The 215,547-nt window shown below is 41.7% G+C and overlaps 1 protein-coding gene across 3 annotated transcripts; it reads right to left on the bottom strand.

Moving 5' to 3' along the window:
• Nucleotides 1-7,095: 7,095 nt before the first annotated feature.
• Nucleotides 7,096-197,080, bottom strand: celsr2 (cadherin, EGF LAG seven-pass G-type receptor 2). Of its 3 annotated transcripts, none has more exons than XM_034166559.1 (34): nt 193,413-197,080; nt 131,052-131,759; nt 91,600-91,822; nt 83,319-83,434; nt 78,056-78,144; nt 67,911-68,068; nt 65,952-66,115; nt 64,081-64,206; nt 54,950-55,119; nt 49,524-49,700; nt 48,975-49,088; nt 44,740-44,896; nt 41,215-41,356; nt 41,015-41,135; nt 38,585-38,768; nt 38,349-38,450; nt 38,127-38,221; nt 37,834-38,043; nt 33,313-33,496; nt 31,461-31,779; nt 29,894-30,061; nt 29,669-29,792; nt 29,387-29,587; nt 26,126-26,300; nt 25,819-25,931; nt 20,516-20,598; nt 17,836-17,962; nt 17,638-17,748; nt 15,229-15,359; nt 15,052-15,137; nt 14,800-14,964; nt 14,488-14,691; nt 10,644-10,866; nt 7,096-8,841 (listed from the first exon to the last, which is right to left on the bottom strand). In XM_034166559.1, exons 1-34 carry the CDS (start codon nt 196,942-196,944, stop codon nt 8,814-8,816), a joined length of 9,030 nt encoding a protein of 3,009 aa, XP_034022450.1. In that variant the 5' UTR covers nt 196,945-197,080; the 3' UTR covers nt 7,096-8,813. The 3 variants fall into 3 exon arrangements, with proteins under 3 accessions (XP_034022450.1, XP_034022452.1, XP_034022451.1); XM_034166561.1 differs by having other exon boundaries at nt 7,096-8,593; XM_034166560.1 differs by having other exon boundaries at nt 15,070-15,137.
• Between the last annotated feature and the right edge of the window lie 18,467 nt (nt 197,081-215,547).

Below are 215,547 nucleotides of genomic sequence, written 5' to 3'. Positions count from 1 at the left end.
CTGCTGCGAGCCGACGCGCCAATCCGTCCACACGTCTTTCATTAAAAAATCTCCTTTAACAGTGGAATGTCCGGATAAACTGCTGATTCCGACTTCTTCTGAAAGTTCTCTGTTCTCTCACGACGTCCTGGGTCAACAGAGGCTTAAATTTGGAGGTTTTCAGCTTGAAACAGGATGACAACGTTGCCTTGGAGCGCTGCGCGACGTCCCACTCCGTGGGAAGTCCTTACAGCGATAGAAACAATCCAAAATCTCTCATCAGCCGTTAAAATTTTCACCGAAAACCAGCTTCATTTCTCGAATGGTATCCACTCGGATGTGCCTCACAGTTTTGAAAAATTTTTGATGAAGCACAGCGCCAGTCTCTCAGCAACTTCTGAAAATGAAAGACAGTGAAAATCCGATGAGGGGGCTAGACCACTCCTCCCACAAGGCGTGCTCACAGGCGAATGACGTCACCGACAGGCGTGGAAAAACTCACGCATGCGCACGAAGGTTCAAGCTTGGCTGACATAAAAACATATGAATCAAATCCATGTAGTTTAAAAAAAAAATAAATAAAACGGTAGGTTTCTTTTCTAAATAACATAAGCATACCAAATGGCAAATGTCAGCTCTACCCAGTTTGTACGTGAACGATACACACACGCGTAAATGTACACAGAGGCCACTTGGCTTTTAATATATAGATGATTTACCGCCCCCTGCTGGAATGGCATGAGTCCAGAAATAAATTATTGATGTCCATTGTTCAGTGTTGGTAGCAGTAGCAGGGGTGGTGCCAAGTGGTTAGTGCACTTGGTTCCAGTGCGGAAGGTTCCCTGTTCAAACCCCACCCCTGCCACATTCCTCCATGTAATGTGGAGTTGCGTCAGCAAGGGCATCTGATGTAAAACGTGTGCCAGTTCAACATGCGGATGCACCTCAGATTTGCTGTGATGACCCCCAAGTGAAAACAAGCGAGCAGCCAAAGGCATAGACATTATACTGTATATGTAGACGCATCATGGAGTGCCGCTGCCTATTGGAGCCGACGTATCAGCCAGTCGCCATCTTGGCTGGATCCCTGTTGCACCCCCACTGCATTTATTTATACTGCAGAAGGTGTATCCCCAACTGCAGTAATCTGTAATGCCCCAAATTTTTACCCGATATTCTCACGGTTTGGTTTGTTAGAAGCAACAGAGATTTAGTTACAATTAGGGATGGGTATTAAGATTTTATCTATCGATGCCATTATCGATTCCGCTCATCGAGCTGATCGATTCCCTTATCGATACCTCTTGTGAATTTTCTGTGTACTAAAAGTAGGCATTACAGGTTTTCTCTGTCATCATATTAAATTGGTCACTGGATCCTTGATGTCTGGACATAAATAAAAATAAATAAAATCTGTAGTTTTTGTCAAAAGCATTTCCTTTCAGACATTTTGGCATGAATATCTCTCCATACCTCTGTGCTGAGCTCAGCCGGCTGCTGCATGTCAGCGCAGGATGTCTCGTTTTGGAAGGAAAAAACGTTTTGATCGATAGCAGTTTGTTTGTATTACAATGTTTGGAAAGAGGTGTCATTTGATTTAAACGGCGTTTCACTTTGAATTTATTAATTCCGACTGGACTCTATCATTCTAACTTGACTCGGCAGAGAGCTGCACAGCATTTGGAGCTGCGTGAACAGAACTTCTTTCTCGCAACAAGACAGGAGTCACAAAAGTGACTTATGATTGACATATTCAGGGATGAAAGTGGTGAAAAACAAACAAAAAATGCTGAATCCCAAAATTACCCTCCCCAACACCATCCGCATGAAAATGTTTGATTTCTAGAAGCTCTGAAATGCAATCTGGGACTATTCCAGACAATAAATTACAGTGAGTGCAGCATCCATTTTGGTGAGGAAAAACCCAACTTTCCTTATTCAAATTCATTCTAGTAGTATTCTGCTGTTACTAGGATGCAGCAGTTTTCTAGCTTGGCTGATCGTTCTGGAGGAAATCACTGAAGAAATTAACAAATTGAAAATATGGTTTGACCAAAACAAATTGTCATTAAACATAAATAAAACGGGAATGAAGTGGAGGTGTAAGAGTCACTAGGTATTCATAGGAAACAGTTATTTATTTATATATGTATTTTATTTTCATTGTTAGTTGGTTTTATATTTTCTGTTTTGTTTTATCAGGTTCTTTTTGTCTTTCTCTAAAATGATATTGTAGCATTATTAGTTGTTATGAGTTATTATTACTGTGATTGTTGTTGCTATTATTATTAATATATGAATAAAAATAAATTAAAAAAATTACAGTTTGACTCTTACTACAATGAACGCTGAGCCATTAATTATACAGAAAACAAATGCGCACAGACGTGCTGAGATGTGAACACTTTAATGCTAATTTTAACCCCATAGACATGCTAATGCATTAGCATCGGCCCCGTTTTTAAGTTATAAAATACATCTATCAACTGTTTCAGAAGACAGTAACAGGTCGGTTTAACGTAAATAAGGTAAATTTTACTCAGACATATGCTCTTTTGGGTTTTAGCGGGGAAAAATTAAGATAAAGCGAAATGAAACAATGATCAGCGAATCACTGCTTCAATTGGTTCAAGGTTCAAAGCAAGGCCGCACTGCAGAAAAGTTGATTACAGACCCACTGCAGGGTCTGTAATCAATGTAGAGAAATTATCATTTTCCTGATAAACACCCCCAAAAACAACGGCCACTCCAAAGGACCGATAAGGGAATCGTTAAGCAAAAAGTTTATTGATGGCGATGGATTGAATAATTTCTTAACGATACCCGAAAGGAACCGGTTCTCAATACCCATCCCTAATTACGATACAGGATGCTGTCACACATTTAAAATATGTACTTTGTCTTAAGCTCTTTTACAAAGACCGACTTGTGTGAAGCGCGTTGAGGTAACTTTGTTGTGATTTGGCGCTATATAAATGAAAATAAGCTTAATTGGGAAAAAAGACATTGTTTTGTTACAAAGATGAACATTTTTTTCAAGGCCAGGAAAAGAAAATTCCAGGCCATTCCAGGGACTTAAACTACCTTGTTAGGCTTGCAACTGGGGCTGGAGAGGTAAAACCCTTGAAAAAGAACTGTTTTGCACAGCTTCTTGTGTGTGCTGAATATTCACTTGAGAGTTGCGATACTAGTTGGATGGAAACACAGCTAATGATTTTTCGTCAATGCAGCAAAAGGAAGAGTGCATTTGCGTGCATTTCTATCAGTGTTAAAACCCTTGAATAAAAACTGTGCAAAACAGTTCTTATTCAAGGGTTTTAACTCTCCAGCTCCAGTTGCAAGCCTAACAAGGTAGTTTAAGTCCCTGGAATGGCCTGGAACTTTCTTTTCCTGGCAGAGGAAATTAAAGTGATGTCCCGCGTGCGTGCGTGCGTGTGTGAGTGTGTGCGAGAGATACATTCAACTGAACAATCCACACTTGTTTCTTTACTAAATTCAAAAAATAATTTATACATTTATCTACAACCCCTGGCAAAAATTATGGAATCACAGGCCTCGGAGGATGTTCATTCAGTTGTTTAATTTTGTAGAAAAAAAGCAGATCACAGACATGACACAAAACTAAAGTCATTTCAAATGGAAACTTTCTGGCTTTAAGAAACACTATAAGAAATCAGGAAATAAAATTGTGGCAGTCAGTAACGGTTACTTTTTTAGACCAAGCAGAGGGAAAGAAATATGGACTCACTCAATTCTGAGGAATAAATTATGGAATCATGAAAAACAAACGAACGCTCCAGCACATCACTAGTATTTTGTTGCACCACCTCTGGCTTTTATAACAGCTTGCAGTCTCTGAGGCATGGACTTAATGAGTGACAAACAGTACTCTTCATCAATCTGGCTCCAACTTTCTCTGATTGCTGTTACCAGATCAGCTTTGCAGGTTGGAGCCTTGTCATGGACCATTTTCTTTAACTTCCACCAAAGATTTTCAATTGGATTAAGATCCGGACTATTTGCAGGCCATGACATTGACCCTATGTGTCTTTTTGCAAGGAATGTTTTCACAGTTTTTGCTCTCTGGCAAGATGCATTATCATCTTGAAAAATGATTTCATCATCCCCAAACATCCTTTAGGCAGTCATCTTTATAAATCTCATTGGAACGGCACCAAACAAAAGTTCCAGCATCATCACCTTGCCCAATGCAGATTCAAGATTCATCACTGAATATGACTTTCATCCAGTCATCCACAGTCCACGATTGCTTTTCCTTAGCCCATTGTAACCTTGTTTTTTTCTGTTTAGGTGTTAATGATGGCTTTCGTTTAGCTTTTCTGTATGTAAATCCCATTTCCTTTAGGTGGTTTCTTACAGTTCGGTCACAGACGTTGACTCCAGTTTCCTCCCATTCGTTCCTCATTTGTTTTGTTGTGCATTTTCGATTTTTGAGACATATTGCTTTAAGTTTTCTGTCTTGACGCTTTGATGTCTTCCTTGGTCTACCAGTATGTTTGCCTTTAACAACCTTCCCATGTTGTTTGTATTTGGTCCAGAGTTTAGACACAGCTGACTGTGAACAACCAACATCTTTTGCAACATTGCGTGATGAATTACCCTCTTTTAAGAGTTTGATAATCCTCTCCTTTGTTTCAATTGACATCTCTCATGTTGGAGCCATGATTCATGTCAGTCCACTTGGTGCAACAGCTCTCCAAGGTGTGATCACTGCTTTTTAGATGCAGACTAACGAGCAGATCTGATTTGATGCAGGTGTTAGTTTTGGGGATGAAAATTTACAGGGTGATTCCATAATTTATTCCTCAGAATTGAGTGAATCCTAATTTTTTTTTTCCCTCTGCTTGGTTTAAAAAAGTAACCGTTACTGACTGCCACAATTTTTTTTTCTTGATTTCTTATAGTGTTTCTTAAAGCCAGAAAGTTGCCATTTGAAATGACTTTAGTTTTGTGTCATGTCTGTGATCTGCTTTTTTCTACAAAATTAAACAACTGAATGAACATCCTCTGAGGCCGGTGATTCCATAATTTTTGCCAGGGGTTGTATATGCCATAGCATGTCATTTTTTTCAATTCAATTTATTTTCATTTATATAGCGCCAAATCACAACAAAGTTGCCTCAAGGCGCTTAACACAAGTCTGTCTTTGTTAAAGAGCATAAGACAAAGTCTTTCAGCAGGAAAGTACATATTTTAAATGTGTGACAGCATCCTGTATCGTAACTGAATCTCTGCTGTTTCTAACAAACCAAACAGCGGGAAAATCGGGTAAAAATTCAGGGAGTTGCGGATTATTGTAGTTGGGGATACACCTTCTGCAGTACAAATGAATGCACTGGGGGCGCAATAGGGACCCAGTTAAGATGGCAGCCGCGCTGATACGTCGGCTCCAGTCCATGAGGCGTCTACGTATATAATGTCTATGGTCGAAAGGATGTACTATTGTTCAGTGTTGTTAGCTAATATCCCTGATTTCTCCAAAAATATTAGTCCTATCAACTTTCTGTTTTTGTGGCGTTCATCCGTGACCCAAAATACATAAGCATTAGTCCGTGGGCCCGATTGACACCCCCCATCCCCAGGACAGTATGACACCGTTTTTTTTTAAATAAAATAATGTTAAATTACTCTGTTTTGCGTCTGTGTGGAGAGGCAATGCCGCGTACGCGTGCTCAGTGACGTTCACATCAATATTTAAGTGTTCCACCTGCCGAACAAAAGGGTTCTGCTGGCAGTGGAAACGCAAACCAAGCCAGACTTAACCTTTCCGACACGTTTCATACTGTGCAGTACCGACCTGAACCACCCGGTGGAAATGAGGCTGTCAGCATACACTGGCTAAATCGTCAACGTGTGTGACAGCTGTATAATTTATTAGACATATTCAGCGATCATTTTCCCGACAAACACCCTCAAAAACAACGGCTGCTCTGAAGGACTGATAAAGGAATCGTTAAGCAAAAAGACTATTGATATCAGTGGATCGAATAATTTCTTAACAATACCCGAAAAGAACTGGTTCTCGATACCCAACCCTAGCCGTCACTGATTTTGAAATTTTTTTTTTTTTTCCTGCTGCAATATTTTAAATATTTTGTGAGTGGAGGATTCTGGAAGTAGAATTATGCTTCTTCTTTGTATTGCTGTCTATTACTTACTTAATTTTGGTGAAACCTTTAAAGTTAATTAACAGAAAATACTAATCACTTTCTAAGACTTTTCTGTTGAAACCAGGCATGAGAATTTTCCATTTATTTGTGGAATTCTGGAGTTATTTAGGAAGATCTGGGCCATTTCTGAGAATGATGCAGATGGGAGGCGAAATGTTTTTTTTTTGTTTTTTTTGTTTTTGTTTTGTTTTTGTTTTGTTATAATGCGGGGGGGGTGTGAAAGTTTAAAGAGTCGCGGTGTAATGGATCACAGTTGATCCATGGTCGTACGGATTGCTCCCCAATTGCAAAGTTTGCACAAATGTAATTTTTTGTCCTGATGACTTATTTTTAAAGTGATGTGTTCATTTTGATGCAGTTGCAGTAAGATGACAATGAAAGGAGGGGCTGCAGCTGTGCGTGCACATCGTTCAGTTATGAGCCCAACCTGTTAGAGAGACGAATAGGTGCACGCTCATGCGTCTGTCAACAATGCCATAACAGTGAACTGTGAATGGAAGGAATACAGCTTCCAGTTAAGACAGCCTGCAATAAAACGGCCTTGTGGTGAGTTCCAGGTGCATGTTACTGGGAAGTGTGATTTGTGCAGTAGGTTAATGTCTGTACAATTTACATATTTTTTTTGTTACTTCATGTAGCGCAATATGCCTTTACATGTTAAAGGGTAAAATGTGAAATTTCAGTTAACCATTTTTGAAATTAATGCATTGAATGGTCCACAGTCCTCTTCCTTCACAATCACTATACTCTGGCACATTATGACAGGTGATAGATAGATGTCATAATTTAAGTAGTGACTAGGGACAGAAGACTTATCGTGGTAATGAATAACACTTGAAAGTCAGTATATGCATTTTCACGTGATTTCCATCTTGTTGGAAGTCTACAGGTTTCATGTGTAAAAAGTGTTTTTTTTTTCTTCCCATGTATTGAGGCCAAAACATGCCCGAATGAGGCTTGAAATTGGTTTAATTTTGCCTAAAACCCAGGAGCTTTTCCCTGGAGGGCCCCAGACACCTGGTGGACTTTCAGGATTTCCTGTTAAATAGCTGAACAGAACAAGGAATCGGAATGTTAAAAACAGTAATATGATTATCAGCTATAACACAACAGACTCATGTCAAACATTTATGTAGAAATGAGTAGAATGTAATTTCTACAACAGCATTGTGTCTGGTCCCTTTTTGATATTTGTTTGTACAGCAGCAGTCTGTGTGTGTCAGCAAACGTCAGTGAGGCATCATACAGAGAACAAACTAACCTTCGTTACTGGCTTGGCACTGATTAAAAATATCGAAATGTGACTGAAATACAGACAAGACTTAATCGCTAACAACAGGTGCAGAAAAACATGTTCAGTTGGATTATTATGACACAGACCTGGAAGAGTTTGTATCTACACAATTAACCTAAAATTGTATCATTTATTTTTAAAAAGTACCAGTGAATATCACATGAACTGGACAGATTTTTTTGTTTCCCTCTGAGATGAATTGGTCCACTTGTTCACTTGACTGTGTGAAAAAATTAAGATGGTTCATGTTGACGTTTTCCTTTACAGTAAAAATGGATTATAGCACAAATGCGCATTATTTCACAAAAAACAAATGTCTAGCTAATCTATAAAATACAGCAGTTTAGTCACTGAAGTCAAATGAATGCAGATAAAAAAAAGAGCTTTTAGCGTCCATGAAAAAAACTTGCTCTCAATGACTTACAAAAACGACATCAAAATTTTGAAATCTTCACTTGTTGGACTCTTCAGACTGAAGGTGAAGCTGCAGTTTACTTATATAAAAAAGAGATTCCTTCATTAATGAGAAGTAGCTTATACAAAGAATTCACCACAGGTGGCCCGACAGTGCAGTGACTGTGGTGTCTCCGTTTAAGTTCACTGTCCGTGACTCTTCGCAGAATGTCGGATGGCAACTGGCTTCAGGATGGAAACGGTGTCTGGATGAACTCTGATGTTTTAATTTGCCTGTGCAGCCTGAGTCTGAGCTCTGACAGAGCCAACCTCACAGCGGCAAAGGATTTTTCCACCAGGAAGCCAAACCAAAAAGTAGTTATCCATGAATTTCCCTGAATGTTCAACAACTTAAATCACCCACCTAAAAGCACAACATGACAAGTGGCCCACCGGCAAGCCGCAGCAGGTGGTCTCATAAAAAACAAAACAAAAAAGTGCATTGATTCAAGTATGTAAACACAGTAATTCTCTTTCCATCCACGCGCTGGAGTGTGAGCCAATGCCGTGGCTCCTGAGGTTTGGCGTGCACACATGCGGACAGCACAACACGCTGACGTCATGGTGAGGAAGGGGATTGCCATGTCTTTCCATGTTTTAAAGGGATGTCTGGTGCTCCCCGAGGCCCGCCGCTCAGTGCGTTTGCAGTCTGTACAGAGGAAGGAGGCTCTACGACCTGCAAAGACACACCCCTCTGTCAGCATGGAGCTGGTGCAGTGGCTGCTGGGAAAACAGGGCAGTGCGTGAAACTGGAGATGGCGAGTGGGTTTGAGATGGAGAAATGCAACGCCAAAACAAAAATGCATGAAGCAAATGTGCTTGTGAGGGATGTTTAAAATGATGCACCAAGCTGAAGACAGTGATTCAGATTTTTCTTTGCAATCAGGATCACTGCTTCATGGGATAAAATTAAAAAATAAAAATCTGTGATTATTGGAAAGAGGAGGAGGAGAGAGGATTCATTAGTAACTGAAATATGTTTTACAGACATTAAGGATTTTTCATGTGCATTGTTCAGACACAAACGTATATGGAAACTTTTGTTTTCTGGTGTATCACAGCTAATTGACTTCACTTTATTGATTTAACTATTTCACTTTTAATTCAGTCATTCTTTATTTATAGTTATATATTTAGACATTTTAATTTATAGTTAAAGCTACAGTGTGTGCGGTTTAGGGTGTTGATCTTGGAATATAGCGTTCATAGCCATCTGTTCATTAGTGCATAATTACAGTTGTGTTCAACATAATAGCAGTGTTTAAAAAGTGAATAAAGCTCAAAGTCCTTATAATAAAGGATTATTAACCAAGCCAGAGGTCTGTACGGGGAAATATCTGCCTGAAGTGTTGACAGTACAGACAGAGCGCAGTGAGGTCCGTGCGAAAAACACATCGGTCTGATATCCCCGTACAGACCGAGCAAGCAAGGTTAATAATTAGTTTAATATATGGCTGTTGACTCTGTTCACCTTTAAAGATTGTGCTGAATGTGAGCAATTAATTTGCTGGTGAAGCTGTAAACCTTAAGTTGGCACAACTTGGAAAGACTTTAAAAAAAAAAAGTTTAGGCTTAAATATAAACAAATATTTATAGATTGTGTTGCATTAAAAATGTCTACACAGCAATTGCAGTAATCAGCATGTTAACATAAGCTAAGTAGCTAAATGTGGACATGAAACAAACTGAGGACAGCAGAATAACTCCCAGAAAGCTGAATGAAAGTTTTACAAAACACTGCTGCTTTGTGAGTGACTTCATGTGATGAATACAGTGGATCCAGAAAGAATTCACAGCACTTCACAATAGCTACCCCATAACGATGATGTGAAGAAAAGTTTTTTTTTCTTTTTCTTTTTTTTTTTAGATTTTTGCAAAAAACAAACAAAAAAAAAATCATGTATTCACAGCCTTTGCCATGAAGCAAAAAAAAAAATTGAACTTGGATGCATCCTGTTTCCACTGATCCTTACTGAGATGTTTCTACAGCTTAACTGGAGTCCACCTGGGGTAAATTCAGTTGACTGGATGTGATTTGGAAAGACACACACCTGTCTATATATAAGGTCCCACAGTTGACAGTGCATGTTAGAGCACAAACCAAACATGAAGTCAAAGGGATTGTCTCAAGGCACAAACATGAAAGTCGCAATGAGCACAGTGGCCTCCATCCATAAATGGAGGCGGTTTGGATCCACCAGGACTCTGGTCGCCCGTCTAAACTGAGCAATTGAGGGAGAAAGGCCTTAGTCAAGGAGGTGACCAAGAACCCGGTGGTCACTCTGTCAGACCTTCAGTATTCCTCTGTGGAGAGAGAACGATCCAGAAGGACAACCATCTCTGCAGTAATCCACCAATCAGGCCTGTATGGTAGAATATCCAGACGGAAGCCACTCCTTAATAAAAGGCACATGGCAGACCACCTGGAGTTTGTCCAAAGACACCTGAAGGACTCTCAAACCATGAGAAACAAAATTCTCTGATGAGACAAAGATTGAACACTTTGGTGTGAATGCCAGGGGTGATGTTTGGCGGAAACCAGGCACCATTTGCAAAAGTAAAAAAAAAAAAAAAAAAATCATGTTCTCATAATGGGGTATTCTGAGTACAATTTTGAGGAAAAAGTTAATTTACTCCATTTTGGAATAAGGCTGTAACATAAATAGTGAGGTGCCATCAATAGTTTCTAGATCCACTTATTTGTGGAGTTGTGTACTGATCCTCACTCTGATCCTGATGAGTCTCCATCCACTGTTCCAGCTTTAATGCTCATGACAACACCGTTCAGTTGATCCGACAGGCAGGATTCAGGTGGACCACCTCGACCGTCACTAGAGGAGGATCTCTGAGGGGACGACATGTCTGGAGCATTTTCACACGATTCAGCGTGGAAACGGTTTGTGCTGTTCCTCTCTGCGATTGGAGAAAGCTGCTTCTTCTTTAAGATCCCTGCATGTGATCAAATAGGAAAAACTGACAGTTATTACATTTCAATCTGGAGGATCATTCATTGTAATATGGGTTTGTTTAAAGACAATAGAGGTAACATTGTTGAGATATGTCAATTTATGGCAGTATGTTGGCTTAGTGATCTGCACTGTTGCTTCACAATAAATAAATGGTAAATGCATTTATATAGCATCTGTATCAGACGCTCAAAGCGCTTTACACACTAATGCCTCACATTCACCCCGATGTGAGGGTGCTGCCATGCAAGGTGCTCACTACACTGGGAGTAACTAGCGGATTAAGGACCTTGCCCAAGGGCTCTTAATGATTTTCCAGTCAGGCTGGGATTTGAACAGAGGATCCTTTGTGTAGCAACTCCGAGCTGACAAAACAGTTCCCGTCATCTCTCTGTATCTTAAAACACAGTGACGACAGCACACCTGCAGTGAGCTTTGAAATTGCGCGCACACGCACACAGAGCTTTGTCTTTTCTACATTCTGCAGGTGCTTTTAATGTGACAGAGACTGTGGTGGAAGACATTAAAAGCACCACACTTTTCACTTATGGTGCTGGGATCATGACACTTAACTCACTCATGGTAACAGCAACATGACACTTAACGAACCTGACTAAACCAATTGAACTACAAAACACAATAACACCAACAACACTTAAACTAACATGAACCACAATAACAACATTTAAAACACAGAATTCCCATGGTGCATTGCAGCACAACTTCCATTGTTTACTGGTTAGCTAAAATTGCTAATTTCTCCAATAATATTTGTCCTATCAACTTTCCGTTTTCGCAGCGTTCATCCTTGACCCAAAATACATAAGCATACCAAATGGCATATGTCAGCACTCGCCAGTTTCTCTGTGATCCAAGCCATACGCACGCAGACAGAAGCCACTTGGCTTTTATAATATTACTGTGAGACTAGTTTAAGTGATGAGCCAATGTATGTTTAGTGTTTATAATGTAGGTAGATCAGGGCTCAGCACCAGCTTATTACATTCTCAGCGCCATCATGCCGATTTTCAAGTTTAAGGTGTTCACTCTCTGTTTTCTCTGATAATTCTGCTTAAATTTATTGAAATTTGTCCATTTGCAGTGACACTGAGTGATTTCTCTTTTCTCCATGTAATCTCTAACATTCAAGACTCGCACATCATTGGCCTGGTTAACTGTCACTCAAAAAAAAGCCCTATTATTGGTGGAATTGGTGGAATATCCGACATTAGGCGACATTACAGAGCACCATTTCTGTGGGGAAATTTGACAAACACCTTCAGCTGACTGAATCTCTGTTCGTGTGAACCTTGAGGAATTGCAAACAAATCATTTGTTGTTTTTTGCACCATCGCTGGTGGTATCCACCGTCTGTGAAACAGACCCGTCGCAACCTCCAGGATGCTGCACTCATCGATTGCAGTGGGGAGGGGAGATGCTAAGCAGACGGAAGAAAAAAGCTCACGGTCAATAAAGACATTTTCGTCAAGAGAACAGCTCAAAATTCATTTTTTAGTCTGTAAAAAAATTAAAAGCATAAAAAGCACTCCTCATACAAATACAACAATAAATCAGCAAGATTGATAATTGCATGGAAATGTATGTATTTATTTATTATTATTATCATTCATTTATTTTTTCATTTTTATTTTGTGGGCAACCAAGAAGAATCGCTGTTTTTTTTAGACAATGTTTTTCCTAGTCTCTTCTGCCTATGAAATTGCAGAAAATGGCTTCTATTGGTATTTAAAAAAGGCCCTCCGTTTGAATTAAAAAAAAAATCCTCTGGTGACGCCCCGTGCACCCAAGGGCCGCTAATTTCTGGGGAGAGACCTGGGTAGATCATTTTGACTAGGTCACTTTAGAAGTAGCTTGCAAGCCCAAAAAGTGTGGGCACTCCTGTATTATATATACTGTATAGAAAATGAAATAAAGTTAAGAAAACTTGAGAATTTAAGCCAACTGGTTACAGCATTTTTACATTTCGGTTTATTTAATTTAAAATTAGATGAATTAACAATTTTATTTCAGTGAAATGTTAAGTTGGACCATTTTAAACCTTTAAAAATTGATGAAATTAATATCTCAGGTTGTGTGTGTGTGAAATAGTTTTATTTCCATTTTAGTTAACTGGGTAACTTTTTTTTTTTGGCTTGTTGAAATAAACCTCAATGAAACAAAATAAACCTCAATGAAACAAACTTAATATTTTAAGTGCACTTAACGTGACCTTTGGAGTTGATCTGATATCAAACTGAGTAAATTTATCCAAACTAATATCATGCTGCTTTGTCTTAAAAATTTTATGCCGACAATAACTGGCACAGTAATCAATAGTGAAATGAAGAGCCCTAAAAACAGACATATTAAGAAAATATATATCGCTATGAGGTCTTAACATTCACACACAAAGGCGAGAAAAAAAACAATTTGTTCCGAAAATAACTGGCACAATAATCAATAATGAAACTGAAGAGCTATATATATTAAAAGCCAAGTGGTCTCTGTATGTGTGTGTGCCTGTGTGTAAGTTCAATCACGGGGAGAAACTGGGGAGAGTGGACATAAACATCTCGAAAATGGAATGTTGTGGAGAAATTAGGGATATTATGTAATAACAGTGAATAATGAATGTTGATATGACCATTAATTAGTCCCTGGTAACCAGACAAGCTCTGACCAAAGGAAATATCTCAGCCTTGCCAGTTGTAAAACATGACAACTAAATGTGGCAAACAATGAATACAGTTATGCACAAAACCTTCTCATTTTAATTTCCTGCACTTTCAGTTAAAATCATCATAGAAACATTGTAGAATTTATTACCACCTTTGAAAAATGTCAGCTACCTATTTTATAAACACTACCAATCTAGAACCCATGGATCCCTATTTTAACAAAGAAAACTTATAAATTGGTATTAAGACGATGTGCACTAAAAACGTTGAGAAAACTTTAAAATTTTGTGCAGCTAGTTGTCTTAAATTTTAAAGTTTTCCTCAACTTAAAAAAAGAGCTGATTAAGGAGAGAAATATACATGGTTTTAACTCCACGCTGGCATACATATGTTGGCTGCATCGTGAAGTCTGTGTGAAATCTGTGTCCGTCGTTGTGCACATTCTCACAAATTTGAGTGTCACATTGATAAAGATGCTCCGGTGAAATCCTCCGCGAACACATGTAGTACCGCTACATTGGCAAGTATGTGCAAAATTATCTTCATGATGCAGCCGGTCACCTTCATGAACACGTGGTTAATGGGCAAGTACTGTATATTACTACTCCAAGACCTCAGGATATTTTACAAGGATATTCGGGCTGTTTTTGGGTGGGGGATGTCTTCCAAACTTTATTTTTGATAGTCAGGCTGCAGAGAGGCAGGAAGAAACCACACAGCTCACACAGGCCCGGGACTCGAACCCAGGTACATCAGGCAGCATGTAGTAAGTGCATTAATGATTTCAGTCACACAGACCTCAGAAGGACAAATTTACTCACATCACAAAGAAAATATATTTCCAGACAGTTTATCATCTTGAGCTGAGAAATTTCCAAATCAGAGTGTGCGTGCACGTGTGTGTGTGTGTGTTCCGGGCATCTCACCTTTGTGTGGATGGATGATTTGGTTTGGCAGGCCGGGCGGCAGCACCATCAGCATGTTTTCTGATTGCTCCCCCAACAAAGATCGAAAGTTGTGTCCGAGGCTCGGTTCGGTGTCGGTTGGCGTTTCAACTTTTGTTCTGTCTGCGAGCTCACTGTCGCTCGCTGCCGCTGTGTACTCCCCTGGCCACAACATCTTACTGTTTTCTGAACCGACACACAAACAGCTGTTTGAGAAATTCTGACTAATGACATAAAACTCACAGATAAAAGCTGAAGTCTTATTATGCACAGGTGACTGTGTTCTTCTTTTACCAGGTGGTTGTGGTCTCTTGCCCACACTGGTCGCCAAGCTTTCCCAGCATTCCTCTGGGGGGAGTGGCCCCTCCTCATCCTCACTGTCAGAGGAGTGCGTGGAGGCATAGGAGCCGCTCTGGTCGTCCTCTGCAGAAAGGTCACTGTCCGAATCGCTGTCACGGTCTGCACAGACGGCATGAATAAAAACTCACACACTCTCACACACGGACACAGCTGAAACGAATCAGAGATACAGAATGAGAAAAGTACCATTGAGGTACTCTTTAGTTTCGTGGAAGAACGACGCCTGGTCGTTCAGAGCAATGTGCGCCTGGCTGCCGCTTAAGCCGTCATCCCTAAAAGTACAGAAGAGGTCGTTCACTCTTCAGCATCTGCAGTCGGTCACTGAGGTTCTGCAGCGTGAATGTCTTTACAGTGAATCTGTACCTGAGGACAAACGGCACGTAGCTGTGCTGGCTCTTCCCGCTCTGCATGGTGCCGTTCAGAGACGCGCTGGAGTCGCCAAAGGGAAGGTGGTACAGTCTGCCGTCCATGTAATTAGGGTTACATTTGTAGGTCTGAAAGCAAAAGAAAGTCTCACATTAAAAAAAGGAGAGGAAAAGTGAGCAGCAAAGCTGAAGGTGGTGATTATTTACACTGCTACAGCTGACAATGTTATATAATAAAACCTAATGACAATGTCAGGTGTTTTTTTTTTCACTGTATGTTGATTTTGTTATGCTTAAATGATAGATAATTTTAAAGTCATTAAAAAAAATTATAAAAATGTTTCTGATATAGTATGACTAATATAACTAAGGCAAAGCCTTGGACTGAACATCAACATAGGTTGATGTAAATATATCGTGTTGATTGTATGTGATACACCATAGTTCAAAATTGCTTGGGTGTATGAAGGTCGTGAGTTGAAAGTACTTTAAATAGACTGACACGAGTTGTTAATGATAAACTATTGTAAGCGTTAATGGTACTCATGAAAATATCATTGATAAGTACAATATCAAGAACAGAAACTTCTGTATTCTCAAGATAGATTTATTGAATGATCAATGTAATTTACAACAGTAAATAATGTTAATGTCGCCAACATTAATGAGCAAAACTCTTCACCATCTTACCATGTCATTTAGGTCCTTCAGACTTTTTTCAGTAAAATGGTTTTGTGGAGCATTAGCATGGCTAAAACCCTTCAGCTTCTGGGGGGTGAAGCCCCCCAGACTCCCCAATCTGGGTCATCTTGACCCCCTGCGATTTTAAGCATTTTTCTTCATTTGCCTCTCACATGCCTGGAAGCTGTTAACCCCCAAAACGTGAATCAGCTGCAAGTCATCTGCAAACCATTAATGAAAATTTGTGCAAACCGTGAATATCCGTATACCGTTAATAATAATTTTGCTACAAAGTGTGATAAAATACCTCACAAAATGTGAACGCAGGTCTTGCAAAACGTAAGTTGCAAAACGTGAATATCATTCATGATATGTATTTTCTTTCCGTTTAAACAGTTTACGGATTTCAGTTTACAGATCAATTACTTAAGGAAATCTTGATCACAAACCCTATCTCTGCAAAAATGTATATACACACACATATATAATATATATATATACACACACACACACTTCTGGGGGGGGGGTCCTTACAGCCGGTGAGGTGGGGATGCGAGCCCCGAGCGGGTTTTTGCTTCTGGTGGACATGCCGTGGTCTGGGGACAGTGGCAGGTGGGGAGTTTGACTGGGGCAGTACACCTGTCAAACAGTAATGCAGGCATCCTAAGATGAGCTCAGGGAGGACAGAAACCTCCTGTGGAGCAGAAGGGCAAAAGTGTCCTTCGTCTTGATTTTCAGTATGAATAAAGACCGTCAAAGTGGGGCCTCATGACCCTTCTGACTTTTTGGGTTTTAAGCATGAGGTGTCAGAAAAGTTACCACAGGGATAATTGGCTTATGGCGGGCAAGCGTTCATAGTGACGTCACTTTTTGATCCTTCACCAAGTGTTGGATTGTTCACCCACCACACGTGCGAGTCGAGGGGTGGCACGAAGCCCCGCAGTGTAATGAAAGTGAGAGGTGCGTAGTCATAATCTTACAGATGGTAACTTCACAACATTGGTTCCTCAGCCAAGCACATACACCAAATCATGAAGAAATTCACTTTTTGCGACTTAGGTTTTGCAAGACCTGCGTTCACATTTTGGGAGATATTTTTTCAGTGGTAACATTTTGCAATTCATGGTTTGTGGATAATTCACGATTTGGAGGGTAACAATGCTCCTCACCATCTTACCATGTCATTTAGGTCCTTCAGACTTTTTTTCAGTAAAATAGTTCTGGGGAGCATTAGCATGGCTAAAGCCCTTCAGCTTCTGGGGGAACCCCCAAACTGGCCCTAGTTATTGATTCATCTCCTGTAATGTGATAGAACCAGATCAGTTGTTTTAATACTTGAGCCCTAAATACAAACATCCCACATTTTTGTAAATTTTTTAGATGGATATTTTTTTATTTTGCCATTGGTGGTGGTGGTGGTGTGTGTGTGTGTGAGTGTGTGTGTGTGTGTGGGGGGGGGGGGTCCACTTCAAATAAAAGCTAACCTACACACACACACACACACTAAACCCTATGGCAGATTGTCTCACTGAAGGAAGGTTGAAGTTATAAATTTATTTGAATTTTATACCAGAATGAGCTAAAACTAATTATACATGAAAGGAGGTTAAGTGTTTATAATATCCTTTTATTCACCCTTTAGGAAAATAGGCATAAAAATTTTTTATTGTCCACTGAGAGGTCATTTGTGGCATTACACTGAGCTGAGTTTCATTTTGGGACTCACTGATGTTTTGGATTTGATCATGTGATCAGGCTGCTTGCGGCTGCAGCAGTATTTCATGGCGTTCCTTGCTTCCTTATTGAAGACTATCCGGAAGAGGAAGACAAATGGACCCTGAGACGGGTGACAGAGAGAGAGAAAAAATCAGGACAAAGACAAATGAACCATTCAAACATGTTTTGGGGGAAGCAGAGTCCTCACCTGCACACAGTTGAAGCCTGCAAACAGGTAGTGGAAGATGATCATGTCAGTGTTGACTGAAAGAAGGGCTAGAAAACATGTGACCAAAACCAAGACAAGAACCCCGCATGCAGTCTTCAGACCCGAGCTGTGGAATGGAAATCACATGGCAGAGGCTTCAGGATGATTTCTGAGAAGTGGCTACAGCACAGAGCTCTCAACAGTCAGCAATACAGTGAAAATGTGAAATGTTACAGTTCAGTCCAAATGTATTTGGCCCCTTGGTATTTCACGCATTTATTCCATTTCAAATACACAAAATACAAAAACTACAAAAAAGAAAAATTTGTAAAATTATCAACTCAAATTCAAAGCAAGTCTCTACAACATGATATAAATTAATTAAAAATCTAAAAGCCAAGATGATGGGTTGCATAAGTAATGGCCCCTTTGATATAATAGCTGTAAATAATCAGTTTAATTTCCAGTTTTCTTCAGACAAGTCAGGGGATGGATACAAGAACATTTCCAAGTCACTGAATATGTCTTGAACTTTATTTACATCAGTTATGAAGAAATACAGAGTTTGTATTTCTTCATAACTTCATAACTAACATAGATTTACCATAGAGTGTGGCACTCTATGGTAAATCTATGTGGAGTAGACAGTTCTCAAAAACTGAGTGACTGCAAGAATGAGAAGAGTGAGGAAAGCCACCGAGACACCCAGAAGAAGTTATAGGCTTAGCTGGCTGTGATTGGAGAAATTGTGCATGTGTTGCATTTTGTATATAACCAAACCATTTTATACAGTGATGCTGGTAACCTAATACGTTAATCCTTCCAAATCTATAATCAGATTAAAGTTATTTCTCCAAATCACTATGTGTCACTATTATTTTTGAATTGTGGGCCGATCACAGCATTAAACTTGGCCCATGGGCAGGGGGCTGGGGTTCGACTGAACTGCCTTCTTTGCCCACTTTCAGTGAACTGCAAGCTTTTCATCCACGGTTTTCTGCAGCAGCTACAAGTTAAAAAAAACAGTCGTCGTCTCTCAAAGCGCGGTGACGACAGCACACCTGCATGGAGCTTTACAAATCCATTTTAATGCCGTTTTCCCCTTTATTTAAAACTCTGTGCTGCTCTGTGTGTCCTCGCTAAAAACAGCTGATCTGTGACACGTGAACAACCAGCTTTTTTTTTTTTCCACCCAAATACACCAAAACTCTCTTTCTGGGGACGACATAACGTAAAAAACGCTGATAAAACTTTCTTACCTGTCAATCTGGTCATGTTTCCTGCATTAAAATATGTTATCCATTCTTCTGCTCAAACAGCAAAGCAAGGGCAAACCCAGACCATAAGGGGGCATGGAGGAGACAGGGACGCGGCCCCCCCACATCACACTAGATTAAAGGTTCAGTTTTGAAGCCTTTTTTTTTACTACTACTACTACTAATACTACTTATAATAATAATAATTTCAACAACTAAAATGTTTAGAGAGAATTTAAATGTTACAATTTAATAATTACATTTATAAGCAATGTTGATTAGAAATTGAAAGTTTTACTGTTACAGTGCTGTCAACAGCTAAATATGAGGTCAAGAAAGACTATTTTATATAAAACAAGTATGTTCATTGAAGACAAGAAAGGGTGACTATAAAGTGTGTATTGGCAAAAGGGTTATCATTTTCATGTTGAGGTGGTAGGGGGGTGTTGTCGGCAGCTGCTGAAAGTAACTAATAAACTAACTATTAATCTAAGTTACTTTTAAAATGGAATAATCACTAAACTAAGTTACTTTTTCAAGGAGTAGCCAGTAATTACTAACTGGATTACTTTTTCAAAGTAAGTGTGGCAACACTGCCAGTTATACAGCTTCATGATGAAGTAGGATTTTCTTAAAAAGAAGACCTGAAATTTCATCTACAATTTGCTAAAAGGCACATATGAGATGCAAACCTAGATTTGATGTTTTGGGGAAAGAAAATCCTCCGTGATACTACTTCATCAGGAAGCTGTATAACTGGGGATGCATATATTTTTAATTAATTTATATCAAGTTGTAGAGATCTGCTTTGAGTTTGAGTTTAAGGTTGATAATTTTAGGATTTTTTTTTTACTTTTTTTGTAGTTTTTGTATTTGAAATGGCATAAACAAATTAAAATGTGTGAAATACCAAGGGGGCAAATACTTCTGGACTGATCTGTATGTAAGACAGTTTATGCAGGTGACAATAATCATGCTGTGGTGACAGACAACACCCACAATTTTTACTTTTCACCAACAGAAAGCAACTTGTCCATTTCCACAAAAATGTCACGGTGAAAAATAAAACCAGTGGCTTGTACCATTTACTTTCCATTAATACTCAAAAACATTCATGCCAGAAATACATGCAGTGAGAAGACCATAACAGACCCACAGTAATCAATCAGGAAATATCTCCCCGTCACACCCGTTACTTTCATATACAGATTCACCATCCCTCTGACTTTGATAAACATCATGTGAGTGTCTTTAAATGGATCACAGTGAATGTTTTTTTTTTTAAATGACTAACACAGCGAACAATCCCTGAAGTGTCAACAAGAAGAAGCTACACTTCTACATCAGGCTCATGAGATTTGGTTTTGTGGTTGTGCACAGCAGCCTGTTGAACTGATTATCATCTTTGATGTTGGCGCACTCACACACGAGGATCTTTCGTCTCCACACTGTGGCGTCTGAGTGAGCACGATGCTCTGGAGGACAGGAAGTACAGGAGCATGTCCATCTGCAAACACATTATTTCAATGAGACAGCTGCTGCTGTCAAAGCAAATACAATCTGCAAATTCAATGCACATATGTTTATAAAGTATTTTTATCTTACATTGAAAGAAAGCGACCTCAACGTAAGTTTTTTAAGCAACAGCTAAGATCACTACTTTGTACCACACACGCACTTCAACCGCTTACTCCAATTAAGGGTCATGGAGGGCTGAAGCCTTTCCCAGCAGTCATAGTTTTCGTTCATCAATCCATTTTATTTCATCTTCTTTTAAAATTTTACCACACAAGGCACATGCATTTTTACAAATGCCATCATTGCAAAGAACTTCAGTCTGCACTGCATCCAGAAAGTATTCATAGCCCTTCACATTTTCCACATTTTTTATGTTACAGCCTTATTCCAAAATGGAGTAAATCCCCCCTCAAAATTCTACTCACGACACACCATAAATGACAACATGAAAAAAAGTTTTTTTGAAATTTGCAAATTTATTAAAAATAAAAAAACTAAGAAGTCACTTGTACATAAGTATCCACACTCTTTACTCAACAATTTGTTGATGTACCTTTGACAGTCTTATTGAATATGATGCCACAAGCTGATCTTCAGATCCCTCAGATTTTCAGATCTCTCTGGAGAAGCGCTTTGAGGCAACTCTGTTGTGATTTGGCGCTATATATATGAAAATAAATTGAAATTGAATTGAGATGTTCAATTGGATTCAGGTCTGGGCTCTGGCTGGGCTACTCAAGGACATTCACAGAGTTGTCCTGGAGCCACTTCTTTGATTTGCTGGCTCCCACTGAAAAACATCCCCACAGCACGATGCTGCCACCACCATGTTTCACTGTAGGGATGGTGCCTGGTTTCTTCCAAACATCACACCTGGCATTCACACCAAAGAGTTCAATCTTTGTCTCATCAGACCAGAGAATTTTGTTTCTCATGGTCTGAGAGTCTTTCAGGTGCCTTTTGGCAAACTCCAGGTGGGCTGCCATGTGTCTTCGAGTGGCTTCCATGTGACCACGCTACCATACAGATTGGTGGATGTGCTGCAGAGTTGTTTGTTCTTCTGGAAGGTTCTCCTCTCTCCACAGAGGAATACTGGAGCTCTGACAAAGTGACCATTGGGTTCTTGGTCACCTCCCTGACTAGGGCCCTCTCCCTGATCATTCAGTTTAAACGGGCGGCCAGCTCTAGGCAGTGGTGGGCACTGTTCAGCTAATTCGATAACCGATAATTATCAAAGCTATTATTTTTAGCAGTTTAGCTTTTCAGATAAGTTTTAAAACCATCATTGGACCAATTATCTCACGATAAATTTAGTTCCGATAACTTTTAGATCACTAATATGTTTATGTTTTTTTACATAACTAGTAACTTGAAAAACATTTATAATCCCTTTTGCTCCTGTCTGTTACGTATTTTGCAGTAATGCGGTGGTTAAGGAGAGATGACCTCCACTCTGCCCCCAGCAGAAAATGTCTGGCTATTCCTTAACCCCATACAGTGCTGCAGGCATGAGGCAGAGGTCTTGAAATGGAAAGCACGTTTGACTTATGGTTTTGATTTATAAATAAAAATTATTCCGGATAGAATAACTACATTAATGTAAACTCTTAAATGTACAAAGTGGATATATAATGCATATCTGTTAATTTTAAAATAATGCACTCATTCTGAAGATTTGAACATTAACACACAGGTGTCCAAAGGGAGTATGGGTAAACTTAGACTCTGCTCATACTGATTGGTTGACTAATTCATTCTATGTAAAAACTAACACAAGTGAATCAATGTAACATGTGTTGGTGTTTACAAATAAATGTGCTTTTGTAAAATACGTCATTTTTTCATTTGTATTAAAAAAAACATTCGCAAAGCCGAAAAGTCTGTTAAATTGTGATTCAGGCCGTGTGATATAACCAGCATCAAAGTGCATAAAACACTGCCATCTACTGGCGACTGATTATATCACAGTGTTGTTGACCACAGGATTTTAAAATTATCTGTAGGTTTCCAAAACCTGAGAGACCACACACGTGCAGATTAAAAATAAAAAAAAATAAAAAATCATAGATCTGACAGGTTTAGTTGTACAGTGTGTGGTGTCAGCCACACGGTAAAAACAACACACATGAACAGATTTCACACACGAACATTCTCAGGTCAAACACCTCACTTTCTGATTGGCTGCATGTCACATTTAGCTCCTCACGTCCTTCTGAGCAGATCAGAGCACTCTTAACACACCACACACGGCAGGAATATCTGATAAGATTATATTTAGCGTCATCACGATTGTCAGGGCGTCCTTAAGATTGCCGGAAGGGGAAGATCGGGTCCGACATCGGCCTAATTATCTTGCCATGTGAACCAGGCTTAACAGATCTGTTGTTATGACGCCTCAGAGAACAACTGATTGATCTGCTGTAACACCGCACTGAGCCGCTAACGGTTAGCAGCTAACTGATCGGATGTTATGACGCCGCACAGAGCCGCTAACCGATCAGATGTTATGACATTGCACGGAGCAACTGACTGATTCGTTGTTATGATGCTGCACGGAGTGACTGATTGATGCGTTATGACACCGCACCGGAAAGTTCAACGACCAAAATACCAACATTCTGGGTGCAATGAACGTTTCCACTATTATTTGATTTCTTTGTGCAATTGAAATCGTTATTCAAGCATTCAAAAGGTGATTCCTATTGCTACACAACTCCAACTGCACACGAGAAAGTTTTTTGACAGTTCTTGTTATTGAAAGAAACCTTGTCTCCCTAACCGGATAGAGTTGTGATGTCATCACGCGTGTGCTTAGGCGCTGTCTAGCGGGATCTTCTTTCTTTTCTTTTTTTAGACAAATGAAAAAATGACATTTTACAAAAGCACATTTATTTGTAAACACCAACACATGTTACATTGATTCACTTGTGCTGGTTTTTACATAGAATGAATGAATCAACCAATCAGTATGAGCGGAGGCTAAGTTTACCCATAATCCCTTTGGGCATCTGTGTGTTAATGTTCAAATCTTCAGAATTGGTGCATTATTTTAAAATTAACAGATATGTGTTATATATCACTTTGTACATTTTAAGAGTTTACATTAATGTAGTTATTCTATCCGAATAATTTTATTTATAAATCAAAATCATAATTCAAACCTGCTATCCATTTCAAGACCTCTGCCTCATCGCTGGACCACTATATCCTGTCAAGGTAAATGATGCTTCCCTACAGCAGAGAGTAGAGTGCACAAATATAGAAACGCTGGCTCATTGGTAGTGTTTGGGTTTGTGATCGCCTTTGATTCTATTAGAAGCTTTGGCAGTGTTTAAACTCAAAATTGGTTTGTTAGTAGCTGAGCATGTATAGGAAGCAAAATTGAAAGTTATGAGTTAGCTGTAGCTTCTGATTTTAGGCAGTTTGTTTTAGCGTTATAAAAGATAACTTTTCAGTTAACTGATTACCAGTTATTGAAGCTAACTTTTTGGTTAGCTGTGCCCACCACTGCCTGAGTCCTGCTGGATCTGAACTTCTTCTATTTACAGATGATGGCGGTCACTGTGTCAGAGCACTTGGTTTGTTTCTGACATGCACTGTCAACTGTGGTACCTTATATGTAGAGATGTGTGTCTTTTCAAATCATGCCCAGTAAACTGAATTTACCCGAGGTGGACTCCAATTAAGCTGTAGTAACATCTCAAAGATAATCAGTGGAAACAGGATGCATCTGAGCTCAATTTTGAGCTTCTTGGCAAAGGCTGTGAATACTTATGTACATGTGAGTTCTTAGTTGTTGTTTTTTTTAATAAATTTGTAAAAATGTAAAAAACTCCAACCTTTTTTATAGTGTCATTATGGGGTATTGTGTGTAGAATATTGAGGAAAAAATGAATTTCATTTTTGAATAAGGCTGTCACATAACAAAATGTGGAAAAGTGAAGAGCTGTGAATACTTTCTGGATGCACTGTACATGAACTGCATTAAAAAGCTATTACAATAAGAGCAATAAGAGATTTCTGACATCCACCAAGGGTTGACAAGGACTCAAAATAACAGATATGTGATTCACATCGTGACCCGGACATTACCTGGATCCAGATTCCACAGCACAATGCAATAATTGCATACTGATCCAGAATGGTCTGACTGATCAAGATTTTGCAATGTGATATTTAATTCACAAGCTGAAAAAAAATAGTGTCTTCCTGATCTTGGTTTTACATCATGATGTCATATCTTTCTGCTGCAGAACCTGCATATTGATCCGGATCACTCCCAACAAATCCTGACCCAGAATCCTGATCCAGATCACCTCCAAAATTTAATGGAGTCTTCCATGCCCTAATATTAGATTAGATTATATAGAACTTTACTGATCCCTTGGGAAGACTCCCTCAGGGAAATTGAGGTTCCAGCAGCACTGTATAGCAGCACACATAAGAAGCACACATATCTATCTGTGGGGAAGATTTCGTAAAAAATATGTGCAGTCATTTTGCGTAATCCTTAAAAGTCTGCAAAGTGAAATCTGGATCTACCAAGGCCTAACACCAATGTGTGGTGAAAATGTGGTGAAAATCCATTAAGTAGTTTTGACGTAATCCTTTAAAGCCTATATAAAGTGAAATCTTGATCCAGAATAACGATTTGGATCACCTCCTGAATTTAATGGAGTCTTTGAAGGCCTAACACCAATGTGTGGTGAAAATCTGTTAAGTAGTTTTAACATAATCCTTCAAAGCCTCTATGAAGTGAAATCTTGATGCAGAATCTGGATCCGGATGACCATCTATGAATATTTTATCAAATAATCTCACAATTAAGCCTTTTGTATGTACAATTTATTAAATAAAAACAGTTAACAACAACAAAAAAATTAAAAAGTGAGAACAAGATTATAATAGTTTTACTCAAACATGCCAGACTTTTAATTGTATTTAGCTTTAAAACAGAAAATCTTCATATTTTAGAAAATGAAAGAAACATTTTTACATGAAAAATATGATTATCAGAAAAGTTAATTCATGAATGCATTTCCATAATTTCCTGTGAATCTGTTCACAGTGCTGAAGCAATGATTTCTTATTTTCAAGTTTTGAAAATCATGTAACAACACTGGCTGCTTTAGGAATGTAACTAGAAAACATGCAGATACTGAAGTTAAAACTTAAACAGAAACTTCCACGTCCTGCTGCAGCGACTCACCGAGACAACCAGGGCGATCGGTCCAGCAAAGCTCCAGATGAGAGTGTCGTACATCGACAGCCAACAAAAGTCTGGGTTCCCATAACCTTCTGGGTCCAAACCAACAGCCAAACCTGGAGACAAACACAGAAATGTGGACAGCGGCAGGAGACGCTCAATCAGAACAGCCCAGTCTCAGTTATAGGACGTGTTTTAAACCATTTTTACCCAGAGGAAGACTCTGGTCTGAAATAAATTCTTGACTACAAACATGATAAAAATCAGAAAGTCAAGCCCCCTGCCTTTAGAGGCTTAATTCAGGTGTCACCTGTGATGAAGGCGGGGACTCCCCATCCAATCAGGTAGTAGAATCTCATGGGTCCACAGTTGATGTCTCGGACTTCACTGATCATGCGGTAGATGTGGAGCCCCTCCAAGAAGATCCAGGAGAAAGTACAGAGATAGAAGAAGTGCAGCAAGATGGCGATGACCGTGCACAAAAACTGCACCGAGGGGGTAGGAGAAACAGGGTGTCAAAATAAAAGTTACAGGTTCTTCAGTCAGACAAATTTAAGTATTTTCTCTTATTGACTTAAGAAAAAGAGACGGATGAAAAATGAAAAATACAAGCTAACAATACTAGAAGGTGTACCAACCTAATTTTACACAAAATGTGATTTTGCCTAAATCCCACACTTTATTTTGAAACTGAGAAATGCACAAAATCCCTTAAAGTTTCAGGAAATTCCTGAAATTTAACTTAAAGTACATTTAACTAAAACATTAAGATGTTGAGCCAACCAAATTTCTAGTCCACCAATCCTGACTCTCTATTAAATAAATAACTGATCCAATACAACTAAGGCAGTATTAACTCCACCAAGGAGGTTATTTTCACCTACATTTGACTGTTTGTTGCCAGGATTACACAAAACTAATGGACCATTTGTAATAAAGTTAGTGGAGTAACAAGGCAGAGGCTAAGGAAAAACCAGGTAAATTCTGCTTCTTCATCTGATTTTGTTAACATTCAAAGTTAGGGCATTTTCAGATCAAACCTTAGAATAGGATCAAAGATATGTGATAAGGATCAGTTGTTAACCTCGAAAACGTGAATCAGCTGCAAATCATGAATTATCCGCAAGCCGTTAACTGCAAAAAGTGAATGCTAAAAAAATCTCACAAAACGTGAATATCATTCATAATATATATATATATATCAGTTTAAGTAGCCTATGGATTTCAGTTTACGGATCAATTACTGCAGGGAATCTTGATCACAAACCCGATCGCCGCAAATTAAATTTTTTTTGGTGGGGTCCACTACAGCCTGAGGAGGTGATCCAAGCAGCTGTCGCATCTGGTGTCAAGCACCTGGTCCTGCTAGGTGTGTCCTGCTCTGGGGACAGTGTCAGGTGAGGAGTTTGACTAACACAGTCCACCTGTCAAACTCACGGAGGACAGAAACCTCCCCCTCCAGTAAACAGCTCAATAATCTTCAGAGAAACATCGTAGAAAAACAAACAACACTAGTTTCTAACCTCAGGAAGGTAAACAACGAGCTACAACATTATTTTTAGCCATATAAACCATCCTCTGAGCTGGAAAAATAACTTTGATCTGAACGAGCAGGCGGCAGAGAAACGGAAGCGCAGGGACCGTCTACAAAGTGCAAAAACAAAACACCAGAAAAATATTCAATAAATTCAGATGTGGTGTCACCAAATTCAGCGAACACGTCAGTGGGATCCTGTTGGTTATACTACAACACTCAGTTTGGAAAAATGTGCAAAAACTGAATTTTAGTGAATTTTATTGCTCATTTTATGACTTATTTTAAAGATACAAAATTACTAGCCTTCAATGTTTGCACATTTTTCCAAACTGAGTGCTGATGTATAAACAGCAGGAGACCACTGATGTGCTGTGGATTTTGTGTGACTACACCTTTTAACAATGACGCTATTGAAAATTTAATCAATCAATAAAAAATTCTCCAAAGTTTTTCACAATGACATTTTTCCAAACTGAGTGCTGCAGTATAACCAGTAGGACCCCACTGATGTGTTCAGTGAATTTGGTGACACCACATCTGAATTTATTGAATATTTTTCTGGTGTTTTGTTTTTGCACTTTGTAGACGGTCCCTGCGCTTCCGTTTCTCTGCCGCCTGCTTGTTCAGATCAAAGTTATTTTTCCAGCTCAGAGGACAGTTCATATGGATAAAACTAAGTTTGTAGCTCGTTGTCTACCTTCCTGAGGTTAGAAACTAGTGTTGTTTGTTTTTCTACAATGTTTCTCTGAAGATTATTGAGCTGTTTACTGGAGGGGGAGGTTTCTGTCCTCTGTGAGTTTGACAGGTGGACAGTGTCAGTCGAACTCCTCACCTGACACTGTCCCTGGAGCGGGACACACCTAGCACGACCAGGCGCTTGACACCAGATGCGACAGCTGCTTGGATCACCTCCTCAGGCTGTAGTGGCCCCTGCCCAAAAAAAAAAAAAAAAAAGAAAAAAAATTTGCGGTGATTGGGTTTGCGATCAAGATTTCCTGCAGTAATTGATCCGTAAACTGAAATCTATAAACTTCTTAAACTGAAAATGATATTCACGTTTTGTGAGACCCGCATTCACGTTTTGAGAGATAATTTTTCAGTATTCACGTTTTGCAATTAACAGTTTGTGGATAATTCACAATTTGCAGCTGATTCACGTTTTGGGGGTTAACAAAGGTCAATAGTGACCCTAAAGTTCAGGTGCAGGTTTGAAGGTCAGCAATCAAAACCTATGTTCAGTAGTCATGAGCAAAGGTCAAGAATCATCAAAGCTGAATAATCAACATTAACAATAATGATCATGACAAAAGATAAACGATCAGGATCAAAGATGGGTGATTAGGAAGAAAGATGAGGATCACAGGTCAACAATCAGAATCCATGTCACATTTCCGATCAATGGTTAGTGTTCAAGATCCCATAATTGGTTATCCAATGGTGTACTCTGGTCTAGAGCCTGACCAATACAGCAGACCCAAGGAGGATCTACATGTTGAATTGTCACAAGTTTTTCACCAGATGCCCTTCCTGACGCAACTCCACATTGGCAGGGGTGGGGTTTGAACCGGGAACCTTGTGCACTGAAACCAAGTGCACTAACCACTTGGCTACCCCCGCTGCATAATGGGACACTAAATATAGCAACTTATTCAAGAAATCCCAAATAATTTTAAACTTTTGATTAATTTTTTTAAAAAAACATTACTTTGGATTCACTTGTATTTCATCACCATTTCCAAAGACTTCATTTTTCAGCTGCGATTGTTAGGAATTTTACTAAAAACGTTTTCAACTGCTGTCCATGAAAGTTGGTGGAATTGCTGATGAGATCAAGAGGAAGCATCTATGAAATTTTCATGTTGATTGGTATCTGTCTGTGGATTCTACATAATGTTTTTTTTTTTTTTTTTTTTTACAAAATCTCACATTAGTAGAACACAAATCTGCAGGACTGTGAACTCTCCAAACGTAAAAGTAACAATTTTAGTTCATATTAAGATGAACCCCTAATGAACATAAAAAAAACATAATTACCGGGTTGTCTGCCTGGTTGATGCCCAGAATAAAGATGAGTTCAGACAGGAAGAGTGCAGCAGCTCCATTGTTGATTATACACGTCTTGTTGCTCTGCATAGCTCTCAGACAGAGGAAGAAGATCGTAGTGAGGAAGAGGAAGCCCAGCGTCACTCCCACTGCGCTCCAGGTCACAACTTTAATAGGCAGGATCTCCCCGTTCTAACACAAAAGTCAAAATTAGGAGGGGATAGTGGTGATATTCTAAAAGCCTGGTGAAGATAAAGGGTTGGGGACATTTACCTCTCTCCTGGAGATGTCCATGAGCACAGCGAAGCTGGTCATGTGATAACACTGGCAGCTGATGTGAGTGGCGTTTCTAAAAACCACCTCGCAGCCCTTTGCTGACCAGCCGCCGTTACCGCCGCTGACATAAAAATCAGACAGATCAGTGGACCACGTCAGACCACAGCTACATTCACTTTGCAAGTCCATCATCTGTGTGTGTCTCTGTGTTAGTGCGCTCACAGGATGCTGTGGTTCCAGAAGACACAGATGGGTTTGGAGCGCTCCTCAGTGGTAACCAGGCGGAACTGCACGGTGATGGGTTTGTCCAGTGTGTGTTGCAGCAGTTCATCATTGTCATGAACTGTGATACTTACCACTGGTGTGTTGATAACCGGACGTTTTGGCACCCTGATACAAAGCAACAATTGCACAGATTCAGTTCCAGTTAGTAAACACATCTGACATCTTACCAATCGTGTATCTCACACACACACACACACACACACACACACACACACACACACACACACACACACACACACACACACACACACACACACACACACACACACACACACACACACACACACACACACACACACACACACACATCTGGGGGGCTGGAGCCTATCTCACAGGACACCAGTCTGTCACAGGGCCACATATACACAAACAAACACATTCACACCCGCACGCACACCTACGGACAATTTAAAGTTTTCAAACCACCTAACCCGCATGTCTTTGGATGTGGGAGGAAGCAGGAGCAACCAGAGAGAACCCACACAAACACGGGGAGAACATGCAAACTCCACACAGAAATACCACAGGTGGGAATTGATCCCATGACCTTCTCCCTGTGAGGCAACAGTGCTAACCACTAAGCCGCCGTGCTGCCCGCCGATCGTGTATCAATTTATAAAATTCAGAAATACACCGAAATTGGCAGCTGCACAGGGCAGTACCATCACCCGTAACACACGTTAGCAGAGCCGAGGTGAATCATAACTATGGATTTTCAGTGCATTTCCTCAGCTCTCTGTCCTGCAAGGTCCCACAAGGATCTATACTTGATCCCATTTTGCTCTTGAGCTACCAGATTTTTTTGCAGAGTAAAAGTCGCACTGGAATATAAGTTGAACCTGTTAAAAATATCTCTTGAAGAGCAAAGCCCGATATATAAGTGACACTCAAGTATAACTCACACTGGAATATAAGCCACACCTTTTTCTGTATTGTCAGCCCTTTCATTTGGGATTTTTATGTATTTTTGAAGTGCACTTTTTATTTTTGGCATTTATTTTTTTTATTATTTAACTTTATTTCATTTAGTGCTTTGATTCCTTGAAAAGTCCGATATAAATAGTCATTATAATTCATTATTAATAATGAACACTTGATTTTTCAGTATATAAGTCGCACCAGAGGATATGTCGCAAGGCCTCCCAAACTAGAAAAAAAGCTGCGACTTACACTACAGAAAATACATACATGATTTTCGTAGACCCAGTGATCTCTATTTTGACAGCAGATGCAAAAACGAGTTGCACAGAGGGATCAACTCCACTTAGGGCATGCCCAACCTCACTTTGCAGTTTAAGCAGCAGGAATTAATGGTGAAAAATGGTTAGATATATCATGTTCAATATTCATGAGCGTACTGTAGGTCGCACGTGATTGACAGAGAGAGAGAATGAGTATGAGAGTTTTTCTTTCCCTAAATTTGACTTTGTCTATATGGGCATCTTGTTTAAATATGTTCTGATCATTCTTTGCACTCCAGCGTTAGTGACCACTGGTGCCTTACCGGAGACTTCTCTTGTCAGGGTCGTAGCTCTCAGGTAAAAGTGAGGCCAGGCTGTAGAAGATGATCACACTCGCGATAGCATCCTTTTGGTTTTCATCAGGGTGGCGCCGCTTGCGATTAACAGAGTGGTTCCTCTGTGAAGACTCTGGGAAGACGTCCAGGTGCCTGTGACCTTTGGTGTTCACAGGAGGATGAAAGACCGAATCTGGGAGAGTGACAGCAGTCTCGAGGTCAGCAGGACGAGGGCCCTTCAGGGACTGGTACCGGGGGAGTTTGGCTCCCGCAAAATTCATCTTTTTCAGGCGGTCCACAGAGATGACTAAGAACAAAACACAAGCAGTGTTAGAAAGCTGCTGGCCATAAAGGGATCATATTCAAGTCATAATCTCCAGCCATCTGAAATGAAGCAAACCCAGAAGTGGAAAATCTCACAGTTCCTTGAATGGCCACTTGACGCTGACACCAAAAGTAAGTTGCTTCCCACAAAAGCATGTGTTAACATGTCCAACTTTAGAATAGAAATAAACATGTTTACAGCCTGGTACAGAAAAAACAAAACCCTGTGTGGAAGGTTCCTGGTCCAAGGCCAACCCTCACCATTCTCTATGTAATGTGCAGTTGTGTCAGGAAGGGCATGTGGCGTAAGAGCTACCTCAAATCAACACGCAGATCCACCTTGGATCTGCTGTGGTGACTGAGTGGAAAAACAAGGGAGAAGCCAAAGGGACTTACCTTTTAGTTTAAGATGTTTTAAGCCAGAAAAGTATGGGGGTGTGGTCGCTTTGAATGACAGCTGCTAAGCCAGTACAGTTTCTCGTAATGTCCATAACTCATTGTTAGTTGTTGTGGAGGGCTGTGGCATTTCATGACAAACACTTAGAATAATAATAATAATACGGTTGTTGTCCCTGCTGCAGTATTCAGGTTGAGTGAAATTCTCGCCTTATTTAATGATGAATGCTATCGGTGTTAGCACATTTAACAGCTATCAGTACTGTTAATGCACAATTATGGAGAAAATAAGCGCTTCACAACTATTAAAGTCCCCCCTAATTTACAGCCCTTTTAACCCCCTGCGACTTTAAGCATTTTTTAAATGTAGATGTAAATTAATATTCAAAGTTTTCAGCTAGTTGACAGTAGGGCTGTACAATATGGACAAATTATCGTATCTCAATATTGTCATATCAATATGATATATGATATGACAATGATTTCACACAAAGTGCAGCAACAGTAAAAATTAAACGTTCTTAAACAAATCAGTAATAATACCACATTCATTTTGCACTCATCATAAGGTTAGGATACAGCGCCCTCCAAAAGCATTGGAACACTTGGTATTTTACACATTATATGTTCAATGCCGCTGACAATAATGAGCGAAGCTCTTCACTATCGGTGTATATATCATCAAACAATAATTTAAAATTGAATAATTGTTGCAGAACCTCAAAGTAATGGTAGGCTACTTCACAACAACGTTGTCCGGTTTGTGGCTTCATCCACCATTGAGCGAACTTCTCGCCGCTCTGCGGCACTTCACTCGTATCACTTTAAAAACAAGTCACCATGGCACAAAATCACACTTATGTAATCTTTGTATTTAATCCTCAGTTTATATGTGTGCCATGGGAACCATGGGAAGCAGACCGTAAGGACCACAGATCAACTGTGATCAGTTACACCACTAAGCAATATACCCACAGATCACGAGAGCACCGCTCTTTGAGAAAAGCTGACTTATACCAATATAATTTGCAATGACTCAGCATAGTTGTTCCCATTCAAAAAAGTTTCTTTAGCAGCTGTCAGCATGTCAAATAAACTGTGAGTCTTGTAAAATGCTCACCTATGTGAGGAGTAACAATGGTGAAGGGGCTGAGGTAGGTCTTCCTCATGTTCTGGGCCAGAGTGTTGGCATATTCCTCATAATGGCGTAACAGCATGGCTGTGCCACCCTCTGTGTGCTGGATCAACTCCCAGTGCTGAAGAGTGCTTGGAGACAAAATGGCACTGCCCACGCGAACCAGATTCTGTCAAAAAATGAGAAATCAGTGCAGCCAGGTGCAAGGGTGGAGAATGAAATAAAATGTTAAGGGCTGACCAAGTGGTTAGTGCAGCTGATCCACAATAAGAAGTTCAAGATCATCCATGTTCAAGATCATCCATGCCCATTCTCTATGTAATGTGTTGTTGCATCAGGAAGGCCATCTAGCATAAAGCATGTGCCACATTAATCTCACATTACCTGAATATAAAGCTAACTGACTCTAATGTTAGACTGATCTAAAGTGAAATAAAGAAGAAGCTTATTTAGTTCATAAACTGAAGAAATGTATTTAATTTATTTATTACAAATGTATTAAACAACAACAACAAAAAACTAAGAAATCATATGTAAATAAGTATTCACAGTCTTTGCTGAGCAATTACAGCCTCAAGTCTTCTTGAATATGATGCCACAAGCTTGGTGCACCTATCTTTGGGCAGTTTTGCCCATTCCTCTTTGTAGCACTTCTCAAGCTCCATCAGGTTGGATGGGGAGCGTCTGTGCACGGCCATTTTCAGATCTCTCCAGAGATGTTCAATCAGATTCAGGTCTGGGCTCTGGCTGGGCCACTCACGGACATTCACAGAGTTGTCCTGAAGACACTCCTTTGATATCTTGGCTGTGTGCTTAGGGTCATTGTCCTGCTGAAAGATGAACTGTCATCCCAGTCTGAGGTCAAGAGGGCTCTGGAGCAGGTTTTCATCCAGGATGACTCTGTACATTTTCTGCATCCATCTTTCCCTCAATTCTGATGAGTCTCCCAGTTCCTGCCCCTGAAAAACATCCTCACAGCATGATGCTGCCACAACCATGCTTCACTGTAGGGATTGTGCCTGGTTTCCTCCAAACATGATGCCTGACATTTACACCAAAGAGGTCAATCTTTGTTTCATCAGACTAACAAATTTTGTTTCTTATGCTCTGAGAGTCCTTCAGGTGCCTTTTGGCAAACACCAGGTGGGCTGCCATGTGCCTTTTACAAAGAAGCGACTTCCGTCTGGCCACTCTGCCATGTAGTCCTGATTGGCGGATTGCTGCAGAGATGGTTGTCCTTCTGGAAGGTTCTACTCTCTCGACAGAGCAATGCTGGAGCTCTGACAGAGTGACCATCGGGTTCTTGGTCACCTCCTTTACAAAGGCCCAGAATGCTCAGTTTAGATGGCGGCCAGCTCTAGGAAGAGTCCTTGTGGATCCAAACTTCTTCCATTTATGGATGATGGAGGCCACTGTGCTCATTGGGATGTTCAAAGCAGCAGAAATGTTTCTGTACCCTTCCACAGATTTGTGTCTCCACAATCCTGTCTCAGAGCTCTACAGACAATTCCTTTGACTTCATGCTTGGTTTGTGCTCTGACATGCACTGTCAACTGTGGGACCTTATATGTAGACAGGTGTGTGTCTTTCCAAATCATGTCCAATAAAATGAATTTACTCCAGGTGGACTCCAACTAAGCTGTAGAAACATCTCTAGGATGGTCAGTGGAAACAGGATTCACCTTAATTCAGTTTTGAGCTTCATGGCAAAGGCTGTGAAAACTTATGTACATGTGATTTTTTGGAATAAGGCTGTAACATAAAAAAATGTGGAAAAAGTGAAGCACTGTGAATACTTTGAACTTTATGAACTGTAAACAGTGGTTTCTGACAGAAATTTAAAATAGATCAAAATACACAAGAGGACCTAAACACATTTCAACATCATATCAATGTCATATTCTGACATTGTTACAACATTGGGAAATTAATAATGAAGCAACATTCATTTCATGTCAATTTACATAAAAACCCAACGCTGTCATCTTGCCGACTGGGATGTATGTTGTTGAAAAATTTTCACATTGTCCATCACATTCCAACAAAAGGGGCATCATTCCATGTAATTATTTTATTGTCCAGAAAATGTAGAATACCTTGATTTTGTACAATAATTTACGCAATGGCCACCATGGGACATTATGTACATTAGTTCATGCAATTGCCACCAGGGGACATTTCAAGGATACGTATATTATGCACATTACCCACAGGCTTCCACTCTACATGTGATTGCATAATCCATCCATTTTTTTATACCCACTTACTCCAATGAAGTGGTCACAGAGGCTGAAACCTATCCCAGCAGTCATGGGGCACGAGGCGGTGTACACCCTGGACAGGACACCAGCCTATCACAGGTGTGGTTGCATAATATGTAGATTTTTTTTTTTTTTGGTTCACTATCAAGTAGCTCCTTATATCATCTGCTATCTGGAAGTACTGGCTATAAGTAACATATATATATATATATATTAACTACTAAAAAATACATTGTAACCTATTCCAAATATACTTTATTACTCTCCATTTACCGGATGTGGAAAACACCAGCTACAGTGAGTAACAGTCTATCCATGTCTTGCTTCTGTCTGTACACTTCAAACAGGTGATTTCTCTGATTAGTTCATCTACCTGCCTAAAGAGTTTAAATAATTAGAATCAACTGGTTTTGTGGATGGATGGAAGAAATATGTAGAAGGACTTTATTCACTGTACATTACCCACCTCTTCTATTTATGTTTTTAGATGTAATGATTTGTTTCAGATTGGACCTCATCATCAAAAAAATCACAAATATCTATGAAATGCTAGTTGAACATGTACCCAATTGCAAACAAGAGTCATCAGGAGATAATATATCCCACCGGTCCCCACAAATCAGTAATACAAAGTGTCAGGGGATCACACAAGTCAACCCTTATGTGAAATATGAATTAAATTGGTCATCTGGTAATTGAGATATTGCACTAACAAGGGTAGCAATGACAATATATTAAACATCTCGCTGTGACCCTGAGACTGACCCCAAGGTCACCGTAATCGGTTGGTGTCGGGGGATCACCCTCAGTACAGCCTTATGCTAAATATGAATAAAATTGGTCAGCTGACTCTTGAGATACCAACCACACTAACAAGGGTGGCAATGACAATATCTTGAATATCTCACTGTGACGTTGAAATTAACTTCAAGGTCACTGTAATCGGCTGATGTCAGGGAATCACCCAAGTATACCTTTCCACTAAATATGAATCAAATTGCTCAACTGGTTCTTGAGATATCACTCTAACAAGCAAAAATGGGTAGATGGATGGATGGACGGACGGGCTGATCGCTATATCCCCCCCACGGTGTATAAAATTAACACAGCAGACCACCTATTAAGCTAACTACATCAAAAACAAAGTGAAAATATAACAAAAGCTGAAACAAACTAAATATGAAGCAAACTTAATTTAAAACTGAAGAAAAAACTAATACAAGTCTAACAATAAGATTTTTAGTAACACACAATTTCCCCCCTGAAAGTTTTTTTTTTTTTACCTTTATTTAACCAGGAAAAGAGTCTCATTGAGATTAAACATCTCTTTTACAACAGCGTCCTGGCCAAGACAGGCAGCAAGGTTAGGTGTCAATTTCAGCATTCCACCACACATACAGAATAAACAAATTACCAGCCAATGGAAAAGTTTCAGTATAAAAGTTCAAAAACAACACATTTTTACAATATAAAAAAAAAAAAAAAATCAGTTAAAACAACTACATGTCAATGTGCCAGCATTGGACCAACCAACACGAGCATAAAGAATACAGTGATGTGTAAGAGCTCTGAGGCCAGTGATGAACCTCAGAGCTCCATGATAGACAGCATCAAGAGCGCTCAGACTCTGAGCTGATGAGTGCATGTACAATGCATTGCTATAGTCCAACATTGGCATAAAAGTGGTGGCAACAAGCCTCCTCCGGGCCTCAAAGGACAGACAAGTCCGAATTCGAAAAAGAAACCCAACCTGATTCTGAGTCAATTTACAAGCAGATTAATATGATTAATATATTAATATTGTATTGTCAATCCAAATTCCAAGATATTTGTATTGTTTAACAAATTCTATTTGAATTCCCTGCAAGGTGGTGATTTGTGGCAGGATTTGAAGGTTGGATTTGGTGTTTGAAAACAACATGACTTTTGTTTTGTCTGAGTTTAAGATAAGTTTTAGATTAAGAAGATTATTTTGAATAATGTCGAAAGCTGATTGTAAATGAGTGATGGCTTGAGCGGGTGAGTGTGCAGAGCTGTAGATGATTGTGTCATCAGTGTAAAAATGTGAATGTGCATTTAGGATTTTGATGATAACAGTGAGTGTTGTCACACTGGTCCAAAATCTCCTGCTGTTACTCAGCTGGAATGTAATCTGCTGTCATGCCCTCTGGGTGGGGGCGCTGTCATCCCAGAATAAACTACTACTTTCAGGTTTGTCACATGTGCTGACATTATGGCTGTTCACCTCCGTGAAGTGGACGTCCTGCGTCGCCGTCAGGTTGAAGCCTTGCTGGTTGCACTCATGCTGCAGCATGCTCCGGATGAGCCGATAAACGATCTTCACATCGCTGCCGTAGTAATGCTTTGTGTGTAGTGTTGCATTGGCCAACATGGCTGCAGTCTCCCGGACAAGTCCAGCATCCAGCAGTGTTGCATTATGGGAAAACCTTTCGGACTGCAAGAACAGATAGAAGAAGTTAAGTGTTTTTGTGCATTCATTTATTTGGCAAATTTTCGCAAGAACTGAGATTTACACACCAGGGTCTTCAGCTTTGTGAAAGTAACAGAGGTACAGTTGAAGAGATTTGGAGGTAGCCAACCCTTGTGTTCATCGCAGTGACGGACAGCTGTGCCTAGGACAGAAATAAGATTTAATACAAGAGATGATGAAGAGTGTGCGGCAGAGGAAGTGCTTGAGGCAAGTTTCACATATTGACATTATTTTATGATAATTGGATGAACTGCTGAAAACCAGCATACCAAGAGATCCCTTGGGACAAGGAACTGCTGCAGGAAGACTAAACTTGGTCCTGGGCCACCAGATCCCAGCCTGGATGGCCTGAGGGCAGCTGTCATAGATAACTGAGTGATATGGAACACGAAGGAGAGAAGACAAGTGCAGCGAGATGACAAAGGAACGAAAATGGAAAATTCTTGAAATTATATTTCAATAATGTTTCTGATTATGTAACATTTTTAATTTGAGCACTGCAGACCTTCACAGCCATTAGGGGAAACCTCAGCGAAGGGGTTGTCACAGCGGTCGCACTGGCGCCCAATGACACCAGGTTTACACTGACACTGGCCACTCTCTCTGTCACATGTTCGAGAGAAAGAGCCAACTGGGTAACAGTCACACAGCAGGCACGTATCACTACCCTCAGGAAGGTAATGGTTGTCCTGGGAATAACAGGAGAGACAAAGTCAATACAAGTAAGAAAGTCCCTTCAGCTTCTCCCTTGTTTTCACTAGGGGTCACCACAGGAGACCTGCATACTGATTTGAAACAGGTTTAACGCCAGATGCCATTCCTGACACAACTCTACATTACCTGGAGAATAGGCAGGGGTGGCATTCAAACAGGAACCTTGCGCACTGGAAACAATCGCACTTAACCGCTTGTCCACCACCCCTGCCTAGGTGTTTTGTATTGCGTAGACGTATACCAAGGGCATGGGAAAAAGAAGCAGAGAAAGACAAAATAAATTAATTAAAATCTAATGATCATAATTCCCGCTGAGTATCATAAAATATAAACAGGTTAATTTGATTCTCTATCCAATGTTATTTTATTCTTATTTTACCCTTGATAAGTTAAAAATAATGATTGTAAGCAGTAATTGTCATTCTTAGTGAGAAAAAGCTTAAAACTGGGTGGCAGGAGAAGAGCTGTGTTACTGAAATCTGAGAATTAAGGAAATCTGCATTGAAGTAAGTATATGAGGGTGATGCAGGATATGTACACGGACAGTGTGACAGTGGAGTGAAGTGGGAATGATAGACCTGTTCAATGTGGAAGTGGATTTACATCAAAGATCAGATCTGAGCCCTTTCTTGTTTGTAATGTGATGGACAATTCCTACTCTCACTTGTTTGTAATGTGATGGACAGTTCCTACTCTCACTTGTTTGTAATGTGATGGACAGTTCCTACTCTCACCTATGGTCATGAGGTTTGGGTCATGACCAAAAGAACTAGATCGTGGGTACAAGCGGCTGAAATGGGCTTCCTCAGGAGGGTGGCTGGTGTCTCCCTTAGAGATAGAGTGAGAAGCTCAGTCATCCATGGGGATCTCGGAGTAGAGCTGCTGCTCCTTCGTGTTGAAAGGAGGCAGCTGAGGTGGTTCGGGCATTTGGTAAGGATGCCCCCTGGGCACCTCCCGAGGGAGGTGTTACAGGCACGTCCATCCGGGAGGAGATCCCGGCGAAGACCCAGGACTAGGTGGAGAGATTATATCTCCACACTGGCCTGGGAATGCTTCGGAATCCACTAGTCAGAGGTGGTCAATGTGGCCCGGGAAGGGGAAGTCTGGGGTCCCCTGTTGCTCCCACGACCTGATCCTGGATAAGCGGTTGAAGATGAGTGAGTGAGTGATGGGCAGTTTGAAGAGACTATGGACCATGACTATGATGTTTGCAGAAAACACTGTGATCTATAGTCAGAATAGAGAGCATGTTAAAGCCCCCGTCACACATAGCAAGAATACAAAAATGATCATAATCTGGATACAGTTGGGAAGAGGTGTGGTCAGCCGTGTCAGAACGCAGCCAGACTGCCTCGTCCACACCTGTCAGATCACATCCAAAGCGTATGTAGATGACATAGACTGTTTCAGATGGTCATAAAAGGTGCTGAAGTCTGCCTGATGTCCAAATGCCAATTTGTCATTCTGACGCCATTCTGCATCATTCTGGAACTAGCATGGACAGCTGGAGATATGCGCTGGAGAAAAGGGGAATGAAAGTCATTAGGAGCAAGACTGAGTACATGTGTGTGTGTGAGAGGGAGCACATGGAACAGTGCGGCTGCAGGGAGCACAGGTGGTGAACATAAACGAGTTTAGTGCTGTAAAGAGGTGATGAAGAGAGTGCAGGCAGGGTGGGCCGAATGGTGTGGAAGGGTGTCAGGTCCCAAAATGAGAGGAGCAACAAAAGGAAATAAGAAGAATGTTTTAATGTTCTGTTAAGATATAATACGTTTCTTTCTCTGCATCTTATCCCATGTCTGTGGCATGCAAATGCAGTTAAAAATACAAAACTCACACATACTTCAGGCTAGTCTGAACTGACAACATGAACCTGATTTGTTCCCAACCCTTCACGCTCTCACTCTACTGTTAGACAGATACCACCTCCTGAGTATCACTGCGATACAGCAGTTTAAGGTATCCTGAAAGAAAGCTGAATGTGTGATGACCATTTGTCCAGAGTAAAGTCACTTATGTACGGCGGTTAGAAAAGGTTTGTTTTCGCCACCATGGCTAAGTGTTGGGCGGGGCACTGGCAGCAATTTTAAGCCCATCAGTAGGGCCTTTCAGCTACCTGCGGCAGTCTTGTGCATATGACGTTTTCGTGGCTGAGTGGGAATTGTGAGTCTCACCATCAGTTTTGAATAAAAGAAGTTGGTCTGCAAGTCAACACGCTCACCTTACAGCGGCATGCGCCGCTCGTTTTGTTACAGTCTGAATCAAGACCTTTTTCTGTTGGACAGTTGCAAGGGCCGCAGGTCTTGTGACCCCACCAACCTCTGGGACACGGCAAGTCAGTCCTGTCGGAAACATTTTAATCACTTGTTTTATCTGCAAAATGAGCCAAACAGGTTATTTAACATGAATGTGCAAAACTACTTTTTTTCACAGTAATCCCCAAAGTAGTTGATGGGACAGTCACAGGTGTAGCCACGAGAGGAGCTCAGCTTCTTGGAGCACGATGACTCGTGCTCACAGGGGTTCAGTGCACATGCATTCGTACAGTTGGTGCCATAATAACCTGTAAAATAGCAGGAACAATTGTTTTTGTGCCTATGTCATTTAACTATGGTCAGCAACAATATTACTCAGTAAAATTACAGTTGAAGGATAATCAGGAATCTTTCCCAATGGTACACAAACCACTATGTTGCAAGCCCCACCCCCAGTAGACATTTAAGCTCATATAGTTTTGATTTTGGTGTCAAATTATGTCAAACATATGAAATCGTTTATGTTCTACATCATATCACCACAAGCTGGAAAATATTCAACTGTGTATATTTACATAATATTAATAAAATATTTTAGCGAGCAGTTTAAGGGTAAATGCTCTCTAGCGTCAGTGCTGACTGATATCCTAGAGGAAGAATTTTGCTGATTTTACCTGTTACCATGGTAACACTTCTATTTTTGATAAAGTGATCTGGTATTAGAGCTTAAGGAAAGCTTAGGGTGTGAGGTGGGGTACACCCTGGACAGGACGCCAGTCTGTCTCAGGGCCACATTTAGACAGATAAACACACACACACACACACACACACACACACACACACACACACACACACACACACACACACACACACACACACACACACACACACACACACACACACACACACACACACACACACACACACACACCCCAACGGTCATTTTAGAGTTAATACTTGTAATTCAACTAACCTGCATGTCTTAAGAAGCTGGTGTCATCGACGAATGCCCCCCCCCAAAAAACAATCAGTCCCCCCATCTTCACTGCACATGCATCATTTCGTAGTGTCAGCAGCAATTCACCGATTATCACATCTTTTTAAAACAGCCTCGTTTATGCTTAAAACTGACTTCAGAATGATTTAAGAAGTTTTACTTTGTCATCTGATGATTAATAATCACATTATTCTCTGTGATCACTTTGGGTGTAGAGAGTCAGACTCAGGCGTGCTGCTGTGGTGCTCTGATTGTTCATCTGTCTTTTATTAGGAAATAATGCTGAATTTATGTGGAAATGATTGTTGTACAAATGTTTTAGATATCTGTCACTGAGACAGATGATGACTGGAGTGCAGTTTGAAGCAGAAACTATAATCGTTGAACCGAAATGATGCATGCACAGTGAAGGCAGGGCGGACCAATTTATAGGGGGCACCGTTTGGACGGCAACATGGGAACACCCACAGGGAACCCATGCAAACACGGCGAGAACATGCAAACTTTACACAGAAAGCCCCCCCACACACATATATATTTTTTGTTTAGCTTCTGAATGTACAACCCCAATTCCAATGAAGTTGGGACGTTGTGTAAAATGTAAATAAAAACTGAATACAATGATTTGCAAATCCTCTTCAACCTATATTCAATTGAATACACCACAAAGACAAGATATTTATTGTTCAAACTGATAAACTTTATTGTTTTTGTGCAAATAATTGTTCATTTTGAAACAGATGCCTGCAACACATTTCAAAAAAGCTGGGACAGATGCTGGCTTTTGAACTTTGCGCTGGTAACAATCTGGATGGTCTTTTTCCTCTTTTGTCCGGAGGACACGACGTCCATGATTTCCAAAAACAATTTGAAATGTGGACTCATCAGACCACAGCACACTTTTCCACTTTGCGTCTGTCCATTTCAAATGAGCTCGGCCCAGAGAAGGCAGTGGCATTTCTGGATGTTGTTGATGTTTGGCTTTCGCTTTGCATCGTAGAGTTTTAACTTGCACTTGTAGATGTAGTGACGAACTATGTTAACTGACAATGGTTTTCTGAAGTGTTCCTGAGCCCACGCGGTAAGATCGTTCACACAATGATGTCAGTTTTTAATGCAGTGCCACCTGAGGGATCGAAGGTCACGGGCATTCAATATTGGTTTTTCGCCTTGCCGCTTACATGTAGAAAGTTCTCCAGATTCTTTGAATCTTCTGATTATATTATGGACTGCAGTGTTGTGTGGGCCACTGAAGAGGAGGTACTGCTGGCCCACCACCAGAGGGCGCCCTGCCTGAAGTGCAGGCTTCAGGCACGAGAGGGCGCAGCCGCCTCACGGGAGCAGCCGGGAATGACAGCTGTCTCTCATCACCACCTGACAGCTGTCACTCATCACCACCTCATCACCATCTCCATAAAAGGCGGGCAGCAACTCCACCTCCCTGCCGAGATATCTTCAAGCCAAGAAGGTAAACTGCTCAGCCGTTTTTTGAGTCTTTCACAGACAGTTTTTGCTTCTGTATTTTTGCAGTCGTTTCTGTGAGTGCTTGCAGCTGGAGGCTGGGTTTGTGGTTCGTGGAGGGCTGTCGTCTTCGCTCCCCACGCCAAACTTCGATAAGTACTCACTAATGCTGCACGTGCCGGGTTTCTGGATTGGAGGTGGAGGTTTTCCCTCCGTTGGAAACTAAAGACTGTTTTTTGCTGACTATTTGCTGGGTGTGTGCTCACACCCACCCTTGATTGTTTCTGCTTCCTGCCAGCAGTACCAGATCCGACAGCCAGAGACAGTGACCACCTGGGGACTCGGGACTTGGCGGCTCCAGTATTCTCCGGGTTCGGTGGCGGTGGAAATCGTGTGGGTTCCGGCTCCTCTCTGGACGGACGTCTTCTATCCTCGAGCCTGCCCACACGTCACCTTTGTAGATTGACTACATACAAAATTCTGTAATCGTCTGTATTTCGTTGTGCACATTCACAACAGTAAAGTGTTCTATTTTCGGCTCATTCATTGTCCATTCATTTATGCCCCCTGTTGTGGGTACACTTTCCCAACATGTAGATGAAGGAATCCCTAAATTCCTTGCAATTGAATATTGAGAAACATTGTTCTTAAACAGTTGTTCACAAAGTGGTGATCCTCACCCCATCTTTGCTTGTGAACAGCTAAACCTTTTGGGGATGCTCCTTTTATACCCAATCATGACACTCATTTGTTTCCAATTAGGTGTTCTTTGAGCATTCATCAACATTCCCAGTCTTTTGTTGCCCCATCCCAACTTTTTTGAAACGTGTTGCAGGCATCCATTTCAAAATGAGCAAATATTTGCACAAAAACAAAAAAGTCTATCAGTTTAAACATTAAATATCTTGTCTTTGTGGTATACTCAGTTGAATATAGGTTGAAGAGGATTTGCAAATCATTGTATTCAGTTTTTATTCACATTTTACACAACGTCCCAACTTCATTGCAATTGGGGTTGTATCTTTCAGTTTTTCAGTTTGGTGAATTAATTGGCAGGTAAGTACACAGGGTGGGCAAATTAAATAACTTGATATAAATTCCTTGTTTCCTTACTCTTACATTTAATCCACTACCATAAGTGTTGATGTTGAAAACTGTCTTAATGATGTGATGCTCCTGCAGGAAGATGTGTCATTTTAGAAATGGTTGCGACTGCAGCTGTTAGTGACTGACCGGTGAGGCAGGTGCAGGAGTAACTGTCCCAGTCGTTACTGCAGAAGCTGTTAGCTGGACAGGGACTGGAGCTGCAGGGGTCGGGCACATTACAGCCCTGCTCCACATTCACCTTCTTGGTCTGGGACAGAGTCAGAGCCCCTCCAATGCGAAGACCCTGTAGGGAGACACAGCACGTGTACAGGATACATGCATGGAAGCAGAACAGGTTCGTGAGAATGGGCTGCAGGCTGCAGTGGTGTGGAGGGACAGTTCACATCAGTCAGCGATGAGCTGAAACCATTTGAAACTAACAATATGTGACGTATGTCAAAGGACAAACAGCTGCAGGTGCACCTAATTGGTATCACCCTCCCCACAGCATCATGCTTCTCTCCTGGGGGCCTCAGGAGACATTTTTTTTTTAGGATAGAGAGTAACATGAATGTCACAAAATGCAATAAAATCAGATGCAGTCTGCAACAAATCTGAAATTTGAATGAAGTGATCCTGAATAAAGGGGTGAATACTTGTGCAATCCATTAGTTTGGAGTTTTATATCTTTATTTCTATAGAGATCATTCATAATGTTGTACAGTATTGTTCAGAATAATAGTAGTGCTATGTGACTAAAAAGTTTAATCCAGGTTTTGAGTATATTTCTTATTGTTACATGGGAAACAAGGTACCAGTAGAGTCAGTAGATTCTCACAAATCCAACAAGACCAAGCATTCATGATATGCACACTCTTAAGGCTATGAAATTGGGCTATCAGTAAAAAAAAAAAAAAAAGTAGAAAAGGGGGTGTTCACAATAATAGTAGCATCTGCTGTTGAGGCAAACTATTATGTTCAAACTGCTTAGCAATCCTGTGAATCACTAAACTAGTATTTAGTTGTATAATCACAGTTTTTCATGATTTCTTCACATCTGCGAGGCATTAATTTTGTTGGTTTGGAACCAAGATTTTGCTTGGTTACTAGTGTGCTTGGGGTCATTGTCTTGTTGAAACACCCATTTCAAGGGCATGTCCTCTTCAGCATAAGGCAACATGACCTCTTCAAGTATTTTCATTTATCCAAACTGATCCATGATACCTGGTATGCGATGTATAGGCCCAACACCATAGTAGGAGAAACATGCCCATATCATGATGCTTGCACCACCATGCTTCACTGTCTTCACTGTGAACTGTGGCTTGAATTCAGAGTTTGGGGGTTGTCTCACAAACTGTCTGCGGCCCTTGGACCCAAAAAGAACAATTTTACTCTCATCAGTCCACAAAATATTCCTCCATTTCTCTTTAGGCCAGTTGATGTGTTCTTTGGCAAATTGTAACCTCTTCTGCACATGTCTTTTCTTTAACAGAGGGACTTTGTGGGGGATTCTTGCAAATAAATTAGCTTCACACAAGTGTCTTCTAACTGTCACAGCACTTACAGGTAACTCCAGACTGTCTTTGATCAACTTGGAGCTGATCAATGGGTGAGCCTTTGCCATTGTGGTTATTCTTCTATTCATATTGATGGCTGTTTTCCATTTTCTTCTACGCGTCTCTGGTTTTTTTTGTCCATTTTAAAGCATTGGAGATCATTGTAGATGAACAGCCTATAATGTTTTGCACCTGCGTATAAGTTTTCCCCTCTCCAATCAATGTTTTAATCAAACTACACTGTTCTTCTGAACAATGTCTTGAATGTCCCATTTTCTTCAGGCTTTCAAAGAGAAAAGCATGTTCAAGAGGTGCGGGCTTCATCCTTAAATAGGGGACACCTAATTCACACCTGTTTGTTCCACAAAATTGACGAACTCACTGACTGAATGCCACACTGCTATTATTGTGAACACCCCCTTTTCTATTTTTTTTTACTAATAGCCAAATTTCATAGCCTTAAGAGTGTGCATATCATGAATGCTTGGTCTTGTTGGATTTGTGAGAATCTACTGAATCTACTGGTACCTTGTTTCCCATGTAACAATAAGAAATATACTCAAAACCTGGATTAATCTTTTTAGTCACATAGCACTACTATTATTCTGAACACTACTGTATATGAGGAACACACAAATACTCTGTTCTTAAAGTGGCGCTCGTTGAAGTGGCTGTGGTGGAATTTAAAACCACACAAACAATTCAACAGATGGCAGTAGAGACCCTGAAAACTTGCTAAAACAATTATTCAAAATAATCAGTGTCTGCCACGTTTAATCTGCTTAGAATTTAATAAACGCAAACCAAATTTCAGACATCTTATATATATTACTCTGGGACAAAGAAGAAAAACAGTGTTGCAAAGGACAATAAGCAGGACGTTAAAGAGAAAACTTCACTTTCAACAACGTCTATAAACCCAGAGAATATATTCACGAGAGTTTTAGGCACAATATACAAGGAGTTTAATGCTGTTGTCCGTGTGCAGCCATTAAAGTGCAGCCTCTCTCTCTTTTCCCTCTCTCTTCCTTTCTCTCCTGTAACCAGCTCTCCTCTGCCTGCAGAAGATAGAGCTGTCTGCTACAAAACATTTAACAGGTAGATACTAAAATCTTTGATTTCAGACTTCACAATAGAGGGTGATATGGGAGTAGATTTTCACTCCTGTCCCGTCCCACTCCCACAGAAAAATTGCTGTCCCATCCCAATCCTGGGCCAGAGTAAAAAAAATTCCTGTCCCGTCCCACTCCTGGTAAAATGACTCCCACTCCCATCCCGCGCCCATTCAGAATGACTCCCACTCATGTACCGCTCCCATTTTTTTCCTTCTTTTAGTTTTTAGGCAATACATTGAATTTTATTTGATCTTCTCCCCATTCTTTTTAGATTACTTTGTGTTCTGCAGTTTTATTTGAGAAAATATTGCAACAGGAACAGTTCATCTATGGTAATACAGGGAGGCACTTATTGCCTACCCCCCCCCCCCCCCCCCCCAAAAAAAAACCCCACTAAAAGACACAAAACATAAATAATACATGGCCTGTGGTCTTATAGTTTTTCAAAATGTGGTGGTGGTGGACACATAATGATCCTGACATTTACTTTGACTTCTATTTCTGTAACTGCAGACTGTATGAAACCAACATATTTCATGTTTTGTGTGGTCAGCTTTATTTTTTATTTATTTTCTGTTAATATATATCCATTCCTACATTTAAGGCCTGCAGCATTTTCCAAGAAAAAAAGGTTGGGACAGGGCAGTTTATTCTAAATGTAAGACTTAATGAATGAATCATTTTTACAGCCAGTTTTCCTGAGAAATGTCATAGGATGAATACATGAACCTTGCCAACTCACTGAATATTTCTTAGACTTCATTTATATCAGTCATTCAGAAATATAAACAGTGTGGTACTTTATGGTAAATCTGTGTTAGGTAGGCAGTTCAGAAAATTTCTTCCTTGTTTACGTGGCCATGGTTCATGTACATAACGGAACAGGAGGAGGATAATTACTGTACTGTCTGCTCTTTATAACACAAATTAAATATTAAACATTGTGTTTTTGTTTACAGTGAGAACAGAATCATTACCAGTAATACGATGGTCTTAGATTTAAACAGTACATTCATTATTCTTATAATGTTCTGTGCTCTCTCATTATTTTGTGCTTACACATTTCTGTTGATTTATATACATACGTCCAGCATGTGTTTGTTGCTGCTGCTGTGTGAGTGTGATGTGGTATCACCTCTCACGTCCTCACCGTTGCCACGGGATTGTTCATGCCTGTCTGACTGTGTGTCCCTCCCAACAGCGGGTGGAATTTTTCTCGGTTCGCCAATTTGGTTTTTATTGCCTTTTTTGGCCAGTTTCTGCTTCTTTCGCTCGACTTCGTGTTATGTGTGAAGGGGCCCTTAATGTGGGAATCTTGCTGCACACCGACATACACATGATCCTTGACAGATTCTTTGCCTTGTCCAGTGGCTGAGAAATCCCATACAATCGGAATATGAGGACCCGCTGCAGCCTTCACCTGCCTTCACAGTCGTTGGGTTGCACCAACCCCCCGATCCACTGTTGAGGACTTCTATTTAATATATATTACTTGTCATAAAACAAAAAAATACTTCAAAATTTTAAAAATTTTCTAGTCAGTGTAAAAATGTTTATCTTTCAATAAAAAAAATTAGATTCTTAACCAGCAACTCACCAAATTAAAATTTACTAGGTGAAATGAAATGTGCACAATATTATCTGCTATTTGGTAACATCATCAATGCTTTTCTACAGTAACTGGGTTATACAAAGAAAATACACAGACCTGCATGCAGCCATGGAAGCCATGTTGGATTTTCCCATCAGGCCTTTCCAAACCACCGATGCTTACAGATTTCAGCTTGGAATCCCGTAGCTTCCCATCCACCTCCATAGTGGCCTGAAAATGTTCAGAATACTTCTTTAGCAACTTCAAAAAGCAGACGAATTTCATTCATAGTGACTTTGGGCAGTCTGACATTGCTGAGTTTTTGCTCTGATTCCTGCCCCAAGTTCAAAATTGAGGAAATCGTGCCTGATTTTTAAAAACAAAGTAGGCAAAAATGGAATTACATGCTATTTTGTAGTCCTTTACATACAAGTACAGTTCCACAATTCATTTTGTGCATGTAAAAATGCTATTTTCATGTTTGACCCGCACATTATTAATAAAATGTTTCTGTTACCATCTCAGAACTTCCACCTTCACCAATTTGGACTTTGGGTATCAGATTTATTTATTTGTTTTTGTTTTTTGTTGTTTTTTGGTGCTCAAAACATAGACAATGTGGTGTCAAAAATGCAGCAGGAAGGCACAGCAGCAGTAAGATCTCACCAGGTAGAGGCCGTGATCTAAAGACAAGACAGCCTTGTGTTGATTTGCCGCTGCCACAGTGGTGATCTCCAGCTGCAAGTGATGCCAGGTTCCATCATTCACGAGCACCTCCTCCACGCGGGACAGGGTGGAGTCCTCACCCCGGTGCAGACCCATCAGCACGCTGCCTCCACGCAGCTACACAGGCAGGAATAAAGTCCACAACACAACAGGAGAAACCCAAGAACAATAAGAGGAGAGACCAGAAGAAGAAAAATGACAACCAGGATTCACCACTTCATCAACAAAACAATAACATCTTTCATTCTGCAGTCAGAATCTAACACTGACATGACAGAAGATCAGTTTGTTTGGATGGACTCAGACATCTGACTTTTGAATCTGGTATTTAGTGATGTGCTGCACCTCAGACAGCCAACAGGCGGCGCCTCATCCCTAATGTTTAGTCTATATATAGCCAGGTTTTGATGCACTTTTAAAAAAAATATGAGAATGTCTTTTCTGTCTAATTAAAGTGTAATGAGAGATTTAGGCAAGGCGTTTCTTTATTACTGTGAATAAGATGAGCAGACTGGAACATGTCCATGATTCAGTCCTCATCACATTTCTTGGTACATCTGAATTTTATGTGATGCGCAGAATGTAAAATACATTCATCATTAAATGCAAGTTAACCATTTTGTATAACCCATATATTTAATAAAATTTCAGCAACAACAAAAAATGTTTTCATATGCTAGACAAAATCTGAATATCTGGTGATGCAACAGACAAAAGCTGCATCATGCATAAGTTATTCAATCACAGCCACAGAAGCCTTGGTCTTAGTCAGACATCTTGGTGGCTTCCATCACTATTCTCCTTCTTGCAGTTTCAAATCTTGAGTTCTGCCTACTCCAGACAGATTTAGCACAGAGTACTATACTATTTGCATTTCTTCATAATTGATCTAAATGAGGCCCAAGACATATTCAGTGACTTCCGTTCAGTTCATATCCCCAGACTTAATGAAAAGAAAACTGGCTGCAAAAGTGATTTACAGAACATTCATCAAAATGTGTCAGTAACTGTCACATGTACTTTTTTTGGTCCGGATTGTTTATTTCACTATATGAAAGCATTTTTGTTGTGGTTGGGCAGTGAGTTTATTAAATACCCTGATTGGGCAGCATGGTGGCCAAGTGGTCAGTGCACTAGCTTTCAAAACAGAAGGTTCCTGGTTCAACACCCACTGTGCTCATTCTCCATGAAATCTGGCGTTGTATTAGGCTGCGCATCTGGTCTAACATTTGTGCCAAATCAACATACAGATCCATATGGGAAGAACTTACTATTAAATATTACACTGGTCAACAACAACGAAAAAATATTTTTTTTTTCTTGCATGGACTTTGAGAACTGATTTAGTGTAATTTTTGGGTGCTGAATCGAAATCTGAGCTCAGACTTCCTCTATGACATTACATTTTTTGCAATCTACATGTTCCGTATTGATGTATTACGTAAAGGTTACTCATTCACTCACAGGTTTAATGCCACTAATCATTCACAAAAGCAGCTTCAAAAGCATAGTTTTTAAACCAGGTTCACAAAATGTGAACAAAGAGTCGTAATAACATTTATGGTGCCAAAGAGGTGTGCAAGACTGCAGCTTTTGCTTCAATGCTTGATACAATAAATATGTTTTCATATCTCAAAAACGTGATGTGTTGGGAAAGTGTAGTGACACGGACCCACAACAGGGGCCGTAAATGAACGGTCAATAGATGAGCCAAAAGGTAACAATTTAATGTTGTGAATGTGCACAACGAAATACAGACAATCACAGAATTTGATATCAGTCAATATACAGAGGTGATGTGTGGGCAGGCTCGAGGATAGAAGACGTCTGTCCAGAGAAGAGTCGGGTCCCACACGATTTCCACTGCCAACGGATCTGAAGTACGCCGGAGTCGCCAAGTCCTGAGTCCCCAGGTGGCCACCGTCTCCAGCTGTCAGATCTGGTACTGCTGGCAGGAGGCAGAAAAACAGTTAAGGGTGAGTGTGTGAAAACACACCCAGTAAACAGTCAGCAATACGAGTCTCTCCTTTGTCAGGTGGGAACAAACACCTCCACCTCTGAACACCAGAAAACAGTTTGTGTCGGGTTAACCTTCTACTCGTTGCAGTTCGGAGTGAGGAGTGAAAATCGTTCACTCCTCGGCCATCCACGAACCCCAGCCTCCAGCTGACAGTAGCAGGTTAAACATCTGCAAACAGTTCACAACAGGAGAAAGCAAGCAACGTGCGTAGGCACAACAACGGCTGAGAATGTACCAATAGGGTAGACGATATCTCGGCAGTGAGGTGGAGTTGCTGCCCAGCTTTTATGGTGATGGTGGTTTGTGGTTGATGAGTGACAGCTGGTGATTAGGTGGTGATGACTGACAGCTGTCACTCCCGGCTGCTCCTGCGAGGTGGCTGCGCCCTCTCGTGCCTGAAGCCCGCACTTCAGGCAGGGCGCCCCCTGGTGGTGGGCCAGCAGTACCTCCTCTTCAGCGGCCCACACAACAATGTGACTGACAAAAACTAACAGCAGATTCGGATTCAGAACCCCAGAATGACCCAAAATCTGTTGGAAAAACTCCATGCAAGAAAAATCGTGTTGACCAGGGTTATGGTTGAACAAAACTGGTTTGTTTGCATTCATTTCTGAACTTAAATTTCAGGGATGTCAATAATAGGGGGATTACACGTGTAAGTGTGCATGCCCAAAGTAGCTCTTGCACAAAGCGTCATGAGCAGGGGTGCCGAAAAGGGGAGAACAAGGAGAAAGACTCTTGGGCCCATGATTGACAGGGGCCCAGAGAGGCCCCTAATACAATTATAATACTGACAAAATAACATTGGGGGCAGCCCAGTCAAATTTTTTTTTCATGGGGCCCAAAATCCCTGCCAGCGCCTCTGGTCATGGAATCATCTGTATGCCAACATTCATGTCCATGCATGTAAACAAAGAGAGATGTGGTACTTTTAAGCCAATTTTGGAACCAGAAGATGTACTCAGAGCTCTTATTAACTCACCATCTGAGGTAGCAACAGTAGCGGAACTAAAAAGATGGTTCAAGTGCAGAATTGCAAGTTTAAAAAGCAAGAAAAAGGATCTAATAGAGAGGTACGTTCCAACCAACTTACTTCTAGGAGTCATTATCTTGTGAGGGATGGGGTAAACTGCACATATTTAGAGGTTGTATATCAAATGTTTAAAAAATGCTTAATATTTGGCCTTTCTCCATAGGGAAAAAAAAAGCTGTATCTTTGAGATCATTCAGCTGCACTGTGTCTGTGCTGAGCCATACACATGCATTTCTCAGTGGATATTACTCTGAATCTCCAACAATAAATAAATAAATAAATAAAGTACTCTAGGTAAGGAGATGATTTTGGAAAGGATTTACTAAGTAATGTGTCAAATGGCGGCTGCAATTTTGCTGTAAGTTGTGGATAAAATTACTTTATTGGTAGTTTTGATTAATTATTTTAGGATTACTGGGAATGCCCTTGCATGGTTAACATCATACCTAACCAGTCGTTCTCACTGTGCTTTGTACAATAACTACTTCTAACCTTAGTGACATGAAATTTGGGGTTCCACAGGGGCCCGTCTTAGGCCCCCTGCTTTTCTCCCTTTATATAGCACCCCTTGGGCACATATTGCGGCATTTTGCATTACCTTTCATTGCTATGCTGATGATACTCAGTTATACATGCCGATAACTGCTGGTAATCTCATGCACATAAAGTCCTTAGAAGATTGCATCAGTGAAAAGATGGATGTCCAGCAATTTCCTAATTTTAAACTCTGACAAGACTGAAATGATGGTTCTTGGTACAGTGAGACATCGGCAACAATTTGACCAGCTAACGCTTAGCCTAGGCTCGTGTGTCATACATCACACTGACAAAGTGAGGAACCTTGAGGTAATTTTTGATCCTACATTGTCCTTTGACCTCCACATTAGAGATATTACGGGGACTGCTTTCTTCCACCTGTGAAATATAGCAAAGATTCGTCCCATCCTGTCTATGGCTGATGCTGAGACCCTGATTCCTGTATTTGTTTCTTCTAGACTGGACTACTGCAATGTTCTATTTTCTGGTTTACCGCAGTCCAGCATTAGGGGTCTCCAATTGGTTCAAAATGCTGCAGCCAGACTTTTGACAGGAAGCAGAAAGTTTGACCACATTCCACCCATTTTGACATCTCTTCACTAGCTTCCTGTCCCTGTGAGGGCCTCTCTACTTAAACCCTACATACCAGCACGGGTTCTGCGTTCTCAGGGTGCAGGACTACAGAGCTTTCTCTTATTGTGCCCATGTTCTGTGGAATGATCTCCCTGCATCAATAAAACAGTCAGATTCTGTAGAGATTTTCAAGTCCAGACTTAAGATGCACTAATTTTCCCTTTCGTATCGCTAGCATACTGGCATAGTATGTTACTATGCTTTGTACCATTTTAAATTCATTTTATTAGTAAACAGAGCGGGTCACAGCATCAACTTTATCTAAAGTCTGGGTCTTTTAGTGAAGTTTAGGGCTAGTGGCAGACGATCACCTTAGTATTTTATTTCTTCTGTTTTTCTTGTTGCTTAATGCTGGCAAATTATACCGTATTTGTTGTCTTTCTGCTGCCTGATTCTGTTTTGTTTTTTCTCTGTTTGATATGCAGCTTCATCCAGAAGTGGGAGTGGGTGCCTTCTTCTTCAGGCTTCCCATCCTGTGCACCAGCACGGACTCCCAAAATTTCCTGTATATTTGTATTGTTAATTGTGTCGGTAGCACGGCCCAAGCAGAGGGTCACCCCTTTGAGTCTGGTCTGCTTGAGGTTTCTTCCTCATATCATCAGAGGGAGGTTTTTCCTTACCACTCTCGCCTGTGTGCTTGCTCTGGGGGTTGGTAAGGCTAGACCTTACTTGGGTGAAATGCCTTGAGGCAACTTTGCTGTGATTTGGTGCTATATAAATGAAATAAATTGAACTGAATTGAATGGAAATGGTTTGAGTGGAAAAAACATCGGTCTGTTTACCATGTAAGTTTTCTGGCTGATGCAGACTCGGTGGTTTGATGTCAGCTTGAACTTACTAAGCTTTCACTTATTTCCAGTCCTTCCAATATTATGAATCTGCTTGTTTCTAAGTGTTGCATTTTTAGGAAAAACATAGAACTTCCCATGTTTATCCCTGATATGGTTATTGAAGCATCCATGGACACAAGAAGTAATCCCTTGCATTCTGAGTATTTTTTATAACTTCTGGAGTGTGTCCATGTGTCCGCACCAGGCACATTATCCCGTGCGTGATCCAATATTGCGGGTAATATGGCAATCCAATATGGCGGGTATGCAATCCCCAATTCTGTCTGCATACAGTGCCGTGTGTTACTGTCACCTGCAATGTGAGGTTGTGCTGTAGGCCAGATGTGATGTGCAGCAGCATGGCACTGGCCTGACGAGTGCGGAACATCAGCTCTGCCTGCCACGGAACAGACACCACCGTTGCCACAGCGTTATTCCACTGCAACAGGCTGTTTCCCAGGAAACGCAGCGGATTGGCCATAACTACAGCAGAGAGGGACAGAAACAAAAATAGATTAGATTTAAAGACACAAGTGACAGAGTCCAGGAGAAAGGCAGACAACCGGTAAGAAAGCTTCACAGCAGGACCTCTGATAGTAATGACTGTCAGACGTCCTGCTGACGTTGCATGGCCACAGAGTTACAGAAGCATAAATCAGGCTTTATGCCGCATTCACACCAGGCGTGACGCGATGCCACAAATTCACTTCCTTCACCTGGCGATGGACACGCCACCATCGCCCGGTGTGATGCTCTGCTTGGGCGGAAACTTTCACTGCGAAAATTCGCCTGTGTCATCAAATAGGAGGAGCTTCCATTCCGCTCGCCGTCAACATGGCGGACCTTGATCACACGGAGTGAGTTGGAGTGCTGTATTTGCTGTGGAAAACCGACAAACATTGCCAGCGGCACCGTTGCTGGGTTCACAATATCCTCATGAGACGGTCCCAATTCGGGGAGACTCATCATTTGCTGCAGGAGCTGTGTCTGGATGAGAGCCGCTTTCAGCGGTACCTCTGCCTCTCCAGGACCCAGTTTAGAATAGAATAGAATGCTTTTTATTGTCATTATACACAAGCTACAATGAAATTAAAAGACAACTCTTGTAGTGCAAAGGTGTAAAAGTAGATATAAAAAGGCAAATAAGAATATATACATGTATTTACAAAGGAGCCAGTAGGTGTATATAAATAGAAGTCTGTACTATTCATTCCATTCACCTTTATAAAAATACATGCAATGAATAGTGCAGACTGAAGGCTAATGTGCATTCAATACTTGTATTGCACTTGGGTAGAACATGTTGGTGAGTCTGGCTGTGCGGGCCTTGATGGACCGGTACCTCTTTCCTGAGGCCAGCAGTGAGAACAGGCTGTGCCCAGGGTGTGAACCATCGAAGCTGATGCTTCTGGCCCTGCGCAGACATCTGGTGTTACAGATGTCTGACAGAGAGGACAGCTGCGCTCCTATGATGTTCTGTGCTGACTTCGTGACTCTCTCCAGAGCCTTCTTGTCAGCCTGAGAGCAGCTCCTGTACCACACCAAGATGTTGTTGGTGAGGACGCTCTCTACAGAACACCTATAGAAGGACAGCAGCAGTTCCTGGGACAGGTTGACCTTCCTCAGTGACCTTAAAAAGTACAGACACTGCTGTGTCTTTTTCACAAGGGCATTGGTGTTGCTGCCCCATGTAAGGTCCTGAGAAATGTATGTTTCCAGGAACTTGAAGTCACTGACCCTCTCTACAGTGTCTCCCTGAATGAGAAGGGGGGGGTCCTCCCTCTTCCGCCTAAAATCTAGCACCAATTCCTTTGTCTTTGCGGAGTTAAGTGCCAGGTTATTTAGGGAGTACCAAGTAGTGAGGTTCAGGACCTCCTCTCTGTATGCCGATTGTTGTGAATCAGCCCAACCACAGTAGTGTCATCCGCAAATTTGACAAAGATGTTGCTGCTGTGGGTTGGTGTACAGTCATGGGTGTACAAAGTGTACAGCATGGGGCTGAGCACACAGCCCTGAGGGGCCCCAGTGCTCACTGTCAGCACTGAGGAGTGGTGGGACCCCATCCTGACTGACTGCAGACGGTTGGTGAGAAAGTCTCTAATCCAGGACCTCCTGTTTCATTCGCGCGTGCACATGTAAACAAAGAAAAAAAAACTGGCTGTCCCTGCAGTTCCTCACTCTCTCTCCCCTCAAACTCTCATCACTGTGTTATAAACCAGTCACCATTTGTTTTATCATACATCTGTGTAGTTAATAAAATGATCTTCACAGACGATTCGTTCGCGCGCGCACGTAAAAAAAAACTAGCAGCTGCTGCTGCGGTGCTGCTTGCTCTCCCCTCAAATGTCCTGCTCACAGGCTGGCTGCCAGACACAGGACATGTCCACATCAAGTATACACTTCAGACATCTTCACGTCACTACATATCCAGTCCCTGATTGGTCATCGCGGTGTGACAAGATGAAAAAGTTCAGATTTTTCAACTTGGGGAGGAGGGTGACGTGACGCGATATTGCGCCACAAACACGCCAATCGCTCAAAATCGCTTCATTCGCGTCCATCCCATCGCGTTGCGTGGCTTGAACTTTTGTGGTGCCACAATGCGTCCTTCCACAGGGATTACATGGCAACCTGTCGCTGCCGTCGCTTGCGTCGCGCCCGGTGTGAATGCAGCATTAGGATTTTAAGGGACCACTCTGCAGCGGACTTAGAAAAAAGAGAGACTCGACGAAATGTAATCTTTTTAATGCACATAATTCCCTGCGCTTATTTAAGGCAGGCATTTATTTTTTTGTGATGAAGTTTTGACCCGGCCATTAAATAAGGCAGATCCCGATTCAAGTCAGGCGTTTAATCAAGGAATTTCGTAAGCCTAATTGGAGCTGGGGATTCCCTGTAGATCGTTCAGTGCCTCCCAACTCTAACTCATCTGTTACAACCCCAATTCCAATGAAGTTGGGACGTTGTGTAAAATGTAAATAAAAACAGAATACAATGATTTGCAAATCCTCTTCAACCTATATTCAATTGAGTACACCACAAAGACAAGATATTTAATGTTCAAACTGATAATCTTTATTGTTTGTGTGCAAATATTTGCTAATTTTGAAATGGATGCCTGCAACAAGTATCAAAAAAGCTGGGACAGTAGTATGTTTACCACTGTGTTACATCACCTTTCCTTCTAACAACACTCAATAAGTGTTTGGGAACTGAGGACACTAATTGTTGAAGCTTTGTAGGTGAAATTCTTTCCCATTCTTGCATGATGTACGACTTCAGTTGTTGAACAGTTGAACAGTCTCTGTTGTCGTATTTTGCGCTTCGTAATGCGCCACACATTTTCAATGGGCGACAGGTCTGGACTGCAGGCAGGCCAGACCAGTACCCTCACTCTTTTACTACGAAGCCACGCTGTTGTAACACGTGGCTTGGCATTGTCTTGCTGAAATAAGCAGTTACGTCCCTGAAAAAGACGTTGCTTGGATGGCAGCAAGTGTTGCTCCAAAACCTGGATGTACCTTTCAGCATTGATGGTGCCATCACAGATGTGTAAGTTGCCCATGCCATGGGCACTAACACACCCCCATACCATCACAGATGCTGGCTTTTGAACTTTGCGCTGGTAACAATCTGGATGGCCGTTTTCCTCTTTTGTCCCGAGGACACAACGTCCATGATTTCCAAAAACAATTTGAAATATGTACTCATCAGACCACTGCACACTTTTCCACTTTGCGTCTGTGCATTTCAAATGAGTTCGGGCCCAGAGAAGGCGGCGGCATTTCTGGATGTTGTTGATGTATGGCTTTCGCTTTGCATGGTAGAGTTTTAACTTGCACTTGTAGATGTAGCGATGAACTGTGTTAACTGACAATGGTTTTCTGAAGTCTTCCTGAGCCCACGCAGTAAGATCCTTTACACAATGATGTTGGTTTTTAATACAGTGCAGCCTGAGGGATCAAAGGTCACGGGCATTCAATGTTGGTTTTCGGCTTTGCTGCTTATGTGTAGAAAGTTCTCCAGATTCTCTGAATCTTCTGATTATATTATGGACTGTAGATGTAGGAATCCCTAAATTTCTTGCAATTGAATGTTGAGAAACTGTTCTTAAACTGTTGGACTATTTTTTCACACAGTTGTTCAAAAAGTGGTGATCCTCGCCCCATCTTTGCTTGTGAACGGCTGAGCCTTTTGGGGATACTCCTTTTATGCTCAATCATGACACTCACCTGTTTCCAATTAGGTGTTCTTTGAGCATTCATCAACTTTCCCAGTCTTTTGTTACCCCATCCCAACTTTTTTGAAACGTGTTGCAGGCATCCATTTCAAAATTAGCAAATATTTGCAAGCAAACAATAAAGATTCTCAGTTTTAACATTAAATATCTTGTCTTTGTGGTGTATTCAGTTGAATATAGGTTGAAGAGGATTTGCAAATCATTGTATTCTGTTTTTATTTACATTTTACACAACGTCCCAACTTCATTGGAATTGAGGTTGTAAATACATATAAAGGATTTTTCCCATTTTATACATAGCAGGAGCACCTGAGCAGAAGGTAGTGGATTTTGTCTATTTTATACATATAGTAGAGTTTGTTCGTTTTATACATATAACAGATTTAGTCATTTTTATACATATAGAGGATTTTGTTTGTTTTATACAAATAATGGATTTTGTCCATTTTATACATACAGTGGATTTTGTCTGTTTTATACTGTCACAGCACTGCCCTGTGTATGATTATGTAAGGGGTTTTAGGGGGGCCTTTTTTGGACGTTCCTGCCGCTCCTGCCTCTACCTTCTGCTCAGGTGCTCCTGCTTTGCCTCCTCCCTCCTGATCTGGTTGTGGCTCAGCCTGGCTATTGATTGTGGCGATCATAAAAGCTGTGCACGGGCACGCACTCAGGGTTCACTCCTCTCTCCACCATCAGCGCCACTGCGCGCATGAGGGCCTGTGCCAGCTGGCCCCGCAGCCACCACCAGACAGTTTGAATTTGTTATGTTTGTTTGATTACTCTACACATCAACTCACCACACACACACACCCCAACACTTGCACGTACACTGATCTACACAAACACGTTATCTTTAATTGATAAATATTGTTAAAACTTTGACCTGGTGCATCATCTCCCCACTTTTTGTTACTACCTCTCGAGCCAGGTTGTAACAACACATATAATGGATTTTGTCTATTTTATACATATGAGGTCTATTAGAAAAGTATCCTACCTTTTTATTTAAAAAAACTATATGGATTTGAGTCATATGTTTTTATGTCAGCCAAGCTTGAACCTTCGTGCGCATGTGTGAGTTTTTCCACGCCTGTCGGTGACGTCATTCGCCTGTGAGCACGCCTTGTGGGAGGAGTGGTCCAGCCCCCTCATCGAATTTTTATTGTCTGAGAAGTTGCTGAGAGACTGGTGCTGTGCTTCATCAAAATTTTTTCCAAAACTGTGAGGCACATCCGAGTGGATACCATTTGACAAATTAAGCTGGTTTTCGGTGAAAATTTTAACAGCTGATGAGAGATTTTGGATTGTTTCTATTGCTGTAAGGACTTCCCATGGAGCAGGACGTCGCGCAGCGCTCCGAGGCAACGTCGTCATCCTGTTTCAAGCTGAAAACCTCCAAATTTAAGCCTCTGTTGACCCAGGACGTCGTGAGAGAACAGAGAACTTTCAGAAGAGGTCGGAATCAGCAGTTTATCCAGACATTCCACTGTTAAAGGAGATTTTTTTAATGAAAGACGTGCGGACGGATTGGTGCGTCAGCTTGCAGCCGGCACGGCGCACCCGCCACAGGAAAAACACCTCCATTGGAAGCCTTAAGGACAAGTTGGAACATGTCCTGCTGTTAAACAATTTCTCAGATACTCACTCAACTGAAAGCCACCAAAAGCCGCCTGGTTTTTACAAATGGTTATCAACACGGAGGTGTTTTTCCTGTGCCGCCGCACCGCGCCGGCTGCGTCCCGACGCGCGGACCCGTCCGCACGTCTTTCATTAAAAAAATCTCCTATCTAATAGACCTCGTATAACGGATTTTGGGCATTTTATACATATACTGGATTTTGTCCATTTTATACAGATACTATTATATGCACGTTTTACTGTATATAACTTCAGCAAACCACTCCATGGACTGGACTATTTTATTTCAGAATGGTTTGTTCCCGGCCTCTGCTGTGTCTGAAGAGCTCAGGCCTGAAAAAGTTTTTGGTACACAGCCCTTAGAATTGAGACACAGCCTGTGTCTCCTTCACTGTTTTCTATGTGTGTGTGTGTGTGTGCACGCATCCACACATGCACTTCCTGCTAGATTTACTGAATCAATTCAGAATAATTGTTTTTCTTCTACATTCAACTTCCCAATACGAGGACAAAGCAGCTCAGACTGCCCTTTTTAATAAGCACTTTCTGACAGTTCTGAACATTTTCACTGCAAATAAAAGCTAAATATGTCCTTTTGACAAAACCTGATTGTTCAGTGTGATGGATTAAATGCCGCTGCAGAATGTGCAAAGTAACAAGATGATTTTAATGGCACAGCCAAGAAAATGTGCTTTTAATATTATCTTTTGAAGATCTTTTTTTTTTTTTTAAGAACATTTTGTCAGTAAGATAGCGTGTGTGTGACACTTCTATAGTTTAGCCTAGAACATCAAAATTTCCACTGTGATCCTTTTAAAAAAATGACGTTTCTCCCTACAGGCTTGGTTTTCTCATTCAGTATCAAATTTCTGTAAAGCAGAACTCAGCCCAGATAGCAGTTGTACAACCCCTGGCAAAAATTATGGAATCACCGGCCTCAGAGGATGTTCATTCAGTTGTTTAATTTTGTAGAAAAAAAGCAGATCACAGACATGACACAAAACTAAAGTCATTTCAAATGGCAACTTTCTGGCTTTAAGAAACACTATAAGAAATCAGGAAAAAAAATTGTGGCAGTCAGTAACGGTTACTTTTTTAGACCAAGCAGAGGGAAAAAAAATATGGACTCACTCAATTCTGAGGAAAAAATTATGGAATCATGAAAAACAAAAGAACTCTCCAACACATCACTAGTATTTTGTTGCACCACCTCTGGCTTTTATAACAGCTTGCAGTCTCTGAGGCATGGACTTAATGTGTGACAAACAGTACTCTTCATCAATCTGGCTCCAACTTTCTCTGATTGCTGTTGCCAGATCAGCTTTGCAGGTTGGAGCCTTGTCATGGACCATTTTCTTCAACTTCCACCAAAGATTTTCAATTGGATTAACATCCGGACTATTTGCAGGCCATGACATTGACCCTATGTGTCTTTTTGCAAGGAATGTTTTCACAGTTTTTTCTCTATGGCAAGATGCATTATCATCTTGAAAAATGATTTCATCATCCCCAAACATCCTTTCAATTGATGGGATAAGAAAAGTGTCCAAAATATCAACGTAAACTTGTGCATTTATTGATGACGTAATGACAGCCATCTCCCCAGTGCCTTTACCTGACATGCAGCCCCATATCATCAATGACTGTGGAAATTTACATGTTCTCTTCAGGCAGTCATCTTTGTAAATCTCATTGGAACAGCACCAAACAAAAGTTCCAGCATCATCACCTTGCCCAATGCAGATTCGAGATTCATCACTGAATATGACTTTCATCCAGTCATCCACAGTCCACGATTGCTTTTCCTTAGCCCATTGTAACCTTGTTTTTTCTGTTTAGGTGTTAATGATGGCTTTCGTTTAGCTTTTCTGTATGTAAATCCCATTTCCTTTAGGCGGTTTCTTACAGTTCGGTCACAGACGTTGACTCCAGTTTCCTCCCATTCGTTACTCATTTGTTTTGTTGTGCATTTTCGATTTTTGAGACATATTGCTTTAAGTTTTCTGTCTTGACGCTTTGATGTTTTCCTTGGTCTACCAGTATGTTTGCCTTTAACAACCTTCCCATGTTGTTTGTATTTGTGTCCAGTTTAGACACAGCTGACTGTGAACAACCAACATCTTTTGCAACATTGCGTGATAATTTACCCTCTTTTAAGAGTTTGATAATCCTCTCCTTTGTTTCAATTGACATCTCTCATGTTGGAGCCATGATTCATGTCAGTCCACTTGGTGCAACAGCTCTCCAAGGTGTGATCACTCCTTTTTAGATGCAGACTAACGAGCAGATCTGATTTGATGCAGGTGTTAGTTTTGGGGATGAAAATTTACAGGGTGATTCGATAATTTATTCCTCAGAATTGCGTGAGTCCATATTTTTTTTCCCTCTGCTTGGTCTAAAAAAGTAACCGTTACTGACTGCCACAATTTTTTTTCCTAATTTCTTATAGTGTTTCTTAAAGCCAGGAAGTTGCCATTTGAAATAACTTTAGTTTTGTGTCATGTCTGTGATCTGCTTTTTTTCTACAAAATTAAACAACTGAATGAACATCCTCCGAGGCCGGTGATTCCATAATTATTGCCAGGGGTTGTAGTATATCACATGGAAGATAACAGAAAGAAACACTAGCTCTGTCGTCTTTAATACTGAAAAGTCAATTAATCCTAAATCATTTCAACAATAGCATAGTCAAGACTCCCTCACAATGCACGAGATACTCCTCATTTGAGTCTCCACTAGTTTAACACACAGTCATCCCAATGGTGCTCAAGGATTTACCACAGAGTGCCATACTGTTTGTATTTCTTCATAATTGATTCGAATAAAGTCCAAGACATATTCAGTAAATTGGAAATGTTCATATATCCATCGCCTGACATGGCTGAAGAAAACTGACAATAAAATTGATTATTTACAGGTATTATACCAAAGCATTTCATTACTGAACCCATCATCTTGGCTTTTATATTTTAAATTAATTTATATCAAGTTGTAGTGATTTCCTTTCAGTTTTAGTTTAAGGAAGATAATTTTAGATTTTTTTTATTTTTGCATTTGAAATGGCATAATCAAATTAAAATGTGTGAAAAACCAAGTGTTTCAATACTTTTGGAGGGCACTGTAAGGCTCACAATGAAACAAAAGACAAATGGCACAAGGATCCTAAAGACTTTGACCTTTGTTGTTACCTGGTGTGTCTTGAACTCTAAGGCCTCATAAACACAATCTTATAAAGAACCAGACCAGTCGCTTGCTGAAGCAGCTATGTTAAGCTATTCAAGGGAAATGACTGGGAAAAGTTACCAAAAAATGACTTCTTTCACCAGACCCTGCTCACAATTCAATCAGTGTCCTGGTTACTGTGTATGAACTTGGCTTTAAAGCCTTCAGCGGGGATCTGGGTACTGTGGACTCAGAACTTTTCATCCAACCATTAAATTCCTCATAAATTCTACTCCTTCAACTTTTTCAGTGCTACCAGTATGCTAATTGTGCACATTATGCACTCAACCTATTTTGACATGGTGGATGCCGGAATGCAAAAAGACAACTTCTCACTCGCTCACCCCTCTCACAGTTTTGTCCTCCAAATCCAAGTGTGCAGTCACAGCTGAAGGATCCCCACAGGTTTACACAGGTCCCTCCATTCAGACATGGATTGTTGTTGCAGAAATGACTTTTTGCAGAACATCCTAGGAGGGAGAGACAATAGGAGGTTGAGCTGCTTCGTTATTCATACAACCCCTGGCAAAAATTATGGAATCACTGGCCTCGGAGGATGTTCATTCAGTTGTTTAATTTTGTAGAAAAAAAGCAGATCACAGACATGACACAAAACTAAAGTCATTTCAAATGGCAACTTTCTGGCTTTAAGAAACACTATAAGAAATCAAGAAAAAAAGATTGTGGCAGTCAGTAACGGTTACTTTTTAGACCAAGCAGAGGAAAAAAATATGGACTCACTCAATTCTGAGGAATAAAGTATGGAATCACCCTGTAAATTTTCATCCCCAAAACTAACACCTGCATCAAATCACATCTGCTTGTTAGTCTGCATCTAAAAAGGAGCGATCACACCTTGGAGAGCTGTTGCACCAAGTGGACTGACATGAATCATGGCTCCAACACGAGAGATGTCAATTGAAACAAAAGAGAGGATTATCAAACTCTTAAAAGAGAGTAAATCATCACGCAATGTTGCAAAAGATGTTGGTTGTTCACTGTCAGCTGTGTCTAAACTCTGGACCAAATACAAACAACATGGGAAGCTTGTTAAAGGCAAACATACTGGTAGACCAAGGAAGACATCAAAGCGTCAAGACAGAAAACTTAAAGCAATATGTCTCAAAAATCGAAAATGCACAACAAAACAAATGAGGAACGAATGGGAGGAAACTGGAGTCAACTTCTGTGACCGAACTGTAAGAAACCGCCTAAAGGAAATGGGATTTACATACAGAAAAGCTAAACGAAAGCCGTCATTAACACCTAAACAGAAAAAACAAGGTTACAATGGGCTAAAGAAAAGCAATCGTGGACTGTGGATGACTGGATGAAAGTCATATTCAGTGATGAATCTTGAATCTGCATTGGGCAAGGTGATGATGCTGGAACTTTTGTTTGGTGCCGTTCCAATGAGATTTATAAAGATGACTGCCTGAAGAGAACATGTAAATTTCCAGAGTCATTGATGATATGGGGCTGCATGTCAGGTAAAGGCACTGGGGAGATGGCTGTCATTACATCATCAATAAATGCACAAGTTTACGTTGATATTTTGGACACTTTTCGGATGTTTGAGGATGATGAAATCATTTTTCAAGAAGATAATGCATCTTGCCATACAGCAAAAACTGTGAAAACATTCCTTGCAAAAAGACACATAGGGTCAATTTCATGACATAGGGTTAATGTCAACGAGCAGATGTGATTTGATGCAGGTGTTAGTTTTGGGGATGGAAATTTACAAGGTGATTCCATAATTTATTCCTCAGAATTGAGTGAGTCCATATTTTTTTCCTCTGCTTGGTCTAAAAAAGTAACCGTTACTGACTGCCACAATCTTTTTTTCTTGATTTCTTATAGTGTTTCTTAAAGCCAGAAAGTTGCCATTTGAAATTACTTTAGTTTTGTGTCATGTCTGTGATCTGCTTTTTTCCTACAAAATTAAACGACAGAATGAACATCCGATGAGGCCGGTGATTCCATAATTTTTGCCAGGGGTTGTATATAGTCATAAATAGTCAGAGGCTAATAAGCCATTCAAAACAGATACAATGATTATTTCCCAGCGCTGCTGCTTCTATGCTGTGCAGATTGTAGTCAGTATTATTTTCTCTCTTCTGTCAGTGTCTGAGCTCACGGTAAACATCATCTGGCTGCAACAGATAATCTGTAGTTATTCTAAAGCCAGAAAATTGATCAAAGCCCTGCATACCTGGCAGAGTTCCGTTGTTGGCAATGAAGCTGGCCATGTCTATGTGCTGGTTGTCAATACGCAAGTTCTTCATGCAGCCCACAAACTGGCGGTTATGAACAGGAAAGTCTTCTGGGAGCTTGGGGACACCTCCAAGGAGAAGTGGGCCAGTCAGGTCCAATGATCTGACAACACACAACCAATACACCTTTAGGGTTTTTTTTTTTTTTTTTTTTGTCTTGCTGCTCTAAAACAGTACATCAAGGATATTGGTGGTGGTGGTGGGGGGTAGCAGTATTAATAAACAAAAAACGCCCTGGAGATGGAAAAAGCATCATCACATCCAAATAAAAGAAAAAACACAAATCTTGTCTAACACCCTGGAGATTTGGAAGTTCATTTAAAAACAAATGATCTCAGTCTCCTAATGAGCTGCACGTAAAGAACACAAACAGTGTATTTACTGAAATCAGTTTGGAGGAAGGAACAGAATGTGAAAGAGACAAAGATATCACAGGAGTTTTTGCTCCTATAAATAAAGTACCTAACACGTGTTTGTCCATCTGTGTGTGTGTATCTGCCGCCCATATATCGGTAAAGAGGTGGCGCATGGGTGAAGACCATATGACCCAGGCAGAACAAAATAAAACCCAAAGTTTGTTAAATCACATTTTTGGGGGCTGAGCAGCAAGTTTGTTTTACCGCGGGCCATTAAAAATTATGACCAACTTATTTGCTCAGGTAATCATAGCTTAACTCGACCTAGTACTGATAGCTGCTACAAATGCTAACGCTGTTAGCATCTTACTAATAAGCTTGGCTAACCTCCGTTCAGGTGTTTATCAAATTATATTTTGGGGGCTCATTATGGTTTTACTTTGGGCATTAAAAAATATGACCATCTTATTTCCTCAGTAATTGTGGATAATCAACCTAACATCACAAAGCTATCAAAAGCTGCTATAAATGCTAACACCATTAGCATCCAAAATTAGATAACTTCACTCTGAGATGATCTTTTTCGAGAATTAACCACACAAAAAGTGATGTGTGTGGGGGGGTGCGTCAACACACAAGCTGTCACTCAAAGTGACCACACCAGAATTCAGTGTTTCGCAGTTGTGAATCTCACGCCGTCTGGCGGTCCGTGACTCACATGAGAGGTCGGTTTCAGCGGAGTTTCGATTCAGGGCACAATGTAAACACACCCTGTGAAGTATGTACAACAAGACAACATCGGGGCAAAGCAGAAGTTTATCTCAGGTGCTACACCTCCTCTACATAACCCTCTCAACTTAAGAGAATGTGTCATGAATCAGCGCCATTCACATCCTTGCTTTGCCTATGTTTACATGAGCTCGGAGACGCCGGAACTCTGCTGGTGCCGCGGTGCATTCTGGGAAGTGCAAGGGGATTATGGGAAATGTTAAAATACTGAATAGTGAATGTGATAATGAACACGATGATGTCTGAAAGACAATAAATACATATTTAAATTATATCACTAGATTTGATCTTATACGTATGTATTTTGATCTAAGTTATTTTAATTTCTTCAACTTGCTTCTGGTTTCCAGTATTTACAGCCAATTCAATTCATTTTATTGATATAGCGCCAAATCACAACAATACTGTCTCAAGGCAATTCACATGGATAAAGTCTAACCTTACCAAGTTTAAGTAAAAACTCGCTCTGGCATCTTTGAGGAAGAAACCTCAAGCAGACCAGACTCAGGGGGGTGACTAACTCCTTGGGCCATTCTAACAGTAACAAGATTTTTTTTTCTTTTTTTTAAACAATCGCTTCAAACAAGCAGTCTTTTTCAAAGAATTCAGTCTGTGACTAATATAATGTGTTTATTTAATTACATTTTTTTTAATCTTTTGCATTATGGATTCTAACCAGCGGATATTTCTACCAGTTATAAACACCTCATTAAATCATCTGAAAGTATGATGATTGTTTTTCTGATTACTTACTTTTTGGATCCTGATTGGCTCCCCTGAGCAGAGCAGCTGTAGTTCCCGATCATTAGGCCAAACCTGAGTGCCACAGAAGTGTCGCAGTCGTCCACTGTCACTACAACCATCTTTTGATCCGAGGGGCCCTGCGGCAGGCCGGCCTGGTTTAGGACTGGCTGCGGAGCCAAAGACAAATTCATGAATATTAATATCAGTTAAGGAGCAGACAAAGCTTGAATGCCACGGATGTGTCAAAGTTCATCTCGAATAAGGCTGGCTGAGTTTTTCTTTCATTTAAATTTTCATACAGAGCGGCAGAATGCAAATACTTTAATCACAGAATTATCCAACAGTGTTTTTTCTCCAGAAAGTTTATTTTTGTATTAGTATGCACCAGGGGCTGGAGTACTGCAGAGTACTCTGCAGAGCAGCACTGAATAAAACAGCACAATTCAGTTGGACAGATAAAAGAAATGTTGTTATTATCCAGCATATTTATATGACAAAGCCAAAAAGGACTGACAGCATACAGAAAAAAAGACTTTACACCTGTGCTCCTATTTTTAAGATACAGAAATATTTTTGGTTTCTCTGGATTTATAAATAGAATCAGAACTGAGATGGTGCATACTGATAAATCAATCTGAAAATAGGGAAAGCTGAAGTGTTGAGCTGCAGACGTGGAGAAAAAACAAAGCAGCTAGATGATCACTTGAATCGGTTCAACGCCCATTCAGCACGACCATTTCAGGTGTTGTGTGCAGTTTTAATAATTCATATCATAACAGCCAGAGGTAAAAGACAGCAGCTGGCAAACACATACATGCACGCGCACATGCACACACGCAGAAGTAGAATAAGACAGCAGCAGAGCCGACAAAAGATCGCTGCTGCCTGAGAAATCAATCGAGGAAACAACAAAAGGAGGTGGGACACGCGGGAGACAGATTGATGGGTCTGTCAATAAAGGTCACGACCTTTTTTCAAACTGGGCTGTTCCTCTGAGGTCACACAGAGCTCATCTGAAACAGAGCAGTGACGGTCGCCAAACTCAGCTGGTCACACAGAGTTTAGCAGGAATGATCCTGTGCCGTCTGCAGAAAGAAAAAGGCATCCAGCTTTCTTCATTTATTTAAAGCTGAACTGATCCCACAGTGTGCACAAACCTCTGGGATTTAAATTCGCAATCACTCTGCAGTTATGATTGCTGGTTATCATCATACAATCCTTCAATTTAAAGCTTTTGGGGGGTGGGGGCAAATATTAAGATATGACAGCATGCAGACTCTGGTTTATCTTATGAAGAAAAACTAAAACAAAAAAATAATTGCTTAAGTAATGCCGTAATGAAAGTTAAAGGGAAAGCCGCTGCACTTTAACTTCCTCTTGAGTGGATTAGCTAAAAAATATGTGATCTATAAATAGGACTCCTGTGAATCTCAGAGGTAGCACTCTGTTGAGTTAATGAGCTCACAGTGCTTGTATCTGAACACAGAATGATGTGACACCTCGTTGACAACAAACTGGGGTGGAGGGCAAAAACTTCCAATGCCACATATTATCACACTGTTGATTGTTATTCTTGTAGTGATCGTTGATATTGTTCCCTCTTGCCTGGATTTTGTTTGCCTGGACTGACTGCCTGAACTATGACTTTACTCACTGCCCGTCTCTGAAACAGCTTTTGCATTGTCCTCTGATTACTGTTGCTATGTTGAATGACAATCTGAACTACGACTACTGGCCTGCACCTTGGAATGCCTCAGATTAAACAATCAGATTCTTCTGCACTGTTGGCTGCTTTCTGTATGTGACCTTAGACTGTTTCAGAACCGTGATTAAATAACGTTATACTCGTCACACTGTCTGCTCTCTGCAATGGGATCTTCTGCACATCCAGCATCATTACACTGTATTCAGTTCTCCAGTATGAGGATTGGCTGTTCTTCTGTTTAATATGACTGCAATCTAAATATTTTTACAGAAACACAGACCTGAACTGGAAGCTGCTGGAACACAAGTGTCATTGTTGACAATCAAGTGAGTTTTACATCAAAATGGACTATCAAAATGTCATCACTGCTTCAAAATCAACAACTTGAAGGTCAGTTAAAGTTCTTCAGCCACGACAAGGAACTAAAGTATTTTCAGACATTGTTTTCCAAAATCAGGATGCTTCATGTAGAAAAGCATTCATCAGGCTGTGATGATGAATCCAACCGAAAAGACATAACAGGTAAGATTAAGACTTTATATTTACTCAGTGTGTGAATGATTTTAATATTTGCAACAGTCTGAACTGTTTGCATGAGGACTGCAGCTTTTAGTTGTTGAGCCAATCAGTGGACAGCATCAAAGGACGTATTTCCACTTATGAGTAACTCATAAATATTGTGTGTCAACAGTTGCATATCTTACCTGCAACTTATGGTTTTCGTATGTGGGACGTATAAGCCATATGCTGGCATGCGTCAAAATATTGTGCATGCACAAAATCTTTCGATGAACTTGACGTACTACGACGTATACAGCATGCATCAACATGCTCTTAACTTATACACCACTTTCCCATAACTTATTAGATGTATACCAGTGTATATGGCATAGTTTTTGTAATTCACGTTTTATTGCTTTATGAACTTTAAAACTGTAAAACCAACACAACCAACACACACACAGTGGGACAAGAACAAACCCACTACAGCTACAGTAAATTGTTAACAATAAGAAAAAGGGGAGAAGAAAAAAAAAGGGGGGGGGGAGTTGGGTGGGTGGCGGGAGAGATATATATACCACGAATCCCAGGTTAATGTTCTCCAACTCTTCCGCTCTCCTCCCACAGTCACCTCTCCCCTCCACTTCACAGCCAAGATCTTTTACAGTCTGCGTATTTCATCCTTCACATGAAAATCAAACTACTACATTTCACGTATCACCCATTTTGTAAGTGGTTCAAATAGGGGCCCCATAATTTCAAAAACACCTCCTCTTGGTCATTCAGTCTAAAAGTCAACCGTTCACAGTTGGCCATTTTGGTCATTTCTTCTAACCATTCATTGACTGGAATAACATTTTTTGATTTCCAGTGTCTAAGGATGATCCTACAACCTGTCACAAGGGCCAATTTACACCATAGGTTCTGCTGACCGGATAACCTCATTTCACTTGTTATCAAACCTAAAATACACAAGGCGAAGCCCTGAGGCATATCTATCTCCAGAACTTTGTTGATAACTAATATTATCTTTTTCCAAAGGTTCTGTGTCATTTCACACTCATACAGCATGTGTACAAGTGTTCCCTCCCACCTCTCACATCTCCAGCAAAACTCCGAGTCACAGAGCTTTAACCTTGCCATCTTACTGAGGGTCCAATACATTCTATGTATAATTTTGTACATAATTAAGTGAGTCTGTGTCTCTCTTGATATCTTATGCCAAGACGTAGTAATTTCTTCCCACTTCTCCCCAACGATCTCACCCCCTAAATCCTTCTCCCATGCTCTCTTAAGAGCCTCAAGTTTGGGTGGATGAGATTTTCTCATGAGACTATAATATTTAGATGCCCCACCTTTAACCCCCCGGTTAATCTGCATTATTTTTTGTAACTCGGATTGAGTAACTAGTGGAAGTTTTTGTTTTTGTTGCAATATACAGCCTCGTAACTGCAAATACTTCCAAAAATCCAGTTTGGGGAGTTTGTATTTGTATTTGGCGTAGTTTTAATATGTCGGCATACAGAAGCAAAATCACCAATGTGTGACAGGGCCTTAAGGGGCATGGAACCAAATATTACACATGCTGTATGTACTGTATAATTTTGACCCTGTGTTGATTTCAGAAAACCAAAAATAAATTGCAACTTGTATGCAAAATTCTTAGTTTTTCTCTCTTAAAGATGTAAGTTATACTGTCATTGTGCCCCAGAAGAAGAAGAATTCAAAGAAAAACAAAAAACAAATCAAAAGTGGAAGCATTGTCATAATAATTTGTATACGAGGGCTGTCCATAAAGTATAGGTCCTTTTTATTTTTTTCAAAAACTATATGGATTTCATTCATATGTTTTAACGTCAGACATGCTTGAACCCTTGTGCGCATGCGTGAGTTTTTCCACGCCTGTCGGTGACGTCATTCGCCTGTGAGCACTCCTTGTGGGAGGAGTCGTCCAGCCCCTCGTCGGAATTCCTTTGTCTGAGAAGTTGCTGAGAGACTGGCGCTTTGTTTGATCAAACTTTTTCTAAACCTGTGAGACACATCAAAGTGGACACGGTTCGAAAAATTAAGCTGGTTTTCAGTGAAAATTTTGACGGCTGATGAGAGATTTTGAGGTGATACTGTCGCTTTAAGGACTTCCCACGGTGCGAGACGTCGCGCAGCGCTCTCAGGCGCCATCATCAGCCTGTTTCAAGCTGAAAACCTCCACATTTCAGGCTCTATTGATCCAGGACATCATGAGAGAACAGAGAAGTTTCAGAAGAAGTCGGTTTCAGCATTTTATCCGGATATTCCACTGTTAAAGGAGATTTTTTTAATGAAAGACGTGCGGACGGGTCCGCACGTCGGGACGTAGCCGGCGCGGTGCGGCGGTACAGGAAAAACACCTCCGTGTTGATAACCATTTGTAAAATCCAGGCGGCTTTTTTATTGGCTTTCAGTGGAGTGAGTATATGAGAAATTGTTTAACAGCTGGACATGTTCCAACTTGTCCTTAAGGCTTCCAACGGAGGTGTTTTTCCTGTGGCGGAGCGTCGCGGCGGCTGCGAGCCGACACTGCAATCCGCCCGCACGTCTTTCATTAAAAAAATCTCCTTTAACAGTGGAATATGCGGATAAAATGCTGAAACCGACTTCTTCTGAAACTTCTCTGTTCTCTCACGACGTCCTGGATCAATAGAGCCTGAAATGTGGAGGTTTTCAGCTTGAAACAGGCTGATGATGGCGCCTGAGAGCGCTGCGCGACGTCTCGCACCGTGGGAAGTCCTTAAAGCGACAGTATCACCTCAAAATCTCTCATCAGCCGTTAAAATTTTCACTGAAAACCAGCTTAATTTTCGAACCGTGTCCACTTCGATGTGCCTCACAGGTTTAGAAAAAATTTTGATCAAACAAAGCGCCAGTCTCTCAGCAACTTCACAGACAAAGGAATTCCGACGAGGGGCTGGACGACTCCTCCCACAAGGAGTGCTCACAGGCGAATGACGTCACTGACAGGCGTGGAAAAACTCACGCATGCGCACGAGGGTTCAAGCATGTCTGACGTTAAAACATATGAATGAAATCCATATAGTTTTTGAAAAAAATTAAAAGGACCTACCCATTCTACTGTAAGAGTAGAATGGGAGGCAGAGCCTTCAGCTTTCAGGCTCCTCTCCTGTGGAACCAGCTCCCAATTCAGATCAGGGAGACAGACACCCTCTCTACTTTTAAGATTAGGCTTAAAACTTTCCTTTTTGCTAAAGCTTATAGTTAGGGCTGGATCAGGTGACCCTGAACCATCCCTTAGTTATGCTGCTATAGACATAGACTGCTGGGGGGTTCCCATGATGCACTGTTTCTTTCTCTTTTTGCTCTGTATGCACCACTCTGCATTTAATCATTAGTGATCGATCTCTGCTCCCCTCCACAGCATGTCTTTTTCTTGGTTCTCTCCCTCAGCCCCAACCAGTCCCAGCAGAAGACTGCCCCTCCCTGAGCCTGGTTCTGCTGGAGGTTTCTTCCTGTTAAAAGGGAGTTTTTCCTTCCCACTGTAGCCAAGTGCTTGCTCACAGGGGGTCGTTTTGACCGTTGGGGTTTTACATAATTATTGTATGGCCTTGCCTTACAATATAAAGCGCCTTGGGGCAACTGTTTGTTGTGATTTGGCGCTATATAAAAAAATTGATTGATTGATTGATTGACTTTATGGACAGACCTCGTATGTAAACCTTTGATCACTACTCACACAAGTAGTGAACACAACAAGGTTAATTCCACAGCCAAGTCCAGTAGCCATTTACAGCAGAAGTCTGATGTCATAAAGTACCTTTAATAATGTGACTCACTCACAGATGTATCGCCGACCACTGAAGCCTCACACTGTTCTACAATGACACATCAAGGGTGGTATCTCACTGGGCCATGACAGCTTGTGACCAGCAAGCTGGATTTTGTGAGATTTTGCATGACATTCACAGGGTGGTGCCATCCCCTCGCATGAGTCGCACCAAGTACTCACAGAGTTGTAGAGGGCATCGGCAAGCCCCATGATTGTAGTATCCACAACTCATAACGTGCATGAATCATGAGAGAACTTAGTGAGGGGTTGACAACAGATCAAACTACATTTTGAGTGATTGGAGACAAAAATGAGGGTCGAACATCATTCATGGGAATTGTGCACGAGCTGTCCTGGGAGCATGGCAAAAGATGATTGGAAAGAGCCAACACTTCTGGAAGCGGCTAAGGGAATCCCGCAGCAGCGGCTCAGCTGCTGACCCGCATGCATGCATGGCCAGTGGGGTGGACACACCTGTCCACGGTAGCTGGGATTTTTTTCCTACTAATTCAGGACTGCAATGGCAAAAGTCTCATCCTGGCGGCCGTGAGATGTGTGCACGCATGGTCAGCCCGTGCTCACAGAGGTGGGCTTCAGCACAGCAGTGGATAAACACAAGCCATTCCAGAGGAGTACATCTGTCCGCAGGACGACACCACGTGCCATCTGTGTGTGACGGCACCAGCTAGAAGCTCTTTGATCGTGTAGACTGCTGGACATTATACATGCCATCATGCGGCTTCTGCTCATGTATCACCCGTGTGATGGTGCCAGGCAGGACCTCTTTGATGGTGTGGACTGCTGGACATTATATATTTCATTCTGCGGGAAATCATTCTACAAGTGGGTGAGTGCCCTGTTCACAGTTTTCTTCCTGTTGTATTTTTTTTATTCTCACTGGAGAAAAAGGCTTTGTCATTATTATCTATTATTTTATTATTATTTACAGAGCTGTTACTAAGTACTGTTCTGGGAATGTCCTCGGTGTCTATTTACATGGATAATAGCAGGATAATATCATAATAATACCAGCTGACCACTTTGTGTGAAACGTGCCATTTTTACCACTTCAGTGAAATACCAAATGCAAATCTGTCACTCATTCGCATGTTTAGTCGCTAATTTGTGTCTTCAACAGTTGTGCCCCAGTGAGATACTGGCTTAAGCAGACAGAAACAGATTTTAAAAACGGGTTTTATTTTTGTTTTGAGACAATTTGTCACAAATTTGTTGAGGATGAAATAAGTAAACAGGCAGTGTTAAATGACTCATTAGATTTGCCAAAGGTGAAATCATCCGACATGCTCTTTTCCACGCTTTTCCCTTTGCTGTGAAAGGTCTGAAGCAGGCAGCGCTCCAGATTCGACACTCCATTCTCTGACCTCTGCTGTGGTTTGCTGTCATCAGTCACGGCTGTTGACTCTCTAATAATGACCGTCTGCTAATGTCTGTCAGGCAGCTTTTCTGCCGCACAAAACCCAGTGCTGTCAGCGCTCAGCGGAACCCACATATTTGCTCAGGACCACATCGAACTCTGCTCTCGCCTGACACAACAGGGGATTATGGGAATATGAGTTTCCTGTCATGCTGTCTGACAGCAGGAGGAGCATGGCATCAGGCAAAAAAAAGGAGGCTCTAAAAAAGGGAGGCTCTAAGATTGACTGGGAAACCATAGTAACAAAAAGCGTCATCCCTGAAGTGCGGCGTCACCGCTCAAAGCCAGAGTCAATACTTCTCTCTGCTTTTCTTTAGCCTCCTTTCGCTCCTCTCCTGCTCTGCCTTTCTGTCCCTGCTGGAGAACAGAGAGGGGCACCGTCCCCGGGGCTGCATCACTCACAGCTCAAGGTCCCAAAGGAAGCCGAGCCAAACACAAAGCCGACGGTCATTGCCATTCTCTACAGTCCCCCACCACCCTGAAAGCCACATTTCAATCTAAAACGTCCCCTCCCCATGTCACCCTGATCCACCCCTGTGAACAGGGATGACTCACAGTGGCCCTCTGTGGAATAAAATGGGAGGAGCCGGCTATCTACCTCAGCGCCTCACGGGACGAGGAACATGAGATCAGGACTGTGAGCATTAGTTCAGTCCAACAGTTGGACCATCACTATCCAGGGTTAGTTTGGAAGTACACAACTCAAACTGACCTGTACATTCAGTGTGTGTGTGTGTGTGTGTGTGTGAATGGGGTGGGGGCTGTTTACACTAACATAGAACAGGTTTTGTTCTGGATTGTAAACTTGAATGTGAAACAATTTTTTTAGGAAGAAGAAGAAGAAGATGATGATGATCTACATGCACTAATAAATTGATGATGCACTGCCAGCAAAATACTTGTGGTGGACCAGTTCATTAAATAGCACATTTGCTCCACAGATATTAAATAAAAACCCATTTGAGGAACACTTCCAGAAGTTTTTTTTGGAGAGGGTGGGGTTAGTATTTGTACTGTAACCATCAGAAAAGGTCCCAGGTTCACTTCTCAGCTGGTCTTTTCTGTGTGAAGTTTGTATGTTCTCACTGTACTTATGTGGGTTCCCTCCAGGTGCTATCTCCCACTTCCAAAGACATGCAGGTTATTAGTTAGTAGTTAGTTATGACTTTAAGTGCATATCACTAGCAAATAAAATGTGAAATGAGCTGACTACTCTAAATAAATAAAGAATTATGGAAATATTGATGTATTACGTTGTATTTTTGGTGCCATATGCCCTGAGGGTCATAAACATGATTTCACCTGCTGCTCATAAAGACTCAGAAACATGAACCTCTCATAAAACTGGACTTTGATGACATCATGTACAGTAACGCCACTGGCTTCACCCCACAGAAGCTGAAGTTTTGTAACTATGCTTATGCTCCCCAGAAGCATTTACTAAAAAAAAGTTTGAAGGACCTAAATTACATGGTGAGGACTCTTTTTCCAAGCATGTGAGATGCAAATAAAGAAAATGCTTAAAATGGCGGGGGTTAAGAGGGCTGTAGATGGCGGTTCTGGTAGTGTTGAGTGCAGTGTGATGTGCCCTTTAAACTGACCGTAGGTGTGAATGTGTCGACCCTGTGATAGACTGGTGGCCTGTCCTGCCGGGACAGGCTCCAGCCACACAGTGACCCTTAAATGGAATAAGAAGTTTACAAAATGGATGAACTAATCAGGACTGTGACAGGATCAGGTGTGCTCAGCGTGGCGTGGCTGCAGTCACAATAAAAATGTTCCACAGCTTAAATTTTAGTATGAGGGTTTGGTTTGAAGTCTTTATTGTCTGCTTGTAAGGATGCATCTGTGGTGACAGTTGGGAAAAGTCTGCCTTTTGTAAACTTTGGAACTGTACTATCCAGTCAAACCTCAGACTAAAATGATCATGTTATAAAACATGAGTTGGTTTGTTACCAGAGTGAGTAATCAGACTATAATGTCTTCTTGGTGAGGAACAAACTAGTTGCAGTATTCTCCCCTTTCATTACTTTCTGATGGCTAAAATCTGACACGATGGCATTATCATGGGCATTGAATAGAATATCCACAGCAGGGGTGTTGCCTGGCAACATCTTTATAATGCAAAGTGACTTCCTCCAAAAGACAATGTGACGTTCTGCCTGTGAGTCCTGAGTGGGAAAAGTGCTGACAGAACCCAGAAAGCAAACATCCCTCACGGATAGAGTTGTTGCAGCACCCTTACAGAAAAGTTTGAGCCAAAACATATTTGGTCTGTCTGTAACAAGGTTCCCTGGCTTTCCGTCACCGTCCTCTTTTCTGTTTTTCTCTCCGTCAGTGTCTAGCTGCTACCTTGGCTGACTTCCAGATCATCAGCCTGTCAGCAGTAACACAACAATGTGCCACAGCTTGGACTTTCTGTCAGAAATGTGCTTTATGAAACATTGCCGCCAGCTCGAGCTGCAGCCCTCGGCGCTCTGTCTGCGGCGGATCACATCTTTGACCTGATTTTGCGCCGTCTGTCTGGTACTCTGCTGCCACACCCGACGGCAAGAGTAAATGAAGACAGATTTAACTACAGCTGTGTAATTATTAAATAAAGCCCTCTGCAGGTAAAATCTGGCACCACATTCTTTCCGGCAGCAACTTTGTCTTCAGAATGTTGAACAAGTGGCTCTTCGGATCTGTCGTACCTTGTTGTAATAGTGGACTTCCACCGTGTGCCACTGGCCATCACTCACACCGCCGAGAATGTACGGAGAGACTGTCGTTTTTGTTTCACCTGGGACACAAGTCAAAGAGACGGTGAACTGCACTGCTCAGAATGGCATAATAACAACAAATAAATAAACAACAGAATAAGTATGGTAATAAAACTTAAGAGGCACTTGAACTGCATAATGTTCTGGAACATTTTAGGCACCCTAGTATTTTGATGAAAATCAATAAACTCTATAATCAGCATGTCCTTATGTGTGTGTCCACATATATATATATATATATATATATATATATATATATATATATATATATATATACAAGGGCTGTCAATAAAGTAACAGTCCTTTTTATTTTTTTCAAAAACTATATGGATTTCATTCATATGTTTTTACGTCAGACATGCTTGAAACCTCGTGCGCATGCGTGAGTTTTTCCACGCCTGTCGGTGACGTCATTCGCCTGTGAGCACTCCTTGTGGGAGGAGTCATCCAGCCCCTCGTCGGAATTCCTTTGTCTGAGAAGTTGCTGAGAGACTGGCGCGTTGTTTGATCAAAATTTTTTCTAAACCTGTGAGACACATCGAAGTGGACACGGTTCGAAAAATTAAGCTGGTTTTCAGTGAAAATTTTAACGGCTGATGAGAGATTTTGAGGTGATTCTGTCGCTTTAAGGACTTTTCATGGTGCGAGACGTCGCGCAGCGCTCTCAGGCGGCGTCATCAGCCTGTTCAAGCTGAAAACCTCTATTGATGCAGGACGTCGTGAGAGAACAGAGAAGTTTCAGAAGAAGTCGGTTTCAGCATTTTATCTGGATATTCCACTGTTAACGGAGATTTTTTTAATGAAAGACGTGCGGACGGATCCGCGCGTCGGGACGCAGCCGACGCGGTGCGGCGGCACAGGAAAAACACCTCCGTGTTGATAACCATTTGTAAAATCCAGGCGGCTTTTGATGGCTTTCAGTGGAGTGAGTATATGAGAAATTGTTTAACAGGCAGGACATGTTCCAACTTGTCCTTAAGGCTTTCAACAGAGCTGTTTTTCCTGTGGCGGAGCGTCGCGGCGGCTGCGTCCCGACGCGCGGACCCGTCCGCACGTCTTTCATTAAAAAAATCTCCTTTAACAGTGGAATATCCAGATAAAATGCTGAAACTGACTTCTTCTGAAACTTCTCTGTTCTCTCACGACGTCCTGGATCCTGAGCGCCTTGGGGCAACTGTTTGTTGTGATTTGGCGCTATATAAGAAAAAAGTTGATTGATTGATTGATCAATAGAGCCTGAAATGTGGAGGTTTTCAGCTTGAACAGGCTGATAACGCCGCCTGAGAGCGCTGCGTGACGTCTCGCACCGTGAAAAGTCCTTAAAGCGACAGTCTCACCTCAAAATCTCTCATCAGCCGTTAAAATTTTCACTGAAAACCAGCTTAATTTTTCGAACCGTGTCCACTTCGATGTGTCTCACAGGTTTAGAAAAAATTTTGATCAAACAACGCGCCAGTCTCTCAGCAACTTCTCAGACAAAGGAATTCCGACGAGGGGCTGGACAACTCCTCCCACAAGGAGTGCTCACAGGCGAATGACGTCACCGACAGGCGTGGAAAAACTCACGCATGCGCACGAGGGTTCAAGCATGTCTGACGTAAAAACATATGAATGAAATCCATATAGTTTTTGAAAAAAATAAAAAGGACCGTTACTTTATTGACAGCCCTCGTATATATATATATATATATATATATATATATATACACACATTTTGAAAAGATTTCTAAGGTTGACACTTTGAACAATTTATGCAATTTAGCACCACAGTGAGCTTAACTGTTTGTGAAATCCTATCTGTGTAAGCATAATTCTTAATCCAGCATATGATAAACCATTTCTGACTAATATTCATCATTATCATTTCATTCCCATTAATCTATGCACTAAAATTAAGTTCTTGTGGCTTCTCCCTTTTCCACTTGGGGTCAACAGCCATAAAATGAAATCAGATCAACAACACTCCAGGGGAAATGTGGACTACAAGTATGAAGTGTCTGCTGTTATTGTTAATAACTTACTGCATTTACAAGAATATAATAGCTTCACCCTCATTAAAATGCAAATGTAAGCACTGCACAAACCTAAAATATAAATGGCTTATCTACTCCCCAGGAGCATACTTATCAAGTGTCTGACATGTACTGTTATTGAGTTATTATATTCACAAAGACAAAAGTTACTTCAACCCAATTATTATGTACATATATAAACCATTGTAAAATATAATCAGCTCTTTTGCTCCTCAAGGCAAGCTATAGTTTGAAGTATGAAGTGTCTGCCCTTTTTTGTTGACAGGTTATTGTGCTAAAAATTTGTCTTCATTAAAATGTAAATAAATGCACCAAACTACTTTAAAATATATTTTAATAACCTATTTTCCATGGGGTACCAAAAGTGTAAAAATCAATTGGCTTCCATATGTTCCTAATGAGTTACTACACTAATAGGAAAAAAAATGTAAATATATATCTATATATACATGGTGGTGGGCACAGCTAACCAAAAAGTTAGCTTTGATAACAGTTAATCCACTAACTGAAAAGTTAACTTTTATAAAGCTAAACTGATAAATCCCTAAAAAAATTAGCAGAAGTTACAGATAAAAGCTAAACTGATAACTTTCAGTATTGACTTCAGTACACTAGCAGCTACTAACACAACAACCAGTCAACACTTCTATCTGCCGGTATATCACTGGAGTCATGCACAAGCAGACAGTTTTGACTTATGGTTAAGATTTTAAACAAACTAATTCCGGATAAGTTATTGAAATAATGTCATCTCTGTCATTTTACAAAGTAAAAATATCAGCTATATGTTTCAGTATTAAAGTAAATCACTAATTTTGAAGGTTTTAACATTTACAGACACACATGCCACAGTGCATTATGGGAAATTAGTTTCCTATCATCAGCGGTGGTTGGTCTGTATAACACACGTTACTGAAATGATCTAAAGCGATTCTGTGAGAAATTAAATCTTGGAGACGACGACCATGAAGGATTTCAAAGTTTTTGGAGGCGTACAATTTTTTTTTATCAGTGGTCACGTGGGGGAATGCTGTTATCAGCCTGCTGCTGCAGACGCTGATGTCTGCCTGAGTTATTTCTGCTGCCTGGTCTCGTCTGGCCAGTGTGTGCATCGTGCGTCAGGCTGAAGGTCACCTATGTTTACAGAGTCATTATCATCATCATCATCATCATCCGTTTGTCTGCAAAATCGCTCTTTTGTGCCTGTTAAACTGTGTTTGAAAATCAGATCATTGTTAGTTTGCTGCCCTCATAATAACTTCAGTCACAGCTTATCCCCTAATTGTGGAGCTGCACAGAGAAAACCAAAAGAAAAAAACACAGAAGGGGAGGTTTGTTTTTAATGTGATGAGTTTGAACACAGGGTGAGCTCATGTAATCCCATCTCCCACCTGTCCTGGACACAATTATGAGCCAAACCACATCCGATCCTTGAGACTAAATGCTTGCAAAGTGAAAATATTTAAAACAGATTGCCATCCATCTGGATGTGATGTGTTTTATATGCACGGCGCTGATCTGTCAGTGGAGTGTGCACAGTCTGGCAGCAGAAAAGTTGTCTTCCTACCAGTGTGGCCCCGCCCAGCGCGTGACATCATTGCAATTCCTTACAGTATTGCCACACATTCGCTAAAAGTGCTGAATCATTTAATTTTCAGTTTTCAAATGGCCTTTTTTTAACAAATGAAAAAAAATTACATATTTACAAATAGATTTATTTGTAACCAACACACACACACACACACACACACACACACACACACACACACACACACACACACACACACACACACACACACACACACACACACACACACACACACACACACACAGTCATGGTCATCATCTCCAATTTCTCACAATATCGCTTTCGATCATTTCAGTAATGTGTGTTATACCGAGTCCAACCACCAATGACAGGAAACTAATTTTCCCATAATGCATTGTGGCATGTGTGTCTGTAAATGCTGAAAGCTTCAAAATTAGTGCATTACTTTGAAACTAAAACATATAGCTGATATTTTCACTTTGTAAAACAACAGAGGTGATGTTATTTCAATAACTTGTCCTGAATTAGTTTAAAGTTTTAACCATAAGTCAAAACTATCTGCCTGTGCATGACTCCAGTGATACCCTCCAAGTCTCTATGGTGTGAAAATAAATGATCTTCCTGTCAGTCAGTCAGTCAGTCAGTCAGTCAGTCAGTCAGTCAGTAGCTCTCCTTTGCCTGCAGAGGATTGAGTGTTGCTACTTATAGCAGTCTGCCTGCTACAAAACATGTATCAGGCAGGTGCTAAAATCTATGATTTCAGACTTTATAAATGTTTTTAACTGTTAAGCTTTACTCACTGCACCACCAAAAACACGTGAGCGGACTGAAAGTTATCAGGCCTAAATTTATCGGATGTTAATTGGTCCACTAATGGTTTTCAAAGTTATCTGAAAAGCTAATCTGCTAATGAAAAGTTAGCTTCAATAATTAGCAGTTAGCGGATTAGCGGAACTGTGCCCACCACTGTATATACATATATATTAACCCAACAACCATAAAAAGTAAGCACCCTACACTCTAAAAAATGAACTGCTGTCTCACCAAGAAAAAGTGATGTAACAATTTGGATAGATTTTTTTAAAGTTACTTCAACGTAACTAGAGAAGTCTTGTGGCATTAAGCCAGTTGAAAGTTGAAATAACTAAGATAAAATAACTTTTAAAAAAATCTACGCAAATTGTTACATCAGTTTTTCTTGTTGAGACAGCAGTTCCTTTTTTTAGAGTGCATCTACTCCCTGATGGGTATCAGAGGTTGAAGCATCATGTCTCTAGCATTTGTTGTCATTCTCATTTACATGCAGACACGACTCAACAGACTCAGTGATGTTTCAGTGGTGTGTGTCATGGTACTTCTCCACAGGTGCTTCCCACCACAGTCAAAAATGAAATAAATAAAATAAAATGCAGGTTATGATATTCAGTAACTTTGAATTGCTTGTAGTTCTAGGCTGGGTGAACTCTGCCTCTCTCCCAGTGCCTACTGGGATAATCTTTAGCCTATCTCGACCTTCAACAGGATAAAGTGCTGTAGGTACTGTGAGATCAGAAACATGTGAAAACATAACATTATTTAGTGGAGGTGATGAATAAAACAATGAGTGGTCTACCTGCAGAGAAGGTGAGCTGTATCTGCTCATTGACGATCTCCATGGCAATGAAGTCGTGTTTCTCATTGAAACGCCCATTGTAGAATAACAAACCGCTGGACTCTTTAGTGGCAAATCTGGGGAGGAAAAACACAATTGTATGACTTAACTAATGTGGATTCACCCAATATGTATTGTCTAGTATGTATGATGTGTTATCCACATCAAGAAAGCAAGTAAAATAAATAAATAAATAAATAAAAACTGCACAAGTGGCTCCTGTCTTCAAGAGCATGAAGATGGGAATATATATTTTAAATCACTGAACAAATAATGAGGCTGATGACGAGGAGAAGAAAAACTATATATACAGTAGACCAGATGAAACTACTAGAACAGAGCTCTTCAACTCGTTCCAGAAAGGGCTGAGAGGGTGCAGGTTTTCTTTGTAACCACCCACTCTACCAGGTGATTTCACAGATTAACATCATTTAGAGCACATGGAATCAGTTAATCAGAAATGCGCAACTGCACGTGTGCATTTCCCTGTTGCGATGAGCTCCGTCATGTAACAACATTTGGATTTAAAGACAGTGTGTGTTCATGCAAGTCTTTACTTTTTTAAAATTGAAAAGTAATAAGTGTCTTTTTGACTTAAAAAAGTAAAGACTTGCATGTATGCTGTCTTTAAAGCAGAATGTTGTTGTTAGATGACAGGGAGCTCAGCTCGACTGGGGAGCTCAACTCGGCACACATAACTTTTGATTTGCGCTACGGGGAGATCAGCTCGACAGAACATGGCGTGCCGTAAACGCATCTTGCAGAGCCAACATGAATGACATTCATCTGCATGACAAAAACACAAAACTAGGGCGAGGTGGAAGCAGCAGGGTGGGGGAAAGCCATGTTTACATGCATTACTGCATGTAAGAAGGCAGACATGAGAAGACGCCGCCGTGATGACGACTACAGCTCTGAATCCTACACACAGCAGAATACAGTTAAGGAGCAAACAGCCTCATTTTCATTTCATTGCCACTTTGGGACCATGCTGATGATTGAGCTTCTCAAGCCACATGCTCCATCACGAGGATCAAAGCATGTGGTGGAGCACGTGGTTTAAAAATATCACACGTCATCTGTTAGTCATGGTCTGTGGTCATAAATCTGATCCTGTGAAAATAGGTCACTGGGATGTGTGGAAGTATGGCATTACGAAAAAAATAAATAATAATGAAAAATTAGTGGTTCCAATGGAGAACAAACGAGCTCCTTGAACACATCTGAGTCACATGGGATCAGTGGTTTACCACATTAGCATGCGTCAAAAAGATGAATTAACCCTACCATGAGGGGTTTATGTTGTACACCTTTTCAACAAGGAAAAATATGTCATCTAGACCCTCCTTTAGAAAGTATTCACACACAGCACTTCACTTTTTCCACATTTTTTTTAATGTTACAGCTTTATTCCAAAGTGGATGAAATTCATTTTTCCTCATCTAAATTTTACACAAAATAGGCCATAATTGTTCTGTGCCGACGCGGGTTGAGGAGCGGACCTGCGTCTGACTGAACCCAGCGCTAAATAACCATAAAGCGGTTCCAAAAAACAAAATTTTATTATCCCCCTCTTGTGCAAACTCGGTGTACAACATAAAGTGCGTTTGTCTGGCGGAGTGAAGGACGGCGCGCTCTCCAGCGCCCAAAGGGATCGAAGCCTGGCGCTTCTGGACTCACATACACCGCCAAACACCCCCCAGGTGGACACGACAAACTGACTCTGTGAAGGATAGAAGAGGTGAGGTAAGTCAACAGCTACAACTAATATCCTTCAAAGGCACACACTATCAGCAACACATTCAGGTCTGAATTTAAGCTTTATGTAAATGAGCAGCTTCTCACAACAGGTGGAGGATCATCTGTCCGCACGCCACAGCCGTGAGAAGCGAGCTGCACAACTCTCATCAATATTCACATATACTGCGTAACAAAATACCAAATTACTGTTAACACTTATTCAGACAATCAATCACCTCTGATGTGTGCTGACAGCATGTGTCTCTCACCCGTCCTCCTTCACAGGCATGATGTGTCAAACCCAGGCGCGGTCCTCAGCGTCTCACAAACGAACGTCACAAGGTCGAGTTCCCGGCAATTCTGCTTGAATCACTCATGGCTTAAATGCATTATCTGCTTCAGCTGAAAGTCTTTAAGTTTGCACGTGAGCATCATCCACAGGTGCTGCAAATCATACTGATGAGGGTGAAGGACTCTTCTGCCAGCACCTTCTCCACAGACAAAAACCAGTTTGCATACCACCTGGAGAGCAAAGAAAAGAAAACAACACAAAAACATCCAGCCAAACCCCCCAACACACAACAATAATGACAACATCCCCTTTCCCTTTGGAGATTGGATATCTGTCCATCTGTCCCCAAGTCCACCTCCACATGTGGACTTGTGGTATGGAGTAGAAATGAGATCCCTGAGCAGCATGTCTCTTGGACTGAGCATGGACCTTTCAGAGATATGTATCAACGAGCTATTTCAGACCTCAGTTTTGTGCATACAAGTGAAGTTTTTTTTTTGTGGTAACCATTATGCTGGTTTGGTGGCTGCTGATCCAAATCCTGGGCCACTAGTGAGAACTCATGTAAACAGATGTGCTTTTGTATGCTGTTGCAGGTAGTAAAACTAAATGTGTAAAGCTATTGCTTATAACAAATTTTGCTGAATGTGCTTCATAATAAAAGCATCTTAAAGTAAAAGCACCTGTAGCTGCAGAGCAAAGAGTTTAATTGTGAAAGTCACGCGGCTATATCTCAATGATTTATACACATAAAGTGCATTCAAGGGTGTCCAGCTCCATTTTGCAATTTGCAGAGTGTACAGTCTTTGTACAAAGTATAGCACAGGAGCAAGAAAACCCTGTATTTAACTGTAGAATGCAAGGAAATAAACAACCTGATTTCACACAATATGACCTCCATCTGAGCAAAGTGCTTTTAGAGGAAGAATTCTGTTCACAAATCCAAATATCTATGGATGCTTTCAAGCAGCATAAGCAGTGCTCCCCTTCCATCAATGGTCCGAGGACAGTGGACGTGATGCAGTGTGTGCAGCATTGTCAAGACGAAGAGGAGCCACAGGGCACGGCAGCACTGACCTGCTTACTGAGAAAAAAAAAAAAATGGGAATCTTAAAGTCTGAGGGGAGCAAAGGACAAAAAGAAACATTGCTGCTGTGAGTGACAACAGAATTGCCTGATACCTGCAGTACATCCAGTAAAAATATGCAACTAAAAATCTAGACTTAACATCTAGTATCCATGGCTCTTCAATAGTCCTCATGTCTTCAATGTACCATTGTGTAAAAGTCATGTCCGCTTTCAGCCCCCTGAGCCATCTAAACCATCAGCCGGAACTAAACACTAAGTGAAGTGGCATCACTGCACGTCACACTGGCCAGCCATCAGTAAAACTAACAACCAGTCTGCGCTTATGGAGCACTGTCGCGCCATGCTGAAACACACCAAATGTGTGCAGCAACCAGAAAATTCAGCCCCTTATTGATTTTATGCCCTAAATCTGTCTCAGGAAATAATTTCTTGGCATTTTCTTATAGTACTAAAGAAATACTTTAACTGGTTTGCTGGGGACCAAAAAAAAAAAAAAAGCATTTTGTTTACCTGCACCTTCAGAAATAGAAAGGGGTTAAAGTTTTATTAGAAAACAAATTATGATGGGTAATAATGTATCATAAGAAAAGAAAATTAATACATTTTGTGATTTGACCATAAATCCAGGAGCTTATTCTAATTACATTAGTAATGTACATTATTAGTACATTAGTTTATGTATTTGCCAGTATCTCTAAGCTTATATTTACTCAAACATAGAAGATATGTGTATTACATTTTAATGTTCAAACAAATACAGAGATCCAAGTTTGATCAAACACATAATCCTAATATATGCAATGTTACTGAATTTTTGGATGTGAACTGTACAGGTTCTAATAAATTTGGAAACATGCAGCTATACAAACATCATTAAGATGACACTGATTCATTTTTTTCTGTACTCCCTTATTTCAGCTAAGGGTCAGAGGCTAGCTGGAGTCTATCCCCAGCAGTCACTGGGGGAGCATCTAGGTACACCCTGGACAGACCACCAGTCCATCACAAAGACAAACAAACACATTTGGACCTACAGTCTACTCAGAGTCAGTAAATTCACCTTTGGAAGTGGGAGGAATCCATAGCACGCAGAGGGACCCCATATAAATGCAAAGAACAACACAAAAACCACAGAGAAATTAGCAAGTGGGAAGCGAACCCAGGACGCTCTTGCTGCGAGTAAACAGCAAGAATGACCTCTAAACAACCTCTTAGCAACTGTGCTGCTACCTGATGCTGATTTAGGAAGTTTGAAAACAATTTGAACATTTGTTCGACAGAACATTATAAATTCAGTGTTATATCAGCATGGTCATTGGCTAGTAACATTGATGCACCTCTTCAGTGTAAAGCAATCACATGTAAAAGCGCCTTGGGGCAACTGTTTGTTGTGATTTGGCGCTATATAAAAAAATTGATTGATTGATTGATGTAACAGTCAATAAGTAATATCTGTAGTCATAGCTGACACAGTATCAAATAGACACCACCTGAGCAACGCAGTCATTTACATCAAATCCTTTGATGTGTCAAGGGACTACAGAGGAAAATGAAGTGGATACAATACTGATACTGTCATAGGTCCTCTGGCAGGCTGTTCCATGTATCCACCACTCTCAAACCCAGATGTGACCTTCTTTCAAATACTTTCTTGCTGTGACCTCTTCTGTTGTCTTCTGATAAGGAGAGATCTCATAATGGCAGCTTGCGCTTTGTTGCGCACAAACTCTGCTGCATAACTGCGTGTTCACGCACTAACTCGCACTCATGTTGTGTGTTTTTTAAGAGCTGATGTAACATGTGAATTTCTCCACTGTGAGATCAATAAAGTCTTATCTTAACAACGAAAATAAAAATAAAAAATCTTCTATTTGCAAGGTTCAAACAAACTGGTGAATAACTATGCTACATTTTGCCAGCATAACACACAGCTGTCTGTTTGCGGTCTGTGCGCACAGTGATGCACACAGCACACCACAAACAGAGTAAAGTCTAACCTTACCAACGTCTTAACCTTTACCAACCGTAAGTAAACACAAAGTCTTTAAATATGCCCAACGTTTACAGTTAATTATTTTTTCTTCTGTATACGAGGAGTCATATTAATGCCAAGGGTTCAAACTCACAAAATACAGATGTGGTCAGTACCAGCTAAATTTTCTTTTGTCCTTTTAAATCATGGTGCACGTACAAACCTCACCTATTTGCATGTTCCTTCCCAGAATTTTGCACACTCATGTGAATAAACTCCCAATTGCACATTAATGAAAACAAACAGACTAAATGAACAATACTCTCTATGTGGCAGATTCTCAGTGTGCACTGTTATTAAATCAGTATGCAGGTGTATTTTGGAGTGCAATGGCATGTGCCCACGTTTTTACGTATGCAAACCTTGACTAAATCAGGCCCTTTATGTCAAAGATTTTGCACCACTGAAACCATTTGACATAACAATCAGAAATTATCAGCACCACAAGATGCAAAGTGGTCCGAGTTTATTGCAGAACACTTGTTTTTGGTTCAGAATTTATATCTGTGACAGACATAAATTTAGTCACTCCTGGTAAACAAGCATCTTAAGCAGTTGTTCCTATGAGAAGCTGTTAGTGTGAGAAACCTGATCGGTGTCAGCTCAGGTAACAGAGTTCGCTGCTGAGCTCACCTGCCTCGAGCGCTCAGTAGCGGTGCCTCCACACAGCCGCCACCTCTGACCTGCCGGCCAAACTGGTTTGAGCAGTTCTCCATCAAAAAGACTGTCACCTGAGCCTCCCAAAACAAAGGCAGAGTCCACAAAGTTCACAACAGGGGGATCGTTTCCACCGGCAGCCATTATAAGTGTCAACTTCTGCCAAGCATGTCTAAAGTGACAAGTATGACAATAAACAAAGCAAAATGGCATGACTCCATCTCTGTGATAGCGCCGAGGTGCAATGTTTTTGTTGTGACAGATATCAAGAAGAATGCACTGCTTTTATAGATGCTTACATTTCAGCACACTCACACTGTCAGAGCTGTAGTGTCACTTCAACAACCTGCTGTACGTGGATCATAATGGTTCATATACAAAGTGCATGTCGGCAGGAAAATAAAAGTTCAGTCAGATAATGGAGAATAATTAGTGCAACAGCAGCGCATAGTTTTGACTTTGGTGTCTTGACTCCAACCGCCTCATTCTCGGCAGATTATTATGACTTGTAGTTTTGGGAAGTGATGCTTAGATATACAACTTTTCCTCCCATCTGAGGCCACAGACGGATGCAGGGATTGGGATTGGGGGTGAGGAGGATGGCAGGAAGGGCAGAAGGTAGCAATGTTGATGCAGCAGTTGTGGTGTTCACAGGCAGAGGGGAGAGGTGGGAAATCTGCATTTTACATAGCCCACCCAGTTTAAAGTTGGGGAGGTGTTTATGATGATAGCAGCAATCATAAAAAAAATGCAGAATTTTACAAGAGTTAAGGTGGACTAGTGCATTACCTGTGGTTATCCACAGGCTCTAGATTGGGTAGAATTTATAGAATAGGTAACTGACATTTTTCAAGGGTGGTAATAAATTATGCAAAGTTTCTATAAAGAGTTGGAATGGCGTGTGAGTCCAGAATGTAATTAACGTCCATTATTCACTGTAACATAATATCCGCAATTTCTCCAAAAATATTAGTCCTATCAATGTTCCGTTTTGGCAGCGTTCATCCTTGATCGAAGGTACCAACCCAGTCTCACGGCAAGTCGTGATTCAGGAGCACGAAATACTCTATGCATTAATCTAATGGTTTGTGATATTGTGACGAAAAGTGCTTCAATTTCGTCACGGCAGCACAAATTCATCCTAATTCAATCCGTGATGGCTGCACAAATTTAAAAGTGGGTCAGGTGGTTATTGTAAGGGTTGGGGATAGGAGTAGGGTTAGTAACAGTGAGTTTTAAAAAACACGAAAGCATGAAAAAAACGTGAGACTGGGCTGAAAGTACATAAGCATACCAAGCTCTCCTCTGTTTGCCCGTGTTCGAAGGTACGTGCACGCACACACGCACGTACACAGAGGCCACTTGGCTTTTAATATATATATACTGAGTGAATGCGAGTTACATGAATGTATGTGTGCAGGAACCCATGAACCTAGAGTGTGCTATGATTTGTGTGATATTGTGAGTTGTGAATGATGGTTAGAAGTTGCATCAGTGCCACATAGCCCCAAAACTGCAGGCATGGCTGCACATACACGTAGGAGGCCAGAAGCCATGGCAACACCATAGAGCATCCCCGTCTCAGTGGGAGGAGACATGCACAGCATCTATTCATACTTGGTGACGGACAATATTTGGGTACTTGTATTTGGAATCTATATCTGATAAGATGGGACAATGTGGTAAAATAAACAGCAAAAGTGCCAGTTCTCCAGTAAATGGACTTCTTTCCTCCATCACATTTTCATCTGTTGCAGTCAAACGTCTCCTGCTCTCATGTCAAGGCTTACAACTCCACAGTTGCTTTTAGTCTCTTTAAAATGGAGGAACAGACATAAAATATGCAATTACCCTCAAATTAAAGAAGAAGAAGTAAGTCCTGTACAGGCCCAGAGGCTGTTATCGCCAGATTCCATAGCATCAAGTGCATTAGAGTCAACAATTCCCCCTGGATAGGACACCAGTCCACCACAGGTTACTTCCCCACAAAAGGAATGTACCCATTTACAGCTGGGTGGACTGAGACAATGTAGATGAGGTGTCTTATCCAAGGACACACACAAGCAGCATAAACGGGATTCAAACCCAAGTCTACATATTGGCAGGCCAGCTCCTAATCCACTCAGTACCTGCTTTCAAATTAAAGCCAACATATAACCCTGTCAGTGTCCAAAAATATATATGAACCAAACTGTATAATATCTCTTAGCAATGGACAGAGATGTGATAATTTAACACCAGAGTGCTGCTGTCGTTCAGCGATCCCATTATTTCCATTAAACACCATTACGGTTACATAAATGTGCGGTGGGGGCGTCACACTTGAGCAGCATGTGCACTCAGAAATAGACTGTGGAGGTGGATGAAGAGTGAATCACACACCGCGGTGGGTGACCAGGTGAGTGCTGCTGCAGGAAGGCGACAGTGCTTACGTGAGCAACAGGGTGAAGTGGAAACGCTGCCGGAGGCCCTTAAAGGTAAGGAAGGAGTCCGGAGGGAAGTTGCGTGTGGTCATCTCACAGTAGGGCTTCTCATAGCCACCCGACGGACACTCGCACTTAAAGCCGCCGACTAGCAGGTTCACACACGAGCCGCCGTTCTTGCAGATTCCTGGGACACAGCGGCCTGAGCGCGCCGAAAGCTCACATCGCTCGCCTGCAGACACAGTGACAGAATGAGAATTAAGATCATGTGTTTGACATGGTTATGTTCTGTCACTGCAGCAGTGCTGCTCGGGCTGTTCCACAACTGGTCAGGTGTGCCAGAAGAAACATCTGTATGACATGAACATAAACACAAACATGCAGCATAAGGTGAAGAATAAATTAAGATTTTTTTTTTGGCACAGCGTAGAGAAAATATGAGTCATTTGTCAAAGTTCTGAAATCGTGTTTTTCTTGTTTCTGCTTTCAACCTTTGTTTGACCTATACGTTATATATATATATATATATATATATATATATATATATATATATATATATATATATATATATATATATATATAAAGAAGTGGTATGGAGTTAATACTGTCTCATAAAACAATCTAAAATATGTTTGAAATCAGATTTCATATCATAACTATGAGGTCACTGAGCAGCCGGTCTGCTCTGTGTCAGCCTGAACCCGTCAGATCTCAGAAGCTAAGCAGTGCGGCATCTGGTTAGTACTTGGATGGGAGACCACTTTGGAACACCAGCGGCTGTGTGTTTCTCCAGGTAAAACTGGAGTTGCGTCAGGAAGGGCATCCGGCGTAAAACTTGTGCCAAATACCAGTGCGGATCTGGCTCTATCTGCTGTGGTGACCCCAAACAAAAAGGGAGCAGCTGAATGCACAACAATAACAACAAGTATTAGGTCACTGCTGAAGATGTTTCCATTTTTCGAGGAGAAACATGTTCTGCTTCAGCAGTGTTACAAACAGCTCCCTGATTTCAGTATAATAACACAGGATGTGCACGGGTACACAGACACACAGTGTAATATGCTGATTTTTTTTTGTTAGCAAAATTCAGTCAACATGCACAGACAAGGAGACGGTGTCCAGCTCACAGGTGCTGACTGTGTCTACACTGTGCCCACAGTTTTGCCGGAGACACTTCCACAAGTCAGGCGGAATTCGAGTCAAAGCGGCTCGGTGTGGACTTCCTCTGCATGCAGCACCGCTACTGTAAGACTGGAGCATGCAGCCGGCATCTTCACCCAAACCGCTGATACACAGGCCTTTTATTTACTCTGCAACTATTAATCACTCTATTCACAGTCCACTGAAAGCGAGTTTCTCTGTTTTTTGAGCGTTGTCCAGGCAGATCTTTTCAAAGTCACCTCAAAGGACACTGGATGAGACGTTAACGTGACTGAAAAAAACTGCATATTCATTGAATTCCAAAGATAATATTGAACCACAGGAACACAAAGTTCAATTCAGGAGGCAGAGAATAAATCTTCAGCACAAGTCCCCAAAGAGGCAGACATGACTTCTAAAGGCTCGTTAACTTATTACTTAGTGTTAACAAGTCAGAAGCCTTATCCCGCCTGAGAGTGGAAAGAGGGTCCAATTCACTGGAAATGTTACGCAAGGTGTGTGCTGTTACCATGGACACAAACACTCCGGCCTGTCAGCGAAGGTTCTCAGGCATCCAGGTCGCAGCTGTCTAGAAGTTTCTCCAAAGCAACGGGACTTCTTCAGTCCTTGAGACATTTCACCGCTCATCCAAACCATGCAACTCATGCAAACTATTATTTTGTGTTACACAGTTCTAAATTTACATCTATATGTATTAACTCCATATATTATCTTTTTTTCTTCTTTGAGGTAAAAAAGCAAAATTCTGAAACACACACACACACACACACACACACACACACACACACACACACACACACACACACACACACACACACACACACACACACACACACACACACACACACATTCTGACTTTACAAAATAAAACAACAAAAACACAAGCCCATAGGGACAAAATGTTTTTTACAGATGTTGGATTTATGAAATCATCATCATCATCATCATCAAAAAAAAAAAAAAAAGTTGTCAAAGATTAGCCAACAAAATTTTATTCAAATACTGATACAATTGTTAAGGAAAAGAAAGCTATAGTAGGTCATTTTAATGATTATTTTTCCAGTGTGGGGAAAAATTTTGCAAATTCAACTGTACCTCCGCCATTTCCAGACAATAAAAATCCGACGACGGGGCGGGACCACTCCTTCCACAAGGCGTGCTCACAGGCGAATGACGTCACCGACAGGCGTGGAAAAACTCACGCATGCGCACAAGGGTTCAAGCTTGTCTGACGTGAAAACATATGAATCACATCCATATAGTTTAAAAAATAAAAAATAAAAAGGTACGATACTTTATGGACAGACCTCATAGCTAAAGTGATACCACTGTTCAAATCTGGTGATAAACACATTTTTTCAATCTACAGGCCAATCTCACTGATACCTCAATTTTCAAAAATTCTGGAAAAAGTATTCATTGAGAGGTTAAATGATTTTATATCTAAACATCACATACTAAATGAGCAGCAATATGGATTTAGGAAAAAAAAATCATGCTTCTTCAATGGCGTTAATTGATTTTGGGGAAATGGTAAATAAATGGACTGCATTTATATAGCACTTTTCCATCTGCATCAGACGCTCAAAGCGCTTTACAAATAATGCCTCACATTCACCCCGATGTGATGGTGCTGCCATACAAGGCGCTCGCTACACACTGGGGGCAATAGGGGATTAAAGACCTTGCACAAGTGATTTAGTGATTTTCTAGTCAGGCTGGGATTTGAACTGAGGATCTTCGTCTCAAGCCCAATGCCTTAACCACTAGACCATAGCCTCAACATATCACAATATACCCTAGGGTTTTTTTTACTTACAAAAACCATTTTATACTATAGATCATACCTTATTATTGAATAAATTATGGAAGTATGGCATCAGAGAATTAGCTCATGATTGGATAGCATGTTATTTGTACAACAGGTATCAATGTGTTCACATTGGTGGGATAAATTCTGAATTTTTGAGGTGCACTTGTACACCTTGGGCCTTTGTTGTTTCTTTTATATATTAATGACATTTTTAGTTTCTAAGTTTGTGAGTTGTTGTATTTTATTTGCTGATGACACGACTGTGTTTTGCAGCAGGGATCATTTGGGACAGGTTCTGGACATGATGGAGACGGAACTACAGAAGTTTAAGGAATGGTCTGATTCAAACAAATTGTCGCTTCACTTTGGTAAAACAAAGTGTATCATATTTGGCAATAAACACAGGAATTTATGTAGAAATTTACTAGTACACGAAATTGAACTCATAAACAAAACTAAATTTCTTGGGGTCTTTATTGACGATAATCCAAGTTGGAAAACACATATAAATTATGTTAAATCTAACATAATTGTGGTAAAGTTTCCGTCTGGTAATCAGAGCTTTTGTAAATTGCAGGTTTGAGTCTCGTGAGTGGCATTAATTATTATTTAACCAGGGTTATTTAACCGTGGGGTTCTGTATTGCGTCCCCTTTTATTTATTATTTATATCAACCCAGTGATATTCACTAATTATACAGCTGTTTTTTATTTTAATTTTCTCCACATCAGCAGTGCCATGTGGTGCAACACATCCCAGCTGCTCACACTGTGTTCATGCACATGCACAATGGCTCGTGGTTCCCCATTTCATCTTTGGCTCGTGGATTTTCTTCCAGTTTCTGCTTCTTTCGTGTTATGTGTGAAGGGGCCCTAAAAAATTCAAGGTACCACCAACAACAACTGGACCATCTTTTATATAAATATATGTATAAAAAGAAAAGAATAGAACAAAAGCTCTCGATCATACATACGTTTAGGAATGATGCACAAATTAACTCAGAAGAATTAATGAACATGAGCTCCAAAGATCCAACAGAACCTCAGTATCACAGCAACTGAGGAACTGGAGAAGGGGTTGGAGGCATCAGATAGAAATGTGACATCATGCAGCTTTAAGAGAGCGCTCCATCACCATGACCTTGTTGTGTGGGCCGCCAGAAGAGGAGGTACTGCTGGCCCACCACCAGTGGGCGCCCTGCCTGAAGTGCGGGCTTCAGGCACGAGAGGGCGCTGCCGCCACGGACACAGCCGGGGGTGACAGCTGTCACTCATTATCTCTTGACAGCTGTCACCCATCTACTCTACATCATCTCACTCCATAAAGACCAGACGTCATCTCCACCTCGTTGCCGAGATATCGTACTTCAATGGAGGTAACTTTCTCTGCCTGTAGTAATTGATCCTAAGAGCTATTGTTTTGCAGCTGTCAACCAGAGGACCGGCGTGGGTCGCGACTGTTTCGTCCTACGTCCGTCAGATAAGTGGTTAAACAGACGCTGCACGAGTGTGTGTTAGAGGTGGAGGTGACATTCCCACCGTTGTTGTTATGGGGTGTACACACACCCACACTTGACTGTCTTTGTTCTTTGCCAGCAGTACCAGATCCGACAGTCGGGGACAGTGATCACCTGGGAATTCGGGACTTGGCGGCTCCAGTATTCACCAGGTTCGGTGGCGGCGGAAATCGTGTGGTTCCGGCTCTTCTCAGGACAGACGTCTTCTATCCTCGAGCCTGCCCACACATCACCTTTGTGGATTGACTGTTATCATATTCTGAGATTGTCTGTGTATTCGTTGTGCACCTTCACAACATTAAATTGTTACTTTTTGGCTCATCTATTGACCATTCATTTGCGCCCCCTGTTGTGGGTCCGTGTCACTACACTTTCACAACAGACCTGACAGGTGGTCCAGCAGTAGAGGCTTGCCTCTACTGGTGGTTGGCTCTCACTGCGGTATTGTATCACTTCCTGTTCCGGAGCACAGCGGTGTTTTTCTGTATCTGTTAGCTGTTTAATCTGCGCAGTTAGATTGATCTAGTTATCTAGATTACGATTTGTTTCCCAGTGTAATCTTTACGTGCCTTAACTAAAGCACTCCTTCTGCTGAATCACCTCTAAATTATTTACACATTATTCACTTTGCGTGTTTTTAGGAATCCGCTAGCTTAGCGTAGCTACTAGCTCTTAGCCGATTTAGCATGGCGGCTTCTCCTGTCTCTCCCGCACTTTTCTGCTCTGGGTGTGACATGTTTAGTTATTCCTCGGCCTCCTTTAGCAGTAACGGTACTTGTAATAAGTGTAGCTTATTCGTAGCTTTGGAGGCCAGGCTGGGCGAATTGGAGACTCGGCTCCGCACCGTGGAAAATTCTACAGCTAGCCAGGCCCCTGTAGTCGGTGCGGACCAAGGTAGCTTAGCCGCCGTTAGTTACCCCCTGGCAGATCCCAAGCAGCCGGGAAAGCAGGATGACTGGGTGACTGTGAGGAGGAAGCGTAGCCCTAAACAGAAGCCCCGTGTACACCGCCAACCCGTTCACATCTCTAACCGTTTTTCCCCACTCGACAACACACCCGCCGAGGATCAAACTCTGGTTATTGGCGACTCTGTTTTGCGAAATGTGAAGTTAGCGACACCAGCAATCATAGTCAATTGTCTTCCGGGGGCCAGAGCAGGCGACATTGAAGGAAATTTGAAACTGCTGGCTAAGGCTAAGCGTAAATTTGGTAAGACTGTAATTCACGTCGGCAGTAATGACACCCGGTTACGCCAATCGGAGGTCACTAAAATTAACATTAAATCGGTGTGTAACTTTGCAAAAACAATGTCGGACTCTGTAGTTTTCTCTGGGCCCCTCCCCAATCAGACCGGGAGTGACATGTTTAGCCGCATGTTCTCCTTGAATTGCTGGCTGTCTGAGTGGTGTCCAAAAAATGAGGTGGGCTTCATAGATAATTGGCAAAGCTTCTGGGGAAAACCTGGTCTTGTTAGGAGAGACGGCATCCATCCCACTTTGGATGGAGCAGCTCTCATTTCTAGAAATCTGGCCAATTTTCTTAAATCCTCCAAACCGTGACTATCCAGGGTTGGGACCAGGAAGCAGAGTTGTAGTCTTACACACCTCTCTGCAGCTTCTCTCCCCCTGCCATCCCCTCATTACCCCATCCCCGTAGAGACGGTGCCTGCTCCCAGACTACCAATAACCAGCAAAAATCTATTTAAGCATAAAAATTCAAAAAGAAAAAATAATATAGCACCTTCAACTGCACCACAGACTAAAACAGTTAAATGTGGTCTATTAAACATTAGGTCTCTCTCTTCTAAGTACCTGTTGGTAAATTATATAATAATTGATCAACATATTGATTTATTCTGCCTTACAGAAACCTGGTTACAGCAGGATGAATATGTTAGTTTAAATGAGTCAACACCCCCGAGTCACACTAACTGTCAGAATGCTCGTAGCACGGGCCGGGGCGGAGGATTAGCAGCAATCTTCCATTCCAGCTTATTAATTAATCAAAAACCCAGACAGAGCTTTAATTCATTTGAAAGCTTGACTCTTAGTCTTGTCCATCCAAATTGGAAGTCCCAAAAACCAGTTTTATTTGTTATTATCTATCGTCCACCTGGTCGTTACTGTGAGTTTCTCTGTGAATTTTCAGACCTTTTGTCTGACTTAGTGCTTAGCTCAGATAAGATAATTATAGTGGGCGATTTTAACATCCACACAGATGCTGAGAATGACAGCCTCAACACTGCATTTAATCTATTATTAGACTCTATTGGCTTTGCTCAAAAAGTAAATGAGTCCACCCACCACTTTAATCATATCTTAGATCTTGTTCTGATTTATGGTATGGAAATAGAAGACTTAACAGTATTCCCTGAAAACTCCCTTCTGTCTGATCATTTCTTAATAACATTTACATTTACTCTGATGGACTACCCAGCAGTGGGGAATAAGTTTCATTACACTAGAAGTCTTTCAGAAAGCGCTGTAACTAGGTTTAAGGATATGATGCCTTCTTTATGTTCTCTAATGCCATATACCAACACAGTGCAGAGTAGCTACCTAAACTCTGTAAGTGAGATAGAGTATCTCGTCAATAGTTTTACATCCTCATTGAAGACAACTTTGGATGCTGTAGCTCCTCTAAAAAAGAGAGCTTTAAATCAGAAGTGCCTGACTCCGTGGTATAACTCACAAACTCGTAGCTTAAAGCAGATAACCCGTAAGTTGGAGAGGAAATGGCGTCTCACTAATTTAGAAGATCTTCACTTAGCCTGGAAAAAGAGTCTGTTGCTCTATAAAAAAGCCCTCCGTAAAGCTAGGACATCTTACTACTCATCACTAATTGAAGAAAATAAGAACAACCCCAGGTTTCTTTTCAGCACTGTAGCCAGGCTGACAAAGAGTCAGAGCTCTATTGAGCTGAGTATTCCATTAACCTTAACTAGTAATGACTTCATGACTTTCTTTGCTAACAAAATTTTAACTATTAGAGAAAAAATTACTCATAACCATCCCAAAGACGTATCGTTATCTTTGGCTGCTTTCAGTGATGCCGGTATTTGGTTGGACTCTTTCTCTCCGATTGTTCTGTCTGAGTTATTTTCATTAGTTACTTCATCCAAACCATCAACATGTTTATTAGACCCCATTCCTACCAGGCTGCTCAAGGAAGCCCTACCATTATTTAATGCTTCGATCTTAAATATGATCAATCTATCTTTGTTAGTTGGCTATGTACCACAGGCTTTTAAGGTGGCAGTAATTAAACCATTACTTAAAAAGCCATCACTTGACCCAGCTATCTTAGCTAATTATAGGCCAATCTCCAACCTTCCTTTTCTCTCAAAAATTCTTGAAAGGGTAGTTGTAAAACAGCTAACTGATCATCTGCAGAGGAATGGTCTATTTGAAGAGTTTCAGTCAGGTTTTAGAATTCATCATAGTACAGAAACAGCATTAGTGAAGGTTACAAATGATCTTCTTATGGCCTCGGACAGTGGACTCATCTCTGTGCTTGTTCTGTTAGACCTCAGTGCTGCTTTTGATACTGTTGACCATAAAATTTTATTACAGAGATTAGAGCATGCCATAGGTATTAAAGGCACTGCGCTGCGGTGGTTTGAATCATATTTGTCTAATAGATTACAATTTGTTCATGTAAATGGGGAATCTTCTTCACAGACTAAAGTTAATTATGGAGTTCCACAAGGTTCTGTGCTAGGACCAATTTTATTCACTTTATACATGCTTCCCTTAGGCAGTATTATTAGACGGTATTGCTTAAATTTTCATTGTTACGCAGATGATACCCAGCTTTATCTATCCATGAAGCCAGAGGACACACACCAATTAGCTAAACTGCAGGATTGTCTTACAGACATAAAGACATGGATGACCTCTAATTTCCTGCTTTTAAACTCAGATAAAACTGAAGTTATTGTACTTGGCCCCACAAATCTTAGAAACATGGTGTCTAGCCAGATCCTTACTCTGGATGGCATTACCCTGACCTCTAGTAATACTGTGAGAAATCTTGGAGTCATTTTTGATCAGGATATGTCATTCAAAGCGCATATTAAACAAATATGTAGGACTGCTTTTTTGCATTTACGCAATATCTCTAAAATCAGAAAGGTCTTGTCTCAGAGTGATGCTGAAAAACTAATTCATGCATTTATTTCCTCTAGGCTGGACTATTGTAATTCATTATTATCAGGTTGTCCTAAAAGTTCCCTAAAAAGCCTTCAGTTAATTCAAAATGCTGCAGCTAGAGTACTGACGGGGACTAGAAGGAGAGAGCATATCTCACCCATATTGGCCTCTCTTCATTGGCTTCCTGTTAATTCTAGAATAGAATTTAAAATTCTTCTTCTTACTTATAAGGTTTTGAATAATCAGGTCCCATCTTATCTTAGGGACCTTGTAGTACCATATCACCCCAATAGAGCACTTCGCTCTCAGACTGCAGGCTTACTTGTAGTTCCTAGGGTTTGTAAGAGTAGAATGGGAGGCAGAGCCTTCAGCTTTCAGGCTCCTCTCCTGTGGAACCAGCTCCCAATTCAGATCAGGGAGACAGACACCCTCTCTACTTTTAAGATTAGGCTTAAAACTTTCCTTTTTGCTAAAGCTTATAGTTAGGGCTGGATCAGGTGACCCTGAACCATCCCTTAGTTATGCTGCTATAGACTTAGACTGCTGGGGGGTTCCCATGATGCACTGTTTCTTTCTCTTTTTGCTCTGTATGCACCACTCTGCATTTAATCATTAGTGATCGATCTCTGCTCCCCTCCACAGCATGTCTTTTTCCTGGTTCTCTCCCTCAGCCCCAACCAGTCCCAGCAGAAGACTGCCCCTCCCTGAGCCTGGTTCTGCTGGAGGTTTCTTCCTGTTAAAAGGGAGTTTTTCCTTCCCACTGTAGCCAAGTGCTTGCTCACAGGGGGTCGTTTTGACCGTTGGGGTTTTACATAATTATTGTATGGCCTTGCCTTACAATATAAAGCGCCTTGGGGCAACTGTTTGTTGTGATTTGGCGCTATATAAAAAAATTGATTGATTGATTGGTCCATCACGGAGGAAGCCATTAACCCAAAACTGACTTTCAAAATGGTTCATTCTTCTCTTGGTGATCCAGTGTAAATTTTTTTACCTAAAGGTAAACTGATTTTTTAGACACAAATTGTTTGATAAAATAAAATAAAGTGCAGCAGGGAAAATTTAGTTAAAACATTTTTAGTCAAGGTGTATTTAATCTTATAACCTTAACTGTATGTTCCAGCGTCAGATTGTCATTTTCTTTAAAAACATCAGTGTGACAGCCTGAATTTAAACAAACAGCCTGTTAGAGCTTTCCTGTAGTTTTCTTATGGATGGTTCCTGATGACAAACGCTCACTGTGGGCCGTGCACGGCCTTCTCATTATTAACTCAGAAACTGGCTGTGGGCAATAAACCCTATTCTTTAGTCATACAAGTAAAACCTTTAGTTAATATAAAATTTATCCATATGGTTACATAACTAAACGTTGCTCTTAAACAAACACAGTTATACACAACACAGTGTAAACTCCGCTTTTCATGCTTCACTTTGTCCCAACGGGATTTCTCCACTACAGGTGCTTTGAGACAGCAGCTTTATGTTGCCAGGTGAGCGGAACAGTGGGCGGGAGGATCTCATCATCACAATTCCACAGATGATCAATAATTCAAGCAAGTTTTCCTACAGTCTATCTATGCCAGTCCAACCCGGCGCCCACTCATTCTGTTTGCTGAAGCAATGAATCATGAAAGAAGCCAAATGTAAAGACACTCCAGTGAGCCATCTTTTATTCAGAAGGGAGGTAACACTTCACAAATGTACTCTCTTCTGTTTTCACTGAGCAAGTGTATGATTTGTGTGTTTTAGAATCTTTGTGATTTGGCATTGAATGTATATGCAGCAATTCCAAGTTGTTGAATTCTGTCAAATACATTCCAAAATAAAGAAACTACAATTTAAAATAAGCAAACTACATTAAAAGCAATTAGTATGCACTCACAGAAATATTTAACCCTAACTTATAAGATTTATGTAATTTTATTACATGACAAATTCCCATTGACTTTTTTAAAGATAATTTTAATACAAACCTACCAAATAAACCTTACATGATGCATATTCATTACTGTAATAAATCCTATTTATTTGAAATGCATAATCCTCAGCTTTATGTATTTAGTATTAATGATATAATTACTCTAAATCAATAATAATGACAGTATTTATTTAAAATACATAAAGTATATTGTTTGAATTGCATAATAATTATGTTACCTATACATGATAAATGGCATAGTTAACATAATTATTATGCAATTCAAACAATATACTTTATGTATTTTAAATAAATAGTCATTATTATTGATTTAGAGCAATTATATTTCATTAATACTAAATACACAAAGCTGAGGATTATGCATTTCAAATGAATAGGATTTACTACAGTAATGAATATGCATCATGTAAGGTTTATTTGGTAGGTTTGTATTAAAATTATCTAAAAAAAGTAAATGGGGAAATTGTCATGTAATAAAATTACATAAATATTAAAAGTTAGGGTTAAATATTTCTGTGAGTGTGATCTTACTATTACTTTGTAGTATAAATTAGAGCACTATATAAATAAATAAATACTCACAGCTTGTGGCCTTCTCTTGTTTATTTTCCATTTATGTTGTCTATTTTACGTTGATACAACTGTAAAAATGTAAAAAATATAACCCGATGCTACAATACCCTCAGCTGTATGAGCATACAGTACCTTGCAAAAGTATTTAGCCTCTTGGTATTTCATAATTTTAATTTGCTTATGCTATTTCAAATACAAAAAGTTAACCAGGCCTATATAAAATGATGAAGTGGTACAGAGGAGGGTTTTCTTTCACCAAAAACAAAAAAAAAACAAAAAACAAATCTAGGCTTGCATCTCAGATGTACCTTCTGGCATACTGTAGCTGAAATTTCAGGTCGTCTTCTTAAGAAAATCCTCCTCTATTCCAATTCATCAATAGGTTGTATAACTGGGGATACAAAATACAAAACATGCACTGTGCACAATTTCTCCAGTTATAGGTCACAGAAGCCTATACATTCTTCTGAGTTGTCTGGGTATCTTGTTGGCTTTCCTCACTCTTCTCCTTCTTGCACACTTAGTTTTTGAGAACTCTCTACTCCACACAGATTTGCCATAGAGTGCCATACTGTTTGTATTTCTTCATATTTGATGTAAATAAAGTCCAAGACATATTCAGTGACTTGGAAATGTTCATGTATCAATCCCCTGAATTGTCTGAAGAAAACTGGCAATAAAAGTGATTATTTATAGGTATTATACCAAAGGGTCCATTATTTATGCAACCCATCATCTTGGCTTTTACAACCTCAAGTCCAATGAAGTTGGGACATGGTGAAAAATGTAAATAAAATCAGAATACGATTTGCAAATCCTCTTCAACCTGTATTCAATTGAATACACCACAAAGACAAGATATTTAATGTTCAAACTGAAAAAAATTATTGCTTTTGTGCAAATATTTGCTCATTTTGAAATGGATGCCTGCAACACATTTCAAAAAAGCTGAAACAGTGGTATGTTTACCACTGTGTTACATCACCTTTGCTTCTAACAACACTCAATAAGCGTTTGGGAACTGAGGACACTAATTGTTGAAGCTTTGTAGGTGGAATTCTTTCCCATTCTTGCTTGATGTACGACCAGTTGTTCAGCAGTCCTGGGTCTCCGTTGGCGTATTTTGTGCTTCACAATGCGCCACACATTTTCAATAGGCAACAGGTCTGAACTGCAGGTGGGCCAGTCTACCCGCACTCTTTTAATACAAACGCTATGTAACAGCAGAATGTGGCTTGGCACTTTCTTGCTGAAATAAGCAGGGATGTCCCTGAAAAAGATGTTGCTTGGATGGCAACATGTGTTGCTCCAAAACCTGGATGTACCTTTCAGCATCGATGGTGCCATCACAGATGTGTAAGTCCATGCCATGGGCACTAATACACCCCCATACCATCACAGATGCTGGTTTTTGAACTTTGTGCTGGTAACAATCTGGACAGTCTTTTTCCTCTTTTGTCCGGAGGACACAACGTCCATGATTTCCAAAAGCAATTTGAAATGTGAACTCATCAGACCACAGCACACTTTTCCACTTTGCGTCTGTCCAATTCCAAATGAGCTCAGGCCCAGAGAAGGCAGTGGCATTTCTGGATGTTGTTGATGTATGGCTTTCACTTTGCATGGTAGAGTTTTAACTTGCACTTGTAGATGTAGCAACGAACTGTGTTAACTAACAGTGGTTTTCTGAAGTGTTCCTGAGCCCACGTGGTAAGATCCTTTACGCAGTGATGTTGGTTTTCTAATGCAGCGCCGCCTGAAGGATCAAAGGTAATGGGCATTCAATGTTGGTTTTCGGCCTTGCTGCTTACGTCTCAAAAGTTCTCCAGATTCTCTGAATCTTCTGATTATATTATGGACTGTAGATGATGGAATCCCTAAATTCCTTGCAACTGAATGTTAAGAAACATTGTTCTTAAACTGTTGGACTATTTTTTTCATGCAGTTGTTCACAAAGTGGTGATCCACACCCCATCTTTGCTTGTGAATGGCTGAGCCTTTTGGGGATGCTCCTTTTATACCCAATCATGACATTCACATGTTTCCAATTAGGTGTTCTTTGAGCATTCATCAACTTTCCCAGTCTTTTGTTGCCCATCCCAACTTTTGTGAAATGTGTTGCAGGCATCTATTTCAAAATGACCAAATATTTGCACAAAAAACAACAACATGGACCCAGAGTAGTACTGTTGTGTGGTTGATAGATTGAGCGGATGACACCAGCTCCCAGACTTGATGATGATAATAATTATTAAATATAACGCAATACCAGTGGCGGGCACAGTTCCGCTTATCCGCTTATATAATTATCAAAACTAACATTTTCATTATCGGATTAGCTTTTCAGATAACTTTGAAAACCATCATCAGATCAATTACCTTCTGATAAATTTTGGTCCAATAATTTTTAGACCGTTAACATATTGCAAGCTCAGTGAATAAATGTGGAATGAACTGCCTCTCTGTATCAGGCAGGCAAAGTCACCTCTAGTTTTTAAATCTCGTCTTAAAACATATTTGTTTTCTTTGGCTTTTGACTAGAGGGTTGATGATGTTACTGTTTTAAAAACTTTTATTGTTGCTACTGTTATTTATCATATGATTATTTATTTATTTATTTTATGTCTTTGTACAGTGCTTTAGTCAACTTTGTTGTTTTTAAATGTGCTCTATAAATAAACTGGATTGGATTGGATTGAATAAAGCTTTAACAGTTAATAAACATTTTTAAAGTCTGATATGAAAGATTTTAAAGCCTATCTGTTAAATGTTTTGTAGCAGATGTACAGTTTTAGCCTCTACAAACAAAGGAGAGCTGGTTTCAGGAGAAACTATTTTATCCTCTGCAATCAGGGGAGAATTGGTCACAGAATGCAAACAAAATCAGATTACTTCTCTTGACACCTTACTAACCAGCCTGCACTATCACCCAAGTCATCCAGAGGCATACAGTTTTAACTTATGATTAAAATTTTAACCTAAATAATTTTTGACAAGTTATTTAAATTAATGTTACATCTGAAGTTTTATAAAGCGATAATATCAGCTATATGCTTTAGTTTTAAAGTATTGCACTAATTTTAAAGGTTTTAGCATGGACATAATGTGTGTGCAGTGCATTATTGGTACTGTAAAAGTTCACGACAGGAGAAATGCATTTGAGACACTCTGATCAAGCTCCACACGGACAACAGCATTAAACCCATTGTATGTTGTGCCTAAAACTGTAGTGAATATATTCTCTGGGTTTATAGACGTTGTTATTGTGTTTGTTTCATGTAAAAAATGCCAGAAGAAGCTCAGGTTGCTTCTGTATTATTTCCAATTGGAATCACTGTGCAATCGCTTCCTGTTTATTCTTTAATGTTGTGCTTATTGTCTTTTACAACACTGTTTGTCGTCTTTGTTCCAGAGTAACATACAAGGTCTGTTAGAAAAGTATCAGACCTTTTTATTTTTTGCAAAAACCTGATGGATTTGAATCACATGTGCTTGCATGAGCCAACCTTGAACCTTCGTGCGCATCCGTGGATTTTTTCACGTCTGTCGATTGCGTCATTTGCTGGTAAACAGCATTTGTGTGACGTGTGTTGTGCGCTCGGCGGATTTTCATTGCAAGGAAAATGGCGGAACAACTGGAGCAGCGCTACTGCATCAAATTTTGCCAGAAACTGGGCGACAGCCAGGTGGAAACCATTCGGAAGATTCAGATGGCTTTCATTGACGATCCTATGGGCATCACACAGATTAAGAAGTGGTACAACCGGTTTAAAGACGTCCGCATAATGATGGAGAGCGAGCTCCGCTCCAGTCAGCCATCAACATGCTGAAATGACCAGATCATTATCAAAGTGAACGCTGTGGTGATGTGGGACCGTCGTGTGACTATCCGTAAAAATTGTGGAAGAGGTGGATATCAGCACTTTTTCAGCACATTCCACTGTGACAGAAGATTTGGCCATGAAAAGAGTGGCGGTGAAATTCAGCCGAAGCTGCTAATGGCGGAGCAAAAGCACCTTTGTGTTGAAGTCTCACAGGACATGCTGTGACATGCCCACCTCTTCCACAATTTCTCGGATAGTTACACGACTGAAAAGTCACCGAAAGCCATCTGAATCATCCGAATGGTTTCCACCTGGCTGTCGCCCAGTTTCTGGCAAAATTTGATGTGGTGCTGCTCCAGTCGTTCCGTCATTTTCCTTGCAATGAAAATCCGCAGAGCGCACTACACATGTCCTCACACAAAGGCTGCTTACCACCAAATGACGTAATCGACAGGCGTGAAAAAATCCACGCATGCGCACGAAGGTTCAAGGTTGGCTCATGCAAGCACACATGATTCCAATCCATCAGGTTTTTGCAAAAAATAAAAAGGTCCGGTACTTTTATAACAGACCTCGTATATAAGATGTCTGAAATTCGGTTTGTGTTGATTAAATTCCACACAGATTAAATGTAACAGACACGGATTATTTGGAATAGTTGTTTTGGCAGGTTTTCACGGTCTATACTGCCATCTGCTGGCCAGTGGTGTTCATGGCAGTATTATCAGGTTATATCAGACGGTTGTCTAATCACAACTTGACTTTTGGCTTCTGCAAATGTTTTTTTTTTTTGACATATGAAAAAAATGCCATATTTTACAAAAGCACATTTATATGTAAACCAACACACATGTCACATTAACATGTTTCATTTTATATAGAATGAATGAGTCAACCAATCAGTGTTAGCGGAGGCTAACACTGATTGGTCATTAATGTAGTTATTCTATACAGAATAATTTCATTTATAAATCAAAACCATGAGTCAAAACTGTTTTATTTCCAAGACCTCTGCCTCACAGTGGAACTGCTGTATGCAGTTAAGGAATAATGATTTTTTTTTCCCTTTGGTGAAAACGTGGTGGTCAGGCTCCTTTTGCTGCAGTTGAGTAAAATGTGGAGTAAACAGGAGCCTCCTGCAGGGGGCACAGCGCACAAAGACAGAAGTGGTGATTCATTGTTTGCATTTGTGATCGTGGTGTTAAAACTCAATTTTAAAACTTATCGGTCAGCTATAGCTTCCGATAAATTTTTGGGTAGTTTATCGGTTTGGCTTTATAAAAGATAACTTTTCAGTTAGCTGATTAGCTGTTATCAAAGCTAACTTTTTGGTTAGCTGTGCTCACCACTGCACAATACTAAGATACTCTAGGCTGTATAACCATAAAAAATAGGAAAAAGAATGTGACCTTTTTGACCACTTAAAATAGGTCAAGGTTAGCTATCTTTGAAATGGTCCAAGGTCCAAGGTGAATTTGAAGACCCTGACAATAATAGGACTGGACATATGCTGAGCACAGACAGACTGTCAGACTGACAGACAGACAGACGGATGGACAGACGCAAGTCTTTGCAATACCCGATGGCCATATTTTGGCCTCGGGTAATTATGCTCATGAATTTCAAAGTCAAAGCAAATCTCAAAACCATGATATATAACAAAGGAACAAATAGTGTAAGTGTCCGATATCATCAGCATCAACAATCGACAGCGACTGAGTGAGTGGATTTTTTTCCAAGTTTCGGCCATCGATCGACCAACAAATTTAGTCGGAAAACCACCGAAAATGTAATTTCAGTCATCATAGCATGCCTTTCAACCACACTATTGTCTGAAAACTATTTATAAACCACTCACCGTTTCTTGCTGAAATAAGCGCCCAATTTTCCTTGCACAACAACTTTTTTCCTGGATGCCATGATCATCGACTCAACTGGACTGACGCTATGCTTGTTTTGATCCACCTGCACGGTGCATTGTGGGATCAAATCAAAAGCTGTGTTCACTGCGGGGACACATTCAGCAGTATTCAGGATTATTCAAGATTTTTTTTTTAACTGATGATGAACAATGCGTAAAAAATCTGACCGATGCAACTGCATCGGTCCAAACCGGTCTGGATCCGGGTCTGCTCCATGACCGATTCTGAGACCCTGGAAAGCTGGACGTACATGACACGATGATGCCATACGAATGCATTTATCGCAGGTTTGTAAATAAACGTGATTCTCACGGCAATGTGTGCGCAGCGACATGAATTAGAAATGTGAGAAAATGCAGATGTTCATGCATGTTCAAAACATCTGCAATGTGAGCGGTGTGTTTATCCAGTGACAGCTTACGCAACATACATAGCACATAGTGCTGCATAGACGTTATTACAAGCAGATCAAGAGACATGACTTCACCCATAGGCTTTCACTCTACATGTGGCTGCATAATGTTATATAGTTTTTCAGAATCGTCGAGCATCATTTATCAGATCTGCGGTTCAATGCTGAGTTATGCTACCTGGAAGCACCGAGGTTACAGGTAATGTATATGTATAATGTATACATTAACAAAAAGACCTTTAAAAACAAAAAGAGTGTGTTTTATCTTCTGAAAGATGTGGAATATCTTGATTATGTATGAAATTCAGCTGACAGGTTCTGCCTCCAACACAATTATTTCATTAACGAATAAGAGGTTTAAATGAAACTGGTATGACAATAATCCTTTATTTACTCACGATTGCTGCACCAAACAGCTTTTGCCTGCAATTTCAGGTATGCACAGAATTGCCACTGATGTAACACATGAGCACAGTAGTTTGTAAAAAAACAACAACAAAAAACAAACAAACCGCAATGTACATGGACATGCGTTTGAAGCAATGTGCTGTTACTGAATTCCTCATGGTGGAGGGTTGTACACCCGTGGACATTCATCGATGAATGAGGGCTGTCTACGGTGACGTTTATGTGGAGATCAGTACAGTCAGGAGGTGGGCAAGGAGTCTGAAAGGCGACAATCCAGCAATAATGAGTCTGCATGACCAGCGCTGTAGCGGGGGCCCTGTAACAGCCACAGATACACAGCATCAAGTGTGGGTGTGATGGCACAGTTTTCACAGATTATTGGAACACAGCAACACTGTCAACCTTGGTAGCGATGTGGGCACTTTGCAAAAGCTGTGCGCACACACTTGAAGGGGGTTCATCCTGGAGACGATGCAATTCATCAGCATGACGAAGCTGAAAGAACACCCGCTCGGATGATGTGACAGTAATCATGCAGAGGTGCAAGTAGCTGTGCATTGCTGGTGTCAGGAGAAGATACAGAATTTTTTGCCTAACGGGATGCAAAAACCTGGCCGGCCTGGAAAGGGAAAGTAACTGTGGAAATGTAATGGCACTGTCTGACAGAGAACATTCCAAGCTTTAAGCAGATATGTGACTCATCTGAGTGTCTTGGTTGTTACTGAGATAATTGTGTGGGGGCAGAACTTTTCAGCTGACCTTTGTACATTAATTCACACAATCCTCACCAGGTGGATTCATGTCATGTAAAAGTAGAGACCATCATCTATGTAAGTGTATAAATTAAGACCTTTACGCCAGTGAATTCAAAGACCTATTATCCGATACTTAAACTCCGAAAAACATGGAAAACAAGAGCAATCAGAGATTTCTGACATTCACCAATCCAGATCTGGATCACCTCCAAAATTTAATGAAGTCTTCCATGCCCTAATACATATCTGTGGTGCAAATTTGGTGAGAATCTGTGAAGCAGTTTTGAAGTAATCCTCCAAAGCCTATATCAAGTGAAATCTAGATCCAGAATCCAGATCTGGATCCAGATCACCTCCAAAATTTAATGGAGACTTCCATGGCCTAAAATGTATCGGTGGTGAAAATTTGGTGAGAATCCATGAAGTAGTTTTGACGTATCCTTCAAAGCATATATAAAGTTAAATCTTGATCTAGAATCGAGATATGGATCCGGATCACCTCCAAAATTTAATGGAGTCTTTCATGGCCTAATATGTATCAGTGGTGAAAATATGGTGTGAATCTGTGAAGTAGTTTTGATGTAATCCTTCACAGCCTATATAAAGTGAATCTTGATCCAGAATCGAGATCCGGATCATCTCCAAAATTCACTGGAGTCTTCCATGGCCTAATATGTATGTATGTTGAAAATTTTGTTGTTTTGATGTAATCTTGCTAACAGTCAGACAGACAGACAAATAAACGCAGGTGATTTTATTACGTCCTTGGCGGATGTAATAATTTTGGCAGCACAAGCGGACATTGGAAAAAGTGAGGTGCTGACTTGTGCACTTTTCTCTCAGAGCAAACCAAATCTATTCTATGCTGAATAAATGTATTTCTGAACTTGTTATTATTCACATAAACATCCACTAATAATGTCTATCATGCAGGTAGTTATTTTATATCTCAGTTCTCTGTGTACATGCTTGGCAATTTGGTATAGCACAGATACCTCTCATGTGCACAGGAGCTAATCAAAAGTGGAAAATAATATCTTTTTTCACAAATGAACATGTCATGTGTTGAATAAAACATGGCCTTGTTACATATTTATTTCTGTCTTATGACATGAGACAACCTGTGCAGTGCTGTGCACAGTGCTCAGCTCCTGCTCGTCCTTCGCTGCATGCATACAGACGCACACTACAATATGCATATGGCATATACATGCATTACACATCATATCGAGTGTCAATTTTAACAGAAGAAAGCATATAATTTTGAGAAACGTGGCAGAATTTGACATTTTAAAGGTTCACTGTGTTGAACACAAACTTCCAAACAAAACAAAGGTTGTTACAGTTTACAGCTTTTGTTGCATACAGCCCTCATGCATTTTCAATTTTTTGGACACACACGGTCACGTTTTCCAGTCCCAAACCTTTAGATTTGTTTGTTTTGTGATTAAACTATAAAAATATGGAAACGAAAAAAAAAAGAACACCCCACATGAACAAATGCGTATGAATCAGTTTTAAAAGGTGACTGATTCCCACCATCGCTCAGAGACACTTTTTACTGGTTCTTGTGATGATCTGTGCAAATGTTCATTGATAACTGCCAATGGTGCTATTCCACAGAGCGCCGTTCCTCCCCGTTTAATCCCAAATACACATTTTAAAGCATCATAGTAACATCTTGATTCATCTTTGTCAATCTTGAACAAACTTGGCATATGTAGTAGTTACGGCCATCATCTGCACCAGATTCTTGAAATCCTTGATAGTACACAGTAAGTTCCTGCTATTTGTAGTCTTAACAGCTTCAATCATGTTCAGACTTCATTAAGCGAGGTATTAGTACTAAGTAACTACATTGAAACTTGTTTGATCGTGTTCCATCGGGGGAAAAATTTGAAGCCGAAGCAGCATTTGTTGCGGTTTTTGTTAAAAGTTGAAGAGCTAGATCATGTCTGGCCGAGGACGCAGTTCCTTTCTTTCTTTTTAAGGTAGGTTGCCAGGTCTGCACTTTATAAGTCACCCTGTTAAGAGGCAGGCTGTTTCAAACTGTTTTTGGACTTTTTGGATCGCAGTAGAGACCATCATCTGCAATCAGGGAATGACCAGGACTGAGTGAATGACAGCTGCAACAGTTTCCAGACATGTTTGTGTAGACGTGTTTTTCAACTTATGTTGTGCATTTTGAAAGAACCGTGTAAGAACGTGAGTCCATGTTGTCGTGTGCAGTGTTTAGCCGAGCCCCAATCATTTGAAAGAAGATGAAAACTGAGAAGATGAAAGCTGCTCTGTAATATTTTTCATTTTCTTTCCTGCTACCATCTGGTAACGCCTACGGTCCAACAGTTTCACGCCATGCACACACACATTCCACGCTTTGTCCATCCAACTTTTTTATGCGCACACACACACACACACACACACACACACACACACACACACACACACACACACACACACACACACACACACACACACACACACACACACACACACAATCGCAGCCATTCGGCCTCACCTACCCACCCAAATCACGCAGAGTGAGCAGTTTAGCACTTACACAGACACACGCGGAGCTACAGAGTACCCGCCACAGCAGGGATTCTGAGGAACACAACAGTCACTGAAGCAGAATCAGAGGAAATAAATAACACACAATCTGCTCAAAACACCAACTTAAAACGGTCAAATCTGGGACCAGATTAATTCTGGCATCACTTGTGCATAAGTGAAGTCACAGAGTGTGAGTGTGCACACTGAACCCATGCAGGGTAATGTAGCAAAGCGTGACTGCATGAAAATACACCCACTTCAGCCACTCACCATCATGCTCATTAACAGCAACTTTGGCTCCAACTCCCACAGCTGTGCAGAAGAATATATAAGTGCCACTCAGCGTGGACTCGGAGGGACGGACTCCACATGCTCAAATACACAAACTGATTTATAACAAGAGAATTAAACGGGGGCTGGGGGGCATTTTAATGCAGAGGGACATACGATGCCATGATTTCATCCACCTCCAAAAGATTCCGTTTTCTAAACTGAAGATGTTCATCTTGAAAGTAAATGTTGGTGTTTAAGTGATTTATTTTTTCTTCTTCAGATGTTTCAAATGAAAATTGCAGGACTACTTTGTGTCCCTAGGGTGAAAAAGAAGTCTGCGGGTCACAGAGCTTTCTCTTATCATGCCCCTGTTCTGTGGAATGATCTCCCTGCATCAATAAAACAGTCAGATTCTGTGGAGGCTTTCAAGTCCAGACATAAGACGCACTTATTTTCCCTTTCGTATGGCTAGCATACTGGCATAGTATAGTTTGATGCTTTTCACTCTTTTAATTCATTTTATTAGGAAATGGAGCGTGCCACGGCCTCAACTCAACCTAAATTCTGGGTCTTTTAGTGAAGCTTAGGGCTAGTGACCGGCGATCACCTTAGTATTTCCTGTTTTCCTTGTTGTTTAATGCTGGCAAATTATACAGTATTTCTTGTCTTTCTGATGCCTGATTCTGTTTTTTTCTCTCTGTTTAAGGTGCAGCTCCATCCAGAGATGGGAGTTGTATTTGTGCTGGCGACCCTCCTGTCCTATGCATCAACAACTTTTCCTGTATATTCGTTTTGTGAATTGTTCTGTAATTTGTGTACAGGAGTACAGGAGTTTTTGTAATGGAAAGAGGAGCGGAGAAATTCGCCACGGAGCCGCTCATGGCGTGGGACGAAAGCACCTCCGTGTTGGTCTCACAGGACAAGCCCTAACATACCCAGCTCTTGCACCATTCGGAAAATTCAGACGGCTTTCGGAGGCTTTTCAGTCGTGTGACTATCCGAGAAATTGTGGACGAGCTGGACATGCCACAACATGTCCTGTGAGGCTTCATCACGGCGTTGCTTTTTGTTCTGTGCCCTGCACTTCCGTCCCGACGTGTGAATTTCTCCGCTCCTCTTTCCATTACAAAAACTCCTGTAACAGTGGAATGTGCCAAAAAAGTGCTATGTCCAGCTGTCTTGCCATTTCTCTGGTAGTCAGACGACATCCCGGATCAACAAAGCGTTCACTTTGGAAATGATCTGGTCGTTTGAGCCTGCCGATTGCTGCTCGGTGCGCGGCGCGCCATCCGCCGCTGTGGGCTGTCTTTAATCCAGTTGTAATTGTCCTTAATTTGTGTGATCCCCATAAGATCTTCACTGAAAGCCATCTGAATTTTCCAAATGGTTTCCACCTGGCTGTCTCTCACACTTTCTGAAAAAATTTTGATGAAGCAAAGCGGCAGTCGATCAGCCAATTTCCTGACAATGACAATCCGACGAGGGGGCTGGACCACTCCTCCCACAAGGCGTGCTCACAGGCGAATGATGCCTTTTTAAAGAATTTGGTTAGCAGCTGCTTTCCCTCATTTAGTTTTCTTTCCCTGTCCTTTTTTCTCTTCTTTTTTGAAATCCGGACTTTGATTTATTTGGAAAGACATATTTTATTTCAGCCCAAACACTAGGGCTGCAACTAACGATTATTTTACTAATCAGTTCATCGGTCGATTATTTTTTTGATTAATCATTTTGTTTTCTTTTTACTTACATGTGACTTTTACCATTATTTCTTTAAGTGAGTTATTATTAAAAGGCCTTTGTCACACAACATCAACGTTTGACCTTGTAACAAAGTTATGTTATATTCTCGTCAAAAACATACCTGGTGTAGTGTTTTGTTTTATTTTGCACATACATACATCACCGACACACCACAAAGAGATTTCCATCAGGTTTAGATGCCTACAGCAACTATCTCAACCACTGACAACATATTACAGCAAGAGTCCACAAAAGTATTTTAAAGGCCTGACAAAAGTGTAATACGAGGTTTATTAGAAAACTAACCGGCAGTTTTATATATATATAAAAAAAAAACTATATGGATTTGAATCATGTGCAATTACACCAGACATGCTTGAACCCTCGTGCGCATGCGTGATTTTTTTCACGCGTGTTGGTGATGTCATTCGCCTGTGGGCAGGCTTTGAGTGAGCACTGGTCCAGCCCTCTCAGCTGAAATCCTTTGTCTGAGATGCTGCTGGAGACGGCGCGCATTGCTTTATCAAAATTTTTTCAGGACCTGTGAAGGATATCCGAGTGGACACTATTTGAGAAATTCAGCTGGTTCTCTGTGAAAAGTTTAACGACTGATGAGAGATTGTGGAGTTTCTTTCGCTTTAAGGACAGCTCACAAAGCACATCGGCGCGGCGCGGTCGGAGGTGGCGTCCGTCTGGCTGTTTCGAGCTGAAAACATCCTAATTTAAGGCTCTGTTCATCCAGGATGTCGTCAGAGAACAGAGAAGTTTCAGAAGAGGCCGGCATGAGGAGTTTATGCGGACATTCCACTGTTAAAGGAGATTTTGTAATGAAAAAACACGTGGGCAAATTCGTCGAGTTGGTTCCGTGACGACGACGCAAATCCGTCTGTGCCGCGACAGGAAAAACACCTCCGTGTTGAAAACCATTTGTAAAATTCAGGCGGCTTTTGATGGCTTTCAACAAGTGAGTATCTGAGAAATTGTTTAACAGCTGGGCATGTTCCAACTTGTCCGTTAAGGTTTCCAATGGAGGTGTTTTTCCTGTCGCGACCCCCCGCGGTCGGGTCCGGCCCGACATGCGAATCTGCCCGCACGTTCTTTCATTACAAAATCTCCTTTAACAATGGAATGTCCGCATAAACTCCTCATGTCGACCTCTTCTGAAACTTATCTGTTCTCTGACGATGACCTGGGTGAACAGAGCCTGAAATGTGGAAGTTTTCAGCTTCAAACAGCGAGACGACGCCGCCTCAGAGCGCAGATCGCCGTCAGGCGCCATGGGCCGTTCTTAAAGCGACACTTACAGACCAAAATCTCTCATCAGCCGTTCAAATTTTTACCGAAAACCAGCTGAATTTATCGAATGGTGTCCACTCAGTTGTGCCTTACAGTTTTTGAAAAATTTTGATCAAACAAAGCAGCAGTCTCTGAGCCATTCCTAAACAATGAAAAAATCGACGAGAGGGTGGGCGACTCCTCACTCAAAGACTGCCCACGGGCGAATGAAGTAACCGACAGGCGTGAAAAAACTCTCGCATGCCCACGAGGGTTCAAGCATGTCTGATGTAATCACACGTGATTCAAATCCATATGGTTTTTGAAAAAAATAATAAGGTCGGATACTTTTCTAATAGACCTCGTATGTTATATTTAATAAGATATTTTCATGAAAAAAGACACAAATGTGCAGTTTACTGCATTTGATTTTTTTCTTGTGTAAAAACACAGCTTAGATGCGGTTTGACCGAAACAAATTGTCATTAAACTTAATAAAACAGGGATGAAGTGGAGGTTTAAGAGTCACTAGGCGTTCACTGGAAACAGTTATTTCTATATTTATTTATGTTCACTGTTAGTTGGTTTAATCTTTTCTGTTTTGTTTTATCAGATTCTTTTTGTCCGTTTCTCTAAAACTGTATCGTGGCATTATTAGTTATTATTGCTATTATTGTTGTTGTTTCTATTATCATTATTATTATTATTGATATATAAATAAAAATAAATGAATAAAATATTACAATTTGTAATACATTTGACTCTTTTACAACAACAAACGCTGAGCCATGAATTATTATACAGAAAACAAATGTGCTGACAGCTGCAACAGCTTAATGCTAACTTTCGCCATAGACATGCTAACGAGTTAGCATCGGTCCCGTTTTTAAGTTATAAAATACATCTATCAACTGTTTCAGAAGACCATAACAGGTCAGATTAACATAAAAAGGTAAATGTTACTCACAGACATATGCTCTTTGGGGATTTAGTGCGGAAAATTTAATCAACTGAATCACTGAATCAACAAAGCACCAGATCTGCTTCGATCTGCGAATTACTGCTTCGATTGGTTCAAGGTTCAAATCAATGCCGCGCTGCAGAAACGGTTGATTTATATGGAAGAAACAAAACACTTGCGGTAAAACAAAGTTATTTAACAACTAACTGATGACTAAATTAGTTGACAACTATTTTAATAATTGATTAAATCGATTAGTTGTTTCAGCACTACTAAACACCTCCTCTTTCTGTGAGATTCTGTGGCAGCGTGCTGACTGTGCACCTGGACTAAACCACTGTACAACTGTGCAGGGGTGGGAAGGGCCCTCAGAGATCTTTCAATATTATTGTTAGAGCAGAATTATGTTTTGTAACATTTATACATTCATTCTAATTATATTCTTTTACAGCATGAATTGTATGGACGTTAATAATATGCAACACAAAAATGTATTTAATGCCAGTTTTTTGTGGGTCCCCCCATGCTCTGGGCCCTGGGTACATAGTACCCTTTACCCCCCCAGTCCGACGCCTCCTGGCCTAAGCTTCACTAAAAGACCAAAAAAAGACTAAAATTTAGGTAAAGTTGAGGCTGTGGCACGCTCCATTTCCCAATAAAATTAATTGAAAGAGTAAAAAGCGTAGAACTATACCATGCCAGTATGCTAGCCATATGAAAGGGAAAATAAGTGCGTCTTAAGTCTGGACTTGAAAGTCTCTACAGAATGTGACTGTTTTGTTGATGCAGGGAGATCATTCCACAGAACAGGGGCACAATAAGAGAAGGCTCTGTGACCCGCAGATGTCTTATTCACCCTAGGGACACAAAGTAGCCCTGCACCTTCAGAACATAAGGTTTAATTAGGTCAGCTAGGTAGGGAGGTGCCAGTCCGTGAACAATTTTATAGACTAGTAGAAGAACCTTAAAATCTGATCTCACTAGGACAGGAAGCCAGTGAAGGGATGCCAAAATGGGTGTAAAGTGGTTGAACTTTCTGCTTTGTGTTAAAAGTCTGGCTGCAGCATTTTGAATCAATTGGAGACCCCTAATGCTAGACTGCGGTAAACCAGAAAATAGAACATTGCAGTAGTCCAATCTAGAAGAGATAAACACATGGATCAGGGTGTCAGCATCAGCCATAGACCTGGTGGATGGGACAAATCTTCGCTATATTTCACAGGTGGAAGAAAGCAGTCCTTGTAATATTTCTAATGTGGAGGTCAAAGGACAATGTAGGATCAAAAATTACCCCAAGGTTCCTCACTTTGTCAGTGTGATGTATGACACTCGAGCCCAGGCTAAGCCTTAACTGGTCAAATTGATGCCAATGTCTCACTGGACCAAGAACCATCATTTCAGTCTTATCAGAGTTTAAAAGTAGGAAGTTTCTAGACATCCAACTTCTCACTGATGCAAAGCAATCTTCTAAGGATTTTACGTGAATGAGATTACCAGCAGTTATCGGCATGTATAACAGAGTATCATCAGCATAGCAGTGAAAAGTAATCCCAAAACGCAATATGTGCCCAAGGGATGCTATATAAAGGGACAAAAGCACGGGGCCTAAGACAGACCCCTGTGGAAGCCCAAATTTCATGTCACTAAGGTTATAGGTAGTGTTACTGTACGAAACACAGTGAGAACGACTGGTCAGGTATGACGTCAACCATGCAAGGGCACTCACAGTAATCCCAAAATGATTTTCCAGCCTATCAAGTAGAATATGAAGATCCATGGTATCAAATGCAACACTGAGATCTAACAGCACCAGAACAGTGGTGTCTGAATCCATTGCAAGCAGAAGATAATTCACAACTTTAGTGAGAGCCATCTCTGTGGAATGATATTTTCTAAAAGCAGACTCAAAGAGATTATTCTCAGTAAGACAGTCCACGAGCTGCAGTGACACCACTTTTTCCAGAATTTTACAGCAAAATGATAGATTTGATATCGGCCGATACTTTTTCAATACACCAGGGTCAAGATTAGGTTTTTTTAACTAATGATTTATTCACTGCAGATTTGAAACATTTAGGAACAGATCCAGAAGTTAAAGAAAGATTAATAATTTCCAGCACAGTCTGCCCAAGAGTGGGCCACAGGTCCTTAAACAGTTATGTTGGTATAGGATCAAATAAACAGGTTGTGCTTTTTGTTGATGTTCCTTGTTTCATCAGCACACCTAGAGAGATACTCTCAAATTCTGTAAATCTAGGTAATACCTCAGTAATGGGGCACACCTCAATAGCAGGGTGTAGTGGCTGGGTTAAGGCATGCTGGGATGTTATGTGTCGGACGCAGCTCAGAGAACCGACCAGCGTTTGAAGGACCCAGTATGAAATAAGCAGAGCACGGTACAAAGGCTAACTGAATTTAATACATAACAGTGATATAAAAAACAACAAAAGAAAGTGCGGTCTGGCGTGGTGCGCTCCCAGCAGCGCTAACGGTCCGGAGCCAGAAGCTGTTCGGACCCAAGGACCCCGCCGACACCCCCCAGGTGGCCGCAACAAACCAAGTCTGTGAAAGAAGGAACCATTATGTGGGTCCACACTCTACACACAGAGAGAACACTTAAAGGTGTACAAACAGCAAACACTTCCTGGCTTGATTACTAATCAGCTTCCCAACCTGCAGGCATGGAACATCCAGTTCACAAAACTCCACTGCAGTGGAAGCCGATACATGACTAACATACAGCTCAATATAATAAAGGTGTGAGGGACACCACATTTACTGACTGTATAAATGTTAGTCACAAAATCTAACGTACCTCAGGAAGTGTGCTGACGAGCGTGAGACCTCACCCCCTCCTCTTTCACAGACCGTGCATCAAACCCTGGACGTTCTCTGCATCCACTGATGATGAGATGGCTCCCGAGATGACGATCTCACCCGTCTGGTCACAAGGTCGAGTCTCTGGCAAATACACACTGTATACTCCAGTCTTAAATGCCACCATGTTCCAATCCATATAGATGCACCTCAGCTGTGAGTCCTGACGAGCCGCAGGTGATCAGGGTGAGGTCCTGATAACCTCAGCAACACAGCCACTCAGTCCCAAATGCAAGCCACCTGGAAGGAGAAACAAAAGACAGAAACAAAAAGGCAGCCAGGCCCCCCCAGCCATATAACACTGGGATATGTTTAACCTAATGTCTTCTATTTTCTTTTCAAAGTAATCCAGGAAATCTTGTGCTGTAAAAGGAGAGCGAACTACAGGTGGCTGTCCATGAATAAGTGCTGCCACTGTGTCGAACAAGAACTTTGGGTTATGCTTGTTTTTGTTGATCAAATCAGAGTAATAGGTCTGCTTTGTAGCCAGTAATGCATGCTTATAGTCTAAGACAGCATCATGCCACGCAAGGTGGAATACTTCTAATTTTGAACTATGCCATTTCTGTTCTAGACCTCTAGCCTTATGCTTGAGGTCACACAGGCAATCACTGAACCAAGGTGACTGTGTTTTGGGGAGCATGGTTTTAACACAGGTGGTGCAATCATGTTGAGTGTAGTTTTGAGCACTGAGTTTAAACTATCCACAAGCCTGTCTACTGATTGGATATTTGCCAAATGTGAAGCTAAGACATCAAGCAGTCTAGCTTCGAGTTCAGTCTTAGTTGAGGAGTTGATGCATCGCCATAGTGATATAAAAGGTTGTTGTTCCACTGAACACGGCAGCGACCGTAAACATAATGAGTGATCCGAGACCACTGATGTAAGAGGCATGATGTCAATATTCATGACAGAAATACCATGTGCGAGAACCAAATCCAGGGTATTTCCACTAATGTGCATTGAGTCCTGAATGCATTGCTGAAATCCTAATGCATCCACAATTTCCATAAATGATTTGCAGAGTGGATCAGAAGGCTTATTTATATGAACGTTAAAGTCACCAAAAATCAGAATGTTATCTGCACTAGTTGACAAGTTAGAGATGAATGCACCAAATTCGTCTAAGAATTCAGAATATGGGCCAGGAGGCCTATATACAGTGACAAAGTAATATGGCTGATTTTGTTCTTCTGACCTTGGCAATACGTAATATCCTGAGCAAAGCAGAGAATCAGATGCTCAAACGAGTTATATTTGTGACTCCCAACAGCTAATAAGCTAAACCTAGATTTATAAATAAGAGCAACACCCCCACCTTGCTTTGCATCACGAGGGACATGACTACATATATATGCTGGTGGGCAGGCCTCATTTAAGGGGAGGACAGCTGTAGGTTTAAACCAGGTTTTACATAACCCAATCATATCTAAGTGATGCACAATAATTAGATCATTAATCAACAATGATTTTGAGGATAGTGATCTTATGTTAATGAGACTCAGATTAAGGACCTCAGTGGGGTTGATAGTTGAACTGTTTGGGTTTAGGGGTGGTTCCAGAGTAGCATCTATAAGATGCCGAGAAGTAGGTTTAGGTTTGAGACATTCCATACGAATTGTAGGTAGGAGACACGAAATCTTTGATATTGCTGGAACAATCATTGGGCCATCCTCAAGTTCAACATCATCCAATGTAGTAATGGGTATTACGTTTGCAAAGCATACCCCTCTATGATTTTAATGGACACGTCTACGGAAGCAGGCCACAGTCTCAACTTATTGAATTTCCCTCCCTGGCAGATAAACTGCACTATCACCATAGTGGATATTCTGCACCAATTTCCCCGCTAAGCTAATTGATTCCACACCCACATTTGTCATAAGCCTTGTAAGGTCTCTAATCACCTGCTCCGTGGCCTGCTGTAAATTCCTACTGTTACCCTTCCTGTAGAGCTCTATCTATGTTCACAGACAAGATGGCGGCACCTTCCCCAGTAGGGTGGAGGCTGTCCGGCATCAGCAAGCCATGGCAGCCCCAGAACGAAAGCCAGTTATCAATAAAGCTAAAGCCACATATTTAACGATGTCAGCCTGCTGCGTGTGTGTGTGTGTGTTTGCACACCTACACTTTCAACTCTGGGTCCATGTTGGATCTCATCCCTTTGGGGGATTTAATTTATTTTCTGTATCTTAACTAAAAAAAATTATGTTACAGTCACTAATTGTTCCCATGTTAAGATTATTCCATCAGTTTAAAAATGTAGCAAATGTAAAAAAACAAAACAAAAACAAACAAACCAGATACTACTGAAATGGCAGTTGTATACCATCAGCAGCTGAAAATAGTGACAATGGGACCGGTGTTTGGTCTGCAGTTCTATATGTCTGTGAGCTCAATAAGCTTTTGCTCTTAGGTGAAATTTAATCACAAAGCTGCATATTAAACATAAAGCCAGTGATTATGGCTTTTTTATGTATTACTAATTTGTACACAATAATGTAAGACTGCATAATAACCAAACCAGTACGTTCCTTCAAAGACCAGCTACGTAAATCCCATTAAAACTCAGTGTTTGACTCATATAAGTGGTTTTAAAAAGCAAGGCAACTCCATATTGTATATATTTGCATATTTTAATTGGCTTTTCATTTCAAAGTATTTTTCAACTTCTCCCCTTTGATTTCACTCAAAAACATAACAAAAAATAAATAAATAAATGTTTGCAAGAGTAGAGTTTTTAACCCTCTGATGATGTGAATAATTTTGGGAGCAAAACCTGCATATCAATTTCTGCCTTCATACAAATTATTAAAGGAAAATGCTAACCATCAACTAGTTAGCAAATATGCTGCCAACAGTAATAAATTAGTGCTTCATTATGTCTGAAAACAGATTTTTTTTTATCCTCTCTGTCTCGACTTACTCTGTGAACTTTTTATCTTATGCATTTTTTTGGCCACTGGGCATTTTAGAGCCAGGAGACTTTCTGCTGGCATCCATAATTAATAATTTCCTCTCTTTATTCCTCTCAGCAATAAGTCTCTGGATGGACAAATTGTCGCTGACTTCTTCACTGCCAAACATTCAAACACAAAGAAGAAACAAACTTCGAAAAGCGATATCCATGAGCCAACTGCTGTATCTTTTTTCCTTGACTTTACCTCACCATTCAGTCCTACAGCTCGCTCTGATGTTTCATGAGCAAACTAGTCTGTGTGCAGGTTATTCAACAGCACAACACACAATTTCAGTCCCACAGTCTCAAAATACAACTTAAAATGTATATTTTCTCTCAGCTTGATAACTGGATTACACACACAGACACATGCACGCGCGCACGCACGCACGCACACACACACACACACACGCACACACACACACACACACGCACACACGCACACACACACACACACGCACACACACACACACATACACACACACACACACACACACCCACACACACACACACACACACACACACACACGCACACACACATACACACACACACACACACACACACACACACACACACACACACACACACACACATACTAGTGGGGGCGGCATTTAGCTAAACATGATGTTTGTTTTGCTGACGGACGACAATTTGAAGGAGCTAATTGACGGTGCTAATGCTTCAGTAGCACTAGTCTGTACACAAAGTCAGCACATGACATCATGGACTACATCATCACAATTGTTTTTTGCAAGTTGACTAACAACAATTTGGACTATTTAAAGTTCGTGTTTGACTGATGAGGTCAAAGCACCAGTGACAAACACCAAAATGTTTACAAATTAATAAAATATCAAATGACAGGATCTATTTAGCTAAATAAATGTTTATTCATTCTTTCAATTTGCCTCGTTAAATGGACATTCCATCTTTCACCTCATGAAATATTTGTACCACTGAACTCATAAACAATCATTATTTGTGTGTATATACAAGTATATATATCAAATCAAATCAAATCAATTTTATTTACGAGGTCTGTCAATAAAGTAACGGTCCATTTTATTTATTTTTTTAATTATATGGATTTGAATCACGTGCGATTGCATCAGACAAGGTTGAACCCTCGTGCGCATGCGTGAGTTTTTCCATGCCTGTCGGTGACATAATTTGCCTGTGAGCACGGCTTGTGGGAGGAGCACTCCACCCCCCTCGTCGGATTTTTTCCTGAGAGAAAATGGCTGAACGCTTGGAGCAGCGCTACTGCATTAAATTCTGCCAGAAACTTGGCGACAGCCATGCAGAAACGATTCGAAAAATCCAAACGGCTTTCGGAGATGAAGCCATGAGCAGCACACGGATTAAGGAGTGGTACAACCGGTTTAAAGACGGGCGCGTAACGGTGGAGAGCAAGCCGCGCTCTGGTCGGCCATCAATGAGCCGAAATGACGAGATCGTTTCCAAAGTGCACGCTGTGGTTATGCGGGATCGTCGTGTGACTGACCGAGAAATTGCGAAGGAAGTGGACATTAACAGGACTTTGGCACATTCCATCGTGACGGAAGATTTGGGCATGAAAGGAGTGGTGGCGAAGTTCGTGCCAAAGTTGCTGACGGCGGAGCAAAAGCAACATTGTATTGAAGTCTCACAGGACATGCTGGATTCCATTCACACTGATCCCAGCTTTATGGACACTATAATCACCGGAGATGAGTCCTGGGTGTACGGGTACTATCAGGAAATGAAATTCCAGTCGTCACAGTGGAAGCATTCCACATCGCCAAGACAGAAGAAGGCGCGCCAAGTGCGCAGCAAGATCAAGGTAATGCTGACTGTTTTTTTTGACTCCCATGGTGTGGTACACCACGAGTATGCACCACAGGGTCAAACATTAACAAAGGAGTATTACAGGGATGTCCTCCGTCGTCTACGTGATGGTGTGCGGCGCAAGAGACCGGAGTTGTGGGCCAGAGGAAATTGGCGCCTCCACCACAACAACGCGCAGCTCATTCCTCTCATTTAATTCAGACTTATTTGACCAAAAAACAGACTCCGGTGGTTCAACAGGCACCTTACTCCCCTGACATGGCCCCTTGCGACTTCTGGCTGTTCCCAAAACTTAAAATACCATTAAAAGGAACCCGATTTGAGACAAGAGAGGACATCATGGCTGCGACGACGGCAGAGCTGCGCGCCATCCCGAAAAAGGCGTTTTTGGAATGCTTCCAACAGTGGTGACACCGCTGGGAGAAGTGTGTGGAGTCCCAAGGAGAGTACTTCGAGGGTGATTAGGTTTCCAACCCTCCAGGTAAGCCAGTTTTTTTTTTCCCAGCCAATGGTCCGATACTTTATTGACAGACCTCGTATATAGCGCAAAATCACAACAAACAGTTGCCCCAAGGCACTTTATATTGTAAGGCAAAAGCCATACAATAATTACAGAAAAACCCCAACGGTCAAAACGACCCCCTATGACAGGGGTGGGCATTGAGGGCCGAGACACTGCAGGTTTTCCATGCAACCATTCACCTCAGCAGGTGGGTTGCTGATGAGCTTCTCCTCTGAACATAAACACCTGGTTGTCAATTAAATCACCTGCTGAGACACCTGATCATTAATGAAATCACCTGCTGAGGTGACTGGTTGCACGGAAAACCTGCAGCGTCTCGGCCCTTTATGGCACATGATTGCCCACCCCTGCCCTATGAGCAAGCACTTGGCAACAGTGGGAAGGAAAAACTCCCTTTTAACAGGAAGAAACCTCCAGCAGAACCAAGCTCAGGGAGGGGCAGTCTTCTGCTGGGACTGGTTGGGGCTGAGAGGAGAGGTCTTCAAATAGACCATTCCTCTGCAGATGATCAGTTAGCTGTTTTACAACTACCCTTTCAAGAATTTTTGAGAGAAAAGGAAGGTTGGAGATTGGCCTATAATTAGCTAAGATAACTGGGTCAAGTGATGGCTTTTTAAGTAATGGTTTAATTACTGCCACCTTAAAAGCCTGTGGTACATAGCCAACTAATAAAGATAGACTGATTGTTGTGTGTTGGGGGGGCGTGGCTGGATGTTTTGGTGTTCTTTTCTTTTCTTTGCTCTCCAGGTGGCATGAGGGCTGATTTGTCTGTGAAGAAGGTGCTGGCTGAAGAGTCTTCACCCTCATCAACATCATGGAAAGCACCTGTGCTTGGTGCTCACGTGCAGCCTGGACGACTTGCAGCTGAAGCAGATAATTGGATGGCGTTCTGCATTTAAATCATGTGTGATTCAAGCAGAACTGCCGGGAACTCGACCTTGTGACGTTCGTTTGTGAGACGCTGAGGACCGCGCCTGGGTTTGACACATCGAGCCCGTGAAGCAGGGAGGGGTGAGGACACATGCTGTCAGCACACACGAGAGGTAATTAAGTGTTTAAGTACTTGTTGATAGTAACTTGGTGTTTTGTTACACAGTGTACTGGAATTGTAAAGAGAATTGCGTAGTTTGCTTCTCACTGCTGTGGTGTGAAGGATAAGTGATCCTCCACTTGTTGTGAGAGGCTGCTCATTTGCATAAAGTAAAAAAAAGGACACTGACCTGAGTGTGTTGCTGGCAGCGTGTGTTTATTGGAAGATATAGTTGTATCTGTTGATTTACCTCACCGTCTCTTTGCTTCACAGAGAATCAGTTTGTCGTGTCCACCTGGGGGGTGTTTGGCGGTGGTAGGAAGTCCAGGAGCGCCGGCTTAATCCTTGCGGGCGCTGGAGAGCGAGCCGCAGATCACTCCACCAGAGGGACGTTGTTTTTTTTATGTTTTTACACTTTTAAACACAGGTGTATAATAAATAGTTTTTGTTTGGAACCGTTTTCTGGTTATTTTTAGCGCTGGGTCCTGTCTGACGCAGGTTCGCTCCTCAATCCGCGTCGACACATAACAGTAGTTCCCGGCCATTCCATAATGGACCCAGCGGCAGAAGCGGTTCCTTTTGTCGAAAAAGTTCAGGAACACTTGGAGAACATACGGGAGCAATTACAGCATCTCGCGAACCAAATTAAACAAACAGATGCCCGTGTTATGGAGCTTGCAGCGCAAGCTGTTCTGCTTCCTGCTGCTCCAGCTGCGGCATTATCGATATCGGTGCCGATAACTCCGTCACCCACAGGTTGGAATGCCGCAGTTTTACGAGGCGTATTTGTGGACGGGTTAAATGAGTCATTAAAAGACGAGCTGGCGGTCCGTGATGAGCCAAACGATTTAGACGAGCTAATATCGTTGGTGATTCGTCTAGATGATCGGATGAAGGAGCGTGGATGCGAGAGAGGACGCCCATTAGAGCGGTTTTTTTTTGTCTCGGGGCTTTCCCCGACACAAAGCTGGGCCGCCTCTTCTTCGCCCCACTGCGGCTCCTCCGACGGGACCTCCGGCTCCTCCTATTGACGAGCCCATGCAGCTCGGACGAGTCGAGATTCCTGTATTGCCCCCACACGTAAGCGTCAAGAGAAATAACGGTGACGTAACTCCAAGTGTTCTGGGACAGGCAAAAGAACCCACATAAAAAAAAAAAAAAAAAAAAAAAAAAATTCTACCACACGTAAATGTTTGGTTTCTTTAATCAGGGGTTATACGTATTTGGGGAGGTAGGGGCGTATCTGGAGGAGTGATAGGCGGTTAGAAGCCCGCCTGGGCTCACTTACCTGTCAATTGTGTATGTGTTTTTAGGTATTTTCTGTTTGGGTTGTTGGGTCGTTTTGTTTTGTTGTTTTTTATTTCTCTACATTCCTAACCCCAACCTCACTTGCCCTTAGACCGCTTGTCTTGTGGGTTGTGGGGTGGTGCAGGTTGGTCACGCTGAGCATTCTCAGAAGACCTCTGCACCTAGGGGGGGGGTGTTAGAGGCGTTCTTTTTGGTTTGGTTAGGGCCCGGTTCCACTCCAGCCTCGGTGAGCCTTTGGACCGATTGTTATGGGTGTTGCCGGGGTGTGGTGCAGCGGAGACATGCCTCAGTCGGAGGGGTGGGCCGATCTGTTGCCGTTTGCCATTTCGGTAGTTCCACCCCTCCCGAGTGGCTGGGGTATGGTCGAGTTGGGGCGCCGGACGTATTTCCGGTTCTCCGCTGCGCTTTGGGGTTGGAGCTGGGTTAGTTTTTACCTGTTCCCTTCTCCGGCTTACTATTTTGAGCCGTTTGCCAAAATAGAGCCGCCAAAGGGCTCTGGGAGGGACCTGGGGTCTTTCGGGGTGCCGGGGAGGGCAACGGGGTTTATGGTCGTTTTATATATATATATAGTTATATATATATATATATATATATATAGTATATATATAGATATAGTTGTATCTGTTGATTTACCTCACCGTCTCTTTGCTTCACAGAGAATCAGTTTGTCGTGTCCACCTGGGGGGTGTTTGGCGGTGGTAGGAAGTCCAGGAGCGCCGGCTTAATCCTTGCGGGCGCTGGAGAGTGAGCCGCGGATCACTCCACCAGAGGGACGTTGTTTTTTTATGTTTTTACACTTTTAAACACAGGTGTATAATAAATAGTTTTTGTTTGGAACCGTTTTCTGGTTATTTTTAGCGCTGGGTCCTGTCTGACGCAGGTTCGCTCCTCAATCCGCGTCGACACATAACACTGATCATATTTAAGATCGAAGCATTAACTAATAGGGCTTCCTTGAGCAGCCTGGTAGGAATGGGGTCTAATAGACATGTTGATGGTTTGGAGGAAGTAACTAATGAAAATAACTCAGACAGAACAATCGGAGAGAAAGAGTCGAGCAAAATACCAGCATTACTGAAGGCAGCCGAACATAAAGATATGTCTTTGGGATGGTTATGAATAATTTTTTCTTTAATAGTTAAAATTTTATTTGCAAAGAAAGTCATGAAGTCATTACTAGTTAAAGTTAAAGGAATACTCGGCTCAGTAGAGCTCTGACTCTTTGTCAGCCTGGCTACAGTGCTGAAAAGAAACCTGGGGTTGTTCTTATTTTCTTCAATTAGTGATGAATAGTAAGATGTCCTAGCTTTACGGAGGGCTTTTTTTATAGAGCAACAGACTCTTTTTCCAGGCTAAATGAAGATCTTCTAAATTAGTGAGACGCCATTTCCTCTCCAGCTTACGGGTTATCTGCTTTAAGCTGTGAGTTTGTGGGTTATACCACGAAGTCAAGCATTTCTGATTTAAGGCTCTCTTTTTCAGAGGAGCTACAGCATCCAAAGTTGTGCTCAATGAGGATGTAAAGCTATTGACGAGATAATCTATCTCACTCACAGTGTTTAGGTAGCTACTCTGCACTGTGTTGGTATATGGCATTGAAGAACATAACAAGGAAGGAATCATATCCTTAAACCTAGTTACAGCGCTTTCAGAAAGACTTCTATTGTAATGACACTTATTCCCCACTGCTGCGTAGTCCATTAAAGTAAATGTAAATGTTATTAAGAAATGATCAGACAACAGGGGGTTTTCAGGGACTACTGTTAAGTCTTCTATTTCTATGCCATATGTCAGAACAAGATCTAAAGTGTGGTTAAAATGGTGGATGGGCTCATTTACATTTTGAGCGAAGCCAACTGAATTGAATAATAGATTAAATGCAGTGTTGAGGCTGTCATTCTCAGCATCTGTGTGGATGTTAAAATCACCCACTATAATTATCTTATCTGAGCTAAGCACTAAGTCAGACAAAAGGTCCGAAAATTCACAGAGAAACTCACAGTAACGACCAGGTGGACGATAGATAACAACAAATAAAACTGGTTTTTGAGACTTCCAATTTGGATGGACAAGACTAAGAGTCAAGCTTTCAAATGAATTAAAGCTCTGTCTGGGTCTTTGATTAATTAATAAGCTGGAGTGGAAGATTGCTGCTAATCCTCCGCCTCGGCCCGTGCTTCGAGCATTCTGACAGTTAGTGTGACTCTGGGGTGTTGACTCATTTAAACTAACATAATCATCCTGCTGTTTCTGTAAGGCAGAATAAATCAATATGTTGATCAATTATTATATAATTTACTAACAGGGACTTAGAAGAGAGAGACCTAATGTTTAACAGACCACATTTAACTCTTTTAGTCTGTGGTGCAGTTGAAGGTGCTATATTATTTTTTCTTTTTGAATTTTTATGCTTAAATAGATTTTTACTGGTTATTGGTGGTCTGGGAGCAGGCACCGTCTCTACGGGGATGGGGTAATGAGGGGATGGCAGGGGGAGAGAAGCTGCAGAGAGGTGCGTAAGTCTACAACTCTGCTTCCTGGTCCCAACCCTGGATAGTCACGATTTGGAGGGTTTAATAAAATTGGCCAGATTTCTAGAGATGAGAGCTGCTCCATCCAAAGTGGGATGGATGCCGTCTCTCCTAACAAGACCAGGTTTTCCCCAGAAACTTTGCCAATTATCTATGAAGCCCACCTCATTTTTTGGACACCACTCAGACAGCCAGCAATTCAAGGAGAACATGCGGCTAAACATGTCACTCCCGGTCCGATTGGGGAGGGGCCCAGAGAAAACTACAGAGTCCGACATTGTTTTTGCAAAGTTACACACTGATTCAATATTAATTTTAGTGACTGTATATATATATATATATATATATATATATATATATATATATATATATATATATATACACAGTAGTGTTCAGTTCAGAATAATAGTAGTGCTATGTGACTAAAAAGATTAATCCAGGTTTTGAGTATATTTCTTATTGTTACATGGGAAACAAGGTACCAGTAGATTCAGTAGATTCTCACAAATCCAACAAGACCAAGCATTCATGATATGCACACTCTTAAGGCTATGAAATTGGGCTATTAGTAAAAAAAAGTAGAAAAGGGGCTGTTCACAATAATAGTAGTGTGGCATTCAGTCAGTGAGTCAATTTTGTGGAACAAACAGGTGTGAATCAGGTGTCCCCTATTTAAGGATGAAGCCCGCACCTGTTGAACATGCTTTTCTCTTTGAAAGCCTGAGGAAAATGGGATGTTCAAGACATTGTTCAGAAGAACAGCGTAGTTTGATTAAAAAGTTGATTGGAGAGGGGAAAACTTATACGCAGGTGCAAAAAGGTTTATTGGGAAGATGGAACAAATATGTGGCTGGACTTTTACTTTCTGAAGCTGGATTTGACACCTCTGCTGCCAACATGTGAATGCAACATCTGTGTGTGTGTGCAGTCATGCTCTCCTGGTAACAAACATCTGCCTGTCTGTTGTTTTTGGATTCCCTTTGATTCTCTGTGAATTGAACAACTGCAACCTGGATTTTGGGTCGTTGTATTTTACCTGCTGTTACTCACCCTGCAGTGGTCACACATTAAAGTGTGTTGAAGTGTTTTCTTTCAAACTACTCCAGCAGTATGAAACGAAGGCTCTCACCTGTGTAGTCACCAAAGCATTCGCAGGTGTAGCCGCCCTCCCGGCCGCGGCACACGCCATGGGCTCCGCATGGCTTTGAATAGCACAGGTCGATCTCTGTCTCACAGTAGTCCCCTGTGAATCCAGTGGGACAGCGGCAGCGCAACCCGGCGATGGGGTGGATGGGTCGGAACAGGATGGTATCGGACGCCACAAAAGGTGCCAGGCTGTCAAACTTCAGCACGGAGATGCACTTCATGTAGTTTTCACACGGCTCGCGCAGACAGATGTTGTCATCAAAGGGCAGCACCTGCTGGGAAGAGATCTGAGCCAGCAGGCTGCGGTTCAAATACAGTCTCTCCTGGAGTTCTTCTGAGCCGAAGAACTCCACCCCTCCACTTCCACCTTCAAGCGGTCTGCCAAGCCTGACGCTCTCGTGGCTCAGCCCTCCGTGTCGGTGGTGGCCCTCTCCAGGCACAGCCACAGACAGGCTGACATTGAGGATGCGCGCGCTGACATCTGTGTCATCTTGGATGTTAAAGATCACCACGTCCTCAGGGGCTGTGGACAAGACCTGAGCGATGCCGTCCAGGAACTGGGCCAACAGCAGGGAGAGGAAGTGCTCCTGGGAGGTGTTAGCCAGTCGCAACGTGATGCTATTGGACAGCATTTCATCCGTGATGATGGTGACCTGGAGAAAGCACTGGGCAGACACCGAATGGATCCCATCTGAAATGCAACAGGAAACATTACAGGTAAATTATTGCAGGGTATGTGCTTGTGACACAAACTTGATCTTTAAATAGTACAAAAATCTTTTATCAAACTAGAACATTAAAAACAAATAACAGGATTTTGTCTTCTAAAGTACATAGTGAATGTTTTGTTGAGAGATGAGCAGAACATAATCTCACAATGACACCACTGAGTGCACATACACGTTGTAGGACACAGGTCACGGTTGTTCCTGTATCACAAGGTTCAAGTTTCGACAGCAGAGTCATATTCGCCATGAGCGTGCAGCCAATTTGACCTTATCAGTCCCACCTAAGGTGACTACCCAGAGGTCCAAATTTAAAAATACTCCAGTTAGTTTAAAAAGTATAACAGATTATTTGTCTGACCATAAGAATGATAAAAAAGGTACAGTTTTCACTATTGATGACTAAAATTTATGGAGCTAAAAACAGAAATACCAAATTAACTAGAAGCATTCAGAGAGTGCAAACCTCCGCCAAGGCCATGGGGTCACTGATGCCATAACATCTACACGCCGTGGAATCATTGAACCTAAAAAAGTCTAACAATGATGTTTGCTCAGTAGTAAAAAAAGTTTCATCTGCTGTGACTGGATAGCATGTATCCTTAGCGCTTGGCATCACAGTTTATTGCAACTTGCACCTTTCCCAGAAGCTACTGTCATCTGAGCACTGATATTGATATTGCATGTGCTTATAGACAAAAACAAATAAGAGACAAAATTCAATTTATTATTCAACTAAACTACAAATATATGAATTTTTTAACATTTATGAAACACTTCTCTACACAAGGCCATAGGGTCACTGACCCTAAAGAGATTCCCTCCTTGGCACACTGATCTATTCAACAATTCAGTGTTACAACCAAAACTATGATACATACACTTTTCTTTCCTTTATATTTGACATCCTTGACCATGAAAACATACCACTAGAACTTGGAATCACTTTTATGTCTTTATTAGTTCAAAAGTTATTGTATAAAAACGATTTTTCGGTAATGGCGGTTTTCTTCTGGATCTAGCTCCATAACATTTGAAGCTACATCAAATCTGATGACACCTTACTGAATCAGTACAGATTCAGCTACAATTTGGTGTTAGTTGTGCATCTCTAGCTTCATTTGTCACCTCACACTGACACATTTTCTATTTTCCCTATATTTTTGCATGTTCTGGATCACCAGATCTGGAATCCGGATTCGATCATCACCAAACTTTGTTGTTTGATAGACCATTTGACTATGTTACACCCTAATTTTTTTCAAGCCTTTCTGCCTTGTTTTTGTGGAGTTAGAAACTAGAATGTCAAACTGCAGGTTTTTCTTTCAGTGCAGTCCAACATTCTAATCAGTAATTTCACGCCTGTATTCACAGCTCATTGTGTTCTTTCCATCCGGAAGCAAAAATGCTAATCCAGATTACACTACAAACTTGAAACCTAAGTCTGGGACTCAACAGTTTCCTGAGTAAATAAAGAATTCCAAACACTTGATCTTATTGTGCTGACACCAGATCCTGTTGCATTTGAAGTGGTGATGCAGTATTTTTTATAAGTGAAGTCTTAACTTTACAGCACATCATCTCCAGTTTTGATGTGCACTCACTGAGTCATCCAGGTGCATGACACATTTCTCACGAGGGTCTCAGTTCATCTAGATTCTGTTTATTCTTGTTGCCATGAACAATGAAACACACCTCAGCCAACCGTTATCACGTGAAGTCACCCTGAAACAAACAATAAACCTCTTCCCAAGTGGAACGAGCTGACTGGCATGAAATGAATGACTTAATTCTCCTGTAAGTGGGTGGGGCTTAGACAGCAGAGAGACACGGCGATTCAAAGCTGGATATGTGCGTCAAAACTGAATACGTCTGTCACTGTGGGAGAACCATTATTAAAATTATTTTTTAGCACAATGTGGCATTTTTCCACATCAGACGGCTTTTCTGATGTGGATAATCTTTTATTAAACATGCCAGCTGTTCATACCCAAAGACAAATAGTGACATTTTCAGGAGGCCAGCTGGAAAATCCAAATTCAGTCCAGCATGCTGTTAATGAAGCTGCTGTATTGTAATAAATGGAACAAAAAACATGCAATAATGTTAAAATATTCCACCTACAGCATGTACTCACTGAATGCCCTCCTAGGCTTTAAATTCAGTCATTTAGGTGAGTAAGGAGAACAGACGCTTCATGTCACATCTTCCCCACTTCCTGCTTTGATCACATGGTCTCCTCTATGTACCACTAGGCATAGGTGCCCCCCCACACCTATCCCCACTGCACCTGGACACGCTCTTCGTACTCCCCGACAGCCAACCCAGGGAAAAATAAAGGTCAGCTTTGTGAGCATGCGCTATTTCTGCAAGTTTCCACGATTCTACAGAACCACTTTGGGTTCCTGGATGGTAACCATCCACTCAGAAAAGTGGTCACCATAACTATCTATCTGCCACAGCCAGGTGAAACCTTTGTCTTTTTCCAGCTGCTGGGGTCCTCAACACTGAGGCACGGGCATTCTGGTTCGTGCACAGAGAAACACGCCATATGGCCAAAATGTCATAGCTGATGTTCCCTCAAAATGCAAGTGATACTCCTCAGAAAACCAGCATAAAAATATGGCACAACACAGAAGAATTGAAGTATGGTATTTTTACATTAGTGTTTACTTTTACTGTAAATTTTTGTTTTGAATTTAATTCATGTTAATTATGGGGTGCTGATGCACATCCCTGTGCACACACACACATGAATTTGACTGTGTAAAGCGCCGGTCACAACCCACCATGCGTTTTTTTTCGCCGTACGTTTTCTGTGGATGCCACGGCCACGTTTTTGTGAAAACGTACAGAGGCAGTAGCAAGAGGAGGGAGGAAGTACGTTCAATGCACGTCTCTAGGAGTGTAACGATAAAGAGAGTTGACAATAAAGCAGTGTGTGTGTGTGTGTGTGTGTGTGGGGTCGCTTTTCTTTTTTATGAGCGGGACCGGAGCGGTAGGTGTTTTTCGGCGTCGGCGATGCATGAGCATGTCCAGCCTGCAGCGGTCAGTTGTACGAGTGTTTACTTGCCTCGAAAAGTTACAGCTAGTTAACAGACTGAAGCTGTGGAGTGTGTGTTGCTGACGTTTGGAAATAAAGTCCAAGTTCAAGTGAGAAGCTGGGTCGTGCATGCAAGTCTGTCGACCTCCATAGTATGTGGTGAGTGCCGTAATCCGTACTGCCTACGTACAGATTTGGTTAATTCAATAGTACTTGAATGAAAATGTGCTGCTTTGAATCCGTACTGAGGCAGTACTCACAACGTACGTCATCTGTACTGCTGGTAAATCCGCAGCCTGACCGCAGCGAAAGTTCTGCATGCACTAAAACCTCTACGGCATGTCTGCGTGCTCCTAAATTTGTACTGAGGCAGTACTTGACGTACGGATCTCCAAATTTAGCCCACGTTTTTGCAAGTAGACTGCACGCACGTGCAAGTACGGCGGGTTGTGACCACAGCTTAAGGCACATTTGAGTATCTTCCCATGCAAATAGCAGAAAAAGTCTCCGCACAACTTCAACCCAAGTTAATCCATTTAAGGTGTAGAGCTTTCTCAGTCACTGCACATTTGTTTACTGTTTTGTGCTGCACTTGTTTGTTACTTCTACGATACTCATGCATTCAGTGGCTATTCAATGCTTCAGACTGGGCTTCTGATTGGCCAAAGGTCTGGTGTGGGATGCAAATTCAGCACTTATTCAAGGTGCTTTTTATTTGAACATCAGAGCGCACCTGGGAGATTCTCCTGGCAAGAAGTCGCTGCATAAAAAGAAGGTTGTTTCCTGTTCTCGTTGTTGCAGCTGCACTGAACGCTGGCTCAGCAGAGAGGATGCTGTCAGTGAGAAAGTATGACTTCATGATCCCCGACCTAGCTAGATTCTAGCCACATTTGCTTTCAGACCTTGGTGAATCCCACTCAAATCCAGCTTCCCCAGCATATAACTTGAAGCTGGGAAAATCGTTCTGCTGAATGTGGCTCTTTGTGTTTCCAGTGGAAATGTGACATCATCCATCCATCAGAGCTCCAAATCCACGGGGGTCCGACAGGTGATGCGAGATTTGCCACTGGACAAATTATTTCAATGCATTAACCAATCAATCAATCAATTTTTTACTAGAGGTCAGGGTAATGCCATCCAGAGTAAGGATCTGGTTAGACACCATGTTTCTAAGATTTGTGGGGCCAAGTACAATAACTTCAGTTTTATCTGAGTTTAAAAGCAGGAAATTAGAGGTCATCCATGTCTTTATGTCTGTAAGACAATCCTGCAGTTTAGCTAATTGGTGTGTGTCCTCTGGCTTCATGGATAGATAAAGCTGGGTATCATCTGCGTAACAATGAAAATTTAAGCAATGCCGTCTAATAATACTGCCTAAGGGAAGCATGTATAAAGTGAATAAAATTGGTCCTAGCACAGAACCTTGTGGAACTCCATAATTAACCTTAGTCTGTGAAGAAGATTCCCCATTTACATGAACAAATTGTAATCTATTAGATAAATATGATTCAAACCACCGCAGCGCAGTGCCTTTAATACCTATGGCATGGTCTAATCTCTGTAATAAAATTTTATGGTCAACAGTATCAAAAGCAGCACTGAGGTCTAACAGAACAAGCACAGAGATGAGTCCACTGTCTGAGGCCATAAGAAGATCATTTGTAACCTTTGCTAATGCTGTTTCTGCACTATGATGAATTCTAAAACCTGACTGAAACTCTTCAAATAGACCATTCATCTGCAGATGATCAGTTAGCTGTTTTACAACTACCCTTTCAAGAATTTTTGAGAGAAAAGGAAGGTTGGAGATTGGCCTATAATTAGCTAAGATAGCTGGGTCAAGTGATGGCTTTTTAAGTAATGGTTTAATTACTGCCACCTTAAAAGCCTGTGGTACATAGCCAACTAATAAAGATAGATTGATCATATTTAAGATCGAAGCATTAAATAATGGTAGGGCTTCCTTGAGCAGCCTGGTAGGAATGGGGTCTAATAGACATGTTGATGGTTTGGATGAAGTAACTAATGAAAATAACTCAGAACAATCTGAGAGAAAGAGTCTAACCAAATACCGGCATCACTGAAAGCAGCCAAAGATAACGATACGTAATTTTTTCTCTAATAGTTAAAATTTTATTAGCAAAGAAAGTCATGAAGTCATTACTAGTTAAAGTTAAAGGAATACTCGGCTCAATAGAGCTCTGACTCTTTGTCAGCCTGGCTACAGTGCTGAAAAGAAACCTGGGGTTGTTCTTATTTTCTTCAATTAGTGATGAGTAGTAAGATGTCCTAGCTTTACGGAGGGCTTTTTTATAGAGCAACAGACTCTTTTTCAAGGTTAAGTGAAGATCTTCTAAATTAGTGAGACGCCATTTCCTCTCCAACTTACGGGTTATCTGCTTTAAGCTGCGAGTTTGTGAGTTATACCACGGAGTCAGGCACTTCTGATTTAAAGCTCTCTTTTTCAGAGGAGCTACAGCATCCAAAGTTGTCTTCAATGAGGATGTAAAACTACTGACGAGATACTCTATCTCACTTACAGAGTTTAGGTAGCTACTCTGCACTGTGTTGGTATATGGTATTAGAGAACATAAAGAAGGAATCATATCCTTAAACCTAGTTACAGCGCTTTCTGAAAGATTTCTAGTGTAATGAAACTTATTCCCCACTGCTGGGTAGTCCATCAGAGTAAATGTAAATGTTATTAAGAAATGATCAGACAGAAGGGAGTTTTCAGGGAATACTGTTAAGTCTTCTATTTCCATACCATAAATCAGAACAAGATCTAAGATATGATTAAAGTGGTGGGTGGACTCATTTACTTTTTGAGCAAAGCCAATAGAGTCTAATAATAGATTAAATGCAGTGTTGAGGCTGTCATTCTCAGCATCTGTGTGGATGTTAAAATCGCCCACTATAATTATCTTATCTGAGCTAAGCACTAAGTCAGACAAAAGGTCTGAAAATTCACAGAGAAACTCACAGTAACGACCAGGTGGACGATAGATAATAACAAATAAAACTGGTTTTTGGGACTTCCAATTTGGATGGACAAGACTAAGAGTCAAGCTTTCAAATGAATTAAAGCTCTGTCTGGGTTTTTGATTAATTAATAAGCTGGAATGGAAGATTGCTGCTAATCCTCCGCCCCGGCCCGTGCTACGAGCATTCTGAGAGTTAGTGTGACTCGGGGGTGTTGACTCATTTAAACTAACATATTCATCCTGCTGTAACCAGGTTTCTGTAAGGCAGAATAAATCAATATGTTGATCAATTATTATATTATTTACCAACAGTAACCAACAACAATGAGGGGATGGCAGAGGGAGAGAAGCTGCAGAGAGGTGTGTAAGACTACAACTCTGCTTCCTGGTCCCAACCCTGGATAGTCACGGTTTGGAGGATTTAAGAAAATTGGCCAGATTTCTAGAAATGAGAGCTGCTCCATCCAAAGTGGGATGGATGCCGTCTCTCCTAACAAGACCAGGTTTTCCCCAGAAGCTTTGCCAATTATCTATGAAGCCCACCTCATTTTTTGGACACCCCTCAGACAGCCAGCAATTCAAGGAGAACATGCGGCTAAACATGTCACTCCCGGTCCGATTGGGGAGGGGCCCAGAAAAAACTACAGAGTCCGACATTGTTTTTGCAAAGTTACACACCGATTCAATGTTAATTTTAGTGACCTCCGATTGGCGTAACCGGGTGTCATTACTGCCGACGTGAATTACAATCTTACCAAATTTACGCTTAGCCTTAGCCAGCAGTTTCAAATTTCCTTCAATGTCGCCTGCTCTGGCCCCCGGAAGACAATTGACTATGGTTGCTGGTGTCGCTAACTTCACATTTCTCAAAACAGAGTCGCCAATAACCAGAGTTTGATCCTCGGCGGGTGTGTCGTCGAGTGGGGAAAAACGGTTAGAAATGTGAACGGGTTGGCGGTGTACACGGGGCTTCTGTTTAGAACTACGCTTCCTCCTCACAGTCACCCAGTCGGCCTGCTTTCCCGGCTGCTCGGGATCTGCCAGAGGTAAACTAACGGCGGCTAAGCTACCTTGGTCCGCACCGACTACAGGGGCCTGGCTAGCTGTAGAATTTTCCACGGTGCGGAGCCGAGTCTCCAATTCGCCCAGCCTGGCCTCCAAAGCTACGAATAAGCTACACTTATTACAAGTACCATTACTGCTAAAGGAGGCCGAGGAACAACTAAACATTTCACACCCAGAGCAGAAAAGTGCAGGAGAGACAGGAGAAGCCGCCATGCTAAACCGGCTAAGAGCTAGCAGCTGCGCTAAGCTAGCGGATTCCTAAAAACACACAAAGTGAATAATGTGTAAATAATTTAGAGGTGATTCAGCAGAGGGAGTGCTTTAGTTAAGGCACGTGAAGATTACACTGTGAAACAAATCGTTATCTAGATAACTAGATCAATCTAACTGCGCAGATTAAACAGCTAACAGATACAGCAAAACACTGCTGTGCTCTGGAACAGGAAGTGATACAATACCGCAGTGAGAGCCAACCACCAGTAGAGGCCCACTGAAGGCTTTATTCGTGAGACTGGAGTCTCGCCAAAGAGCAGAACTTGAAAGCTGAAGCCACACAAACAAACAGCAAAGTTACCAGATTGTTGTTTGGCACTGGCCGGGGCTTTAAACACCCAAAACAAGGAGAGGAAAAAAGGGAGGAAGCATGTTTGACATGGTTTTAATCCTCCTGCTTTTAGTCAACAGCTTTCAGCAGAGTAATAATGCAGGGCCTTAGTAAAGGAAGTGAGGAAAAATCAAAGGACAGATGCACACAGGCTCACTGTGTATTTCACACTTTACTGTAAATAGTTGTGATACCGATACTGGAATCTTCAGTATCTGCTGAGAGAGATGCCAAGCCCACCAATTTACCCTGTCTTGAAACAACTAATCTGTTCAAACAAACAAACAAACAAAAAACCCTCACATTTGTCTGGAGGTACTTTTCTAGCTTAAAACAACTCAAACTGTGAAACAAATATTCAACTCCCCTAAAGGAAATCATACATCTCTCACAACATGACTCTGATGTACAACAGAAGATTTAGATCAGATTTTCTTTTTTCTGATATCCTATCCAGTAATTTTGGCCAATATTAATACAATAACATGCCTTTGGAGGGAGGTATGCATTTTCAGAGGCCCGACGTTCATGCCCAGTCGCCCAAAATGACAGATATTCGCTCGGGTTAGACGAGTGCGAATATCTGTCATTGCGGGCAACGGCATGGATGGAGGACTCAGAAAATGCATACCGCACAACTGCATGTTATTTGCATTATTATCACTTTACTGAGATACACAACACGTGGAATCACATCAACAATATTTAACATAATTTCAAATGCACAACACCCAGCAAACGCATACATAAAAAGTTGGCTCACTTTAACGTTTGTCGTGTTGGGTGGCGCGCGCTGCTCTCCAAATTCGCCAGTGCGTCCTCATCAAACTGGCTGCTTTGGCTGCTGTTCACTGTCGGACCATGAGAAAATCATCTGTAATATCCATATTGGGACCAACACACACTTCTCGCCTTTTCATATTTTCCTCTGTGGACAGTTCTTGGGCTGCGTGCGCTATGACTATAAGTTTATGCACAGTGGGTATTGCAGGCAGGTATAGTCAGGTAGCGTAAATGTAAATCTATGCTACCGGCCCAGCAACGCCTCAGTAAGTGATAATATTGGACCAATATTGAATACACAAAGAAACACACCTAAGAATGCCAGACAATGCCAGCATTTCATCCAGCATGACAAAGTCAAAATCTGCTACTAAATTTTATTCCCAAAAGAGAACAAAGTCTCAATTCAACATGTGCGTTAAAATACTTGAATTCTTTTATTTTTATGAAATAAACTAGTAGAAATGGTTACATGTACAGCGTCTTCATACCATACAAATAAACACAGTACTGCTCAGTGTGATGGTTAAAGTGGTTACAGTGGTGTTCTTGTAACCAGAGACTCCTTGGTTCAAACCTTTGTCAGCCTAGAAAAATCATGAAGAGCCAATCTGGACAAAGTCCATATTCCTCAAGTTGCTCCTGGAGTACAGCAGAGCCCCTTGATGAGCTCATCAAAGGGGTGGAGCATGAGTGGCTCAATGTGTGACGAAAAAGCCTAAACACGCCCCTGTTTTCGAGTTTGAACCATCAGCTAACAGGCTAGGTGTCTATTATGTCATATTTTTGGGGGTGGTTCTCCTAACAATTTACTTTGGTGTGGAAAACTTAAGAGCTGCTAATTTTCTCAGTAATTGTGCATAGGGTTGCCAACCGTCCCTTGAAAAACGGAATCGTCCTTTATTTGGAAATAAAAGTGTGCGTTCCGTATTGACCTGAAACGGGACGCAGTTTGTCCCGTATTTCTGTGAGAATCAAAAAGTCTGTAAAATGTCAATGGAATTGACTTGCGCTTTATATGGAAACTTACGGTAAATTTGATCCCAGCCTTTCTCCTGCTCTTCACCAATGAGCTGACAGACACGAGTTGACGATACAGAATCACTCTTATGTCACTGGTTGAGGGACATCTGCTCGCAAGAAGATCCCGGACGAGAATCATGAGCCGACGACGGTCGTCGGACGATCATAACAAATCAGCATGGCTGATACCGACACAGACACCGACACTGGCACTGCAGATACGCCTACGAACAGCAATGTCTGTAACGTCATTACTCCTCCTCGAAAAAAACAAAACAAAAAAGAAAGCAAAAATACATGGGCAAATGGGAAAAGGAAAATGGCTGGGTGGAAAAGGTGCGCGACAACAGCTATAAGTATTGTAAGTATTGTTTACTTTTTCAGACTTTCACTGTTACATTGTTTTGGATGATTTTTTTTTAATTTATACACTTTTAAGTTAAGCAATAGCACGACAGAAAGATTTATTTTTAAATAATTTTTTTTTAATATTTTGAAGCAGGACAGGATGCTCATATTGAAATTGTGTGAAAATTTATTTTGCACTAAAAATAAATTGCTAAATAATAATTTGTTTTCCGCATGTTCATATCAGAACAAATGCATGTGTGCATCTACTTAAATTCAGGGTCAAGTCAATAGTCAAATGGTTAAAAATCGTTTCACACACACGCTGGGAAGGGTGAAGGCAATGGTCAGTTGGCCGGTCCATGGAAATAGAGACTGGAATGGACGTCACGTGACTAGCGGCGTGCTGCACGGCGGCCGTTACTGAGGGTGGAGAGAGACCTTGATCCTGTTAAACAGAAGCGATATGAGGAGAAAAAAGGCAGCCAGTGCTTCATCATCAACTGCACGAACCACAAAAACAAATTCTCCAATACTAAAATGAACTGTACAAGAGCCTTAATGTAATTATGTAAAACAAATGTCTATTTTAAAGTCGTTATGCCGCAATTTAATGTCAATATACTGAGACTATAACTCAACGCCATAAGTTCTTTTCATTAAGCTGCGTTCACATGCGGAAACAAAAATGTTTAAATATATTTATGTCTATACATATACTTGCACTTAAATTTTAACAGTGTGGTTGGAGGGGATGGAGGAGGTACTTTTTACCCTGACTGAGGGTCAAAAGTCATAAATTCTGAATGGCTTTATATCTACTTGTAATAAAATGTTAGTAAAAATCATATACGAGGTCTCTTAGATAATAAACCGACCCTTTTATTTTTTTTTTTTAACTATATGGATTTGAATGACATGCGATTACACCAATCATGCTTGAACCCTCGTGCGCATGCGTGAGTTTTTTCACGCGTGTCGGTGATGTCATTTCCCTGTGGGCAGGCCTTGAGTGAGATGTGGTCCCGCCCTCTCGGCTGAATTCCTTTGTTTCACACGCTGCTCGAGACGGCGTGCGTTGCTTTATCAAAAATTTTTCTGGACCTGTGAGGAATATCCGAGTGGACACTATTCGAGAAATTAAGCTGGTTTTCTGTGAAAGGTTTAACGGCTGATGAGAGATTATGGGGTGTTTCTGTCGGTGTAAGGACTTCCCACGGAGCGGGACGTCCTGCAGCGCTTCCAGGCGCTGTCGTCGGCCTGTTTCGAGCTGATAACATCCTAATTTAAGGCTTAATTCACCCAGGACATCGTGAGAGAACAGAGAAGATTCAGAAGAGGCTGGCATGAGGAATTTATGCGGACATTCCACTGTTTAAGGACATTTTTTTAATGAAAGACGTACGCGCAAATTCGCCAAGTCGTTTCCATGACGACTCGGCAAATCTGTGTGCGCCGCGACAGGAAAAACACCTCCGTGTTGAAAACCATTTGTAGAATTCAGGCGGCTTTTAATGGCTTTCAACAAGTGAGTAACTGAGAAATTGTTTAACAGCTTGGGCATGTTCCAACTTGCCCGTTAAGATTTCCAACGGAGGTGTATTTCCTGCCGCGACCCCCCGCGGTCGGGTCCAGCCCGACATGCGACTCTGCCCGCACGTTCTTTCATTACAAAATGACCGTTAACAATGGAATGTCCGAATAAACTCCTCATGCCGACTTCTTCTGAAAGTTCTCTGTTCTCTGACGACTTACTGCATCAACAGAGCCTGAAATGTGGAAGTTTTCAACTTGAAACGGCGAGACGCTGCCGCCTCGAAGCGCAGATCGCTGTCAGGCGCCGTGGACCGTCCTTAAAGCGACACTACCAGACCAAAATCTCTCATCAGCCGTTAAAATTTTTACCGAAAACCAGCTGAATTTATTGAATGGTGTCCACTCAGTTGTGCCTTACAGTTTTGAAAAAATTTTTATCAAACAAAGCAACAGTCTCTGAGCCATTCCTAAACAATGAAAAAAATCGACGAGCGGGTGGACGACTCCTCACTCAAAGACTGCCCACAGGCGAATGACGTAACCGACAGGCGTGAAAAAACTCTCGCATGCCCACGAGGGTTCAAGCATGTCTGATGTAATCACACGTGATTCAAATCCATATGGTTTTTGAAAAAATAATAAGGTCGGATACTTTTCTAATAGACCTCGTATATGTTGTTGTCATTAAAAGACTAGCAGTAATATTACAGTGGAAAAAGCAGCAAGGTAAATGAGCACAATGGCAAGACTTCAGATTAATATTTTAATACATAAGGATTGTTTATCAAGACATGTATGGGTTTGTTAGACCTTTTAATTAGCATGAATACAACTTACAAGCGTCATTTATAAAAATCCATCGAGAATTATGATGACAGGAAAACAAAAATCACAGTAAATGAACAGAATGGAATATTTTCCACAAATTTCCACACTTTACATAAAACATTTTTTTCTACCTAGACATGTATGGGTTCATTAGAAAGAGCAATGAAAGGGCTTTAAAACAAGCCTACTTTTATTAAAATCTGTTAACAACTAGCGACAATAAAGTGAGAAAAGCAGCACAGTTTGTTGTAATTTCCCCAGATTTCTGCATTTTACATAAAAGTTTTTTTTTTCACCCACACATGCATAGGTGCATTGGAAAGAGCGTTCAAAGGGCTTTGAAACAAGCCTACAGTTAATAAAATCCATTAAGAAATAGTGACGCTAGTGCAAAAAAGCGGTCAGTTTATTATTGATGAGCTGCACATTTCCACCCTTAGTAATGGCACCTTCCTGTCCTGAGTGACGCTAATAGATAATATTTCCATGGGCCGGTCAGCCCTGCCAGTGAGGTGTCCCTTATTTATTTTTCAGAGAGTTGGCAACCCTAATTGTGCACCAAGTGGACCTAATGGATGAAGCTACTTACAGCTGCTAAAGGTGCTAACACTGTTAGCATATAACATTAAATAAGAGGAGAGTTTCACTCAGCATGGATATTGCAGCACAGATGTCTTAGATGATCTGTTAGGTCATTTCACCACACAACAAGCCAGATCAATGCAGGTGTTTGTAATAAAATGATACAAAGAAATAGACACAACACAACAGCAAGCAACCGCTGCCAGCAGACTCTGAGTTACAGTGGGAGGCTACAAGAGGAGGAGTCACTGCACTCAGCCACTGTCACTCAAAGCAACCACGCCCACAATTATACAAAACCTCATGGTTTGAAATGTCTTAAACTAAGAAGTTAGAAAAGAAAAGAATTCACCCTGGAACAGTTGTCATGGAGGAGGAAACTATCGATAGAGACCAAAACCTTTTTTTGTACCAGGTTGTAAACATGTTTATTTGGCATTATAACATGGAGTCCTATGGGAATGTGCTCTGTTTTGGAGGCAGCTTCAAGCAGCCAGTCAGGGAACTGCAATAAATTTGATATCCCAGTTGGGGTCAAAATACGTGATGACACAAAACAGGGAAAAATGACAATGTCTCCTAGTGGCATCTTCAATGACTTGTTTTATCAGACCATGGCTGTGTCCCCATTCATCCTTTGAAAGCTGCATTAGTTGACTGCTTAAGTCATTGTGTCATGAGTAGGCTGTCTCATTTCAAAGGCTGCCTGAAATGCGGCCGTTGAACGCAGAATTCTTGACCAAGAAAACAAAGGATACAAGAGGTTTATACCATGGTCAGTGAGAATTCCATGTCTAACTGGTGTGCATTATTTTCGTGTATATGCACACATAGTTCAGTGAGTTAAGTCAATGTTATAATCACTCCGCTCTGGTCGTCACCATAGCAACGCACAAATCAGTTGGCGCAGATCAGCTGTGTTTTGACAGGTGAATGACAGAAACGCAATAAAACATGGATTTCCAAGTGAATTTTAATATTTTTGGCCAAAATAAAACATTTGAGGAATGGGAAGAGGAGGAGAGCAAACGAGAAGAACAGCAAAAGCAACGGCGTAAAGATTTAACATCGGACGAACTGGACAAGATTGAAGACAGGAAAGAAGAAGAGAAGGGCAGCCTGCAAGGATAGAACCCGAGCGCTCTGCATCAAAACAGTGAGCGTAGTTTCTGGACCTGTTGCCAGAGCGGCCTGCTGAGGCGTGAGCCCGCAGACACAGTAAGCACATCGGAGACAAAATATCTTGAGACTGGCATAAAATAGTCCCAAATACTCACACATTTTTATAAAGTTGTGTTAAATAAATATTTGTGTGTTAGCTCACTGTGTACGACCATGGTATAAGCGACCATGGTAACAACTTGAAGCCGTGCATTATACGGTTTGAATGCACAACGCAGAGTCTAAACTCTGCGAACTGCATTCAAACCGTATAATGTACGGCTTCGAGTTGTTTAATCCTTACATATCCTTCACAGCCCAAGAAATCCCATAAGTCCCTGCATGAATTTATTGCAAGACCAATATAAGTGCATTTAAAAACAAAACAACTCAGAAGGACTGTTTCAGCCTCCATATATACAATTTTTGACAAGTAATGTTTCTACTTGTAAGTATACATAAGCACTGAAAAATGATTACTAAAATACAGGTTACACCTACTATGCTAGCTTTTTGTGTGCGGATGTCAAGGCTGCTAGGTGGCAGGCAGTGTAGCCACAGTTACTTTGAAAAAGTAATCCAATTACTGATTACTCCTTGAAAAAGTAACTTAGTTACTTTACTGATTACTCAATTGTAAAAGTAACTAAGTTAGATTACTAGTTACTTTTTTAGTTACTTTCCCCAGCTGCCGACAACAACCCACGTCAACATGACAATGATACCTGTTTTGCCAAAACTCACTTTATAGTCACCCTTTCTTGACTTCAATGAAAACAAATACTTGTTTTATAAAAAGTAAAATAAAGACCTCTTTCTTGACCTCATATTTAACTGTTGAGAGCACTGTAACAGTAAAACTTGCAATTTCAAACCTACATTGTTTATAAATGTAACTATTAAATTCTAACATTTTTCTAACATTTAAATTCTCTAAACATTTTACTTGTCGAAATTATTATTATTTTAAGCAGTATTAGTAGTTGTAGTAAAAAACGGCTTCAAAACTGGACCTTTAATCTAGGGGTGTTTTGGGGGGGGGGGGGCACATCCTTGCCCCACGCCCCCATTCCATCTGGATTCGCCCCTGCTTTGGCGTTTGAGCACAAAGAATGGATAACATTTATTTATACAGAAAACAGGACCAGATTTACAGGTAAGAAAGTTTTATTGCGTTTTCACATCATGTGGTCCTCAGAAAGAGAGTTTAGGTGCATTTGAGTGGAAAATAGTGTTAGTTGTTGACGCGTCGCGGAGGATCAGCTGTTTTTAACGAGACGATACGGAGCGACGCAGCTCAGAATTCTAAATAAAGGAGGGAAAAAAGTATAAAAATGTCTTTGTAAAGCTCAGTGCAGGTGTGCTGATCACCGCGCTTTAAGAGGTGAGGACGAGTCGAGCAGCTGCAAAAAAACGCGGATGAAAAGCTCACAGCTCACTGAAAGTGGGCAGTTCAGTCAAACCCCGACCTCCTGCCCACAGACCAAGTTTAATGCTGCTATCGACCCACAATGAAAAATAATAACGCACAGTGACATGGAGAAGTAACTTTAATCTGATTACTGATTTGGAAACATTAACGCGTTAGATTACTCGTTACTAAAAAAAGTGGTCAGATTAGAGTAACGCGTTACCGGCATCACTGGTGGCAGGGATATAATAGGGACGGGAAAACCTAACGATGCAATATTAAAATGCTCTGTGGGCTAGGCTGTCTCAGAATGGTTGGCTTGGCCTCCGCTATATGGGGGACGGGCGTACCTTTGTGGAATGCAGCCTTTGTTGGATGCGCCCATGAATTGGAACACAGTCCATATTTACTCTGAAACATGCACAACTTCAGAACACTGGAGACACTGGAACCAAAGATAATTTGTCATTTCTCTTTAACAAATCACTTATAATCTATATCAGGTCAGCAGTGACGTTAAGAAATAAAATAAAACTTTAAACCTGTTGGAGCAGGAAGGATGGAAATTCCAGAGTCCAAAATTGCCCAAACAGAATTGAATTTGTCAATTTAAACAAAGCTGACTTCAATATAAATGTATTTATAATCACTTTTAAGATAAATGCCATTGGCCGTGTTGCCTGAAACTGATGCTCCGTACAGTTAAACACACTGTCACAGCGAGAAACGTACTACATACTGTAGTCACATGACAGCAGCTAAGCTTCAACAATCCTCTGTTCTGGAGCCAAACACTGAGAAAACAAAACCACAATTGTCTATTTACTGGAGAATAATAACTGATACTCTGCAGCAACAGTCGCCAGAGGAAAAAATAAACAGCTCACGCTGAACAAAAGCTCTTAAAGGTTAGGCTGAGGATAAGTCCAGACATCGCCTTAATTACATCCTCTGCCAATTCACATACTTGGAATTGGAGCTCGGGCAGCGCTCCAGACGTAGACGCAGCGCTGGGAAAGTGTGTGCGAGGAGAATCTCGTGTGAAAAGAACCAGACCATCCTTCAAAGAGGTCATTCTCTGCAGAAGGATCCTCTGCTCAGGAACAGAGCGCGATGTTTTGCAGGGAAAAAAGAGGAAAAGATGGATACTTAGTTGGTTACAGGACAGGGTGCCAGTTCTGAAGTGTGACGCTGCTTTCAGCCCCAGAAATCGAGTCCCTCTGGGCCTCCAGGTGCCAGGAATGCTCTCAGCCAGGAAGCGATGCCAAGGAAAAGATTAAACAAACACTGTGGGCACACAACTACCAGGGCTACTACATACAGCATTTTGTGTGTCCGCGATCAATAAGTCCATATTAGCACACACAGCCAAGGTTAATCATCAAACAGTGACTTCGTAACACACAGCCGAGGTGTGTTTAAAGGTTGGCACACAAAGGTGTTTTTCTGACTGCAAGACCATTCTGAACTCTCTAAGCCATAAAGGTGAGCAGCCTTTAACTAGCATTTTTTTTTTTATCTTAATATGACAACAGCCCATATAAAAAGTCTACATGCAAAAAACAAAAAACAAAAACAAAAACAAGTGACAGGTGAGGGTAGTCACCAAGACACTCTTGACAAAATTCTTCTCTGGCTGTGACTGGAGAAACTGGAAGCAGTGTAACATTTCTATTTTGCATCACCAGTTACACAATATTATGTTGGAGTGGAACAGAGAATACTTAAAAAAAAAAAAAGATAACTTGAAACCTCACTGTTTGGCACATGAGAGACTGAAGCATTGATATGAGCTGTTTTCTTGCATGATGGTGCGTCTCTGTTTCATTCCACCATGACACTGTGACTGGTGATGTCACAGACAGAATTTGCTGTGTGCACAGTTTCTCCAATCACATCTACACCCCCAATTCCAATGAAGTTGGGTCGTTGTGTAAAATGTAAATGGTTTTGGTCTTGCCGCTTACGTGTAGGAAGTTCTCCAGATTCTCTGAATTTTCCGATTATATTATGGACTGTAGATGATGGAATCCCTAAATTCCTTACAAGTGAACGTTGAGAAACATTGTTCTTAAGCTGTTGGACTACTTTTTCACGCAGTTGTTCACAAAGTGGTGATCCTCACCCCATCTTTGCTTGTGAACGGCTGAGCCTTTTGGGGATGCTCCTTTTATACCCAATCATGACACTCATAATTAGTGTCCTCAGTTCCCAAACGCTTATTGAGTGTTGTTAGAAGGAAAGGTGATGTAACACAGTGGTAAACATACCACTGTCCCAGCTTTTTTGAAACGTGTTGCAGGCATCCATTTCAAAATGATCAAATATTTGCACAAAAACAATAAAGTTTATCAGATTGAACATTAAATATCTTGTCTTTGTGCTGTATTCAATTGAATATAGGTTGAAGAGGATTTGCAAATCATTGTTTTCTGTTTTTATTTACATTTTACACAACGTCCCAACTTCATTGGAATTGTGGTTGTACCTATGCCAATAACTCTTTCAGAGTTGTTGTGAGTTGCTTGCTGGCTTCCCTCACTTGGCTCTTTTGAAAACTGTCTTCTCCAGATAGATTTACTGTACAGTAAATAATTCTCTAGACATTCACTTGTGTTACACAGAAGGCTCCCATTAGTTAAGGGCCCCTTCACACATAACACGATTGAAGCCGACTGGTGAACGAAGGAGGAATTGCATGCCACTCATCAAAAATCGGAGCCACCACAAATGCCTCGTACAGCTGTCGCCACAACCATTCACGCAAACCAGCGGCCGAAATACAGCGAGTGTCCTATGAGTGCCCATTTGACCCCCCTCTCGGCAGTTGTCCTCCAAATTCCAGGTGCCACACACGAACATCCAACACTGCTTGCTGGGCACTTAGAAAAGGTGTGGCTATTCGTGCTCCAGGCACGAGAGTAGAGTGCAGATGACAACATTTGAGCTGTATGTGAAAATTGCCTACTGTCCCCCCTGTCATGCTTTGGTCCTGGACCGGCCCAGAACCTGCTTTTGTTCCCCAGTCTCTGTCCATTTCCCTGTCTTGGTTTTTCTGTTTAGCTCCGAGTGTTTATTTTCTGTTTCTTATACTTTAGTCTTGGTTTTATGATTTGTTACACTTCACCCACGTTAAGTTTGGTTCTGGTTCTAGTCTCTGTTTCTTATTTAGTCATTTAGTTATGTGTTATCACATTAGGTTTTGAGGATTATCTGTTACACTTCAGCCACTTATTGAGTTCTGTTCTAGTTTAGTCTTCATCCTTTACTTTCTAGTTATTCAGTCACTCTGTGTTGAGCACATTAGTCCTTCAGGTTTTTCTGTACACTCCTGCCACACGTTGAGTTCTCATCTAGTTTAGATCCAGCCTTTAATTTTCTGTTCTGTTTCTTCCTTTTCATTTGGTTATTTTGTTTCTCACATTTGGATTCTAGGTATCATTATTTCCTAATTATTTAACATTTGTTCTGTCACTGTCACATTCCTCTTTTTACTGCTTTTGTCTGACACGCCCACCTGTCACTCCACTCTTGTCTCACTCAGCCACGCCTTCTTTCCTGCACCTGCATCTCATCACGCCCTGATTATCCTCTGCTTTTAAACCCCTTGTCTTCCACAGCTCTCTGCTAGTTCGTGTGCATTCAGCCTCGTTCCAAGCCATCTGTATCCTGTCTTAGTCCGTGTTTTTGTCATTCTCGACTTCTGCTTGTCCTTGACTACGTTTTTGCCTGAGCCTGTTAACCTGCTTCTCTGTGCCTGAACCCTGCTTGTTTTTGACTACGTTTTTGCCTCCTCTGATACACCTGTTTGCCCGTACTGGAACTCTGCTTGTTTACTGACCACGCCTCCGCCTGACGCCCGTCCGTACCGCCTGTCTGATTGTCTTCTTGTGCACTGACTAAGCCTGTTTCTGATTAAAGCTTTACTAATCCTCCATTTGAGTAATGAGTCTGCATTGGTGTCCACCTGCCTGCCGTGCCACTTCACTGCAAACCCTGACACCCCCAACACATGTGGCATCTGTGTGTGTGTGTGTGTGTGTTTCGGACTCCGCCCCCCCACAACACATGTGGCGTGCGGGGAGCACATTTGCATGACTGCTTATGTACAGAAAAGATCACATGGGGCAAGCCACATCTGAGCGCACACAGCACGGCAAAGTGCCTCTCAGCTTTTTGCTGGCCAGCCACTCACTGACAGCTGGAAATGACAGCTCATTGCACATGATGTGTTAAATTAAAAACACACAGAACACAGCCAGGACAGTTATATAAATAAATACTACAATCAACTACATACACAATTACATAACAAATAACTAAATTAAATAATCACAGAACCAGTGGGGAGCACAGTTCAGCTAATCCGATAGCAGATAATTATCGAAGCTAATGTTTTTGCTTTCGGATTAGCCTTCCAGATAAATTTTAAAACCATCATCGGCCCAAGTATCTTCCGATAAATTTAGTTCCGATAACTTTCAGTTCGATAACATTTTTTTGCTGGTAAAGTTTAACAGATAAAAACGTTTGTAAACTATAAAATCAAACATTTTAGTCCGTTGTGTGTTTATAGCCACGGAGAAGACTGGCTGCCTGTCACTTACTGATGATGTCATCATTAAGCGCAAAACGTGATTGGCCGGTCGACGCAGGGAGCATTGTGGGTAGTGTAGTTCAGGTTCACTTTGGATGTTACAGTGATTTGTCCACTCAACACAAAAACAAAACAGACTAATTTTAATATTATTTTATTTTATTTCTTTGTGGCTGTAATTTAATTGCCAAGACCCGGTGGGGGAGAGGCGCTCTCATGGCGCAGCTCGGTGTACAAATGATGGGACTATTCTTCACGTTTAGACATTGTTTTGCATTTTAACAAAGGTCGCTTTATGTGAAATATTCATTCAATTGAATCCCACTGAAACTAACAGGTAAGAATTTATATTTACTACGTGTCTTTTACTCTGCCAATCAAAACATTAATGGATGTATTTCGGTTGTTTAAGCTGCAGGGTTCAAAGCGTGTGAAAAAATCAGCAGCTTTTAGCTTGTAAATGATGGTGTATCTAATACCGAGATAAACTATGACTTTTAATACTGTGTTTGACTGCTTTTGAAAGATGATGACAGTGTTTGGGGTTTTATTATTTTATTAATTCATTTTTTGTGTGTTCTTTGTGTTTGTGAACCTTGAATTTACCCAGCAGCCCCTGCGGCGCTTAAAGTTAAACTGGTTTAATATTATTGTGGCCGTGTCCAAATCAATACTAATAGTTATCGGTTATCTGTAATGAAGATAACTTTTTTAGCAGTTTATCGGTTTATCGTTATAAAAGATAACTTTTCAGTTATCTGATTAATGGTTATCGAAGCTAACGTTTTGGTTAGCTGTGCCCACCACTGCACAGAACACAGAAACAGAGACAGACACTTTGTTCTGTGTGCTGATCAAAAAGGTGGGCCTGTCTGCAAACAGCAGCAGCTTTTGGGATCTGCTGACCTGCAAGTCACAGCTGGAGAACATTATGACGGACATGACGTTACAACTCTACACCGTAAGGTGTGTGCATTTCCTTACTCTCCTCATGTGGAAATACGTAAAATCATATATCGCCTTTGCAACAGGCTGGAGCAACGGTGTCAGCGCACGCACATCGGCAGGCTGTGCCAGGTAAAGAGGACCGTCTGATCATGTGTACACTCAGCTGGCAATCTGAATGTCACATCACCCACCTGAGCTATGGTCCACATGAAGCGGTGTCCTTCGGTGCACCGCTTGCTGGACACACATGCGGGGCCAGCAGATGTGGACATGATAAGAGTGCACTGCTTCATTCATGTCATTTTATGACTGTAGTCTATGACCATGGGTCATATACAGAGGAACGGAAGGATCATACTTCTACTGTCCACTCGATAAGAGGGATTAAATATTAGAAATTGTGGTGTGTTCTTTTTTGATGTGTGTGTGTTTTTTTCCTCACAGCAGCGGCGCAATCTGGTGCCACATTTTCCAGATGCTCGCACTGTGTTCATTCATGCGCATGAGCGTGCACAGAATAACTGAGCAAACAAACATGACATGTTAAGATGACACCGATAAGCAGATTCTAATAATTTACAGCAAAGAGACAGAGAGGGGCTATGTTTCACTGTGTTTTAGCCCCAGAGAGAACATTAAACATCAGCCATGAAGCTTGATGAAGTGACAGACACAATTAGTAAACACATCCATCCATCCATCCATCCATCCATTTTCTTCCGCTTTATCCGGAGTCAGGTCGCGGGGGCAGCAGCTCAAGCAAAGCCGCCCAGACCCCCTGATCCACACACACCTCCCCCAGCTCCTCCAGGGGAACCCCAAGGCGTTCCCAAGCCAGCCGAGAGATGTAATCCTTCCAGCGTGTCCTGGGTCTTCCCCGGGGCCTCCTCCCAATGGGACGTGCCCGGAACACCTCTCCAGCGAGGCGTCCAGCGAGGCGTCCAGGGGGCATCCGCGAAGATGCCCAAGCCACCTCAACTGACTCCTTTCGACGTGGAGGAGCAGCGGCTCGACTCCGAGCTCCTCCCGAGTGACCGAGCTCCATACCCTATCTCTAATGGAGCACCCAGCCAGCCTGCGGAGGAAACTCATCTCGGCCGCTTGTACCCACGATCTCGTTCTTTCGGTCATGAGCCAAATCTCATGACCATAGGTGAGGAGCGGAACGTAGATCGATCGGTAAATCGAGAGCTTTGCCCCCCTACTGAGCTCTCTCTTCACCACGACGGTCCGATACAGCAACCGCATCACTGCAGACGCTGCACCGATCCGTCTATCGATCTCACGCTCCATCTGTCCCTCACTCGTGAACAAGACCCCGAGATACGTAAACTCCTCCACTTGAGGCAAGGACACTCCACCGACCTGAAGAGGGCAAAGCACCTTTTTCTGGTTGAGAACCATGGCCTCAGATTTGGAGGTGCTGATTTTCATCCCAGACGCCTCACACTCGGCTGCAAACCGCCCCAGTGCACGCTGAAGGTCCTGATTTGACGAAGCCAACAGAACCACATCGTCCGCAAACAGCAGAGACGAGATTCTGTGGTTCCCAAACCAGACCCCCTCTACACCCTGGCTGCGCCTAGAAATTCTGTCCATAAAAATAATGAACAGAACCGGTGACAAAGGGCAGCCCTGGCGGAGGCCAACGTGCACTGGAAACAGGTTTGACTTACTACCGGCAATGTGAACCAAGCTCCTGCTGCGGTTGTACACGGACCGGATAGCCCTTAGCAAAGGACCCCGGATCCCGTACTCCCGGAGCACTCCCCACAGGGTACCCCGAGGGACATGGTCGAATGCCTTCTCCAGATCCACAAAACACATGTGGACTGGTTGGGCGAACTCCCATGAACCCTCGAGCACCCGATGGAGCGTGTAGAGCTGGTCCAGTGTGCTGCGACCAGGACGAAAACCACACTGCTCCTCCTGAATTCGAGGTTCGACCATCGGTCGAATTCTCCTCTCCAGTAATCTGGAATAGACCTTACCGGGGAGGCTGAGGAGTGTGATCCCCTATAGTTGGAACACACCCTCCGGTCCCCCTTCTTAAACAGAGGGACCACCACCCCGGTCTGCCAATCCAGAGGCACTGTCCCCGATCGCCACGCGATGTTGCAGAGGCATGTCAGCCAAGACAGTCCCACAACATCCAGAGACTTAAGGTACTCAGGACGGATTTCATCCACCCCAGGAGCCTTGCCACCGAGGAGCTTTCCAACCACCTCGGTGAATTCTGCCTGGGTAATGGATGAGTCCGCCTCTGGTCCCCAGTCTCTGCCTCCTCTTCGGAAGACGTGACGATGGGATTGAGGAGATCCTCGAAGTACTCCTTCCACCGCCCAACAACATCCCCAATTAGTAAACACAGGCAACCAAAAATGCAAAATGCTTTGCTGGATATCTGATGGACAGCTAAGGCAACACTCACATAGGTCTCCTGTGTCAACTGTCAATATTAACACTGGGTACAGTTACAATGTTTAAAATGGGTTTGCCAAAATGAGTCAGTGGGGATAGTAATAGTTTATTGTAGTGTTATTATCCTCTGCAAACGTATTTCCTTTTAGCTGTAAATTGGGAATTTCAAATTTCCCTCAAATGCAACATGAACCTCAAACCTTGTATATATGCACATGTGATGTCATCTGCAAGATCTCATGCAACAAACTTACTATATTTTCCACGGAATCCTGTCAAAGTAAATACTACACCAGTAATACATTTTTGGGGAATTTTGTGATATACTATAAAAAAGGTATTAACTAGATTTCAACACAAAGTAAATCATCAATGTTGTGAAAAAAAATCAGAGGACTGCACCTTTAATATCTGAAATGAAGACCGCAGAAAGAGATAAAGAAGTCGGTGAGATTAGACCGTCAACTCTCCCCCCTCATTCCCAGAAAATGTCATGAAAGTCAGAGTGTATAAAGAGCAGATGGACACTGTGACCAAATACATCACCCAGAGTAATACCACAGTAACACAACGCCTTCAGAGCTCCCAAAGCACAAGGGAAATGATTACTGATTAGGTGTTTAAATCCTCCAAGGGTGCTTTGTCTGAGTGTAACAGAAGATATAATTAATGTAGAAGAAGAGACAAACGAGACAGAGGCGACAAAGTGGCACAAGCTCACAAAAACCAAAAGTAACAAGCAAAAAAAAAAAAAAACAAAAAAAAAAAACAAACAAAAACACTGGAGTTTAGGATTTTCACAAAATGACCAGTAAGGAATGCACAATATTTACATCTGTAAAGTGATGCCTGCCAAAACAGAAGATTAGAGCTTCTACCAAACAACACCTGAATGCATTAGGGTGGTTCAAAAAAATAAAAGTTGGAAATTCATTACTCTCACCCCTTCATTTTATGATGCTTTGGGAAAAAAGAAAGCCTGCCAAATATTTTTGTCATACATTAATATTTAGAGGTAGCACATCATAGCTGAAGGTTGTAAATATATCAATTATCGCTGCCCGAGTGCCCGTGCAATAGGTTATCCATTATCCAGTATCTAATCACATCACTTATAAAGAGGATAGAAGTTAACCACCTGAGTGTAACTAAAGTATAATTTTATATTCAATTTAAAACTATACCTGGGTTTAAATATTTCTCACAAACAACATACTTTCAAAAATGTTATTTTAGGCTACAAGCTGAAAATTTTGCTTCAATTCACAGCTTCTTTTCTTTCAGATCTTTGGTGATGGTGAATCTAACATGAGATAAATGTAAAAAGAGACACTTGCTGACAACATGCTTAACCATTAACTGGAAACTTCAGTAAAACATGTCAGCTACTAGAAGTAGAACATTTGTATACCTTAAGAAAACTGTCCATGATGCTGCTGTGACCTCTATAGACATGGCAATTCCTTTTTGGGAGAGAGCTAGAATCCCACTGAGGGCAAAGCAGCATCTGATCACAAAGTTAGAAAAGGTGTTCGGAAAATGGAAAACATTGAAAAAGACCAAGAATCGCAATACAGACAAGCAGAAGAAAGATGAAACAGTGTTTTGTTTTTGACTTGTTTGACATGGCACATCAGGATGTCCTAACAATGATAAAGTTTGAAGATGACAGACAGTTCCTACTTGCTCAGTGAGAGAAAGGTAGAGGATATAGATAAAATACAAACTGCCAAAGAACAAAGAGCAGAAAAAAGGAAAGCTGCAGAAGCAAAATACAAAGAGAAACTGGAGGAGCCTGGACCATCTAATGTCTCACTACCTGACACTGTCTCCAGCCACAGTGAAGAGAACACAGAGAGTCCAGATGAAGAATTTGTTATGCCAGTGCCACAAAAAGCCAGTAAAATTAAAGCTGTTGTAACACCAGGACTTGCAGCAGCATTGGATAGGACCAAAACAACAGACAGAAGTGCCACCTATATTCTGACTGAAACGGCAGCAAGTCTTGGTCATGATGCAAGCAACTTAAATATCATTATCATGTAAAGGATGTTCTCTTATGTTACACAGCTGTATAATTGGTTCTTGTGCTGATTCATACATTTTTAATATTAAGTACTGCAAGACATAAAGAATATTATTGTTTGGAGCTAGATCAAAATATATGTGGAAATATATAAAGCATAGACTTATTTAAATTTATCAATAATGAAACAGTATTTCATCAATAAAATGAAAATGCAATGTTTGATTGTTACAAAATCTTCGCTACCCCAGTATGTAGGTATTGTAGGAGCATGATACATGTACGAGAAGAACTGCATCTCACAATTCATGTTTTAGTGTTAACTATTTTATGGGATATGAAAAGATTTGATTTTCCAATGTATTGCGATAATTTCTGTCCTGACATATCAATATTAAACTGACAGAAATAATTTGGAAATATCTGGAAATGACCATACTATATGACAAAGTTATTGCAAGCAAAATCTTTAAGGGCTGTGTGCTACCAGTAAAAATTATTAGAGTTTTATGAAATTGTACATGATGTGTTTTTATGTTAGGTACAACAAATTTAGAGGGCGAGACTTGAAGTTTTTTGAAAAAAAAATTTTTGACCATTTTTATGGACCACCCTAGAATGCATCATATCTTAGTTCCCGGGTCACTGGTTCCTCTGCCAGCCATAGAAATATGTTTACATAGACTTTTTCATAAATGAGAATATATAAACCTGAGCCTGTTTTATGGAAAAGAAACTGGTGGCGCTTTCAGATACCACAAAGTCTAATTAGGGCAAATTAATAACATGCAAATTGCATGTCTGAAAGGGGCTCAACAGGCAAACAGTGACCCACATATACTGTACAGTGTAACTTCTTCCAGTTCTTCATCATGATATGCTCCAGCAGTAATTAACATGTCCAGATTGCTCACAGTGTCAACAGTGCACGCTGGCTTGTACTACTTATTTTTAGCAGTGCACACTCATAGTTACTCTCTTCTTCCCAACCCCCCAAACAAAGATATGCAATAGTCAAAACTAACATTCCTTCAGCCATACCACCAGCTTCTACATAAAACAGTCTAATGACTCATGTCAAGACTCCATCAGCAGCAGCTCACAACACCATCTCCAACTTCTCAAAATAAAAGGTAAGGTCAAGTCTTGGAACATACAGTACACTGATGTCATCACTGCATCCACCACACTAAGGAACATTCTGTCATGGATGGCATCCACTCAGACAGAAAAGTGGTCCATCCCTGCAGCCACGTAATATGCTGGGGTCCTTAACACAGCATGTGATCCAGCAGTCGGTGTCTCAGTGTTGACAGCTCCAGTGCCTGTAGGCCAAGGGATACTCACGTCTTACCTGACTATTGCATGTACATGTTACTTTTGAGAGGTGGCGATAGACTGCTTGTCTGCCTGGGGGATTGCCATCCAGGACCCAAAGTAGTACCATGGTGTGGTGGATACTGTGACATGCAGCACCAATGTATGTTCCCAGACTTGACCTGATGTCCCCTCTCAATGCAAGTGATATGTCTCAGCTTAGTCTTCCTTAGTAACCTGTTTAACCAACCCAGTCTCATGGCAAGTCGTGATTCAGCAGCATGAAATATACATTTATTTATTGGTTCGTGATATTGTGACAAAAAACGCTTCATTTTCATCACGTCAGCACAAATTCATTCTAATTCATTCCATGATGGCTGCACGAAATTAAAAGTGAAGCAGGGGGGTCGGGGTGGTTATGGTTAGGGTGGGTGGTAGGAGTAGGGTTAGTAATAGTGAGTTAAAAAAAAACCCTGTCACGAAAATTTGACTCATTTCATCACGAGAGCACAAAAGAAAAAACATGAGACTGGGTGTGTTTGACACAAAGTCATTCCAGCAGCACCTGAGGAGCCTTTGAAGAGATCGTGTATCAGAGACATCTAATCTTCACTTTAGGTCATTGGTTAGTATTGAAGTCTTACACCCATACAGTAAACAGTAAGCACCAGGATCCTAAAGATAAAGTTCTTTCAGTTTCTCCCTTTTGCCTCCAAGCTGGATGCCGCTCCTGATACAACTGCACATTATATGGAGAACGGACAAGGATAGAATTGAACTGGAAACCTTCTGCTATGTAAGCATGTGCACTAAGCTCTTGACCACCACAACACCCATTAAGCAAATATAAGGTATTCAGGCCTATTCCACTTATAGTGCAGGTGATAGAATGTCACATCTGCACAAGCAGGACCAGTCATGTGGTTTAGAGTTTGTTGACAAATTATTATCAACATATCCATTTCTTTTCTGCATTATTACATCATCAGGCGAATGACATATTCAACTGTTATCCTTTCTGTTCTACATGCATTTCTACAATGGAACAATTTTTATGTCCCTATTGTTGAAATATATATGTTATTTGGGCCAAAGTCAAACCAGAAATTCCCAGCCATTCATCAGGAAAAATGTTTGATTGCAGCAGCAAATAGAAACTTTGTAAGTAATTTAAGCCAGAGCCTCAGTTGCTAATGAGCTACAGTGAGGAGTAATATCATCAAGGTCAGAAGTCAGGACAGGCATTTGCAGTCATAAAAAATATATATATTTTTAATGGCTGCAAATACAAACTTAGAGGCTCTGAGTGATCTGCTTTTTAGCATCAGTGGTTACTGAGATCAGAGTGGAAGGTGAATTTTACTGGTGTTCGCCATTAATATAGCAAAGTGTTCCAAATGAGCCTATAGAAACTTTTATCTGGCAAATAATTTCACACCAAAATTCTGACAGTGTGAATGGCATCATGTCCATAGAAGAACAGATGGATGGATGGATAAGTGGTCTGTTGTGCAACATTTTTCATTTTGATTTTCACTTCAATTAGTAAGGTCTAAATTAGATTAGTATGCAGGTTGTAAATACTCTACCTCTACCTACAGTGTTCCTTTACTGATAAATGGCAAATGGACTACATTTCTATAGAGCTTTTCAAACTGCTGCAGAAGCTCACAGCACTTTACAATGAGGACTCACATTCAGCCATTCACACTAGGCCTGTCATGACAGCAAATTTTGCTGGAGGGTATATTGCCTAAGACAATATATGATATGTGATAATAATGTGATATTGTTGACATTATTTTATGCCACTCATATGATGCTATCCCTTTGCTAAGTGACGTAACGCACCATGTGATTTTCAACTTCCGGCTCCAAACAAAAACGGCGCGCTGTCATTAACATTAAGAACTGCACTGAGACGATCTGATCAGGCTGCACTTACACCGCTGCACACGGACAAGAGCATTAACATCGAAACATAAAACTCTTTGTATATTGTGCCTAAAACTCTCCTGGATATATTAACTGGGTTTTTAGACGTTGTTACTGCGTTTGTTTTATGTAAAAATGTCAGACGCTCAGGTTGTTTCTCCATTATTTTCAATGGGAGTTGCTGCGAGCTGCGATCCACACCCATCTGCAGTTTTTGCTCCCAGTTGAGAAAACTGGATGGGATGGTGATGTTTTCAGGTTGGCTGTATTTCCAGTTTTCGTTGCCAGTGTTTTCAAGCAAAGTCAGCATATGCAAAGTCGATATAGTCAACATATGGAGAACCCAACGTGAATGCCTTGGGTTCACGTTCATTTGATTTCTGTCCTATATGCTCCCACACCAGAGCTGTGGAGTTAGGCTTTGAAACCAAGTCCATGTACTCTTCAAAACTTTATGGGTGGAAACTTTCTGGATATAATTGTGCAGTGGACTCCGCTGGCTGTTTACTGTGACACACTGTTCACGCCGTGTGTGTGTGTGTGTGTGTGTGTGTGTGTGTGTGTGTAAGGTCAGAGTGCTTCACACACAGAAGGGGCTGAGCCCAAGGCCCTCCTCCTGCAGACGGCAGGCTGAGATGGACAAAAGAAGCACCGTGATTTGCTGGAATGTTGGCAACAACAAACGCTCATGTAAAGGGCGATATAACAAGGCCAACAAAATGACAGTGTGCTTCTTTATATATCGAACAATGTCAGTATATTGATTATTGCAACAGGCTTAATTCACACAGACACAGCAGTATCAGTGTGCTGTCATGCAAGATAGTAGAGAAGTTTGAATCTTCGACTGGCCTGGGTTGCTTGATGTGAGGACGTTTCGCTTCAAATCACAGAAGCTTCCTCAGCTAAAATTCTTGCTCTGGTAGTCTGACTTCTGTCTTGACTCTTGTAGAGAAGAATAAACCGGAAGCCAACAAAAGATGGAGTTTTTTTAACCTAACCAGACCCCACCTACCGAGAGGCCGACTGCTACAGGCTAGTGACTAAACAATAGCTCTAATTAGCACCTATTGTGCTCTAGTTACCACTCTCCTAATGACAGGATGGAAGCCTCCCCTGATGGCTCCCTTGATGACTCTCCTGATGACATGAATGACTCATTACCATGAACAAAAGACTGAAACTGTGTTGACCTGAGTACCCCATTGTAAACAGGGGACAAAGCGTGTCTGAGACCCGCCCCCCGGTTAAGGCTGGGTTTCAACTGTTTTACAAAGAATGCTTCCTTGACACATCTCTCAAACCATTTCTTCTCTCTGGCTAAGATTTTAACTTCCTTGTCCTCAAACGTGTGGTTAGTGTCTTTCAGGTGGAGATGAACTGCAGACTGAGGTCCACTGGCGACCTCTCTGCGGTGCTGGTATAGCCTCTTGTTTAAAGGTTGCTTAGTCTCACCTATGTAGTGTTCATTACAGTTTTCCTGACATCTGATATAATACACTACATTGCTCTGTTTGTAACTAGGGTCCTTAGGGTGAACTAATTTCTGTCTCAAGGTGTTAACCGGTTTAAAGTTAACTGGGATTTTGTGCTGTCTGAAGATCCTCTGTAGTTTTCCCCTACTCCTGCTAAATAAGGGAGAGACACTCCTCTTCTTCTTGTCGCCGTCTCCTGTCTGTCTGGTCTCTTTGTTTTCTGGGACTTCTGCACTTTGTCCAGGGACCATCGTGGGTACCCACATACTGTGAGGGCTTTCCGTACAAGTTGTTGCTCTTTAGCCCTTCCCTCTGCAGTTGTGGGCACCTGTAGGGCTCTGTGTTGAAGAGTCCTGATCACCCCGAGCTTGTGTTCAAGGGGGTGGTTTGAGCCAAAGAGCAGATATTGGTCAGTGTGAGTGGGTTTTCTGTAAAGCTCTGTCTGGAGGTTGATTTTTCCTCACGTCAAGCAACCCAGTCCAGTCGAAGATTCAAACTTCTCTACTATGGAAACCACCTGGACAACTGAGAGCCTACACAGAAGTCATGCAAGATGCTTAACTGCACACCAGGAGCAACTTGGGGACTAAGGACCTTGTCCAGGAGACCTTAGTGATTTTCCTGTCTAACTTGGAATCAAACCAAAGATTCTCTAGATGTTGATACAAACCAAAATGCACTGCCTCAATTGTAGGTGAAATATTCCTTCACTATTACAATTTCAATTTATTTTCATTTATATAGCGCCTCAAGGTGCTTCACACAAGTAAGGTCTAACCTTACTAACCCATAGAGCAAGCACACAGGCAACAGTGGTAAAGAAAAACTCCCTCTGATGATTTGAAGAAGAAACCTCAAGCAGACCAGACTCAAAGGGGTGACCCTCACTACTGCTGATCGCTTCCCAGTTGTTCACAGAAATGCTTATCCAGCCTCTCTGAAAAGGTCACAATAACACCACTAGTATAAGAACTCTGGAAACATGTATTTCTGTCCACCAGACCTACCTGGTTCAATCAACTCCAGTAGTTTCAGGAATAAAGCGATGAGGAGACTGATGAGTGCTTTCACCCAGGATCCAAGGTGGTTCTGTAGTAAGGTGGACATGTTGATGCGTGGCACCAGCGTATACTTCCAGACATCACCTGATGAGGAAATGCCTCCTTAAAAAAGGCACACAACTTATTGTGTGCCTTCTTACAAGTTAAAAAATGTGGACCAGGATTGGCCTGAATGTTTTCACTCTACTGTTTGCAAATATTTCAGCTCATTGCAGGCAATAATTTCAGAGTTGCAAAAGAACAGACTAAAACTGTTGTGAAAGTGTAGGTACACGGACCCACAACAGGGGGCGTAATGAACGGACAATGGAGAAAGGTGAATAACAAGTTTTACTGTTGTGAAACGAGCACAACGAATACAACAATTAACAATTTGGGGTCGAATCCGCTGGTGTCGTGTTGGCAGGCTCGAAGGTAGGAGACGTCCGTCTCAGTCGAACCGGAACCACCCAGATCTCCTCTGCCACCGAACCCTGGAAATACTGGAACCGCCAAGTCCCGAATTCCCAGGTGGCCACTGCCTCCACTCGTCGGATCCGGTACTGCTGGCGGGAGAGAGCAACAACACACAGGTGTGGATGCGACAGCACCCAGTAACGGAGAGGGGAAGAGCCGCCTCCACCTCTTGTCAATATATAGCAGGAAGGTGAGTACTTATCCAAGCAATTTAGCTATCAGTAGTCAGCAGTCCTGAAAAGGTTTAACAAGTTTTAGCTGGTTATTCAGTATATGAATGCAGAGAACGTTACCTCAGTCTTAAGGCGATATCTCGGCACTGAGGTGGAGACGCCGTCCTGATGATATACCCCCGGGCTGAGTGGAGTCAGCTGTGTCCAGTAATGGGTGACAGCTGTCACCCTGACTGCTCTCGTACGGCGGCGGCGCCCTCTGGTGCCTGGAGCCCGCACTCCAGGCAGGGCGCCCTCTGGTGGTGGTGGGCCAGCAGTACCTCCTCTTCAACGGCCCACACAACAAAAACAATACCCTCTTTTTAATTCAACACTGTTGGTTTATGGACACAACAAAACCCACATGGAAGTCTCACTGTCAGAAAAAGAACGGGGCAGCAAGATCAGACTCCTACGCAGCAGATTTGCTGCTATCTGAGCAACATTAACACCATTAAAGCAAACAACATTAATTTCATTTAGTCTGATAAAGTAGAATTATTGTTAATTGTGTTGATGTGTGCGCTGCAGCGTGCACCCACTTGATTCAGAACATTAAAATAAAGCCAAATATTCAAGCATCTCTGACCTTGTTTTTAAGATGTCAGATGTACAAAACTCTTGGCTGCAGGAACAATAAAATCCAAATGGATTAAAAGAACAAAGACCAGATGTAATGACTGGCACTTCCTCACAGTGCACGTGAAGTCAATTATCAGAACTGCTTGCGCAGCTCAATGTCAAATCAAGGATTTCACCCCTGAGGAGCGAGTACACCCACAATCCCTCTTCTGATTTCTCTATTCCGGAGGAAAGCTGACTATCTTGGAGCCGGGCCATTCATACTCATTTGTGGACCCGACTTCTGCCGGGATCCCCTGACAGCACATTCTGCTGTATCCGAAAAAGGACAAGAGGGCTTCTGCTAGAGTGAAGCGGCTTAGAGCTGCAGAAAATGATCTGAAGTCTTCTTATTTCCATATCAAAGGAAAACTGCTGTCAGCACAACAGTAAAGAGACAATAACATGCAGAAATGTGACCCAGCGTGAGGCTGTTATTCAGCCACACCAACAGTCCGGTCATAGAGTTTACGTAGAGAGTGTTTAGCAGCACAATAATAAAAATGTTATTCATCAAGAGGGTTTATACTAAACAATAACATCTCTACAGATGGAGAAAACAATTATTTTTAATGATTTGTTTTGAAGTTTAGAATGAATTAATTAACTGCTTAGCTGAGAAAATGGAAGAAAACTACAAAAAAAAAAAAAAGCAGTTTCTATTGTACAATTAAAGCACTATTTGGACAGGATGGTAAGAGGACAAAGGATTATATGAGAAGGTGAAGTGGTGAAATCACATGACGTCTGAGATATTATGGTTGATTTGTTTGGTATAAATGACACAGATGGGTGGGGCCACCCATTTAACAGGCCTGCTGCACAGAGAAAGAAAAAAATGGGTTTGTCTCTACGAGGGATGGGTATTGATAGGATTTTATCGATATCGATGCCATTATCAATTCTGCTTATCGATCTGATTCCTTATCGATTCCCTTATCAATACCTCTTGTGAATTTTCTGTGTACTAAAAGTAGGCTTTACAGGTTTTCTAAGTCAACATTTTATTTATTTTTATTTTTATTTATTTATTTTATTGTTTATTTTTATTTATTTTTTTCTTAAGAGAGCGTATAAGACTAAAATGATTTCCACATTGTATGTATCTGTATATATGATGAGGCGAATAAACAATGAACTTGAACTTGAACTTACTGAGTCTTAAAGTAAATAAATATATATGAAATTAATCACTGGATCCTTGATCTCTGGACATAAAAAAAAAAAAAAAAAAATCTGTAGTTTTTGTCAAAAGCATTTCCTTTCAGACATTAATGGCAAGAATGTCACTCCATACCTCTGAGCTGAGCTCAGCCCGCTGCACGTCAGCATCAATATAATTCATAAAGAATGCAGGATGTCTCAGTTTGGGAGGAAAAAAACATTTTGATCGATTGCAGTTTATTGTTTATATTATAGCGCTTGGAAAGAGGTGTCATTTGATTTAAAACGGCGATTTGCTTTGAAGTTATTAATTCCGACCAGACTCTATCTTGACTCGGCAGAGAGCGGCGCAGTGTGCGTTCCATCTGTGTGAATGGAACGGAGGATGAGTCTCGTTTCTTGCCTGCAACAAGAGTCCCAATTTGTGACTTTAATCCACACAAAAGTGACTCATGATTGACATCTTTAAATGGCTTTGAGAGGGGTTAAGAAGTGGAGTTGCTGCTTCTGAAAAGCAGTGAAGCAAAGAACCAACAAAGCAGCGGGTCCGGAGCACTGCTTCATTGGCTCAAGCTGCAAAGCGGAGCCGTTACAGAAGTGGTTGATTATGGACCTGCTGCAGGGTCTGCAATCAATGTAAAGAAATGATCATTTTCCCGACAAACACCCTCAAAAACAACGGCCGCTCTGAAGGACTGACAACAGAATCGTTAAGCAAAAAGGCTGTTGATGTCAGTGGATCAAATCATTTCTTAACGATTTGAACGGTTTTTGATACCCACCCCTAGTCTCGACAATCTGTTTCCAATAATTAATTTTATATCTAGTTACCTGTCAGCTTCATTTTGTTGTTGTTTTGTTATTTGTTTGTGTGTGCAGTGGTGTGCTAAAGCAGGTGGTCTGACCACCTCTCATACAAGCACAAACAGACTCTGTGATGTTTTTAATCTGCACGCAGACATGTGCAGCTTGATGCATACAACATGGCCATGTTTAAATTACATCAATCATTAAGAAATACTGTATGTATGGTACTCTGTGGTAAATATGTCTGGAGTAGCCAGTTCTCAAAAGCTGAGTGACTGTGCGAGAAGAATATGATTGTGACCGATGCTTTAAAAGCTTTAAACAGGCACACAGTGCTTCATTCATTCACAGCAGAGTTTACCGCAGCCATCAGTCCACTCAGCATTCTTATCGCAATGACAATGATCCACCAAGATAATATAAAATAAAATAAAATAAAGTTAAATTACTTCGTTTCTGGCCAGCACCGCACCATGCAGTCCCGAACCGAACCACTCAGTGGAAACGGGGCTGTCGGCATACACTGGCTAATCATTAAGGTGTGACAGCTGGATTAATTTATTAGATGTATGCCAACGTATACCAGCGTTTTTAATACGGTCGGCATACGCAGGCTAAATTGTCAAGGTGTTACAGGGCCTTAAGGGATGTACAGACTGCAGTCATGCTGTCTCCACCACAATGCAACCTCTCATTCACATTAGAATCGTGCGCAGGGGCCGAGCTTGCTGCCTGGCCAATTGTAGATTTCAGCCACTTTTATCCAGTGTTTGTAGATACAATGTCAAATACACCCAGGAGATACAAATACAAATAAATACAAATAAAAATAAAATAACAGGAAAATCAAAAAAATGTAAGTACAGGAGTATTAGGTCAAACTTGAGTGAAACCAGGAACAAATTTTTAACAAGCTGAAAATTTTGGAAAATGTTCAGAAAACTGTCAGGAATAACATACTAAAACTCCCCAAGAATCTCCCGTGAGGCTTGAGAGAAATTCAAGATGGCATCCAAGATGGCCACCGATTTAACAGCTATTTCCAGCCCAGTCTCAGGTTTTTTTTTTTCGTGCTCTTATCACAAAATGAGTCAAATTTTCGTGACAGGTTTTTTTAAACTCACTATTACTAACCCTACTCCTACCTCCAACCATAACCATAACCTACCTCTACTCCATCCCCCCACCCTAACCATAACCACCCCCGATCCCCCATCTTCACTTTTAATTTCGTGCAGCCATAACGGAATGTATTAGAGTGAATTTGTGCTGCCGTGATGAAAATGAGGTGCTTTTCATGACAATATCATGAACCAATAGATTAATGTATATTTCGTGCTGCTGAATCACAACATGCCGTGAGACTGGGTTGGTATTTCATCATATTTCAGGCTGAAATCATAAAATTTAAAATAATGGGTCAAAACATAGGTTTTAAGTTACAAAGAATCAATTACTATAGCTATTTATAAGATAAAATCAACTTATTACATACTTACTTGTAATGGGGTGACATGCACAATGTTAATACTGTTGACTTGTATTCTGAATAGCTGACATTCTACATACATCACAGTTCATGATAACTTCAATTGTTTTACATATTTACTTGTATACGTAATTTGATAGAATAAGGGAATGTTAACCCCTCATTATTTAGTTGTCATCTATGAATCACATTTGAGAGAAAATGTGTTTTGTGATACTAATGATCAGTAATGATTCTGTTGTGGTGTCAAATTTACATAAGTAAAGTTTTCATTACAATTCAAAAGAGAGTAATGCAGAGTAACATATGAGGTTTCTTCATTACATCAGTGAACGTTTTTCTTTCCATCCAACCACTTAATTAGATTGCAATTTTGTAATGTTTGAGGGTTCATGACCATTTGTGCAGTGACACAGCGACACAGTGACCTATGGAGGGGTGTGTCAGTGCTACATCCTGAAGCACTATGGGGCTGGCACTGCAATTTCAATTTTCAATTTATTTCATTTTATTTCGCACCAAATCACAACAAAGTTACCTCAAGGCGCTTCACACAAGTAAGGTCTAACCTTACCAACTCCCAGACTACTGCTGTGTTCGCCGGCTACAGAACCGTCTCCACCAAGGCAGCAGAGCAACTACGCAGGAGAAAAAAGTCAACAGCCAGTGACATCCTACTTGACCAGAACATGTAAACCACGACTACTCAAACAGCATTTCTGGCAAATAGCCACAACAAGGAGCGTCTCATAGAGATGCTCAGTTGCGTAACCTCGCAGCATAACCTGTACATGTTATGCTGCGATCTGGTGCATAACATGAAGGAGTGTGAACTACTCAACACATTCATCAATGTGGAAAGCACTCATCAGGAAGTTCAACAAGCAGGTGAAAGCTTCCTCCTAAAGCTCTATGATGCATCCAGTTGTACATCACTGGAAGACTTCCGTTATATTGCCTGCAAGAAGGCAATCAGCAGAACATCACTTTCCTCATCCTTCCACTTGGCAACTTTGCCTCCAACAAGTGCTGCAGCCAAGCAACATTCATTCAGAACATATCTCACTGTTAAGGAATGGATGGGGAGGCCCTTGCTGCCAACAGCTTGGGGATGGAACCTGAAGGACATCCTGACTTCAGTTGACACAGATCACCCATTGCTCCAGACACTCTGCTCTACGTGATCTCTTGTGGCTGCAGAGCACATTCAGAAGAGCGGAGCAGATGGCTGTGGAGTGTCATGTGGCTGCAGGAAGATGGGGGTGCACTACTCTGCTCTGTGTACAAAGTGCAACAATGCAGCACCAATGCAAACTTTGCTGGATACTGAGGGAGAAACTGAAGAATCGACTCCTATTTCTCCAGAAACTGATGATGAGGATGATGACTGAGGGTCACATTCAGAATTTGTTTGACGGATTTATTGATTGATTGATTAATTGACTAATTTACTGGTCAAACCTCTAGCAATGCAGCTCTATCAAATTCATTCCTTTACATTAAGAGAGAAATGAAAGATTCAACACCAATCTTTCAACTCAATATGAGCAAGTAATCAAGTGTCATGCTGTAAATGTTTCACAAGTTTTAACATTTGTATGTGTTTTGTTAAATACAATCCATGAATATTCTAACTTTACTCTTAAGGTTTTTAAAGTATTACCACAGACATGGTGAAAAGTGCTCAAGTTGGGTGGTTTCAAGTTGGAAACGATGCACCCATTGTTTTCATAGCCTATGTATAACTGCATAAGGACTTAATCTTTAAAATAATGGTGAAATTGAATTTCCTGCCCCAAAAACATATCTTTAGACTCATTATTTGAACTTTTATGATGCTTTAAGCCTGAAATATGATAAAATATGAAATTGGTGGCCTTCTTGAATGATCTCAAAAGCCCTAAGAAGGATTTGTGGGGGCTTTTAGTATGTTATTTGTTGTATGGTTGGGGGTGCCTGGCTGCTTTTTGTTTCTGTCTTTTGTTTTTCCTTCCAGGTGGCACGCGTTTAGGACTGAGTGGCTGTGTGGCTGAGTTATCAGGACCTCACCCTGATCACCTGAGGCTGATCATGTGCAGCTCGTCAGGACTCACAGCTGTGGTGCATCTACACGGATTGGAGCATGGTGGCATTTAAGTCTGGAGTACACAGTGTGTATTGGCCAGAGACTCGACCTTGTGACCAGACGGGTGAGATCGTTGTCTTGAGAGCCATCTCATCATTATGGATGCAGAGACCGTCCAGGTTTGATGCCATGGTCTGTGAAAGAGGAGGGGGTGAGGTCTCACCCTCGTCAGCACACTTCCTGAGGTACGTTAGGTTTTGTGACTAACATTAGTACAGTCAGTAAATGTGGTGTCCCTCACACCTTATTATATTGAGCTGTTATGTTAGTCGTTTAATCAGCTTCCACTGCAGTTGAGAATGTGAACTGGGTGTTCCATGCCTGCAGGGTGGGAAGCTGAATAGTGATTAAGCCAGGAAGTGTTTGCTGTTTATGTACACCTTTGAGTGGTCTCTCTGTGTGTAGAGTGTGGACTCACATGATGGTTTCTTCTTTCACAGACTCGGTTTGTCGCGGCCACCTGGGGGGTGTCGGCGGGGTCCTTGGGTCCGAACTGTTTCTGGCTCCGGACCGTTAGTGCTGCTGGGAGCACACCGTCATCTCCACCTCGCAGACCGCGCACTCATTTGTTTGTAATCAGCACGTCACTGTTATGTCATTAAATTCAGTTATCCTTTGTACCGTGCTCTGCTTATTTCATACTGGGTCCTTCAAACGCTGGTCGGTTCTCCGTCCTGCGTCCGACACATAACAGTAGTCTCTGGCCATACATCACGGACCCAGCGGTAGCAGAGACGGTACCGCGCCGGGAAGGCGGCAACAGACGTTCAGAAGTTATCCGGATCAGTTGCGGGTGCTCTCCGCCCGGATGGTGCGTGTCGAAGAACCCATTATCGAATACTGATTTGAGCTCTCTTGCAGCCGTGTTCCTGTGTTGTGCCTTATCCGAGGGTCGTGGTGGAGTGTGACTAGCAACGGCTTCGCGTCACACTTCGACCGGATAAGAGGTTTAAACGGGAGCTGCATGAGTGGGTCTGTAATGGGTGAACGCGCACGGCGGAGCTCTGTGACACGGGTCGCTGTGCTTCCTGTTGTTACAGTTGTAGCCCCGTTTCCCCGGGTAAAGATAGCTACTGCGTCTGTTGTGTCAGCTCCGGCGTAATTTAGTTGAAGCACATTTTGGTTTTCTTACACACAGCTGCGCACAGGAAAAGCAGCATGAGTTGTTTTTCTCTGTTACCAAAGGGCTTTTTATTTTTAGCACTTTGGCTCCCTCTGTTGGTGACTGAGACACATTACCGTTAATGCTCTTAAGGTGGAACAGGTGTGTTCCATTTGTTTGAGCTTAACGGTATAAGTCACTGATTAGTTTTGTGTTGGTTCATTTTTTGTGGGTGTTTTTTGAGTTGGTTTTTGTGTGGGATGTTTTACACTGTTTAGTGTTCTGGGGTCGTGACCCTGCAGTCTGTCTGGAGCATAAAAAAGGACCCAGTTAACTTTATGTTAGTCTGTTAGTCTTTCTTTTTATTTCTTTTGGTTTCACCTCCCAGGGTTTGATGGGACGGTCCTCTGGGGGGTGATGGGGGGGTAATTGGGTTGTTTTTTCTTTTTCTTTTTTTTTTTTTTGTTATGCCCTCTCTTCTCCTCTGGGTCCAGCCGTGTGAGCCGTACGTGTCGGCGTTGCTGGAGTGGTGCAGTTTTGTTATGCTGGGCGTTTCCCAGGTAACCTCTGCACCCGGGAGGGGGGGGGGGGGGTTTGGGGTATTTTTTTTTATTCCCTCTCTTCTCCTCTGGCTCCAGCCGTGTGAGCCGTAGGTTGTCGGCGTTGCTGGAGTGGTGCAGTTCGGTTATGCTGGGCGTTTCCCAGGTAACCTCTGCACCTGGGGGGGGGGGGGGGGGTTCGTGTTGTTGTTTTTTTTTGTTGATTCCCTGTTCCACCTCTGGCTTCAGCGCGCCTTTGAGCTGTCTGCCATCGGCGTGGCTGAGGTTTGGGGCAGTGGAATATACCCGCAGCTGGTGGCTGGTTTGGATGTCGGAGGGGTGGCGCCGTTTTGTGCCGTCTGCCATTACCGCTGTTCCACTCCTCCCGGTTGACTTCTGGGGTATAGTCATGGTTGGTGACGCTGGACGTACTTCCAGTTTCCACTGCGCCGAGGGGGTGGGGTTGGGGTTGTTTTGTTTGTATGTTTTTTTTTTCCTTTTGTTTTTCCCCCCAGTTTCCGCCCTCAGGGTGTGACTGTGGTGTCCTCTGGGGGGGAAAGGGCTGTGGGTCCATCTAGCCATAGACGGCCGGGGCTGGGTCCGTTGGTCATGAGGGGGGGCGTCTCCTGGGGTTTGATGGAACGGTCCTCTGGGAGGCGCTGTGAGTCCCCGTGGGTGACTTTGGATCCCAGAGGGACCTCGGCTGTGGTTATTACTCCTGGAGCTGGCGGGATGTCCTCTGGGGGGTGTTGGTCCCTACATGTCGTCGGGGGGGGGGGGGGGGGTGTTAGCGTTTTTATTTGCAAGCTTAAGTTTGGGTTTTTCCTTTTCTCCTCTTCCCGGGGTTTGATGGGGGGGGGTGGTTTGGTTGTTTGTGTTTGTCTTTTTTGTTTTAGGACTAATCAGACTTTGAACATAGTTGGACAAAGGCTGACCGCACAGGTTCAAGAACTCCTGGCCACACCTGTGCAAATTGACTGACAGAAACAAGGGCAAAGATGCAGTCAGAGGAGAAGACGTCAACCGTTCTGTCAGATGAAGATTCTGTTGGAAGACGAATGCAGATACGGTTTCCAGCCATGGTCCCTGGAGGGGGGTGTTTCTCCTGGGCCAGGTTTGTGTGGTCGCTGGGAGGCTTCCCGTGAGGGTGGGGTGCTGTTGTATGGTTGGTGGTGCCTGGCTGCTTTTTGTTTCTGTCTTTTGTTTTTCCTTCCAGGTGGCACACGTTTAGGACTGAGGGGCTGTGTGGCTGAGTTATCAGGACCTCACCCTGATCACCTGAGGCTGATCATGTGCAGCTCGTCAGGACTCACAGCTGTGGTGCATCTACACGGATTGGCGCATGGTGGCATTTAAGTCTGGAGTACACAGTGTGTATTGGCCAGAGACTCGACCTTGTGACCAGACGGGTGAGATCGTCGTCTTGAGAGCCATCTCATCATTATGGATGCAGAGACCGTCCAGGTTTGATGCCATGGTCTGTGAAAGAGGAGGGGGTGAGGTCTCACGCTCGTCAGCACACTTCCTGAGGTACGTTAGGTTTTGTGACTAACATTAGTACAGTCAGTAAATGTGGTGTCCCTCACACCTTATTATATTGAGCTGTTATGTTAGTCGTTTAATCAGCTTCCACTGCAGTTGAGAATGTGAACTGGGTGTTCCATGCCTGCAGGGTGGGAAGCTGATTAGTGATTAAGCCAGGAAGTGTTTGCTGTTTATGTACACCTTTGAGTGGTCTCTCTGTGTGTGGAGTGTGGACTCACATGATGGTTTCTTCTTTCACAGACTCGGTTTGTCGCGGCCACCTGGGGGGTGTCAGCGGGGTCCTTGGGTCCGAACTGTTTCTGGCTCCGGACCGTTAGTGCTGCTGGGAGCACACCGTCATCTCCACCTCGCAGACCGCGCACTCATTTGTTTGTAATCAGCACGTCACTGTTATGTCATTAAATTCAGTTATCCTTTGTACCGTGCTCTGCTTATTTCATACTGGGTCCTTCAAACGCTGGTCGGTTCTCCGTCCTGTGTCCGACACATAACATTATTCCTGACAGTTTTCTAAACATTTCCTGAAATTTTCAACTTTAAATTTGTTCCAGGTGTAAACCTATTACTCCTGGAATAATATTGCAATCTGTTTCCACATTTTTGCTTATTTGCCTTCATATATTATCTCTCAACTCTGGGTCCTCGTAGTTTTTGTGGACTTGTCCCACAAAACCACATATTCGCTTACGTAGGCAATTAGTTCTTCATTAAATTTATCTTCTGTGTTTACAACACGTTTCACCATGTTGTTGTGTGTGTATCACAGTGTTTGCATGGTTGCCTAGTTGCAGGACCTGGTTTCTGATTGGTCCAACTAAATGACGTCATGGCTTGGTGATTGAAAAAATAGACCAGGTTCTATTTCCAAGTGGTGACCCCTTGCGTAGACCCACTGCCAGCCCTACACACGCTTCTGATGTGGACAGTTACATAAAATTAAAGAAGAGCAATTACAGACATCCACCAATCCGGATCCAGATCACCTCCAAAATGCAGTGGAGTCTTCCATGCTTTAATATCTATCTGTGGTGTAAATTTGGTGAGAATCTGTGAAGTAGTTTTGAAGTAATCCTTCAAAGCCTATATAAAGGGGAATCTTGATCCAGAACCCGGATCCGGATCACCTCCAAAATGCAGTGGAGTCTTCCATGCATTAATATCTATCTGTGGTGTAACTTTTGTGAGAATCCATGAATTATTTTTGATGTAATCCTTAAAGTGAAATAATAATAAAGTGAAATCTTAATCCAGAGTCTTCCATGGACTAATATCTATCTGTGTTGAAAATTTCATCAAAATCCGTGCAGTAGTTTTGACGTAATCCTGCTACCAGTAATCCTTCAAAGCCTATATAAAGTGAAACTCGATCCAGAATCCAGATCTGGTGTCCTGACGAGATATAATTCGTGTCGAGAGGCCAGCAACCGTAGAACTGTGCAAGCACGAGCATGCGCAGTTCTCTCTACCCAGACTTTCACCCCCCTCCCAACGTCGAGTTTACGTGCCTCTCTTTATGCGCAACTAATATTTTTATTGTACAGTTTTTCACATCAATGATAATATCACAATAATTTATAAACATTGTTCAAGTTTAAAAGGGCTTTAAAATGCTGGAATCACAACAGTACATTTTATTGGTTAAGAATGTTTATCTTTTACGAGCGAGTACATTTTACACATTACTGTGTTCGGATGAACAAATACATTTATTTGCCCGTCAATATAAGATAACTTGGTCAAAAATCATTCTGTGAATGAAAGTGAAAGTGAAGCGCAACAGGGTGCGCAACTCGGCGGGGTTAGGTCATCCCGACCTACGGAACTGTCGCTTTATGCGACGAGGCACACAATTCGACAAGACCGCACATCGCGACAGAACACCAGATCCGGATCACCTCCAAAATTTAATGGAGTCTTCCATGGCCTAATATCTATCTGTGGTGAAAATTCTGTCAAAATTCGTGCAGCAGTTTTGACGTAATGTTTCTAACAGAGAGACAGACAAATAAATAAACGCAGATGATTTTATTACGTCCTTGGCGGACATAATAATTCTATTATTGCATAGACACATATGGTTCAGTGTGGCCTTGCAATCACATACAACACTACTCTTACCACAACAGATTGAACACTGACAGCATTTATAGCGTAGGTGTCAAACTGACTCCAGAAAGGGCTGAGAGGATGCAGGTACAGTGGTGTAAAAAAAGTATTTAGCCAGTCCCTGATTATGCATGTTCTCCTACTTAGAAAGATGAGAGAGGTCTGTAATTTTCATCATAGATTCACTTCAACTATGACAGACAAAATGAGAAAAAAAAAAAATCCAGGAAATCACATTGTAGGATTTTTAAAGAATTTATTTGTAAATTATGGTGGAAAATAAGCAAGATTTCTGGCTCTCACAGACCTGTAACTTCTTCTTTACAAAGCTCTTCTGTCCTCCACCTGTTACCTGTATTAATGACATATGTTGGAACTTGTTTTCTGTATAAAAGACACCTATCCACAGCCTCAAACAGTCAGACTCCAAACTCAACCATGGCCAAGACCAAAGAGCTGTCAAAGGACACCAGGAAGAAAATTAGAGATGTGCACCAGGCTGAGAAGAGTGAGTCTACAATCGGCAAGCAGGCTGGTGTAAATAAATCAACTGTGGGAGCAACTGTAAGAAAATGGAAGACATACAAGACCATTGATAATCTCCTTTGATCTGGGGCTCCACACAAGATGTCATCCCGTGGGGTCAAAATGATCATGAGAACGGTGAACAAAAATCCCAGAACTACATGGAGGGACCTGATGAATAACCTGCAGAGAGCTGGGACCAAAGTAACAAAGGCTACACACTACGCAGAGAGGGACTCAAATCCTGCAGTGCCAGGCGTGTCCCCCTGCTTAAGCCAGTACATGTCCATCCCCGTCTGAAGTTTGCCAGAGAGGATATGGATGATCCAGAAGAGGATTGGAAGAATATCATGTGGTCAGATGAAACCAAAATAGAATATTTTGGTAAAAACTCAACTCGTCGTGTTTGGAGGAAGAAGAATGCTGTGTTGCATCCCAAGAACACCATACCTACTGTGAAGCATGGGGGTGGAAACATCATGCTTTGGGTCTGTTTTTCTGCAAAGGTTACAGGACAACTGATCAGTGTTAAGGGAAGAATGAACGGGGCCATGTATCATGAGATTTTAAGCCAAAACCTCTTTCCATCAGTGAGAGCATTGAAGACGCAATGTGGCTGGGTCTTCCAGCATGACAATGATCCCAAACACACCGCTCGAGCAACTGAGTGGCTCCGTAAAAAGCATTTCAAGGTCCTGGAGTGGCCAAGCCAGTCTCCAGACCTCAACCCCATTGAAAATTTGTTGTGGGAGTTGAAAGTCCCTCAACAGTGATAGCCCCAAAACATCACTGCTCTAGAGGAGATCTGCATGGAGGAATGGGCCAAAATACCAGCCACAGTGTGTGCAAACCTGGTGAAGACTGACAGGAAACGTTTGACCTCTCTCATTGCCAAAAAAGATTATGTTACAAAGTATTGAGCTGAACTTTTGTTATTGACCAAACTTATTTTCCACCATAATTTACAAATAAATTATTTGAAAATCCTACAATGTGATTTCCTGGATTTTTTTTTCTCATTTTGTCTCTCACAGTTGAAGTGTACCTATGATGAAAATTACAGACCTTTCTCATTTTTCTAAGTAGGAGAACTTGCACTATCAGGAGCTGACTAAATACTTTTTTACCCCACTGTAACTGAAACAATGTCATTCACAACGATCTGTGAAGACTCAGTCACACTGCTACAGCTGCTCATGTGGAAACCATGTGTTTAGTCAGGCTGACAGTATAAATCTGTATTGATGGTGATGTTAAACCACACCACAGTTCAGCACCTCGACCAGTCATACCTCTTACATTCACATCCTCCAAAGTAAAACCATATGAAAGCAGGCCACTGTAAAATCTGTATGATGTGACGTTAAACAAGCACAGTATAGCGTAGGGGTAACAGCCTCTTAAATAAATGTTACACTCACAGCAGAGGTCTGGACTTACAAACACAGGAGACAAAATCTATTCTAATTATATGTTTTTAGTGTCTGCCTCCAGCTATAAATGTAAGACCTTATGGGTGATTCATAACCCTGGTTAAAGGATAACAGTACCGGGACAAAACAAGTGGACACAAAGACAGACGGGTGCAGCCCCAGACAGCGCTCACCACTGAACTCCTCACCCCCATTGTTTGCTAGCACAGGGACAACTGCAAGACCTCACCCCAGCGACGTGGCAACCCTAATCCCAAATACAATTTGCCCTCTTGACAAACGGATGATGTCACCCCCCCTACACCCCCACCCATGTCATCACCTCCGCCTCAGCTCCTCTAGACTAGTGAAACACAACAAGGTGAGGCCCAGAGAAGAAGCTCCTACAAGTGAGGATGAAGCTGGCAACCGGAAATCAGACACTGTCGTGGCACATTCACACATCAAAGAGCTAAAAAAAAAGAACATAACACTTTGATCTGCAGAGATTGCACTTAAAAAGTTATCGCAGGGCTGCTTAATGGCAAAAATCATATTCATGATTACTTGTTGGCTTGTGCAAAGCAACTTGCATTTATTGAACTATACAAAAACTTTAAGTGTATTTTATTTTTTATATAATTTCAATTTTATATATCACTGAACTGAAAGACAAAACAAAAGTGCATATATATATATATATACACACAGAGAGAGAGAGAGAGAGAGAGAGAGAGAGAGAGAGAGAGAGAGAGAGAGAGAGAGAGAGAGAGAGAGAGAGAGATAGATAGATAGATAGATAGATAGATAGATAGATAGATAGATAGATAGATAGATAGATAGATAGATAGATAGATAGATAGATAGATAGATAGATAGATAGATAGATAGATAGATAGATAGATAGATAGATAGATAGATAGATAGATAGATAGATAGAGATATTCCCAGCCATAAATGGGTAAAGACGGAGAGGGTGGGCAAGACCTGCAAAACCTGGGAAGGAAAAATGAAGGCTCATTCTTTTCATTTCATTCTTTTATTTAAAAAGTTAACAGATTTATGTATATGACATCACTTCCACTTAGTGCAGCGTTGTAGTTGTAATATTAAGTAATTTCAGAGTAATTGTGATTGACCAACATTTAGTTGTTAAAATACGTTATTATTAATTATTATTTGCAAAAAAAAAAAAAAAGTCTACAAAATGGACCTTTACTCTGGGGGTGGTGGTGGGGAGATTCTGACACCTCGCCCCTCTGGCTACGCACCTATACTGTTTCCGTCAGCAGGAGCAAAACAGCCACTAAGATGAAGAAAAACTTGTTTATGTTGAAAGTGCTGCCTGATTGGCTGCTCAGAAGGGCATATCATATGCACTCTCTGTCAGAAACAGATGTGTTGCTTGTTTGAAACAAAGGAGAGTGAAATGTTTTTTAAAACACATGCTGTAGCAGCACCATAAGCTAGCACCGAGTGACAGCTTGCTGCCGTCGGCACGATGCTTGCTAAACTCAATGAGACTGACGTGCAAAGTTGATGATCTGTGTGAATAAAATAGACTTCTTGTATATGTATGCTACGGTCACATTAGGTACAAATGACAGGAACAAGTAGTTGGCTTTGCCATTTGATGGGCAATCCCAAACCATGCAAGCTAACGTCTTCAAACCATGTCTTGCGAATTATTTCTGAGGTGTTATCTGGTTACAAAAACAACATTTTTAAATTTAGAAGTGTTTATTTCTCACTAACGTTTACAAAATATATGAGACAAATATAACAGATGATATCACACTGCCTTTTTTTAGTCTGATTGACAGTCGCTGTGTTGCATCATTCAGTATTTGTATAAAATAGATTTCTGATTTATTTTGGCCCAGCCTAGCTGGCAGCAGAGTGACTGTTGTCTCTTACCGCTGAAAAACACCCACTCTGATTGAAAATGTATGACAAGTTGTTGCTTTGCCTCTGTTGCTTGTAGCTAATGTAACTGTACCTTTAAAGTGAAACAGAATGTGTTTTTACAACATGTACCGCTGTTCTGTGGTGAAGTCAGCAGCAACGCTGACTGGTTGCTTCCTCCACTGGTACATCACATTTAAAACAAAGTCAGAGCCAATGTGCAATGAATTTGTGACTTGGGTTTAATTAATCCAATATCTATCAATCAAAAAAACTTTGATTGGGTCTGATTCTGATTGGAACATCCTTCTTTAAAAGCAGCCACCCATTAGTGTAGCAGAGGTTGATGTGTGTATTTATCACACATGGCAAAAGGAGAACATCACTGACAAACAGGATGTGGCAAAACCATTATTTCACCTTGATTACATTATTTTCACACTTATTGGATGACAAAATCCTAAATTAAATCAGAATTCTTTTAATGGCCCAGATCAATGTTATCATCTATATATCAAAAGCCAAGTGGCCTCTGTGTATGTGAATGCGTGCGTGTAACTTCCATCACGGAGAAACTGGGGAGAGCTGGCATTTGCCGTTTGGTATGCTTATGTATTTTGGGTCAAGGATGACCGGCGCCAAAACAGAAAGTTGATAGGACTAATATTTTTGGAGACTATTAGTTAACAACAGTGAACAATGGACATTGATCAGTCACCATTAATCAGTCCCTGGTAACCAGACAAGGTCTGAACAAAGGAAATATCTCAACCTTGTCAGTTGTAAAACATAATATCAACTGCATCTGGCAAATAATAATAAAGGATTATTAACCGAGCAAGAGGTCTGTACAGGGAAATATCAGACCAAGGTGCTGACAGTATGAACCAAGTGTCAGCGAGATCTGTGCAAAAAAAGATATTCCGGTACAGACCAAACAAGCGAGGTTAATAATTTGTTTATTATATGGCTATTCTATATATAAACATGCAAACTTACAGTGCTGCCCGAATATGCTGTTTATGGTGTTGAGCTTGTTCGCTTTCTTCACCTCCATGAAGAACTTGCTAACACATGGTACGGTCGTTAGCTGGTAAACTTTCAATCTGTGTGCTTTTTCCGATGCTGTTAAGATATTTATGGAGTACGTTTACGTCTGACTTGGTTTTCCTAATCGTGTTTAGCTTGCGTGTGTAGCTTCCTGGTTTGTAACGATTGTCGTGGTAACCAGTCTGATATGGGAAAATATCCGACTGGTAATGAGCTAATCAGAGTGTGCGTAGCATCACAGGTATATAATAAATATAATTATTTACAAGACTTACTCATTTTAATTTCCTGCAGTCTCAGTTAATAGAAAATTTGCAGAATTTATTACAAATTAAAAATGGCCTATTTTATAAACACTATCCAATCTAGAGCCCGTGGATCCCCACTGGCAACACACTAGTATAGTTTATGTCTGCAGTCAGATGTCATAAAAATGCTTTTAAAGTGAAGGTGCGATTGGTCACCATGGTCCAGAGCATTATGGCTCCACCTCCTCGCTCCTTGCATAGAGACTTGCATGCTTCGCTGGAACGACAGCGAATGGGACAGTTGCTCTTTAGAACTTTATGTGACACCACCCCCCCCCCCCAATCTCCACCCCCACAAAAGGAACCTTAGTCCTTGTCCCCACCCACTAGGAATTTCTCAAGCATTGCTGGGTTCACCATGGCGACCTGATGCTTAACAAAGCATTTCTCTTAAGCATTCTTCCTTTCACAGGGGAAAGAGGGGATAACAGTGAAAAGAGAGAGACACAGAGAGGAGGGGGCGGGCGGGGCGAGGAGGGGGCGGGCGGGGCGAGGAGGGGAGGGGAGGGCGGGAGGCAACCGCGGAGGTTAGAGGGGTGAGAGTCATAGACGCAGGACGATAGCAGAAAACAAGGAATGGTGACAGGTGGACAAAAAGGGTGGAAGACAAACAGGATCAAGGTGATAGGTGGCGTTAAAAACAGTGCTACAAACATTCCAAGCAAACCTGCAAGTGTGACTAACGCCACTGAAGAATGAAAGGAACTCACCGAACTCTGAATCACATTTGCAAACTGTCAGTCGTGAAGAGAAACATGAGTGAAATAATTACATGACAGTGAGAAGTAATCAGAGCGCTGCAGCTGCTGGAGGACACACAAATCAGATTTGTGTAGCGTGAGGAGTTAATGTTACAGCTGTGAAGAAATAAAGTCCCTCTGTTTGTAGTTTTAATACACTGTCGAGAAATTATGCAGGCTAGGAGAGTTTGAGCTCTTTCTTATAGAACATGTGAGGGAGAGCCATCCTTAATATCAGGTCTATAAGAAAACTATCCTACCTTTTTATTTAAAAAAAAACTATATGGATTTGAATGACGTGCGATTACACCAATCATGCTTGAACCCTCGTGCGCATGCGTGAGTTTTTTCACGCGTGTCGGTGATGTCATTTCCCTGTGGGCAGGCCTTGAGTGAGATGTGGTCCCGCCCTCTCGGCTGAATTCCTTTGTTTCACACGCTGCTTGAGACGGCGCGCGTTGCTTTCTCAAAATTTTTCCTGGACCTGTGACAAATATCCGAGTGGACACTATTCGAGAAATTAAGCTGGTTTTCAGTGAAAAGTTTAACGGCTGATGAGAGATTATGGGGTGTTTCTGTCACTGTAAGGACTTCCCACGGAGCAGGACGTCGCGCAGCGCTTCCAGGCGCCATCGTCGGCCTGTTTTGACCTGAAAACATCCTAATTTAAGGCTTAATTCACCCAGGACGTCGTGAGAGAACAGAGAAGATTCAGAAGAGGCCGGCATGAGGACTTTCCGCGGACATTCCACTGTTTAAGGATATTTTGTAATGAAAGACGTGCGCGCAAATTCGCTGAGTCGTTTCCGTGACGACTCAGCGAATCTGTGTGTGCCGCGACAGGATAAACACCTCCGTGTTGAAAACCATTTGTAAAATTCAGGCGGCTTTTGATGGCTTTCAACAAGTGAGTAACTGAGAAATTGTTTAACAGCTTGGGCATGTTCCAACTTGCCCGTTAAGGTTTCCAACGGAGCTGTTTTTCCTGTCGCGACCCCCCGCGGTCGGGTCCGGCCCGACATGCGACTCTGCCCGCACGTTCTCTCATTACAAAATGTCCGTTAACAATAGAATGTCCGAATAAACTCCTCATGCCGACTTCTTCTGAAAGTTCTCTGTTCTCTGACAACTTACTGGGTCAACAGAGCCTGAAATGTGGAAGTTTTCAACTTGAAACAGCGAGACGCTGCCGCCTCGAAGCGCAGATTGCCGTCAGGCGCTGTGGGCCGTCCTTAAAGCTACACTACCAGACCAAAATCTCTCATCAGCCGTTAAAATTTTTACAGAAACCCAGCTGAATTTATCGAATGGTGTCCACTCAGTTGTGCCTTACAGTTTTGAAAAAATTTTGATCAAACAAAGCAGCAGTCTGAGCCATTCCTAAACAATGAAAAAAAAAAATCGACGAGAGGGTGGGCCACTCCTCACTCAAAGACTGCCCACAGGCGAATGACGTAACCGACAGGCGTGAAAAAACACTCGCATGCCCACGAGGGTTCAAGCATGTCTGATGTAATCACACGTGATTCAAATCCATATGGTTTTTGAAAAAAATAATAAGGTCGGATACTTTTCTAACAGACCTCGTATTCTGCTCCTGCAGCATTATCTTACACAAGCATGGAGACATGTACAGCAACTTAAAAAAAAAACCATACATAATTCAGCAATGCAACGTATTCAGTACCAATCTAAACCTGATGAAAAAACATAGCAACTGGCTATTAAAAACAGACTACGGTGTTATTTTCATACATTCATACTGAGTCTCTGATGAGGGTTTCAACTGTAAATTGTTTGCCACCCCTGTTGATGCTGGCCTGACAACGCACCTGTGTTCCACTGTAACATCTTAGCAAGTGGCTTTGTGGCACACAGCACAGTCAGAAATAGACTACTAGCCTATAGGCTGCAATTCAATTCAAGATGTGCCTGTTTCAGGCTGCCTGTCTGTATCCTTGGACAATACACTTCACCTGCATTGTCTCAGTTAACCTAGTTATAAATGAGAACAAGCCTTAATACCCCGACTCCACAGAGCGCCATTCCTTCCCCTTTCATCCCAAACAACAAATCGGGGTGTGTTTTAAAGCATCACAGTATCTTCTTGACCCATCTTTTGTCAATCTTGAACAAACTTGGTATATGCATTTGTTACAGCTATCATCGGCACCAGTTTTGAAATCGGGATGAAATTTTGCAAGCTGTTCAATTCAATTCAATTTCAATTTATTTCATTTATAAAGCACCAAATCACAACAAAGTTGCCTCAAGGCGCTTCACACAAGTAAGGTCTAACCTCACCAACCCCCAGAGCAAGCAAACAGGCAACAGTGTTAAGGAAAAACTCCCTCTGATGATTTGAGGAAGAAACCTCAAGCAGACCAGACCCGAGGTGATCCTCTGCTTGGGCCATGCTACTGACACAACTGACAATACAGGAAATTTTGGGAGTCCATGCTGGTGCACAGCACAGGAGGCTTGCAGAAGAAGACACCACTCCCACCTCTGGATGGAGCCGCACCTCAAACAGAGAGAAAAAAAAACTGAATCAGGCATCAGAAAGACAACAAATACAGTATAATTTGTCAGCATTAAGCAACAAGAAAAACAGAAGAAATACTATGGTGATCGCCGGCCACGAGCCCTAACCTTCACTAAAAGATCCAGACTTTAGATAAAGTTGAGGCCGCGGCCCGCTCTGTTTACTAATAAAATGAATTTAAAAGGGTAAAAAGCATAGTAACATACTATGTCAATATGCTAGCCATACGAAAGGGAAAATAAGTGCGTCTTAAGTCTGGACTTGAAAATCTCTACAAAATCTGACTGTTTTATTGATGCAGGGAGAGCATTCCACAAAGTATGTTCGTGATAAGAGAAAGAAAGCTCTGTGACCCACAGACTTTTTATTCACCCGAGTAGTCCTGCACCCTGAGAATGCAGAGCCCGGGGTGGTACGTAGGGTTTAAGTAGGTCAGCTAGGTAGGGAGGTGCCAGTCTGTAAATAATTTTATAGGTTAATAACAGAACATTAAAATCTGATCTCACTGGGACAGGAAGCCAGTGAAGACACGCCAAAATGGGTGTAATATGGTAAACTTTATGATTCCTGTCAAAAGTCTGGCAGCAGCATTTTGAACCAATTGGAGACCCCTAACGCTGGACTGTGGTAAACCAGAAAATAGAACATTGCAGTAGTCCAATCTAGAAGAAACAAATGCATGAAGCAGGGTCTCAGCATCAGCCATAGGATGGGATGAATCTTTCACAGGTGGAAGAAAGCAGTCCTAGTAATATCTCTAAAGTGGAGGTGAAAGGACAATGTAGGATCAAAAATTACCCCAAGGTCTCTCACTTTGTCAGTGTGATGTGTGACACACAAGCCTAGGCTAAGCGTTAGCTGGTCAAATTGATGCCGATGTCTCAATGGACCAAGAATCATCATTTCAGCCTTGTCAGAGTTTAAAAGTAGGAAATTGCTAGACATCCACTGATGCAAGGCAATCTTCTAAGGATTTTATGTGGATGAGATTACCAGCAGTTATCAGTACGTATAACTGAGTATCATCAGCATAGCAATGAAAGGAATCCCAAAACGTTGCAATATGTGCCCAAGGGGTGCTATATAAAGGAAGAAAAGCAGGGGCCTAAGGGGCCCTGTGGAATCCCAAATTTCATGTCACTAAGGTTAGAGGTAGCGTTACTGTACAAAATACAGTGAGAATGACTGGGCAGGTATGATGTCAACCATGCAAGGGCATTCCCAGTAATCCTAAAATGATTCTCCAGCCTATCAAGAAGAATATGATGATCCATGGTATCAAATGCAGCACTAAGATCTAACGGCACCAGAACTATAGTGGTGTCCGAATCCATTCCAAGCAGAAGATCATTCACCATTTTAGTGAGCCGTCTCTGTGGAATAATCTTTTCTGATTATTTTTCTGTTCAAAAATTTCATCCCAATTCAACAAATTCCTGTCATTACACGGTCACGCCTGGGTGTTTGTAGTCTTAACAACTTCAATCACCTTCCAACATCTTTAAATGGGGTAGTCTTAGTGAATACAGTTTGACACTTGTTTGACTGTGCTGTATCGGGGAAAATAACTTGAGGCAAAAGCAGCGTTTGTCTTCTGACTGAGAACGCAAATGGGAGCTTTACTTTCATTTTCAATCAGGTTGCCTGGTATGCACTTTATAAGACAGCCTGATAGGAGGAATGCCACAGTAAGCGTTTCATCCCCTTTTTGCACTTTTTCTGGATCATGGGGGATTGTAATAGAACGGTGTCCTGTGGAATAGGGGTGTAACAAAGGAGGTAACCTACAATGGACTGGCATCCAGTCCAGAGGGGAGTTGTGGACTTTTATCTGTTTAATGCTACATTCCCTGGAGATAAGCACTGGCCCAATAGGCCTCAGGGCCTGCATAGGACTTACTAGGCTATACTACATTATTGGTGTGAGATATGTGAAAAAAAATCTCTGAATAGGTTTCAAAAGCAAAATGTCTGCAATGTTTCCATAGATGTCCTGGTGATGGGCGTGAATTTCACTGTAGCATCTGTGCTTGGAGTTCTACACATCTGATGTAAGGGTCTAAGGACAGATGGTGTCATATGTAGTGGACAATATAATGTCCAACAAAACACGAATCTATGATTTTGGGCCAGACAAAACTAAGTGAATTTAAGAGCACAGTAACCTTGACAATTCTATGCTTATTTGTTGCCCTGTGACAGGTATTGGGCTGCATGCCAAAAGATTTGGCTCAGACAATTTCAACAGAAATGCAGTTTAACCTTGGAGCATACACAGCCATTTTGTGGCATGTCCAGTCTCCTCCATGGAGAGAAAATCTCTGTCATCTGTGAGAATCTGGACAACCTGCAGGGTGATGTGAGCAGAATCAAATAGCCATTATTAGTTGCCTGTTAAATCTCTGCACTGGAATTTTTGAAGTTCTGGCCTCAAATCTAACCACTCCATAATTACAGAATAAATTCATGATGCAGGAAGTATAGGCATATAATAAATACAACAAATCAGGCAAAGTACTTTAGCAAAGCTGTATATAATTAAGTTCACAAAAATGAGCACGGATCAGGAAAGATTAACTATGCTTCCTGCAGGAACTCTAACACAGCTTCACATGGAAGAAAGGAAGGAAAATAAATCTCTGCCACCAAATGTAAACACTGATTTATGCAGGCTCATGCTTGCCTGGGAACAATAGATCAATGCTCGAGTATGTCAACACTGGTCTGGCAAATACCAGGATACAGAGGCAGCGAACGTAAGCCCTGACATGACAACATGCTTCTTGTCCTGCAGTGTGACCAGAATTTACTTCAAACTATCAAACTGAAATATGTCAACATTTTCAACCGTCGTATAACAATAAACTGATGTGAAAGATACGACAACATCAATAAACTGACCCGAGTCGATCTAAATGTACTTTGAATCAATCGATGACTTGATTTCTAATGTTATAAATCAGTCAAGTTAAGATTGTTTCAATGTACCTGTTTGAATTTTACATTCCATTCAGATTTTTTAATACTGTCATACTGATTTATAACAGGAAAGTTATACTTTGCTATTTATTCTACCCTAACGAAAGCTGGCTGGCTTTTGGCTAGCTTCTTCTGGGCTTCTTCTATGCTGTGCTGTATGCTAATACACAAAAAGTGTAGAAAATACTTGCTTTTTCATAAAATATGTACTGAATCTCAAGCGGTAACACTATTGGCTTATTCTAATTGGTCATTGAAAAATTGTTTCAGTCAAATGAGCGGAGCTGGGCACTGCAGTCACTAATTCTGTGTTCATCAATCCGTCGTTGTTCAGTCCTTTTCCATATTTTGTCATAGTTTATATCAAATGTCAAATACAAATAATCACAAACAGCAAATAAACACACAGAGCAAGCTCGCGTCCTGTGATCGCAAGGCACAAAAAGGCATGTAAGCTTTGACAAGTTCAGCAACAGCTCTTGTATTGTAATCTGTATCGATATCAGCAGTTGTGTATCTGAATTGTATCAGTACTGAAAAAACATGAACCAACCCATCTCTTTATGTTAACATTAAACAAAGAATTAAACAAATAACTGTATCTGATTGCACCATATCAAATTGCCAAAATGTATAAATTGTCACTTTGGCAATAGATTTTACAGTTAGTTCACATCCACAGCGGTTGTGGACTCTACATTATACAAACGGGGTTTGCGCTGGTTTCGTGGTTACACCACTAAATGGGAGCTGACTTCAGAGCATGATTACTTGTACACACAGTATATTCCAAGAGGGACACTTTCATGGCATCAGATGAAGCCCTACTGAAAGAAGACTAAGTTACAGTTCCTTGACTGCTTGAGGCTGGTTTAAAAGGTTGCTGCCTCCAAAAGTTGCTGGCTCCAAATGTTGCTGTGGTTAGGGCTGCATGATATTGGGAAAAAAAAATAGACATTGTGATTTTTGGCCCAGAATGATATATATTGCAATATGTTTGTTTCAAGAAATATCTCGGTCCACAGGAATCCACTAGTAATGCCTGAAAACGCTGTAGCACATATGCCAGGCCTGTGTGCAGTGTTGTAATGCTTCCACAAAAAGCAGAGAAGACGGGAGCATGCACATAACCGGTGTAAAGAACTAATCAGTGTAGCAGCAGAAGGCTAGAATGATTCAAAGTAGCAAACTGAGTAAATAAAGTCTTTTAATCTGATTTGTTTCATCCTTTCAGCCAGATTTTTCAACAAACCCCCAGAAAACTGAACAGAAGACGCCCTTCATTTGAAAGATGGCATTTGGAAATACTTTAATTCCTGATCATGGAAACTGTTTGTGAATAAACACCATTTTTTAAGAATTTCCTCTGTGTTATAATAGGTTGTTTCTCAGCCTGAGCTGAAGGGAGAACAAAAAATAACTTATTTTAAAAGCTGAAAGTCCTTTCTGCAATTATTTTATTAGTGTCAAAGCACTCCATATATTCACAATCAGCTTTCACCACAGCCATCCGTTGTCTTTTCAGTTTTCTGAATCCGATTATCTATCCACTAAGACAAAAACAATTAAAAAGCATGTTAAATTACACTGTTAACAACAACAGCATTTCATTAATTGTGAGCGGGCTGAAGTTACAGAGGCAGGGCTATGACATCATCGTTTCAGGAATGTTCCGTATTGCTTTTCCACACAGAGAAGTGAATCCAACATTTTCAAATTTATTCACTAGGAAACCCCTTTTTCAAAAAGTATCATTTTCGGCCACTGAATACAAGACAAGTTACGAGGGGACACCTGTTTCCCCCCCCTTTTTCAGCTGAGAATGTGCAATGAGGGAGAAAGTGCCTGTCACACATTTACTTTATTTGAGTAATTTCATCATCTTCAACATCTTTTGCTGGTTAGTCGTGAAAAATGAAAGCAGATTTTTACCTTTAACACTTGGCGATGTAAAAGTGAATGCTTAATTTAATTATGCCACATTGCGAGTCCTGGGGATGGAACTATTGCACATGTACACATCACAATGGTGATGCTCAAACAATTTTGGGGTCTAATAAGAGCCCTTCTTGTGATATAATGTGATGTAAATTTTCAGTTCAGAAATACACACACACACACACACACACACACACACACACACACACACACACACACACACACACACACACACACACACACACACACACACACACACACACACACACACTCTCATCTTCAGACTGCAGGCTTACTTGTAGTTTCTAGGGTTTGTAAGAGTAGAATGGGAGGCAGAGCCTTCAGCTTTCAGGCTCCTCTCCTGTGGAACCAGCTCCCAATTCAGATCAGGGAGACAGACACCCTCTCTACTTTTAAGATTAGGCTTAAAACTTTCCTTTTTGCTAAAGCTTATAGTTAGGGCTGGATCAGGTGACCCTGAACCATCCCTTAGTTATGCTGCTATAGACATAGACTGCTGGGGGGTTCCCATGATGCACTGTTTCTTTCTCTTTTTGCTCTGTATGCACCACTCTGCATTTAATCATTAGTGATCGATCTCTGCTCCCCTCCACAGCATGTCTTTTTCCTGGTTCTCTCCCTCAGCCCCAACCAGTCCCAGCAGAAGACTGCCCCTCCCTGAGCCTGGTTCTGCTGGAGGTTTCTTCCTGTTAAAAGGGAGTTTTTCCTTCCCACTGTAGCCAAGTGCTTGCTCACAGGGGGTCGTTTTGACCGTTGGGGTTTTACATAATTATTGTATGGCCTTGCCTTACAATATAAAGCGCCTTGGGGCAACTGTTTGTTGTGATTTGGCGCTATATAAAAAAATTGATTGATTGATTGATCTTCAACCGCTTAGTCCAATCAAGGGTTGCGGGGGGCTGGAGCCTATCCCAGCAGTCATAGAGCACGAGGTGGGGTACACCCAGGACAGGACGCTAGTCTGTCGCAGGGCCAGTACAGAAATAAAGTTACTGTAATCAGATTATGGGTGACAAAAGTACTGACAAAGCCAATCTCCTTCCACCATAGTTAAAATGTTTTAAAGCAGTCAGGCTGCTGCATTGCACAATATTATGATTTACATAATCTATTCATACCACTATTCTATAGAGCTATATATATATTCATATATATTCATAGAGCACAAACCTCCACCAACACTACTTTCCAATTCTACAAATGTTTACCTTGGAAAAATTTTCAAGGTCAAAGTCTATTAGAAGTGGCTTTTGATAAGCTAAAATATAATACAAAATATAAATAAAATATAGAAGAAGGGCTTTCCAATGTTAAAATCCAGTATCTGCGAAATCCCCAATACAGATCAAATGTAGCTCAAACTTGGTCTATTCATTGAGAGTGCCAGTTTGCATCTCATTGTCATAAATGAGAGTGACTGAGGCACTTTTGATTGAGATATAATGCAAAATGTACACCAAACTGGCTTTTCAATATTAAATTCAAATGTCCACAAAATCCACAATCTAGATCAGATCCAAATCAATCTTTGTCAGGCAATAGTGAGTACCAGTCTGCACTTCACTTTCAAATATGAGAGTGATTGGGGCATGTTTGATTAAGATACAATGTAAAATACACATTAAATGGGGTTTTCAATGTCAACTTTTAATGATCACAAAATCTGTAACCTGGATCAGATCCGGATCAAACTTTGTCAGTCGGTAACACACCCAAATATGAAAGAAATTGAATCTTGATCTTTTTTGGTAGTGTTATGAATATCTGAAAATTTGTTCAGTGTTAAAGTTAGGGATTTTTCCAATTTCCCAAAATTTTCTTGACTTTGACCTATGCCCTTGAGAATTGAATAAGTTCTTGCCTATCAGGATATGAATCTTCAGTAAAAATTTCATAAATATATATGAAAAATTGTGGGCTCCCGGTTGTTCACAAACAAACAAACAAACAAACATGGGCGAAAGCACAACCTCCTCCAACTTCGTTGGCGAAGGTAATCAGGATTGGTGGACCTCTATTTACGTTTTCTTTGCAATCAATGATTGAACACTTTAAAGTTTAAGGCCAATGGAAGTGTAGCCAGATTTACACAATCTATGTCATTGTGAACAGCGGCGTTAATGATGTTAATCACAGTCCAACAGCATACAAAAGAGCCCATCAAATGTCGTCCATCATGTGGGGCCTCTTAAACAGTGGCATAAAGACAAAGACAATAGGAAGACATGGGAGGTCCCTTGAGCAAGAAGCCTTTGAAAATTGGGGTCAGCAGCATCTCTGGGAGGAGCTGCTCTTCCTACCCCATCTTCTCCTCGAGCACCCCCCCGCCCCCCCCCCCGCCGCCGTCTCATGACTTTCTCTCTCTCTCACACTATTCCTGTTATCAGACTTGTTCCAGTTTACACACTGAATCTGCCGTCCCTTCCCCCTCTTTCTTCCTGCGTTCCTCCATCTCCCTTTCCTGCCAGGGTGCTGACACATATACGCCAGCAGGTGTGGGACGTGCAGTGAAACAAGGCCTCTAATTGGTCCTTGGTGGAGTCACAGCTGTTGCACCAAACCACAGCCTGGTAAGAGAGATCTCCAGAGAGGCAACGCTCAGCTCCAGTCCATTACAACAAACAGCCACGCAAACCATACAGTACAAACAACCACCAAACAGGAATCACCGACAATTACAGAAAGGAGACCAGGTTCCGTCTAGCCTCAGTCTTCAATGTGCTGTTTGAACCTTGTTTTTATTTCATTCCTGACTTGTTCCTCCGTTTTAGCTCATGCCAAGGTCAAAGAGATGGCAGATTTATGTGAAATAAATTCCCGGGGAAGGTAAGTGTGCACTCGCAATTTTGGGTGCAGTTCATGTTCAGTCACATTTGTAGAGCACATAAAACACTATAATTTGTGCTGGCATGAAAAGTTTGAGGTAGAGGCAATTCAAGGCAGGTTAGAAAGAACACCAGCAACATACAGCGTAAAGGGCAAAACCGGTCTGTGACCTGAATTCTCCATATGAACCATATGAAGCGCTCCCGGAATTATTCGACATGTTTTTTTTTATCCCAAAAATGGCCCGGAGGGGGCAAAATCTCTGCCGGGACGCTTCCGGGAGAGTTTACCGTCTATGTGTAAACGGGGCTTAAGTCACTGTGCCACCCAATAGACCACTGTTACATTCTCAATGAGCATGCTCAGTAATGTGTAAATCTCACATAACTCAGCATGAGCACCCACCTTCACTTGGGGAGCATGAACTGCCAAACTCGTGTGAGTAGTGTCTCTCACAGCTTATTCCACAGGGCGCTGCTGTACTATCATCGGCTATGATCGAAAAAAGTGTTAAAATAGGATGAAATGGTGCAATCTGGCTTGCCTCTTAACAAGCTGGTTTATAAAGTGCAGACCTGGCAACCCGCTTCAAAATGAAAGTAAACTGCACCCTCAGCCAGAAGGGTTGCTTTCAGTGCACGTTTTACTGTTTGTAAATGCTTGAAAAATATTCAGTTGGTGTTTTCTTTTCATGACAACTGGAGCAGTACACTTTAATGTTTTTGATGAATGAATGGAATGTTGCATTTTTATAGCGTTCTGCAATCTCCCTGACAGCGCTACCTGATGGAGAAGTCCCGTTTGCCGACTTTCCTCTCACACACAGCTATCATTTGTGTGAAACACATTTGAATCAAGACATTATATTACATTCACATTATATTCACATGTGCTATTTTTACTGTTGCAATAGTGAATGATTTTTACAAAGCTGTGACAAATATGTGCGCACAGTGTGTACAGGGTTACAACTGATGATGCCAATGTTATTTATTAAGTATTGACTTATTGTTCTGACTGTCACATCTGGGACATGTTTAAGGGACTTTGTCCACCTTTCTTTGGGCAAATTACAGGCATTTGTCGCAGTGTTATCCATGGATTCAGTCATGTCTGTGTATTCACATAGAGCCTGCATGTCCACATTAAAAGGCGCTGCTCCCCACAACGTTCTACATGACTGACTTGCGGAGTACTCAGTGTGCATGTGCCAAACAATGTAACAAGTCTAATGGTTTTCAATGATATTTAAAATTGAAGTTATATTTGAAAAATATACAGTTAAAATGAACCAAAGAAAACCAATAAAATGACAAATCACCTTTACAGTGGAATTATTAAAAGTGACATGCATAATGTAGCTTAATTATTTTTTTCCCTCACAAACTTTGTCCACATTCTAGTCGCAGTGCCCAAGCATGATCATCATCAGTGCCAAATACAGCTGATGGTTTCAAGCACAAAAGCTGTTCAAAAGCTACCAAAAAGCACACAAAAATACATAACTAAAAATATCTTCAGAATATTTTAACTAAAAAAAATTTTTTTTAACTGTCCCAATGACTTGATGTATCATAAAAAGCAATGCAGCCAAATCATACATAATCATCCCACAGCAACAAACACTTTGTTTGCAATAAACAAAATTCATTTGCCTTGGAGCATTTTCAGCTATAAACTTTAAAACTGTTTTTTGAGACGCCTTGTGATTTCTATTTGCTAAAAAGGATACATAATATGAGGCTACCCAAAAATCTTAAGCACAAACTGAGCAATAAACCTCCCAGAGAGCAAATAAATCTTTGACAGACTTGGCACTATGATGTAATTTTTTTAAGTGGCTCATACTCCTTCATGAGCATTTATTTTCTGGGGAAGTCAATGTGGGATACAAAAGCCAAGAAAGACATAATTAAAGTGCCATCGCTTCCCTGTGGAGTGGGGATGTAAATGACATTGATAAAAACTGTGGGACCAACCCTTTTGTTGCATTACTTACTTTAAACACTGTGGGTGGAGTCTGTGGTTACAAAGAATTATCTAACAGTCTCACCTGACACCAGGATCCTCATGGAGGCCTCCAGGGGCCGGTTGTTATCCAGGGCTTGGCTCAGTTGGATCTCCCCCGTGCTTTTGTTCAAGAGCACCAAATTCAACTCGTTTCCCATTTCGAAGCTGTACTGGAGCTGATCTGAGACGTCTGGGTCACGGGCAGGGATGCGGCCGATTACGCCGGTGGGGAAGCTGCTCAGTTTATCCGTAACATAGTTGTTAAAAATAATCTGGAAATTTTTAAGCACAGGCTTGTTGTCATTCTTGTCAACAAGTTTGACGTGCACTGTGGCACGGCTGACCAGAGGGGCAGAGGTTGCCTGGACCACAATGACATACTCAGACTTTGTCTCATAGTCCAAGTCTATCAGTGCTGTCAGCTCCCCAGAGAAAATGTCCAGCTGGAACACCTCTGGGATGTTTCCCTCAACTATCTGGTACATAATCTGTGCATTACTGCCTTCATCTGGATCAGTGGCTGATATATGAGCAACGATGACACCAATGGGGCTGTTTTCGTCCACCATGATGTCAAACTCATCCTTCTCAAACACAGGGGGGTTGTCGTTCACATCTAGGATTGTTACTTGGATGTTTATTGCCGTTTTCAAAGCAGGAACCCCTTTATCAACGGCAAAAGCCTGCAAGCTGTAAATGGGCACGTTTTCCCTGTCTAATCGACGTAAAGTACGAACAATACCAGAGGTGGATTCGATTATAAAATCACCGTCGCCATCCTCCCCACCCTGGAAGGTGTAGAACACACGACCATTAAGCCCAGAGTCTCGATCAGTTGCAGACACCTGGACCACGCTCGTGTACACTGGCACGTCCTCCATCACAGAGCCCACGTAGTGGTCTCTAAGGAAGCGAGGGGCATTGTCATTAACATCATTCACCAGTATCTCTAGGTAGGTGGTGTCAGACTTCTGTGGGATGCCGTTATCCCGAGCAGTGATCGCCAACGTATAGGAAAGCTGGTCCTCGTAATCAAGATCCATCTGAGTGCTAACGGCACCCGAGTCTGAATTAATGTTAAACTGTGGAATGCTATCATCCATAAAATAGGTGATACGCGCATTCTCACCCGTATCTTCATCCGTGGCACTTATGACCACAACAATGGTGCCCACAGGCCTGTCCTCGTTGATGTTGACGGTGTAATGTGAGCTCTGGAACACAGGCCTGTGGGTGTTGGCGTCAGTGACATTAACAAACACCTTGGCGGTGTCAAACCGTGTGCCATCGTTTGCAGTGACCGTCAGGACATACTGGCGTTCCAGTTTGTAGTCCAAGGGCAAGGCCAGCGTAATGAGTCCTCCGCCACTTTGACTAGTGATGGAGAACCTGTTCCGTGTGTTTCCACTGGATATTTGATAGGTTACCACGCTGTTAATGTCCTGATCCACAGCAGACACGGTTACCACGCTGGTCCCCACAGCAGCATCCTCGTTCAGCCGCATGTAATATGCCTTCTGAGTGAACTCTGGGTTGTTGTCATTGACGTCTAAAATAGTCATGCTAATGCTAGCTGAGGAGGACATGATAGGGTAGCCATGATCACGGGCCTCCACTCCAAAATTATAAAAATCTACACTCTCCCTGTCCAGCTCAGCTGATACTATAATCCATCCAGTGCTGTTGTTGATTGCAAAGGGGAAGTTGGGTGTTGTTTCAGTGAGGCGATACTCCAGCCTGGAATTATCTCCAGAGTCTGCGTCAACAGCTTGGATGTGAATGATGGAGTAGCCAAGTGGTACATTCTCCAGAACTGTGGCCTGGAATGGCGTGCTAACGAAAATAGGGGCATTGTCATTTACATCCAACACCTGCACCGTAACCAGGCCACTGATGTTGGATAGTGGAGGCCGTCCTCCATCTTGAGCTCGGATGCGCAGTGTGTATTCTTTGTTCACCTCATAATCCAGATGGCTTACCAGGTCCATCTTTCCTGTCTGTGCATCAATATAAAACTGCCCCCTGGTGTTTCCACTCATAATGCTGAAATGAACAACCGCATTGCTGCCTCTGTCCTGATCTGTGGCTGTAACCTGTAAGATCTCTGTGTTAGGGGTCATGTCCTCTGGGACCTGGACAACATAACGTTTCTCACTAAACTGGGGAGCATTATCATTGTCATCTTCCACCACAATGTGAACGCTTGCTGTGGCACTACGTGGGCCAGGATCACGACCTTGATCATTGGCCTCAACAAGCAGCATGTATGCCTCTACCTCCTCTCTGTCTACCAGGCCTTTAGTGCGGATTACTCCAGACCTGGAATCGATCTCAAACACATCATTAGACCCATTATTGTTGAGAATATGGTACAAAATGTTACCGTTAACTGGTGCATCCCCATCTGTGGCACGCACTGTTAGCACCTCATACCCTATTTCAAGATTCTCCCTGATGCTTTCCTTGTAGTCCTGCTGCTCAAAAACGGGGTTGTGATCATTTGTGTCACTGACTGTTATTGTGAGTGTGGCCATGGCTGTACGGCGGGGAGCGCCATAGTCGACGGCGGTCACACGGAACACGTGGGTGTCTTTTGTCTCTCGGTCCAGCACCTCTACTGTGGACACTGCACCTGTTGCAGGGTCCACAGCAAAAAGGTTATTGGATCGACTATCAAACAGAGCTTCTATAAAATACTCCAGCCTGCCTGCCTCCCCCTCATCTACATCCACTGCCTTCAAGACCACAACCGGAGTTCCAGCTGGCTTATTCTCTGCCACATTCACTTGATACATCGGAGGGTGAAACTGGGGACTGCTATTGATGCTTCTCCGTTGTCTGCTCACGATCCCTGAATCGGAGTGAGCTGCCTTCTCCAGCAGCTCCTCCAGGTGGTCCTGCCTGAAGAGGCCCTGACCCACACGCCAGTGGATGGAGACAGAATTGACTTGATTCCGTAGGAACACATCACAAAGCAAGTCAAAGTCCATCAGTGTGTAAGACTTCAGGCACAGTGCGTGAGATGCAAACAAGTTCCCTTCGGAGAAGTAAAAGTCACGGCTGTTGGTGACCGTGCAGTGGATCAGAGACCCTGGAAGCAGATCCCCCACTGGGAACAAAGCAGATCCCGCTTCATGGCACTGGGGCAGGTGGTGGCTGTGGACACTCAACAAACTCAGGATCTCCACGTCCCACTGAAGTGTTCTTCTGCGCTTGTTGGAACAGTTCCTACCGTGGACGTGGAGGTCGTACTGAGTGGTCAGGAGGTGCCTGTGGGCTGATGAGTCCACGCAGTCCTCCACGGTGTACACGGTGAAGGGGTTCGACCTCAGCCGGGCGCACTTCACGGAGTCCGAAACAAACACAGTCCCCGCCGCGGCATTAGTCTCCAAAAAGCGCTCCGTGAATTTCGGAACGAGCACCTGATCCAAAGTGCAGCGCGCGCGCCTCTCCACGCGGGACACAACGACCGTCCCGGGGCGCGCGCGCTCGCTTAAGGGAACCGTGTAACAACGTGATCCGGAAAGTTTACAGCAACAGAGGATGAAGAACAAATCCAGTCTGAGCAAGTGCATCGTTCCCAAGTTAGTGCTGAGCCAGTTTTAGCGTCAAAGTTTCCGCCGGTGACTTTGTGTTTGCTGCAGAGGGTCCATGCTCACAGATACACGCACACCGTCACCGGGAAGAGCACCACAACTCCGTGTGTGTGAGAGAGTGTGTGTGTGTGTGTGTGTGAGAGAGAGAGAGAGAGAAATGGCTTCTGCTCCCCCTGCGCCTCCTCATTATCATAAACCTGCGTTTGGCAAGAGAGGGAGGGAGAGAGAGAGGGGGGGGAGAGAGGGGGGAGAGGGAGAGAGAGAGAGAGGGAGAGAAAGAGAGAGAGGGGGAGAGAGGGGGGAGAGAGGGGAGAAAGGAAGGAGAGAGAGGGGGGAGAGAGAGAGGGGGGGGAGAGAGGGGGAGAGGGAGAGAGAGGGGGGAGAGAGGGGAGAAAGGAAGGAGAGAGAGGGGGGAGAGAGAGAGGGGGGGGGAGAGAGGGGGAGAGGGAGAGAGAGGGGGAGAGAAAGAGAGAGGGGGAGAGAGGGGAGAAAGGAAGGAGAGAGAGGGGGGAGAGAGAGGAGGGGAGAGAGGGGGGGAGAGGGAGAGAGAGGGGGGAGAGAGAGAGGGAGAGAAAGAGAGAGAGGGGGAGAGAGGGGAGAAAGGAAGGAGAGAGAGGGGGGAGAGAGAGAAAATGAGAAAGAGGGAGAGAGAGAGAAAGAGGGAGAGAGAGAGGAGGGAGAGAGGGAGAGAGAAAATGAGAGAGGGGAGAGAGAGAGAAAGAGGGAGAGAGAGAGAAAGAGGGAGAGAGGGAGAGAGAGAAAATGAGAGAGGGGAGAGAGAGTGAGAGGGGGAGAGGGAGAGAGAAAAAGGGAGAGAGGGGGAGAGAGGGGAGAGGGAGAGAGAGAGGATAGAGGGAGAGAGAGAAAATGAGAGAGGGGAGAGGGAGAGAGAGAGAGAGGGAGAGAGAGAGGATAGAGGGAGAGAGAGAAAATGAGAGAGGGGAGAGGGAGAGAGAGTGAGAGTGAGAGGAGGGAGAGAGGGGAGAGAGAGAAAATGAGAGAGGGGAGAGAGAGAGAGAGAGGGGAGAGGGAGAGAGAGAAAATGAGAGAGGGGAGAGAGAGTGAGAGTGAGAGGGGGAGAGGGAGAGAGAAAAAGCAAGAGATGGGGAGAGGGGGAGAGAGGAGAGAGGGAGCGAGAGAGGAGAGAGAGAGGGGAGAGGGAGAGAGAGAAAATGAGAGAGGGGAGAGGGAGAGAGAGTGAGAGGGGAGAGGGAGAGAGAGTGAGAGTGAGAGGAGGGAGAGAGGGGAGAGAGAGAAAATGAGAGAGGGGAGAGAGAGAGAAAGAGGGAGAGAGGAGGGAGAGAGGGGAGAGGGAGAGAGAGAAAATGAGAGAGGGGAGAGAGAGTGAGAGGGGGAGAGGGAGAGAGAGAGGAGAGAGAGAGGGGAGAGGGAGAGAGAGAAAAAGGAGGCTCACTGAATAACAACAAAAATAACCAAAAAAGTCCATTGTTAGTATTAACCTGGTGCTATAATTGAACGCACAGTGACCGCATCAGTTAGTAGCTCGTTTAGCCACAGCGCTCTGATTGCTTCCGCCTTTTATGTTGAAATAATGCTGAATTTATGCAGAAATGATTGTTGTGCAAAAGCTTCAGATATCTGTCGCTGAGACAGATGATGACTGGAGGGCAATTTGAATTAGAAACGAGGTGATAATCCGTGAAGCGCAATATCGAAGGGATTGAATTTTAGGGGGACCGTTCAGTCGGTGAGACCGGCTCAGTGCACCTTACTGTATATATAAAGATTGTACAAAAAGAAGTGAGATCACCACTGTGAAATATACAGCAGAGCCAGAAAGTTTACGTCTGAGTTTTGTCAAACAAACAAATAAATAAATAATTTATTTATTTATAAATAAATAATCAGACTTCAGTATGAACAGATTAACTCCCAGTGAAAACTAATGGCACATGAATGACAATAAAACAACATGACATAAATGACACAAAAATACAAATATAAGGCAATGCTAACATATCCTCAGCCATATGGGCATAAAAATAGGAAAGAAAATGTGACCTCTTAAAATAGGTCAAGGTTAGCCATCTTTGAACTTATCCAAGGTCTGTGTCCTAAAAATGTTCCCTGTGAATATGAAGATCCTGGGAGTAATAGGACTGGACTTATACTGACCACAGACAGACAGAGGGACGCAAAGTCTTCACAATACCCAATGGCCATATTTTGGCCTTGGGTTAAAACCAAAATGATGGGTTGCATAATGGCAACCTTGAATATAACACAAGCAAATCATTACTTTTACAGCCATTTGTCTTCAGACAAGTCAGGGGATGAATACAAATGTTCAAGAATGAAACATTGTCTTCGGCTTCATTTACACGAATAATAATAAATACAAACAGGAAGTTACTGCTTGGTAAATCTGTTTAGAGGTGGCAAGTCTCAAAAACTGAGTAGCTCTGCAAGAATGGTATTTGTGAGGAAAGCCAAAAAGACACCCTAAAGTTATAGGCTTCTGTGGCTGCTGTATTTTGCATCACCAGCTACACAACATTGAGTGCAGTAGAGCAGGATTTTCTTGAAAGCTCTTCTGCAGTTTGTCAGAAGGCACACGGGAGATGAGAGCCTCAACTTGATCTGTTTTGTCGTATAAAAATCTTTCTCTGCTCCACTCCGCTGTGAAGCCGCGAGAAATGCAAAATGTAAAATTTGCAAAAATTTTTTGATTTGATTTGATTTGTCTATTTCGCACAAAATAAAACACATATAAAATAATGTATATACATAAAACAACCAAAGAGAGAGGGAGAGAGAGAGAAAAAAACAATATAAATAAAGTGCACAATGCACAATTTCTCCAATTACAGCTACAGAAAAGTTGTTTGGGTGTGTTGGTGGCTTTCCTCATGTGTCTCCTTCCTGCATGGTCACTCATTTTGAGTACTGCCACCTCCAGACAGATATAACATGGAGTATGATACTGTTTTTATTTCTTAATAATTGATGCAAATGAAGTCCAAGACATATTTAGCGATATGGAAATGTCCATGTGTCTGTCCATCCCTGACTTGTTTGAAGAAAACTGGCTGTAAAAGTGATGATAGGGGTTCCATTACTCATGCAACCATCATTTTGGCTTCTATATTCTCGATTCATTTAATTCATGTTATAGAGGTTAATTAGCATTGTGATTTTAAAGGCCATTATTTTAGATTTTTTTTTATATATGGAAGCTTTTCTTTTTATTTTTTTGTTGTTGTTATTACAAAACCCAGAAGTGTAACAAATAAGCCTTTCAAAATATATTATTTTAAAATATAAGCTCTAAAATAAAAGCACAATGCAAAAAATTCAGTTCAAGTATACCTACCTACTAGAATACATACAGTGCACCCAGAAAGTACGTATTCACAGCACTGCATGGTTTCCACTATTTTGTATTACAGCCTTATTCCAAAATGGATAAAATTATTTTTTCCCCCCAGATTCTACACACAATGTCCCATAATGGCAATGCAAAAAAAAATTTTTGGAGATTTTTTGCAGATTTATTACAAACTAGAAGCATTCAGAGGGCGCAAACCTCTGCCAAGGCCATAAGGTCACTGACGTCACATGGAATACCCTTTGGCAAAAAAACTTATTCCACGTCATTTCACGTATCTACCATCATGTTTCAGATTCAGTGGTTAAACCCGTAGATCTTCAGCAAATGTATTTATAAAGAGAAACTGCATGAACTACAGTTTTTTTTATTTTCTAATAAGTTTATTCAATGAGGAAAAACAAATGCTAAATTATTGTTGTGTCGTAACTTAATTTTTGTTCAGCCTTTGTGACCCGTCTTAATGAAGTTCAGTGCAAAAATGTTGAAACTGGCCCTATCCTGCAATGATAAAGAATCCTTAAAAAAAATTTACTAGATCCGGATCATCTTCCAGATCATTACAAAAATTTAATGACTTCTAATTTAGTCCAAGATACACCCCTGGTAGAAATTTCATTGAAATCCATTGAGGATTTTTTGAGTAATCCTGCTAACAAACCAACCAACCAACCAATAAACAAATGGACGTGACCGAAAACATAACCTCCTTGGCAGAGGTAATTACTGGATCCAGATCGTGTTCCGGATCATGACTAAAATTGAATGACTTCTAAGTTAGGCCAAGATACACCCCTGGTAAAAATTTCATTGAAATCCATTGAGGATTTTTTGAGTAATCTTGCTAACAAACCAATCAACCAACCAACAAACAAATGGATGGGACCGAAAACATAACCTCCTTGGCGGAGGTAATAAAGGTTTACAATCAGAAATAAGAAAGGGAAAAGTAAAGCGGAAATAATTTTCCACACACATTTATTCAAAACACACAGCAAACTATAATATACTAGTAACACATCACTCCTAAAAACAATCTTTGGTGTGTCACGTGAGGTGAATCTGCCCTACGATTGGATTTTGGAAAACCATGTGATGGTGAACCAATTCTGATTGGACACTCACATTGCTCACGTCATCACACAGCTTCTATGAGGAGTACAAAGATGGTGGAGAAAAAAGAGTAAGTTTCTATCTCATATCATTAAAAAGTTATTTATAATTTAGTAAAGCTTGGTCTCAGCCGTTGTATACGATGGCGTTGGCCCCAGAGGGTTAAACTCTTAGATCTTCAGCAAATGTATTTATAAAGAGAAACTGCATGAACTACACAAGTTTTTTTTAATTTTCTAATAAGTTTATTCAATGAGGAGAAACAAATGCTACATTATTGTTGTGTCGTAACTTAATTTTTGTTCAGCATTTGTGACCCATCTTCATGAAGTTAGATGCAAAAATGTTGAAATTGTCGCCTATCCTGCAATGATACAGAATCCTTAAAAAAAATTACTGAATCCAGATCGTGTTCTGGATTCAGAAACCAAAATTTAATGACTTCTACATTACGCCAAGATACACCCCTGGTAAAAATTTCATTGAAATCTGTTAAGGTTTTTATTTTACTAATCCTGCTAACCAACCAACCAACAAACAAATGGACGCGACCGAAAACATAACCTCCTTGGCGGAGGTAATTAAACAACTAAGAAATCACATGTACATAAGTATTCACAGCCTTTGTCATGAAGCTCAAAATTGAGCTCAGGTGCATCCTGTTACCACTGATCATCCTTGAGATGTTTCTACAGCTTAGTTGGAGTCCACCTGGAGTAAATTCATTTTATTGGACATGATTTAGAAAGACACACACCTGTCTACATATAAGGTCCCACAGTTGACAGTGCGTGTCAGAGCACAAACCAAACATGAAGTCAAAGGAATCATCTGTAGACCTCCAAGACAGGATTGTCTTGAGGCACAAATCTGGGGAAGGTTACATAAACATTTCTGCTGCTTTGAAGGTCCCAATGAGCACAGTGGCCTCCGTCATTTGCAAATGGAAGAAGTTCAGATCCACCAGGACTCTTCCTAGAGCTGGCCGCCCGTCTAAATTGAGCAACCGGGGAGAAGGGCCTTAGTCAAGGAAGTGACCAAGAACCCGATAGTCACTCTGTCAGAGTGCCAGCATTCTGGAGAACCTTCCAGAAGGACAACCATTTCTGCAGCAGTCCACCAATCAGGCCTGTATGGTAGAGTGGTCAGACGGAAGCCACTCCTTAGTAAAAGGCACATGGCAGCCTGCCTGGAGTTTGCCAAAAAGCACCTGAAGGACTCTCAGATCATGAGAAACAAAATTCTCTGGTCTGATGAGACAAAGATTGAACTCTTTGGTGTGAATGCCAGGCGTCACATTTAGAGGAAACCAGGCACCATCTCTACAGTGAAGCATGGTGGTGGCAGCATCATGCTGTGGAGATGTTTTTCAGTGGCAAGAACTGGGAGACTAGTCAGGATTGAGGAAAAGATGAATGCAGCAATGTACAGAGACATCCTGGATGAAAACCTGCTCCAGAGCGCTCTTGACCTCAGACTGGGTGACGGTTCATCTTTCAGCAGGACAATGACACAGCCAAGATATCAAAGGAGTGGCTTCAGGACAACTCTGTGAATGTCCTTGAGTGGCCCAGTCAGAGCCCAGACCTGGTTAGTGCGCTTGATTTCAGTACAGAAGGTTCCTGGTTCAAACCCTACCCACTGCCACATTTCTCCATGTAATGTGGAGTTGTGTCAGGAAGGGCATCCGGCGTGAAACATGCCATATCTCACTGTGGATATGTGCTGGATCCACTGTGGTGACCCTGAACAAGTATGAGCTGCTGAAAGTCAAACAATAACATGGGCCAATACATTGTTTTGGAATGAAGGAACACGTGGACATCAGCTTCGTTATTTATCGTACATTTTCTAAAAAAAAAAAAAAAAAAATCATGGTTAACTTGTTCCACAGTCTGGGTTCAGCTACTGTAAAAGCACGATCACCACAGAGTTTATATTTTGACCTCAGAATTATCTTAAGGTCCGGTCTCACAGCACTAACGAAGGACAACGAAACCCAAACGAAACAAGGAATCTTGACTTTCATTGACTTTCTGAGCCAGTGTTTAACCTTCGTCCAGCTTTGTTACTGCAGCTGGTGCTTCATCAGAATTTTTAAATTGTTGAAAAATTTGAATGAATACCAATGACAACCTCAATTTGTCCATATTTTGTTTTGCTTTTGTTCTTGACGGTTTCTTATCGTTTGCTTAGTTAAGAGGTACATGGGTTTCCAACTGAGTTTATCGTCTGAAATAACACAATGGGACGATGACAACTGCTGGAAATAATACGAGATAGATCTTGAGCTTTTGCCTCCTTCACAGCCTTCTGGTAGTCAGTTACACTGTCCCTCAGAATACCCAGAGACACCTGTAGTGTGTCCTTTATTCACCTTCTTTCTGCCTGTCTGCAGCGTTGCCTGAGCGCACAGGTCATGGCATTTAACCAGAGGTTGTATCTTGATTTAGTGGATTTGCAGCAAAAAGAGACAACAGAGTCCAGAATCGCTGAGCATGTGGAGTGGAAAGAAGAGAGGATGTTTTCTGTGAGTAATGGAGAAACCAGTCCTTTCATGGCATAACACTGAGTCTATGAAGGCAGCAGCAAATTCCCCCACCATCGAAGAGGCAACCAAGCAGCGGTGAGAGGCGGGAATGAGTGGCTTACCAGTAGATAAAGGAGCAGTAAATTAAAATATAACAGGGAAGTGATCTGAAATAGCAATGTCTGATATGTCTTTAAGGGAAACTGAGAGCCCATGAGAAATGACCAGGTCCAAAGTGTGTCCAAGATGATGTGTTGGTCCATCCACTGATTGCATTAGTCCAAAAGAGTTTAAAAGCATTTTAAAATCAACAGCCAGCTGATTAGACAGACAACAAACATGAATATCAGAATCACCACAGACCAAGAGTTTGTCATATTTTGGTATAAAATCTGCTGAAAAGTCAGAGAACTCCTGAATAAAATCCTTATTAAATTTTGGTGGATGATAAACAACAGCACAGAGCACAGAAGTATTATTAAAGTATTATTACTTTAATCATTTAAAAGAGGTCATAGTTTACTGTGCAAAATCTGTTTTTAAGCTGCCTGTTACTGTTGAATTTGATTTAGTTTCATGTGTGTGTATATGCGGACAGTCCTCTACAACCAACTGGAATGATTTGCGGTAGGTAGGTAGATGATGAGCTGCACCTAAAACCTTGCAAATGCATCAAAATGTTTACATATTAAACCAGACGGACTGAATTTGCAGATTAAATCCTACAGCAGTACTGTTGTTCTTCACTAAGAATTGAGGTGGAACCCCAAATGAAAAGTAAAGCAGGATTTATCTTTCTCTCACTGAAGGCCAAGCGGCTCTTTTAAACAGCTCAGTTTTTCTAAAGCCCAATTCCAACAATTACTGGCCGTGAATAAACCACATCAAAGCTGTTATGATGACTCCTGACCATGTCCTGTCAACTCACAAGATTTCCATATGACAACCCCATGATTGTTACAATATAGAAGATGATGCACAAGTGAACCAACTCCATGTCAGATCCCACCAGTACTCTATGTAGACTCCAGATTGCAAGTCTCAAATGCTTTGTTTACACTTCCAGCACAAATCAGATTTATTGCATATCTGATTCAAATCTGATCTCACTAATTTACTGCCCACATTATATTTAACAAATGACCAGATCTGATCTGCGTGCCCATGTGGTAGTCCTCATTTCCTGTGTTATCCACATTAGTTGCTATTGTAATGATATAGCGCTCGATGTCTATAGGCGCCTTTCGGGTTACCCTGCACTGATTCATCCCCTGACAGTGGCACAAGGCAGGCCACCTCACACTTGACCATGGGCAAGATGACATTTCTATTGAACATGTCTGTTTCCAAAAACTTTACAGTTAGTTCTGGCAGTTGCTCAATAATGGCAGTACCAGATCTGTTCTGCATGTGTACAGATCTGCTTTCTGGAGCAGCAGGCTAGCATGTTTCCTATACACATGATGTAAACATGAAATTTAATTGGCATCAAAAGTCAGACATAACAAAACACACCCAGAATCAGATTTTGTGCAGTCAGAACAAAATGGATTTGCCAAAACATTATAGGAATCGCATTTCAAATCACCTACGAACAGTGTTGGGAGCAACGACTTACAAAGTAACGCAATTGCAGTATTACTTTTTACTGTAACATAGTAATGTAAGGCATTACTAATAAATTTTCAGTAATATCGTGCTCATTACATATTTCAGTAACCGGTGTTACAACACACTTTTAAACCAAAAAGCTTCTTCTCACTTTCATCTTCGAGGTAGAGCGAGCAGCCAGTGTTTGCTGCAGGGATCAACATATAGCATTGTGTTTTTAAAAAATAGATGAACACACTGCTTCACTATGCACTATGCACACTGCTTAAATATGCAATGCAGGAGTCATGTAACATTACAATTCATCCATCCATCCATTTTCTATACCTGCTTACTCCAGTCAGTAGTTCTGGGGTTGGCGGGGTTGACACCCCAGATCGGATGCCAGTCTGTCGCAGGGCCACATATAGGTAGACAGACAAACACACTGTTTGGATGTGGGAGGAAGCCAGAGGACCTGGAGGAAACCCATGCAAGCACGGGGAGAGTATGCAAAGTCAATTCGATTTAATTTAATTCATTTCATTTACATAGTGCCAAATTACAACAAAGCTGCCTCAAGGCGCTTCACACGAATAAGGTCTAACCGTACCAACCCCTAGAGCAACCACACAGGCGACAGCGGTAAGAAAAAACTCCCTCTGATGATACTGAGGAATCTCAACAGACCAGACTCAGAGGAGTGACCCACTGCTTAGGCCACTCTAACAGTTACAAGGTTTTGAAAACAGATTATATGAACTCATCTCATCCGTTCAAAGTGATGTTAATCAGTGAAATCACCTGCTGGAGTCAGTGGCTGCAAAGAAAGCCTGCACCTTCTTTCTGGAAGTCTTTGGACACCACTGTTCTAGTAAGATGGCACAAGACAGCACGAAGACTCTATTACCATGGCATTATCAAGACTCTCTGAAGACTTTAATAAGACATTACCAAGAGTCTATCAAGACACTAGTAAGATTTCATGAAGTGCCATCAAGACTGCTTTATGGTGCTGTATAGCATTGCTGCATGATATAAATGTGAAGCCCTGAACGTATCATGTCAAAGTTCTTGTAATGAATCTTGACTATGTCCTGCCAAATCGCTTTTCTACAACAACACCATGACACTGAAGAAAGTTCATCGTGATTCAACCATAAACCACCATGATATAGCACAACACCATCAAGACTCTCATACGCTTCTGTTGAAACGTTCTGTATGGTGATGCTGTGTGACTTCACAGTGCATTTCAAGAATGCACAGGATTACCTTTAAGATGGTAACAAGAGTGGAGGACAACAGCAAGAGGATTTACAAAAAGTTCTACAACCATTTTAAACCACAGTGGTGATAATATTGTACCATCTCAATTTATCAGGAGTGTCCAAGACACCACCAACATGTTGCCCAGGACCTATCACAATTTAACAGTCGTGGTAGTGGTGTGGTCAAAAATCATGTATGTTGGAACAGGATTTAAGGAGTTGGCTCTGGCTAAGTATCGGTTCTAACTTTACATTTAAATTACACGGAGGTTTTCATCACCCTTCAAAATCTGCCAAGGTTTGATCTTTGTGTGTGGAGCGGGCTGCCAGATCACCATTAGGTGGGATATGCTGACACCTAGTGGGTGAATTGCAGCCACACACCTGGATGAGTTCTGGTCACATGACCAGCTCACCGCACCATCGTATGTTCTTTAAACTTCATGGGAATATAAACATTTTAAAGAGTTCAGACTTTGTATTTGGAACATCTGCTCTATTTTTTTTCCCTCTATCCCACCAAAAAGTAAGAAAGCAAATAATCACTCACCAAACATGTATCAACAGTACACAAGCATTGGAGGAATTAGAGCAGTTCAAGTGTGTGTTCCCTGATTTTGCTGGTCAAGGAGCCACCCCAAAACAGAAAAAGATTGAATGATATGGAAACTGTGCATTAAAAGAAACAAGGTCCCCCCCCACACACAGGGTTAGGGTTAGATGGTTTGTCCTTCAAAACAGCAGCAGCTGCTTTTCTGCCATTGCAGTAAATGTGTATTTCCATGTTTCTGTACATGAGAAACTCCTTTACAATATTAATATCACCCTTAGAGGTCAACATCATGGAGAACAGTCAAGGTTGCTGGAAAATATCCCACATTTCAATAAATCTAAATACAAAATCTACAGCTCATTTGGATTTTAAATATTTCTGACAAGCCAGAATCCATTGAACTAAGACAGTGAACAAGCTCCAATTTTGTTCCCTTTCTTAATACGCCTCCTTGAGATAAAGATGGTGGTGCTGGTTGGTTCTCATGGGTGAAACAATGATCAAGATCACCCTCCCTATATTGACATACTATGTACACATTGGGAAAACAGGCTACAATCACTTTTCAGTGCAGCAAGTTGTGCCTTGTCTGTCTTTACAGGACCTGAATAATGGTACCTTGTTCTTTGGAATAGAGTCTGTAATGTGTATGTACGGCTGCACTCTGCATTGTGTTGTTATGACTCTGCCCATTCGCTACAAAACCCAGGGCTCTGGCCTTGTGACCTTTTGAGCTGTTGGGAGTGAAATTTACTAACTACATCTGCACAGCGACACCTGCTGGCCTCCATTACATACATTTAATCAGGTGCTCCTCCATGGCTTTCTCATACTGTTCCTTGTCCAAGGGTTTGGCCGTCCTGACATCATTGGCTACAGAGGTTATCTTTGCATCTGATCATGATGCCGAGTTCTGAATTTTCAAACTCTGATGTGAGCCTTGCTAATTCAGGACCAGCAATCATCCACTGACACAGTGCTGCAGGGCCTTCAGTCAGTTCCACTGCTCCTGCACAACCTTTAATTGTGCAATTATTTTGCTCATGGCAGTGATCAAATACAATGGCAGAAAAGCAGCTGCTGCTCTTTTGAAGGACAAACCATCTAACCACAAATTTCAAATATTGATGGATGAGCCTCAGACAGTTGGATACATGGGTTGTGATCACCTGGCATAATGGGTGTAGTCAAGCGCAAACATCCAAGGCGAAAATAGTGTTAGCCTGCCTCAGTGACTCACAAACAGCAGCATGTGAATCTCCAGGGTCAGTGTTTGGAGCCAGTAGTCAAAAGTGGATGCTTGCTTCAGTGTGTTGGTGACACGATATCTTATCAGAAATGAATTTCCTAAGCCCAGAAACATGGACATACATATACATTTCTATCACATTTAGATCCCATGACACACCCATTTCTAATTTAAAGCATAGAAATTTTTATATTCTGGAGGTCAATGATCTCAAGCGGATCCCAGAAAGCAAAGTGAGGATGCCTCCACATCTTAAAGCTTATATCAAGAAGAAAACAAAGTTTCATGCTTTTTTGCTTACAAGCACAATTGTCACACTTACCAGTTTCAATATATTCAGTGACTAAAATGTTGTTTTATCCATCCCCGGAGTTAAACAGTCTGTAAAAATGATGATTTAATCCTTATGTTTAGAATAAAGTCTCCATCCCTTTTTTTTTTTTTTGGTTATGTATTGCAGGCCTCCTCCTGAATCGAACCTCGGATTCAGGAGGAGCAGTGTGGTTTTCATCCTGGTCGCGGCACACTGGACCAGCTCTACCCGCTCCATCGGGTGCTCGAGGGTTCATGGGAGTTCGCCCAACCAGTCCACATGTGTTTTGTGGATCTGGAGAAGGCGTTCGACCGTGTCCCTCGGGGCACCCTGTGGGGGGTGCTCCGGGAGTACGGGGTCCGGGGTCCTTTGCTAAGGCCTATCCGGTCCCTGTATGACCGCAGCAGGAGCTTGGTTCGCATTTCCGGTAGTAAGTCAAACCTGTTTCCAGTGCACGTTGGCTTCCGCCAGGGCTGCCCTTTGTCACCGGTTCTGTTCATTATTTTTATGGACAGAATTTCTAGGCGCAGCCAGGGTGTAGAGGGGGTCTGGTTTGGGAACCACAGAATCCCGTCTCTGGGTGATTCTTACACTATGGGCACTTATGTCCTTTGATCATATTGCATGAAAAACAGAAAAAAGGGGAAATTTCACACTTTTATAGTTATTTTTACAATGAAAGTGTGTTAAGAAATTTGTTCTAGTAGTCTATGATGACTTTTTCACCTTTTTTCAGCATCATTATATGCAAATATTGCCGTTTTGTGCTTGTCCCACACCCACACTTTTGATCTTCAATGATAAAAATGAATGGTAAAGAAATGTTTTTTCTAATGTTTTAAAATATCTCTGAATAAAATATCAGTAAAATAATCAAAACATAATTGGGGTATTCAATGTCATACAACTGTTGTGATTTTTTTAAACAAAATGTAGTTGTCCCACACTATTGCCGTAATGTCCACCACAACACTGTAATGTCCCTTTAAACAGTTTGTATGAAAGATTGTTTGGGTAGTTTCTATGGAGATAAACAGTGACATCAGAGCACATGTATATAGCGCCAAATCACAACAGTTGCCCCAAGGCGCTTTATATTGTAAGGCAATGGTGTGGTGGAAATTACATTTACAAGGCCAATAGTGCCCGTAGTTAAAGAATCACCCCTCTGCTGTTTGCGGACGATGTGGTTCTATTGGCTTCATCAAATCAGGACCTTCAGTGTGCAATGGGGCAGGTTGCAGCCGAGTGTGAAGCGTCCGGGATGAAAATCAGCACCTCCAAATCCGAGGCCATGGTTCTCGACTGAAAAAAGGTGCTTTGCCCTCTTCAGGTCGGTGGAGTGTCCTTGCCTCAAGTGGAGGAGTTTAAGTATCTCAGGGTCTTGTTCACGAGTGAGGGACGGATGGAGCGTGAGATCGATAGACGGATCGGTGCAGCATCTGCAGTGATGCGGTCGCTGTATCGGACCGTCGTGGTGAAGAGAGAGCTGAGTAGGGGGGCAAAGCTCTTGATTTACCGATTGATCTACGTTCCGATCCTCACCTATGGTCATGAGATTTGGCTCATGACCGAAAGAACGAGATTGCAAGTACAAGTGGCCGAGATGAGTTTCCTCCGCACGGTGGCTGGGCGCTCCCTTAGAGATAGGGTGAGGAGCTCGGAGTCGAGCCGCTGCTCCTCCACATCGAAAGGAGTCAGTTGAGGTGGCTCGGGCATCTTTTCCGTATGCCCCCTGGACGCCTCGCTCGAGAGGTGTTCCGGGCACGTCCCATTGGGAGGAGGCCCTGGGGAAGACCCAGGACATGCTGGAGGGACTACATCTCTCGGCTGGCTTGGGAACGCCTTGGGGTTCCTCCGGAGCTGGGGGAGGTGTGTGTGGATCGGGAGGTCTGGGCAGCTTTGCTTGAGCTGCTGTCCCCGTGACCCGACTCCGGATAAAGCGGAAGAAAATGGATGGATGGATGGATGTATTGCAGGCCTTAAATGCAGGAATTAATGTACCGTATATTAAACAAAATCAAATTGACCAGTCAAAACATGAAATATCATGGGTTCAGATCATCTGCAATGAAATGCAACTATCACCTTTACTTTTTTTTTGGCATTTTCCACAACATTCAAAGCTTTTCTGATTTGGGGTTGCACTTGCAAGTCTGTTTTCACTTCTTACAGCAAGGTACCAACACTCACATTCAAGTGTAATTATTAGCACGACTTCTTAAACGTGTTGATTTTCCCAAAGTGTTGATTCAGTCGATCAGACTGCACAGAGAGATCCTGAGAATTTGCAGAACTCCTCCAAGTAGCTGGACATCACCATCAGTCTACATATACAAAGGTATGATAGATTTTATTGATGAGTGCTGTGCAGTGTAGGAGGGTCCCGGCCTTTGTCAAAGATGCATTCTGACATGGATCCAAGGATGTGGTCACCTGCACCAATGAGCACAGATTTCCAGTCCTCGACTTTGTGGACAATTCTGTGAAATCAGAGGATGCTCCACTTGCAGCACGTAGAATATGAGTGAGGAATCAAAATCTATGGGGTTTGAAATGATCATAAATCAAGATTAAATGACTTCCTAGACTCAGCCATCAGAAGTGTATGTGGTGAAAGTGTTGTGATTCACTCATCTCGGCTGTGGCAATAAAGAACCTTGGGAAGAGTTTATGGATTCATAAGGTCACTGACCATCCAATGACATTTATACCTTTTGAGCAGGATTATAGTACAAATCTTCAGGATTCTGGTGGTGCAGGTTTGAGCCTAAGGCCAAGAACAGATAACCATAGCACTAGATCTTCCCAGGGCAGAGATGGTCAACAAGATTTTCTTGCAACCAAACAACAGGTGGTTTAAGCTCCTCCCCTCAATTTAAATCCTGATCATTGCAATTGGCTGCTGTTGGACAGTATACCTCATGGCCATGTCCTTGGTCTGTTTGATAACTGCATACCTCCTCTGGGATACCATGATGCATACTGTTCTTTTTCTTACGACGCTACAGACTAAACAGTTTTACACATACCGGTTCAGACATACAGCGCAAGCAATCACTGCATATAAATGTCAAATGCAATATTTTTCAACCAATCACATAACTTTACTGACCCATGCAGGGCAATGGCCCAACCACGTGGGTGCGGAGCTGAAGGGGAGGCAGAAGAGGCAGGGCAAGGGCAGCTTGCGAGATGTCATAGTAACTGTTCACTGAAGGCATCTTTTAATATGACATCTAAAATTGAAGTCCGTTTCCTGTCAGTCTTTGTGTCTTCTGAGTTCGCTCCCCACATTAAATGATACTGCTAAGTTGATAACAAGGAAAACTTGCACTGCCTTCACAGTTCATGGCACATGATTGCCCACCCTTGCTTCTGAGGATGCTTGGGTACTGTTGGGACAATTTTACAAATCAACAGTTGCTCTGGATGACTCATGAGGTGTTCTACTTGCATTGTGAGAAAGCATTGGCTACAACACTATGGCCATGAGTTGCAAGTCATTGAGCATAATCCAGCAAAGTGCCTCAGCGATGAGGACGTCCATGCACCAGCTTGATGGCCATTTTGAATGGTTTTGTGGATGGGTTGCCTGTCTGGGTGGCTGTCATGCCCGGCCGGTTTCGTAGTGTGGCGATGTGGAACACCAGTGCATACTCCAAGACTTGACCTTAAAAGTAGCTGGACAAATGGAGGAAGAACTGTTTCACACCCAGTTGTGTGATCATGTCATTTCAGGTACACAAAGTAATTTCAAGTGTTGCATATAAAACAGAATGCCTTTGTTATTGTATATTATACACAATATCAGTAATTTGCACAAATGCAGAGGACCAATTACAGCAATTGTTAGAGGTTAGATTTAACTCAGCCTAATTAGAGACAATCCAAGCAGTATGAGCAGTTGAAGGCCAGAGTGCAGAACCTACGGCTAACTCCCGGCTTGTTCAATGATACAGTGCATCCAAAAAGTAAACATCACTTTTTTCACATTTTGTTATGTTACAGCCTTATTCCAAAATGGATGAAATTCATTCTTCCCCTCAAAATTCTACACACAATACCCCATAATAACAATGTGAAAAAAGATATTTTTGCAAAAAAACAACAAAAAAAAAAAAACAGAAATCCCATGTACAAAAGTATTCACAACCTTTGCCATGAAGCTCAAAATTGAGTTCAGGTGAATCCTGTTTCCACTGATCATCCAAGAGATGTTTATCTTAACTGGAGTCCACCTGAAATAAATTGAGTCGACTGGACATGATTTGGAAAGGCACACACCTGTCTACATACACAGATGACAGTGCATGTCAGAGCACAAACCAAGCATGAAGTCAAAGAAAGTCTATAGACCTCAGAAACATGACTGTCTCAAGGCACAAATCCGGGGAAGGGTATAGAAATGTCTGCTGCTTTGAAGGTCCCAATGAGCACAGTGGCCTCCATCATCTATAAATGGAAGATGTTCAGATCCACAAGGACCTGCCTGTCTAAACAGTGATCGGGGCGAGAAGGGCTGACCAAGAACCCAACGGTCACTCTGTCAGAGCTCTAGCATTCCTCCGTGGAGAAAGGATAACCTTCCAGAAGGACAACCGTCTCTGCAGGAATCCATCAATCAGGCCTATATGGTAGAGTGGCCAGACAGAAGCCACTCCTTACTGAAAGGGTAGGCACATGACAGCCCACCTGGAGTTTGCCAAAAAGCACCTTAAGGACTCTCACACCATGAGAAACAACATTTGCTGGTCTGATGAGAAAGACTGAACTCTTTGGTGTGATGTCATGCATCATATTTGGAGGAAACCAGGCACCATCCTACAGTGAAGCATGGTGGTGGAAGCATCATGCTGTGTGGATGTTTTGTAGCAGCAGGAACTGGGAGACTAGTCAGGATTGAGGGAAAGATGAGTGCAGCAATGTACAGAGACATCCTGGATGAAAACCTGCTCCAGAGCACTCTTGACCTCAGACTGGGGCAACGTTTCATCTTTCAGCAGGACAGTGACCCTAAGCACACAGCCAAGATATCAAAGGAGTGTCTTTCAGGACAACTCTGTGAATGCCCTTGAGTGGCCCAGCCAGAGTCCAGACCTGAATCCGACTGAACATCTCTGGAGGGATCTGAAAATGCCTGTGCACCGACGCTCCTCATCCAACCTGATGGTGCTTGAGAGGTGCTGCAAAGAGGAATGGACAAAACTGTCTAACTGCACCAAGTTTGTGGCATCATATTCAAAGAGTTGAGGTTGTAACTGCTGCCAAAGGTGCATCAACAAAGTATTAAGCAAAGGGTGTGAATACTTACAGTGTATCAATAACGTATTCTCAGCGCTTCACTTTTTCCATCTTATGTTATCACCCTTATTCCAAAATCGAGTAACTGCATTTTCCTCCTCAAAATTCTCACAACACCCAATAATGACAATATGAAAAAAGTGTTTTGTTTTTTTTTAGTTTGTGCAAATTTATTAAAAATAAAAAAAACTAAGGAAACACGTACCCTTTACTCAGTACTTTGTTGATCCTTTGAAACTCCAGGTGAGCTGCCATGTGCCTTTTACTAAGGAGTGGCTTCCATCTGGCCACTCTATCATACAGGCCTGATTGGTTTATTGCTGCAGAGATTGTTGTCCCTCTGGAAGGTTCTCCTCCCTCCACAGAGGAATGCTGGAGCTATGACAGAATGACCATCAGGATCTTGGTCACCTTCCTGACTTAGGTACGTCTTCCACACTCAATTTAGACGGGCGGCCAGTTTTAGAAAGAGTCCTTGTGGATCCAAATTTCTTCCATTTACGGATGATGGAGGCCACTGTGCTCATTGGGACCTTCAAAGCAGCAGAAATGTTTCTGTACTCTTGCCCAAATCTGTGCCTCAAGACAATCCTGTCTCAGAAGTCTACAGACAATTCCTTTGACTTCATGCTTGGTTTGTGCTCTGACATGCACCGTCAACTGCTGGACATTGTATGTAGACAGGTATGTGTCTTTCCAAATCATGTCCAATCAACTGAATTTCTGCCAAATGGACTCCAATTAAGCTATAGAAACATCTCAAGGATGATCAGTGGAAACAGGATGCACCTGAGATCAATTCTGAGCTCCATAGCAAAGGTTGTGAATTCTCACGAACATGTGATTTCTTAGTTGTTTATTTAATCAATTTTCAAATTATCATTACAGGGTATTTTGTGTATAATTTTGAGGGCGGAAAAAAACCCTGAATTTCATCCATTTTGGAGTAAGGCTGTAATTTATTAGACGTACGACAACGTGCACCAGAGCTTTTAATATGGCCAGCATACGCAGGCTAAATCGTCAAGGTGTGACAGGGCCATAACATATAAATAAAGTGTTGTGAATACTTTCTGGATGCACCGTACCTACTTTTTTTTTTAATTTCTAATAAGTTTGCAAAGTTTCAAAAAAGCTTTTTGTGTCATTATGGGTTGTTGGAAGTTGAATTTTTAGAGAAAAAAATTAATTTACTCCATTTCGGAATAAGGCTGCAACATAAAATGTGGAAAAGTGAAGAGTTGTGAATACTTTCTGGATACACAGTAGCAGAAAGAACAATTTTATCCAACATGCATGTTTTTGAACGT

The sequence above is a fragment of the Thalassophryne amazonica genome, chromosome 3 (assembly GCF_902500255.1).
Source record: "Thalassophryne amazonica chromosome 3, fThaAma1.1, whole genome shotgun sequence".
Taxonomy (NCBI): domain Eukaryota; kingdom Metazoa; phylum Chordata; class Actinopteri; order Batrachoidiformes; family Batrachoididae; genus Thalassophryne; species Thalassophryne amazonica.
The sequence above is the reverse complement of the archived record's forward strand: the minus strand, read 5'-3'. Positions and strand labels throughout refer to the sequence as shown.

Excerpts from the sequence above, each read along its gene's own strand:
- celsr2 (XM_034166559.1), bottom strand. The coding sequence starts at position 196,944 with ATGCACTTGCTCAGACTGGATTTGTTCTTCATCCTCTGTTGCTGTAAA. Across the intron at positions 83,435-91,599 it reads CACTTCACCCTGTTGCTCAC|ATTTGCCACTAAAGAGTCCA; the intron begins GTAAGCACTGTC and ends TTTCCTCCCCAG. Across the intron at positions 29,588-29,668 it reads TGGACATCTCCAGGAGAGAG|AACGGGGAGATCCTGCCTAT; the intron begins GTAAATGTCCCC and ends CTTTTGTGTTAG.